The sequence below is a fragment of the Ammospiza caudacuta genome, chromosome 22, assembly GCF_027887145.1.
Source record: "Ammospiza caudacuta isolate bAmmCau1 chromosome 22, bAmmCau1.pri, whole genome shotgun sequence".
In the NCBI taxonomy this organism is placed as follows: Eukaryota; Metazoa; Chordata; class Aves; order Passeriformes; family Passerellidae; genus Ammospiza; species Ammospiza caudacuta.
Genome location: NC_080614.1, coordinates 5,673,235 through 5,914,250, shown reverse-complemented (window position 1 = coordinate 5,914,250; position 241,016 = coordinate 5,673,235). Strand labels below are relative to the sequence as shown.

Here is a 241,016-nt window from a genome sequence, read left to right as displayed (position 1 = left end):
GAAGATGCAGTCTTGGGGGGATTGTGATGGCCCTAAACAGACAGAGGCAAGATGCCACCTTACCTCCCTGGGGTTATATAATAACAGAGGCACAGAAAAAAAATTAAGTGTGATGATTTTTATGCGTCATATAATGATTTTTTTCTGCATTACGTCCTTAAATGAGGGAAGAAAGCACTGTAATTGGAGTTGGAGAGTGACTGAAAAGTATATGAGAATACAAAATAGAAGATAAGATGAAATCTTAGGGGCAGTGTGATGGCCCTAAACAGACAGAGGCAAGATGCCACCTGACATCCCTGAAGTTATATAACGACAGAGGCACAGAAAAAAATTGTGTGATGATTTTCTATGCATCATATAGTGATTTTTTTCTGCATAAAACCAGAACAATTCCTCCTTAAATGAGGGAAGAAAGCACTGTAATTGGAGAGTGACTGAAAATTATGAGAATATAAAATAGAAGATAAGATGCATTTTTAGGGGGAGTGTGATGGCCCTAAACAGACAGAGGCAAGATGCCACCTTGCATCCCTGGAGTTATATAATAACAGAGGCGTGTGATTTCCAGCCAAATGCAACGTCTATAAAAGTTGTCACTCCTGCTCGTTCCAGGGGGTCACCATGCCCTGAAAAGCAGTCAATTAATTTTGTAGCTTGCTGGCTTGGAAACTGCAATATGCTGGTAAGTGGTAGCTGACTCTTGTGTTTTTGAGGGAGGGAAAGCAGCCCAAACATGCAAAAACAAGGGTCAGTTTGACTCCCTGCTCACTTTCTCCAGCTGCAAGGGCCATCCATCATGTGTAGGTATTACAAGGACATGGTTGTGTCACTAATCATCCTGACCTGGTGCTACTAGGTAGATGTGGTTCCATTTCCTACTTTTTTCCTTAAGCAAAAGCATTTTTTAAATAGGATTTCTCTTTATCTGACTTAATTGTCTCTGTATTGTACAGGCTTTTCACAGAGAGGCATCCCAGGGAAACATGAAATTTCCCTATCTGTGTTAATCAAATTATAATGAAAATACAGAAGTGGAGAGTTCCCATTGGGTGTCTTCCTTCCCCGAGCCATGTGGAACTAAGGAGAGGAACCCTGTTGGAAGATCAATGCCTTAAATGAATCCATCTCAGAAGCCTGCTGAAAATGCTTCTGCCTTCCAAAATTGTGTTCCTGCAGCTCCCTGGGGCATCTGGCACTGAATTTGGTTCCCTGAGCAGGTCACTATCACAGTACACTCATAAAGATTGCACATACAAACTCTGAACAGATTTAAACTTCTGGTCCCACAGGACACTGTTGAAAAATCCAGGTTAAAGAAGGAGGTGATGTCAGTAACCAGTACAAACCTGAGCTCTGGGGGAGAGCTCTGCTTGTCCAAAGATGCCAGAGAGCTCAGGGCACAGCTCCCACCTCCTGCCTCACATCTCAGCCCTTGGACCACAGTCTGCAAACCCTGGGCATCAGGATTGCATGAAGTGACATCTTCCTTGATTTTTTATCATCAGACACTTTGTGCTGTGGCCCCAGCTGCCCTTGAGCACCCCTGTTGCAGTTACAGCTTCCTTGTGAGGGGAAGAGCAAGGGCAGACCCTGATCTCTCTGCTGACCAGGGACAGACCCCAAGGGAATGGCCTGAACTTGTGTCAGGGGATGTTCAAGTTGGATTTTAGAAAAAGGTTCTTCACCCAGAGGGTGCTTGGGCACTGGAAAAGGTTCCCCAGGGAAGGGGTCACAGCCCCAGAGTTCAGGAAACATCTGGACAATACTCTTGGGATCATGGTGTGACTCTTGGGGTGTCCTGTGCAGGGCTAGGAGTTGGACTCAGTGATCCTCATGGGTCCCTTCCAGCTCTGCAGATTCTGGGATCCTGGGATTCTGTGAACCTGTGATTCTGTGATCCCGTGATCCTGTGATTCTGTGATCCTGTGATTCTGTGATCCAGTGATCCTGGGATTCTGTGATCCTGGGATTCTGTGATCCAGTGATCCTGGGATTCTGTGATCCTGTGATTCTGTGATCCCGTGATCCTGTGATTCTGTGATCCTGTGATTCTGTGATCCAGTGATCCTGGGATTCTGTGATCCAGTGATCCTGGGATTCTGTGATCCTGGGATTCTGTGATCCCGTGATCCTGTGATTCTGTGATCCCGTGATCCTGTGATTCTGTTATTCTGGGATTCTGTGATCCTGTGATTCTGTGATCCAGTGATCCTGTGATCCTTTGATCCAGTGATCCCACGATCCTGTGACTCTCTGATCAGTGCTCCCAGACACTGGGCTGCCACATGGCAGCATTAACTCCAGCTCTAAGATAAGGAGGCAATTCCTTGCTATCTTTTCCAGGAAAGCCAACTCTTGGTGCCTTTCTTTTTTGCAGAGAGGACTGAAGTAAGTGCAGGGGGATCAGCTTTTCTGGGGTGTTTTGGTGACATGAATGCTGCTGTCATGTGGGATAAGAAAAAAGGGCTCATGTCAGAGGGATGTTAGCAGAAGATGGAAATAGCAATGATGGGAAACAAGTGATATCCAAGCACATAATTCCTGTTCCCAGAGCCTGCTGGGAGCCCTGATTCCCTGCAGACACGGCACACAGGATCAGTTCACTCCAGTCTTGCACCTCCCTCAACCCTGCCTACTACAAGTAGCAGCAGAGGTGACAAGCTCATGATCTCTGCTCTCTCAACTGTTAAATGGAGCAAAATAGGTGGTAAAAAAAATATATAAATCCATCCATCAGAGAGCAAAGCAATTCTTTGGGTTAGGGTCAGCCTTGGAGAATGGAGGAGTCTCTCAGGTACCAGAAAAAAGGAGCCACAGCAGCTCCTGATTGCTGGAGGTCTTGGGCCACATCTCCCCTTGTTAATGTAATAAATGTGGAGGAATATGTTTGACTGAGTTCAGCCATGGGATTAAACAGAACCCCAGATCAGCTTGGCTCTCCTCTTTCCAGCAGTAGAATGCATTATATTCTGTTTGAGCTCCCATCAGAGCTGCAAATTCATGGACAGCCCTTGTGGAGCCAGGCAATATTTTACTGCTCTTCTAAGGACTGTGCAGAAGACAGTGGAGAGAAACACAAGCAAGCACTATCACATGTGCTTTGGTGGCTGAATAGTCTGTAATTTTCAATATCCTGATGTTTTTGACTATTCAGTAGAAGCAATCTCACGTTTCTCAACTGTCTGCTATGGCCAAAAAACCTTCTTCACCCAGATCAACAATTATAATATTTTTGAATCCTAAACCACATTCAGTTTCTCTGTTGTCCTGTTGGTTTAGCTGAGGTTTAACAAGCATGTTAATCAAATTCTCAAATATAGCCTTGAATTTCTCTAGAAGTGATCTCATGCTGACATAGAAAAATTTAAAAAATGTTGATGTCCTGTAGCAAAAGTTTCTACATATGTTAAAAAGCACATAAATTATTTACAAACAACTCTGTTTAATTGTGCAATAGAATGCTCTGCTTCCATCATCCCACGGACACAGCATTGAACCTCCTGGTCTCATTCTATTTTACACATGCAGAGTCAAAGCATCTTCATTCCAGGTTTAAAAATAAATGACAGACTTGTAAGTTGCCTTACGTAAAAACTGCTGCTTGGCTTTGAATTCAAGCACACACAGCTCTGACCTCACATCAATTATAAAAATAATGTTAATTCTTTCAAATTCTGAAGCTCAGGATTTAGGAGCAGTTACACTTTCTGGCTGGAGATGTCACATTTCCTGTGATGCAACGTAGGAGGCAGAGTTGCAATTCAATATTTCCCTTTAAAAACCTCTTCCCATTGCCAGTCAGAGTTGCCAGAGGCACAGAGCAGAGGAAGTTCTTGTCCATCCCTGCCCTGACCTGAGCTCAGTGCAGAAGAGCTGCTTTTGAGTGAGCCACAGGAGCCGTGCTGAGTTTGTTTTAGCTGGGTTTATATTAGGTCTGATTTCTGCTGATCCCTTCATTTTTCATCATTTCATCTGTCCCTTGCAGTTGTTCCTGTTGGAGAGGGCTGTGTTTGGAGAGCTCCTGAGCCAGAGTGCTGTGCCTGCAGATTCATCTCTGCTCCCATCTCTGCCCTGGGCACAGCTTAGACATTAATTCTGTGCCATGGTTTGGGGCTGGCACAATCCCAGTGCCCCCATGAAAATCTATTCTCCTTAATGTCTGCTGTGAGATGTGACCAGAAATAGAGCAAAGCAGGCTCCAGTTAGGAATAAAGGAAAGACCTTTATTCTTTATTAACTTACAATATGAAAAAAGAAACATACAGAACTCAGAATGAAAACCTTCCAAAAAAAAAAAAAAATCCAAAAAAATTTGTGGATTCCCACATTCCTCCTCCTCCTCCCCCCAATTTCCACCCCCATACGAAAGGAGCTCTGACCTCTTTCAGGGACCAGAACCAAGAGAGAATTCCCCTGGGAGTGCTCTGATTTTAACCCCCTGTGTTCTCAGAGGTGAATCCATGTCCTCAGGTGCCAATATTCCAATCTGAGCCCCCGTTGGTTTGACCACAGCCTCCCAAAAACACTCACTTCCTTTTCAAACCAGGACTCCCTGCAAACTGCCCTAAATATCTTCAGGATTGTTCCTTTGAAGATGAAGTGCAGCTGAACCCCAGGGAGCTGTTAGCTCTGCTCATAGCTGCACATTCTGTTTAACACCTACATGATCTGAATTTGAACTGGGAAGGACTGGGAGGGAGTGGGTGGCCAGAGCCTCACTTTGTGGTTAGAGGGGGAATCATAAGGTAAAAATCATCTGTTGGAAAATAGAAACACAGTGCAAGCCCCAATACCCAGCACTGCTGTTTGATTTCTAACAATTTCATACACAAATAGTAAAATAGATTATTTTCATGATGCTTCGTGAAAATAATAGATAAAATTCTGACAATTTCATACACAAATAGTAAAATAGATTATTTTCACAATGCTTCAGAGTGTTCTTTTGCAGTCCTTTTACACATCCTTTAAGGCTGGGGGAGCAGCTTGTATTCCAGTGATCTTTATTACAGCAGCACTGCTTTGCATGGGCAGTTCTTGCTGTAAAATCAGCCTGTTTCCTTTCAATGGATCATTTTTACATAGATTTCTTTCGGATTTTCATTTCCCAGATATTTTATGGTTCTCAGCCAGTGATTTCCTTGCAAAGCTCTTCACCATAACTCCCCCTTTGAGTGCTTGCCATTCATTAATGTGCAGCTTTCCTGTGGAACTGGCCATCCCCATCACATGGTGGCTTTGCTTTCTCCTGCCTGGATGCCTTCCAATCCCACAGAAAGCTTTCTAGGGGCTCCAGGATGTCTGGTGATGACTGTGAGATGGCTTCTGGCAGCAGTGTTAATGCAAATGCATATTTGAGTGTGTTCTCATGACATATTTCCAATGCTGTGATCAAAAACGTGCCTATGGATGTTTTCAAGGGAAAAACCCCCAACTTGGGATGCTGTCAAAAGTGCATTTGCCTTTACTTGCAGCAAAAAAATTTCACAGTTTGGTTTTGTTTCTTTCACTGGATTTGCCTCTCAGCCTCAGCTCATCAAGGGAAGAATAATGACAAAATTAAATTTGAAATCTTGCGAAGAGTTCATTAAAATAAGTGTGACTTCCCAACATCAGGGCATGGCATATTTCCACATGAGGGGGATGGCATGATGGTATTTTGGGATTTGTGTTGCTGCATATTCACCCTTGGTTCATTTAAGAAAATAAAATGGACTGGAGTTCACTGCAGCTGAGGTTTGGGAAGGAAGGAAATGCAGGAAAAGCTCTGCAGCTGTTTGACTCTCACCTGTGCCAGCCACAGCATTTCCATTTGTTACAGACACAGAAAGGTGACACAGAAAATGGTACAGACTCACCTGGTGTCACACAATGAGATAATTTATTATTGTGCTGCTGGCACAACCCTCAGGGTCACCCAAAGACCCTTTGGTGGCTGCCAACATCATGAGTTTCTCACCTGGCTGGGACTGCCAAAATCTGGGTCAGAAATCCCAACAAAACACAGTTCATGATCTGTTGCTTGATTTTTTCCCTCTGTGCAGACAAACCCTAGTGGCAAATCTCTAATTGGATTTTCACACTTGCCCTTGACTAGATTGCTGCTTCCTTTTAATGCCATAATTACAATTTCCATGCCTTAAACCAAACCAGGGCTTGGAAACGTGGCCCTGTGGCTGCTGCTGCTGCCCAGGGATGTTCTGGAGAAGGGGGCAGTACCTGCTGTGCTGAGCACAGGGGCTCTGAGCATTTCATCATCACAGAAATGTTTGCTCAGTGGCTCTCACTCTTGGCTTTTTCCTTGGAACTTTGAGCAAACGTGGCCTTTGTTTGCATTTTTCCCTGGGATTTGTTTACTGTTCATTTGTGCTGCACATGCTGTGAGAAATTAAGCCACTATGTCCATATTTTTTTTTCCTTTCTCCTGCTTTCATTCCTTCACCCCCCTCCCCCTAAAAATCCTTACAATTCCTTTCATTACTTGGTGTTAACAGCACAAAAGAAATAAATACTTGAAAGAAGATACAAGCTGTGTTTCTGTTTGACTCTGGAGCTGCTGTGGTAACCAAATACCAGTCTGCAAGGTCAGGAAAAGAAAGGAAGAAATAAGAAAACGGCCCAAAAAGCTCAGACCATGGGGCTCATTGGCTTTTGCCCAGCAATTTCCAGCCACATGCCCCGAGAGCTGAGCAGTCACTCTGTAAATCTCTGAGTGTTTCATATAGTTTCCTTGTCATGTGGCCATTAAGTTTTATAACCTTTATATTTCAAGGGGAACAATGAAGGTGAATTCCTCTGAAATGCCCTAATGGATCCCACATGTTCTGGATGGTTCGTGGTGTGGCTGTTCTGGAGGTGCTGGACCTGCCTGAGGATGGTTGGTGATGGCCAAGGGACCCCATCCTGGTGGGTGCTGTCCTCCCTGCAGTGCTGAGGGGTCTGTCCTGCCACACCAGGGTGTCTGTCTGTCTGTCTGTCTGTCTGAGCCCCTGGGGATGCTCAGGGCCTGCAGGACATCTCTGCAGGGCAAGGAAACACCTCAGGGTAATGAATGGGCACAGCAAGGCAGGGAAAGGGAAAGGGAAAAGGGAAAGGGAAATAAGGGAAAGGGAAATTATACATTGTTAGTTATTTTGTAGATAATTCTGTTGAGGCAAAGGTGAGGAGCTGTGCTGGCCCTGCTGCTGAGGAATGCAGGACCAGGGCAGTGATGCCATGTGGGTGAGGAGTTTTTGTGTGTCCTCAGTTTATTTATGCAGCAGTTTGAAGTTTCATGTCCTCCTGACAGCTTTATTTGTCTCTTCTCAGCAACTTTCATGCTTTGAAATCAGGGAGCATTAGATGGGGAGGGTGGATCACATGCTTTGTAACAGCCTGGGTTCTTTTATTTGAAATTACTCTTTGCAAAGTGGTATTTTGCTGCTTTGGTGTGGGAGTGGTGAGGTTTGGAATGGATGGTGTCACTGAATTGGTGCCCACATCAGAACCTGGCCAGACTTCACTGCCTGCACAGAAACGGAGCCATGTGTCAAGGCAAGGTCATCTGCTGACCCAGAGAAACAAGTTTAATATTGTTCTTAGACCACAAGGAATTTCCACTTATTGTAAAAGCTGTCAGGCTGTTCCTGCCCTCCCTGTCAGTGGGAACAGGAATTTTGTGTGCTCAGACACACTGTAATGGAGATTTGGGCACTCTGATGATACAGACTGTAATAATAAGGAGGAGGAGAAGGAGAAGGAGAAGGAGAAGGAGAAGGAGAAGGAGAAGGAGAAGGAGAAGGAGAAGGAGAAGGAGAAGGAGAAGGAGAAGGAGAAGGAGAAGGAGAAGGAGAAGGAAAATAAAACAGGAAGAAGAATTAGAATTAGAATTAGAATTAGAATTAGAAGAAGAAGAAGAAGAAGAAGAAGAAGAAGAAGAAGAAGAAGAAGAAGAACAAGAACAAGAACAAGAACAAGAACAAGAACAAGAACAAGAACAAGAACAAGAACAAGAACAAGAACAAGTTGTTGTTGTCTGAGAGTCTCTCCTGCACCCGAGGCATCTCAGGTGTATCAAAGCCACAGCACAGCTCTGAGGTTCTTTTGTCAGCTCAAAAATGATAAAATTAAGATTTACAGGGCACATTTGTTCTGCTCCATCCACAGAATCTGAGGCACATCCTAAAAGTCACTTCTGACAGAGGCAGGGAGATGGGAGCAGGTGGGAATGGACATGTGGATTTTGTGGAGCCTGAGGTTAAACATCAAGGGGAACAGGTGGGAATGGAAATGTGGATTTTGGGGAGCCTGAGGTTGAACCCCAAAGGGAACAGGTGGGATTGGAAATGTGGATTTTGGGGAGCCTGAGGTTAAACATCAAGGGGAACAGGTGGGAATGGACAAGTGGATTTTGGGGAGCCTGAGGTTAAACACCAAAGGGAGCAGGTGGGAATGGACATGTGGGTTTTGGGGAGCCTGAGGCTGAACCCCAAAGGGAGCAGCAGCTGCTCGGGCAGCAGGGACAGCTCAGCAGGTTTGGTTGGTGCCTTGCTCTGAAGCTGTGCCCAGTTCATTGAGGAGCCTGTCAAATGCACTTTGTGCTGCCCTGAGCAGTGTTGGGAACAGTCCTGAGCACAGCAGGAAAACAAGGGGAGCCTGCCAGGAGCTCGTGTTCCACCAGCCAAGCCAGCAGTTTGCATCACCAGCTCTGGGCTCTGACGTGGGGAGCTCAGGGGGTCACAGAGCACTGCCCTCACTCCAGGGCAATGTCAGGGGTTCTGTCACCCAATTCTTGGTGGGATGGTTGGGAAACTGTGGATTGCCAGGCAAAGGAAAACTGCACAGCAGCTTCTGAACAAACCTTGGCTGTGTTCTGGCTGGATTCAGGCTGGATTCTGCAGAGTGAGCAGCTTATGGATGCATAAAGGTCAGGGATGCAAATATAATAAAAAACAAACATATAATTTCCATGCAGGGAATCCTTTGTGCAAAGTTTGTTGTGGATTTTAACCCCTCTTCAGAACTACTGGAATTAGCCATGGGTGGGTGAAAAGGAACAGGATTGTTCCAAGAGGTGAGAGAGAAAATCAATCACAGGGAATCCTGTTCTCCAAAAAGGAGAAGTGGCACCTCTTGATACCCTCCAGCCTTTCCTACACTGACTTTATGGGATTTGGGGTGAGAAAAGCCCTTTGGGGTCTCCCTGCTCATGTTCTGTGTCGCTGCAGCCACTGCAAAATCTAAATTCACTGTCAGGTTCCTTTTGAGGATGTTGAGCTGCAGCAATGAGGGGATGGGCACAGTGGGGTGTCTGGCATGGGGGAGGCTGTGGGTGTGGGATCTGTGTGCCAGGGGGCTCAGGGATCCATCCTGAGCATCCTCAGGAGAGCAGGAGGGTGCAGAGTGAGCAGGGATGGGGTGCAGGGGGTGCCACCCAGCCCTGGGCAGGCTGATAAGCTGGAGCACTGTGTCAGGCAATGGGGTATCTGGCATGGGGGAGGCTGTGGGTGTGGGATCTGTGTGCCAGGGGGGTCAGGGATCCATCCTGAGCTCCTTTAGGAAGCGTTTTATATCCTCAGGAGAGCAGGGAGGGGGTTCAGGAGGTGCCACTGAGCCCTGGGGATGCTGATAAGCTGGAGCACCGTGTCAGGCAATGCTGCTGACTGCGGGGCTTTTGTGTTTGCTCTCATTGAGGCTCGGAGCATAAATAATGACGGCGAGAGCAGCGCCGAGCTGTGTCCCAGCCCCCTCTCCCCAACAGGGTCAGGGGAAGGGAATTGCAGGCGGTGCCTTTGGCTGACACCGGCCCGTGGGGAGGGATGGGAGGAAGGGGGTCTGGGGGCTGGGTTCAGAGCAAGGTTAGCCAAATATCGGATAAATTAGGCAAGAGAAACAGACAGCTCAGCTTGCAGTGAACTTTTCACCCAGCTAACCTGTTCCTCACCCTGCCCTGCACAGGTGGAGTGCCACCAGCGCTGCCCCTGCTCCTCCTGGCCAAGGGACAGCTTGGAGGGGCTGCAAGAGAGCTGGGCCAACAGAACAAATAACAATTGATGATTTTTGAGTGTATCCATAGCAAGGAAGTAGACAAGGCTGTCAGCATAGAAACACGTTAGGAAAGATACATGAAATTTTTTATAAATCAGACTACATGCGTAAGTAAATATGTATACGTGCTTTATTAAATTTCTGTAAAACTTTTGCCAATTATATTGACGTTAGTTGCTCTGCACCAATGAATATAATAAGTAATTGTGATGTAATTAATGACTTATGATCACTCTTTTTTAAGGGTATATAAGCTGGAGGACACTCAGAATAAAAAACTTTTTTCTTCTTGGACCCTGATCACGTGTGTGAGTGTGTGTCACATCCAGCCTAACAGGGACAGGAGAGCAGGAGCTGCTCTGAATCCAAGGAATATCATAGCTCTGATTTCTGCTGTAAGAGCCCTGAAGTGAACACCACTAATTGCAGAGGGGCTGGTCCCTGTTTGCTGCAGGGTGAATGAGGACTGATGGTTACTGGTCATAGAGGGAAGAAATTCCACAATTGTGGTGGCACCAGTTATGGGTTCCTCTGGGTCTGGATTGAAGGCACTGAGACAGCAGTTCATGTTCACACTCAGGTGTTTATTGTTTCTTATCAGTGAAACAGTCTCACTGCTGTGAGTTCTGCAGCTTTTCATTAGAAGGCACAAAATGCCCAACAATCTCTTGGTACAAGGGCTTTTCTGACTAAACTGTCCAATTAAGAGCTGACACCTGGATTATTTTCCCTTTTAACCCAATAACTGATCCCACAGAGCTGCAATGGGGACTTTTCTGCCCAATTACAAAATGCCACCCAAACCCGTGGAGAAGGAGGAAGAAGCATGAAGAAGAAACTCAACACCCTGTGCCCTCCATCTTGCTGCCATCCACAACACACTAAATATCCCAAAACCCAAATTTCTCACCAAGTGACACACCTGCACTGCTCTCTGTAATCTATTTCACACCCTCCTATTCTGGAGTTTAGGAAACTTTCTCCATGAATGAGGGGCAGAGTCAGTGCTGCCGTGGGGGTCAGGGCACCCCAGAGCAGACACAGAAATATTCCCAATGCTCTGGGTTCCCACACATACTGGGGAGGGCAAGGAACAAATGTGAGTCCAAACAGCAATGATTAGGGATTCTTTGTGGGAAAACACAAGACTGGTGGGAATTCTGGTGTTTATTTCTCTGACTTCTCTTCTGCATTTGCAGTGCAAGTAAATACAAATAATTGCTGACAGATGTTGCAAAAACAGAGCATTATGCTAACCATTAAGGTTAATTTTTTTAGGTTAATAATAGATGCTGATAACTCAACATGGTGTACTTGGCTCAAGCTCCCATTACCTTGCTGAAATGGGCTCTGCTCCAGGTGCATGTGTGGAACCCAGTGCTGGATTTCTTCTCTTGACCCTTCCCTGAATCCCCTTGGTCTCCACTCCCTCCTCCCCAGGAAGCTCCAAGCAAATTAAAGTTCTGGGGTTTAAGTAGTTCCTCCATCACAACCAGTGCACAGTGGCGAGGCCTGAAGGTTTTTGTCTTTTCTTAAATCTCTGGTTTGTCAGGTCTGTTGGAGAGCAGGACCTTGCATTGCTTCAATCTTGGGTTGAAAACCACTGTGTTGAAATTGCAGCTCCAGTGTTCTCTAATCTTCCTTTTCCCTTTTCTCTCATCAGAGGCAAGGAAGGTCTGAAACCAACAGCAGCTCTCTAATGCACAATATTTCCAGGAGCCAAGTCCTGTATTCTTCTCTGTGTGTGCCTGAATGCCATAAAAGTCCAGAAAGTAAAAAAATTGCTGTAGAGCCCTCTGAAGAAGCTCCTTCTGGCAGTGAACTTCTGGATGGTGGATGGGAGCTGTGTCTGGAAAGGGCAGAGCAGCCTGGAGATCATCCCTGACTTCAGGAAGCTTAGAGCATCCTGGAGCAGTGAGTAATTTCAGCTTTGCCCCTGCCCTGTTCTTCGCACAGGGATGGTTCCCATCCCCATTTTGGCTCTGGAATATTCCTGTAAATGTCTGTCCACACCCAGCTCCTCAGCCACTGCCAGCTTTGGGTGCCTGGCTGCAAAGGAGCATCCAGAAATGTGCCCACAGGTGAGAAGAAGGCATGGGCTGGGTGATGGAGGTGATCTATGTTGGCAGAAATGGTTGGGAAGAGAGGTGTGTTATGTGGAAGGTGTGGGGAAAGGGATGAGGTTGTGATGTGGTTACTGCTGAACTCCTGAGCCTGCTGATGCTGCTGGTTGTTAATCAAAGAGTTTTTCCTTCTCCTGCAGATGTTTAAGAAGGTAAAAGGAGCTGAGATGTGCACAAGGCAGCAGCACCTCTGCTCCCCTTCCCCTGCAGGGCTGGGAGCTCCTGGTGGGTTTGATGAGCCCAGAGAGCAGATTCTGTTCAGACTCTCTCTGTTTGCTTGGTCTGGGCTGTTGTGGTGCTGTTCTGGTGTGGGTCTGTTCCCTCAGGATGGTTCTGCCTGGCTGATTTTACAACCTGCAGTTTCAAATACAAATTCCACCCTCGGGGATGGGACAGGGCAAGGACAAGGTCATCAGATAAGTGGGGCTGCTCCTTCTCCAGCAGTTCAGGCAGATTCATCAGAGCTCCAAGTAACACCAGGATCTTGCCAGAGACAAATTTGCCTGTCTGATCTGTCAGAGTGTGTATTCTCCACAAACCCTGCTCCCTTTTGGATGTGTTGGTGAAGTTTCCCAGAGCAGTTTGGCCAATCCCACCGTGGCTCCAAACCCCTGTCAAGGCTTCTGCTGCATTTTTCACTGCCCCTTGAGTGACATCATTCAAATGATGAGTCTCTGAGATGATTCATACCAAAAATAAAGATCCTAATAATTGTTACCAGTTCTTCAGATCACTGTTCCTGATTCCCAGCATCCTCCCACTGGTCCCTGGAGCTCCCTCCTCCACCCACTCCTTTTCCCTGATATTTCCCAGGCTCTGCCTGTGGGCTCAGGGTGCCCTCTCCTGAGGTGAGGTGTGAGTGTCTGTGTGTCTGCCTCTCCCCAGAGCAGCATTTGGGGCTTGGCTGCTGCATTTAGGGTTTGCTGTAGGGGCAGATGCAGCTGGGGTGGGACAGGGAGGCAGAGGGACCCTGGCAGCTCCAGGGCAGCTTCCCAGGTGTGGGAATCCACAAAACCAGAGGGTTTTGGGAAAGCTGCAAAAGGCAGGCAGGCCTCAGAGACAGCAGAACTGTGATTGGAGCTAAGCAGCAGCCATGAGATTGGTCAGCAGAAAAAAATATTTAAACTGTAGAAAAGCAAGGACAAATAGAACAATGGTCTGTGTATTAACGCTTGTCTAGAAGAACTCTCTAAGCTACAGAAAAGTTTATCTAGCAAGATATTAGCAAGTTTTAAGCTTAACAATGAAGCTCTGTGCATTGTGTTTTAAGGCTCCCAAGCAGGTATTGGATTTGAAATAAGCAAGCATTGTTTTAACCAAAGGGACATGTGCTTATAGTGATTGGATGGAGCTACTGTCAATGTGCTTTTGCTTTGTGTGATTGGCCAAAAAACTTATAAAGTGAGTTGTAACATTAAGCTCTTGGTCTGCTGCCTGGGACGTGAGCTGATGGGTTCTTCCCATTGTCATAACCATGTAATGAGACTGATGCTGGAAAATACAACAGCTCAAGGCAGTTCCCAAAAAGAGAGCTTTTAATTTCTGACTTCAATATTTATAGATTTTTTTAAATATTTATATATATATATATATATATATATATAAAATATTTATACATTATATATAACTATATAATATATATTCATATAATTTTAATATTATATATTTTAATGTTATAATATATAAATATAATATATTCATATATTTTTAAAAATATTTTTATTTTGTATAGATTTTTCAAAGTGACAGAGGATTGGAGGGTGACAGTGCCACCTCTCCAATGACACTGGGCACCAAATTTCTTCTATAAAAGAACGCAAAACAGTGAGTTATTTACATAAAGAGTGTGAGAAAGTTTGTTACAAGAACGTAAACATCAGAAGGCTGGGAAAATCTTAAAAAATCAAGACAACTGTGTTGGCTCAGCAGAATGAGCTCCCCAAAAGAGAACCCTGAGAACCTTTCTGGGGTGGATTTATGGCAAGTGCTGGAGCTGGCACAGGGCAGCCGAGGGGAAGGGAAGCTTGGCATGACCTTTGCTGTGTTATTTATTAACACTTTGCAGCCCCCTGGAAAATGAACTTTGGAAAGGCCGGGACTCAGCAAATCCATTGTGCTGCGCTGACAGAAAGATCCTGTTACAACACACTTCAGCTGCCAGCTTGCTGCAGTCACTCAATCCATCACGGTGGGCCGGGGGATCACAAGGCAGTGAAACTCAGCCCGGCGTGTTATTTTAGTCTTACATGGGCTGTGAGATAAACGGGGCATGAACCGGCCCCCTGGCAGGGGGGCGACCCCCGGCGCCCTCATTAAAGTGCCAATCAAAAAGAGTAATGGAGGGGGAATGGGAAACTCCTCCGGCTCCTCCAGCCTCGCTCTGTCCCGGCAGCTCGCACGGGCCAAGGGAAATATTTCTGTTCTGAGCAGGAGCCAGGCCCCAGAAATGCTCCCGGTGTGTCCTGGAGCTCTGAGGCTGCTCTGGGGTTGTGGGGTGGAAACCTGGGCCTGGCTGTGAGCACAGAAACACCAAAGCACCAAATCACAGAAACACCAAAGCGCAGAAGGACCAAATCACAGAATCACGAAATCACAGAATCACAGAGTCACCAAATCACCAAAGCACAAAATCACCAAATCACAGAATCACAGAATCACCAAGTCACAGAATCATCAAATCACAGAAACACCAAATCACAGGATTACAGAATCACAGGATCACAGAATCACCAAATCATAGAAACACCAAATCACAGAATCACAGGATCACAAGATTGGAAGAGACCTTAAAATCATCAAGTCCAACCCAGCCCCAACACCTCAACTCAACCCTGGCACCCAGTGCCACATCCAGGCTTTGTTAAACACACCCAGGGATGGTGACTCCACCACATCCCTGGGCAGAACATTCCAGAACTTTATCACCCTTTCTGTGAAAAACTTTTCCTAATATCCAACCTGTATTTCCCTTGGTGCAGCTTGAGGCTGTGTGCTCTGGTTCTGTCTCTGTCTGGAGAAAGAACCCAGCCCCAGCTGAGCACAGGCACCTTTCAGGAGCTGCAGAGAATGATAAAATCATCTCTGAGTCTCCTTTTCTCCAGGCTGAGCACCCCCAGCCCCCTCAGTGGTTCCTCACAGGGTTTGTGTTCCCAGCCCCTCTCCAGCCTCGTTGCCCCCTCTGGATGTGCTTGGGGGAACTGGGAGGGTCCTCCCTGGGTGCACCCTGCAAAAGGTGTGGATGTGGATCCTGTGGATGTGGATTCTGTGGAGGCTCAGCCCCTGGGACTGTGCCCGTGGTCACTCAGTGATGGTTTTCTGTCAGCAGTGGCGCCCAGACCAGGATTTGTGTGGGAAGCTGCAGTGAAACCTCTCTCAGTGCTGCCCTGCTCTGTGTGTGAGGTGTGGGTGTGGATCCCTGTGCTCTGGGGGGGTTATTTCCACTGGAACCCACAGCAAATCCTCACTGGAGAACCTTGGGGTGAATACAGACATGAGCTGAGGCACAGGAGCAGAGCTGAGCTGTCACTGATGCCCTGGGCTCTGCTCTGACCATGGGTGCTGCTCTTTGGGGCTGGGGGAGCTCCCAGCGCTGCTGGGGGATTCCTGCATGGCCTGAGATGTGCTCTGGGTGATGGATGTCACACACATCTTTTATGAACAATCCTTTCCTTAGGATTTTTCCTCCTGAGAAGTTGAGAGGCCTCAGGAACAAAATGTAAACATTGATTATCTGCTGCTGTGGAATGCAACAGGTGCATCTGGGATTGGTCTCATGTGGCTGTTTCTAATTAATGGCCAATCACAGTCAGCTGGTTCAGACTCTGTCCGAGCCACAAACCTTTGTTATCATTCTTTCCTATTCTATTCTGAGCTAGCCTTCTGATGAAATCCTTTCTTCTATGCTTTTAGTATAGTTTTAACGAAATATATATAATAAAATAATAAATCAAGCCTTCTGAAACATGGAGTCAGATCCTCGTCTCTTCCCTCATCCTCAGACCCCTGTGAACACGGTCACAGATGTATAAATTCATGTTCTTCTGCATGTTGATCTCCCTCTGGTGCGTGCTCAGAGAGGGAAAAGGTGCCTGTGGAGAGAAAGGTGAGTGAAGTTGTGCTGTGTAATGTGGATTTTTATTGCTAGAAATCAGGAAGCTGAAAGTGGGGGAGTTGGCTCTTAAACCTGCTTATAAATGTCAGTTCTGGTGTGATCTCACTGTGATTATGGCCTTGGCAGATGTTTATTTTTGCTCACAAGGATTTATCAGCAGCACAGACTTTCTCCAGGTAGACACTGATCTGATTTAAAATATTTTTTTTTTAATGGACAGGATCAGCTGTTGGGATTAGAGTTAGTGAAGCAAAATGTGTGAGTAGTAATATCAAGGAATGACAACTGCCACAAAACAAGGAGTTCCCATGTGAAGGTGACATCTTATTGTCCACTGAGGCTGGTACAGATTAGAGGCACCAAAAACAGAGAGGAAGGAAATCCTGGAGCCCTCAGCTCAGGAAAATCATGGAACAGATCCAGGGGAGGCCACAGAGATGCTCCAAAGGCTGGAGACCAGCCTGAAGCAGAGAGAGCTCCAGGGACACCTCAGAGCCCCTTCCATTATTTCAGGAGGCCACTGGAAAGATGGGGATAAAGCTTTTAGCAGGGCCTGCAGCTGTAGGAGAAGGGAAAGTGGTCGGAAAGTGAAGGAGAGCAGACTCAGAGCTGATATAAGGAAGGAAATTTTGCGATGAGGATGAGGAACAGTCACAGGTTGCCCAGAGCAGGGGTAGATCCATGGAAACATCCAAACCAAACAATTGTGTGACTATAAATATCATGATTGGTGTCAGCTTGTACTGATCAGGTCAGAAATAATGATTTGTACCCATTTATGCACAAAATTCTGGAACATTTGCTAGTCTGAACTGGGGGATGAGGATGTAAGGATTCTGTCTCTGGATAATCCTTTGAGGGATCATGAAAGTGCTGTTACAACACAAATAAATATATCTTATGGCATAGAAGGTGTGCTGAATAGAATCTTCAGATTTCTGGGATGTTTACCTCAAATACTGCTTCCTTCATACTTTGAGAGTCAAAGAAATCCAGGAAAGGATGAATGGAAGGGCCTGGAATTGCCACTGGCAGGGGGGAGATGCCAGTGGTGATGCTGCTGCTGCTGGACCTGCTGTAGGGGCTGGGGCAGTCTGGCCATGCAAATGGTGAGTTAATTGTAAAAATGATTTTATTTCCCCCTCCCATTAAAGCTGCATGCAGGCACAGGTTTTTGCAACATCATTATTTTGATACCCAGTGGTTTGTGGGGCTGGATGTCAGCTGTTTGCCAAAGCAGTCCTCAGGAATGGTGAGTCACCCTCCTGGGGCAGAGCAAATGTTTGCTTTTGTGGTGTCTGCAGGGCTGAGGGATAGCTGGTATGATGGATTTCTCCTTTATTTATTAGAATTCCTCTGCAGCTGCAGCATGCAGGGGACTTTTTTTCTTTTTTTTTTTTTTTTTTTTTTTTTTTTGCTGGCATTATCAGAACCCATTGTTCTGCAGCTCCCATCCACAGCCCTTGTCCTCTGGGTGACCCAGCCATTTATCCAAAATGGAAATGCACATGGAAGCTGTTTACTTGGCCCATGGCCTTTCAGTGCTTTTGAGTCAGCCCAGAGCAGCCTGAGGTGCTGCTTTTACCCACACTTTGTGCTGAGCACAGGGCTGGGCAGTGCAGAGTCAGGGAGAGAAAACCCAAAAACCCAAACACACACCAGCCAGCCCCCTGTGACACTGGGCTATGGATAAATTATGTATTATAATGCATAATACACCCTGCACCCTATATAGATATATATGTGTGTGTGTATATATATATATATGTATATATATAATGTATATAATAGTACATAATACACTCTGCACTCTATATAATTTATATATATATAAAAATTATCTATATTATAATATATAATATATGTTATAATATATATTATATGTTATAATAAGTAATTTTATTATATATTATAATAAAATTATATAACATATAATATATTATGTATTATAATATATTATATATTATACATAATACTCCCTATAATAGTATTCTATGATATATTATATATTATATATGATATATAATATATATTATGTATAATATATAATATATTATGTATTGTATTATATTATATATACAATACATAATACTCCCTATAATAGTATTCTATATTATATAATATATAATATAAGATTATGTATTATAATATATAATATATATATAATACATAATACACTCTATAATATATAATAGTATAATATAATATAATATAATACAATACAATATAGTACAATGTAATATAATGTAATATAATATACCCTATAATATATAATAACCCTATATTATATATAATATAATAGATAACGTTATGTATTACAATATATTATATATAATACATAAACCACCCTATAATACATAATAGTGCCCTTCATGGGGTGGGCAGGCCCTGGCACAGGGTGCTCAGAGAAGCTGTGGCTGCCTCAGAAATTTCCAATGACATTTCCATCCTTGGAAATGTCCCAGGCCGGGCTGGACAGGGCTTGGAGCAGCCTGGGGCAGTGCAGGGTGTCCCTGCCATTGCACAGGGAGCATGGGTTGCTCTTTAAGGTCCCTTCCCACCCAAACCAGTCTGGATTTTGGGATTCTGATGCTCTCTGCTCATCATGAGTGTCCCCAGGCCCTGAGCAGAGCTGACCCCTCTAAGGGAGCTGCAGTTTGCACCCACAGCATTTTGTATTTCTGGCCAAAAATGTGCTGTGGTTCTGCTAAGCAAAACAATATGATTATTTTCCTCCCAGTGTTTGTCAGTGGTTAATGAGTAACCTTTTCTTTCTGGCAGGAATCCTTGTCAGATTCTGCCCTCTCCTGCACCAAGGCTGCTCACAGACCCAGCTGGGGCTGAGCTCTCAACTCCAGCTCCCAATTCCCAATCTCCCACTCCAGAAAATCTGCTCTGGAGACCCACAAAAACTCCACAGTTTGGGCAAACTGCTCTGAGTCCTGTTAACAAAATTTCCTCAGCCAGGGATGGTTGTGGCAGGGAGAGCAGATGGGTTTGAGCTGCCCTGAGCCCCAAAGCTCCCAGATCTGTAAGAAATGGGCTGCAAGAAAGTCAAACCTGTAACACAAAGGGAGTTGGAAGTGCTTTGTCCCAGTCCTGCATTTGATAAAATAAAGCAGTGTGGAGTAAGAGTGTGCTGGCGAGCTGGAATGCTGCAGCAATCCAAACTGAAGCACTGGGCTAATTATTTATTATTATTATTATTATTATTATTATTATTATTATTATTATTATTATTATTATTATTATTATTATTATTATATTTTGCTTTATGGTATGTATTTTCAGAAAATTAAGGTTGTTCTTTCTTTGCAGCAACCTTAGGAAATTTAGGAGGGTGGAATAGAGAGTTTGGAACACAGCCTTTGCTTTTCAAGAGAATTTTGAAGTATATGTACATTTGGGGGTGGGTGATATATATATTTAAAGTAGTACAGATGCATGGATGTGCACAGTGTTATTGTCAGGTGAAAATTTTATAAGTGGAGTTTGAGCAACTATTGACTTAATTCAAATATGCTTCAATTCTGCTTTGCTATTTTTTTTTAATATCTGTGCAACAATCTAAAGAGAGTACATTCACTGAAACCTGATTTTTCAGCATGAGGTACCCAAGGTAAAGTCATTGTGAGCAGCAAATCAAGGTGGGTTCCTCTGAGAAGGAAAAGAGAGCAAATCTGAGTGGGTTGTGCACTGGAGAAAGCAGGTTTGTACCAAACAGTGCTTTAGAGAGAAAAAGTTTAAAAAATATGAATAGTTGGGCTAAGATGTTGCAAAGTATTTTACTGAAGAGAAAATAGACAAATGTTGAAAAGCATCATGCAGTTTAGGAAGTGAGATAGTGGAGAGATCAAAAGGTCCCTGTCTCTGGGTGGGGCCCATTTAGCCACTTAGCTGCTCCCCACAAAAATGTAAACACTGCTCTGCTCTGGAGAGCAGCCCTGGGCTGGAGCTGCTCAGAGGGAGCATCACCCTGAGCTTCTGGGATCACCCTGAGCTTCTGGGATCCCTCTGGGATCACCACCCTGAGCTTCTGGGATCACCCTGAGCTTCTGGGATCCCTCTGGGATCATCACACTGAGCTTCTGGGATCACCCTGAGCTTCTGGGATCCCTCTGGGATCACCACACTGAGCTTCTGGGATCCCTCTGGGATCACCACACTGAGCTTCTGGGATCCCTCTGAGCTTCTGGGATCCCTCTGGGATCATCACACTGAGCTTCTGGGATCCCTCTGAGCTTCTGAGATCCCTCTGGGATCATCACACTGAGCTTCTGGGATCCCTCTGAGCTTCTGAGATCCCTCTGGGATCACCACACTGAGCTTCTGGGATCCCTCTGAGCTTCTGGGATCCCTCTGGGATCATCACACTGAGCTTCTGGGATCCCTCTGAGCTTCTGAGATCCCTCTGGGATCATCACACTGAGCTTCTGAGATCCCTCTGGGATCATCACCCTGAGCTTCTGGGATCACCCTGAGCTTCTGGGATCCGTCTGGGATCACCACACTGAGCTTCTGGGATCCCTCTGAGCTTCTGGGATCCCTCTGAGCTTCTGGGATCCCTCTGGGATCATCACACTGAGCTTCTGGGATCATTCTGAGCTTCTGGGATCATCACCCTGAGCTTCTGGGATCCCTCTGGGATCATCACCCTGAGCTTCTGGGATCCCTCTGAGCTTCTGGGGCTGTGGCAGGAGCAGAGGGCAGGGAAGGGTGCTGGTAATGTCTGCCCCATGCTCCCATTACTGCAGGAGCTGTTGGGAACTGGATCATTCCTGATCCCTTCCTGATCAGGCGAGGAAAAGGAGTTTTCAACTATGACCATGCCATAGATGCAGGACACAGAACTTCAGCCCTGGCTTTGGAACCTAAAATTTAATTTCTTTTTTTCCAGTTACTTCCATGCCTTGAGAAAGTGAAGACATTTTCTGTCTCAGGAGAGGGCAGCCAAGTGATGCCTGTCTGTCTGTCTGTCTGATGTCTGTCCTGGGGCTGTTTCCAGTGGGGACACACCTTTGGAGTTTTTCACCTTTGCAGGAGCACTGGAGTGAAACTGGGCCAGGGAAAAGGGCAAGGGAGAAAAGGGCAGGAGGAGAGTGCAGGACAGAAAAGGGGAATAAAGGGGAGGGCAGGGAAAGGGGGAGGTCAGTAAAGAGGAGGAAAGGTGGAAAGGTTGGGAAAAGGAAGGACAGGGAAGGACAGGGAAGGATGTGATGGGTAAAGGGGAGGAGAGAAGGAAGACATGGAAAGGTGCCATTTCCATGCTGTGTGGGTCTCTCTGCCAGTCACAGACAGTTCTTCCTTCCTGCCCAGCTGAGGTGATATTTCATCTACTCTTTACTACACCTTGAAGCTGGACAAGTATTTTCACACAAACTGAGTTCAGGGTGTTCAATGGCTGCTCTAGTGCTTCACATCATCTCCTCATGGGTGGTTACTGACCCCAAGCACCCCATCCAGCCCCTGCAGTGCCCAACACAGCAGTGAGAACTGCTCCTTGTTTTTCCTCCCCACCTTTAGCAGCCCAGCATTTTACAAGAGCTCAGAAGTGGCTTCATTCTAACCTTCAGCAGCAAAATACTCTCATGAAGGGATTTCACCTTCAATTTATTTTACCTTTTAAAATGTCTACTTACACTGAATCAAAAGGTTTATGAAGTCACACTTTAAAATGCAGGTTACTCAGCAGAGAGTTGTGTTTCCATACCCAAACCTGGCACCTCCAGGGAGTAAATGGGACACTGAGGGCTCCAGTTCCTGTGGGTCAAGGTGTTTAAAGCACTCATTGCTCCCTCTTCAGTGTGGTCACAGTTAATGAGACAAATACCAATGTGCTGTACAACATCAGGGAAAAAATTATTGTCTTTTTTATTTAGAAGTTTAGTTCTCAAGATATTGTGAAGTCCAACAAGCTGGTAATCTCCTTTCCCCCCACCCTTCCTCCACCTGAGGGAAGGAAAATCTGAAGTTAAATGTTCAATTTCCAAGGCTGCTCACTTCAACTACTTCAAAAACAAGTCAGAAAAGAGGCTTTGAGATGCAGACTGTGAATGTAGAACTGAATCTTCCCTGTATTATTTACCAAAATACAATTTTTTTTGTTAAAAAAGAGGCTGACATTTCAAAGCCCACCAAACAACCCAACCAATGCCCCCATATCACAGTGTTAATGCACCCTATTCATGGTGTTAAAGCTCTAAACCACAGGACACCTGTGCTCCAAAAGCTGAAATTAATTCTTGATTTTATTTTTTAAAGGTTTATCTACATTCCTGTACTGTGAAAATCAATTTTCTCAAGGAAAAAAAAAGACAGAGAGAGAGAAGGGCTTCTGTCAGGTAGTGCAGTATGACTCAGTCGAGCTCCTTTAATTTCTTTACACAGTAAACAGACTCATATTTATACCAACACCCTCTGCAGTTGTATTTACATGACACTTGTACATATATACATGTTAGCAAAATACAGGGCTTCTCCCAGACCCAAAGCTGTGGCAGCTACACCTCTGGTATACAACTAGTGCTTAAAAAAGAAAAGCCACCTCTTTTGTTTTCTCTAAATACTAAAATGATATTTTTTCCTTCTCTGGTCACGCAGTCCTGGCTCCAGCCTGGTACTTGCAGCTCTTTCTGGCAGTGAGGAAATGGATTTTCAAGAGTCCAGCTCGAGATGCTCTTGATTTTCACTAAGTCTCAGCATCAGCTGCTGCTCATAATAAAGGCTCTTTGCATAGTTGATTTCTTGGGACACCTTTACTGCCAGAGCTTCTGATTTCACTTTCACCTGCAGAAAGAAAGGGGATTTTTCTTAATGTGCTCCTGCTGTCAGCTAAAACAGAGTAGATTTTAGATTTGAGGTAAGGAACAGAAAGGTTTCAGCGGAGTTTCCTTGTCAGCATTTAGGGGGGAGCAAGGAAGGAGGGTGAGGGAGCACCAGGTACCCACACAGATATTCAGGAACTCTGTGCCATATCTGAGGTTATTTCCTTTGCCTCCCCTCCCACCTTTTATCTGGCTGCTCTGTTTGGAATGTGAACTGCCCTGGGTCAGGGGTGAGCCTGTAAAACAGCCCCTGAGCAACTACTGAAATGGCACAGAGCATAAACACTGCTTCCAGCACCAGAGACCTCACAGTACAACTGCTGCATGGAGGAGGAGATTTTACAGACAGCAAAGTGCCCATGTGGTTAAAAGTTAAAAGCCTTTCACAGGTAAATACAGGTTTCTTCCTGTTACTTTGCAGCCTGTGGGACTATTTTAGTGTTTTCCTTTCTTCAGCTTTCTCAGGAGTTCAGGGAGCCACTGAAACCTGGGAAGGAGATGTTTATAGTGCTGACAGAACAAAACTTGTGCCTAAATCCCTTTTTTCCCTAGGGGAAAGGTGCCTAAATCCCTTTGCTTCCAAGAGGAAGGGTACCTAAATCCCTTTGCTCCCAAGGGGAAGGGTACCTAAATCCCTTTCCTCCTGAGGGGAAGGGTGCCTAAATCCCTTTCCTCCTGAGGGGAAGGGTGCCTAAATCCCTTTTTTCCCAAGGGGAAAGGTGCCTAAATCCCTTTGCCCCCAAGGGGAAGGTGCCTAAATCCCTTTCCTCCCAAGGGGAAGGGTGCCTAAATCCCTTTGCTCCCAGGGGAAGGTGCCCAAATCCCTTTTTTCCAAGGGGCAGGGTGCCTAAATCCCTTTGCTCCCAGGGGAAGGTGCATAAATCCCTTTGCTCCCAAGGGGCAGGGTGCCTAAATCCCTTTGCTCCCAAGGGGAAAGGTGCCTAAATCCCTTTGCTCCCAGGGGGAAAGGTGCCTAAATCCCTTTTTTCCCAATGGGAAGGGTGCCTAAATCCCTTTACTCACAGGGGCAGGGTGCCTAAATCCCTTTACTCACAGGGGCAGGGTGCCTAAATCCCTTTGCTCCCAGGTGGAAGGTGCCTAAATCCCTTTGCTCCCAAGGGGAAAGGTGCCTAAATCCCTTTGCTCCCAGGGGAAAGGGTGCCTAAATCCCTTTGCTCAGAGGGGGAAAGGTGCCTAAATCCCTTTGCTCCCAGGGGAAGGTGCCCAAATCCCTTTGCTCCCAGGGTGCCAGTGCTCACCATGGGCCGCTGCTGCGAGGGGCCGGGCATGGCCAGCCCGCTGCTCGTGTTCACTGCCTTCTTGGTGAGCTGGATGTAGACGTTCCCGTGGTCCTTGGACACCAGGCAGTGGTACAGGTCATCATACCTGACCTCCAGGAAGATGCAGTCCCTGTCTGTGAAGTCTCCACTCTTCAGGAAGTACACGGCCTTGGAGGAGATGAGCACGCAGTAGCTGTCGATGTTCTCCACGGCGATGAAGCTGCAATAAAGGGGAAAGCATTGTTAGCTTAGAGCTAAAAATAGCAAATTAACAAGTGTCATCACCTGTTTGTGACCTTCAGAACGCCATCAGAAAATTGAGTGGTGCAACATGTACAATTCCTGTGTATTTAATTTGTTTGGATATGGAGCTAATGAAGGATGCCCTCATCTATTTATACAAAGATTGTGCTGTAAATGAAATATTGGTGCTGCCTGCCTGGTCATCAGCTTTGGGCATTACAGGTACACATAAAAATGTCTTTTAGGAACAGTAATTTCCATGCTCTGCAGCACTGCAAGTCCTAATGCTGAAGCTTAATTGCAACTAACGTCAGTAAGTGAAATTGCTGTAAATGCTGTAAATCAAATGCTGTAAATCAAATATTGGTGCTGCCTGCCTGGCTACCAGCTTTGGGCATTACATTAAAATGTCCTTTGACAAGGACTTAGGAGCAGTAATTTCCTTGCTCTGGAGCACTGCAGCAGTTATGGTATTTTCTGAAAAATTTTTTCTTTAAGATTTTTTCTCTTAGGAAGCTGAGAGACTTCAAGAACAAAATGTAAACAATGGTTATCTGCTGCTGTGGAATGCAACAGGTGGATCTGTGATTGGTCTCATAGAGTTGTTTCTTATTAATGGCTAATCACAGGCCAGCTGTTTTGGACTCTGTCCAAGACACAAGCCTTTGTTATTCATTCTTTCTTTTTCTATTTTTAGCCAGCCTTCTGATGAAATCCTTTCTTCTATTCTTTTAGTATAGTTTTAATATAATATATATCATAAAATAATGAATCAAGCCTTCTGAAATATGGAGTCAGATCCTTGTCTCTTCCCTCATCCTCAGACCCCTGTGAACAGTCACAGAGCACTGCAAATCCTAATGCTGAAGCTTAATTGCAATTAACTTCAGTAAATCAAATGCTGTAAATCAAATATCGGTGCTGCCTGCCTGGCCACCAGCTTTGGCATTACAGGTACACATTAAAATGTCCTTTAACAAGGACTTAGGAACAGTAATTTCCTTGCTCTGGAGCACTGCAAGTCCTAATGGTGAAGCAAATTGTAACTAATTCAGTTCCAGAGCTGGTACGTGAAAGGTTTGCAGACATTTATGACAAGAGCTATCCTGTAATTCTCCTGTGCTTCTCTGCTCCCCACCCACACCTCCCTGCCTTCAAAGCCAAAATCAAGTTGAACCTGCTGCCAGGATCAGTAGCAGAAAAGAGAAATTAACTGTTTAACAAGGGGTGAGAGGTTAAGCAGCAAGCAGGTTTCCCCAGGGAGATTACGCTGAGTGATGAATAGGAAGAGGGAGAGAAGAGTGAGTTAGGAATATTGAGAGTTATGATGGCTGAAAAGAATAAATGTAAGGTGCAAAAGTGAAATGGAAGTTGAGCCCACAAATGCTTCTCCCCCACTTCTGGTTTACAACTGAAATGAACCTCATTAGTGGGGCTTTAAAAAAGCTGAAAAATTCAGCATTGAATGTGGAATCATAGCTGAGCAGAGTAATAGAGCAGTGCTAAACAGAGTAAAAAAGCTCTGCCAGCAGCCCCCAGGGTTGACAAACATCTGTAAAGGAGGATTTTTCTGCTGTCAGGCAGGTTCCCAATTGCTGCCCCCTGAGCCACTGCCCATACAAACCTGCCTGCTGTCCTCACACCCTGCAGAATCCTCCACTGGCTTAGAAATCGGTGACCTCTGTCACTAACTCAGTGTTTCTGGTAAACAGAAGAGTTCCCAAATCTCCAAATGCACCCTTGGCTCTCCCAGTTAAATATCACTGCACACACAAGCTACTCTGATCTGTAGTTAAATAAACCCAGAGCTATAAAAGATATGTTAATAGCCAAAAATATGCCAAGAGGTCAGGCCATAGTTTCTTTTTGTGGTATAAAAGGATAACTGCAGTAATTCCTCTCAAAGACACTGCTCTGCACTTTCCCTCTGTGCTGAGTCCCTGCCCTCACACCAACTCCAGCCCATGCTGTCATGTGCTGGGAAGGACACAGCCTCATCAAAAAGGGCCTGGAACATGCTCTGCCCAGCTCTAAGCTCGGATGAAGCTCCAGGAAGATAAAAAACTGTGTTCCTTCAAGTAAAACAAACTGGGAGAAAAGTGGAGTTTGGCTTAGAGGAACCCAGGTGAAAGACAACATGAACAGAGCTCCAGACTCAGCACCTGCCCTGCAGTTTTCCACTGGAGTTCAAACACTTCAGGGTAAAGTTCTGCCTTTGAAATGAGTTAAATAGGATGGAGAGTGACATTTTTTATGAAGTGTCACAGAAAACTTAATTTAAACCCAGAGCAGCTGCAGAAGAACAGCCTGGTGCCCTGGACAGGCACATCAAACACAGTGTTTGAGGGAGGCACCAGGTCCAGCTGGGTCAGGATGCCACCAGGGCCACCAGGACACCCATGGGGACAGATGGGGCACTGAGGGGCACTGACAGCTGCTCCCAAGCCCAGGGGATGCACCTGGGCACTGACCAGGGGTTGCATTTGCTCTCCAAGAGCAGCACATGATGCATGAACTTCTCCTTAAAAGACTTTTACTGGTGGCATGTATATATTCTGAGGAATGGAAACAGAGGTCAGTGAGTTAATGGAGAAGCCCAGAAACATTAGCTAATTTGTAGTTCAGGCTCTACATTTTGTTCTAAGTTTGAGTCATGCACCACTACCTTTGCTCTTGCCAGCTGTTTCTTTTTTCTCAGTGTTAAGCTCTTAAAACTGGTATTTTTAACCTTTTCAGATATTACTGCAAGATACAACTTTTTTTTTTTTTTAAACCCATACATCTACACTATTAAAAATATCTCAAATTAATAAAATGAAAAATTAAATGAAACATGATCCAGTAGAACAAAGTAGAAGCAACCAGATCTCTGGAGAATTTGTGGGGTTCTCAACAACATCAGGAAGTAATTACACAATATTTTCCAGAAGTGAAACAGCGAGCCTAACTGGAAAAAAATGTGGAAACATTTAGTTAGAACAGTAGAGCAAGGTATTAAACCCCCTTTTATGGATTTAACTCTGAAGGAAAATATGCAAATAATCAGGTCTTCAAATGTGTTTCTGATTATGATACTAGGATAAAAGTCAGAGGCATAATTTTGTATTTCTTTTCCATGACAAGAAACACTGTGTTCCTGCTGAGTGATGTTTCTAATAGCCAGAGTCACAGTGAATGAACAGTGTGACTTGGTGACAAAGGCCACTGAAGGGCTATGGGCTACACCAGGGATTGTTTTTGGTCACAAATTGGTCTTTCCAGAGCCATCCTGAATAGGCACAAAGATCCTGAAAGGAGATGGAAACAGGATACCCCAAATGTGAACTCACAGGGTGACAAGTGGCAGATTGCAATCTCTGCCTGAGGCAGAACCTGGAGTGGCACATGGAACCTGCCCAGTGACACTGGTGACACCAAGTGATCCTGCTGAACCTGTACCTCCCTCTGCCAGCCTCACCATCAGCAATTCTGACCCTCTGCCTTGGCAGATGCTCTGGTGGGTGACACACACAGCATCTCGCACCCTGCCCTGACACAGCTGATCAGTAACTATGGTGGAGATCAGGCAAGTGATGAATTCTGCATTTAGACTCCAATCCAAACTGATATTCCCCCTGTAGAATCACAGAATAATTTGGGTTGGAAGAGCCCTCTGAGACCACCAAATCCAACTGTTCCCCCACCACTGCCCAGGCCAACCCATGTCCCCAAGTGCCACATCCACATGGCTTTTAAGTCCCTCCTGGGATGGTGACTGCACCACTGTCCTGGGGAGCTGTGCCAGGGCTTTATGACTTTCCATGGATAAATTTACCCCAATATCAAACCTGAACCTCCCCTGGTGCAACTCCAGGCCATTTCCTCTCATCCTGTTCCCTGTTCTGTGGGAGCAGAGCCTGACTGTCAGGGAGCTGTGGAGAGCCAGAAGGTCCCCATGAGCCTCCTTTCCTCCAGGCTGAGCTCCTCTATCCAGTACTCCAGACTCCATTCCCTCCCCTGAACACACTCCAGCCCCTCAATGTCCTTGCAGTGGTGAGGGCCCAGAACTGAACATGTGTCTGTGTGAGGCAGTTTCAGACATGAAGACACGATGGCAGCAACCAGAACAGAAATACTCAGGGTAGCAGTGGAAGTGGCTGTGTGCTCACATCATGATGGCAGCAAACAGAACAGAAATGCTCAGGGTAGCAGTGGAAGTGGCTGTGTACTCACATCATGATGGCAGCAACCAGAACAGAAATACTCAGGGTAGCAGTGGAAGTGGCTGTGTACTCACATCATGATGGCAGCAAACAGAACAGAAATACTCAGGGTAGCAGTGGAAGTGGCTGTGTACTCACAACAGGATGGCAGCAAACAGAACAGAAATGCTCAGGGTAGCTGTGGAAGTGGCTGTGTACTCACATCATGATGGCAGCAAACACAACAGAAATGCTCAGGGTAGCTGTGGAAGTGGCTGTGTACTCACAACAGGATGGCAGCAACCAGAACAGAAATGCTCAGGGTAGCTGTGGAAGTGGCTGTGTACTCACATCATGATGGCAGCAAACACAACAGAAATGCTCAGGGTTGCTGTGGAAGTGGCTGTGTACTCACAACTCATCCTGGATGTTGTCTGTCAGCTTGAAGAGCTGCTCCTGTCCCTCTGCTTGGCTCTCCAGGTAGCGGGGCAGGAGCCCCTGGGGTCCCCTGCAGCACCGGGGCTTCCGCACTCGCTCTGCCTTGGTCCTGCAGACAGAGAGAACAGAGAAATCACCTGCTGCAGCCTGTCCTGCCACTGACACTGCCTGCACGCTGACTTCTAGGCTTCTTGAAATGCAAAGCCTTCAAAAATCCCAGGTCTTCACAAACACTTGGATCTGGAAGATGTGGTGTCTACTCACACATTTCTATGAGACGCAGAACGAAGCAATAATAAAAATAGAAGAACTTTGTCTACAATGAAGTAGCTAAATTAGTAGGAAGAAGTGACCTAAGCAGTGCACACTCTCTTAAGGTTTTGGGATATATTTATCAGCAGTTTTACTGATTTGATAATTTATTCTTACTGCTCTAAAGAAAGTGTGCAAAAGCCTAGAGAGAGCTCTCACCAATGACAGTGCCAGGAAACTGCAAACTCCATGGTTTTGGAAATAGGAACATGACAGAAGTAAAATCCTCATTAATTAGGATCCCCATAGCAGGGTTTAACATATTTTACCCTTCTGTGTGTCTATTAAAAATGACAATAAGAAGGACACACACTTGTGGGCTGGCAGCCATCAGAGGTTGATATTGGCCACAGAACTGCAGAACTGCAGGCTTGGTTCCTCCCTTAGCAGAATTTTGTTAAAAAATAATACTCTGAATTCCTTCAAGCTCCTGGAACGCCCTGCCCCTGAAGAATTGTGTTACAGGCTGCTGAGCCCTGCTCATTTTCCCTGTCCCTTCCCAGCAGCATCACTCTGGGGCTGCTCCATGCTATTTCACAGCTCCTCCAGGCTACTGCTGTTACAAATTTCCCAGCCAAATGCACCATTTTGGGTCAGTGCTCTCCCTTCCCATCCTGACTCTTTGTAAAACCCTGCACAAGGAACTCCAGCCTGTCTGATCCAGGGACAGGAGGAAAGCCCCATGGAGCATTATCTTGCTTTTCAAGCTGCCCACTACCAGGAGAGAGCACTCACCTGCTGGGGTCCATGCTCTGCAGATGTTTTCCCTGCAGCCTCACTTCCTTGTCACCTTTCCCCTGACCCACACCTGAAGCCTGGGCACCCTTTTTTAATTTGTTTTCCTTCAAGTTTTTGAAAACTCTTAATGCAGTGGTTAGAGCTGTGCTATTAATGTTCTAAGGCTCTAGAACAAGTCACCTCTCCTGCCCCTTAAATTCCTTAGGATTCACCTGAACCATTCTTGTCTTTCTAAACCTACACAAGAGGTGAACAACACATGCCTGCTTTTACCTATTAGAGTCTCACAAAGCAATAAACAGAATTGTTTGCCTCCATGAATGCAATATGTTGAGACAAAAGTTCCAGAGAAGTTAAAGAATTCCAACCAGTATAATTCACACCTTGCTGCTTGTCCTTCTTTCTAACTTCCCAAACCAGGAAAATGGCAAAAAATCACCAATCAAAGAAGCCCCTGTTGGGTCTTAAACCTCTCCATGGCACCTACTGACAAGTTCAAAGAGTGACTGCCTGCAGCCTTAGGTGGGTTTTAATTAACAGTGGCCAACCAATAATGTTTTACTGAAACTTTCCATCTTGGAAGGCTGGATAACTGGGACAGAGCAGCTGCACTGTGCAGTGGGTTTTACAGGAACCATCCTGCAGACGAACACTCCCCTGTGCCAGCCTCTCTAATATTCTGAAATATTCAATACACCAGCCTCTCTAATATTCTGTAATTCTGTAATATTCAACATACCAGCCTCTCTAATATTCTGTAATTCTGTAATATTCAACGCACCAGCCTCTCTAATACTTTTACTTCCTTGAGAAGAGGGATCTGAAGCACTGCAAGCAAGACTACCCTAATGGAACAGAACAGGGCCTTTTAATCCCACAGACACTGTAATTTCAGGGAACACTGGTTTCTAATGTTTGGCTCAAAGCAGGTCAGAGAAAAAGCACCAGTGCTACAAAGGGCACCCCAATGGATTTCTGAAGGTTTGGCAATTTCTGAGCCAAGGTTTTATGTTTTGGTTTTGTTTTTAAATGGAAGAAGCACTTCAGAGCACAAGTTCAGTGTTCACTGTGCCCCCAGACACTGATCCTGGTGATAACAGATCATTCCCTTCCTGGTGATAAGGCCAGCAGTTCTCCAACCCAGTGCCACTGGTGCTGGGCTTGAACTGCATGGATTGAATCCATCACCCCCTTGGCAAACTGCTTTGTTTGGTCTGCACAGCTAAAAACATTCCACACCACTTGATTTTTTTTAATCTAAAAATTTGTTCTACTGTCTCAAGTTACGTTCTGTAAATAATAAGCAAGCCTGGTGAAATCCCAAAAGCTGCAGATCTGTCAAGCAGAGCGGGCAGCAGTGCCCACATCTGGCTCCCATTAGCCAGGCACTCAGCAGATCTGCTGATTCCTTTTTAATAAGCACACAAAGGCAATCCAAGGCAGGAATGGCACAGCAGGGAATGGTGCTGCTGGATGGAGGCACAAAGGGCTGGGAGAGGGTGTTGGGAGGTTGGGATGAACACTGCAGCCCTGCCCCTGCTCCCAGCTGAGCACTGCAGCTCCCACTCCAGCTCACTGGAACCAGTGGCATTTACTGCTGGGCATCTGCTGAGCAGTTCACAGAATCCTTGGAATGCAGCTGGACAGTTTTAACCAGAAGTTTTGTAATCAAACACATCAGCAACCTGATGAAGGAAGTGGTCAGATATTAGTGGGGATAATTACTGACCAATTTAGGTTGAGAAAACTCTCCAAGAGACATCCCGTGCTTTCCAGAATCACCTGTCCTTGCTCCTTCACTCCATTTCCACCCCTATCAGGTACCAACTCCACCAGGTTCTACCATCAGGTCTGTAATCCTGCAGATCATCAGGTCTATAGATCACAGATCAGGATCTGTGATCCCTGCAGAACTGCATAAATACAATGTGGTTTTGAGAACAACAACTCTTACTTATCTCTGATGGTCTCTTGGACCTCAAAAGTTTCCCTGAAGTGTACCCTGAGTACCTTAAAAACATTAAAAAATAAAATTTAGAAGGCATCAAACTTTGTATATCAAAATATGTTGTTCTGCTAAAACAAACCATCCCTATTCTAAAATGATTTAGAAATTATTTACAAATTTACATCTTTCAGTTTCCTCAGTATCACACCCAGAATAATTATTCATCATGATACAGCTTCAGGAAATGTAGCAACTTCTGAGAAAAACCAACATGGACAAAACCCCATGACCAACACAGTAATCACTGGATTTCATTTAAAATGTGTATCTGGGGGATTTCTCATCTGGTAAGGGAACAGCAGTGGCAACCACAGATGTGTTCAAAAACCCAGCCTGAGCATGCACATCCCAAATTCTTCACTGTTATTTTGTTTTTTAAGTTAAGATTGTTGATGTTTACATTTTTGTAACAGACTTTTTTATGCACTTCATGTAAATGACTTATTGTTTTGTATTTTTTTATGGAAGAAGAGGAATTTGATGGACTGTTGGTTTGTTTAGTGTCATTGGAGAAGCAGAACTGTCATCCTCCTATCCACTGTCACTTTTGGAAATCTATAAATGTTAGAGTCAGAAATGATTTGGTATAATGACTTTCAGCATGGCAATGATTTTTATCCCCTTGAAATAATTACAAAACAATCTTAATTCAAACAAAGGAAAATGGCAGGTGATGTAAGACACAATTCAAAAGCTGCTGGTATTTTCAAGAAATAATAAAATCAAACTATTGCTGGCTCTGAAAAAAGTCTGCTTCCTAAATACAAGGAGGGCTTTGTCTGAGGAGGCTTCAGTGCATTTCAGACATTAAAAGTGACACGATCTGGTAAATTAAGGAAGAAATAACCTTTATCTTCTACCATAAAATCCACAAGTAAAATACCTGGTCCACTTTTTGAGTTCCAGACCATGCACATGATTTCCATGAAATGCAGAAGGAGGACAGTGCTGGTGGCACAGACATGATGGGAGGACACTGTGCAAAGCACACTTGGGAGTGCCAGAACCAATTAAATGCTGAACAATGTATGCCTTAAAAACTGAGCTGAAAACTCAGCCATGAGACACAAACTCAATGTTGCAGCCATAACCTGAGAACACAGGGATAAGAAATGAAAACAAACGTGTGCCACTGGTACTGGGGTCTGTAGTGCACACCTCTGCACAGCACTAAAAATCCACTATTTCCACTATTCTTTCCTCACAGATGCACTTAACTTTGTTTCATGTGCGGAAGCCATGTGATGAGCAGGAATATTCCCTGAATTCACTGAACAGAAGGGGAGAGACAGCAGGTTTTTGATGTGCCAGTTCTCAGCGCCTGAGAACATTTAATGCCTTGGGCCTAATTTCAGGAAAACATGTGGCAAGCCAGATTCCCTGCTCCCTGGTGATTCTACTGCTGCTCTGTTTCAAGGGGTCAGTGCAGTTGCCTCCCATCCTGTGCTGGACTTTGGGGTGCAGTCACTGATCCCAGAGATCCAGCAAAGCTCTGCCACGGGATGATGTGGAAACCCAGAGCACTGGGAATATTCCTCTGTCTGCTCCTGACCCCCAGGGGAGCACTGACTGTGACCCTCATTCATGGAGAAAGTTTCCTAAACATCAAGATAGACTGGAATCCACAAAAGTGTGAAGTAGATTTTTAGTATGTTGTGGATGGAAGCAAGATGGAGGGCACAGGGTGTTGTCCTGGGTTTCTCCTTCATGGGTTTGGGTGGCGTTTTGTAATTGGGCAGAAAAGTCCCCATTGCAGCTCTTTGGGATCAGTTATTGGGTTTAAAAGGGAAAATAATCCAGGTGTCAGCTCTTAATTGGATAGTTTAGTCTGAAAAGCCCTTGTACCAAGAGATTGTTGGCCATTTTTGTGGTGCTTTTCCAGCACGCTGAGCCTGGTGTGGACAGCATGCAAAACTTAAGATAATAATAAACGAGAACCTGAAGACTAAAATAATCCAGTGTGTCTCTCTTTTGTGACACAAAACCACTCCAGGAGGGTCTCCCCAAACAGGTGAGCCCCTTGGAAGGGCCCAGCCTGAGGCCCAGAAGTCAGAGAATCAGGAACAGGTACCCGGCAGGATTCACTGGCTGGTCCCAGCACAGATGCTGTTAAGGTGTGTTAAAATGCACACATGGTGCAGTCAGTTGAGTGCTGGATTTGGCATCAGAACATCTCAGTTAGATGCAAGAATGTGTAAAATCATGGGCCAGACAGCGCCCTGCTGACTGCACATCTGAGGAAGCTCACATGCGCCGTTTATTCCAGCAAACGCATGGAATATATTGTGCTTGTTAAACGTGCTCCCAAAATGCTAGTTTCAGGCAGAAACATGCAAATAAACGGTGCCTAGGGTTAAAACCTCCCACTTACAGTTAAATCCCTCCTCTTTGGAGGGATCTCCCAGCTCAGATGCTGCAGACCTTTAGCTGACCCGACGTGCCTTTAGGAGAGTACAGCATGCTCAAGGAGCAACTGTTTATCATGGAACTTGTTCCTGCCAGTTTCTTGGAGATAGAGCTTTTCTCCCCCTTGCCTTTTCTTTTTACACCAGATAAAAAACAAAATTAAGAATTATTCCCTGTGTTTGCAATTGTACATAACCTCATCATGCTCCAAGTTCAAAAGGAATTAAGAGATTAATTAAGACACAATTTAATTGTGACATCCATATTACAAATCCAGCATCTGGACAAGGTGTATGAGCTTGCAGTAGAGACAAAGCACTGACACCAGCAGCACTCTGGGCATTAACTTCTGGCCCTTGCCCCACCTGTGCCTGTAACAGCTGTAAACTCACACTTTCTCAAGCACTCTGGGAACATCAAGCTTAAGAAGTTGACAAAACACAACACTGCCATCCCAGCTTCCAATTCCCCCCAGACTCCTCCTGTACTGATTACAGGGATGAAAGCAGCTGTCACCTTAAAGGTTTCTTGTCAAACCAATGTGCTGAAAAATGCTCCCATTCACCTCCTGAGTGGATGTAAAATATGGTTCTCAGCAGGGATTTCCTGCAAACACCTGTCTGAGAACAGGAGCTGAGCAAAGTGAAACCAAAGTGCCCAGGACCAGAACACTGCTCAGCCTCAGGGCACTGTGTGAGGGTTTAAAATATTAAATACTGTCTGCTGCCAGGCAGGACATAAGAGCATTGCTCTTATGTCTGTGCCCATGGAATCCCAGACTAATTTGGGCTGGAAGGGACCTTAAAACTCATCCTGGTCCATCCCTGCCATGGACAGGGACACCTTCCATTGTCCCAAGCTGCTCCAAGCTGCCCTTGGACACTGCCAGGGATGGGGAGTCATGTTTATAATGGTCCCACCAATGCTGCTCAAGAAATATCCAGTTGCAGCAAATACAAACAAGGTCACTTCAAGTGTAAAATACTTCAATCTAACAGAAATGCTTTCACATTGTATTCCTGCCTTTCTGGGAAAGGGAAAAAAACCCAAATCAGGGGCCCTGCCCAGCATGGCTGTGCATGAAGGACTGTGTCAATCAACTCTAATTACTAATTTCTTCTCTTTCCAACCCTCCTTTTATATTTCTCAGTTATTACAACTAGGGCTGCAACAGGCACAGCTCTAGCACAAAGCTCACCCAACAAAAAGCTGCTCATGAGGTTTGTTTTGATTTTTAAAGTTTGCAGTTGCAAGAACAATTCAGATCAACTGGCTGTACTTACAAAACTGATAAAGAGCATTCCACATGTTAACAGCAACATTAGGTGAAAAAATTATCTATAAAAATACCAGCCACATGCTAAATGAGGTGACATCAAGGCAATAAATAGCTCCATCTGTATGAAAGAGTTTGCAGAACAACCCAGAAGACATCTCTGAACAAAAATGTAACTCTGGATGAAGCAGTGCTGAAATAAAAGCGAGTTGGGCTAAAAAAAAAAAAAAAGATCCGTTTTACATATTTTTCCACGATCACTTTATAAATCTGCTGCACATTAGAAATCAGACACACATGTACATTTTCCACGAGTACGGAAAGTTGAAGGTTTACATTTTAATAGCAGAGCGCCTGTTTGTGAATGGCAGCAGTGTATATTACAGGCAGTGTGAGAGGGTTAAACAGGACAGCCTCGACTCTTTATAAACTTTTGCCCTCTGGATATGTACTCATTGGCTGCTGTACAAGACTCGAGCTGTATTACACGCCTTAACGATATGGTTCAACTGTCGGTCAGGCTCGGGGCTGGCGCGGGGCCAGACCGCAATCAATGGGACACAAACCTCCCCCTTTCAGATCATCACGAAGGCTCACATTATCTCCTTTTTGTCGTGCTGGTTAAATTTATGGAGCAGAACCCCGAAGCTGCATTCCTTGGCCTGGGCCGGCCCACGCGGGCCTCCCTTTGTTTGGTACTGTAAGGAGCGTGCTTTGGAGGATTGCGGGGTTGTTAGTTCAGGCACTGACTGTTTGCTCATGACTGAAATGAAAAGAGTTCAGGGGAAGGGCAAAAGGACAGCACAAGTGTAAAACCCCATCCCAGCAGGCCCTGGGCTCCCATCTACCGCTCTGGTCTGGGACTGAACACAAAACCTGATGTTCATGACAAAGGGGAAAGTGTCTGCTAGCAGGTAAACACCTGAGCAGCACCTCGAGTTCTCCTGATTTCAGGCAAGCCTGTAATTGCTACATATGGGGGCCCCAGTTGGGTTTTTTTTGGGTTTGGATTGAAGGCACTTGAGACAGTAATTTGTGTTCAAACTCGAATGGTTTTTATTTTCCTTTTTTAAAGTTTCTGTTATTTTTTATTTTTAAATTAATTTTTTATTATTTTTTATTAGTAAAATAGTCTCACTACTGTGAGTTCAGCAGCTTTTCATTAGAAGGCACAAAATGGCCAACAATCTCTTGGTACAAGTGCTTTTAAGAACTAAACAATCAAATTAAGAGCTGACACCTGGATTATTTTCCCTTTTAACCCAATAACTGATCCCACAGAGCTGCAATGGGGACTTTTCCCAAATGCCACCCAAACCCACGGAGAAGGAGGAAGAAGAAGCATGAAGAAGAAACCCAGGACAACACCCTGTGCCCTCCACCTTGCTGCCATCCACAACACACTAAAAATCCCAAAACCCCAATTTCTCACCAAGTGATACACCTGCACTGCTCTTTATAATCTATTTCACACTTTTGTGGGTTCCAGTCTATCTTGAAGTCTGGGAAACTTTCTCCATGAATGAGGGTCAGAGTCAGTGCTGCCCTGGGGGTCAGGGCACCCCAGAGCAGACACAGAAATATTCCCAGTGCCCAGAGGTTTTGGGATTTTTAGTGTGTTGTGGATGGCAGCAAGATGGAGGGCACAGGGTGTTGTCCTGGGTTTTTTCTTCATGCTTCTTCCTCCTTCTTCTCCATGGGTTTGGGTGGCATTTTGTAATTGGGCAGAAAAGTCTGCATTGCAGCTCTGTGGGATCAGTTATTGGGTTAAAAGGGAAAATAATCCATGTATCAGCTCTTAGATAGATAGTTTAGTCTTAAAAGACCTTGTTCCTTGTTCTAGATAGTTTAGCCTGAAAAGCCCTTGCACCAAGAGATTGTTGGGCATTTTGTGCCTTCTAATGAAAAGTTGCCCAACTCCCAGCAGTGAGACTGTTTCACTGATAAGAAACAATAAACACCTGAGTGTGAACATGAACTGCTGTCTCAGTGCCTTCAATCCAGACCCAGAGAAACCCACAACTGGGACCCCCACACTTTCCTGCTATTTTTATGAAGTGAAAATCCTAGAAAAAGGGTTAGAAGAGATGATGCAAACTCACAGAATGTGCACGAGATGTTTGTCAGTGCTGGGGCCTGAGCCTGACACTGGCCACAGCCTGCAGGGCTGTCCTGGAACATGCAGCAGACACTGCTGGCCTGAATAAAGCCTTTGTTCCTTCCTGCTGGGCAGATGCTCCCAACTTATCCCACCTCATTCTGAGCAGGCAGATCTGTGAACTGGAACTGCAAATTACTTTATGGCCCAGTCTTCAATGACTTTTAGTTGGTTCCGCTGATGCTCATGCATGAATATAATTTTTTTTTTGTTTTCCAAAGACTGTGCAATTCTATTCTAGGAAGCACCAATGCAGACTAATTAAATCTGCAGCTCTCTGGAACTGTTTCCCACAAAGCAAGTGTTACACAGAATACACCAAGAGAGCAATAACCTTTAGCAGAGATGCTGTGATCTAAAAAATACAGTAATGCCAGAAAACAGGAAATACACAAAACACTAAGAAGTGTTCCTTTTACTTTTTGGCCTCTGTGTCCTAGAGCTTTGGATGAAATAGAAGATAGATAGACAGAACATGCAGGCTCTAGAAATACAAAGATTTCCAGAAGACATCAAACTTTCTCCCTGTCTAGCTGCATTCGAGTTAACAGTTAAATACTGTGAAGTGGGCACTCAGGATAAGAATTCCACTTTGTGAAGCAAATATTTCATGTCACACAAAATTTAAGTAGTAGAATAAATCTGTAGTAAATTCAGCAAAGGATTTATCTGCTCTTTTCAGAAGGAGGTTCATAATTGCTTCTATTTCTGATGGACTATGCCAGGCCAATATTACAGTGCCCTGGATTTAAGTGAATTGGGAAACATTAGTCACCTACTACAAATGTCTGTGTGCCCCAAGAAACTTTCCCATGGCCTCCAGAAGTGCTGCACTGGAAAGGGAGCAAGTTCTGAACCCATTTTCAGCCAGCTCTCCTCTCATACCTGACCAGACTCATGCCACACAATGCATTTCCCTCATTAACCTGCACCTTTTCCAGTTCACTTACTGCACACAGAAACATCAATCTGAACCCAGATTTCTGCACTGAACCCAGCCCAGGCAGCAGCTTAACAGGAGCTGGCATGGCTCACTGCATGCAGCACCTTTCGCCAGGAATGGAAATGCAGTGGAACATCATGGCACTGCTAACATGGCACATGTAACAGCATGGCACTCATGAAAGAAGAATGTAAACCACAAAATCCAGTTGGACAGTGAGCACAGGAGGTTGGGCTGACAATGAGGAAAAGCCCATGGCAACAGGGAGAGGAATGGACAAATCTGTTCAAAGAAAGCAGATTATCAGGAAGCCCTGTTATCCCACTGAAAGGATATAAAGGAAATCACACTGCTCAAGTAATTTATTGATTAGACTGATAAATACATTTTCTCTCTGGCTGCTAGGAAAATCTTAGGAAGGGCTTACCAGGATAGCAGCAACATCCCCTTGACCAGAAGGGCCCATACATGACTGACATTATTGTGAAGACTTGTAAAGTCAGACCTAGATGAAGTCCAAGGTCAGGACCAAGTCTGGAGCACATACAGAAGTGTAAAGGTTCAAACAATACTGACGTGTTAAACCTGAGAACCTCATGGCAGTACGTTGGCTGAGTTGGTATCCATACAATTAGGAACTCATTTCCTACTTCTGCTCAGTGTCACTGATATTCCTGCTCTCAACCACACTGCTTCTGAGCCCACAATGTAAATCACAGCTAACAGAGAAATGGATGCAAAAAGGCAAAAAAAAAACCCTGAGTTATAATCATCTGCTTTTGACATTGCATCAAACTTTGCAACCTCACTGCACAACTCCAAGTGATGAGCAAAGGAACAACTAGCACAGGTTGCTGCTTTCCACATGAAGTACATTCAAAAGAATCAAATATTTACATAAATTTTCTCTGACCATCAATGGCTTTCCAATCTCAAAATATTCTTTACTAATAACACTCTAGTTCATGGACAGAATTAATCAGAATTGAGGAGGCCACAGAATTATCTACTTCTAATTTTCACACTGTGACTCAGAAAAGAACACAAACTCTTGCAGCAACAGTCCAAGAATAATCTTAAACTTGCACTGATCTGGCAGAAGCCTGGGAGAAAGCCATAAAGGCACTTTCCTGCACTACTTGTTAGGTTAGACACACATCTAAATATAAATGTTCTTTACTTGTGCTGCACCAGGACGTAAAACACGTTTCTAGGCGAGAGCTCTCCAAGCATATCCAGAGACAGAATAGTTTTCCTGTTCTGAACTGGGCTTTAAAACTTTTGGCAGTATATGAAAAATATGGAAATAATCAGAACTGTTGTATGTGACACTGGAGTACTTGGAACACATAAAACCCTCTCCATAAAGGTATCGAATCATAAGCATTAACTGTTTATAAATTAGAACTATGCTGTACTTTCACCAACTGCTTTATGCTCTCTCTGCATTAAATTTAGAATTAGTAGGGCATCTTTATGATTAAATAATAAGTTTATAAGATTAGCCTTGAAAAAGTTCAGCCTAAAGTCAGATTAAAAACATATTTTCTTGCCCTTTAAATCAATCAGCTTTGAAACTACACCTTTAAGGTCTAAAGGCTTCACCTGTGCCTCAGCCATGCTGGTCTGGTTCCATGTTCCCAACATATGGCATGTGCCAGCTGCAAGAGTTCCAACAGAAATCAACATATTTGAAGACAAAAAATACTCATGTCCATGTAGCTTGATCACAGGAAACATGCTGCAGACTGTTCCATTCCATTCACGAATTTGATGAAGTGGATTTGCTGGAATCAGACTACATCTTTTAGGAAAGCCAAGAGCCTCAATTAAAATTCTTCATCCCACTCAAACCTGATCCAATGGTTAAAGTCAAGCAGCTGAAATTCAGAGCTTTTTTTAAAATTCAACCATGTAATTAGAGAATTGCAAGGGGCCTGTAATTTACAGTTACACATATCCTGCTATTTAAATGCAACTTGCAATTAAACGGCTGAGTCAGCTTTGCAGCAGCACCAGGACGTGCAAAGGGTCAAACAGCTCTTGTCACACTCATGAGCTCAGACAGCTCTTGTCACACTCATGAGCTCAGTCCTCAGGTGTTGGAATATTGGGGGACACAAGACAGATGATGGACTTTGGACCTGGTTAACATAAGAGATTTGGTAACAGGATAAAAGCAAATGGAACTTTGAACATTAGACCTGGATTGCAAGAAGAGTCAATCAAACGGGTATACCGGAAAAAGGAAATCCCATTAACTCTACAAGCAAGAGATGCTGTTATTTGCATAAATTTGTGTATGTGGTTTTAACTAATCATTGTAGCACACATTACCAGTCTCCCTGAATAGTATATAAGTGTTTGTATCCCACAGTGAAATCAGATTCTGATCACCAGGTCAGTCTCCCCATCCCTCTCCGTCGCCAACACTCCACTGGAGCTCAGCTCCTGCCATGCATTTCCAGTCCCATCCATCAGGGAAGGCTGCTCCTGGGTGCTGAGCTGGGGAGAGCCTCCATGGCCCAGCAGGCTCCAAGCAGAGCCAGCAGCTCAGGCTTGGAACGTTGCTCTCCTGCCATTCCAAACCACACATACTTGAGCAGTGACAAACGCGGCGGGGGGATAGCGGACACAGCAGCCCAGAAAAAAGACAAACCCCGGGTCCTGTGGGGCTTTCTAAACCCCCAAAAGAACAATTTGGCTCCTTTTTTTACAGGCACATAAAACCCACACACCAAACAAAACGTGAATGCAAGGTTGCTTACAGATGGAGGCAGCATTTTGGGCCCACCTCCCCCCACACCCCTTACACTATCTACATATTCTCAAGAGCTAAAAAAAGTTTTGATCAGACTTTTGTAGACTGGAGAACTGTGGTAACTGAGTAACCTGAGAAATGTTGGGGTTTTTTTCCCATTTTTCTTTTCTTTCATCTTGTAAAAGGTTGTTGGGTCAGAAACTTAACAGACTGTGTGCAGACACTAAAATAATTTCACAATACTCATCTGTGACAACAGGATTTCAAAATCTAGGGGAAGCAAAAACATGGTTCAGCTCATCTGTCTTAACCTCTTAACTGACAGCTAACAAGGCAAAGAGAAATATTTCCCAAAGGAAACCCAAGCCCAAGATCAGGGCTGGAAATCTTCTTGCCCTCTCTCCTCCAGCTGCTGTCCAGTTTGCAACTGTTGATAACACCCACTGTGTGCAGGCTTATCTCACAGAGGCATGTCAAAACATGAATTTTAAGAATATGTTTCTTCAAATTACACAGCTCAACCAGAAATCCAGCTAACAGCATAGACAGGTGTGCTTCTCCCCACCTTCACATAAATCAACCTGCACAGTCACAAAATTAAGACATGCACAAGTGAAACACTGAATGTTCTCAGGGATGCACTTTGATTTCTCAGTTCATTTTGTCCATGCAAATACACTTACTAAATTTCAATCCTTGACCTCTTGGTTTTACAAATCAGGGTAAGTCCCAAATATCTAAGACACACATGTACAAACTTCCATTTTCAGAACAAAGCTCACCTAGGGTAATTCTTCAGGCTTCCTGCACCTCACTCACACTTCATCAGACTTATTGTTTACTGAAACCCTGATGTAGACCCTTCAGAATTCCAAGAGTGGCATAATAAAACACAGGAAATGGAAAAGCCAAATGGGAAGACAAAACAAGCAGAAAACCCAACATTTTTCAAACATTTTTCTCTAAGCTTTCTGACAACAAAACCTGCTTAGGGCTTTCCTTCACTCCAGCACACAGGTCTCATGTACATGAAGGAGGACTTCTTGGCACAGTAATACAAAGCAAACTCTTGGCCACAAAGAGCACAATGACTCTCCTCTCAGAGCAGCCCTTTCAGAAATTGGTCCTTTCCCTCTGCCACACTCACAGTCAGTGCTAATAAACATTTATTTTAAGCAAAATCATCATTACTTTGCTGAGCCCACATTACAACAGTAACAGACTACAAGAAGAAGCCAAAGCATCTGTCCTGATGTGCTGACACCTCACAGCCACAGGAGCATGGGCACATGCACATAAGGGCACACAGCCACCCCCTTTCATAACTGAGAACTTTGCACTGAATAAAAATTAAAACATAGTGGCACTATATTGATGACAGAACTTTTAAAATGTTTCAATAATTTTTTTACAGTAAAATGGAAGGTGGAGGTAGAGCAGGGAGAGCTTCATTTCAACTCTGTGCAGATTCAGTGGTAGAAGTTAAATCTTACTACATACAGCCTTTCTAAAAATTTTGCTTCATCTAATGGTGTAGGTGAATAATTCCTACTTTATACTGCAGCTTTTCCAGGCAAATTTCACTCTTGTTCAAGTATCAACAAATCTCACTCTTGTTCAAGTATCAGCAATTGGCATCTATTAAACCAAAAGCAAACGGAACGCAATGGTCTGATAACAGCTCGTGTTAACTCTGCTCCATTGTTGCTTTGCCTGAGGAAAGAGAATCAGTTCAGAAGCTGCAGCAGGCATTAACACACAGTTTTGGAGTGTTATTGATGAGAAACTCCAGCTGTGGCTCACCTGGGGCCGCTCAGGGTCGTGGTGTCCCTCAGCGCCTGCGCGGTTTCCGAGGCGAAGTCCAGCGCTCCGGCCACGGGTTTGGTGACAGTGCCCACCAGCCCCTTGCCCAGGCCAGATATGAAACCACTGACCCCTCCTTCTGTCTTCACACCTTCCACTGTCGATGTTATCACGCTTGTCAATCCTCCAACGATACCTGCCAAAGACAAGAGCAGCACAGAAGTCCAAAATTATTGGCTCTAGAGCTTACAGAACCTCATCCACCTGGTGCTCTCTGCTATTGTATTTGGGGGATGCCCCAATGAAGGAAGGAATGATGGGTCTGATTCCATGTTCTCAGAAGGCTAATTTATTATTTTATTATACTATATTATATTAAGGAATACTATACTAAAGAATACAGAAAGGATACTTACTGAATGCTGAAAAGATAATAATGAAAACTCCTGACTCTTTCCAGAGTCCTGACACAGCTTGGCCCTGATTGGCCAAAGAGTGAAAACAACTCACAGCAGAATGCAATGAAACAATCACCTGTGGGTAAACAATCTCCAAACACATTCCACATGTGAGCACAACACAGGAGAAGCAAATGAGATAAGAATTGTTTTCCTTTTCTCTGAGGCTTCTCAGTTTCCCAGGAGAAAAATCCTGGGTGAAGGGATTTTTCAGAAAATGTGAATGCCACACTCTGCCTACAGGGTTTATTGTGCATTTAATTTAATACACAAACTCAATGACATTAACCAATAACTTTATACTTTGTATATGCAGTATACATATGAATATGTACAGACCGTATTATCCCACAGAAAAATATTTAATCAATCATTAAATATGTGTATTTAAAAGTATTTCTATACTGGTTCATTTCCAGCTGCACTTACACCAAGAGTCCTCATCTATTGCACAGGTTAAGTGGTTACTTAGGATGTAACAAAATTCCATCACCACGAAAGCTGGTACAATTTGAGACAGAAAACAGTGTGCATTTCTCCACTGGATGAAGTTAATTATAAACTGGCACTTTAAATGTCTTTAAAGTAATTTTAAGTGACTTTAACTGTGATGCGGCTGACAGACATTTTTGTGCACGTTTCCCTTCCAGAGAACTTCAATGCTCTGAGAAATCAAGCACCTCCTGAGGTTTCAAAAGACTTGGAACAGCTCAGATTATCTGAGAACACACTTTGGAGATTTCACATCAACATGATTAAAATACCAATTTCTAGTGCCCTGGCTGAAGCACTCACCTGCCCAGCTTCCAGCAGCCCAGGGCTCCTCTGAGGTCTGCAAGTACAGACCAGGCAGATCTGAACTGCCAAACTCAGGAAGCTCAAAGTATTTAAATCTCTCCTCTTGAGTAACTATAGTTTATGATTAAATCCTGTCTGTTGAAATGTAGTAATTAGCAGTTCCTTTATTTTTAAAAAAAAACAGAATGGGAAGCATTTAAAAATGCCACAGACTTAGGACTAGAAGAGTCACAGTAATTACTGGATAATACAACACAGTGAAGTGCTTTATAATGGACTTTTCAGCAGAGATTCAGATAATTTGGATTTCCTGTGTTTCTACCAATTTATGGCAGACTGTTCAGCACATTAGTGTGAGAGGAACCTTTCATGATTCATTTCACACCTACACAGTGTCTCTGTGTGACCAAAGCAAAAGGACTTTTCTCAGCATAGAAAAGATCCTCTTTTAGTCAAAGCCAAATCAGCTTTGCACAGGCTGCAACAGTTACATTTAACATTTAAATAACTGAGCCAAGATGATGCAAAATATAAATATTTGATTTAAACTTGGCTTGTATTGATTTAACCTTCTTCAAGAGATAAATCATGAACTAAATCGATGTGAAGTTCTGGCCAAATTAAAACTAGTTCACTACCCTTTACACAAATAAATGTCTCCAGTTCCTAGTACTCTGAAAAAACCCACAAAATAACCCAACTGGTGAAATGTAACTTTAAACTGATGTACTGATTCCAAGGAAACTCAGGTTCCTGGAACTAAAAGCAAATATAAGAAAGCTACAACCCAGCCATATTCATTTTTTTTCAATGTCTGGCCCTCAAAAAATCTGTTTCTGTGGGTATTTCATGTCTTGACAAAGAAATGGATGTTTTGGATGAACTTTCTTTGTAATTTTCATTTTAATTTGCAGTTCCATGTGAAAAACCCTGATTATTAAATATAGTTTCTGTTGACTTGAAGACCAAAGAATGCCCCCACCCTGACCTGCCAGCATAAAGCTGAAAACCAGAAATTCAAGCATAAAGCCCCTGACAGCTCCACTGCCCAGGCTCCTAGCAGTAACACCCACTGCTCTCTGCAATCTGATCATGCCATTTAAGAGAGAAATGAGTTAAAATTACAGCTAAGGGTTACCATGTGCAAGTCCATGGATTCCAGCTACCAGGTGCTCTCCACTGGTTGCAGCGTGGTACCGGATGTATTCCCGCTCTGTCTGGTGCCTGTTATCCATCATCTTCCCCAAACCATCTGACAAGGTCCCAGCAAACTGAAAGAGAAGATAACTTCTGTTACAGGAAGAACAGAAGCGGTTTCTGCTCAGTAAATTCACTGCAGAAAATTCCTGGATCCTACTTGAGAAATGCACAATTATACAACTCATTGTGATATATAACAGAATCCACCCAATCCTTTTGCCATGGAGAAAGCTCAGAATTGTATGAGCAGGTGCAACTGGAATGCTGAGGTGACAAAGAGGTGCCCCAGCTACTGTGGCCAAGCCAAAACAAATCAAATCTGTGAAAGAGCAAATCTGAGAGCAAGAAGGAGCAAGTCTGTACCAAAAGCGGTGCCCATGACCCAACTGCAACCCCTCAAAACCTAAAAAATAAATTAACATTTATTAACATTTAGATATAAAGCTTTTCCTCTGCAAAGATACGTGCAAATCATCAAGGTAAATATGCCTGTCACGAAACTACAACATTTTAAAGAGCTAATTAAATTCTTTTCAGTAACTCAGGGTAGAAGTGTTGTAGGAGTGGGAGCCAGGCCACACTCATGGCACAATGTGGGGAGATCCCTGACAGGATTCCCAGCTGTGCTGAAGTGTTGTACTGGTTTAAAGGACACATATCTGCCAAGGAAGGCAGGAATTGGAGAATGCAACACCCCCTTCCCTTCAAATTATTATAACTTTGAAATGACTGGACTTTCAGGAAAAAATATAGTATACTAGCATATCTTTTGCCTCTCATTATCATTTCTTAGGCAACAAATGGAAGAAAATTCTCTGAGAGAAAGGAAAAAAAAAGAAGAAGAAAAAATCCTAACCTCCAGCAAGTGTCCACAGGTACCAAACCAAAGGCTCAGGGGGAACCCTGAGTGTGTGTGTGGAGCATTTTGAGTCCTTACATTTACCTTGAAAAGTGTGGGGGAAGACTGGAGACATGCTCATGGATTAAAGGGAACATTATGTCCTAACAGGATTTGTTCTGAGAACTCTGACCATTGCTGTGAGCAAGTCAATGAGAAAGCACCAAATAAAAATGATCTGTTGTGATCTGCTGACCTTTAGTCTCATGTAATCAGATAGAAACCAGAAGCTTGGTGGACGGAGGGAAGGAAGAAAAGGAGACAAAAAACCTGAAATCTTGCCTTGTATTCAGGATATTATTAGAGAAAAGGGCTCATAGAAGGAATTTTCCTGGAATACACTCCAAAAATGATCTGGTTTTTGATTATGTGTAATTGGACACCTCTTGTACCACTATCAACTACAATCAGCATTTGTATTTCCTTTCAAGAAATTAACAGACTTCATCCTCTCCACCCCTGTGGAAGGAAGATCATTTAAAGCTTTGTTGTGTGTTTGACTGGTGCTGGGGAATGGAGCAGGTGCCACAGGAATGTCACAGGCACTCAGGGTGCTGATGTCCCCTGTCCTGCATGACAACAGCTCCTCCAGGACAAGGAGCTCACTGTAAAGGACCAGCCTGTGTCTCATGGACCATCCTCTCTGTACCTACAGCAAAACCCCTCCGTGGCTCAGGTGTGCCCCAGAGGACAACTGAGACGTGCTGTCAAACCCTGATACACTGAATATCAAAAAAGAACCAGACAAACAGTTCATTTATGGGCCCAGTGCCACAATGAAGTTCCCCTCCTTTCTCTGCTATTTCTTCTAAGGCTGTGTTTCTTTTTCACTAATGACACAATGTCCTGGTCTGAAACACTCATTTTCAGCTTAAAGACAAACCAGTCCAGTGGCTCCAATTATCTAAACAAATAGATTTTAACAACAGGGATGAAAATGAAATCCCATGACCTTTCCTGTGACTTCATCATATGGAGACTAAACAGTGATCATGGACTGAGATACTTCTGACCTTGGTATGAACTTAATGCAGATGTTATTAAAAAAAAAAAAAAATTAGCCCAGAAATACAAACTGACCTGAAGCTATCTATGAACTGTGTTCAAGGTTAGGGCTTTTTCCTAGAAAAATACTTTGCTTTTGTGGATTAGAGTAGTTGCTATAAAGACTGAAAGGCTCAACAGGTCTTCAAAATTCAAACCTCATTACAGAATCTCTCTCAAGACCTGAAAATGCTTTTTCAAGAACATGTTTTAGAAGTTACAGTAGTGCATGACTGGGCAATCAGCCAGAAGGAATAAACCAATTTATTGATGAGAATAGGTAATCTCTCTTTACAGCTTTCCCTCCACCTGCACCCACATTTTCCAGCTCCAATACCCCAGCTCTTCCTGTGAATACAATCCAGTCTTTCCTCAAATATCCCTTCCTCCATTACACAGAATCTGACACCTAATTGTCAACAGTAATCCTGTTTATACGTAGACAGAATTTTAATGTAATTGTGTATTTTTCTTAGTAAGGAGGAAAAAGAAAAAAATCCCATGCACATAGTTTAAAAGTCAAACTCGATTAGCTGTAAACCCAAAGTTAAACAGGGACATTTTTGTTTGTGTTATTTAGAAAATAGCACTAAATTATAGATGTAAGCAAAACAATTTAAGGATTTTAACGTAGCAAACGTACCATGAAGTGTTTCCATTCTGCCCTGACTCAGGTGACAAAATCTGAACTCAGCACACGTTAGTTACAAAACATGAACTTCATGGTGAATTTTTGAAGCAGCTCCATCTCCCCCTCCCCTGGCACTGTTTGTTTCCTGGCCTCATCTAACACAGACTGCAGCCAAACCTTTGTCAGCATCTGCTCCATGAGCAAACCAAGGGGATTCCTCAGTGAGCAGTGAGTGGGTCCCTCCTGAGCCATTTCTTGCTCTGTGGTGCAGAGTTTGCCAGTTAGAGGTGAAATGCCAGGGAAGATAAAAAAAGGGGATGTTCCAGGTATCAGGAAGGGCTGCTAGGAAATGGGGCAGCTGTGTGAGGTTTAGACTGGTATTTGAATAAAGGTTCAGACTGTGGGGTCAGAGTTACCCTGACTCCTGATCTGAATCACCCCTACATCCATCCTCATCACCCACTACAGGTGATACCACCTGAGTGAAATAAATACCTGCTGGGGATCACAATTTGACACTGCTTTTTATCAGAAATACTAACCCTGAAATGTTTTTGAAGTCTGTTGCAGTTAATAGGATTGTATCTGCCTATACAATAAGGAAATTAAAGATTTCTAACATTAAAAACCCACAACTAACAAAACACCTGCACAACACCTCCTGCCCTATCTAGGTTATAATTACTGTATTGAACACAAGTTTCTCAGCTGTTAACTCAAGCGAGCATTAGAAATTTAAGGAGTTTAAGTCCAGCTGAAGCTCTGAAGGGAGATTTGAACAAGCTGAAGCACAAAGGCAGACTTACCTTTGTCCCCTGTGAGTTTTGCTTTTAGATGCCTCCTTTGGGGAGTGCAATATCAGCTGCTGAGGCTGAGGGTTTAAAACTTGTGAAAGAGCAGAGATGGTGCCTTATTGAGCTGTTAACCCAATCACACAGCAAATAGGCTCCAGATAAATGAAGGTGACACCAAAAGTGTGACCACCCTTGTCTTCCTCAGCTTTTGTTAATAAGGTGTGACCTGGGAACTTCAAAGCCTACTCAAGACCATGTAAATGCAAACCTAACTAAACACAACAGTCCGTGAACAAACATGAAACTAATCAAGGGACTTGTAAAAACCAGCTCCCTCTTCTCTAACCTAATTTTCATTATTTCTTTGTCTACTTGCTGATGAAAAAGAAAAATAAATATTAGTTACTTGGTAATTTATCTCTGCATTATTTCCATTTCAGATACCCTTTGCCTTGAAACAGAACTGCAACATAATACATTAGTGTCAGCTAAGGGAAGTTACCTGCTTCCAGGGCAAAAGGCTCCTGATGTTTCTGGATGAAGCCAATCTGCACAAGGCACACGTAGAAATGGGTATTTTACTTGGCAGCTTGGTCTCTCCAAACAGAGGGGAATAGGAACCTTCCAGACTACTCACTAAAAGCTCTGTCATTTCATGTATTTAAAATATTTCAATTTACCATCAGTATGCACTGTTTAATGCTTTGACAGAAGGAGAACCCCTTCTAAAAGCCTCGGGCAGCTGAGCATTTGTCCACCTCCATTCACAGATACCCCCTGCCTCCTCTCACCCTGTTTGTCCCCAGAGCAGATGGTTCTTCCTGCACTTTCCTTCTCCAGAGGGACACTGATCTTTTCTTCCAGATCTACACTCTAAAGACCCTTGGATCCCTGGTTTTCATCCCACACCAGTCCACGTATGATATGAAGCTACTGACTGACATACAGAGAATAACCCCGACTGCACTTCAGCCTAGCTGCTGGAACATAAAATCCTCCTGAGGAAGGTGAAATCTGACATTTTCTCCAGATCCCAGGACATTGTGCTACTGTGCACACTGTCTTTGGATGAGCATGCCAACCACTCTCAGCCCTCCACAATCACTGAAGATGTTTCTGCACTTCTGCAAGCCTGGGCCATGCTGGGCTCAGCCTCCTCCTCTGCAGACTCAAGTAAATCAATGATTCATCATTTCTTGTTTTACATTTACACAGTGTCAACAATCAATACCAACCATTCACCAAGATCTGCAAAAGCAGATGAAATACTATCTGTACAAGAGACTGATTTATTCGTGTTTGGGGGTACTTGGTCTTTTGTTTTTCTTTTTTAAGGCACAAAAATTGAGGAAGTTTTACCACAAAAACCTTTTACCACTGACTACATATCCCTTGCTATTTCAAGCAATAGAAGAAAAACAAAACCACCCATATACAGTGTTTGTGAACCAAAGCTGGTGCCAAACAATTAAGGCTTATGGGGCACAAAAAGAATTCAAAGCAAATGAAAACTCGACTTTGGACTGCTTGTTCCCTCTAAGCCAGATGCATGAAGCACACAGCATGGAAATAAGTTTTAAGTAATCTTTTAAAGTCTTTTTAAGCTCTTGGCAGTGCCTGGTTCTCTAAGGACATCCCAAAAGGATAAATACACAATTATGACCCGAGTCCAAACATTCCATTGTAATTCTAGCATCAGAGAACGGTACATCTACAAATATTATTGACTGAGCAAAGCAGAACATTCCAAGATGAAATGTTAAAGGAGAAAGTGATGAAATTAAATGTAGATTACTTAAAATTTCTGTGCAAACCTCACAATGAACTGTGTCTAAAAAAGAAACCAAAGGGTTTATTTGGTTCTCATCTTTGCTTTGCAGAACTCATTTAGAAAGGAGTTCAATCCTTCATGGTCACTTATGTTGTAGCAATACCATTAAAAATCACCTTTATTCCTACAACTCTGTAACCTGTTAAAGGTATTTTAGAGGAAGCCAATTTTTATGCTGATGTCTGTTTTTATGCTGATATCTGATAAATTACAAAAGTTACAAATCAAGCATTTGCCTATGGAGGCAAAAAATCCTCACAATGTACATGTTCCAGGCTAAGGAGACATATGTATATGCTGTTAGGATTTGTGGTTAAAAAAGGTCATCCTCAAATCTTGCTGCTATTCTTTGCAAAGTGCAAAACTCAAAAAGCCCTGCCAGATTCTTGGATATATACACAAGGACTGGGTGCAGTGGGACAGATAAAGTTGTCCAGTAAATTCTGCAGCCTAAATGCCCCTGCTTTTACTGCAATGTCTCAGGATTGATATGTAATATAGTTCTGTGACTTATCATAAAAATAACTTTTAGAGCAGCTACTAGGCTCATCAGTACACACACTGTTACAGACTGGAAGCAGTATATATTCAATTTTACAAATTGGCCATCAGTAGGCACAGACAACAAACAGCTTCCTCGCTTTCTATCACTGTGGTCAATGGTGTGTTATACTGGGACTGAAAAGTAAAATGCCTTTATTTAAAAACATAACAGGTGTTGGTTTGTCAGGTTTCAAATGAAACTGTTCCCCAAAGTACTTTTGCAATGTCTTTGGTCAGTCTCTTAAGAATTATTTGGGGCAGGGTAGCCTCTAAGAATTACTATTTCAGCAGGGAAGATTGTGAATTTAGTTATATTTATTTACTCTACACTTTTGCACTTTCCTTGACACATCAAGACAGACCAAATGAACTCTTCGATCCAGTCCTAACCAGAAAGGACAGTTCAGGATGAGCCTCCAAGGCTTTTATAACCCAGCCAAGCTGTGCAGACAGAAACGAGTCCTGGCACTCTGAACAGCACCAACACTCTCTTAATTTAGAAAACACCAAATCAGCAAAAAGCCATAATCAGCTTCTCATTTTCAGAGCAACATAAACTTTGACCCTCTCCAAATTACCGACAACCACGAGGAGCCGCCGGCTCTTCCTACTGAACAAACACCATTCCTTGAGATTCCCCACCCCTATTTAATGCCACACCGCCCAAAGCAAAGCAGCTTTAATTAGCTCACATCCCATCGTTAACCCAGCTTCCTAATGCATGCTGACAGGGGCTGCTGGCGGCCCGGGGACCCCCGATGGGCCGGCTGGAGGAGCCCGATGAGCCGGGGGTCCCCGGGGAGCCGCAGCAGCAGCAGCAGCAGCAGCAGCAGCAGCAGGTGCCCGCTGGCAATAGTTTTGTGTTACAAGGGCTTGAATGAGTGATCCCTGCAGGAACCGCCGGCTGTTTTCACAGACACACAAAGGCAGTCAAAAGTCCACAGCGTGAACTTGGAATGACCCCAATTGCGGAGTCACTGGCGGGTTCATCTGGAGGACAACTGTGCTTTATTAAACAACTAATACTCTTAACAGATAATTCCCCTCCCCCCGGCCTTAACTCTTAGCAAACCTGAAGCTCTTCATGTTTGTTTATTTTTTGGGAATGGAATTATTTTGCCTTCCTTCCCCCCCCTTCCTTAAACCCCTCAATACACTGAAAATCAGAGAAAAAGCCTCAAGAGATCCAATACCTTGAGTTAATAGGTAACAAAAAAGAGAGACCACGTTAGGTTTGGTTTTAACATCATCTTTACCAGCTCTCTTGATTTTGATTTCCAAAAGCATTTCCATCTGCACTAACTGCAGCACTTAGGCTCTTTCCAGACAATTTCTTATTCTGCCATGACCACCTGTGACCACACCTGGGATCTGAAAGAACCTCCTGTTTAAAAACTAACAGGCTTTCCATTTTTCTAGATATTTTGAAGGAAAGGCCATGCTAGCACATTAATTGGACCTGCCATCCTGTATGTGTGTAAATAGTGAACATCTCTGAGCTGTGTACAGCTTGCCCTTCTCCCCTGCACATACAAACACAATTTTCACTCCTCATGGATACACAGCTAAGGAGCTTCAAGTTTAAGTCTGTACTATTTAGTATTCTACTCAACTCTACAACTTTAAATACACAGTAGGGAGGTGCAGTCAGCCATTTATCAACACTGAAATGATGAATTTCAAACCCACACCCCATTTTTTCTCCTTCAGATGCTAATGGTGATATATGGGATAGATGTGCCAGTCTGCCTGACATGTAACCCCTCAAAAACTGCAGGTTAAAACTAAATTTAATTTCATCTCTGATAAATGCTTATTTCCAATGTCACAGTTTATGACTTGGCAACTCTTTGCATACCTCATTTTAAATTCTCCTTTGCTCACTGAGTTCTCCAATGAGTCAGCAAAACAGGAACAGTACATTTTATTTTACAGGAAAATCAGCTGATAAACCCCTTTGAAATGAAGCTCTAGAGCTGGTGTAAAACCTAAAACTCTTTAATCTCTTTTTTTTCAGTTGTCAATGGTCACCTGTACATTCCTCTGTCCAGCTGTGCATCTCCATGTATGCAGTTGCTGCTTTGTTACAGGACTCTCATGGTCAATTGAGCAATTTCTCCTGGGTAAGGCTCATCCAATGTGTAGTTTGCTTTTCAATGGGGTAAATTGAGGATATTAAGTCCACTTTAAACCAGTTCTTCCCACAGAATACACGTGTTCAATCTACCTATACCCATTTCTCCACACAAAAATACACTGGAGTAAAGTGTTCACTTTGTGCAAGAAAGGCTGAATTTAAACCAAATTGAGAAGAAAACTTTTAACCTAGATGCTGGCCACACACGTTTTATCCCATGGTACAAAGGAAAACCAGGAAGAAATACTTCAAACTTCTCAAAGATGATCCTTTATCCCAAAACCTCTTTCAAAGATACTAGTTACAGATGCCAGATGTTGTGCACATTAAAACTGACACTTTCCATGGCTTTTGATTGCCACTAATTGGTCATAAAACTTGCTGTCTTTTCAAACTGGCAGGAAATGGGGAAATGGCCTCATCTGTAATATCCCTCATGAACTCAGCATTTCTGTCTGGGAATTTCAATTGCTTTCCACCTCATAATCGACACATTTTGATACTGATTCTCACTGCTCATGTGAAGCTGCAAATCTGTGGATGAAATGCAAGTTGAACTGAAGATGATCTGCAGTGCCACCTGGACAGGCTGCAGGAGCCTCTATGCTACACCAGGAAAGATAAAGATTACACAGAATAAAACACACAAAAAAGCTACATTTGGCCCAAACTGTATAAATCACAGCTGGAATAGAAAAAATTACAGTAAATCCCACTATTTCAATGCCTCAACTACCCTTGTAAGGGCTGACTGCCAGCTTTCCTGTAGGAAAAACAAATTCTGATCGGTAAGGCTGAAGATGACATGGATTCTGGCCTTCCTCACCTTTATCCAGTGAGACCAACACTAACCACACACATTCTGCTCTCAGGAGTTAAGGAAAAGAGCAAGGAATCAAACAAACACCATGGAAATATAGAGCTGTAGGATACAATAGACTCAGAACCCAAAAACCACCATGACCTTTCTACATCATCATTTGATGATTTTGTTTAAGACTTTTCTGAGGAAAACACCATCATGTATTTCTTTCTCAGGCTTCAGATACAAAGGCTTTTGTTAGAAGCTCCCTGACATGAAAATATTCTTTTATTTTCAGCTACTTCCTTGGCATTTTGATGTTGCTAGAGTTGAACTGCAGTTAGTCCCATGATGGGAGAATGGTAGTTGTTCTTGCTTCTGAATGAAAGAGGAGTGATTGATTAAGTGAACAAAAAACTACTTTAAACAAAAGGGAATCATCAGCTTTGCTTGTTTTAGAAACCTTTCTGTCTCTTTTTGGGTAGAGCCTGCTCAAACTGGACCTTCCTTCTGTGCTCTGGTACAGCCACTTCTCATTGTATTTACTGCCAACTTTGTTAAAGTTAACATCCATGCAAGTCAAACACATATTCAAGATTTGTTTTTAAATAATCCCTTTATTACTTCCTCTTTTTTTTTCCATTCAGTTATCTTTATCTTCCTGTCACTGCCAACCACTTGAGATTCTGCTTTGATTTATCTTACAAGGAGGGTTAAAACTTCCATTTCCCTTTGTGGTGCTTTCATGGAGGGTTAAAACTTCCACTTCCCTTTGTGGTGCTTTCATGGAGGGTTAAAACTTCCATTCCCCTTTGTGTTGCTTTCATGCTCCTATTCTACAAATGCCTCCAGACCAAACACTCACCTGGAGCATATTTTCTACTCTTAAAGTTTTCTTATCTGGTTCTAACACCTCACTTCTCTTCCTATCTCTGTTAAACACCTCTGCCATCAGTCTGAACTCACCTGAAATAAACAGATGTAATGAAAGTCCAGGGCAGAAAGGTTCATCAGCCATAAGAGAAAACAGACACTCAAATGCAATTTGCTGCAAGTCTGCTCCAGGGAAGTTTTGGCATCTCAGTTGCCTCTTTCTGAAGGAAGCTTGTCTCACAGAACCCTGCATGCTTCCCAAAAACCAACAGGGAAATGCAGCTCTGACTGATGGCTTACCTTTCCTTAGGAAGCCTAATTAATATAGAAACTTCAAAGTTCAATATGAAAAGTAAGCTCTTTCATGAAGTTCATTAAATTCTTTTTCTCAACAGGAAGACAGGTACACAACAATTATTTCCATCCTATATCCCGTGACCTAACAGAGTCTTAACAGCTACACTACTATCTGCTCATAATTCCTAAGATAAGAGAATTTATGGTAGAAAGAAATCAGAGACATTAAATGCAGTATTGACAAGCTCTGAATCTTTTCAATCCTTTAACACCACTGTGTCAGCATAACACCTATTTGCCAGTAATAGATACAACCACACTTATTTTCCATTTGGAGAACACAAGCTACAGAACAGTTTTGTTCAGCTGCTAATTCAGTGTTCAATATTCATTTCTAATTGAAACACATCTGAAACAGGGGAAATTTAGGATTTAGTTCTGTCATGCCTAACGGGGGAAATAAAAAAAAGTGTGGATGCCAAGAATGTGAGACATTTCCACGCATATGGCAACTATAGAAGGCTCCATTCAGAGGGAATGTAATTCCCTCTGGTGTCTATATTTAGGATCAAAGAACTTTTTAAAATACAGAACTTGGAATCTCCAAGGGATAAAAACTACAAAACTGTCTGGAGTGAACTTTATTTAACCTAAGGTTTTGTGCCAATTTAAATACACTGCAGCTCTCCACTTGAAAGAAGGCATTACCCACTGCATGCTCTGAAATGCATGGAAAAGCCATTACAGGGATAATCAGCACAACTATAAAATAGAAAAGCAATAAAATGACAAAACCAGATACAACTCCTATAGCTTACTTCTCGATTCACTTGAGCAGTGTTACTTTAAAAACCATGATTACACTATTACTCTTTGTTTATCTATCTACTCACACCTCAATAGCTAACTCATCTTAAAATCTAGGATAGATTTTTATTTCAGACACTTCATAAGTCAGGTAGTCAGACAACCAAAATGGAGATTTTTTCCAGCCCTCAGTGCCTGTGCAGGACACAGGCTCCTCTAGTTTTGGCTGCTTTAGTTACCAGATCCACAGGATTAGCTGCAAAGACAAGAGGCCTCTGTGGCACAGCTGAATCAGGTGAAAATTTATGCAGTGAAAATATACTTAAAAATACCTTCCTGGAGCACCAACAGCAAGATGAAAATGACCTATTGTTTCAATTTTGTTTCTCTTGACTAACTCAAATTGTTTTTTCTCTCTCTTACATATCCTAGACACACGCATAAGGCACAAAGAAGGCAGAACAGAAAGTAAAAGACAAATTTCTGTGTTGTACTATGAACATAACACATCCCAAACTGAATCTGAAATGCCAATTTTTTATCCTGTGGACATTCCTGTCTTAGTTTTCAAGCAGATTTAAGTGCCTGAAAGCAGTGCAGCACATAAGGAAGAATTCAACCTGACTATTTGAGCCTTTTTATCATTGTTTTCTATGCAGCAGAATTAAGATTCAACCTTTGGAAAGAGGATTAATCAAGGAGCTCCACAATGTACTACTAAGCCTTCTTAAATTATGGACTTCTTGTTCCAAAAGGACAAATACATAAACCATGTAGAAAGCTTTGAAAAGGGAACTGTGTGAGACTTGCATCACAGAGCCATTTCTGATATATCAAGGAGAAAGAAAAAAATACCTGGGAAGACAAATAAATAGTACATGGGGTGATTTTCAAAGGTATAAATGGGAAGCAGGCACTCAACTCCTGTTGAATTTTGAAAGGAGTTCAGCATCCGACTGCCCTTCTGCCTTTGAAAATCTTCTTCACAAACCCCTTGGTTACAAATGACTCCAAAGTTCAAAGAATGACCTTGCCCTTGTGGGAAACAGAGGAAGGCTCGTGCCTTTTAAAGGAAGATTTATGAGACTGTGGCTGCAGATGTGACTGCAATGAGGAAACACCACTTTATAGAAAGGAAGCTCTAAAGAAACACACTCCATTGGGTGGAGTGGATGGGTCACCAGAGAGCACAGCCATGAGGACAAAGCATGGACAGAAGGACTCATCTGCAGACAGATCCAGCTGCCTCCCAGAAGCTCAGCACGTCTTCTACCAGACTGCTTGGATTTGCAGTGCTGAGATTTACAGCAGCACCTACTAGGAGATTAAGGCAGGGATATCAACCTAGAATTTTGTTTGAGTTTCTTGAAATTGTGCAAAATAGGCTAATGCTGCAATCAAGGTAATTATGACAGAGAATGTGCATGTCATCTTTGCTCATGGCTCAGCTCTCTGGGTCAGATCCAGCTCTGCACTTGGTGGTGGACTAGGTTTGATAATGATAGTCTTGACCTCTCTGTAATTACACAGGCTCTGCATTTCACATCTTCTGAATTACCTTCTTTCGCTAAGGAAGGGAAAAATCAGATTGCCTTGTATACAAATAAGTGGGAAAAGTTATTAAAAGATGAAGCATGACAATACACATAAAATTACCTGTTAGGAAAATGATAAAAATAGAAAGTAAAGAATTTTTACAAAACCAAACTTACCAACATGTCCTTGTGTCAAAAACATATTATTTTAGTTGTATCCATGAAAGGACTCATGCTGACACACCATGTATGTAACAAAACATTTCAAGAACATGTGTTTGCTAACTATCAAGCACAGCATCAACCATGATCCAAACTACTTTGTGTTTCTGACTTCTGCCTCAGACTATCCCTCTCTTGAGCACTAAATACAATTATTTTCACTGATATAACTGAATTCCTTCAGCTGTTATCAGGAAGGACAAAAGAATGTTCACCATGCAGAGACTTTGGAAATAAACTACAGATAAATACAAAGCAATCTGGAAATTCTTTGGTTTGTTGCTATGTGGCACAAAACCTCCCAAACCTCAAGTGTCAGCATAATAATTGCTGTTCACATCAGCTTAATCACTTCTCAAAAATAACAGCTAACAACCCCTGTTATACTAAATAACCCCTTAAATGCTCCACCTTTCTCTAGTGCTCTCTCTCTGTGTAGATTATATACATAATTTAACACAGCTTTGTTCATTGGCATGTAGGAGCAAATTATTTCTCCCTCTGGTTAGCTGTTGATTTAACTTGCAAGTATCTGTACAGCAGTAATAGGGCTTTGAGTGCTTCACTGACTCCTGTTATCCCTGGGATGTATAGAAAACATTTAAGAAAAACAAAATCTACACTTCAAATGCCATTTTTACAAAACACAGATCAAGCAATTCAAGCATGGTCAATAGTTCTATTTGACTTTTTGCCTATTTTTATAGCAAACTTTAATATCACAATTTTTACCTTTGCAGCAGAGTTTGATACTCCATGAGTGACATTTCTGATGAGGCCACCCACATTGCCATACTTTATAAGTCCAGTAACACCTTCTGAAACATCATTCAGCAGGCCCATAGGGTTGCCAAGGAAATCCACAGACCCTAGAATGCTTGCTGCCTGACTCAGAAGCTCCTGGAAAATCAAGAGGAAGAATGAAATATTTCTTATGGATCACATTTACACCAGCAGGGTTGAGAGGAAAAAAAAAATCCCACCCACAACAGAAGCTTATGCCAATCCAGGTAGGTTTATGAGAGAAATCAACACACAAATACCAGTAAAATTAACAACAGTTTCATCTTAAAATGCAGTGTATTCTTAGATTTCTTCTGGAATACTACTTCTCCATATTGCAAAGAAGCAACACAGCACTAACACTTGATAGTCAGGAAAGGGTTCCCACATCCCTAATGGAGAATTCCTCAACCAAGAGAAGTTCATCCTTTGCCACAACATCATCTCAGCCACACTGACCTCCTGGAAGTGCTTCAGGATGTCATTAATGATGAACTCCTGAGTTTCATAGGGGTGGACCCGAGTGAAAGGATCCAGATTAATCACAGCATCTTCAAACCGGATCAGAGGGAAGCCCAGGGTGCTTTTCAATGCCTGAGGAAATAAAAGACATTGCCATTGTAATTCTTCTCTCTGCTTCTCATTCACAGCATCCTTTCAATGGGTAGCAAACCAAAATTCTCTGAAGCTGCTGGAGTTCTTAGCACTGCAGTGTGGACACTGATATAGAGAGCAGTCACCCACAAACCTTTTAATTCTAAGCATTGACAGCTTCTGAGCACTGCATTTCTTCAATAACTCAAGAGTCACTAAGTTCCCAATGCAATCTGCTTCCCACTCTTGATAGGAATATTTCAAACCAAAGTATGTCTAAGATTCTACATACAACTTGGCTTTATTGTTCTAATGTTCAATTAAACTCCAACTCTAAATGAATTTTCTTGACAAAACTGGTTATTTTCCACCCTGCTGAACTTCTGTGAAGGGATTAAGTGTCAGGATGAGCTGAAATAACATACATAATTTCCTGTAAGCCTGAGGCTCATTTCTTAACATTATGTGGTCTAAAGAAATTCTTTAAACTAGCATTTCCCATTATTTTTCAAGGAAGAAAACTAAGAGTGTAATTAGTTCATAGGCCATCTGTACTTTGTACAATTTATACATAGAAAACCACAGTTAAAGTGGACAGGCTATACATCCAAACAGAGACACACATAAATAAAATAATTTGGAAAAAATGATAAGAAAACTAAGTTTTCAAGACTGAAAGAGGACCCTTCTTCTTCAGGTCTAGATAATGGCATCTGCACACTCACCAATATCAGACACTCTGAAGAAGGCAAGAAGCTTCAGGCTGATGTTTTATCTTTGCACATTAACCACCAAAGCTGCCTGCTGTAAGGAACACGAGTTTTTGTGCCATCTGCAGGCAATTAAGGCAAGTTACAGGTCTGAGTTAAGTTTGTGTGTAAGAAAAGAGCTATTTATTTTTTCAGTAAATGGATGGCCAACCAGAATAGTCCTCATTATTCACTTGAGTAGGAAGTAATTTCCTGTTTAACTATCAGATATTATATAAGACAACTTTGTTAATACTGGTACCTAATAAAAATAATCTGTCTACACCAAATTACCAGACAGCCATGTCCAAGCCAGAAACATTAGAGGGAGTTAGAAAAACTTCCACAAAGGCTCTACTGTGATTATTCTCTCCCTCCTACCCTGAACTCTCCTGGGCTACAGAACTGAATTGAACCCTTTCTGTGAAAGTCAATATACAGAATATGCAGGGACTGTTAGCATTATGGAGAAAAATGTATGTGCCGAGTTTTTTCTTGGGAAAGCTGCCAAGATGGATCCATGTGCAATCCTATACCAAGGGTGGTAGGAATCCAAACAGAACAGTGCACAGTGCTGGGTTCTCACCACACTCATCACCAGTTGTGCTTCCTCAGCCTGCATTTCAACTAATGCAATTACAAGGGCATTCATGTTGAAGCTGAAGTGCAACTACATATTCAGGACAGGGCTGCTGTTACTGAGCAGTAAGGAACATCACAGCCAAGGAATATTCTAGCTAGGAATATCATAGGCAAGGAATATTACAGCTAGGAATATCACAGCCAAGGAATACCCCAATTAGCTGTTGAACTCTTGCTGGAACAGGGATTCAGTAAAAAGAATACAAGAATGTAGGACTAGTGATTTTCTGGATCATCTTGGTAAGACTCCATGACAAGACATTCATTACACAACACTAAATTTCTTTAGAAGCTTACTCATCATGATGTCCTTAACATCAAAGACAAAAAAGCCCAATTGGTGTCTCAGTTTTGGTTTTTTTAAAGGCAGCAGCTCAGTTCCTCCACAATGAGGAGGGTTTTTTATGGTTTGGGTGGTTGGTTTTGTTTTAACTCTCCCACCTTGGAGGGAAGTAGTTTATTAGCTCAGAGAGAACTGAATGTTAAATTAATAATTTTTGAAGTGGCAACTGATTGCTGCCACTTGATTGTGTCCGGGAAGGTCCAAACTCAATTTGGGAATATGGGATGAGATTATGTTCTGGCCATAATCTGGAATTCCTGGTTCACTCTCCAGCTGTGCCAGATTTATGACCATATGAAAAAGACCAGACTTCCCACTTATTTTAAGTTCATACTCAATCTCAGTTCACTTGAATTTTCAACTATATTGCATAGTCCTCATGCAAATTCTTCAATTCCAATGAAACATTTTTTGGATGAAAACACTCAGGAGTTGTCCTGTATTTGTATAAGAAGTTGAATAACTCTTTTAAGACAGTAAATTCCCTTTAAGCTCTTTACACTTCCATCATTGTAACTAAGGTCCTTTGTAAAGCAGTGAGTCATTAGGTCTGTGGCTGTGCTTCAATTGAAATTACAAAAATGAAGGACTATTACAGAAGAGACTGGAAATTATGCAAATTACATGTCAGAAGTTGCTGGAACTTTTATTATTTTTAACTTGGATAATGCAAGAGTAAATGGAAACTGAGAGTGTTAAGTTAATTTTTCCTTCTCTTTACTCTGGGAATTTCACTCTGGGAATGCACTGGTGTACCTTGAGGTCCAAAGGGAGCTTGTTGGAAGTGAAGACACTCAACTTGATTTGAGGCACACTGATTTTCAGATTTTCAAAGTAGTATCGTTTTTGTGCTCCTCCTTGTTCAACAACCTTCTCATGGAGGTTTTCATCGTAATTTTCAACCTCTGCATCCAGACAAAACACAGGAATCAGAACCAATTAAAGATAAATAAATATGGGGTTAGGAATGCATATTCTGTTAAGAGTTAACAATCCTCAGCACATAAAAAGTATGTGTGACTGCTGGTGGAGCCAGCAAAATTACTCATGCCTTGTGACACGAAGTTGACCTCTGAGGCTCAAGAATTTTTGTCAGATCTCTCTGCATCTCTAAAACCTGTTATTTGAGCTTTTAATCTCACTTCTAATTTTTCTTTATCAGCACACAGAAACAAGGAGATAACACATGATTATGCAATGTTCCTACTGTGCAGTTGTGCTCTTACAGTCTGTTTTCCCCTCTCTACTCTGTCTGTAATTCCTTACACACTTAACCAGGAATATAATGTACAAAGCAAGCTTTCAAATATTCACTACAAAATATCCAACATGCCTACGTGGAAGACATCCAATAAATCAATTTACATGGAAAGTGCCTCAAATTTGGTTGACATTCATAGGCTCATGTTATTTGTAAGAGCACCAGGGTGGTGTGAGGAATCAAGGCAAAGATGAAAGATGACCAAGCCTTACGAACTCTGACTTATGAACAATAAAACATGCTAACTAAAAATAAGAAATTTATTTTTGTTTGAATCTAGGATAACATCAGCAGACAAACTACAAATAATGTAAAGTAAGTAAGGAAAAAAGAGCAAAAGGAACAGGGTAAATCAGAACAAAGGGAAGATTAGTTAAAAGGCTAAGAGCAAAACTCAAAATTTGTACTTCTTCCTCATCACTAGAGATTTAAGTTTGAAAGTCCTCTGTTATTTTTCCAGAGACAATTCAGAGGATCCTGTGGATTAGCAAAACAGAACTCTGGAGCATCATTTGTAGGCTTGGCCCCATTTGGAATCATGCCAAAAATAGTTCTTTTCCTGTGACAGTTATTATGTAACAGTACACAGGCTACTGCATAATAGAAGTGACTTTTTCAATTGCCACTCCAAAACAAACATTTCAGAAAGTTTCCAAAGCAGAGATAAACACTAAAATAGGAGGATTAGAATAGCACCTATGAGATCAGAAGATTGAAAAGGTCTGTCTTGCCTCAGTGAATGAAAGAAAATTTACATTACAATTAAAACCAGGGGTATGGATGCCACAACAAAGGTCAGACAAAATTTTCTTGCCGTGAAGCAAGAGGAACTGCCCAAGGAACAAATTAACACAGATCCCACTTCTAGCCCTGGGTTAAATAAACAAACTAAACAAGTCACTAAACAAAGTGGCTTGCTAAATTAACAACACAATTTCTTTTATCCCAGTTCAGATGAATCCAGACACAGAGACAGGCTGGACTTGGGCCATCACCTGAGCTCTGCCACAGGCACAACACCATGAGGAGCTTCACAGGGGACACCGAGGCATTTCCAGCTCTGCTCAAGAGTGGGAGGTTCCTCACAGCCAAGAGTGTGCTGGTGTTTTCTACTTTATACACAAAGATCATGAAACTTCTGTGCATTGTAAAACTGGGCTGTGCAATGTTATACCACACAATGTTATACCACACCTGATTCCGACTGGCCGTAGCCAAAGAAACTCAACAGCTTCAGAAGCAGCTTCTCCTCAATTTGAACTGTGAACTTTCGGGCAGTGATCATCAGATGCTACAGAGATAAACAAGTCTCAGTTTACAGCATTAACACCAGATATATAATCCATGTGAACTATTAAAAAGGACTCTATTTCAATGGATTATTTTCACTGTTATGGATTTGTAGCAAGATTCAACCTTCAAAATGTCTTCGGTAGCTTTCTTTGCTTCAAGTTATCTACTACTGATGGTTATTTCAACTAGTGATGATTATTTCAATTTTCTGGAAAGCCTAGTGCTTAACTACCTAATCCTAACACTTCAAAATCTTAGCTGCACTAAAATCAGCTGCTTTTCAGAACAGAGTTAAAAGACATGGGTGAAGACTCCAAGTGAGAAAATAAGTCTTGACAACCAACTCAGTTTTGCCATCACAGTACATTTATCCACAGTTGGTGGATAAATTTATAACCAATGTTCCCAAATGACTGCAGTGCACAGAACCAGGTTTATGAAGCAAGAATTTATAACCTTGTATTCAACTCCTGAAGAACAAAACATAGATATTCTGGTTGTTCACTGTGCTACAGCTCTCAGGAGAGAATAACTGCCTTGAAAAGTAAGGTCACAGACATGGACAGACAGGGGTCTGGACTGATTTGTCACATTTTTAAACATATTTATTACCCTGTTCATCACTCTACTATAGCTTTGAATACTGCAAACATGAAGAAGTGGACACTGTGTCCTTTAAGCTTCAGAATTGATTCAACAAAGTGTATTTCACAAAGCACTGAATTCAGATTACAAGTAAAAATTAAGAACAGGAAAGGTCATTAAAGCAAAGTAATACCTATGTTACACAAACAAAACATTGTGGTTTACCTTGTATATATCAGTCAGTGCATTTTTACTGGGAAATTTCATGGCATTGACTTGCACAGCAGGAGCAGGGTCCAGGGGCCCATTCTCAATCCTCCTGGGTGTCAGAAAGAGCATAAAAGGCTGTGTGGTGCCAAGAAGTTGGTTGTCTACCTACACAGTGGACAGAAAATGGCATTGAAACTCCAGTGATATTTAGGAATTAAATCTCAGTCATTGCTCTAAACATTTTTCAAACCTATTATGACTCAAAAAAACTGAAGACCCATGAATAAATGAATTTATTTCAAAATGGCAAATACCTGTATATCTTGTACACTGAGCTCTAGCACCTGACCAGTTGAGAGCTGAGTGTAGTGGACATTAATGTTGGTGAGGCTTGCAAACACAAGCTCTTCAGGGACTTTGTTGACCAAAGACAATCCTATTCCACCTTCCAGTTTCACAAGCACCTGAGAAAAGAAGGGGAAAAAATCCACCACTAACAAAGCAGCTGAAAAAACCTATGATATCAAATACACATTTCTGCAAGGAAATTATTTTTTGGGATCACCTCCAGAGACACTGAGCAGCTCTTGAACAATCAGTCTTAGACTCAGGAGGGTTAAGACATATTAACCCAAATTCTAAGAACAAGAAGCTGTAGCAGGAAAATCTAAAGTTCATAACACAAGGAAAGGTTATTGACCATCATCCCCCTTCTGAAATCTAGAAAGGAAAATTAAAATAAAAAAGACAAGTACTGTTTGTCATATCTTACTTCCAATTCCTGCTCTGTATCTGGATTTTTCAACTTGCGCAGATCTTGGTCCGAAACTGGAAGTTGTTCTCCTTCACTGAATGAACGATCACTTCTACGTTGGTTACAGTTATCAGTTATCTGAAAACAAATAAATTACTACAGTGATCCCTCTCATATATAAATATAATGATAAATAAATTACTACAATGATCCCTTTCATATATATAAATAGCAGCTACATTGCCCTACCTTAGCAAATTATCTTTTTAAAAAATTATGGACAAGGAAACTTCTATACTAACTACTTCTGGTTTATGATACTCCATCCCCTTTATGTCATTATAAAGGCAGCTTTTCATAAGGATTTAAAGATGTAATACTTATAAAGAGTATTTCCAGTATAAGCAAAGAATGTAACTAGATTCTAGTCAATGAAGGACTGTCACCTGCAGAACTCTGGTTGGCCCATCTGGGATGACTCTCACAGCCAGAACTCCTGAGCCAGGCCTCATCTTTTGGTTTGTGAACTGCTGTTCAGGTGGAACTGGCCCCAAAAGTTCAAGAGAGTTTTCAGGACCTAGAACAACTTCAGCTCCATCATGAAGACCTTGCATTCCACCCTTTGCCTGGAGAAAGGAAAAAAAGGAAGGAAAGAAAATTAAGTAATTAAGCAACAGGTAAACGTTTCAGATAACTATTTACATATATTAATTTAAAATGGTATTTTTATTTCCTCTTCTTATTCTTCAGAACTAAAAGATCAGTCCAGCAGCATTTTACTTGATATTACTAAAGTTTCTACTCAGTCATGTTTAATTAGTTGGCAGATAAAAGGAGCAGCCAAGATCAATAATTAAGTAATTGATAATTAGGCAGGTAATAGATAATTAAGTGGGAATTAAGTATTCCCACTGCACCTTTAAAACTGAAGCTATCACATCATCAGGGGACATTGGAAAGTCCTTCCTGAAAAGCCTTCCAAAATGATAGGAAGCTTTTAAAAGATGGACTCTGGACTTGTGCATGAGAATGTAAATCCTTACTGAGCCAATCCTGAGTTACTGCTGTCAAAAGACAGCAATACAGGGCTTTTTTGGCTGCTTCAAGTAGTAACTTACTACCCTGCAGTAAAATGATCAATGCAATATCATGGTACTAACTAAAATACTTTTCTAATTTCTAATTAATAGTGCAAGACCTTTTATTATTTGAAATTAATAAGAACATTCAAATATAAACTTAAAACACAAGGCGCTTGCACAAGTTTGTTTCGCTCTGTATTCTGAACTTCTCTCAAAGCTTGTAGCTCCCTTCAATACTAAGCCCAAATGACTGTGATCTACATCAGCAAGAAACAAAACAGGTTTGACACATGATCAGCACTGACCTGGACTACAAGGCCAGGGATGCCACAGGTCAGCTTTCCATCCTGGAAGCTCCATGTCTGGGTGGTGCTGCGCCGCCGGTCCGGCCGTCTCAGCATCAGGGGCTCGTACCTGCAGGGGAAGCCTCAGTGCTCACGGGATGCTCCTCAGAACCTCTACTCTGCACTTGTGTTAATACTGAACATTTATTTTGCCCCAGTTCATTTTCCTAATCTCTCTTTTGAAGTGCTCTGTCAAGAGTCACCTGCTGAAAAGGCATCAGCCACGCTTTTACAAGTATTTTCAAGTCACACAGGTGATGGTGAGATTTTCTAACAAAACCAGACAAAATCCAGCTCTTTCATATTCCTTCTGAATAATTCTTTCCATATTCAGAGACTATCAGATCAAGCATGTTTTCAAAGACATTGTTAGAAACCCTCATCAGTTTCCTGAGGAACTGTATTCAATGTATGTATTTCAATGTATGATCTGTATTCAATGTATGGACTGTGCTCAATGTATGTATTTCAATGTATGAACTGTGTTCAATGTATGTATTTCAATGTATGAACTGTGTTCAATGTTATGTATTTCAATGTATGAACTGTGTTCAATGTATGATCTGTATTCAATGTATGAACTGTGTTCAATGTATGTATTTCAATGTATGATCTGTATTCAATGTATGATCTGTATTCAATGTATGGACTGTGTTCAATGTATGTATTTCAATGTATGGACTGTGTTCAATGTATGTATTTCAATGTATGATTTGTATTTAATGTATGTATTTTAATGTATGGACTATGTTCAATGTATGTATTTCAATGTATGGACTGTGTTCAATGTATGAACTGTATTTCAATGTATGAACTGTATTCAGTGTATGTATTTCAATGTATGAACTGTGTTCAGTGTATGTATTTCAATGTATGATCTGTATTCAATGTATGATCTGTATTCAATGTATGAACTGTGTTCAATGTATGTATTTCAATGTATGAACTGTGTTCAATGTATGTATTTCAATGTATGGACTGTGCTCAATGTATGTATTTCAATGTATGGACTGTGTTCAATGTATGTATTTCAATGTATGATCTGTATTCAATGTATGAACTGTGTTCAATGTATGTATTTCAATGTATGATTTGTATTCAATGTATGTATTTCAATGTATGGACTATGTTCAATGTATGTATTTCAATGTATGAACTGTATTCAATGCATGATCTGTATTCAATGTATGAACTGTGTTCAATGTATGTATTTCAATGTATGGACTGTGTTCAATGTATGTATTTCAATGTATGAACTGTATTCAATGTATGATCTGTATTCAATGTATGAACTGTGTTCAATGTATGTATTTCAATGTATGGACTGCATCCAATGTATGCATGTATTTCAATACCTGTTATTAGTGACAGCTGCTAGGCCTGCAATATCCAAAATCATACTGGAGTCCTCAGAGCGAGGGGAAGGTTTGTGGGGGTTGTGAGGAACTGAAGAACCTTCATGGCAAAGCATTCCTGAGTCTGTCATCCTCCAGAGCTGGGATCGCTTTCCTGGCTCCTGTTACAGAAAAATTCAACAATTAAATACAGTACAAAGCAAATATTTTTGCTCGTTTTGCTGTCAGAGGCTTTGAATTATAATTCTTGGAATGTATTGTATATATTTAACTTCAGAGCCCTGAATTAACAATTAGGAACTAGACTGGATAAAGGCTTCTGCTTGAACTCTGATATTCAATGAATACACAACAGCAGCTAGATGAAGAGCTGCATTCAAAAGCTGTTTGTTAATCTCAGCAATATTTAAACACAGTTTCTGTTTCTTAAGAGCACCAGAAATAGATGACTTGGCTTACAATGCTCCTAAAAAGGAAGCATGTCCTACCTTGTAACTTCATGAGAATATCCAACACACAACTACCATATTCTGCTGTCTAGGAGGCATTTACAACCTTCCTTGCCACTTTATTCCAGTTCCCTTTTCTGTTACCTTTACTCCTAGAGAAGTCTTATACAGAAGCACCACCACAATTCAAAATAAAATAACCTATCAGTTTGGAGTCCCTTTAAAAATTAGAACTTTTTTTTTATCTTGTCCTACTCTCAGCATTTGATTTTACTTCAGCACATAGCAACAGCATTATTAAAAATAAAGCCAAATGTATTCTGGTACCTTCTTTTTCAGCAAAACTCGTTGAGTCTTTGGAGAAACATCAAGGACAAGCTCTGCATTTGCAGCATCCTTATTTGAAGTAACTGGTCTTACACTTGGCTCCTGTGACCTGGAACCAAGAAAACAGCATCATGTTTGTTCAGCAGCTTCTTCTGTAGCACCAATTAGAGCTGCATCAAAATTCAGCTGGAAGTTTACACTTCCAATACAGTCCATCACACTAACATTTATATTGGGGTTTTTTCCCCTCTTGTTAGGAATTACTATGGCAAGCTGGTAACCTGAGTAAATTCTTAAAAGGGGCTTTGATTTCTCACTGGAACTAGGAACTGCATAGGCAAAACAGATGAATTAAAAGACAGTTTCCTATCTCATTTTGAGGAAAGCAACAAAGCCCTGTATCAACCTCCCAGAGCTGTTTTCAGTAGCATATAAACCAGTGCAAGCTTAACCCTCACAGGCATGTTGTAAATAGGTGTGACTTGTGGTAAAGTGTCATTTATACACCAAAAAGCATTAAGTCCCCAGAGGGGCACCCCAAACATCCCAACTCTTCCAAGACCACATAGTGGGGTCACAGCAGATGCCAGATGCTAAATCCTTCTCACTGTGTGACAGAGTAACTGTCAATCTGCACCTCTAAAGCAAAGGCACTGTGTCCAAATGAGATAAAACACACAAAATACTGACAGCCAGACAGTTTCTGAATTTGGCATTCTTTCTGCTAGCTACAAGGTAGACAAAAGTTTAACTCCATGTGAAAAACTTTTGAATGGTAGCCATAAAGAGAATAATAATTTGGTATTATTAACTAAAGCTTAATGTGAACATTAAAAGTATTTCCATCAAAGATATCAAGAATTACCCTGAGAAAGTATATGTAGCAGCAATATAGATGAAGTTTTCATAGTAAAGCAGTTTGCTGTCTTGGAAGTCATTCATGCAGCACATAACTTCTGAGGAGCCTGCTCCTTTCACTGTCAGGGTAATGTAGGGAGGCAGGATGGGCTCATCCCATGCATAATCCAGAGAGGTCATGGGCTTCACATCAGTGGACAGCCTGGGCTCCACCACCCCGTGCTGCTTAAACACAACTGGGACCTGCAACAGTCAGCAAGGAGGAGTTTGCTCATGCAGGAATTGTTAATCAAAAAGACTTTTGCTATCATTTGCTTATTCACCAGGAGTTGCTGACTGAAACATGTTCAGATCACTTCTTTTCTTCCCCCCCACCAATAATTTCAATATGCATATTCTTCCATTCAGGTCTCAAGTAAAGAGAGTCTTAAAGGGATGATAAACATCATCTTTGCTTTTATCTATCATCTGTGTGTGAAACGTCTGCAAAATGTCTGCAGGCCCATGGAGCACCTGAAACCCCGCTAATGTAAATTACAAGATTAGAACAGATTAAATACCATCCCTCTCATTGGTAATACTCTCTTCCTTGTAAGACTTTTAAAGCACCCATGAAAGCCACAATGTTACCACTGTTATTTGAAAAAGATGATGTAGCTGTTACTACCAATTTTTACTACAACTTCAGAAAATTGCAATTACTACAGACAAACGCAGACTTTCATTTTATTTCATTACACAAGTTAGTCATCTCCCACTTGTAACAAATATAGAAGAATTACTTTTTTTGGTAAAAATGGGGTTTGGTTGTTTTACCTTGGAGAAATTGTCGATGCGGAAAGGCGGCGGCAGCTGGTCGGTGTCGCTGAACGCAACGCGGTATGTGGCTCCTTGAAGGGTGATTTCTACTCTTAAAAAGTAACATTTTCCCAGGGTGTCCCTGAAGAAGATCACAGTACAAGACATGTCAGCTTCTGATCTGCATTATCTGCAGTGTTAAACAGCTGCTTCTATCAAAACACAGCAGCTGCAGAGGATTGACAGGTCACAGCTACCTCATATTAATGTGGAACGAATTGTTCTTGTTGACCTCAAAGCCCCCAGACCAAATGCAGTTTGGGACTTCCATCAGCCTCACACACAACAGCTGATCATAATCATTGCGTGGCCAGTGGAACACAACACTGGAACCAGGGAGGGTGGAGATGTAGCCATCAGGATTGGATGCTCCCTAGGAACAGAAATTGGGAAATAATTGGTAAATAATCCCAGCACTGAAAAATCCAGAACAAATTCCAATCACTCTGTGATTAGTATACTATAAATATTTTCTTAGACAATCAAAAAAGATGTCATTAAATTTCAGTATCTTCTTTAGTTTGCTATTAGACATTTCTAGATTAATATTTTTAAGAGCGTTAACTGAAATTTCTCATTGATATGCCTAGGCACTCTGACCTTGAGATATTAATCTGAACACAAACAATTATCTCTGCTTTGTCACTGTTTTAGTTTGTGTCTTATGATCAAATCTCTTAGATGGGTGGATATCCATCACTTTGCTGCCATTTGCCTGTGTTGATTTATAGATGACATCTCAAAGCAATAGCTGTTTTGAGCCGTTCAATGCTTCATAAAATAAAGCAAGAAATTTCACAGTACTCCTGTGCTCTGGTAGTAACTACAACTATTCAATATTTCCTCTAAAATACAAACACATCCATTCTTTTGTCAGGTGGATGCTGCTATTGGAATAATGAGAAAGATCCTCATAACCAGCCAACAATACTTTGAAGAACAATGTCTGCTCTCCTTGGTGGGCAGATGCTGTGACTAAGCGCAGTCTTGGGGTAACTTTATGATGCACATATCCCCATTTGTCTCCTTAGCCCAGAAATAAGTTTTGCACCCTTAAAGACTGGTTCTGAGAGCAAAGAGGGGGGAAGAAGAAGCACACAGTTTGTTTTCAGAAACTGCACTCACTCTTCCACATTCCTCCTCCTGGTTGTCCGTGCATGGACAGACAGTGGGACAGAGCTCTCCTTTGCTTTTAGATAGTTTTTAGCTAGCTGAGGCAGAGAAGTTCCCTGGATTGTGTTTTTTCTTTTTCTTTGTAGCTGTTTAAACCTGCTGTGGACTGAACACCCAGAAGAGCACAGGCAGCTCTCACCTATAGCCCACCAGGCTGGGCTTAAGCTGTGGCATTTCCAGCACTGGAGGGACTGATAAGAGACTGAGTGAGCTGAGCTACAGCCCACAGAGGTGCTTTCTGAGTTTGTCATCTCTTTTGGAGCAGCAAGAGGTTTTAATGGCTAGTATTGTTAATTTTTGTGCTGGTGCATGCTTTGCCTATTAAATAAACTGGTTTTTTTCCACTTTTCTCCAAGGAAATATTTTCCCAAACCGGCTGAGGAATGAGCCACTGAATCGGCTTTCTAGAGGAACCCCTTTGGAGGTTCTCACCCAGATTTGCCCTAAACCAGGGCAGTACTGTACTAAAAAGTCTCAACCAGGAAGTTTCTTACCTGCCCTCTGGCAAACTCCCGCTGGACAAAGGCCAGTTTGTAGCTTGATTTATTGTCCAACAGGTACCGGGGAGCAAAGGTGACCATGCAGGTGTCAATGTAACGGCCTCTGCCTTTTTTAACATCAATACCTGGTCATAAAAGCAAGGTGAAAATATAGCTATTATTTACAAAAGAAAAAGTCCCACAGTATATTTCAGAGAACATCAGTTCTTTCTTGGGTTCCTGAAATGAAGCCTTTGTGCCATACAACTGCCTTGCACTGGAACATTATTTTATTTTAAACAGTCAATGTAACCTTATGCCATCTGTTACCCTCTATTTCTCAAGTATAACTTAGATACTGAAGACAACTGAAGATAAAAAACCTGAAAACAATTCCCAATCACAAGTTTATCAATGCAAGTAATTATTTAACTTTTAAACATATGAAAAATTCCTTGACAATCACTGCAGAGTAACTTCCAGACTCTCATTTAATTCAAAAGTAAAACCTGCTTGTATTTTATGTACACCAGGAGCACAAGGAACCCAAAAGCTGCCCTCCTGCACATCAGCCCATGCAGGCACCACCAAGCAAAACCCAGAGAAGCAGCACATGGCTGAACAGTTACAGTGCACAGAAACTCAAAATAACCACAGTAATGTCATGGGATTTAGAATTAACATACAGAGGGAACAAAAACACAGAACCAGACAGAACAGTTTGACAATGTAGTTATTAGCACTCAGTGATGAAATGTAAAATTAAAAATAACTGAAAGCTGATAAGATATAAAAATATGTAGATATAAAAATATTTAGAATACTATATTTGTCTAATGATTTTCTGTGGACCCTCAAAAGCCTTTCAGAAGATACATTTTCCTGCTGCAATTGTTTTGGTTCTTGTGTCACTGCCATTGCATCTCACCAAGTGCTCCACAAGGTATTCCATGGTTCCCATCACCACCTACCAATGTTATAGATGAGGCCTGGCCTGTTTCCATGCTGGATCACCTTGAGGGCTCTGACACCACTGCCACCATCCAGGGAGAAGCCCTGGCACCAGCCAGGCATGCCATCAGGATGGATTCCCTTTCCAACCCGCATTGTACAACTGAGGGCAAGAAGAAAACACAAAGGTTGGGTCATTTAAATGAAGGATCAGGTGACAACACAATGCTGGTGATCAAACACATGCACAGATGGAAAAAGAACATCTGTGTCTGGATGTAGAAGCATTTGAAGCCATGATAAATCTCTTACTGAGTGGCTTATTCTGCATTTCTGCCATAAGCCCTTTCAACAAGGAGTCAATGGCCATGTCCTGTAAAAGGCTTGGCAATTTCCAGACTGATTAATCATGATAGCATTTCTGTGTCTTTTATCTTTGGAATAAAAAAAAAATAAATTAAAATTTGGAATAAATTGAGACACACCAAAGAATTAGCCAACCAAGGAGCTTTAGTAGGAAATGTCTAAGAACCCAGTATGCTCAACATAGTATTAAAAAAATAACCATTTCACAGGTCATCTTAATACTTTCATCTTTGTAAACTCCCTCCTGATTGCCCTTCTTACTTACAAGTTTGGCTGTTCTTTATCAGCATAGCAGAACAGCAGTGGGCTGAGGCTTCTAGCAAGCTCATGCTCCTCAAACTGACCAGCTGCATCTGTTTTTGCATTATCTTGTCTGAAGATAAGTGGCAATCCTTTAAGTGAAAACAGAAGAAAAAAGTGTCAAACTACACATCACCTTTGTAAAAATTAAAATGAGAACTGTAAAAATTTCAAATTAAGGAACCCAAGATATTTTTGTTGTAGTATTTTAGCCATTACTGTGTATGAATTCTCCTTCAAGTTGTTCTTAATCTTCTTAAAACTGCTGTTCACAGCTGCCTGTCATGAGACTGGTCTGTGCAGACCTGGAAGTGCCAGTGGAGTTCACACAGACTCACTGCAATTCAGACTGTTGCCTTCTTAAAGCATTTCAGTCTTTGAAAATCACAAATTCTAACAGTGATCTAATCTATACTGATTTATTGAGAGGTACAACAGCTCATGTTTGAAAAACTGTCATGCAGCAACTCAATGTATAAGTTATCTGCTGTAACATGCATCTAACGGTAGCTGCTGGCACTATTAAAAATATAAATTCTTACAACCTTTATTCCTCTTAAGTAGCATTTAAAAGCTTTATTTGGCTTGAGAGCAAATCAAAATACTACAGGAAATCCTTATTTCCCACTTGATGATTAAAAGAGAACTTGCTTGTTTTTTTGATTAACCAATATGGAGCTGAAATGAGTATTTGAAGCTGTGCTAAATCTTCTACTGATAAATTATATAATGATAATATAAAGATAGTGATATAAATAATGTATATAATAAATATAAACAAATAAAATAAATAATATATAATAAATAAATAATGTTAATGATAGTATAATGATAAATACTTACATGATAAATCTTTATATTTATATTAAAAATATATATTCTTAAAACCTTTATTTCTCTTAAGTAGCATTTAAAAGCTTTATTTGGCTAGAAAGCAAATCAAAATACTACAGGAAATATAGAATATATATAACAGATTATATATTCTATATATATATAATAGAAATATAGAATATATATATATATATATATATATATCTCCTTATTTTCCACGTGATGATTACAGGAGAACTTGCCTGTTTTGCTGATTAACTAATATGGAGCTGAAATTAGTATTTGAAGCCATGATAAATCTCTTAATGATAAATTATATAATGATAATATAATGATAGTGATATAAATAATAGATAAACCATAAATAATAAATTAATAAGATATATAAATAAATAATGTTAATGATAGTATAATGATAAATACTTACGTGAAAAAATCTCACATTTATATTTATATTAATAATATAAATTCTTACAACCCTTATTCCTCTTAAGTAGCATTTAAGAGGAATAAAGGTTGTAAGAATTTGGGTAGAAAGCAAATCAAAATACTCCAGGAAATCCTTATTTCCCATGTGATGATTACAAGACAATGTGTCTGTTTTGTTGATTAACCTCAAGTATTAGCTTCAAATACTCATTTCAGCTCCATTAACCACTATGGAGCTGAAATGAGTATTTGAAGCCATGATAAATGTCTTACTAATAAATGATATAATGATAATATTATGATAGTGACACAAATAATAGATATATAAATAATAACAGGTATATAAAACATATAATAAATAAATAATAAATAAATAAATAATGATAGTTATAGTAAATTGATAAATACATTATAAATCTCTGTTTATATTTTTATTAAAAATATAAATTCTTAAAACCTTTATTCCTCTTAAATAGCATTTATTTGGTTAGAAAGCAAATCAGAATACTGCAGGAAACCCCTATTTCCCAGGTGCTGATTGCAAGAGAACGTGCCTGTTTTGTTGATGAGCCAGTAAGGAGCTGAGATGAGGATTTTGAGGGAGCCCTCGGCACGGCACACGATGCGGATGGTCAGGTTGAGCAGGCGCTTGTTGGCGTCGTACAGCCGCATCCTCACCATGTAGTTCTGGGTGCCTGGGGGAATCAGCAGCTCTTTGCAGATTGGGAAGTTCTCCAGCAATACCCCTGTGAAACAAAAAGCAGAGCAAAGTAAAGCATCACCCACTCAAACAGGAGTTTTGGTAAGCACTTAAGCTGGCGTTTCTCATAACTTGATCTTCTTAAATATTACATAGAGCTCACCCTGATCAACTTTTATATCTGCCCAGTGTGGTAAACTCTGATCTCATTAAGAAATTCCTCAATTTAAGTCACAAACACCAAAACTAGTTCTGTAAGGGACCCTGCTTAGGGCTAATTATTGCTTTAGGCATTACAGGTCTAGCCTGTGTTGAATAACTTCACATACTCTCAACAATTATTTCTGTCAAAAACAACAAAGAAAACCACCCACAATATGAGGAGCTTATTCCCCTTTTTACCAATGTTCTCTCCAGTTTTCACTCTCAGGAAAACAAGAGCTGAACAATGAACATTTTATGTGACAGCTTAGAGGAGCACAAACCAGGAGTGACAAACCAGGAGTAACAATGGCAATACTGGGTTGGTTTTTTCCCAATGCCTTCACTTCATTAAAAATAAGAAGTTCTGCTGTTTGTGACTTAAATTTAGGAAGAAATTCCTCAAAAAAACACCAAGTTCTGTAAGGGACCCTGCTTAGGGCTAATTATTGCTTTAGGCATTACAGGTCTAGCCTGTGTTGAGTAACTCCACATACACCCTCAAAACCAATTACTGCTGTCACAAAGAAAAGAGCAAAACCACCCAAAATGTTAGGAGCTTATTTGATTTATTCCCCTCTTTACCACTGTTCTCTCCAGTTTCCACTCTCAGGAAAATAAGAACTGAACAAGGAACATTTTAAGTGACAGCTTAGAGGAGCACAAACCAGGAGTGACAAACCAGGAGTGACAAGCCAGCAGGAACAATGGCAGTACTGGGTTGGTTTCTTCCCAATGCCTTCACTTTATCAAAAATAAGAAGCTCTGCAACCCAATGAAATAATAACTGAAATGCTTTCTATTTTTCCATTCTGTGCCACAATTCCTTGCAGAACAAGTTCCCTGGTGGTACAGAGAGGAGCAGCAAATGGTCCCTGAGCAGGAGCCTTACCCAGCCTTACCAATATTCTGGGCTGTGTAATGCAACCCAATGAAATAATCATTCAAATGCTTGCTATTTTTCTATTTTTCTATTCTGTGCCATACTGCCTCGCAGAACAAGTCTCCTGGTGGTACAGAGAGGAGCAGGAGCCTTACCCAGCTCGATGTTCTGGGCTGTGTCAGCTGTGTGCAAGGCAGCCTCTTTGCCAGGTTTCAGTGTCCCACTGATGGGCAAACCCTTCACGTAGAACTCCAGCTCACAGGGCAGCAGATTGCAGATCACCACAGTTGGCAGCAGATAAATGGTGTGCCCAGGCTGCCTGAAAATCTGCTTAGCACTGTCAGAGAATATGCTGGAAGGCATGTAATCTGGGTAATTTTCTTTCTTTATAGCCACACAGAACCTGGGAATGCAGACACGTGTGAGAGTCAATGAATCTGACAGAACAATTAAACTCCATCTTTCTGTATTGCACTAAGTCCTCAAAGATGCTCAAACTTCAGGATGAATAAGAAAAACAGCATTTAGAGCTGTTCTCCACATAATCACTTTGTAGATTATTATAAGGTATTTTATATTTATGTCTGACATTAAGACAATATGAGTTTTCTGATTTTTATCAAGGACTAAAGTTAGTTCCCCAAAAACTGGTCTGTTCAGAGACCTTAAAGAAAATGGCTATTAGAGATTACCACCTTTAAAACCAACTTTCATAAACTTGCAGAAGCATGTTCTTAACTGCTACTAAAAAGAGATTTTTAACCATTAGAGTAAATTATAATCATGTTCTTAAACATAAATGCAGAATGTCTCCTTCACAGTAGATCTATCTTTGCTCTAACCACTTGACATTTCAGTTTTTCATTAGTTAAGGTGAAAAATTGAGTTGGTAAACCTTCATTTTAAATAATTAAAAGTTTATTTTGCTCCTTGTGATACATTAAAAAACAGCATATTAGAAATGAACTATGAAACTGACACACAGAAATAGCTATATAGTGGGCAAAGGTCATTTCCTGACACAATTTCCATAATCCCTATCCTAGTATTTCCTAAATTCAGAGCAGCCCTAAATCAATGGTATCAGAAAACTACAAAATTCCATTAAGTCCTCACTATGCAGACATTATTGGCCTCAGAACTGAGCAGAGGACACTAAGGACAAAGAATGAATATTTGTGAACACTCTTTTGGAAAACCACTCATTATCCTAAGTGAGACTGAGCAGTTAGTTTAATGCAAGTTCACATTCTATTTTCTGAATTTTCTTTTTTTGAACAATAATATTCATAGCATGCTTTGCATTGTCAGAGGTTTAACAGGCACTGCCAGAGGAGCTTCAAGGAGCCCTGCAGAAACAGAGCAGCTACACTTCACTTTCTCACTATTCAACAGACCCAATAAAACATCCCACTAAACTGCAGCAGCTTTCATCTCTAGCATTTTCTTTCCTGTTATTTACTTTCACAGGATTTATCAGAGCTTACAGAAAAAGAACTAGGCTTTAATTACCTGAAAAATCTGCTGTTCTCAGACTCCATGGAATGACACTCCCTCTTGCTGCTGCACACCTCTGCTGCCTTCTGCACATTAGTCCAGTGAATGGGAGCCTTGGAGAAGAAGAATCCCATTCCTTTGGGCCTGGCCTGCAAACGCCAGGATGTGAGATGTAATGGAATGGCAAAGGAATCTCCTGGCATCACTGCTGGAAGCACTACAGGCTCTGCAACCAGAGAAGAAAACACACACATCAAAAGAGGCTCCTCTACTGAAAGCCATAACATTTTGAAGTAGTAAGTCTCAAATTTTTAGGGCAGTAGGTTTAATTTTAATGTAAATCACTTCCTGCTTTATGCATGTTTCAAAAACCAACCTGTTATTTTCAGCTCCATTAACAATCTGGCAGCCGACTGATTTCAGTGTGTAAATCTTGAACAGCCTAAAAACTTGCTGGTACTGAAATTCTTCAGTGAAAATGCTTGTTTAAAAAACCTCATTCTTCAAACCTTTTGGGTACATTATCAAGTATCATTAGATTTCTACACTAAATCTTTGCATGGTAACACCAAAGGTGAATGCTTTACCTATTAAATAAACACTTTTTTTTCCACTTTTCTCCAAGGAAATATTTTTCGAACCGAATGCTGCTAAAGAGACAACTTTGCTACATACAGGAATAAGATTAAGTCTTTACAGAGTCTCAGCTTTTCTTTTTTATCTGAACAACAACTGAAAATCCTACTGGAATCTATCTCTTGTTGATTGTCTTCTTCTTAGCATGACCCATATCCTGTCCAGGGAGATCTATGCTGGTGTGAAGCATTACAGACAATGGTGAATCTTCTTGAGGAGAAAGCTGGACTCCCTATAGTACATAAGGAATGCTACAGCAGTATGACTCACAGTGTGGTTATTAATTGTTGTGGTGCTGTGAGGGTCCCAGGATGAGGTGAGAGATGACAATTGACTCCAAGTTATCAGAAGGCTAATTATTATACTATACTATAATATTATTATTATACTATACTATATTATACTATACTATATTATACTATACTATATTATACTATACTATATTATACTACATAATATAATATAGTTAGAATAATATATTATTATACTATATATATATTAATATAGTATAATAATATAGTATAATATTAATAATAATATAGTATAATATATTATTATACTATACTATATTATACTGTACTATATTGTATTATATCCATATTGTTTTGTATTGTAATATTATATTGTATTGTATTACATTATATGAAAACTATATACTAAAACTATACTAAAGAAAGATAAAGGAGACAGATGGCTAGCAAAGAATGAAAAATAAAAATTCATGACAGAGAGTCTGACACAGCTGGCTGTGACTGGTCATTAATTAAAAACCATTCACATGCTGGGTAAACAATTCTCCAATTCGCATTCCAAAGGAACAAAACATGGAGAAGCTGAAGCTTCCCAGGAGAGGGAATCCTGGTAAAGGGATTTTTCATAAAACATCCCAGGGGAGTGCAGCACTTACTGTCAGGGGCAGAGGGACTGTCCAGCCTCAGCTCCATTGGGATTTCCAGCTTGTTCTTCAGCATCAAGGCTGAGCGCACCGTTATCACCTTCCGGGCACTCCCCTCCATGGTCACCTCAAACACCACACGAACTGGAGGCAATGAAGAAAACTGGAAGATATTTAAAAGCATTAAAAAGCTCAGGTAATGAATATATCTAGAAGAGGGACACCTCCATTATGAAGCACTAACTGCTGGAGAAAAACTTGCCAACTGAGTCCAACCATGTGTGACTATCAGGTGTATAAATAGTTTAATAATGGTGGTTTATAATCCTGTTCCTTCCCCTCAAAGCACAGTAAAATTATGAAAAAGCAATTCCACCTACCACTAACTCCATTATCTTTCTCAAAATAATCCAAGTTCAATTAAGAGCAATACAGATCCTAAGAGATGAACTTTCTACATCATCTCACTCTTATATTATTTAATAAATCCATGAAGTCTAAGCCTCATATAATTACCAGTCACTCATTCCTATCTGTCAAAACTGAAAAATAAGTTGGAGCTTTCTTAACATACTCATGCTTTGTTCACTCATAGCTGCCCTTCTGCTGTGGTGTTTTGCCTTTTACATTACACAAAGTCATTGCCACTGTGATCCTGAAAACAACATTTACTATGTGTTACATGTTAGAATTCATCTACTGGAATTTAAGACCCATTTTTCAAACATTTATACTGGTGAGGAATGGTAAATCATAAATATTTGTTCTCATTTTGTTTGCTCAAATTTCCTTTCCTTTCTATTGAAAAGGTTCCAGAGGGATGGGAAAACCAGTTCACTTGCAGATGTTCCCTACTCTTACTTAAGTAGCTCTCAAAAAAATGAAAATATATACTCACATAGACTTGTGGATGTATTATATTTGTTCTACTTATTGGACTTCCAAGCTGAGAGGAAAGTAAACAAGAAGGTTAAAGTAGTTCAACTTTTAAGATACTGCTTTCAGCTTTAACACAGAACTTTACTACAGAAGAAAAAGCTTTCATTACTTTGTGTTTCTGATCTTCAGTACAACTTGGAATCGTGTCAGAACTGGATTAGCAGAGCCTGTTTGTAATATTGCTTTGCAAAAAAATGAAGCTTAAGGACGGTTTGTTGTAAAGAAAAAGTCTACAGGAGATGCTGCTGAACAGGAGTTCTCATTAATTTATCATAATCTCATAATTTGCATCTTTTCCCTTCAATATTCAAATTACAGAGAGATGATCCTTTCTATGCTTCAATATAAAAACATCAGAAAAATCAAGTAAGAGATCACTGGCTCTTGTCAGCAGTATTAAATCAAATTTAATTCTGATTTATATTGCAAAGATATCAACCTCCTATTTGCCTAATGCTCAACAACTTCCAGTAGTTAGTCTCAAAACATGGTCTTGAAATCCACAAAACCATTTTTATCACTGAGCCTCCCCCAAATGCCAGCCTGCTCATTATTACAACTGCATTTTCCCTTCATGACAAGTATATTATGTCTACAGAGCCACATACTTAAAAACCAATCTCTAGGCTTACAGGAAATTGCCAGTGTTGTTTATTCTAAGCAAATTAAATACATGAAAAGCATTCCTGCAATAAAAGAAATGAAAGTAGCTGCTGAAATGCTGGGCTGATTTAAAGCTGTCTCCATGAGTGCAAGGCCTGTCATTAATACATTCATCCTGTCCCTGGAAGTTCTGCCTGCCAAACTCAGATTAACTGCTGACTGCTCTGCCTGTGCTCTGGGTACACAGTTAAAAACCCAGCTTCTCCAAGCTCTCCAAATCCAGGATCACTGGAAAGAGGAAAATCTCATCCAGCAGATGCTTTGAGATCAAAATCCTGCAGACATCGTTATTCCTAATTTACAGATTCTTTTACAACACTCAAAATCAGAACTTACAGTATTTTAGATCAAAATCTTGCAGGCATCATTACTCCTAAATTTACATATTCTTTTAAAACACTCAAAATCAGAACTTACAGTAGAAGAGGAGGAATTCTTATCTGGTGCAGCATATCGGAAAAATGTTCCAACTTTGTCCACAGACACTGGACTCACTTCTTCCCAGCCATTTACTCTCACTTGCAGCTGATGGATCCTTAGGTCATGTGTGTGCCTGCCAGGTTAGATCATGTTAAATTATTATTATGCATTATTATACAGACTAAATACCAAACACTTAAAACCACAAACATCCTCTGGATTCTATTTAAAGAATCTTACTGAAGCATTAAAAAATCCCAAGAGTTTTCCCATTTCATGGATAGATGGACCTGGTTTTATGTTTATATTTCTTTCCTAAGGAACATACACATTAAAAAATAAAAGCATGCTACATATTTGTTAACAAGCTCTAGTTCTTACCTCTGATAACAACCAACACCGACCTAGTAGTCCTTTAAAATAAAGGACATTGATTTGTAACTGAGGCCCCCAAGTCTTTCTAAAAGCTCATAATGATCCAACTCACATACAGGAATAGCTGCCACAACAGCAATAGTTGCTGCCTTACCAGAGAAATTATAATTTCACTCATTACAAGAGTATTAAAAATAGAAACTAAACATTAAGAGTAAATTATACAGAAATCCACTTTTAATGTGACACGTGCCAGTGCCCTCACAACTGTGAACCTGTGAGTTCCATACAGGAGAGTGTCAGAACATCTCATGGCCTGGTCCCTTCACCTGTGTCTGAGTTTCCCTCTGGTTTCAAACTCAAACGGAACCTCTTCCCCAGTGATAACCTCTTGCCATTCACTGACATTATGGGCATCACCCAGCAGCGTCCCGTTTTCCTCAGGAACAACACCTGGACTCCCACTATGAGACAGCGCAGCCCTGGGAAGAGAATCACAGCATTTCACAAAATGACATCTTGTGGAATTCACATTCTCTGAAAAAAATCCTTTCACCCAGGATTTTTCTCCTGGGAAGCTGAGAAACCTCAGAGAAAATGAAAACAACTCTTATTTCATTTGCTTCTCCTCTGTTTTGCTTATGTGGATTGTGTTTGGAGATTATTTCATTGCATTCTGGTGTGAGTTGTTTTGACTCTTTGGCCACTTGGGGCCAAGCTGTGTTAGGACTCTGCAAAGAGTCACAAGTTTTCATTATTATCTTTTTAGCATTCTGTAAATATCCATTCTGTATTCTTTAGTATAGTGTTCTTTAATATAATATAAAATTACAAAGTAACAAATTAACCTTCTGGGAACACAGAGTCAGATTCATCATTCCTGCCTTCATTGGGGCATTCCCCACAAATACAATAAATACTTCAAGCTGCAAGTGCTTTTTAAGTTTGCCTCAGTCCTCATTCACACCATGAGCACATGTGAACACATTAACACCATGAATGTGCTTGACTGGTTTCCACATTCTGCTACATCTCTTGAAAAAAATTCATTTTTGTTTAATAATAAAAATATCTCTGTGTCAGAGAAGAGGCTCTTAACTGAGCAAAACTGGGAGTTGGCTATATGTGTCTGCAAAACAAAAGCACTGACAACAACAGAGATTGGCTGCCATGGAAGAGGAGCCAGACAAATGTGTTTGAAGGGATCCCCAAAGAGCTCCTTACCTGGTTGGGGTTGTGGTGAGGGTGGCAAACCAGAGAGTGCAGCCAGTGTGATTCCTCAGAGCAAAGGGGACAAACGGCTGCCTGCGCTTTGGGGTCTTCATTTCAGCTACAAAACACAACACAGACTGTCTGACTGCCCGTGGAAAACATTCATCAGATCTTTATGTGGGATGAGATACAGTGGCTGGAGAACCACAACCTGCACTAACTACAAAGAAACAGGACATCAGATTATCTGCAAAGCTTTTACAGTTCGTAAGTGCTACAGAAATGGTACAAAACTAACAGGCATTGTTTCCCTACATCAATCCCCCTTGAACTGAGCTTAATCTATACATTGTTCTGGTTCTTTATATCAAGTCTTATAAATACTATGCCTTCAGTTACACCTAACATGTAGAAAATCTAACTAAAAACTAATCTAACTAAAAACCCAAGCATAATCAGAAACCTTTTATGTACATCCTCATGAAATACTAAACACACATTCACTTCTAATTAGGATTTATGCTGTATTTAATGTGACAAATACAGGGTTAGCCAGTATTCCCTTTAAAGGGACTTTTATTCTCAAAGCCTGAACAAATAAAAATTTTCCTATTTTTAAAGCCTACTGAAACAGGCTTTAAAATAAAGAATACTGAAGGATATTGAAGGATCCTGAAGGACACTGAAGGATACTGCTGAAATGTGGAAAATAATTTGAAAGCAAACAAAGGCAATCTGGTGTTGTTAAACTGCTGGGACAGCAAAACACCAGAAGAAGATACTTCTCCCATGTTCAACTTTTTCTAAGCACAAATTTTTAACAGGCACACAAATGCTACTCTCATTTTCCACACTGCAGTGCATGAAATCTGTGAAAATACTTACTGAGTTTGGACACAGTAAAACCCCTGTCAAAGTCCAGTAATCTACTTTAAAAGGAAGATAAATGGCTGCTACCTCAATACACAACATGTTTAGCATGAGGGAAGTGGAAAGAAGGCACACACAATAAATCAGCTGCTGAAACAAAAGGCAAGACAGAAATCTCTTCCCCAGGCCCGATTTGAAGTAATTCCAAAAGGTTTCCAGAGGCAAGCAGGGGAGATGTGGGGAGGGCAGGAAAGTTTCTGAAGGAGTTACAGATCATGACAGATGACTTTCTGTCAGATCAACAAATCCCTATGTACCCTCACATTGCCCATGGAGATTTAAATCTGATCTTAAGCTTACAGAGAAAGTTATTTCCAATTAAACAGCAAGAAGATGAAATCCTTGAAAATTAAAACTCTGATTTTTGCCAAAAGCAAATACATGTTTCTAGTGTTGAGTTTCAGTTTATATAATGTTTTGGCTATCCCAGGTTCTACAAAATCAGATGCCAAATGAACTTTTACTCTGGTGTTTAATCTATTGCCAGCTTATCTTTGGAGACTTCAAAAAAAGGATTTTTGGGACTATGGCCTGGTTTTCAAAAGAAATGCAAAAGCTGCATTTTGAGACTACTGCCTAAAAAAAGAAGACTCATTACCAGGAGGATTTTTTAATAATTAGTTTAGTAATTTAGCTGCAACCCCTACTAAAAGCCAAACAATAAATATTAGATCTTTTGCTGCTTGTTTGATTTTTGGGGGAAAAAATCTCAGAAAATATTTTATAAAAATCAACTGAAAATTTTCCATTTTGTTTTTTCTTTAAGCTCAGAGAAAATATTTCTAATGGCACTTGAACAGGAAACAGATGTAGATTTCTAGAAAATTCTGTCCTCCCATCCATTAACTTTTCCATAGGGCTATGTATTTAAGAAGTATGCTCTTTGTCTTCTGTAATGTCAAAAAATGAAAAATCTTACTTTATCCTGCATGGTTTTGCCCCAAAACCTGTCCTGTCAAATAGAATCCAAACAAATTAACAAATTATTTATTAGGAATGCTTTACCTTCTAAAGCTTACTGAAAACAGCCTGTGCTTCTGAAGCATCTCAAAGTTAGTTTTCAGTAATTTTTAAGTATATAAATATGCTAAATTAAGCATAAATATGTAAATTGAACATAATGGTGGATATTTTTAGAATATAAATTAAATATTGTGATATTATTACACAATTTTTAATTGTAAAAAAAATAAATTGTAAAAATTTTTAGTTGTAAAAAAATCTAGAAGAGGGACACCGAATAGTCAACAATTCACATAACCTTCCTCACAAAGACAGTTTTCCTTCTTTGGGTTTATTTCTCCATTCTTTCCTGAAGAACCCAGAGAATGACAGGATGAAATACTAAATTCAGCAGACTAAAACAAAAATAGCTGTTTTATTATTTGGCTTGAGGGTTTTTTGGGTTTGATTATCTTTAAATATAGAAGGCCAATCTACCAGCAAGTCCCACATACAGCACAATATTTATTGTGCAAGAGCCTTCCAGAACAGAAAACCACCTTTTGTTGTCTGTGTGCTTTACAGTACAGTACCTCTAGCATAGATCTGATGCTCTAGGTTAGTCAAACTGGCTGTACTCCTAGTTCTAAGGTAGACAAGAGGAAGGCCTGGCAGACAGGAAAGACAAAGTCAGCAGGTAAGAAAATCACACAAACACAGGTAAATCTTCCCCTGCATGCACAAAGGGAAGATACACATCATGCAATTATTAGTCTCTACTTGTTTGCTTATATTAAGCTGGTATTTGATTGACAAAGTTCCTTCCAGGAGGAACTTTGGGAGAAAATAAGCTGGAAAGAGCTATTGCTTGGGTGATTATTTCACAAAGAATACAGTAATTTTTTCCAGAAATTCATTTATTTAGGTCTTTGGGGTGCAGAAAGAAAAGGATTCTCTCTGAACTGCATACAGCCAAAAATCAACACTCTGATTTAATTCTTCTCATGAACTGAGAGTGGCAGACAGAAAGGAAGCAGAACTAGCAGTGCAAAGCTCTTACTCCAAGCTAAGCACCCAGAAAGCTTTTTGTTGTAAAATAATTGAACATAACTGAACAGAAAACAGCTTTTTTGTCTTTTTTCTTTGCCAAACATATCTAACAAATCACTGTATTCTGTGAAGTCAAAACACTTATGTTTGTAATACATTAGACAGATGACCCTGTGTGTCAGGTCTGTTTCAAATAAAGTGTGATTAATGACCAACATACTCTGCCCAAAACATGGGGGATCCACTGAAGAACCCATCCAGTCTTCTGAGCTGATTACATTCACTTCTTTGTCCTGTTTACAGTAATCTTCCATCCAGGACTGCTTGGTACATTTGTATTGCTCTGGAGGAATGTAAGCACAGACAGCCAATGTCTTCAAGGTGGCAGTAAACAAAGTCATTGAAAAGTGTGTTAAATTCATCACACTCAAAGTTACTCCACTTTAACAGCAGAAGTTTCATTTTGCTGCTTTTTCTCTGAGTCACATAAGTTAAAGACAAACAACAGCTCATAAAATCACAGCAGTGTCTTAAAAAAATATATATCCCTAAGATTTTATTTTTAAAAAAAACTGTCAGTGGAATTTCATGTTCTTAAGATACTGCTATGTCAATCTAAGAGCCCTCCCTGCTGAGGCAATTAACCTTAAATATTTTCATGTTAGAAACTGTTAACTTCCTAGGGGTTTTGGGGTTTGCTTCATTTTAAGAGGCACATACACATTCCTGCATAAATATCAAGACACCAATTGAGTCCTCTGGCACAGTATTAATCACAAACCAGCCTCACCACTTACTATCACTGCTTTTAAAAAGCACCATCTTAGGAATCATTGATTTGCTTCTCCTCCTGCCACCTTGGCTCCCCCTCTTTCTGCCAACCCCTCCTTGGGAGAGAAAGACCAACAAAGGCTTTTCTCTTACATCTACAAGCTCAGCTGCTGGCATTTCTTTTATTGTGCCCACCAAATAATTCTGAATGAGCAACAATGTTCCTGGGAAAGGCACACAAGTGGAGCTCCACAATTCAGAGGCTCACATGGAATTGGAGTTACTGATGGACAAAATATTTTGATTTCCAAAGGTGGATCATTGACAGCTCAAGTGCTCAGAGACTGAAGAACTGAAATGAGTAGCTCTCCACTACACCTGTCAACGTACTGAAAAATGATGAGCTTATCAAAATATTGTTAAGTCCTATGAAAACTTTAGATGAAAGCCTCTTTCTGATTAAAAATAAATTTCAAATCCCATACAAACTTGATAGAATTCATATGACCAGAGAAAGAATTCCTTCTAACCTCTAACACATGCAGATCACATCTTTACATTTTCACAACATCTGATAGAACATAGGCTGCCTAAACACACACCTGGAAGAGCATCCTGCAAAGCATGGAGGGACTTGGGCCAATCCCACTTTCTCCACGGGATGCCAACAGCACTTTAATAATTAGAGATGTCAGTCATTTTCAGCAGTGAAAAGCAGAGTGCTGCTCTCAGGGAATATTCCCACATACCTATGAGCACAGAGGTGATGTTGATGTCCAGGCGTGGCTTGGCCTTCACCTCCAGCTTCAGGCGGGAGGGCTGCAGGCGGCTCGAAGCCTCTTGTTGCCAAGACACTGAACATGGCCACGGCTCAATAAAGGGCTCCCACCCTGAGAGAAACACAAACCAACATCTTTGGACCCACTCTGGAATGCTCTTTACATATTTAATAAAGAAACTTACATCATTAGGTCCTTTACTTTTAATCTGTCCCTTACTTTTAATCTTCAAGATGATGTCGCAAGCCTATGGATTTAATTTATTACCTGATACAAATTGGTCCAGCCCCTCCACTTAGTCCATGTATACTCATAGAGATATCTTAGTTCCAATTAAAGCACTAGAAGGCAATTACTGCTCTATATTTAAGCTGGCTGGAATTAAGCTCTCAAATAGCTTTGACAATGATTTTCACACAATTATACATTAAGTTGGTGATTATTCAGTATCTCAAAAGATAAAAGTCTAGAAGCTATTAAAATAAACACCCTATGTCGCCCTGATTTTTTAAGATTTTCTAAGCCTTCTGATGTTTACATTCTTGTAGTAAACTTTCTCACACACTTTCTGTAAACAACTCATTGTTTTGCATTCTTTTAGGGAGGAGGAGAAATTTTATGGACTTTGTTGGTTTGTCCAGTGTCATTGGAGAGGTGGCACTGTCACCATCCAATCCACTCTTTCTTTTGGAAAACTATGAATGCTGGAGTCAAAAAATAAACTTCCTTTTTCTTCACCTTGACAGCAGCAGTGTGTTTCATGTCCTATAGTGAGAACCCTACATATTTTTAAAAACAAAGTATTTTTAAAACAAAACAAAATACTCCCCTTCATTATTGATGGATAATTCCTGAGTGCTTGTCAGCAGTAATAGAAACTAGATTTTCTTTTACGAGTTTAAAAAAACCACACAAGTAGATTACTTATTTTATTAGTATCTGACCCAACTTGCTTTTTCATATTTAAAACATAAATTGTGATGGTCTTCTAATGTTAATCCTTTGTCTTCAGCCTGCACATGATTCACCTCCCTGAAATACGTAATAAACTGAATCCACTAAACAATTAAAGAGAAGAGAATGCAGAAACAGCTTGTTATAAATCTGTTATTTTGCTGAATAACCATTTTATGCAATTCCATTTGAAAACCTGAGTGCCACTTTCAGATCAGCCAAATTTCCACTTTCCACATCCCTCCAGTGATCTCAAATCAGGATATCTGGTCTAGGATCACATTGTCTCACACACACACAGTCCCAAAAGTCAATCTTTCCTTATTCCCTTAGAGGCATTTCATAGTGGGTAAACTCCAGGTTCCTGTGGTAGGAAAGGCTGTTTCCTAAACTTAAATAAGAAAACAGCCCCAAGGTATTTCACCTGAAAGCTCACGGTTGTAATAATCTCCAGAGAGGGTAAAATGAGCGTAGCCTTCAGGGCTGGTCCTCAAATGTTGGAGAAAATTCAAACCTGTGAGGAAAAAAAAGCAGTGAAATTTAAACTAATGCAAAACAGTCAAGCTTTCTGATTTTGTGAAGTGTCAAGTAAAATGAAAGGTTTTGTCTTGTCTTTTAAACTGAAATGGTACAAAAAGCTTATCATAATATTCTTCCAATAACATTTGCAGACAGCCACACCTCACAAAACAGAGCCTCCCTAGGATTCTGCTCAGGACAGATTTCATTTCTTAAGTGACGTAAAAAGGGGAAAACAGAATCTTAACCCTACAAAGACTGTAATCTTCTTAAAACCAAAACTTAAACCAAACAGAAATAAAGAAAAAGAAACCCCCAATATCCCACACAACCACCACCAAGACACTGTCAGTTGAAATTTGACAGGCCCTGACAAACAAGAGCACGATGCTGAACACACCCAGAACTGACAATCATTTCATGCCAAGGCAGAACCAGATACTCACATGAAAAGGTTAATTCAGCCAGGGGAACATCACAGTCCATGCAGTCATCTATAAAGCAAATGCAAACACTTTCTGCCTTTATTTCCACTCCAGAGATGAACTGGAAAGGCAAAATCCCCTGGCTATCTCGAGCAGAAGTCTGGGAAACTGATTTCAGAGGTTCAGCATTCTTAAACAACCAACTTGCTGCTTTCTTCAAGTCACCTTAGAAAGAAGCAAACAACCAATCAATCATCACCTGCTTTCTCAAAGACATCTACTTAGTTATAATCACAGAGAAGAAAACTAACTCCCTTTCTCTTAAGAAAATATTCTCAGCAGTACTTCAATATGCTTATTTTGTAACATAAATATGAGAAGATTATAAAGACATTGGTATATCCTAAGAGTAAGAAATTTTGAAGTTCACAAATGTAATAAAAATCTAGTAATAAAATGTAATGAAAATCTCAATAACATTATGCATGCCTGTATATAAGGTGGGAAGCATGACAGTGCTAAAGGAAAAAGGAATCACTTGTGGTAAAGCTTTGTTTTCTTTTCAGGTACTGCATGCAGAACTAGAGAAATATGATTTTAAAAGGGAGAAACAAAAACACATGCATTCAAGAGGAAGAGATGTGGAATAGCAAGAAATCGGTGCACCATAAAAATTACCAGTCTGAACACAACTAAAACTCTCAAACCAAAATACACTCAAGCACCCATACATGACATCCCAAAGGGCAGAAAGAATCTTTGGGAGGTGGATTTTACACAGGAGCAGAACAGGAAGAATAATGTTTAAGACCACAGGCCAGCACAGAGCCAAAGATGTTCTAAAGAAGGAAACAGTGCCTGTGAATAACCACCTGACAGTCTAAAGGCTTTACTTAATTGCAGTTAAGGTAAAATGAATAATGTGCAAACTCCTGCTAAGAATATCTGATGTTACCTTGGCAGATGAGAAGAGCTTTACGACAATCTTCCATGCTGAACCCCAGCTCCTGCAGGCGAGCCAGCTGGGCTTCTGCAATGAACAGTTACAGGCAGAAATCCTTCACAGTTAGCTACTTATTTCATTTCTAAAATCAAGATACATCTGTATGTAAATGGGGCTTTATTTAACAAATGGGGGTTTGTTTATTTAAGATTGCAACTCTAGCAAAAGCACACGATTCAGCCCTGCTTTTATGTTTTTTACAGTTGTAGTTTACAGTTGTTTTTTACAGTTTTTACATCATCAGGACAATGCCATTATTCAGTAGTTCCAACCAACAAAGGGTCTTACCCCATGGAGATACCAACATTTTTTGTGTTCAACACATAGATTAGCTTCACCTTGTAGAAAATTCCCTTAGATATAAGGAATGGTTTCACTCCAGCAGTGAAAAACATACCAAGAACAGGATCCAGCACACGTTTGGAGCCATCTCTGGTTTCATGAGCCAAGGAGTTCTCATGCCCCAGTGCTGAACTGGAGGAATCAGCAGCACTCCCAGCACCTGAGGCAGCTGAGTCAGGCAGGGCTGCACTTGTCTGCTGGGGAATTGACTTTGCAATGGCCAGGAAGAGCTGAACATCATTGTAGGACAGTCTGATATCCAGTGCTTGCAACTGAATCTAAATGAAAAATCAGAATATAAGAGTCACTTACCTTTTTCTACACATAAAGCTTTTCCCAAAGGAAGACAAAATTTAGTGTTACAATCTGATCACCATGCTGTTTTAAAGATCCAATAATAAATGTATCAAATTGTTATTATTTACCAACAACCAAAACTAGTACATCTCAGGGAAAAGAAGTTTTATTTTGATACAATAGTAAAAATCTTTAAGTATAATTCCCCTCTAATATGTCCTAACAATTAGAAAGAGAAAATATAGAAAAATACAATTTCCATTCAGCTATTAGTAACTATCCAACACCATCAGCCTACATAATCAGCCCATTTCTTTCCCCCACTATTAATCTCTGTAACATATCCCATAAATCCCTTTTTCAGTACCACTAAGAGCATTTTCTACATGCTTCTTTCTTTTTCTTTTCCATTTCAGGAAAAAGTTACCTTACTCTCTTCTTATGCATTTGAAAATCTTCTATTGAATCCTTGGGCATAAAAATATCTCTGCTAGTATTTCTACTGCACAGTTTTATTCAGGCTTTAATATTACCTCTAGAATAGGAGGAAAATCTTCACTATTGAAAGCATCCAGCAGTCCTGAACCAATTGGATAGGAAGAATTCCCAATAAGTTCCATATGAATCTGTACTGGATCAATAATTGACAGTGCAGTCTCTTGCTCATTTCCTAACCGGCATGAAAACACCTAAAAATTGCAAATTATTTTTAAAAAATTATGAACTGAGATAACAAGCCTGGGAAGAACTAGCAATATTTTGAGGCTGCAGTCAAGTCTTGCAATCTTGTAACAGAAAATATAAACATAAATATATTTATATAATATAAACATAAAACTATTCTCAAAACTGCTGTAAAATGAGAGCATTTGATGAGAAACCAACAGACTTCAAAAAGCATCTGGACTATTTCTTTTGTATATATGTTTATAGTAAAGTATCTTCACAAACTCCTCTAATTTAGATGTTATAAAGAAGAAAATTTATTTTTCTTACCTCGATGCCAAACAAACTGCCAGAGAAAGGACGATCTATCAGCTTGGGCTTGTAAGTGAGAACAGTCGTTCCCTTCAGAATAATTGCATTGGTATCAAAGCAGGACATGTCTTCAACAACCACAAATTCAGTTCCTTAACCAGAAAAAAGACAAATAACTAACAGGGCTGCTGGCAATATCATTAAGGTACTTCAGGCATTTGTAGCAGGTTTCTTGATTTCCTTTAATGGAGCTGCCTTTACACCAGCACACAGCTTTTAATGAGAAAAACTCCTCAATGAGAATAACAAACTTCCTTAATGAGAAAAACAAAAGCATCAGAGAAGAGCACATTTACCTGTCACATTAACCTTGACTTCCAGCTGCTTTTCTGCTGTCACAGGGAGCGAGGAACGTTTGGTAACCACTCCCCTTTTCACAGCTTTGGGAACCACACTGGTGTCACTGATGCAGGATCGCTGCCGGCAATGGGGATTTTCCCTCTTTTTGGTGTCCCCAGGAGTGCATAAAAAGTCATGAACCAGTAACAGCCAGTCAAATATCAGGAACACACGAAGATTGTTCAGAACAACTGTGAAACTGGAGGAATCCTTAGTAGACCTTTTAAGAAGAGAGAATCACACAGGTGAGCTTTAAAACCTGTAAATATTTAAAATCATGCTGACAACTATCAGTATCTAGTAAGACTCATATGGCATTTTATAGGCATGGACTTGGTTTAAAGTGTCTGGCCTTTAAAATACATACACACATTTTTATATATATGTATTTATTTTTACATATATACATATATATATATATACAAACTTTTATATATATATACATTTTATATATATACATTCGTATATTTTTATATATACACATTTATATATATATAAATTTATATATTTTTGTATAGCTATACATTTATATTTAAACTCCTATATATATGAGTTTGAACTCCTATATATACATTTGATATATATATACACATACACACACACACACACACATATATATATATTTAAACAGATTGAAATTCAACAATTTGCTATACCCACAGAACCCCAATAGATCTTAACTGCACAAATTCTAAGCCATAATGATACAAGAGATGAACTGAAAAACTACATGACAGGAAATTTGTAAAACCTCCTTTAACACACTTAAATTATTAATTTTCAAAATCTGAAATTTTAAAACCTTTTTCTATTCTTATTTTATATCTTTGTTTTATTATCATTTTGTCTTATGTTTTTATTATCATTTTATGTCTAACATTCTGTGTGTGAAACTCAGACCTGGCTCTGAGATAAGAGGTAAAACTTGAATTTCCTCTCCTACCCTGGCACCATTTTGCAGCACAGGAAGCTGCTTTGTCATTCAGAAAAAATGTCAGCCTGCCTGAGCTTCCAGCATCCCATTCTGAAGGTCTGGCCAGGAGGGATAAAGTGCTTGGCTTTGTGATCTGGAATACCTCTTACATTTGATCATGCTAACTGGAAAATCATCTAAGTGCTTACATAGCATGAAACAATTTTCAATCCAGCACACTGTGAGCTATAAAATCTCCAAAGAACTGTGATGCCTTAGTGGGGAGCTTCCAACAGCAAAGCCTATAACCCTGCCTGGCTCTCCAGGATATTTCAAGAGGCACCAGGCAGTACAGCACTATCACTGAGCTCTGCCAGCCCTTGCATCTTCTGCCAAGGATGCTCTCACCACTAAAAACAGACCACATGCTGCTGCAGCTGAAATTTAAAATCACAACAGTTGGGAAGAAGATTCCTGAAACTCTCCCTCATAAAGCACATTAGGCTGTACTGTGCAAATTCACTAACTGTGTCTAAGCTAGCTGCCTACTGACTCAACAGTTCTGTGAACACCATCTGGGGCTTTTTTAGGGTGTATTTTTTAGTAAATCCCATTTTAGTTTTAATCAAATTGAAATATTGGCTCCTTTCTGAACACATTTTTTAGGTACTTAAAACCGTAATGCAGCATCCAAATCTTAAAAAAAATTCTCTCAGTTGCCAAGATTCTTTAGCTGGTTTTTATGAAAAATTGTCTCTAAAATTTTCTACTGGACTAATATAATCCTCAATTTTTTTTCTACATTACTCCTGCAACTGTTCCAGAAGACATCACACTCAGAGAGTGAGAAAGCTGAGCTTGGTCAGCAAATCAGATTAGAAGTGAAAGCAGCATCTCCAGACATCTCACTTCACCCTCTTTTTTGACAGTTAACATTCCTCAAAAAACCACCATGCTGATACAGGTAAATACTGACATTATACTTTATATTCCTAATTTCAATACTAAATTGGATCAAAACAGGTAAGAAAAACCAAAGAGGGTAGGACAGAACATAGAACAGAACACAGAGATTGTTTTTGAATGAGGTTCTGTCTCTGTCTGTATCTGATGCCCTCAGAAAACCAAGTGTGACACCTGCTGGGAAACAGCTTTTGTGCAACTTCTATTAAAAATTCTACAAACTGGTTTTATGCACATAGACAAGTGATAGGCCAGACTTATCAAGCTTTAAGCACTATTGATTTTAATAGGTCAAACCTTCATCTGATCCATTACACATTCAAACCTACATTTTATTGCAATAAGCAAAAAAGGAAAAAAAAATCCAACAATTTCCAGAGAATTAATAACTGAAGATTTTAATCTATCAAGTACCACTGATCACCCCAAAATACAGTGAATTGAAATAGAAATAGATTGAAATACAATGTCCCCAAGTTTATCTACAATAGTACCACATGTATTAAAATCAGGATAATACTGATGATGTCATTATCAAAAACAAAAAAAATCCCAGAATTACCAACCTGAAATGTAATTCAATCTGGATTGCTCCTGGGCTGCTGGTGTTCTTGGATGATTGGAAGATGCAATTGAAGACATTTGGGGGGCCTGTAGCATATTTCTGTCCAGCATAACGAGTGTCAAAGGCCATCATGGAATGAGAGACCAGATTTACAGACTTGGTTCCATCTGAAGAGCTTTCAAAAAGCAATTTGGATTTCTTAAAATCAAACCTGGGAGAATAAAAAGCAAAACAACACACGCAAAAGACTTAGAGTTTGTTTATTCCTTGGAGTCATTTATTTTACAAGTATGGCCCACTAATGAAATCTTTCATTTAAGTAATTTCTAAAAGAACTACAATCATGTCATAGAGATAGAAAATAGATCTGTACTAAATGTAATAATATTTTCCACTGATTAAAAGCCTTCTGGATTTAAAAAAACCCAACAAGCCAACATAGCAGAAATCTGCTTTTTTAACCTCCCCTTGTTTTACTTTCTTAATTAAAATACTATTTCTTTTACACAAGTACTGACTGCTGGACTGTTATTTCAAGGACAAGTGGAAAGACAGATGTATCTTTTGAACAGTGTCACCCATTTCATCTCTCAGAGCAGCTCAAACTCTCAGTTTGGAGTCTAATTAAGAAATTCCATTTCACTGCATTACTAAATTGTAATTCCACATATTATTTTAATTCTTTTCCTGTATCTTTCACATAAGCATAGTATTTAGGACAAGGTATTCAGTAAGAGAAGAACATCCATACCTGGCTAAAGAGCTGCTTCCATCTTTCCCCTTTGGATCCATCAGCTCCAGGCTCACATTAACCATGTCAATGAGGAATGACATGGAAGTATACACTTCCCCACTCAAAACTGTCTGAAAGTGGAAAACACCAACATTCTTTATCAGAGCATCTCTGTAAATTTGATCTCTGAATTAACCTGTATTTCAAGTAAATGTAAATATCTTTTGTGTGATGTCATTCTTCTCCAACTGGTTTCATTAACCATCTCTTCTTCATCAATGGTTTCATTAACCATTACTGGGGAAATGTTACATTTCACAACACTGTGGCCTTTAACTTGAAAATGACCACTAACCCATTTTCACAGTCCTGGTCTAGAGCTTCTTTGTCCTTAAAATATTGCTGCCATCAGCAAAATCAGAAATCAGTCTGTTCCAGATTGCAAGGCAAGATGTGTTCTATTACCATCTGGATGGCAGTTGTCTTCTGCTCAGTGGGCAGTTTTCCTTATCTCTTCCACACCCAATTCTCTAAGGGGAGACATCTGCTGATAAGAGCTATTTAATGTCACTGCATGGCTGATAAGAACTGCAGCATCCCATTGGGAGATGTGAGCCCAGAGGGAGGAGCCAAGCATTCCTACCTGGATGTAATCTGGAGATTCTGGAACACCAGCACAGCTTCTCCACTGGATTTCCCAGAGGAACAGCAGCTGCCTCTGCCCCTGGATCTTCAGAGGAAGAGACTGCACCTTTCTCCAGGATCCCTGCTCCAGCAGAGCCAGCCCTGACACTGCAGGAGGGCTGAGCCACAATTCCAATGGGACTGCTGCCAACAGCCTGACCCACAGGGTGTCAGGTTGTGCTCTCTGTCAGTGTTGGTTTAGTTTACTGCATTGTTTCTTTTATCCTTTTATTTTCTTCCCTATTAAAGAACTGTTATTCCTGTTCCCACATTTTTTGCCTGAGAGCCCCTAATGTAAAATTTATAGCAATTCAGAGGGGTGGGGAGGGTTTACATTCTCCACTTCAGGGGAGGCTCCTGCCTTCCTTAGCAGACTCCTGTCCTTCCAAACCAAGACACACCCCCAGACATTTCAAGAGAATTTCAGGTGCACAGGGTTGCTTACAAGAATTCTTGGATCCTGTAGGTCGTAGGGGCGCATGAACTCCTCGATGGGCTCGCCCAGGTTGTTCTCCAGCAGCCCCCGGATCAGTTTGTACTTGTTCAGATCCAGGGAGCAGTGCACTGAGGACAGGTTGCCGTGGATTGAAATGTCTGCAACAGCATGACTCAGCTCTCTGCAACAAAAAGAGAAAACCTCAGTGCTTCCAGGACCTCCAACAGCAGACAAGACCTTTAGAATACAAAAACACTGCTCTAGGTGACAGAATAAGTGACTCTGTTTAAACTCACTTATCCAAATTTCTCTCTACTTTTAACTTCAGTCTGAAGGGTTCTGTCAGCAGGCTCCCTCCTGTCTGCCTCACCAAATAGGATGGAAAGCTCAAATCTGCACTGGTATCTTCCACAGCCTTGGAATATTCTCTCTGGTATCTTTCAGCAGCAAAGATGTCCATGTCCTGCAGATCAACTACAATGCAGTCTAAGAGGCAGATGTGATCCTCTGCAAGCACACAGGAGATAACACATTAAGGAAGAAGAACAGAATCTGTGCAAAACTAATGCAACCTACTTTTAAAAAGAAATTTAATTTAGTTTTGATTTTATTCCACTTTTTTTTAAATTCATGTTCAATATCTGTAACTAGCAGATATCAAGCTCATTCACAGGTCAATCTAAATCCTAATTAGGAGTCCAAGCACACTCCTTGTATGTGTGCAATATGCATCTCAAAACACACCCAATCTGCAGGACTGTTCTTCCAGAAACTGAACTACAACCCCTTAGTCCTTTAAGCTGCAAAAAATCACCCTTAAAGCTCAGAAGTAATTCATTCTCCAATCCACAATCTTAAGCCCAGAGCCTCATATCTTTTCAGTGTCACACAAGATCAAAGCAAAATGTCACTGCACTCTTTCACAAGGCAAAAGAAGCTCCATGGGGTTCCCATGGCTCTCACATACCTGGGCTCTCAGGGTTTGGGACAACAGGCAGCTTTGATGGCTGCCCCTGCTGCTTACTCGATGTGCTCACTGCAGGCTCGTTCTTCAGCCTAGAAATGTTTGCTCCTGATGATTTTTTCATGACCAATCCTTCTATTGCTGATCTGGACTCATCAGCACTTGTTTTCTTCACACTGTGTTTTGGGGTTCCCATAGGAGAGGAAAATTGAACAGAATCCTGCTAATGAAAGAAATGTTGTAATTAATATCAGATTTTTGACTTAAATTCTAAGGAACCAATGCATCAATGTTCAAGCTGCAACAAATGACTAGAATGCCAGTATCTTCTGCTGGTAGAAAGTATGTTACTAGAATGCCAGTATTCTCTGCTGGAGAAAAATGCCCAAACTTTTCTCCTACAGCCTTAACAGCAGATGAGAACATTTTCTTTGTAAAAAAAGTTTATTTCAGCAACCTTCCTCAAAAAGCTGTAGAATCATTTCAATGACAAACTAATTCAAAAGCAGAGGGTTTTGCATAAAACTGAAATATTCTCATATAAATGAAATTAATACCAAAGTGGAGGGGTAAGAGTGTGAGAGCATTAAACATTTCTGCAGAATAAAAACTGTTAAATATTTAAAGCTGTTTTTCAGGTGATGAAAAAAACATATACCATTATTTCTGCAAGATCATGTCAGCAACTTCATATTTTATTACAATATATGAACTAACACTTCCGCACATGCACATTTTATGCACTTTAAATGCTTCAGCTGTCACACCAAAATGTGTCCCAAAATTCTCCTGCAGTTCAAGGCTGGATAAATCCCTACATTTAATGTTAAATTCCTCACAAGTGAAGAAAGAAAAATTCATTTATATTGATGTAAACCATTTCAGACATCTTCCCACCACCACAAATCCAGTGGAAATCCATGAGCTCTCTTGCACCAAAAACCTGCAAATTTCACTACAAAAAGAGTCACATCAACATTAGAAATTTCTTTTCCCAAAAATCCTGCTTGAGCAACCTGACAGCCTTCTGTAATGGAATGGCCCCAACCACTCTGGGATTTGTCTGGTGGAAGAGGATTGCACACCATCTTTATAGCCCAAAGGCAGTTTTGGAATTAATCTGTCAATCATTTCAATTAATTAACATCATGTTCTACATACAGGTAGCAATTATCTTTAGTGTTTACTATCACTTAGTGTTACTATCATTTCCCATCTTCCTTCTGGATCCAGCTTCTGATGTCACATCAATCCCTATCATAAACTTCCCTTTCTGGTTTTAATTGTTAATATTTTATTGCTTTACATGGTTTTTAAATATAAGAAAAACATTGGAAAAATTAATTGTAAACACAACCAAGGATTTTAAGAAAAAAATTTGAGGACATGAACATTTAACTTCATACTGCAAAGAAAAGACTGAAAAGTACATGCAAAGGAAAATCATCACATCATCTATAAATCTATGAATTTATGCAATTAAATCCAAATTAGCAGTTCCTCACACATGCATAAAGAGCACACCACAAAAAGTTTACATCCAATTCTTATAGAATTCAGCAAAATCTTTAGAACAGAAACATCATTTTTAATAAATGAAGTAGCTTTTAAAGTGCTGAATTCCAGAAGAATACTTTCTTTTTTATAGAATGAATGAGGAGCACCTGAACACTGCCATAAGGATGTGAAATACCTCAAATAAAACAGGATCCTTGTAAGCATTGCCTTGTAAAATCCGATCCTCAAAAATAAACATAGGACAGAGGAAAAATGAAAACAAAACCAACAAAAAAAAGCCAAACCCCACCTAATTCCATTTTAAACTCCTACATTTCTACAGTGCAACATAACACAGTATTTTTAGGCTGAAATTAAATTATTGTGCACAATTATTTTAATTTATAATGTTAATGTAGGTGTTTACTGCTTACAAACCTTTATTTGTATCAATATCCTACAGTACAGAAAATAACATCACAGTACACTATTTTCTTACAGTAGACACAGGGAGACACCAACCAGATGAAGGCAACAGACACACTGCAGTAATTTAGTCCATCCAACTTCTAATCCCTCCAAATCAAATTAGAGGGTTCCCAGACACCCATCTGTTTTGTTGAATGGGTTAGATATAGAAAGCCATCCAAGATGGATCTTCCTTCTCCCAAATTTTGTGGCTCCATTCTGGAAACCTTTCCCATGGTTTCACCTCACCAAAGCAACTACACACACTCAGTTTTCACTGAGAGCAGAAAATAAACCCCAATTTTGTTGTCCAGTGTGTTGGAGCAAGTCTCAGCCAACACAGCACCCTGTTTTCTGCTGTTCACACTGTGGAAATTTTGATGGTGAGCAGCTGGAGGAACCAAAAAGGGTGAGCTGAGAGCCCATCCTGGTCCCACACTCAGGTGTGCACCTGGTTGGGTCCTGATCCTCACCAGAGCAGCTGGAGTCAGTTCAGCCTCCTTTATTCCCCCTGCTCTCTCCAAACACTCACTTCAGTCTCTCCTCTGCCCCAGAGCCTCAGACAGTAAATTCAAGATAGGAAGGGCAGCACAGCATGCAAATGTATAAGATTTGCCAGCACACTAGCACAGATTCTCATTAGCAGAACAATAAAGTCAATATATAAAATAAAATTTAAGAGTCATTTAAAATTTTGATTTAGAAATAAAACACACAAGAACTAGCAAAACTGCAAGCTGCTAAAAGAAGAAGCAATGCTCCTACCTTGTTCTTTAATGAAAAGGTCCCTGGCATTCCTGCAAACAGGAATCTGTTCTTCACTTTCAGCTTCCCCAGATTAGCTACAATCAGGCTGTTGGACTTGGAGCTCTCAGGTATAAGCAGAACAGGAGCCCCAGCCTCAATATCAAGAAGAACTCTGGAAGCTCTCTGGGCTTTATCTCTCACCTGGAAAGAGCAAAAATACATTTCAAAAATAATTACACATATTGCAGGACGCAGGTGATTATTGTCCACTGATTAGTACTGAACTCAGGATCATTATCCCTTGATTAACAAAACAGGCTGGGAAAGAATAGAAAAAAGGCCCAGACATACTGTTTGTCCTTCAATTGCTGCTCTCTGCCTGCCCAAGACATCTTGGAGCTGAGTGAAATGCTGGATGAAGGAAACCACCTCGGCCTGGAAGCGCTGGGTGTGCACGTACTGGACAGAGGCCATCCTCAGGGTGACACGGATGTCACACTCCCTCTGCAGCAGAGGGTCTGGCCTCCCATACCTGTGAGAAGGGGTGAAAGTAAAATTTATCAATCTTAGCTACATTTTAGAAGCAGCACTAGACATTTTGCTGCATTCAAAATAGTAGTATAGAGGATTTTGTGGAAACCCAGGGCACTGGGAATATTTCTGTGTCTGCTCTGGGAGCACTGACCCCCAGGGCAGCACTGACTCTGACCCTCATTCATGGAGAAAGTTTCCCAGACTTCAAGATAGACCAGAATCCACAAAAGTGTGAAATAGATTATAAAGAGCAGTGTAGGTGTATCACTTGGTGAGAAATTGAGGTTTTGGGATTTTTAGTGTGTTGTGGATGGCAGCAAGGTGGAGGGCACAGGGTGCTGTCCTGAGTTTCTTCTTCATGCTTCTTCTTCCTCCTTCCTCATGGGTTTGGGTGGCATTTTGTAATTGGGCAGAAAAGTCCCCATTGCAGCTCTGTGGGATCAGTTATTGGGTTAAAAGGGAAAATAATCCAGGTGTCAGCTCTTAATTGGACAGTTTAGTCTGAAAAGCCCTTGTACCAAGAGATTGTTGGGCATTTTGTGCCTTCTAATGAAAAGCTGCCCAACTGAGAGTAGTGAGAGTGTTTTACTGATAAGAAATAATAAACACCTGAGTGTGAACATGAACATGAACTGCTGTCTCAATGCCTTCAGTCCAGACCCACAGAAACCCACAACTGGGACCACCAAAGCTGCTGCTCCTTGTGAGGATCAAACTCATAACCTCAGGTTATGAGACTGATCTGGCCCTGGGACAGATTTAATAAATGTTCACAGCATGTAATTAACACTATCTCAGTTGCAGACATGAAAAATTTGTTTTGTATTAAATACTTCTAAATTTTGTACATTTAAGTTCTGCTGAGTTTTAATTAAGCAAATAGAAATAGTCTGGATTTGGAATGTACTTTTAATCTCTGTATACCAGTTAGACCTTTGGTGATGTTATACCAAAACAGTGGCTTTTAAGGTAACTACTCCACTGCAGGATAATGTGTACATTCAATTTTGAATCAGAATTCAATTCTGTCATATTTGATATTAATTCCATAATATTACTTGGATAATTTCTAATCAGATTAATTGGAAAAACAGGAAACATCACAAGATAAGACCTATTCCTTAAAACATAACAAAGAAATTCAAATTTACATTATGATGAAAGCAAACCTCTTCTTCCAAAATCAAGAAGCAAAGGAAGATCTATTTCATGAGTTGAAAACTTCTTCCAACTTAAAAAAAGAATCATTTTAGATAGGAACAAACTATCATATAAATACTTCTAAGAACACCTTTAGAGGTAAATAAAAAACTACCTTTCCTTTTCCATTTCTTCATACATTGCAAGACAAATATAAGTTAGAATATTTTCAGTTATAAACTTAAAAATCTTAAGTCCCACATAAGTCCCAAGAGGCCAAAGCAGAATCATGCAGCCATGACAGTTGTGGGCTTGGGTTTTCTGGGTTTGTTCAACTTTTGGGTTTTTTTGGAGGGGATTTGGAAGTTAATGGAGTAACAAGCTAATATTGAGTAACAAAAAGTTTAAATTCATACTTTAAGATTTGAAAAATGAGAGCCTCTTCACCACTGGTAGTGAAACGTTCTCTGTAGAATTCTCCATGAGATGTAAGATCACTTAAGGACAGACTTCCAATACTTCCCTGCAAGGCCAAATCTCCCTCTGGAAAACAAAGGACAGACAATCAGCATTCCTCAAACACAGATCAGTTACTAAACCCCAAAAGTTTCTATTACTGGGATAGCATCACTACAAGTAATTAAATAAGTCAATTCAATTAAATATTAAACCTCATGTTCAAAGAAAATAATGTGTTTCTGCTACAAAGATTGTATTAACCCACACATTACTATAGGATTTACACACATCATGTGATCACACCACTTTGATTTGTGAAACTTAGATAGAATTACTTTTCATCCTCTAGAACAGTAATAAAAACTATTGTTCTACTCTGTGAAAGTGAAGTGTTAAAATCACAGCCAATCACAGTTAAAATGATGAAAGGTTTGACAACTGGGAGGAATGTAAAGATTTAAAATAAACCCTAAAAAACCAAAGGAAGCAGTGGGAGAAGAATGTACATTTTGCCCAGAAAAAATACACAAACCCCAATGAGCACCAAAGGAAAATCACTTAAAACCTTAATTCCAGTGCACATTTTACTCATGTGCACTCATTTTATTTTAAGCTGTGAACAACCTGAGCCCCTCAATGTACTCACCAATCACTTCCAAGTGAGCTGCCAGCTTTGCCACACTGGCTTTAGCAAGCTCACTGGTTGTCTTATTCAGGACTAAGGATAAAGAATGGACCTGGTCAAATAAAACAGGAACAAACTGGTATGAAAAACATGACTTCAGAGCTTGAACATCTTGTTTATATTTTTTCCAAGACAACTGCACTGTAATACATGAATGCCAAACAATAATTATCTGATTGGGAGCCAGTGAATGAGAGCAACATTTTTACTGCTTTGTTTGCATATTAATGGGTCTCCCAAGCAATTCAGAATTATCAGATCAAGAACAAATCCAGCACTGTTACCTTTTGTCACATGTTAGTTAGACTGCAGGGTCTCTGGGCAAAGACTATATTATATTATATACATACAACATGGGTTTTTCAAAAAAACTGTTTATACATATAGGTGTATAAACATACATGGATATATTTACAAAATATAGACCTTTTTGCATAAATAAACTCCACAGTTTATACCTAGAACAGCACAGTGCCAATTGCAGCATGTTAGGTCTTTAATACTGAAACAACCTTTTCATTAGAGAGGGTCACAGAGCAAGGGAGCCAAACATTTTGCACAAGTTCTACTTTTCTATAACTCCTTTTTTAACTATATCTACATACATTCTAATTCTGTTTCTGCATTTATGTACACTCCCCACCAGAAAATAAAACACATGATGTAAATGTCACCTTAAGTTCCTATAAACCAGATGCTTTATGACAGACAATCCAATTACTGTTTTCCATGTCAAGTATACCTTTAGATCCAGCTTAGTGTTTACAGGCTCTTGGACTTGAGAGGCTGACAAGGAATTTATTTCTGCTTTGATTGTCTGCTGAGTATCTTCAGGCTGCGGCTTCATAGCATGGTTATCAGCAGTGGATCCAATCCCAAAGAAATCCAATATTACTACCCAAGTTTGCAAAGTAATTAACACATCTAGACAATTAAAATCAACATCTACACTACGGTTAATTTTGTTATAGCGAGAAGAAAATTCAGGATGTTTCCTATCCACTAGAAATATATTGATATGAACTAATGAATCATCAAAGTTACTTTTTCCACAGGGCAACTTGGATCTGTCTGCTGATGGAGAAGGAGGTGGAGTCAGAGGATACTCAGAATCAGCATCTTCCTTTTGCTTCTTACGGGAGGCACAAACTGGTCTTTGGTACAGCTGAAAGACATTGGGTGCTTCTTCCATATGGGAAGGGAGGGAACGTGGCATGTCGGGATATTCTGCATTGGACATTGAGGGACAGGACTGTGAAAGATATTCCTTATGGGCTAAGCTGGATGGTTTGGGTGCTCCATGAGACACCATGAGGTTCTTGTACTTAGAGTCTGGTTTCTTTTCCAAGAGATCTTCCATCAGCAGGGAACGCAAGGCAATCTGAATGGACAGGGTTTGAGGGTGGTCTTTGGCAAACTCAACATCAAAATCCTGAAATTTAAGGCTGACAAGACCTTGTGCCCCAAGTGTGAGATCACCACTTAACTGAACCTGGAGCTCTGAGATGTGAAAGTTTGCTTGAATTTGAGTAAAAGATTTTGTTTCCCTGATAGCTAAGGGCTTGTTTGGAACAGAATTAAAACTAGAGTGGCTGAATAAACCATTTTCCTTCCGTTCACTCGAGAATTCTGAGCCTGTACTATGAAGTGATGCTGAAGGAGAGCTAAGACTAGCTGGAGATACAGAAGTGGCTGAAAATTTGTTCAAGTCTTCACTGTAAATTAAATTATCCAGAGTCTGAAGGACTTGTTCATATACATGTTTTGCTAACACCACCTACAATGTAGAGAAAAGAAACAATCATCACACTGGAGCTCTCTGTATTAATGGAATCAATACACATATTCTAAAACTCATAAGTGGAATTTCAAACCACACAAATTTTAAGTTCATCCAAAATAATAATAAATAATAACAACAACAACAACAATAACTACTCAAAACAAGGTACAATGCAAAACTGAAGCAAAACAGTTCTTCTGTATGAGCTCTGTAAGATGACACATGGGATGGGATCCTAGAATAGGATACCTTGTATTCCTGGGCAAAAAGCATCCAGAAAGAATTAATTAAAAATAATTCACCACCTGAGCTTACACAGTAATTAATGAAACAAACATTCTACATAGCCATCACGGTTTTCTCCTAAGTATTAGATGTTCCAGTTTTCTCTATTTAAAACCTCTGCTCTTGCACAGATTTTTTTCAAGGTAATGACATATTAATTCTTAGTTTCAACTACAACTGCAAATAAACTTGTTTGGACAGTGTCGTTTGGATAATGACACATTTACCTTTCCTTCTGTATTCAAGATAAGCAAAAGTTATTCATAATAAGTTATACTAATATTCATAAGCAAAAGTAATTCATAAAAGTGTTTAAAATGTCCCCAGACAAGGTTAAATATTGCTCATTATTATTATGACTTAAGACTGTCTCTTCTAACCATGTCTATAAGGATCTGATTTCTAAACTACTAACATATTAAACCTGAAGATACTGAAAAATACTCATCTTCTATGCAGGGAAATGTTTTTACATTGATAGTGGAAATACTACATTTCTGTACCTGAAGAGGGTTCACAAATTTCCCTTCAATCTTCATAATGCTTGATATTCCCAAGTCTTCATTACACAGAGGAAAAGTTAAATCCAAATCTTTCTCTAGTGGTATCTTTTCCAATTTAAACTGGATCGTGGTGTTATTCAGAATGTGGAAAGCTGTAAGAGAAATTAAAGCAACATTAGAGTAAGTGAACTGATTAGCCCATAAATACTGTATGGAAAAGATAACACAGGAGCTATTGAACTTGCTCAGAATCTGAGCAATGCTGGACTCAGGTTCTATGGTTATGTTTTGCTCAATTTCTGTTTAAAAGGCACCATTCCATTTTTGCTTAGGAGACTAAAAATAGATATAAATACAGTAACTAGCCCACTGTCATTAAAACTGACCAATGTGTTTTAGTAGGATGGATGAAGCAGAATATACACTCAATATACATTTTTAACACATATACTACTCATTTATAATAATTAAGACTCCTCTGATTAACATACCATGACCTTTGTGCAATGATTCAAAGAAGTCATGACGAGTAAAATGAGATTCTTCCTGGCTGTTAGTGCTGGCAGGACCTGATGAGGAATGTGACCCACGGGGTATCCCACTTGCAGGCTCCTTCTTGTTTGTAGACTGACTACTATTCAATGAATACATCTTAATATCTTTAATTTCAACTTGCAGCCTATCACTTGTAGACTCATCTTCTCCTGGTACAAAATTCTGAATAGATATTTGTCCTAGATGACCTACAAGCAGTTCAGAGCTACCAGGCTTTCGAGGTATGGAGACAATTGGGGATTCAATGTTTACATTTAATATAAGTTTGATAGTATCAGCTTTGAGGGACTGTGACCCAAATGAGCCACCTTCGTTATCTTCTGCACTGCCAACATCTCTTGATCGTGGTGTGGTATCAAACAAAGAAACCATTTCACTGTACTCAGCAGTTTTAGTTGCCAAGACTGTTGTAACTTTTGTAGCTGCACTTTTCAACATGCTGCGGAAATTCTCTTCCAGCTCATCCATGGTCAAAGTCAATTCTTTCAAAAATTTGGCTGAGTGGTTGTAGTGTAAGGACGCCATTTTGAGGTTGAGAGAACACTCCTCTTTTGACTTTTCTGTGAAAGTGAAACTTAAAGCATCTGGAAGGTTATTTCCATCATCAAGCCTAAAGAGCAAAGATTCAAAGAAATTCACATCGCCAATGAGATTTTCACACCTCCCTGTGCTCCCTATGCTCACCACATACTGGTTCTTCACATTGTCCTCAATCAGATCCATCAGGTGAAGGCATCCAAGAGAGCCATTCACATCCAGTTTACTGCACATGGAGACATTGACTTTGGTGCCACCAATACTGGCTGTTGCAATTTTTCTGCCATATTTTTCTCCATTTGTCATGGCAACTGTCCTGAGGAGGAGAACATTTAACCAGTGGATATCAACTGCTACCTCTGTGTTCTGTGCATAAGTAGACTGGAATGTTTCCTGTTCCCTCCAATCTCTCTCCAAGTCAGCTATTAAAGGCTGAGGACTAGAATCTTCTTTCTCCTTGGGGAAAGATTTCTGGAGAAACCCAATCAGTTCAACAATAGTCTCTGGGTTCAGGATGATATCCAGGTTGTTCACCTGTAAAGAGATCACCTGCAGACTGCTATCCAAGTTCATGGATGGGCATTCTGCACTCACAAACTGATACTCCAATTTTATCAAGGACTCTTGATCTTTTCCATTGTTACTGGGTGAGGTGGTGGAGGATGTACTGCACCTCTCTGCCAAACCAGCAACATCAATGGGATGTGCATCTTGTGGTCCAGAGACTGGGGACTGAGCCCTGCTGTCTCGAAGGCTTCCTGTTGGTACACAAAAGCTCAAGTTCTTATGAGAAGCCATCAAGAGATCAAAATCTGTTCCATATGTTTGCATAGTATCAACCAGTAGCAGGCCATGGACAGTCAGGGACACCTCTGCATCATAAGGCCTTTTCACAAAATGGGCGTTGGTGCCAAAAACCTTGAGCACAGAGATGTATCTCCCATTACTCTCAACACCCAGCTGCATACAGTTGACTTTGAACTCAGCCAAAAGCAGCTGGGATTCAACAAGAACTTCCCGGGTGTGCTGCTCCAGCATGACAACACTCTGTGTCAGATTCATCACAGAGTCGTGCAAACTGCCAAACTGGTCAACCTCTGCAAAAATCTTGTCTTTCCCTAAATGTAGGGCATCTGAAGACTTAGCTTCAGATGTACTCAGCTGTGTCAGACAGTTCCTCAAAGCCAGCACTTTGTCTTCATTGATGTGAATTTTCAAGTCTGGCAGGTTGCCAGACAAGACAGCTCCTGGGTATTTTGGGTCAGATGTGTATATCAGTCTGTGCTCCAGCTGCAGGTGAACATTGAATTTTTCTACGACATGAGTTGGACCCACATCACTGTCCTGAACGTGCTTCCAGTTGTCTTTCACTCGGCCCACCATGATCTGAAGGTCCATAAAAGAAAGTGTGTATCTCTCATACATTTTTTTACTCATTAAGTGTGCCTGGAGCTGCTCTTCACTTATTTCTACTCCAGTAAATTCAGACATTTTGATGCCACTATTGGTGTTGGATTCTGGTGGTGGAGTATTGGGAGGAGTTGCAAGAGGTGTTTTATATTCTTCATCACTCAATTCATTGACTTCTGAAGAAATGGCACCTGTACTCCTCTTAGAATCTTCTGTGGATTAAAAAAACAGTAAACAAAAATAAGCAAAAGTACTCTTCTCCCTTCTTAGATGTTTCCTATGATTATCTGATCGTTCTGTCTGAAGTTCTATTTTTTTAACACAAAGCATATCTGGTACTACCCTTTCCTCCTTCCACTGTCACTTTCTTTTTCTTCAAAAAGAAACCTACTACACTTCTACATTCACAAAGGTGTCAGTCACAATGTAGTACAGAAGCTACTAAAATACACTATTGTCTCATTTTTAACCCACTTCCTGCAAGATTCACTTTTGACCAAGTTGTCAAAAAAAGAACCCATGACTCTGCCCACACAATTCTTCTGATCCTCAAAACCAAATGAAAGATATGAGCTACTTAACTAGAGTATTTTTATCATCATCAGGTTTTTTCCAACTAGCTTTACTGCCTAATATTAAATTTCATTCTATTATCTTAAGAAAAGGATTTTTTTCTACTTTACAATGCAAGAACATCCCCCAAAACTTCCCTGTACTTTTTTGCCCTTCTTTTTAAGTTCTGACTTTTCGAAAGAAGATAGAAAAGGAAAGCTGCAATATTTCTAGATCATACCTTGAGAATTTGTGAGTAATATTCTTCCCAGATCTACAACAACTAACACAGGATCCACAAATTTGAAATCATCGGGAAAGATCACCTGAGGGGCAGAGATATCAAGGCACACGGACCAGCTTTTGCTGTTTTCCTGAAAGTTTAGAAGAAAGACACAATGGCTCACAAGAAAACAAACCAAAAAAAGCCATGTGAGACATCTAATCTGTCACTTTTTCTCCTGATGAGCTGACTGTCACAAACTCCAGCCACTCTCAGGTTTGGTACCTTGTTAAACCACAGACTCGCACTGTGGTCAATAAAACAAAACATTTTCAGCAGGTGAAAACATGCCCTGCACCTCAATCCTGGAAAACTCCCCTCCTGCTCACAAAGAACATCACACAAACAACAAACCTCACTCTCTAGAGCTCAAAGTCCTAATGCAAAAGGACTTGGAAAAAGTCCTCAAAATCTACATAAACGTTCTGGAGGCAAAAACTTACAATGAAGTCTCCAACCAATAAACGATCAATGGTTTGTCTGATTTCAGCCTTTGTCTGCATTTTCAGCTTGTTGTACTGTCTTCTGGCAGCTTCAGCCACTCTTGCCTCCAACTCAGACTGATAACCAAAACCTGCACAAGAGAGGGAAAACTCACTAGGTATAACTTTGTTCACCCTTCATTCAATCAGAAGAAAAAACAGAAGAAAAAAAGAGAAAATAATTATTTTCAATTTTAGCAGTAAAATATAGAACAGGAAAACAAAGCAGGTGAAAGTCACTGTCTGTGCCTAATCACCAGGCTGTTGCACAGTAAAAAGGAAGTATTTAAGCACAAAACAAATAATCACCATAAAAAAATACTTCCCAATCCATTTCCTGGTCTTTCTCTGGAAGTCTATTCTCTCAAAGACCTACAGCCCAAATAATTAAATTTGAGTAATGCAGAAAGGGTGCTAAGTATGGCCACAGAAGAAATCCTGACTAAACATTAAGATGTGCACATGTAGGCAGTGTTTTTTTGCTTGCTTTGTTGGTTTGTTTGTTTTAAACCTGAATATTTATAGAATATTCTCACCTTGTGAGTAAAGATGCCACATGAATCTTTATACAAGGTAACCTGAACATTTTGGTATTTATGATAATCAGCAGAAAAACAAACTGGTATTTCAAGAATATTTTCATGTTCCTAATGTTACTTACTGTCACTTCTTATCTCATCAGAAACTGCAAAGGTGGCCACTTTATAGTGTTACAGGTTTAGGTACTAGAACCCTAAATCTTTTTGTTTGGAAATTTAGGGAACAAGTATGTTCAAATCTAAAAATCAGGGTATCTCAAGAAGCTGTCACAAAGGGCAGCCTTAATCTCATCAACAAAAAAAAAAAAATACAATAGGAATTAGAATATTATTTCCTTTGTATCACTAATATAGAAACACTCTTTTTAACTGCCCTCTCAAAAAAACTCCATCAATTGCCAGAACAGATTACAGGAACAAGTCCCCTCTCCTTATTTATGCACTTTAATTTAGGGGATGTGAACATCCACAATGGGGCATAACAACAACTTGCAATTTTAAAGCAGAAGTTGCATGAGCCTACCAAAGCAAAATCCCTGATTTAATTAAACAAAAAACAAAACAAAGGAACAAAACCCTCCAGACAAGACTTGGAGTATTGTTAAACTTGAACTTAAAGTGAAGATTTTTTGCTTCATATTTCTAAGAATGAAAATCAAAGATAAGAAAAAATGTAATTCCACCAACAAATCCCCAACCCCAGCAAAAAAACACATTAAAGGTTAACCTGAGGTATGAACCCTTCCCTTGTAGAAGAAGTCTGCTACTTTCTTAATGGCTTGTGGATTGTAAATAATATTGAGTGGTCTGGTACTGACTTCCAGGCGCCTCTCAAAAGTGCTGTGAATTGGATTTCTTTCATAGAGCATCTCAAATACTGGGGCATCAGGGTCTGCAACAGAATAAAAAATTACTTACAAAAAGCAACTGTAAGAACACCCAAAACAAACAAATAAGAGAAAAGCAAAAAACAACTCCCAAAGAATTTAATAACTGATTTTAAACTGGCACTACTGGGAAAGTACAACTGTCTAGGAATTCTTCAGTAATAGAAAAGGAAATAATATGATCAGCTTCTACAATCAGCAGAATTCAACAAGTTTACATATACAAAAGCCTTTGTGTAATTGGGGTTCTAATGTTGAACTTCTACTTCTTTTTAAACCAAAACAAACAGTAAGTGCAACTCCTACTGTCTTGAAATACAAATTTCTTCCTTTCTTTAAAGACAACCTGCATGCAACTTACATCTTGTGCAAAGCTTCTATGATTTTATCTTTACCATGTGCAAAATGCATTAGCATTAATTCAAACTCTAGATACTTATTTTCAAAATTTCTGGTTTGTAGGAATTATCAAACATAAAATGAAATCTTTACCAGTGTTGTGATTATTCATTTCTGAGGACAAACTCTGGAGTCCAAAGGAAGACATGCAGCCAACCTCTTTTTGCTAATAAGAATTAAAAGAAAAAGACTGTTTAGATAAAATCAACCAAGCCACCTGATAAACATAAAAATCTTTTCTGTTGAACTATATGTATAGTCTGAGATTATTATATGCATTTTTTCCCCTGACATGGTCAAGCAAAAGAAGAAAATAGACTAAGTGGCAAACACTCCCCCCTCCTGCAGCAGAAAGGATGAACTCTGAAGTGAAATTGCAGTCAGTACAAAGTACAAAATACATGGGAAATCCTCATAGCTTTAGATTCAAATTTTGTTCACTCAGAAGAGAACTTTGAAATATTTTCTAGAATTTGTCTGTGCATTTAGTTGACCAGCATACAGGTGAAACAGAACCATTACTTGGGCCACACGGCTTTATGGAAAAGAACAATTACTGATTAAACAGCAATGCTGTTTGTTCCAAAAATCAAATATTGTTCAACAAATTATCTTCTTCTCAACACATAAAACTAAAAGGTTGAAGTCACAAGCATACAGTAAAGCAGAATAAAAAATGAAAAGTTCTACAAATGATATTTGGAAAGAGAGGGAAAAGTAAATTCAACAGGTGGAAACTTTTCCTCAAGATTTTTGTTTTCCCTTTCTGGGATAAGAAATGTTTTGAGTTTTGGAGTATGGCTATTTTCATAAACAATTATGCATCCCACATAGTAACTTATAGGGGTTTTGTCACCTACAGGATTTGGAAAAACAAGAACAGGAAATATGGTCCCCTCTGTTGCCAAATCCCTCAGGAAAAGACCACCAAGCTGAACTTTGAGAAGGGAAGACTTTCTGCGAGGAAGGGATTCTGCCAAGACCTTTACACCTGGAATGTAAATATATAAAATTATTTTGTTTCTTTTAGTACAGCATACATGTTATTTAAATGTTACAAATAAAAAATACTGTCCAACAAACAAGTATTTTTTAAGTCTTTATATATATTTTTTTCTACTAAAAAAATTTTAAATGGAAATTTGTTATATAGTACAATGACTGTGAAACAGCTCTCATCTTTTTCAAGAAAGAACAGAAATGGGCTTAATACCTGAAAACTCCAGCTGCATAAAAGCAGTCTCTTCAGCATGCAGTACCTTTTTCTTCCTATGCAACAGAGTGAAAGAGCCACCCTGCAGCTGTAGATTTAATTTAGCAAAAACATGATCTCTCTTGGTAAAGGTATTCATGCTGGAAGCATCTGCAGCAGGATCAAAAAATTCATCCGTGCCTAATAAAAAACAAAACCAGCACATTAAATAAATTAAGTTTCTGGAGGGCTACTGAAGAACAAGAAAGTTCCTATTAATATGAAAATAAAGATTTCTCTAGCTCTTGGGGGGAAAAACAGAAACAAAATTTAGAGCAGATAGACCTTTTTCCTTTTAAAAGAAGAATTTCATGGAATATTCTATTTCAATCAAGGTAATATAAGCCTGAATTTACAAAGACCCCAAAACCCAGTACTATTCCTGTTACACCCAGCACATGAGCCACACATACACTTGAACAGGAGTCCCAAAATCCTTTGCAGAATAATAATAATAAATGAATTTGCAGAATTAAGCAACAGTGAAAGCAAATCTATTGCCTGTATTGCTCTGGCAATAAGCAGGTACCCAGGCACTGACACACTGCCCAGGCTGTTCAGCTTTAGGCAGGCTCTGCTGCCTGGGTACATCAGCTGGCACAGAATCCTTTAACAGAACAAGCCCAGAGCTCTTTCTGCCCACCTGGAGCAGGTACCAAACCCTGGGAGCAAACCCTGTGTTTCCATACCCAGTATGTCTTCTGGATTCCACTGCTCCTTGGGGTCTGGCAGCAGCCCTTCAAAAGGTTCCCCTTCATATGTCTGCTGAGCATATCCATACCAGCCTCCCCAGCCAGGAAACCAGGACTGCAGGTACTGCAGCATCCCAGAGCTGCTGTCACGGGTGGGTTCTGCAGGAGGGGAACCTCCAATGGAATCAGGCAAGGGCTCTTTAACACTCTGTGTGAACAGTCAGGACACACACATTACTGCTGCTGAGTGAGAGTGTCACCAGCGTACAAAACACCACAATTTCATCTCCTGTTTACTCAATGATATTCTCAATCAATACTCAGATGAACCTCCAATGGAATCAGGCAAAGGCTCTTTAACACTCTGTGTGAACAGTCAGGACATACACATTCCTGCTGCTGAGTGAGAGTGTCACCAGTGTACAAAACACCACAATAAAAACACAATTTCATTTTCTATTTACTCAGTGATATTCTCAATCAGTACTCAGCCTAGAGGAGAGCAGCAGCAAAGAAGTAACAAACATATCATCCCTTAACAGCATATTCATATAAAAATATTCATGTGATTATGCACATATGAAACCACATATCACCATTTAAATCTTAGCCTAGAAACACTAAACATTTGACACCATAAGGTACAGCTCTACATTTTAGCATTTGTATTTGCAAGAGATTATGTTGTGTTGTTATGGAAATTAGCCCATATTTAATGAGGTGTGTTCCCCAAGCTATTTCCATGAGGCTCACTTCTGTCACGTGTTTATTTTGGGAAATATTCATTACAGGCCTTCATTTCCACTCTGTTTTTAAGATAGAGAGTGGAATTGATTTTCTGACTGGGATTTTCAGACTGGGATTTTCCATGTGAACAAATTCAGAACCCAGCTGAGGTGAGGAAATACCTGAAAGGGAAGTGGCCAAAGCTCTACCTCTACACTGCTTCATGGATGGCAGCCAGTGCTCTGTGGGGATGGCTGGAGAAGTGGAAAGAGGCTAATTGGCAGCATAGAGGAAAACCAAACTGGGTTTTCCTGACCTAGGAACTCTGGCAAGGATCCTGCTGGGGAACATCAGCATATGGCAAGACAAGATTGCACTGTGCAAGTGACACAACAGCAAAAACTGCAGGAACTGAGCATTTCTGCAATTTTAGCATTAAAGCCACACTTTTAAATCAACAAAAATATATGTTCAGTCTCTCCAGCAGAACAATACCTCAGATAATCACTTAAAGATTCCAAATATTACCCTGTAGAGAGAATGTTCTCACCTCAGCTAAGTCATGAAATTTATTATGGACTATCTCATACAGAACCTTCAACTCCTCATAAGTCAGCTCATCCTCAATACGATGCATTTCTGCCTGGAAAGACAAAAAAGGTAAAGGACCTGCATTAAAGGAGTACAGAATCTTGTTCACAAACATGCCAAGTACCTCTGCACTGATTCAGGGACTTGTATAAAAAATTAAGATGGCATTAATGATCATATCCAAGTGCCTCAGCATATGAAAATTAATTAAAGTCATGTAGGTAATTGAAACATTGACATTCCCCTGAATTTTAAATAAAGCTTATTTGCATTGCAAAATACACTATTTTAGCACTGTAAAAAAATTCACAACTGTATCCTCCTATTACAAAAAAGAAGTAGGATTTGCAGCACAAAAATTAAACCAGGGAAAATAAATTGATTTAAGAGAATGCCTTGCTTAGCTAGGAGCAAAAAAAGCTTTATCTTGAGTAAAGACGGAAATGAACTGGGTAAATTAGGACAATGTAGTATTCATAGTCAGTTACTCAGACATGTTGTCTTCTTTGTACTGATTAACAAGTTGTTTGAGGGAACTGATGATTCACCCAAGTCTAAAAAAATCTATCATGAAACAACAAAGCAAAAGACATTTTTCTAGTCCACTGCCATTACTCTTGTTACATTTCACAACTCTGCTGAACACAATATGTGCCCTAGAAGACCTGGCTTAGCCAAGTACTGTAGAAATTTTCGGTACATTAAGATACTCCTACAGTTCATACTCAAGTAACAAAGGTAAGGATTACATCCAACTTAAAAGTATCAACAGAATTCCTTTAATCCTTTAATACAGGTGTGGTACATGGTGCCCTAAACTGATTTGAAGAAAAAGTCCCAAACTACCTAAAGATAAAAAGCGGCTAATTATAGTTCATGGGTTTTTTTCTTTCTGAAGTAGGTCATAGGTTCATTATTAGGGGCACTAAATTCTTCATCCTCAAATAAACTTGGAAAAACAAAACTAATAAACAACCCCAACTGTCAAACAGCCCCAATTTTTCCCAATTATCTACCCAAGCATATGGGCAGACACATTTCTGGTACTTAAATACCTTCTGGATCTACAGAGAACATGAGTTAAGAAAGCATTTTACCAACTGTCACAGGCATTCTACAGCAGTTAATGCTATTTTTGGTGAGCACTGCTCACAGATCAAAAACCAGACAGCTTTTTGCAGTGCAAAACAAAACCACACGAACCCTGCAGCTCACATATCTCATCATTAAAATCTCAGCAGCAGACACTCAGTTCAGTGAAAAGTCTGCAGTACAACTGAAGATGCTTCTTAACTTATCCAGGTTTTAAACGTGGAAAGATGAAACAAACCAAGTGTAACACCATTAACCATCACTGTAGAAGAACTCAAGTGTAAATACCTGGTCTGCAGCAGACAGTGGTTCCCCCTTCAGCTTGCTGTAGTACATGTCAGTGTAGGACACGGCGTCCCGGGCCCGGTGCAGCGCGAAGGCCCAGGTGGAACGCTGCCTCTGCTCCCTGATCTCCCACAGATTTGCATTCAGGGCAAAGATCCACCATTCCCGGCAGCTGAAACAATTTTAATTACTGTAGTATCAGTATTTAATTAAAAAAAACTAAGGCAAGTGCATGTCCAGCTGGTGAAAGGTCCAGGAGAGGCAGTGAAAAGCAGTGGGCCAGCAGCCAGGAACAGCAGCAGCCCTGGAGCCAGCACGGGCTGGCCCCACAGATGAACAGGACAGGGTGTAGAGGCCCTACCATTGCACTGGGACTGACTCCAGCTGCCACACAGCAGGCACAGACAACAAAATTCAGAGTTACACAGACTGACTGAAAGGCTCAGGTAAGGATAATTTTACATTTGAATTACATCTGAGTATTTTTAACTGATTTCTGAGGTGTAAGAGCCTAAATGAGAGATGCAGGACTCCAGGCAGCTCTTCCAAATGCAGTTTATTACATCCAAGATGTTACAGCAGCCCAGGTCATGGGTGACAGAGCTGTGCCCACAGCTGTCAGCTCCAGCTGCAGGCAGGCCTGGAGACCCTTTGGTTTTGGTCACAATGCATTCTATACTTTTCTTTGCTGAGCATCTTAACACAGTAGAACCAATTTATACCTTAACTGTTATCTATAGCCCATCATAACTACTGTAATTACCATATTTATGTTATTATTCTCCAATCACTAAAAGTTAGTACATTACAGTTGAAGTCAGAAGTTGTTTTTCAGTTTTCCTGCAGTAGAAAATTCTGAGACCTTTTTTCTACTTGCCACATTGGCAGGCTTGTTTGCCTGTGCTATCTTTCTGCTGGGCAAAAACATCTTGTCTGAGGTGGGTTTATCTTTTGCTCTAAGCCATAAAAACCCCTTCTAACTAACACACCCTTTGCCTCCTTGATTATCCAGTAAGAATGGCTCAGCAATTCTTTTCTTCTATATCAAAACTTGCTTTCATTTCTATCCTTTCATCAGCCTCTACATTTAAAAATTAATCTGCTAAGCACACATATCTGTGAGACTTTCTTGTCAAACTTTCATCCTTCCCAACACTGAGGTAAGGAAGAAAACATGAGAACTGAATCTTTTTTAACATTTGATTATCATGTATGTTTTTGTATTTCTCTCATTCTAGTTTTTCTAATACAGCTGACAACACCACATATGGAGATGTACTTACTTTTCTGTTACTGTAACCTTTGGTTTCCACTTCCTGTATTTAAGCTGTCGCTCCTTTCTATCCAGCTCCTTTAAAAATCCTATGATCTGTTGATACTGCATCTTTTAATGAAACAACACACAGATCAGTGAGGTGGTACTGGAGTGCTTTCCCAAGAAAAGAGGAGAGGAAAAAGCCCAGCCAAAAACCCAACCACAGGTCTGGTTTACTGGCAGCAATGGCCTGTACATGGTGCAGAATTAAGATTATTGTTAATTCACAATAATTTTGTTCCCCAGTGTGACATACCTACTCCCAGCCACTTGTAGTTCATGTGCACATTCCATTTATGGCTTTATTTACAAATAGACAGAATGAAATCTTCCATGTCAGGTTATCAACATAACATCAGCTGCTTTTATACATTGTACAGACCAACACCCCCCCAACATGCACCCTCCTATTACTACAATAAACAAACAACAACTTAATTTTTTTGCATTAATCAGTTTCAGTAAAATAAACAAGTAATTTTGAATGCTTGACTCTAGAACAACTTATTCAATATATCTCTCTTTGAGCTGCCTCTCAAACAAAATCTTTCAGAGTATTAATTTTATGCTACAATCACAGCATTTAAATTGTCACAAACACTGCCACAATTTTATGACACCTGTTCCAGTTACTGGCAGGTAAAAGGTTGGTATTTACCTGGGAAAGCTTCAGGGGTATTGTCTCCAGCTTAATGTCACACTCCAGCCGTGGAGTATGGCGGGACCTTAAAGGCTCCTTAGAACAATTTCTCTTGAGGAGAGCAGAAGTGCAGACAGGCTCCATGATGTAATTGTGAGCACGACTTTCCATACTCCTATCCATTGCTTCCTGGGGGTTACAAGCAAATTACTCTCTAAGAAGTGAGTGTACAATAGTCATTAGGATGGTTTCATTTACTACAATGTACTTTATTAGCAGGCCAGTCCATTGGAAAAAACTTGTTGAACATGTTCTCCCTTCAAAAGTAAAACAAGCTATTTCACAGCACAGCCTTTGTGGGTTGCACATGTATCCTATCAGTAAAGCATGCAACCATAGACTTCTTTTGCTCTTAAAAGATCAGATCCAATAAATTCTACATCAATCAGAAAGTAGACTAACAACAATCTCTCTTTCATATACAAAGCCTTCTTCATGTACCTGTAGCTGAGCAGGAGGCAGGTCACCCAGTAAAGTGCAGCTGGTATCCCAATAAACACTGAAATCAGCAACATCCATCTGCTTTTTCCGCATCCGCTTCTCCACCTGCAGCAGAAGTGGAGCAAAGTCAAGATCACACAGCACATGTCACGTAGTTTTCAGTTCTACACACCCAACAAAAAAACATTAAAGGCACAAAATCAATTTATTACAACAACCAAAAGATTTTTAAAATGCTGTATGTTTTTTTGAATATTTGCTAGCACCCACAAAAGGCAGCATCCCATCTGAGCTGTTCCTGTACACACAAGCTGCACTTACTGGTTCAAACACTGCATTTTGCATTGAGACGTTTTTGATGCAGATGCCAAATGCAAACGGCTGCGAGGGATTTGTGACACCATCCTCAAACCTCAAATGCACATCCTGGATTTTTAACTGGACAGGAAAAAAAAAATCATTACTATCATTACTAGAGATATACTATTTACATCATTATAACAAACAGTAGTATTTTCACTAATGCTGGAACAATTTAATATTTAATTTCTGCAATTTTCCAATAAATTTCTACTAGATACTTACCCTAATAGAAACCCTATTCCTCATTTCTGATTTGTACTCTCTGGTTCTACCTTCTCCCCAGATACCAGCAGTCCCTGCCCTTTTCCCCATAAATGAGTCACTTTCACAACACAGTGTACATTTTTTTACTATCCTACAATTATTCTCCATTTTAAAGGCAAATGTGTAAGTGCCAAGCACTCAAAAGCAAAGACTTACTTCAATGTTTTCTACAATTCTTGTGACTACAGATGCAGTAACTGAGTACCAGTAAGACTCCCCTTTCTGTTGTTGCTCTTTCTGAAAGAGAAAACAGGGATAAACATTACTGCAAATGTAAAACCTGGTAAGGAGACAATATACTTTGTTACACTGAAATCACTGTTAACAAAGAGAAAGAAAAACTAAACAAGTTAACTTAAGATATTTATGGATCTCTGGCATATGTGAGACATACCACATAATGGTGAGGGGTGGTAGGACAGAAACTGCACTATGTCAGCATGTTCAAATCAAATCCAACTCCATTTCCTGTGCATTTGTTCTGTCTCTTGTTAGGAGACTTAAATACAATCCACAGAGGTTTCTTCATCATGAAACACAGGTGTGACTCACCTTCCATTTTTCTTCAAGTGCCAGCAGAAGGGCTTTCTTGTGTTCCCTTTCTTGCAACTTTTCCCTTTCCTCATCAAACTCTTCTCTTTTTTCTGGTGCACCAATTAAGTGCAGTTTTGAGACAGATATCACCCATGGATCCACATGTGGACGATAAAAAGGGATCTGCAGTGTTATTTTGCCAATGAAACCTGAATAAACAAAACAGAAACACCATCAGATTCCTGTGAAAGATTACCTTATCAACCTTGAAAATCCCCAAAGAAAAAGTGGTATAAAAAACAAACAAGCTAAAACAAAAATAACCTAAAAATCAGGCTACCTCATTTGTTCAAGCCTCTGACTCACAGGTACTCTAAAACATGCAATACTTCCTGCTTAAAAAATATCTGTGCTGCACACACAAGCAAAATACAAACCTGCCTTTACTTCAAATGGTAATTCCAGCTCCTTTAAGGCATCTTTTTTTAGTGGCAAGTTTTCCAATTCAACAGCACCTACACAAAGCAGAAGAAAAAGACAAGTCTGCTAAACAAAACTATGTTAAAGAAAGCCAACTTGAACACTGTAAGCCTAAAACAACTGGCATTGGTTTGTTAAAAAATTAAATGGGATTTAATAAGAACAGCCAACCTATCACTTCAGGTTGTGTTAACATCACAATGGTTACTTAATACAGTTGTTAATTTTCCAGTGTCATGTGCTCAAACTAATTCATGATGTCACCCAGAATAATCACCTGTGGGGTTTTAGAACTGACAAAACCTCTCCCCATTGTCTTTTCAAAAGGGATACTTATTTTCTTAGTACTGTGAAAAGCACACCCAGAAAAGCCTTGCAGTATTACAAAACATTCTCAGCAGCAGCAGCAGATAACAGCAGCAAAGGTGAACAGAAAGCATTGATTTGAGGACTGTACAAAGTACAAAACTCGTGGATGCAGCATGGCACAAACCAGAGCACAGGGGAGCACCTGTGAGCACTAAAAGGTAAAAGGCTGCAGGACTTCCTGCCAATGGTCCCTAGGCAGGAAACTTACTGAACATTTTCAAGAAAAAATGACATAAATTCAACATGCTAAGGTAACTAAGCATACCTTTGAAAATTTTATGTAAGAGTGTTGATAAAGAGCAAAGAACATAAGATCATTTACTATTCATTATAAATTTCTAGTACCAAACTCTGTATTAAAAGGGTTCATATAGATATTAAACACAATATTAAGTGATTATTTCTATTCCACCTTTCAGTTATCACAAAAAAACAATACTTTTCTAAATCACAATATGAAAACAGAACAGAAGATAGCACAAAGGCTCCCTCACCCTTCAGAAGCGCCACTGAAAGTTGGTCTGTGTTCAGGTTATTGACATATTTGCCCAGGTAGGTGTTGAGGACCCAGGCTACCAATCCTTCCAACATGACTGTCCTAGAAGAAGAAAACTAATGCTTTTCTGTCATTTTTTGGATTTCTCTTCCATAATTAGTCTCAGTCTGAAAGAAAAAAAAAACAACAAAATTATTGTCTGAAATAGACACACTCAGCAGAGCTGACATTGCTGTCACTTCAGTTCTTACTGTGATCTATCCAAAGAGAAGTAAAAGCACCAAGGTTGATTTCTACCTTAAAAAAGCTTTACCCCATGCCCTTTAAGTGTCAAATCAGCTTCACAGAGAGATTTTCACATAAAGTTCATCTTTCCATCCTTTTTCTAAGCAAAACATTATTTTTGGTGCAATAATCAACACAGGGAATCCACAATCCTCCTGCAGAAAAGGAAAGGACAAAACTCCACGTTGATCTGAAGTTTGCACCGGCTCCTTGACCTCTGCTGCCAACATTTCACCATGCTGGCTTTGGCAGCTGCTCTGAAGCACAGCCTGAAGCCTTCTGGATTTTTGCAGAATTCTTCCACGACACCTATGAAGCAACTCACCCTACTCAAAGCCCTTTTTGGGAGAGCGGGTGTGTGGGCAGTAATCAGATCCAAGCCCCAAAAATAGCTCACCAACAGTTACTGCAACAGGTTTTCAAAGTGGCAGCAGAGATTATTGCACTGAGGAGGGAAAAAGCTGCATCAGGGAAGCACCACACTCCAGAACATTTCCCTTCCCTCTTCTCCAGTCACTTCTGTTTCACCTCTGTGGCAATCAGGGCATTAAAATCCCAAAGTCCCTGTCCAAGTTTTTAACCACAGAATTACAAAACCACTCACAGCTCTTGCAAGGGCAGGGTGAAGCCTGGTACAGTAAGGAAAAAAGCATGCAGGCCATTCCTTGAGATTAGAATTAAAAAAATGTCCTGATTTTGTGTTTAAAAAACTCTCCCAATGCCATATACCTGCCTAAACCATTGAATTATACACAGCAGAAAAAGCAAGATACATCCTTTATTTACAGCTGACAATAGAAGGGAACAACAGCTCCAAGAGTCACATTTTAAACTTTACATTAAGATATAGAGTTTTCTCATTATGATTTTAGAGAGCCCCATTTAAACTTTTATTTTTTTCATAAAAATGCAGTGAAAATATTTAACTAATAGTTAAATTCACTAACCAGAATTAAGCAAGGAATGAAAGACCTTTTCTAAAGGCTGAAAGTGAAACTGTGCTGTCCTGAAGAATGAAACAGAAAACAGCACAGGAAAGTTCAATTCAGTCACATGACTTCTTATAAAATGTGTTTTAAGAGTTTTGCCTTGGTAAAATTTCTCAACAATTTTCAAAAACAATACTAATAAAGACTAAGCATTTGTGCTCTTGGGCCGCCAGCTTACATTATAGGCATTTATTCTAATGAAAGTGACAAGAAAGTCAAGATCAAACAAAAGTATATGCACTCATTTTTGTTACACTGTCATTAAAAAAAAAAGTAAATAAAAGAAGGAATCTACAGGTGTTTGGAACCAAAGCAAAGGAAAGACCTTGTAGAAACATTTGAGCACAGTTCAGCATCCCAGTGACTGAAACCCTCTGGTGCATGAACCATGCCTGAACTCGCCCTAAGAGCTGTAAAAGAAGCACATCACAACCTTAACCTAAACTCGTGGGACATAACTAACCACACACAAACCTTTCAAATCCTTTAAGGCTTTTATATTTTTAACTCTCCAGTGCACTGCTGTGCCCTGGGGAGAAAAACACGGCATTTCTTATCTATGACAATGTTTTAATTTCCTTAACGCGCACAGTACAAGAACTGTCAGGGTGAGAACCAAATCCCAAACCAGGCCCTGGCTCAAAGCGAAATTAGGATGCAATTTTCCGCAGGGGGAGGCAGAGCAGGCCCCGGAGCGCCGGGGCCAGGGCAGTGGTCGGAGGTGCGGGGGGCTCTTCCAGCGCCCCTCTACCCAAATCCGGCAGGGAAGGAGCCTCCGGGCCAGCCGGGGACACGGGGGATCGCCAGCAGCGAGCTGCGGGCTCGCCCGGCGTGCCGGGGAGGAAGCGAAAGGTCACCTTGCCCGGCGGAGCGGGACGGACCCCGGGCAGCCCCGGGGAGCGTGAGGCGGCGAACGGCCCGCGCCGGGCGGGGAGGCCCCGAGGGACCCCCAGGCCCCGCGGCCGGGCTGAGCCCCCCGCGCCCCGCGGCGGGCGCGGGCACCGGGACACACCGCGGACACACCGCGGACGCACCGGGACGCACCGGGACGCCCCTCGCCCACCCTTCCCGGGGCGGGGCGCCGCGAGGGGCGTGCGGCAGGGAGGGGCCCCTCAGGCCGGACCCGAGGAGCGGGAGCGGCGGCTGACGCAGAAGGGAAAAGGCAGCGGGTCCGGAGGTGCCCCGAGTGTCCTCTCCGTACCCCCTCGGGGCCATCCGAGGAGCCCCCCGGGAGCCCCGGACTCACCTGCGCGGCGCTGAGGGCGGGCGGGGGGCGGCGGGCGCGCGCCGGGCGGTCGCGGGGGTGCGCCCGAGTGCGGGAGCGCCGAGCGATCGATGGGGCGGCGGCACCGCCCCCTGCAGGCGGGGCCGGGCAACGCCCCTGGGCTGGGCCCGAGCCGGGGCCTCCGCTCCGCCCTCACGGAAATGGGCTCGAACGGGGCGGGTTTGGGGTCGGAAATGGGCTCAAACAGGGCGGGTTTGGGGTTGGGACACGCCCTCACGGAAATGGACTCGAACGGGGCGGGTTTGGGGTCGGAAATGGGCTCAAACAGGGTGGGTTTGGGGTCGGAACACGCCCGGGATTTCTGCACCGCCCTCGTGGAAATGGGCTCGAACAGGGCGGGTTTGGAGTCCGAACACGCCCGTAGCCTCCGCGCTGCCCTCACACAAATGGGCTCAAACAGGGCGGGTTGGGGGTCGGAACACGCCCGAGCTTTCTGTGCCGCCCTCACTGAAATGGGCTCAAACAGGGCGGGTTTGGGGTCGAACACGCTCTGACTGAAATGGGCTCGAACAGGGCGGATTTTGGGTCGGAACACACCCGAGGTCTCTGAACTGCCCTCACAGAAATAGACTCAAACTGGGTGGATTTGGGGTCGGAACACGCCCTCATGGAAATGAACTCAAACGGGGCGGGTTTGGGGTCGGAATACCCCGGGGATTTCTGCACCGCCCTCACGGAAATGGGCTCAAACAGGGCGGGTTTGGGGTCGGAAATGGGCTCAAACAGAGCGGGTTTGGGGTCGGAACAGCCCCGAAGTCTCTGTGCCGCCCTCACGGAAATGGGCTCAAACAGAGCGGGTTTGGGGTCGGAACAGCCCCGAAGTCTCTGTGCCGCCCTCACGGAAATGGGCTCAAACAGAGCGGGTTTGGGGTCGAACACGCTCTCACAGAAATGGGCTCGAACAGGGCGGGTTTGGGGTCCGAACGTGCCCGCGGCCTCCGCGCCGGCCTCACAGAAATGGGCTCGAAGCGGTCCAAAGAGCAGTGAAAAATGAGGTTCTTGTCTAAATCATTCAGTTCCGTAGTAGTTTCAATATGCCCATTTTCCAAGTCTTTCCTGAAAAATACCTTCAAATGTAAGTTTAATACAGATTTGCAAACGGCTTCTTCATAGTAGAAGTACAGACCTGATTGTCAGTCCCAGAAATAATTACAGATTATATGATACCACAGTTTTTGAGGAAGTTTAAAATCTGTATTTTTAGAATCTGAATACTCCTTTATAGCAATTTTATTCCAAAAGATCCTTTTACATTTCAGGCCTCAGAAATAACCACTGTGTCTGACTTGAGATAGGTTAGCACAGTTCAGTGGATTTACAGGGATCACACAGTCCAGCAGTGTTTTTATGGCATAACACAAGGGTGATGTGTCACTGCATGACTTCACTCCCATGGGATTCAGACTCTGGATTGCAGATTCTGGCTGAACACAGCCACCACAATTGACAGCTAAGTCACAGATGTAAAATATAATTATTATGGGAAGTGGGTTTTTAAATATTGGCTTCCAAACCACTTCGTTCAAGCAGAACCTCCACTAATTTTCTGTAAGAGAGGGTTGGAGCTCCAGCATCATCAAGCAGTGAAGGAGAACAGGATTTTCAGGTTTTGAGGTTTGAGTAAATTCTATTTATTATAGATGATGTTCTGCCACCTGAGGGCAGTGAGCTATTTGGCAAAGATAATCACAGGGATCTGCTCTAATAGTCACTGAACACAGGGAAAATATTTTGGATTTATGGTTTACCTCAACAATGAGGTCAGGATCAATTGGGGAAACATGTTACCTCAGCCAGGACACAAAGGTGACGAACTCTAGGGTTGTCAACAAAAGGAACTTCCTTCCTCCAAGATAAAAACAGTTCAATCTGGATTTTTCCCTTCTAAAACAAAATGAACTATGTACAGGCAATGAAATGCTGTTGTTTAGACATAACAGTCGTAATTTTAGTTGTAAAAAAGAGCTTGTGTAAAAGATTTCACTTCCTGATATCCTATGTGTACTTAAGAAATTTGGTCTGATAATGAGAAAAAAACAAACTGTAATAATAAAGGAAATATCCAGGAGGGTGAGGGAAAGTATGACAACTAAAGTACGGGATAGGAACTGATAGCTTTAACATTTAAATCAAATGGATGATTCCTGAGCATTGAAAGAATGATAATTTAACTCCAGTCCCTTAGAAGTGCTGTCACATCCATGTTCTTGGCATTGTGGCCTTGAATAAAAATCATCATCACAAGAAGTCTCAGGAGAAAGCTTAAGGGCATAAAGTTTGAAAAATATTTCTTTTCAAGTCTGATAAAGGTCCTCTTAGAGTATCACAGAAGAAAGGGAGGAGTTGGCCACTCAATTTTAAAGTTTTTCTTTTAAACTGCAAAGCAACAGAAGATACTAAAAAGCATCAGTGTCTCTATTCATCTGAAATTTCAAATCTCTGTAAGAAAGCTACATTTACCATAATGTTTGTTTTATAAGACAAGAGATGGTTTGATTATCAGTCAATCAGCATATTATCTGTAATTTCCTTTAACTGGTTTTCATCCCAGCATCTTGAATGCCCAGAGGAACCTTCTTTTCTTCTGGAAGTAAGTCTTGAAGTAAATTGTCCTCATTTTCCACTGCAATGTGAATTTCAGTTTCTTTGTTCAAGGCATTTTCTTCTTTTGAAGGGAGGGTCTCTTCCCCTGTTGGGGAGCCCCAGGGAGTGTGTCCATTATCCCTGGCAGTTGAATTTATCTGCTCAGGGCACTGGGAGCTGCAGTCTGGTCTGCAAAATTTCACAATGCACGTCACATTCACCTGTGTTCCTCCATTACCAGAATGTTCTGTCAAATAAACACAGAAGAATGAAACCAGAACAGGGCAGCTGGATTCTTTATCCAGCTCTTTGACTTGCAGGTAAAATAGACAGTAAATATCTTTTAGCTTCACTTAATTCAGTCAAGCTGGTTGAGTTGGTTCTGTAATATTTTGGTACCATAAAATTCATGTATCTCCCCAGAAATAAAAAAGCTGCCAAAATTAATGCAGAGACCTGGATTGCAAACAATTCTTGCCCATCTGTTGTCATTTCAAATGCTTTTGACAATGTTCTTTTGTAACTGCTCCCTTTGGCTTCTACTCCCACCCACAGGTAAGTGCCAACCACCTGATCCCCCAGCCCTTAAATCCCTGTTTGTCCACTGAGGAAACTCTATTATTTCAGGATGGCAACTTTAAACAATCATTTTTTCTTTTCAAAAGCTACTAAATTTTCTCTCTGGTGAACAGGACTCAGATGTTTTATCCTGCCATTTAGACTTCTGCTAAAAAGACTCATAATTTATAATTTCAAGAGGTTCTGGATCATTCAGAATCATTACTACCTGAACTTGCAGAGCTGTGTCTGTCTCCACTCAGGAATTTAGAACCTTCAGGAGGTGAATGTTGCTGCTGAAATCCTCCTGAGTTTTTATTTTCATCATTCTCTTTACTTATTACACTGCTGGTTGCAGATCCAGTTGGATTCAGCATACTGCTGCTGGACCCAGAAGTTTCCAAGAGATGCTGTTGTTCCTGTTCAGAACTCCTGGAGTTCTGCAATTCTGCATCTCTGATTTTTTTGTCACACTGTTTTTCTGGAGGGGGAAAAGGCTGGAACATTTGCAGAGAAATGCAAAATGTTAATATTAAAAAAAAAAAAACCCACCACATGCAACCCACTAGCAAAGAACTGGTGAGTATTTTGGCAGCTAAAGAAACCAGTGATGATTGGAACTAGAGGAGCTTTAATGTCCCTTCTAATCCAAGCCATTCTGTAATTATTTTCATTTTGCATAGTGATGGGTGCAAGTAAAGTCCATAACAGCTCATTAGGGGTTCAACAAAATGAACCCTTCTCCTGAAAGCACCACAGCACTGCTCTGATTACTTAGGGACCAAATTTAGTTTTCAAATTTAGTTTTCAAAACCCCACCTGGGTTTTAGTGCTGTTTTCAGCCTCACATAGAGTGAGGGTGGGACATTTAAGATACATCTTACATCCTGCCTTGGGGACCAAACCACCCTGTTCTCACTGCAGATTTCTTGCTGCTGTGCTGTTTTCTTCTACTTGTATTTAGGTGAGAGTTTATGATTTCTGTGTAACTTTTAAAGAAATGGAAGAGATGGAAAGAGAGGACACTCACCAAACCTGCCTCTGTAGCTGCTGCAGAGTACACAGGGGCTGCCAGTGAGCAAAGACAGTTTGTTAGCACCCAAACCTGTCCCTTTTACAACAGCTGCACCCTAAACTAGGCTGTCATCCCCTGCTCCTGGAATAAACTTCAAATATACATTTATTGCACACAGTTTGAACACATTGGAACCTGTGTTGCATTAATTTTGTGACTTAATTAGCCAGGAAGCAAAGAGAAGCCTCAGCATTAATTCATCATTTTTCTTGTATAGTGTCAGTGAGAAAAGCTATTGATGACAATAAACCACATTCATGTCTGTTTAATTATAACACTTGAAATTGTCTAATATTTAAATTATGAAGTACCAAAAATTTAACAAGTTTCAGCAGAAGCACAACTGTTGCACAGTTGTCCAACTCCAAGGCTGTTGGGTATTTAGACAATTACCTAAAACCTGAGGAACAAGACAGATTTGAAGAAAGCTGGCATCTTCTTAGACACTAATTTCAGTCAACCACCAGGCTCAGGTAATGGGAAATAAGGTAACACTTCACAGTTTTTACAGATTTTCTTGTTTTCACCTCATGAATCTTACCTTTTTTTTTTGAGACTAAGCAATATCCCAAAATAGCAATTACCAGGATCAATAACAATGGCCCCGCTACTGCTCCTGAAAATAAATAAAAAGAAGAAATTATTTAGTAGCTTGATCTAATTAGAAAAAGGTAGTTTTGTATTTTCTGTGCCTCACTACAAAAGCTAAATTTACAAGTATTGTGTATGTCTGACATTCACATTGGATGCTTTAATTGTCAGACAGCAAGGTCTCATTTCAGTCACCACTTCATAAAACTGAATTCTCCTCTCCTGAGGACAGACTTCTGAAAAGTGAAGACAGATTTTTGGACTTGGTCCCAAAAGGTATTTCTCTGGCCAAGCAAGAGTTTGTCACATACAAGGCCAAGTAGCTCAAAACGCTCCCAAACATCTCTGCCTTCTCCTGTGAAAAGCAGAGAGCATATCCACACCCAGGAATGCTGTCAGGACCTTCTGTCTGACAGAAGACTCACAGACCTCTCACCAGCTCAGGTTTGCTTCAATCCAGAATTTAAGATACAAACTTTTCTACCAGCTATAGCAGCAATTATCAGGAAATGCCTTGTATAGTCTAGGTTGGGTTTTTTTAGAAATAATGCAGATGCACAGGTAAAAATGCAGTTCACTACAAGCTGTGTCACATTGAATTAACTGAGCTCTCCTGACATTCTGTTTGGTGACTGGTTTTGGAAAGACACTGAGAACTAAATATAAGCTTGGTTCCTGAGCAGACAAAAGTGACTTTAAATGAGTTAAAGCTCACCAGTGATGTGGGACAGGTCAGACACAGAGTTTAACGTGACAGGTTGAGTTATTATTGCAGCTTGGTGGGAAACTGGACTTTGGGTCACAAGTAGCTTCCAAATGGTGTGAGGCAGAACCGTGGCTGTTCCTGAGTCACTGCAAACAGTGTCATTCCTGCTGTTCCCAGGGACAGCCACTGATTTACAGCTGCAAGAGACAAAAAGAGAAGTCAGGAACACCAGAAGCCCTGCACAGCTAAGGCTGCTGTTGGACAGAACTCTGGCTCACACGGTGTGGGGCGTGCAGCTGGTGTTGTAGGACTCCTCAGGGGAAAACGTGCCAGGAGGACAAGGTTCACATTCTGTGTCTGTGCTGTCTGTCCCTTTAAACAAAGAGGAAAACTCCAGTTACTTATCTGGTGAGAAACAAGAATGAATATTCAGGGTCTGCAAGAGATCCCAGCAATTATATAGAAGCAGTGCAAAAATGCAGTCTGTGACTGTCACAGGAGACATTCACTTGATGCACCCAACCCAAAAAATTAACCAGCTGTAAGTTTGGTACCATTAAAGGTTCAAATGTGGTGCTTCAGACAAAGCTTTTCACCGACTGACTACCATACTGTTGAGTTCTGCATCTTCTCAAAATGATTCCTCATTTTTTTTAATGTTTAGCATTTCAAATATTTTAAAATGATTTATCATTTTGAGACAGATGTATTATCAGGGTGGTAGATTCCATCAACCAACAAAACCAGATCAATTCTGCAGAACAGCATAGAGTCATCATTATTTACTGTACCCAAAATTCCACCTGAAGCCCTTTTTCAAGGATTTAAGGAGTGATTAAGTGGTCTTGGATCTCAGTCACTTTTACAGAATAAATCACTTTTTGATATATGACAGTAAGAAATTGCAATGTGTTGTCACTTTGAATATACCTCTGGAGAACACTGCTACTCTGGTTAGTGCCCACTTGCTTAGAATTAATATAAACCCTAACAGGAATGCACAGCTGAAGGGAATTAGGCCAGAATAAATGTGCAGTAAGCAGAGTGTTCAAAATCAAATTACCTCTTCTGGAAACCCTGTAGCCTTTGCCACATTTTTTGTGTGTTCTACACACTTCACAGTACTCATCCAGCCTGGAAACACAGTACTTGTGGGGTGGGCAGCTACAGATCCTGTCCTGGGACCTGGTGCACGTTTGATTCTGTACAAGCCCTGGTTTTAAAACAAAAATAAAGCAGCAAGATGTCATTGACAGCATTTAAAATCACAGCCTGCAGTGTTTCGAGTGAACATGAGGTGATGTTCACATACAAATTTTGGGCTTGTATAGCACCATAAACCAATGTGTTACATGCCCAATGTCTCCATTTTCAGAAGAGTTTTCTCTCTCTAGGAAAGGAGAAATTTGCACCTGCAGGGTGCACATTTAAAACTCTGTGCCTGCAGTAGTGCTATATTTTGTTGTAATTCCAAACATGGCCATTTGTGTTTACCACTGCCATACCTGGGGGCCACACTGAGATTTTCAGTCCGTGCAGATCATGTCACTGTATTTAATGTGTTTGGAGATTTTACTACAAATATTTTCATATTGTAATTAACCAGCTTTTGTAGGATTATCTACTTAGACAAGACCAAAGGTCCTTTCAACTTAGACTGTATCCTTAAAACTTACTTCTCAGTGAATCAAGTATATAATGTTCTACACCAATTTCCATTAGAAATGGTGGAGAACAGCATGACTGAGTTCATTAATGCAGGTGATCTATTAGCCCAAAGTACAGGTGCTGGTACAATGCTCTACCTTAGGTACTGTTCAGCTGCTTCAGTGAACAGAACCAGTGTGCTCTCACTGATTGCTGCTTTGCAAAATAAAACAATGTTTATTTTGCAAAATGGACCCATGTTTACTGTTGTTACTTCAGCAGACAAAATGAGAAATGACAGGATGCTGGAAATGTAATTATCCATTTATCCATGTCCAAGTTAGGTATTAAAGTCTCTTGATGGGATGTTATAAGCAGGAGCTTATTCTACTGATGGCATTTGGAATATTTTAGTGATGTACTGCCTTAGCTTTTAATAATACAAGTCCTCATTTTTAGGACTTAAGAAGAAAAAGAGCCAGGGCTCCCTGCAAGATTTTTCTCCTAGATTCCTATCCCTAAATCTTACACATTCCAAAAGCATGAGGATTATTCAAGTGATTGACAAAATCTCATGGGTTTCTTAGGAGAAAAGGTTAAACCAAGCCCAGTCTTTGAGCAAGCCCCTTTCCTAACCCAAGCCTACCTTTCCTGCAGGGTGCTGAGCAGGCAAAGCACTGTGGAGAATGATTCCAGATGGCTGTGTAGGTTTTAGGTCTGCAGGGGCTGCACTTGGTGTCCGTGGTCTGACTGCAGCTCCCTGTCCTATACTGACCTATTAAAAGAAAAAAAAACCCAAACCAAATCAGAGAAATCATCTCACTGGAAAGGATCACGAGGAATTAAGTCTCATTCTGAGCTGTAGAATCCTTTCCCTTCACTGACATGATCAGATTGGTATCACACACCATGCATTGATGTTGAGAACTGCATGTCTCTACAGGGAAAGTCTGATTTATGTCCATCCGTGTTTGACCCCTTTTCTTACATTCAGTTCAGTGGATTCCAGACACATTCAAAACAAGGCAAACCAAAATCCCTCAGCACATACTTAGATGCAGCTACCACAATAAAAAACCCAAATATTTTACCTTTGCAGAAGCTGTTTTGTGGTGAACACGTGGAGGTGTTTCACAACCAAAGTCAGGCATGTGCCAGAATGATGTGCCTGAGTGAGACCCTTTATTACAGACAGTGGGTGGAGAGGGCAAAGCTTCCCACCACCAGCAGAGTTTGTACTATTTCTCACATTTAGTACAGTGATGGGAGCATGTGAGTTCCAACATTAATTTTGGAGAAAACACCTCAATTGCCAATTCCCTTTCATGTGAAAGGGGAAATAAGATAAAAGTCAATGTCTCATATCCTTTACAAAAATATCCTGGAAAACATAATCAGGAAGTAGGAATAACACTGAAAAATTTTTAGAGGTGCTTGGAGAATCTGTTTTTCGAAAGAAGAGGCCCTGGAGGTGAGGCAAATTAATTATTTCCAAAGACTTTGTTTTCCCCTGTACTTAATTAAAGCTTTGCATTCTGCATCCTACATCTTGCTCATGATCTAGGCTGATTCACTGAACACTACATAACACAACTGAAAAGTTTTACTTATGAATTCTCATCTTTCATCTGTCATGAACAAAGGAAGTTTGCAGATCTATCTAGATTATTGCAGTTAATTCAAGAAGCTGCAGCTGTTTCAGCAAATACTGATTTCCTGTTTGAACTTCCGGATCTGACAGACACTCAGCATTTATGAAGAAAAATTTTCTTTGCTCAGCATGTAATGAGAAAAAAAAGGCAGTTTTTTTTTCCCTATCTAATATATTAATATAGTTGCAACTTATTGCATAAAGTCTATGACCAAAATCTCCAAAGAACATTACTATCCCCTCCAAAAAACCAATCCCAAAGCCCACAGACAATGACTTTGGCTAACTACAGGTCACTTATAATCACCCCTGGAGTGCAGGATGTGACAGCTCAGAGCAGACAGTGTCTGCAGTCCTGTCCCCAGTGTGACAGTGCTCTGCAGTGTCTGATTTACACTAAAAGACAACAACTCCCTTAATGAGCAAAGACAGACTGACCTGTCCAATGGAAAGCCCCTTAGATAAGTGATATTATCATAGCACAGAAACTAAGCTTTACTTCATGCCCTGTTTTACAACACGTATTTTTATTAATGGGCTAGGGTCTGTGTTGCCTGTTTTTTGTAATTCCCCTAGTGAGTGTTGCTTCCCCTCCAGTGTTGACTAAAATTACTTTAATTACCTTAATGAAAACTTCATGGAGAACTGTGCTTAGACAAGCTGAGAAGCTACCTTCTGGTAAGTCTTAGCCCAGTTAACCTTGAAGGAGAATTCCAGTTCTGATGGACAATGTGTCTCTTTTGCCAGTGTTTTGCAGTCACAGTGTTTTGTTGTCTTTGTTGAGGAAGAATGCATTACAACAGCAAAAATCTGATGCACTTTATACATATAAATAATCAAAATACACTATGATCATCTGAAAACCGAGTGAATTTGGCTGTGTAAAGTAATAGTTTGAATGATAACCTACCTGGAGGGCACTGGCTGCAGCATTTATCAAGTTCTTCATCATAGAATTCAGTGCTGGGATCGTTGCATCGTTGTGCAAGCTGCGGTGTGTAAGGTAATGAATATTCCTAGGAGAAATCAAGGGCAAGCCATGAGTCACAAATCCATTCTGATCCTGAATTAGACACTCAAAAGAGACAAATGCCTAAAGAGCAGTGCAATTACAGGCACCTTCCCTTCCAAGGCACCAGTGGAGCTATAATGAAACAGCACAGAGCAGATGCCAGGAGGCTGCAGGGCCGTGAACAGATAATGAGCTGCATGTGACCCTTCTGAGGTTCCTTTGTTTTCCAAAGATCCAGCACAAACCAAGTGATTTCTCCAGGTTTAGGTTCAAAAGAGTGCAGTGGAACCAAAGAGCTGAGTGCCTTTTCCTCAGCTGCCATGGCTCAAACAACATCTGACAAAACACCAGAGAAACCGAAATTCCGACCTGTGGGTTTGTGGGAGAAACATTTACTGTAAAGTGGCTCAAAAACTTCAGTCAGTCTTTCCAAAGAAAAGGGAAAAAGGCTTTTATCTTTCCAGACACTCTGTGATTCCTTCCTGAGCAAGGAAGGCCTTGATGTTTTGAAAATGATGTCTCCAAAAACTTCTGAGAAGCAGCACCTTTGCAGAAGGTGCAGACAAATATGCAGATGAAATGCATTAGAGACAATCACGAAATAAATACAGGGTGCCTAATTTCAGCTCTCACTGATCAGCACAGCTCAATGAACAAGTGTCAAATTATTTAATGACTTACAGACTATTTTCAAAGGGAAAAATACACTCACTTAAAAAGGCTTCTGTTAGGTAGGACAAGTGTAGGAGTTTCCTGCTAGACCAAAAAGGCACTGTTAAAAAAGGATGTGACACTGCTCAGCTTTAAGGCATCATTGCAGTCTGAAGAGATTTCTCCATGTTTAATCTACACACATCTAGAGGAATCATTACTAAAATGAAAAATCAAAACAGGAACAAGATCTCGGGAGGCCGGTAATGAAAATATCCTTCCTCCTTACTGAAAAACATCTTGAACATCTATTGCGTCTTCATATTACTGACAAAGGAAATTAATGATTCTCACCCTCAGCAATTGCTTAAAGGGAATTCAGCATTTTCTTATGCAGCTCATTGAAATATTCTTTTATTTAGCTGTGATCAGAAACAGGATTTTGTCAACCTACTCAATGGGCAGTGTCAAAAAGCCATTTTCTAAGAATGTGAAGGCAGAGAAAAGTCTAAATATCATAGGATGGACAATGACAAATCATCCTGTTTGCAAACTTGAGCTGACACTAAAATTTGACAAAGGAGAAAAGGGCTCTGCTCTCAACAAAAATATTTTTTATTAAGTTACTTTTTTATTAGAAGAGGAAAGATCAAGTGTTGTCATCTCATTTTTGTAGTCACTATGATCAACTTCTTTAAAAATAGCAGTTGAGAGCCTTTTCAAAACATAAGGCTTCAATGCAAGAGCAGACACGGGGGGAAAAAAAAGCAGAAATACAATAAACCACATCACACATGACCCTGCTGGTGAGGTTTCCTGGCTAAAAAAATTAAAAGTTCTTATCTCATGCTCTTCCCTGTCTGTTGTAAATCCTGCACTGTGAGCTGCAGACACAGGAAAACCTGTCAGTTGCTGGGTTCACACCTGTTTCTCTGAAGTTGTGCTTGGAAGGATCTCTCTGCTGTCTGATACCATCTCCCTGAAATTTTATCTGATGAGCTGTGGCTCTCAGTGACTTATAACTGACAATTTCTTCCCAAATGTCCTCAGAGAACATTATGGGAAACTAAAAGGGAGTTTTGACTGGCTTAGGCACAATTTACACACACTTAGAGAGCCACACACGCTGGCTCAGCTTGGTTTGCCCAAGGAATCCTTCCAATTCCCAACTGAAAGGATTAAATTCATTTACTACACCCCATTTTCCAGCAATTTCACCAATCCTGAGGTCTGAGTTGGGCCATATAAAATTTCTGTCTGGCATCCAGATGCATTGGCTACTTTGGACTGAAAGACTGATGAGTAGAGGCCAGATTCTATGTCACAATCTTTGCATTTTGTTAGTGTTTGTATCACTCACAAGACCTTATTTTATCCTGTTTTTACTGTGATTCAGTGTTCTACAAGCAGATTGTGTGAAGGGAAACTAACCTGATGCTGCACATTTTGCATTACAGGCTCAGAACTTCTCAGTCTAAATAGCAGTGCCTAATGGCAGCTGATTTAAAAGAAATTTATAAGGAGTAAATTAAGAGTTTGGAAGACTTCATTTAATTTAACAGGTGCAAGAAGAAATAAAATGCCCCATCTGTCTATCAGTAGAGGCACAAACATTCTTAAACATGAAATTTAGTTTAGCTCTATGCACATCAAATTAAGAAATACATTTTGGCATAGAAATTGGTAAACTGTGCTTGCCTTTGACTTCCTAACTCACTAGGGAGATTTTTGCAATGCCTCTGCATTAAGCAATAACTAAGAAGTTACATACACAAAATCAGTGACTCCAGACTCTCTGGAGTTCCTGCATTGTTTGGATCATTTTCCTGTTTGCACTGCAGATATTACTGTACAGGTGACATAATTTGTCCCTGGAGAGGAGTGGCTAACAAAGCTGAAAAGGCTTTATGTGTAATTAAATTTAAGTATCTTAAATAATAAAAATAAAACATGTTAATACAATGGATGAATCTATAAAAATCCATTCATATAACACTCATTTTCATTTCATTTTCACTCAAGGCCATTTAAACAAAGATATATAAGCATATATTTTAATCCTAATTCACATGTCTACATTTCTGTTGATCTATTTTTCATACATTTGCCTTTAAACCCCAGCTGTCAGTCAGAGGATCTGCAGAGGAATTACATTTGTGTGCAGTGTTCTTCACGCATGTGAAACCACAATGAAGTCACTGAGGTCTCTGGTGTAAAATATGTTTCTATGGAAAGGACTTGACATACAGAGACCCTATTTGCTGAGCTAGCAGACCTACTGGAGGCAGGAAAAAACAGAATTCTGTCTAAAATATTTAAACTTCTCATTTTAAAATAAGTTCTGTTGAATTTCACTTACCAGACAACAGCGTCACCAGTTCTTCTCTTTGAAAACTTCAGGTTATTACTGATAACCTGGGTGATTCAATTGTTCAAAATGGCAAAAATAATGTTCAGTTCCTGTGTCTAAGACAGGGACTGAGGCTGGGAACTCTCAGACACTTCCAGATGAATGAGATAAAACCCAAGAAGTGTCACTCAAGAACTATTGCTTTGCCAGTTTGTCTCCCTCAAAAATAAAGTTTTCTGTAACAAATCACTGTTAAAATTTGATATAACAGGCATGGGTTTTTTCCAGCTCTGTGGCAGGTGTGGTATCACTGAAACTACTGTATTTGTTTTTGTACTCTACATATAAGCTTTTCCTTATTTTGTCACAGTGCAAAAAGTGATGCTGAAAGTTTCTGTCATTATTTCCATCATTATGTTTCAGTCATATTTAAAATAAGAGGAGAGCTAATTCCTTTTGAACCAAAGCCCCTTGCTCAGCATGAAACATGACAAACTTAAATTCTGGTGATAAGTTCTGCCACAATTCTGAGATTATCCCTTCTCTGTCTGCTTTATGCTATCCACTGCAAGGTGTCCAGTAAATCAGGTTTAAAACACTCTCACCTTAAAACCAGAGCTGAATTAAAAATTAGTGAGAAACACTAATTAAAATAATTATTTTAATATATTATCAGCTCACTGTAGCACCCCATACTCCTTAAAAGACCACAGTGTAATTCCAGGTTCAATGCACATTCTGACATCCTCACCTGATTTCACTGAACCTTTGCTTATCCAGCCTCAATTCCTATTATTAAATAAACATGTAAATAACATAAATATCCCATAAGAACACAGTCACCTGGACATCTCAGCAACATTTCCATATTTATCTTCACAATCCTGAACATTTTAAAACCAGACAGAAAAGTCCTATCAATACACCAGTACAGAAAACACTGAGTTGAAGGCAAACAGATCCCACTGAGCTCTTTGGCTGGCACAGCTACAAACCCTCACTGCCAAACACAGTGTGCAGCAGCAGCTGGACAAGGAATAGAACAGTAACAGCTGCAGCACATCAGATTTTCATGCAAATTAAAAGGTTTTTCTATTTTAATAGGGAAGAGTTCTAGGGAACCAATGGAGCAGAACAATTCTTCCTGTGCAAACAAGGTCATGTAGATATGGGGTTACACTCTGCACTTGCCAGGATGCTCACCATGGTTTTTACAGACACTCAAACAAGCCTGCAAAATCAACACATTTCTGCTGAAAATCCAGGAAAAGTTATTAGTCATTCCTTTGGGGAGCCAAGAAGTAACAACAACACAGACAAAGGCTCAGCTTTGAAGTTTTAAGAGGAGGGCTTGAGATTGCTGTAGAGATCACGGTGAATCCAGCCCAAGCCTGGGGGCACGGAGGGGACAAGGGACAGATAGGTGACAAAGGACAGGAGACAAGGGACAAGTGACAAGGGACAGACAGGTGACAAGCGGCAGGAGAGAAGGGACAGGTGACAAAGGACAGACAAGCGACAAGGGGCAGGTGACAAGGGGCAGAAAAGTGACAAGGGGCAGATGAGAAGGGACAGGTGACAAGGAACAGACAGGTGACAGGGGGCAGGAGACAAAGGACAGGTGACAAGGGACAAGCAAGTGATAAGGGACAGGAGGCAAGGGACAGCCAAGGGACAGGTGACAAGGGACAGACAGGTGACAAAGGGTGGGAGACAAGGGACAGTCAAACGAAAAGGGACAGGTGACAAGGGGCAGGAGACAAGGGACAGGTGACAAGGGACAGTCAGGCGACAAGGGGCAGGTGACAAGGGGCAGACAAGGTGTCTGTGACAAGGAACCGACAGGCAACAAGAGGCAGGAGACAAACAGCAGGTGACAAGGGACAGACAAGCGACAAGGGGCAGGAGACAAGGGACAGACAGGCAACAAGGCGACAGACAAGGGACAGGTGGCAAGGGATAGGAGACAAGGGACAGGTGACAAGGGACAGACAGGCGACAAGGAACAGACAAGCGACAAGGGGCAGGCAGGTGACAAATAGAGCTCACACACAGCAATGGGACGCTGCCTCCAGGGCTCCATCACCAGGGGATGCCCGCGGGCGTTTCCCCCGCGGAGCTCCCGCATCCCCGGAGCAGCATCCCCGTTACAGCGCCCCGGCCCCGCCCGGCCCCGCTCACCCAGCCCGGCCCCGCTCACCCAGCCCGGCATCGCTCACACAGCCCGGCATCGCTCACACAGCCCGGCATCGCTCACACAGCCCGGCATCGCTCACACAGCCCGGCCCCGCTCACCCAGCCCGGCCCCGCTCACCCAGCCCGGCCCCGCTCACCCAGCCCGGCATCGCTCACCCAGCCCGGCCCCGCTCACCCAGCCCGGCATCGCTCACCCAGCCCGGCCCCGCTCACCCAGCCCGGCATCGCTCACCCAGCCCGGCATCGCTCACACAGCCCGGCATCGCTCACACAGCCCGGCCCCGCTCACCCAGCCCGGCCCCGCTCACCCAGCCCGGCATCGCTCACACAGCCCGGCCCCGCTCACCCAGCCCGGCATCGCTCACCCGCCCGGCCCCGCTCACCCGCCCGGCATCGCTCACCCGCCCGGCCGCGGCGCCCATCAGTGCCGGGATCAGCGCCGGGATCAGCGCCGGGATCAGCACCGGGATGGGCCCCGGGAGCAGCGGCCGGCGCGGCCCCATCGCCGCCAAACCGACCCGGGCGGGCCCCGCAGACGCCGCCCCGAGGACGCGGCTCCCCCGCCCCGACAGCGGCGCCGCTCGCCCCGGGCTGATTGCGGAACAAACAAACTGCACAAGCGCTGTGAAACTGCGGCAGCCCGTGTGTTTATTGCAGCGCTGGACGCACGTGGGGATCGTTCCTCTAAAATGACATGCGTGGCTCTGGGAACTCCAGGTCCTTTTTTAAATCTCCCTCTCTACGCCATATGCATGCAATTTCAATAGGTTCACACATATTCATTTTACTGATTTTGCTGCTAATTTTTTCTTTATCAGAAAGAATTCCTGGGTCATTTTGACCTTGCTTTCTGCATCAGCCTCTCTCTGTGTGTCCGTTTCAGAGTTCAAGGGGCTTCTCCTTTATCTCTGTCCTTTGGCTGAAGCAGATTATTAGAGCATAGGTTTTTTGTGAGAACAGTCACACCAAACATCTACAGACTTAATTCAAAGATGTACATTTCACTTAAATCAAAATGGATTTCTATTCTGGAAGATTTCCACTCTGTCTCGTGGTGTATGTTGAGGGTCTGTCTCTTCAGCCCCTTCATAGAATATTGAGTTGGATCAGCAAAGTGCAACTCCCTCACCTCACAGTACAAAGTTACCTTTGCAGCATTCCAATATTCATTAATACTCATTAATACCAGTCACTCGTGTGTCACATACAGCCAGGATGGTACAGACAGACTTAACTATAAATTCAGCCCTGCTCCTGAGAAAAACTCAAATCCACTAAGAGCTCCATGAGCTTCAAATGGCTTTCTTGCAAAAATATTTCTTCTGAGACTGAAATTATCAACAATTTAACATTTCATATCAAACAGGAAAAGCGTGGCCATGGCTTAAAATCCATGTAATTTTTAATTCAGAGATTACCAGCATTATTAAACCAACTAACTATAACACATCCAGCAGGTTGCAAGGCATATTGTTCCTTTAGAAAGCTGTTCTAGTGAAAAAGATTAATTAATATACAAGAGTGGAAATACACAATTACAGTCATTGCAGAACAGCCCCAAACAATCACAGCCAGGTAAATGTGGTTATTCAGTTTGTGGATTCACAAACTGGTGTTCTGTAAAATGAAGTATGTAGTGAAGTTAAAGTAGATGTGGAAAAGGTCAACTAAAGTGACCAAGGCAGTGGAGCATCAAACTTACATGAGTAATATGAAAAGGTGGGACTCAAACTGGAGGCTAGTGCAATCAAAGCTGAGATACAATCAATCACAAAAGCAACTTGGTTGAAAAAAAATAATATAAAAAGCAACTCACTGACTTCTGTAAGGCAACAGCTAGTGACATTCACTGAAATAAAGAGGCCAGTTCCAAAGTGCTAAAAGTCCTTTACACAGTGCATGATATCTGTAATCTTTTGCCACGGGTGCTTATGGAGGCAGATTGTACTTGGAAATTCAAAAGAGAGAAGAAAAACTAATGGTGATATAAGAGAATAATAAATCAAAATCTTTGACATCCTCAACCCAATGGCAGCTGCACCTGCAGAACCATGATGAATGCAAAGAGCAGCTATGGTGTTCCTAACTAATCCAATCCCTTCCTGCAGCTGCCAGAGCTGAAATGTTGGGCTCAAGCTCCAGTCTGGCCCAAGAAGGTGTTTTTGTGTTCACTCTGAGACAGAAGTCACTGCAGCTGCACCCAAACTACAGAGCAAGTAATGGGTTTTGTGGTTCCTTTTTTTGATTATTAAGACACACTTTGTCATATTGCTCATTTTCCATTGGCCTGTGCAAAAGTGCAGTCAGCACTATTACATTTACAGTTACTGAACAAGCAGCACTGAAGATTCAAAAATAGCAGAACACAGCCAGTTGGCCACCAAAGAGGTTTGTTTTTAAAGGATATGCAAATCAGTATCACCCTGATGATTAGGAACAATTCTAAAACAAGCAGATTTTAACAATGTTCTAGGAAATAACTGCTGTGCCTCTTTTTTCAGTAGAAAAATAGTTTCTTTTCTTCATTTCTCTTTTTACAGGCTCCACATTGGGCTTCATCCATAGTTCATTCAATAGCCAGATGCTCAGCCAGTTTGGCTTCCATCTGAAGAGGCTGTTTTGTACACTTACTAATGATTTGATGTAGTAAAAAAAAAATGAATTGGACTTCAAAACCTAGAAAGAATGGCCTAAAGTACAGTGGATGTCAATTAGTTTTATTTGCCTTCTATTTTCAGAGCCTGTGTGGCACCTTTTGGTCCTAATTCCTCAAAAAACATGAAATCCACAAACTTGAGATTTATGTTTATGCTAGGGAAAACTGAGATTATTATCATTTTCAACCAAAAGTTGAAGCCTTGAGTAAATGCCAGATGTTGCAAAATATATTACAAAATTTAATGTATTGGAGTAGAAACAACATGGCTGAGTCTCAAGCTTGACTCAGAATCCTGGCCAGAATTTTCACAGCTAATTGAAGTAACCAGACATAGATTTCAATCCATTCCTTCACACTGAGAAAGCAAGCTATGAAACTTCAGCTGACACCCAGATGTCCTCTAAATTAGGCAACTTTGATTCAAATTTGTTGTCAGTATGATACTGGAGATGGGGAAATGGAAGTATTTGATGTCAGCTATGAGGGCCAGCAGTTTGGATGATCCTCTCCTTTGTGAGATGAAATAGTTTCTAACTCCTTGTCTGGATGTGTTTCAGTGTTTTCCAGGAGTTTCCCAATAATCCAAGGCACAGAGTGTGTACCCCCCTTGCCACAAATTCAGCCTTAGTGTCACTCTGGATGATTCTGAGTCTCCCCACACCCTCTCTGGGGGCTGTCACTTCTCAGTGGCAGTGGTGGGGTGGTGAAATTCCTTTCCCTCCTCTTCCACAGGCACCAAGACATCATTCCCTGGAAAAGACTCTGTTTCCTGCTCTGGGTAGTGCATTTCCAGCTCCTCTTCTGGGTTTTCCTGGGCATCAAGGGTATTTTCACAACCTTTGACAGCACAGTTCTTGCCACTGGGCACTTCTGAGACAGACCCCACGATAACAGTGTCAGCCTTCATGATGTAGAGTTTTTCTGAGGAAGGAATAGAGTAGTGCTGAGCATGATGAAAAGTCACTACTGCCCCAGAAATGGCTGGGTTTTTTTATGTAAAATTTTTATTAGCACTCTGGACATTTCACATCAAGTAGATTGTGCTTAAGCCACTGAGCTAGAGTTGGAGCTACACAAGAAAAACCAAGTGGAAAAGGCAGAAGATATTCACAAGGATCTGTCAGAAGAAGCAACTAATTGGGATCTAAAGAATCCAAGGTTTATGCTCCTGCTGTTTCAAGAAACAGCACCATGTAAAAGAAACCTGCACAGAAGTTATGGGTTCTTAGGACCTGCAAAGAAATCAGTTTCTTTCTAAATGAGAGTAAACTACAAAGTTTTCTGAATCTTGGGTCCAGCTTGTTGTTGTACTCCTTCACAGAAAGGTGAATAAAGTTTTTTCAATGGCTCAATTCAGAAGGATGCTGCACATCAGACACTGCAGGTTAATTGCTTGGAGATATTTGGATATGGTAAATCAAATAATCCCATGCATCCCAATCCATCACTCACAGTAAAAATCAGGAAGGGTGTTTAGTAAGGAAAGGTTAGGTTTTTTTAATATGAAAAATAACACCTGCAAATAACCTCAGAATTGGGTTTGGAAGCACTGCCAGGGTTTCCCAGGTAAAAATTCACCCCCTGTGAATGAGCTCCTTGCCTGAATTTATCTCCCACCCTGTGTCATGGTCAAAGACTTCATGGGAACACATGGGAGATGCATTTCAATCCATTATTATGAAACCAGGGAAGAAATTTAGGGCTAAGTACAATTCTCACTCAGTATGACAGCATCACCTTCCAGCTGACATATTCAAATTCCTTCTGTAAAATCTACATATTGCAGAATGAAAAGGAGGAAGAAGGGAATTTTCTGTCAAATTCATAATGAGTAAGACAAAGATGAAAAAAAGAAAGCATTATATTCATATGAATAGGTATTTTTGGGTCAAAGATCTGGAGATTCAGCACAATCTTTGTTAGGAGATTTGGATACTGAAATTCATTAATAATCTTGGGATGACAGTATGTGCCATGTTTGAAAATGGGAAAAAAGATGATGACAAAAGGAAATAAAAGAAAGCAAGACTCACCAATTCTGTTATTTGTGTGGTCTCTGACTCGAGGATCCACAGGGCGCTCTGGGGCATTGCCACTGCTTGGTGCCACCTCAGCCACACTCCAGGGAGGACTCTGGGCTTTTTCTGGGCTGGACACCAAGTTATTGTTGGTTTCCAAAGGAAGGGTTCTCTCAATTAACTCCTCCTCTTCCAGCCCACTCTCTGTGGTCAGTATGATCTTCTGCCAATAGAAACAGGAGAGCAGGAGTGGGGTGAGTGTAAAAGCACCTTGGGCATTGCAACAGGACCACAGAATGTCCTTCTTGCAGGAGCAAATTAACTCCTACAAAATCAGGGAGCAAAATTCAGCCTCAACCTGAGGAGTCTCTGCAGATAAAAATTTGATTTTAAAGGTGACAGAAAAAGCAAAAGTTCTTTTTTTGTGTTTGTGGTTTTTATACCTGATATTTTATACCTGTTTGTGATTTTTATGGCAATGCCTTTAGCACCTATGTCCTTCTTATCCTCTTTTATTTATTTTATTCACTCCTCCTGTTTGAGACTTAAAAGTAGACCAGAAGCTGGATTTAAATACTATTAGTGTTTAAAATCTTCAGGAGATTCTGTGTTGGCTCATTCAATAACAGCAATGTTCCAAAGCACCCAACAGGTGTGGGAACTTCAAACTCCCTGCCTGACTCAAGACCATATTTCAAAATAGTGTTTCTAAGCTGAATTCACAGTTTTCTGATGGCATTTTCAGGAACGTACCTCATTTCCACTGAAGAAAATATGTTTTAGCTACCTCTTGGACTCTGCAAAGACCTATCATGTTCCTATGGAAGAACAGAACAAGCCAGAGGCTAAACTGATTTAACTTCAAAAGGTAATGTCAGATAGAAGACACAAGCTCAGAATACCTAACACATGAAGAATTAATTACAAGCAAGAATTAATTATATACAAGAATTAATTACACTTAAGCAGTTCTTTAAAAGAGGAACCAAAATCTGAGAGAGGGTAAATCACAGTTTTCTGGTGGTTCTGATCTTCTTCTGTTTCCACAAGGGTGGGAATGAAAAAAAGAGACTTTGAAATGTGCACTTTATAACCCTTCACATTTTTTCACAATTTTCTGCATCACAGTTTTCTGGTGGTTCTGATCTTCTTCTGTTTCTACAAGGTCGGGAAAGGAAAGAAATATTTTGAAATGTGCACTTTATAAGCCTTGCCCATGTCTGACTCTCTATAGAGGCAAGAATTGAGGCTCCTCACAATTCAGGAATTCACAATTGCACACTGAAATTATGACAGCTGATTGCAACCAGAGTGACTGGAAAAAGTCACAGACTATCCTGTGTGTGTGCAGACAGACAGCATTTAAAAGCAAACTCATTTAAAACAACAACAAAAAAATTAACAGTCTAAGGTGTGATTTAGCCGATCTGGGCATGTAAAGATAAAAAGCCTAATAAACTGAGAAGACTCAGAGAATGAAAGTGGCTGGAATTTCACTGACAGAGGGGAAATCAAACCAAGCAGTGATGATTTCAGCTGCTTTCTGTTGCCATATTGACTGATGTTTGTCCTGTTCACCTGCAAACTGTGCTGGAACACCTTTGTCCTGAAGGAATGGCAAACCAAACCCACTGTGCACCCACACCACAGCCATGCCAAACCCTGCAGAGGGAAGGAAATGTGGAGGGACAGAGAAGAAAAGCACAAATCCCATCTGTGGGACTGGAGCAGGAAGATAAAATGGGAGTGACACACCAGAGTTCATCCAGAAGGAAGAAAAGGCATCTTCATGCTGTGATTTCAGATCTTGTCCCATGGAATGCACCCCAAATGGCTGAACACCAAACCAGATCCCCTCACAAGCAAGGCTGGCAGCTGTGGAAGAGGTTTTACAGCAGCTTCTGTCAGCCAGAGAGAAGCTTGATAAGAGATCCATGTTCACCCCTGAAAGAATTTTCTACCAAGGTTGTTGACATAGAAACCAAGAAAGAAAGAAGGATAAATAAGAGAAACCTGCAACTGCCTGTTCCAATGAACATTTTGTCTTTCCTGACCAATGAATAAAGTGTAAACTTAGTTTTGTAAGAATGTATAAAAAGCATGCATGCTAGAATAAAAACAGTTTGAAGCCTTCTGAAAATGGAGAGTTGCTTTGTATTGTGACCATCTCAACTATCACATTATTTAACACCACATTAACCTCAGCTCAAGGCATGAAAATATCAAGTCCTAATACATCTCATCCCACCTAAATTATTGCAAATTGTAGAGGGAAGTCCAAACTAAAAGGCTGGCACTTTTTAGACAGGACATTTGAAAATAACATGATTTACTTTGGCATGGAAAGTGATCTGTTGTGGAATATTGTTCACACTTACTGCACATTTGTTCACGAGATCTGAACCTGCAATGGAAAGGAAAAACAATATCAGAAGGAACCTCACAAATATATTATTATTATTATTATTATTATTATTATTATTATTATTATTATTATTATTATTACTATTATTATTAAGAATGTTAATATATGCTCTAAAAGATCACCTAGCAATGTACTTCCTGAACCACCCCATGTGCATGATGGTTTTCTTAAAACTCAGGGCACACTGAAATGAAAACTCAGGTTCACTTCACATTCCTTGGTGGTTCCTGCCAAGACTGTGATACCTTGCTGTCCCCAAAGCCTCTTGCATCACTGTCCCCACACCACAACTGGTACCCATCTTATGAAAAAAATGAACTGATGGAACTGTCTAGATAAGAACAACACAAGCTTATTAAAAAGAAAAAAAATTAATAACTTTCTGCTGGATTAACAAGTTTGGTCAGCTCATAAAAACGTCAGAGGATTATTAAGGGGTGGGATTTTATGCACAGTTTCATTAGCAGGGAACTCTGGGCAAAGGAGGGAGGTGAGAAGGAGGGAGTGTACAACACTTGCAGCACCACAAAGGTAGATGGGCTCAGCCTTACTAATTTCACCCTGATGTGCAATCACCTTTATTTTCAGAGCATCAGCTCTGTAATGCTGCACAGTAACAGCTTCTATTGTGCAAGGCAACTGAGGGAGAAAAAAATCCCATTTTGAGAAAATTAAGCTGCACACAAGTTTTTAAATTGCATTCCTGAATGAATGAATATAGAAAGCTCTGCTGTGTGGTGATTAGAATAGATCTGGCAGTGGCAGAGCTAAATGGGTAAAATGTTTGCACTTTATGGGATCTGGGCAGGTTTTTTTCTGAACAATCTCTCATATTTGACTGACTGAAATCAGGTGTTTTCCAGCACTGGCACATCACCCAGCCCTCAGCAGCAGCGGGGACAAAGTGCCATCTGCTGGCACCTGCTCACACCCAGCTCAGGAGCAACAGCACTGGCCCTGCATGGGACAGCAGCAGGGACATACATGGGACATGAGAAGCTTCCACTTTTTATAAAATTCTATAAAATAAAATCCCACGTTAAGCTATCTATAGTAGATATCTTTGTGCCCAATGGAGAGGAATGATGAGAAGGACTCCATCTTATCAGAAGGCTAATTAATTACTTCATTTAATTTAATAAGTTTCTTTTACTATATTATTATATTATAGGCTAATTTAATTACTTTATTACACTATATTGTTCTGTATTATATTACACTATGTTACATTGCATCTTAACTGAATCTGCCAAGCACTCAACTGCACAGAATCTCGTGACTGTTCAGTGACAGCCCTGACACACACACACCTGGATCCAATTGTTCAGTGAATGAAAACACTCACACAGAATCCAATTATCAATTCCCTTCAGGTAATTGATCAATTCCCTTCAGGTAAACAATCTCCCACCATGCATTCCACTTGTGAACAAACACAGGCACACTAAATGAGATAAGAATTGTGTTTTCTTTCTCTGAGGTTCAGAGAATGTGAATCCCAGAAATATTCTTGGGAAAAATTGTGCCTTGCTTTTGTCTGTGAAGACAAATGTGGTGACAAAGATCTATTTATTCTTCAGACACAAGGATGGCCCTGCTGGCCCCTCAGTCACTCACCTGGAGGCTTGAGCACGTATTTGTGTGCGATGACCGAGTGCAGGTGTGCTGGTAAAAGAAACTTTCATTTAGTCCAACTCACCATGGAGCCTGAACGCTCCAACAGCTTCACCACACCCACAGATCTACAAGGTGCACACCCTGCTTTCTATAAAAGAGGGAATGTGGTTCTGCAGACACACCCCACGTGTAACTGCAGGCAAAGCTACGGGGAGTCAGTGTCAGTAAAAATCACCCTTCCTCTCATGCCCAAAGCCCAGTTCTGTTCCCAGAACCAAAACTACTCACACAATACTTCAGGCATCTTTTAATACTAATTTCTGAGATAATAATACTAATTTATACTACTGTTAATACTGTCATTGTCATCTGACAATACTAATTTAATACTAATGTCTGAGAGAAGAAACAGCTAGTTACCTTTTCCCCTCTTGTAGGTCACCCACCTGCTTTGCTCCCTAAATTCACAGCTGCTTCCATCTTTCATGTTCTCCAACATCCTGCATGAGCAGCTTGCCCTAAACCCTTACCTGGCCTACAGAGAACATTCTCTTCCCCAATGACCTCCACAAATATCCCCATGTTTGAGTTTCCCATCTGCTGTTTGGCAGATGCAGTGTTACAGCTTGAGAAACTCACGCTTTCTCCTGAGGACCAGGATCCTCTTCTTGCAAACCTTCCACTTCCAAAACATCAGCATGGCCCCAAGCAGCACTGCCAGGGAGAAAACCACTGCCCACAGCACCACACCTGCAGCACAGAGAGGGAGCACAGGACAGGCTGAGAAAAGGCAGAGGGAAAGCCATGAGTAGATCCATGGGTTTGAACACAGGACCATAGACATCACTTCACAATTCAGAGGGGATTTGCAGGAAGTTCCCACATAAAAATTGTGTTTACCAAAGATGCTTCCAAATAAAAAGTGCTGGGGAGAATAAATGTTAAATGAGTAAAGTTAAATGAGTTAAATGAGTTAAAAGAGACTAAATGCTGTGCCTATGTTACCTCCTGTTGTCATCTCCCCCTTGGCTGAGGTGGGAGCCTGAGCTTTCTCCTCAGGAGTTAAGCTGGGATTTTCAGTTGTTGTGACACTTGGAAGGTCACCACTAGCTGAGGTCACCAGGTTCTCCTTTAATATCCTCAGGTCAAAGTTGTTTGTTTCATTGCTGAATCTCATGGACAAAGTGCTTGGGGTGAGGTAAGTGGGCAGCTGCTCCAGGCAAACTTGGTCGTGGGTGGCATTTCCTTTCCTTAGGGTGACTTTGTTCAACTTGGCACAGCTGGGTGTGAAAAACAACAGGAACAAGGCACATGTTTGCCATGTCACAAACATCCCCTTGGTCATTTTTGTACCAACCACAATTATTGCTTTCTGTGTAAAAGTCATTATTCTTCTCATCCCTGTGGCATTAATTCTTGGCCTGTGCAAAGCTGCTGCTCACACAGGTGTGCAATTCCACTGTACTTAGTAACTAAAAATGAGGCAAACAGGATTCCTTTTTCCTTTCCTTTTTCCTTTCCTTTCCCTTTCCCTTTCCCTTTCCCTTTCCTTTCCTTGAAATTTCCTTGAAATTTCCTCCTTAAGAGAGGCCTTCTAACCTCTGCACATGAGCCCACAGTGATTCCCTTGCTTCAAAGATGAATTTGTTTACTTTGCACTGACATACCCTATTCCATCCTTCATTAATTTCACTCAATTAGCCAGTCCCATTAAGGAAGCACAGACTTACTTGGTGTGGGGTTTGCAGATGTCAGTGCTGGAGCTTTGATCAGAGAAGGTCCCAGGAGGGCACTCTTCACAAGTCACATCATTTGTTGCGGTGCCTGAATAAAAATCACGATTTAGAACCAAATAAAACGCATCAGGCCTGGCCTGTGGCCAGGAGCAGGACAGGTAAGGTGCACAGGTGGGATTCCTACCCCTGATTTTGACCCCAAAGCCGGGTTTGCAGGCAGAGTGCTGCTGGCAGCGGGAGCAGCTGTACTCCACGGACAGCTGGCAGAACAGGCCGGGCCGGCACTCGCACACGCGGCCGGAGCTGAGGGAGCACGGCTGCTTCTCCACCAGGTCTGGGGACAGCAAACACACACAGGGACAAAACACAGCCATCTTGTGGTGTGATCTGATCAGGGTTTACCTCAGAACCCCGGGTCCCTGCCCTGATAATTCCCTGCCAGGTGTGTCAGTCACCTCTCCTTTCCCCTCCCAGCACTGTCTGTCTGTCCTAGAATTCCTGAAGGGCATTGAGTGATCAGGCAGATCTAGATTATGCCCTCTACCCCTGGTGGGGGCATTTGGCCATCCAGGTGTCCTTTGTCCCTTGTACCTGGTTGGTGGCTCCCTGCCCCTCTCCCCAGGGTTCAAAAGAACAGCAACCACGGGCTCAGGGAGTTCTGTGGGAGCTGTTGCTGGATTCTGAGGCCTGTGGGCCAGAATAAAGCTCTGGATCCAAACCCTTATCAGAACCGACTCCTTTCCTTCACCATTGCCTTAAAGCTTCTCCACCAGAGGTAAACCTGAGGAGCAGACCCTGTTAAGAGGGCTCCATCTTCAGCCACCAGAGCTCCTGCAGGCCTGGACTTGTCTCCATGTGCCAACTGCAGCACCCAGCCAGCCAAAAGTGTCTGTGGGGTGAAACACCACACACCCAGCCAGGCAAAAGTGTCTGTGGGGTGAAACACCACACACCCAGCCAGCCCAAAGTGTCTGTGGGGTGAAACACCACACATCCAGCCAGCCAAAAGTGTCTGTGGGGTGAAACACCACACACCCAGCCAGGCAAAAGTGTCTCTGGGGTGAAACAGCACACATCCCACAGCCAAAAGTGTCTGTGGGGTGAAACACCACACATCCAGCTACTCAAAAGTGTCTGTGGGGTGATCCAGCTACCCAAAAGTGTCTCTGGGTGAAACACCACAGTGCTGCTGTTTGGTCCAGCAGCAAGGGCCAGACAAGCTCAGGCATGTCCCATCTGCAATACTGGTAATTATTCCAGTAGAGCACCTTGCAAGGTGGTCTATTGGAATAAATGTAAATTTTGCTGTGAAAATTCTAAATGAATAAAACACACAAATTAAGTGTAAATAAAATATACAGAGAGAGAATGTAACTGTGAGGTATGTGTGGAGAAAAGCAAACCTTTTGAGCATGACACACAGGCATCACATTGTGGCTTTTTGGATTCATTTCTCAGATACTGATCAGGTCCACATGTCAGGCAGTCTGCTGGATCCTGAGGACATGCTTTCTTTTTAACATAGCCTGGAGGAAAAAAAAGCAAAATATACAAGATACCTATCAAAAAATGGGCAGAAAATCATCCTGAAACATTCTTGTCTGCTTGTTTACCTGTTAGACACATTCCCACAGTCTTCTCTTAGTTATTTGGTTTCTCTGGGACATTTTTATTTGGTTTCTCTAGGGCATTTTTGCCTTTCCCATTCAAGTGTTAAGGAACAGGTCCAGGACACAATCCCAGCTGGAATGGAATGCTGCAGAATGGGCAGTAACAAGTGATTTGCTGACAGAAAAGACAACCAAAACTCCATGAGGGCCACTGTCCTGCCACTACCAAGTTCCCAGGGAACTGGGTTTCATGTTTCCTTCTTTTTTTCATTTTATTCAAAGGACTTTTAGAAAAGCTTCTCTTTCTTTGCAGTGAGCAGCTGAGTTAGTAGCAGATTTGAACAGGTTATTGCTTGAAGGAGTAGTGGATAATTAAGGTGGAAAGGGATTCTTCTAACTTTTATTGTGGAGGAGTCCAGGACTGACATGGGGATGTAGCAATGAAGACTCAGCAAAGGTGAACTCATTACAGCCTGGTGTAAATAACTCATCACACACAGCCTGGTGTAAATAACTCATTACAGCCTGGTGTAAATCAGATCTCTGCTTCTCACCCAACTACACCATGACATCCCTGATGACAGGAGCTTTGGTATTGAAGAAGAAAAGAGCTTTTCTTGGGACTGTCAAAGTCACATCCCCACCCATTTTTTTCTTTTATTGGACCATTTTTTTTCTTTTATTGGGCCATTTTCTCCATCCCTTGCTCTGATTTACATCTCCAACTTCTGAAGGACTCTAGTGGTGTGCCCAGGATGTCCCAGTGGGAATCCTGATGGAACTGGATGCAAATACAAATAAATACTGGATGCAATCAAAGACTAAAACCCTCTGTATCATCAGAACACAAATGCAGGTCAGAAATTTCCTTTAAGAAAAACGAAAGAAAAAGCCTTCTGCAAGAAGATACAGATGGTGGTGAATAAAATACCCACCCACTGAGGGGGTTTTGGCCAGTGGGGCAGTTTCAGACATTTCCAGAGCTCTTGTCTCACCAAGATGTTTCCTGTTGCTGACCTTATGTGCCTCTGAGTCACAGCCAGCCTCTAGCCCAGCAGCATGTGTCCCCTGACAAGGGACTGTTTCCTCCCTCATTTGAGACACTTTACAAACTGCTGTGACTGTGAGAATAATGTCAGATTTTCCATACCTCCATTTTATATTTTTTTTATCTCTGAGAAAAAACTAATTTAGCCTAATTTCACTGTGCTAATTCACACCCAGGGGCAAGTGTTGGGAAGGATGAAGGTTTGACAAGAAAGTCTCCCAGATATGTGTGCTAGGCAGAAAGATTTTTTAATGTAGAGTCTGATGAAGGAACAGAGATGGAAGAAAGTCTGGATATAGAAGAAAAGAACTGCTGAACCAGTCTTACTGGATAATTAATATGTTAGATAGAAGGGGTTTTATAACTTAGAGCAAAGGATAAACCCACCTCAGACAAGATGTTTTTACCAAGCAGAAAGACAAACAAGCCTGCCAATGTTGCAAGTAGAAAAAAGGTCTCAGAATTTTCCACTGCAAGAAAACTGAAAAACAACTTCTAGCTTAAGCTGTAATGTACTAACTTTTAGTGATTGGAGAATAATAACATGAATATGGTAATTATAGTAGTTATGATGGGCTACAGATAATAGTTAAGGTATAGATTGGTTCTACTGTATTGAGATGCTCAGCAAAGAAAAGTATATAATGCATTGTAACCAAAAGAAAAGTATATAATGCATTGTGACCAAAACCAAAGGGTCTCCAGGCCTGCCTGCAGCTGGAGCTGACAGCTGTGGGCACAGGCTCTGGATAGAATAAATTGCATTTTGGAGAGCCCCTGGAGTCCCACATCCCTTATTCAGGCTCTTACAGGCAAATTTGAAATGAATTCTTTGACCTGGCTACTTCAGTGTCAAGTGAAGTGATAAAATCCCACAAAAGTTCTATCGTTTTATCTGGTTTGCATGCAGACTGCACAGGAGCAGGAGAGTGGAGAATTGATTCACACCTGGAGCCACATTAGAGAGTGATTAATGCAACTGCCCCTTTCTTCAGGGACAAAATACAACTCTGCAGATCCACAGGGTTCCTACTGTCTCCATGAGAAGGGCTCCATATAAATTATATGATTATAAACTGAATAATAAACATACCTGAGGGACACTGGTAACAGCAGTTTTGTGATGTTTCATCATAGATCCAATTCTCTCGTGTGTCACAGGAATGAGATGGAGTTAATGATGTCTAGAAATTGAAAGAGACAAAAGACACAATTAGAAAACAATTAATTAATTAGAAAACAATTAATTCTATACTAGAGCAGGTCCCAATGCCTGTCTCAAGCAATGGTGGTGGCAGATGGTAAGGAAAAGCCCACAGTTTTTTGAAAATTCAAGTATTCCCAAAGCAACTCAATTATTGTCTGCATTTCCTTTAGAAACATTGCAAAATTGCAATGCTAATTGCAGTTAGCAAAAAAAGAAATTGTCCTAAAATTAAAAATAAAATTTTAAAAAAAAATTACTTCCCTAAAATTATTTCATGTTAATTGGAGCTAAGGATTTGGCGTAATCCACAGAGGTCACTCCTGTTTGCAGTATCTGAGTTTTCTGTTACTTATGCAGTCACACTGTTTGAATTTAGCAACCTAAGTTTCTATTATAAACCAATAAATTATTTTACTTATCATTAAGAGACAAATCCTGCAAGAGGATTTTGCCTTGAAAAGAATGCAAATACTCCCATGATGAAGCCCTTATTCAAATAACTAATCCCACTTCTGTTGTGAATGAAGGTTTTCAGAAATAACCTATTATCACTACAAAACTAATATTTATTTAGTTTAAAAAAAACCACATTAAATAGTTTTGATTTTAGCTTACAAAATGAGACCCAACTACAATTTGTAACATAATAAGATTTAGTTTTTGTATGGCTGGGCCGCTACATGCTCTGGGAAATTACAGTGCTACAAGTGTTCTGATGAAAAAATCTGATTTTTGAACTTGGTATCTCCCTTAAGAATCCCCTAAAAATGTTGTTATGTGAAATTCATTTTGAGTATTTACTAGAAGATATGAATAGTGATTGTTTTTGTGGGGGGGTTTGGGGGTTTTTCTGTTAAGAATTAATAAATCCCCTGGAGATTTTCCCAAATGATACTGGTAGAGCAGTTAAATATTTCAGAAACTCCACATCTCACTTTCTGCCAATGAATTTCCCACTGGTCTTTGAAACAATACTTGCTGTCACTGGGCAGAATCTCATGCCTAACTCATTCCACAGCCTGTTCTCCTATGTAATACATATAAAATATAAAACATTATGTAATTTCCATCAGAAAACAGGAGCTTTCAGTCAAGGAGGAAATTAACAGAAGAACAAGAAACAGAAACACATCGAAACCATTAAATTTCATCCAAGCCCAGTAAGAGAAGTGAGACCTGTGACCAATCGCTGCACTGTGAGCCCTGGGCTGCCCTACAGGCACATTTTGTGCTTGAGAGGAGCAGCAGTTTCTGCCTGCTCAGCCTGACTCAAACCACCTCCAGAAGGTGCACCTGGTGTTTTCCTGCTCTGAGGAGGAAGCCCCAGACTGGAGGAAAGGGAAGTGGTGTCTCCTCACCACGTGTGCCATTCACATCCTCTGAAAAATCCCTTCACCCAGGGCTTTTCTCCTGGGAAGCTGAGAGGCCTCAGAGAAAAGGAAAACAATTCTTATTTCATTTGCTTCTCCTGTGTTGTGCCCATCTGGAATCTGTTTGGAGATTGTTTTCCCACAGGTAAATGTCTGATTAGACTCCAGTGTGAGTTGTTTTAATTCATCAGCAATTTGAGAAATAACCTTTCATCACTACATAACTGATATTGCTGTGTCAGGACTCTGGAAAAAGTCACGAGTTTTCATTATTATCTTTTTAGCATTTAATAAGTATCCTTTCTCTATTCTTTAGTATAATTTAGTATTCTTTATATATAGTATAAATAGTATATATATATATATATTTATATTTATATATATAGTGTATATATTTATATTTATATATATAGTGTATATATATAGTGTATATATATAGTGTATAGTATATATATATAGTGTGTATATATATCGTGTATAGTGTATATATAGTGTATATACATATAATTTATATAATTTATATATAAAATATATAAATTATAAACTATAAAATAATATATATAATATATATTATACATATTATTTTATAGTTTATAATTTTTATATATTTATATAAAATAATTTATGTTTATTTATATATTTTACATAAATATATAATTATATTTTATATAAATATATATTATATAAATAATTTCTAATTTTATATATTTATATATAAATATATAAAACATTTTTATATAGAATATAAATTTATAAATCTATAAATATAATATATTATATATATTTATATATATATTTATTTATTTATATATATATAAAATATATTTTATATATAAAGACATTTTATATATTTATAAAGATATTTTATATATTTATATATAAATAATTTATAATTTTCTATATTTATATAAAAATCTAAAACATTATTTATATATAGAATATAGATTTTATAAATCTATAAATATAATATATTATATATATTTATATCTATAAATATAAATATACATTTTATATATAAAGATTTTATATATTTATATATAAATATATAAAACATTATTTATAGATATAATAGAGTTTTTATAAATATTATGTATAAAATATAGTATAGTATAATAAAGTAATAAATTAGCCTTCTAAGAACATGGAGTCAGACATTATTCCCTCCTTTGTCGGGTCACCCTACAAATACAACACTCACCTCTGTGTGCAGGGAAGCCACACAGACACTCCCAGAAATGACCAGTCAGTCCTGAGTTACTTAGTGAATTACCTGTTTCTATAAAGAAAATTCAAGAAACAACACCATCCTGGCTGTGGCCAAGTCAGCCTGGATTAGTTTCTCTGCAAGAGCTGTGGGAAGTCACCACAAATACTTAATTTTTAATTCCTGGCTCTCCTGGGCAACCAGCTCTGGCTGCAAATGAAGCTGAATTTTAAACAAGAGTGCAAACCCTTGAACTATTGAATTACTAATGCAGCAATTAAGCTTACAGCTTATTTAATTGTCTGGTTTGGGGTTTAAATAAAAGAAGAGTGTCTGTGTAAAAATCTGAGAGAACTTTTTTAAATGTGCGAGAGCTTTTAAAAAAAAAGTTACCGTGCCAAGAATCTGAAAATGAGGAATTTAGTATTAAATTCTGCTCCTGGTTCCAACAGTGCACATTCTGATTATGGATTTGACCTGGTGGTAGTGCAGGGATAAATCACTGCACAAAGCAGGCCTACATATTAAACAGATTGTACATATGAGAGAGTACCCAAGCTGATTTTCCCCCTTTCCACGGGAGGGCAGCTCTGCTCTACAGCCACCCACGGTACACAGCTCATCCCTGGCAACTCCACAAATGCTGCTCTAAAGGGTCCAGCTACAAGCACAGCTTTGTACCCACCTGTACTGCTACTGAGCCAAACCCAAGGTGCTCTGCTCTGAAAGGACACCTCTCAATTACTGTGAAAAATGAGTATTTTATCCTTGGCTTTTTGCAAATATTAAAATGAATATTATATGTGTTATGTTAGAAAGTTATGCTGTGTTAATTTTCTTAAGTAGTGTGTTAAATATAGTTTTAGGTTATAACAAAATGTTAAAATAGGAACTGTGCTATGTAAGATATTTTTTTTTAAGAAAAGACTCACACCGATCTAGCAGCCACAGCACACCTGAATCTTTCAGAGAAAGAGAATTTATTGCTCCATTATCAGGAGAAATGAACTTCTTCCTGCTTCAATCAGCTCCTGCCCCATCAGAATTCAGAGGAAGAAGTTGACACTGCCCAGACAGAATCCTGTGTTTGAATGGAATTTCTGCATCATGGATGAGCTGTATGAACATGCAACAGGCTGTTGCTTTAAAGAGTTAATCCTCTGTTAACGTGGGATTTTTTTGGGCTTATTTTCCCAGAAAGAGGTGCCCAGACTGTCCTTAACTCTTTGTTTTTATAGTCTCATATGGTCCTAATCCAAATTGCTCAAATTATTATTACTCTAATTAGATTGCTATTTTTATAAACATTTTATTACTATTAAAGTTTTAAAATTCTAAAAACAAGTGATTGGCATTTTTCACTATTACCCCATCTCTAAATAAAAAAAAAAAAAAAACAAACAAACTCTTAATCCAGCAGAAATTCATTATAACAAATCCCAGCAGGATGTCTGTGCCTGGCAAACCACCTTCTGAAGATCCCTTCACATCTAATCCATGAGCAAAATGCCTGTAAGTCAGCATCTGCTCAGCAGAGGTGTTTCATGAGTTTAAAAATTAGCACAGATCCTTTCAGTGATTAAATAACATTCATGTCAGTGCTCAGCATCAGTCATCATGCCCCCATCCTTGTCATCTTTTCCCTCCAAATTCTAAAGATGTTTGACTCCTAATGTGACCTGTAACAGCAACACAATGATGCAAAGTTCTGCTCTTAACTCAGCAGGAAGGTTGGTCCCAGCACTCCCTGAGGGATCAATGAAGAAATATCAGTTTGATTGCAATAACATCTGCTATTGCCATTAGAACTTAGACTTCTGTTTGTAAATGTGAACTATAAAAAAACCCTTTAACATTAAAACCCTTTAACCCCAGCACCCCCCCTCCTCTAAGGGGTCAATGAAGAAGTACCAGTTTTATTGCAATAATATCTGCAGTTGTCATTAGAACTTCAACTTCTATTTGTAAATATGTATTATAAAAAAAAAACTTTAACATTCCAAGATCACACACATATTGCAGTAAGGCATGTGGTGGACAGTAGGTCTTTATCCTTCTCTTTCTCTTCAAATAAAGGCTTTGGATTTAGCAGGAGCTGGAACACATCTTGTGAAAGGAAAGATGCAATTCCTGCCCTGCTTGGGCTGTTCTGGGACAGCAGGCACTGGTTTAGAGCTTTCAGTCACTCAGCAAGTCAACAATGGTTTTTTTTTCTTTTCTGAATGCATTGCAGATCAAGGACCAATTAAATAAAGCAAACATAAAGATCAAAAGCATTTGGGTTTTTCAGCACTTGCTTGAGGGAATTTGTTTTAGGAAATAGGCTTTTTACAGCCCTTCTGACTTTCTACAGAAATGTTTGCTATTCCAATTTAAATAATAGAGTTGTAAAAGTGGTGCTGAATTCAGTGGCTACTCTGCAATTCAGTCAGGACAAGGTTTGACTCATTTATTTATGGTTTTTTGAACTCATAGAGAAAAAGTGACTGTGAGGCAGAGTAAGAAATGGGGCTTGCTACAAATGAGCTGTAAGTCAGGAAGAAAGCATATTACGGTAAAAAAGAAAAAAATCTCCCAGCAGTGGCTATTCTAGAACTGACTAATACTGCAGCAAAACAGTTAACTGTCTGTCATGCCTCTATCCAAATTCTGACAGCACAGAAAATCTGATAATCTACAGCTTCAAGTAGTCAAGCTTCATTTGCTTGATAGTAAAGACGTTATAACAAGTGAGAGTTCTCTGAATATAAAAAGAAACAAAACCCAGACTGTGGACTGAGGTAAGATGGAACATGGTTTAGAAATATGACCACTGAACAGTGACTTGCTCACATGAGAAAGTATCACTTGTGCTCCATTAGCAGTAAGAGCAAATATTGCTGCAGGAGAGGCAGTGCAGGACAGGGCAAAGCCAAATCCTCATCCCAGAAATGTCTGTGAAAATTTTACACTGAGTCTGAATACTGACAGTGAACATCAGAAAACCAAATTTTCTCTCTGCCCCATTCATTTTGTGAACAAACCACCAAAAGTGATGTCAAAGAGAAAGAACATCATCTCTTTGTTTCCACTGGCTTTTCTCCTAAAGCAGTCTGCATTCAGCACACTGGACAAGCTGATCTGAATGCCTTCCCAAGCATTCCTCTGGGGAGCAGGAATTCCAGACTCCAACCCCACAGAACATTTATCCCTCTGTACCTCAGGGAGGAGACTGTGGCAGGACAGATAATGTGGGGAAAGTGAACCGAATTTACAATGTGGGAGGGGAATTTACAACAGAAGACACAAAAGCAAACTCCCACTCCTACCAAAAGAACCAGGGGGATCTTTTTCAAATGTCTCTGAAGAGGGCACAAAACTTGGTTATTTTCAAAGATTTAAGTGGAGTCAGTGTCTTGTAAAGAAATCTGGCAGCCCAAGTGTTGTGCTGGATTTTTCAGTTCCCGTGTGCTGACAGGTGTTTTAGGTTAACACATGCTTGTATTTCCACTCTAAGGGAATATGGCTCATTTCTCATCCAACACTCCATGCAAAACTCACCTGCTTGACCTCACCTGGGCAGCCTCTCTGTGCCTGACCTTTCTGCCCTTTAAATGTGAATTTTTCATTGTCAGCCAGGGAAATCACCTGGATTTCTGCCAGGTGCTGAGGGCTCATTGCCGTGTGAGCCACGGGAGGAGGGGACCAGTGGCAGTGGGTGGGTGGAAGCAAACCCACAAAGAGCTGATAGCATCAGAGCAGGGAGCTGCTGAGCATCTACAGCATCAGCTGAGCACAGCTAGTGGGTTGTGTCTATTTGAAGTGATTTTTGATTCAGAAATAGTAGTGGATTCATGAGGAAGTCAGTGTTAGTAAGGTAGGGGAGTGTAAAGGAAAAGATCTATTATTGTTTAGCCTCTACACATTTAAATTCACAAATAGTAGTGGATTCTGATGAATGTCAGTAGAGTGGGGGAGTGTAAAGGAAAAGATCTATTATTGTATAGCCTCTACACCTTTCAATTTGCCTCTCCTGACTTGCATCAGCAGTGGGCAGCAGCCCTCTGACCCAAGCTCTGCAAGGATGTGCCTGTCACAGAGCACACAGGCAAAAATAAAACCCCCCAGCCCTATGATAAATAAAACTCCCCAGCCCTATGAAAAATAAAACCCCCCAGCCCTATGAAAAATAAAACTCCCCAGCTCTTTCCTCACTCCCAAGCTGTTTTGTTCCTTTTTATACTCTCACTTGTTGATAATGTGCCTGGAGCTGCAGCAGCTCCAGCAGTGCCAATCCCAGCTCATATCCCACTCTCCTGCCTGCAAAGATCCCAGAGAGGGCAAATTCCCCTGGCTGCTCGGCTTTGTGCCTTTATCACCTTTAACCCATGGTGCTGCACAAACCCTGCTTCTGTACCCATCCCACACCCACCTCAAGGGCTCTGCAGCCCCAGGTGCCCCAGGATGGCTCTGCAGCCCCAGGTGCCCCAGCCCTCACCATGCAGGCTCCTGGTGTCCCCCTGCCTTACCTGTGGGGATGTCTGGCTGTCCTGGAGCAGCAGCAGCAGCCACAGTCCCAAAGGAAGGCTGCAGGCAGCCATCTGAGGGGGTGTTAGATGTCCCTGGCTGCCAGCACTGCAGGTGACACAGGTGGGTTGTCCCTTCTGGAGGCTGAGACCCTTCCACAGCCCCACCAAGTCATGCTCCTCGCCTGTTCCTTCAGTCCAGACACATCCCAGCTGCTCACGGCAAGCAGGCTTTGAGACTCAAGTTGAGTTGAGGAAACAATTTAGAAGGAAGGGGGAGGGGGGCTGCCCCAGAAGAGAAAAAGTAAAAATAGAACAAAACAAAACTGCCTCAGTGCCCAGCCCGGGCGCTGTCGGTTTCTGCCAGTCGGTTGTGAGAGCCCAGGTTGTCACCCAGGGCACAGGGCTGGCTGTGCTCAGGCTCCTGAGTCATCTGTGCTGCCCTGAGAGCTCCTCACCACCCCAAAGCCTTGGCCAGGCACTGGTCCAAGCCCTGCCCCAGCCAGCAGCCACTTCTTCAAGAGCTGCAAGCAAGCCTCAAGGAAGTTCCAGTCAGAAACTCTAATTCTTTCAGCACAGTCATTCTACTCCTGTTTGGATGAGTGGGTGCAGAGTCACAACCAACCGTGGTGACTCCTCTAAGATTCAGGCTTTGCACATTGCCACTTCAAATAGCAACATACTGCAGACCTTCCCCTTGAGAAATCTTCCCTTTCCCCTTCCCTTTCCTCCAATCCCAGGAGAAAATAATAATTCCTGGTGATGACAATCATCCCTAAGACTGCACTCATCATTTCACTCACTTTCATTTGTTACTTTGGATGGGTTTTGTTCTGATGCATGGAAATGTTTCAGTTGGTTGAGGATGTCATGAAGCCTCCTTATCTGCCCTAGTATAGTCAAAAGTGAAGGTTAGCCACTTCAAAAAGGCAAAGAGCCTTGAAAACCCTCTGAGGTACACAGGAAAATGATGACAATTTGAATTCTCACACCTCTGGGTTGTTTTTTCTTTGCTTCGCTCCCTTATCAACAACAACAAAAGAAATGAGAAAACACTGAAGTCAGAGAAATTATTATTATTTTACTAAAGACTCACAGCCACCTCACTGCCATCACCACCAAGCACCAAAGATGAGCATTCCACAGGGACCCTGTGTAAATATTTTCAACTCACAGCTGCAGCAATTTCAATTACCTCAATTTATTTCTCCAGAATTCCATCATACAAACCCCAGGAATTTTCATCCTGGTGTGTGTCACACACAATGCATTTCTTTGCTCTGCCAGGGCACTGCTCAGTTTCTCAGCTCTCTTAGCTACAGAGCTCTTGGGGCAGAGCTCTCTTAGTCTAGAGACAACTAAGAATTTCAATGCCAAATCTTGATTTTCCTAATTAAGTAATGGGCTAGAACACACCTTAATCTTCTGTAGTAATGTGCCATTAGGCAATTATGCCAATTTATTAATGCAGTTTCAAATAACATAATAATCAGGACAATTGATGAGATCTGTTTGTATTTTTTCCCTCCCCTCTGTGGTTTTTTTCCTCTTATCAAGCCCTATCCAAGCTTTTCTAGCTAAAGGACAGCACCAACATCACAGAGAGCCTGGAAAGTTTAAGTTACACTGCTGAAGTCAAAGTATCTGATGCAACAATTACTGATGTGAGCACAAAAATCTGTGTGCAAAAGACTTTCCCAGAACAGGTACAGGGAGAGTTTTCTGGCCTATTTTCCATAGGAAAACTGAAACGAGCATACCGAGGATTTTTTGATATATATGTCTATTCATTCCTTTTTAGTGAATGATATCAATAATTTTTAACCCATTGGATAACTTAATTAAAATTTATTTGAGAGGGCAATGCCATTCAGTTTTACAAAGGTTCATGGAGCAAGATGATGTTGGATAAAGGGACAAGTGGCTGGTGGCACTCACTGAGGGAAAGGCTCCTTAATGCTCCTGAGAGGAAAAACTCCACTCACACCTCCAAAGTGAAACTGGACTGCCCAGCTGCCATTCTCCCTTGAACTTCTTGATCGTTCAGTTCTTTCTTGATTGAACCAGTTATTTACAAGGATAGGAAGTGAAAAGTGCTTATTGCTGCTGCTGGCCTTTCAGAAATGCTGTTACGTGACAAAATGTTATTACAAGCGTGCAATAACAGCAACACAAATAAAGAGGGTGAAGAGGTTGTGCCACAGGAGCATCACAGCCTGTGTGCATTTCCAAGTGAATGCATTTTTTCAGACTTGGTGTATTTTGATTTCAAATACAACAAAAGGGGCTTTCCAAAAGAAGCCCTATCAGTAACTGGAAGAAGCACCTCCATTTTATAACAAACCCACGCTGCTGTTCTCTACATGGTGGCTCTGTTTCCTAGAAAATAACCTCCTCTGTTAATATGAAAAAACCCCCACAAACAGAACAAATAGAAGCAAATAACTAACCCCTCACTCTCTGGCCTTCCATCAAAGGACAATGTCTGTCAGGAAAAAAGGAGAAGCCCCTGTGAGCATGCTGTTATTAATTATAATGTTTATTTTGTATTTGATTACGCACGTCTGTCTCTGACACCTGGATCACTTTTTCCTTTAGGTGTTGAAGGTGGTGATGCTCTCACACAAGCTTTCTTGGCATTTTCTATTTTAATTCAGAAAACCCTGTAAGTCAGGGGTTGTTCAAATGCCACTTGGTACCTGGAGCAAGAGAATGCAGAGACCCAAATAAGCCACAAAAGAAAATCTCCACCACATGCCCAAAACATCCCTTCAGCAATGCCTAGAGCCTTTCAGCAATGGAATACTCCAAAAGGATCATTGATGCACACATGTGCTCAAGCAAAAGTACTCATGACATTTGCTAATTTTGAAATAACTCATGTTGTACTTTTATCATGGTTCCTTCTGCTTTTAAATATGTATGTTCTGTTAATATATATCTAGCTGTGTATAAGAGGGAAAAAAAAACACCAAGAGAAGTGTCATCTCTAAACTTCTGACAGATAAAAGAGACCATGAAATTTAAAAGGATACATGTTAAAATACCTTGTCTAAAATCTGTATTTCAGTGTCTGTCAGTGTTGCTATTCAGAGTGATGCCAAGTTGATTTTTGCCTTTATATATTCTCTATGTTCTTTACAAATGTATTTGTAGCTCTGTAGCCTATTATTGTATTCAAAGCTAGCATTTTACCCACTCTATTAGACAGAAATTAATTCCCTGGGGGCTCCAAGCCCCGAGGATCCAAGGTTTGGCTCTCTGGGATCCAAGATTGAAATCAGCTCTTTGAGACACATTTTCATAAAGAAAATTCCGTTTCTATCTAAGAGGGTGGAGGGTTTCACAAAAGGGTAGAAGCAGGGAGGAGTTACTTCATCACTTATGCCTCTAATAGGGGATTCTTGTCAGTTATGGTAATTTGATAAACAAAAATTGTATCTGCTTTATGTTACATGTGCATCTCTGGCACTTTCCATCGAGTGTTTTGTGTGCTATAAGGATCCTTATAAAGGATAATCTTTATCCATTAGGATATATTTATCTATCTATAAGGATATATCTATCTAATCTATCTATAAGGATAACCTTATATAAAGAATCCCTTATAGGGAACCCCTATCACCACCTAATTCTGTTTCTCTTGTACATTTAGGACCACTGAAACAGCATCAGGAGAATTTTGCCAGCACTATGCTGACAAAAAAATCACCAAATTCTTGCCCATTACCAGAAGAAACAATGCCAGAGCTCAAAACTTCATGAGGAGCCCCAGGAGCACTAAAGGCAGGGCTGGTTGAGATACACATTACACACCTTGGGGTGTAAATTAAAAAAGAGAAGAGAAATGAAGAAATGCATTTCCTGCAATGAGAAGTGCAGAGAAGCTCATGTTTAAGAAGGAAAGCAAGAAATGAAGAAAGCCAATAATTACTTTCTTGCTGCCTTTCTTGATCTATTTAGGCATTTTAGCCATGGGAGATCTCTGTGCCTGGGAGACCCAGATAGAGACACTGTGGTAACAACACACAGGTCTTGATGATTTTATATATACTGAACTTCTCAGGGAAAAAAAAAAAAAAAAATTATATATATATATATAAATAAAATATATAATATATAATGTGTAATATATAATATATAATATATAATATATAATATATAATATATAATATACATTATATATTATTCTATATCATATATAAAATATAAAATATATATTTACATATAATATATAATCAAAATTTATATTGTGAATTATATACTTTATATATTATATATTATATATATTATATTTTTAAAAAATATTTTATATCCTGAACTTCTCATTAAATATAATATCTAGAAAATATCTATATTATATCTATAATATATAAAAATATAAGAGTATATAATATATAATGCATTATATATAATGTATTATATATTATATATTATATATTATATATTATATATTATATATTATATATTATATATTATATATTATATATATATTATATAATATATAATATATATATTATATATTATGTATTATCTATTATGTATTATATGTATATATATTATATATATTATTTTAATTTTTTTTTAATACATAATACTGAAATTCTCAGTAAATCTTTCCACAGCCACAGAGGACAGAAGGAGGGAGAGCAGCACTGGTGCAATGAGATCTCACCAAGATCCATCACACAGCCTCTAATTGGGGTTTGAACTGGCTGTAGCTGACACAGTATTTGAAATTGCACATGGAAGAAACAGAACCTCATTTATGCCACAGATTGACAAAATTCTGTCCCTCTCTACCACTCTGGTACTGATATTTATTTGGTGACCCATGCAATTCTCATTCTTAGTATTAAATATTTGTTAATCCATTCAATTATGTGACTTTAATAGATTAAATACACTGCAGATACTCTTGAGAATATGATCTGAGAGCTGTCTTGGTTAAGCAATGGCTTAAAAAAGGGTACCCTCAGGGAAAAAAAAGGTTACCATATTAATAATAAAGATAACAAGTCTTAATTTCCACTTACACTCCTTTACATGTCATTTTGATAACTTTTATGTGGATAAAAAAATCTTAAACCTTTGTTTTCATTATCTTAACTAGTACTACTGCCTTACATAAAGGGACAAAATAACTAATGTAACAACAAAAAATCTGTATAAAATATCTTTTACTGCCCCATAGTAGCCTCAAAACTAAAGTACATTTTGAGTCAGACTGAAAAATGAGAAGAGCTGACAGAGAATTCAGTTCTCTTAAGAAAGCAGGGGCTTCCATGAAAGAAACCAAAATCATATCACAGAATTACTGTCCACAGGCTGAGAGAGACAGAGAGGGAGAGGGAGGGAGAGAGAAATGACCTCAGATGAGAGATCACACCACGTCTGTGCTTTCAGTAATTCTGACTGCAGCTTCTGGAATGGTGGTACAGTTACACATGGTCACTCTCCATAGCAAAAGCTCTTGGAAAAGTAATTTGGAAAAGCACCAAGAGCTCCAATTCTGTGCATTTTAATCCCAAATGAAAAATTAAAAAGTCTGGGGAAGACTGACCAGGGGGTTAAAACACAGAAGTTGGACTCATCAGTTCCCCACAGTGCCACAGACCTTTTGGGTAGCTCATACCCTTTCTTGGTACTCTGCTTCTCCTCATCTAAAAGCTGAGTTTTAAAGTTTACCTAATAACAGAAACCAGATGAACTTTCCTTTGTGTACACAAACAAAAGACACTTGGGAAATTTAAATATTTTTTGCAAAAGAACCAAATGGGAAGATTTTCAGGATGTAGTTTTTCCAAATACTGTAAAACTTCTTTTCTTTGACTTATTGAGCATCTCAGCCCTAAAAATTTAGGGTGTTGTTTTCCTCTTCCTGGCAGTTTTGCTCTGGAAGGGAGAAAACCAAATCCTTAGTTTTGGTCAGCCCTTATGCAGGGAGCTGGTGAAATTGAGTGGTTTGACTCCAAAGAGAAAGGGCAGAACTTCTCTTGTGTTTTCAAATTTAAGACACTCTGAAAACAAACCCTTATGGGCTTTGAAAAGACAAGTTCCAAAGAGATGAAAGCCCCCAAAAATCAAAGTTTGCAAATGATTCAAAAAGCAAGTTCAAGCCACATGCAGCTGTTTCTCCTGGGAGTTCTGGGGAGAGTCACTGCTTGATGTGCTGATAACAAAACAGAACACATAAATCAGAAAACTCTTGATATTAATTCTTACTGACAGCAAGAAACACCTGATCCTGAGACATCACAAAAATTATCTTAGTAGGAGAAGGCATACAAACACTAAAGACCATCTAACACTGGTAGTGACATGTAGGTGGGAGCTGTATTTTAACAGCTGAACTACATTACTCTGTTAAAGCAATCACAAACACATCATTTACTGCATCTTATTTATCTAATTAAGCAAAGCTGGATTTCCCATCTCATGAATCAGTGTCATATATATGAAACACAATCAGAAAGGGGAACTAAACCACCAGCTTTACTACCAAAACATCAGGCAGAAGAGAACTGACACACAGAGCCAGCCATTAACAGAATACACAGCTGCCCAGAATAAATCAGCATGTTCCTAAGTGCTAAATATGGGAAAAAATATAAATCCAGGTCAAGGCTACTTCCAGGAACAGCAGACAACCTATCCCATACTTCTATGCCTACACAATCAAGTCCAGTTTTGTATTATTTTGAGGCTTAGGAAACTCCTGGCCTCAAAACAATTCAGTAGTCCTGAACCCCACAATCTCAACAAACCCCACACATGCTCCCCACTCTCTGTTCTCCCTGGAAATGCAGATCAAACACAGAGTCACTGTCCAAGTGCAGAAGCTGCTTTAACACTGGCTGAAATCAAGTTTCCAAGCAGTAAGTAGATGTTTTCCTTTACAGAGTACCCCCAGGTGCCATCTCAGTCCCCTCCCCTGCATGGAAGGTTCTGTTCTCCAGGATTGTGTAACCTGCTGCAGGACAAAGGCACCGTGCAAAACCTCATTACTGCAGAACAAAACATTCCTGTACCCACACTTGTTCCAGACTGCAAGGCAAGATTTATTCTATTGCCATCTGTATGGCAGTTGTCTTTTGTCAAGCGAGCAGTTTTCCTTATCTCTTCCACAATCACTCCTCCCTCAGGGGAGACACCTGCTGATAACAGACTATTAAATGTCACTGCATGACTGATAAGACATCTGCTGATAACAGCTATTTAATGTCACTGCATGGCTGATAAGAACTGCAGCATCCCATTGGGAGATGTGAGCCCAGAGGGAGGAGCCAAGCATTCCTACCTGGATATAATCTGGACATTCTGGAACACCAGCACAGCTTCTCCACTGGATTTCCCGGAGGAGCAGCAGCTGCCTCTGCCCCTGGATCTTCAGAGGCAGAGACTGCACCTTTCTCCAGGATCCCTGCTCCAGCAGAGCCAGCCCTGACACTGCAGGAGGGCTGAGCCACAATTCCAATGGGACTGCTGCCAACAGCCTGACCCACAGGGTGTCAGGTTGGGTTCTGACTCTGCCAGTGTTGTTTTGTTTTACTGCATTGTTTATTTTAACCTTTTATTTTCTTCCCTATTAAAGAACTGTTATTCCTGCTCCCATATTTTTTGCCTTAGAGCCCCTTAATTTCAAATTTATAGCAATTCAGAAGAGTTTACATTTTCCATTTCAGGGGAGGCTCCTGCCTTCCTTAGCAGACTTTCCAACACTCCAACTGCCCCTCACAGCAAGTTCACCTGTGCAGGTCTGCCCTGACACCACTCCAGATGCCATGCAGTGGAGATGGGGGGAGAGGACATGAATTTAAAAAAAAAACCACCACAAACAGGAGCATTTTCAGGCTGTTTGAGCTTGGAAATGAAGGCAGGGTCACACAGACCAGAACCAACAGAGACAAACATCAGTGAGCATGGGCAGCATCACCAACTTCTTTCATCTGTTTCTAATGGAGGGTCTTAATCACACCTCCAACACTTCCACAGGTGTGAAAGACTGAATGTATTCCCATCTATCAAGAGACATTTTGAATTCAGCATTGGTTCCAACCTGCCTCCAACACAGAGATCTAACATAGGTTACTCAATCTACAGCATTACCTTTTCTCTGTTTATATTGTGGATCAGGCTTGCTGTGATTTATTTCAGGATAAATTAAGGAAATGTTTATGATGTCTTGAATTTGAAGGCAAGGTAGCAAAAATGTTGAATTTGCCCTATTTGGTATAAAATTTAGCACCTAGTGTTCTATAGTCACTGGATTCGTTTATTTTTAAATTAGTATTCCCAGTAATGGAAATTATGTGACCAATTCCATTCAGTTGACCCTACAGATACATAAACCAAAGTTAGGCCATGTTCAGTCATGCTTGCAATACTCCTCTCCTTGTTTAAAAAAGCATTTTCATGCATTTGATTTAATAAATAATGTATTTCATATAAAAGTAAGTGAATGCCAAGAAGCTGCACAAATCAAATTCATTCTCTCAAGTTAGCTCCCTAAAATACATCTGAGGCAGGAATTTCTGTTTCAGAAAATTCAAAGCAAAATAAAACATCAGTTTTATTGTTTTCAGACATGGAAAGTAAGATCAGTCTATAAAGTTCAAACAAATCACACTATGTGAAGTAGTTTTGGTACAATTTAAAAAATTTTAAATGGTTTTTTGGTTTATCTCCAGAAAACTTGGAAAAGTGGAGGTAAGCAGAATATGCAACTATTTTAAGGCATTATCTAGCTCATTGATGAATAAAATCTCAATTTAACTTTTTTTTCCACATTCAAAGTTACTCTGATGTACTACACTCTGTAGCTACACACATTTCACTGAGAATAAACTGAATTTTAAAAATTTTTACAAATCATTGAGGAGCTCAAGTTTAGCACACTATAAAACTGCGTGTCATGTTTCAAATATTTGGAAATAAACATATTTGTGTCACTCCACTGAGCCAGGCCAATTCCTCACCCTGGCATTCAGAGTTAGTGCTATGCTGCTGGTCACTCAGTTGAGGATGCACCAATGATCCTGCACACATGACTTTATCCAGCCCTGGCTGGGACACTTCATGCAGCTCTCAGCTGTAAAAGGCAAAAAATGCAAAGTGAACACAGTGACTGTGCAAACTCAGATCTATCTATTGGCTGCTCACATAAACACATGACTATGAAAACTGGGGAAAATCTGTCCAAAGATTTATTTTTATCCAAACTGCTTTGTTTCTGAGTTGTTTCCACGTGCTGTGCTCATCCCTTCCCCAGGCAGTCATGATCCAGAGTGTTGAGGGGATCTGAGCTGAGGGCTGCTGCCTGCTGTCCTGCTTTGCTCTGCTAAACCTCAGGTGTGCCAAGTGAGGCAGTGCAGGACCTTGTCAGTTCTGGCTTCTCCTGACAATCTGGACACTGGATCCTGAAATCCAAATAAAGAGGATATTAATCAAAGAATGCCAAAGTGACTTTCCCCATTTTGATGAAGACTGGTGAGCTGAACAGGCTTTTGCCTGTTACTGGGCTCCATTTGCATTTTGTCTCTGTGCACACCAGTCAGCAGAAGAAAAACTTTTCCCAGTAGTGATAAGGAGATACTCTTCCAAGCATTTTTGTTTGCTCAGCCCTCAATAATCACACCCTTTAGAGATGGGGCTGCAATTTCCATTTGTGCAATTCCCAACTGTCACCACCATATTTTCTGAAAAATCCCTTCTTGTATAATTAAATAAATAAATAATTAAAATAAAAAGAAACTGTGTTGAGCTGTCTGGGAAAACTCAGGAGGTTCTTCTGTGTTCAGCCTTGGCTGTGAACTCTGCCCATCTTCAGGATCTGTTCTTCAGCTCAGGCTACAGCCAACATCTGGTGTCACCATTTGTGGTATTTTCAGGGTTCCTCGTGGCAGGAAGGAAATTATGAATCTGACTCCATGTTCTTAAAAGGCTAATATATTATATTATATTATATTATATTATATTATATTATATTATATTATATTATATTATATTATATTATATTACATTACATTACATTACATTACATTACATTACATTACATTATATTATATTATATTATATTATATTATATTATATTATATTATGGAATGCTATACTAAATTATACTAAAGAATAGAGAAAGGATACTGAAGGCTTAACAAGATAATAATGAAAACTCATGACTCTCCAGAGTCCCAACACAGCTGGACTGTGATTGGTCATTAAGTAAAAACAATTCACATGAAACCAATGAAACAATCACTTGTTGCATAAACAATCTCCAACCTCATTCCAAAACAGCAAAACACAGGAGAAGCAATCAGATAATTATTGTTTTCATTTTTTCTCTGAGGCTTCTCAGCTTCCCAGGAGAAGAATCCTGCAAAAGGATTTTTCAGAAAATATGATGGTGACACCCAGCATCTCCTGGGACTCTGGAGGCTGTGCTTACCAGGTGAGGGTAGGGAGAAGGTTTCTCTTCCAGTGAGGCTCTCAGATCCAAACTGCTGAGCAGGGTGCTGCTGGAAGGAACCATGTTTTCCCAGCCAGCCAGGCAATGCTGTGAAAAAAGTGGGAATTTTTTTCCCTTTTTTATCTATTGTGGCCTGTTATTGCTTAGAAGTAGCTTCTGCATAACTGAGTAATTAATCTATTGTTTTTTATATGACTAACAGGAAATAAATGAAATCTCAAACAAAAGAGAACTAAACAGTTCTCTTCCACTTTTCTAAACTGATCTTTCACTCTGAGAACTCAAGCACCTGACCCCTCTGAACCTGTCTCAACTGAGTCATCCAGTTCCCTAAACCACAAAACTGAGCTTCCTCCCACCTCTTCCCTGGAAATCTCCAGGCCAGGGCTAGGTTAAATTAACAACACTGCCTGCAGCATTGACTGGAATGGAACACAGGACCAGCAACACAACAGCAGTTTTAAATCCACCCTTGCCACTACTAATTTTGTGAATACTTTATGTACACTTGCCTTTCAGACTTATTAATGTCTGTGGAAACAAACACAGGTACTCTTAGCTATGTTGAGAGGTAAGTGCCTGAAACAAGTCAGCCAAATCTCCACATGGCATTTCCTTTTGTGCAGTGTAAAGCACTGGAAATACGTCATACACCGAGGCATTAACTCAGAACACCCCAAAGGATGTTCTGGCTATCTCACTGATGCTTATCAAAAATTTTAATGGAAACTCTGCCAAGGGAATAAATCCCAGATTCTCTTTCCTTCTTGCTATAAAGCAAGGACCAGCTGGGGTTGTGCCTTCAGCAGGGAGGCAGTGACTTACTGAGGACAGTGCAAGGTCATCTGCTGGCTGGAAGCTCCTCCTGCGATGGGCTCGGTACCTGTGGGCTGGCAAAAGGGCCCCCCTGGGAATGCTGACCCTGGAACCACACAAGGGAATCACAGAATCACAGAATAATGAGGTTGGAAGAGATCTTTAAGATCATCGAGTCCAACCCATGCTCTAACACCTCACCTAGACTACAGCACCAAGTGCCATGTCCAGCCTTTTTATAAACACATCCAGAGATGGTGATTCTACCCCTCCCTGGGAAGAGTATTCCAGTACTTTATTATTCTTTTGGTGAAAAATTTCTTCCTAATATCCAACCTACACCTTCCCTGACATAGCTTGAGACTGTGTCCTCTGTCAGAGACCAACCCCACCTGTCCCCAGCCTCCCTTCAGGAGAGCAATAAGGTCACCTCTGAGCCTCCTCTTCTCCAGGCTAAAACAGCCCCAGCTCCTTCAAACATTCCTCACAGGGCGTGTGTTCCAAGGAAGTAGGAAGTTGTAGGAAGTAACTGCCCACACCTCTGGCACAGGGAATCTGCATGCCTTCCCACTCAGAATCCAAGGGTCTAACCCCAAAGTGAACCAAGTGAACCATTTTGGATTAGGGCAGTTGACACTTTACATGTACATTCAGATTCTGGATCAAATTCAGACAAAACATGCATTTCTCATTGATTTCAAGACTTATAGGAAAGATCAGTAAGGAGTTTCTAAGCAAGAGATCTCTGCCTTGAAGCAACCTTCTACAGAACTGTTGGGATGCTCTTTTCTCCTACACCTGATCAGATTTTCTTCTCTATTTTATTGATTTGTGCACATTACAAAGCAGGAATTCTTATTTACCTGACATGGGTTGGCTCCTTCAGAGTCCCTGGGGGCTGGTGGCTACGTGGGATCTTACACACAGGGCAGGCAGCTTCTGAATCCACAGGGATGGTGAAGAGACGCTCGTTCAATCCATAGCAGTAAACACCTGCACAGAGCAACAAACTTTCATCAGGTTTCTTGTTTGTCACAAGGTCCCTGAACCCAGCCACAAAAGCTGTGTTCTGTCACAGCACCACATCTGCATTCTATAAAAAGAGCTGCTTTTCCTGAAATATCTTATACATTTCCTGTCCCCAAGTAAGTTCCTAAAAAGCAAAACCAAAACTTCAACCTCTTCAATTTAGAAACAGAACATCAGCCAATTACAAGAAACCCTAACAAATTAAAATGACACTGAGAGTGGATCCCTAGAAGACTCAAGTATCTTTGGTATCTTTGATTCTGGTTGAAAAGCTGTAGCTGAAAATAACACATTCTTGCTGTTCTTGCATGACGTGGTGCTCTCTCAGGTACAGACTGCTTAGTTCTTTATTCACAGAAACTGCATTAGGAAGAAATATGATCTTACACTTATGAGAACCAATTATCAAATCCAGTTCTTGTTCAGGACCTGTGTAATCCTCGGGCCTACAGAAACACACAAGAAAATCAGTTAGTGACAGAGGGCTGGCCCTCTGAACAGCACTGCACACATGACTGAGAGGTAAATAAAGACCCTCACAATGTCCTACTCCAATCAGATTATGCTTATCATTACTACAGGGATTACTAAGGGATTGAACATTGCTGTTTCAGCCCTTCCCCATTCCCACTTACTCCAGGTGCTGCTGGTGAATGCAGGTTTCTCTGTTGGACTGTCGGAATTCCTGCAGCTCAGCAAAGTATTGCTCAGATTTTTCTGTTACTGGAGACTTTGTATCAAGAAGCCCTGAGAATACCAAGGAAAGAGAATGATTTAATGATTTTCAATGATTTACAAAATTTGGGAAAGTACCAAAGCAAGCCTCACAAGATACTGTCCAAACAAAATAATAACAATGAGAAGGGCAGAGCATGTCAAGCCAGAGATTTACTGTATGGTTTGGGTCCTTATTGCATTAATTCATTCCAGGTATTTGCTATCCCTTCTGACCTCACCAGATTTTGCCATTTGCTGCCTGAATTCCCACATCACTGCCACCTCACCTCTAGTCTGGAGAGGGGCCTGCAGCCCCTCTGCTGGGACCTGCTCCATTGGCCCTAGGACAGCAGTTCCATCACACCCCAAAGGGGTCACAGACTGTGTTTTAACTCTAAATATCACCACACCACTCTGAGAGCTCTGCTTCAGAGTTAGGATTCACCTGCAATCCAGTCATAGCCCAGGAAAGGATGGGCAGACCAGCTGCTGACAGGTATGGCATCTTCTTCATGGTCAGGCTGGAAAGTCACACGGCGAGTTTCCTTCTGAAAGAAAACAATTAATAACAACTTCCAAATCACCTGACAGGACATTCAAAGGCACAGATGAGGAGACAACCAGAAGCTGTTCAGATGGGACAGCTGTGGCTGAGTTTGAGACTGGATTCCATCTATGCCCCTCCCAGTAATTTGCTCACCAGCTCTTTGCCTTGTCAATAAAAACAGAAAGAGGAGACAGGGACTTGCCAAATAAAGCAGGATTTTTCAAAGCTTTAAACAAAATGCTGAGCTGCATCACACATCACCAAAGAGAAGGCAACCTGTGCTGCCATGGAGGATGATCACAGCCAGGGCCTGCCCTTCATGCCTAAGGAGACAAACTGTGGAACAGCAGCACTGCAGCTGCCTGCTCTCCCTCAGCACGGGGATGGCATCTGCAGAAGCCAGACAACACTTCCCAGTGAAATGTTACAGATTTCTGGTCTTTCAGTTCACTGGCTCAGGAAAGCAGGGCCTGAAAAAAATGCCAACAGCTGCTACAGCTGGGAACAGCTCTGACCCCAAATTTCCAATTCATACTGTGGGAACAGGGGAGGTAACATTCACTCAGCCCTTCCTCCTCATCATTCTGCTGACTCAGGAAAATAAGGAAAGCATTGGTTTAACATTTACCTTCAAGTCTTTGGACTGAGGCATCAGCAAGACTGATTTAGGGCCGTGGGGCTCTCTGATGACCATGTGCTGCTCACCAGTCTCTTTATTTTGCACTCTGCTCAGTGATAGCCCTGGATGACACTTCTCATGGAAACCATGCAGCAGAGCAGACTGTTTTCTGTTCTCTCCATGCCCCAGGAAGGAGGATTCTTTCTCTGGACTTCCTTGAGCACCACCATCCCCATCCACTCTGGAATTTTCTCTGCCACACATGACTGCAGACATTGGCATAACATTCTTCTCTTTCCCAGGGAAGTTGGAATCAAGACCTGCTCCTTCCTGTGTCTTCACTTGTTGTTGCTGCACCCCTCTGGCACTGCTGCTGTGTTCAGGAGATGAACTGAGGGCTGAGCCAGCTCTGGGCTCCACAGACACCTTTATTCCAGGCTCAGATTTTACTGCATCAGCCCGATTTTCCTCCTGTAAGGACAGACTCTCTTAACACATTATCACCAGTCAGACTACAAACACCTTTTGTAAGAACATTTCACTCACTAAATCAATCTCTCTTTCTAGTCTGTTCACTCCTTTAAATTCCTGCAGGGGAAAAAGAAAAATCCTTATGTTCTGGAGAGTGTAAGAAAGAGATCCAGTGGAAGAGATCCACTTCCAATGGAAGCTTTTCCCTAAATGTAGCTCTTCCCAGTTTCAGGAACCATTGAACTTTCAGCCCTTGTGCTTAGAAGAAACAGAAGGATTTTGTTCCACAATGCTCATTCCTATTTTAGAAGAAGAAACTTGCCTTTCTTAGGCAGGAACTGATCTCCAAACCCAGGAGAACAGATTGAGACCACAGAGTAAACAACAACCAAGAGACTTTTCTAACAGACTCCATATTCCACATACCACTTTCTAAGAGCTCTTCCATGTCCATATGTCTCCTTGAGCACACCAAACCACAGGCAGAGCTGCTGTCTGTCATAGAGGCCCATCTGCTCCCTGAATTTCTAGCACATACCACTCTCCTGGACAAGAGGATCAATCTCTCAGCAGATGCAATGCCATGATGAGATGCTGGAAGGAGATGCTTTCTGGGAAGTTCTTTTCTCATCTTCTCCTGCTTCATTCTCAGCCTCTGCAGAAGGTCCTGGCTGGCCTGGCGCAGCCTCATCATGAGCTCCACGTCCATCCTACAAAAATATTTTAATGTAAAGCCAGAAGGAGAGTGAACTACATGAATTCACTACATTAAGTGAAGCAGCAGACACACTTTCAGGGGACTTTTCCTAAAAAATACTTACAGCTGTTGAAATGTTGATTCTTGCTCCTGAGAAATCAGCCAGTCTCAAAACTCCTTATGCTCAGAACCAGCACCACAAGATACTTCTCTCCCCTTGGATAAACTGCCAAATATTTTGCACTCAGAAACTGGGAGCTGACTTAACAAAGAAACTCTGACAGAGGAAACAGTAAACATGAAAAATTCACATCAGAAAGCTCAATAAGAGACATTTAGTTTAGAGGCTGTTATTTAGGACATGCTTATGCAATTCTGCTGTAATGTTCTTTCGAAGCATTGAAATTTATATTGTGATAACACCAGGATGCTTGTAAGTTAAAAGTATAACTAATTAATCTGAATATCTGCTACATCCAAAAGAAATACAGAGCCAAAGCTGTCCTCCATGTTGCCTGGCCAGGAAGGCTCCAAAAGGCTCAACTGTGACACAGGACTACAGTTCAGGCAATTCCAATCCCACAAATTAATTAAATTAAATCCCACAAATGGATGCCCTTTTATTAGAACAGGGAGGCGAAAAGGAGTTAATAATCAGATAAATAAATAAAACTTAGTTTGAGTGAAAGGCTGTCACACTGTTCAACATCTTTACAATATCACAAGTGCCTCTAAATTTGCAGAAAGTGGATTTTAAAATAAAACAGCTGCAAGCACTAAACCAAACTCCCCCACTGCTTTTGGCTAGACTGATAAATTATGTTCTAAAGAAGACTTTGTGTTTCTCTGGGACCTTCTGTTCTAAAGGATCCCCAAACCCTTCTGCAAACCTCATCTAATTTGTGTTTGCATCTGCTACCTTGGCAACTGGACATGAGGAATCAAATGCATGTATCAAATGTGATACAACAGCAGCGGGAAGAATCAAGAGCACTGCTAACTATCAACAAACTACAACATCTCTTTGTTGCAAAAAATAAGGGAGACGTGCATTACAAAACATAAAACAGAAATATAAGCGTTGAGGCATTAAATTTGAGACAATTTGGAAAAAACAGTAGTTCTCACAGCCTTCACAGGACAAAGCTAATAGATTTGATGAGCATCCACTCATTATTGCTTATCAGAAAGCAAATACTCGGAAAATAACATCAGTCAAGGGACTTTCTGGAAGGGTTTTACCAGATGAGGTCCGCTCTTGGCATAATCTACAAATCCTTCATGTCCAGCCCCGGGGGCTCAGGTTTATGAAACTGCCGCAAAGCGAAATCTTTCTGAAAAGGAGCTTGGCCTCCCGCAGTTAATAAACAACGGTTGTGCGGGGAGCTGAGAACCCTGCGAGGGGGGTGTTTAAACTGCGCGCTGCTTCTGCACAGATGCGCTGGTTCGGACCGCCAATGCTCACAAGCGAGAGCCCGAGCACTGTAAAATTGTAAAATTGTAAATTTCCCCTTTCCTATCCGAGAGGCCTGTCCGGCAGCGATCGGTGAACTCTTCCTTCCCTCCCTCCCCGGCAGTGCGGGCAGCCCGCGGGTCCCGCCCGGCCCTGCGGCCCCGGGGCTGAGGCGTTCAAAGTCCCCGCGCCGGCCCCGCGTTCCCCGGCCCACCTGCGCCGCCCCCGCCGCTCCGGGGCTGCCCGCCCGCTCCGGGAGCCGGGGGATGCCCGCCCAGCTCCAGCCGCCGCCGGGATTCCCCCGGGCGGCCCCGGCGCGGCCGTTCGAGCAGGCGGGCCCGCCCCACGGCTCCCGGCATGCGCGGGGCCTGCCCGGCCCGGCCGCGGGCCGCAGGAGGCGGGGTAGGGCTCGGGCAGAGCCTCGGCCCGGCCGCGGAGTAGAGCTCGGGGCAGAGCCTTGATGTGACTCTGAGGGGCCTGCCCGCCTCGGGACAGAGCCCCGGCCGAGCCCGGCTGCGGGACGCGGGGTAGAGCTCGGGACAGAGCCGTGGCACGACCGTGAGGGGCCTGCTCGGCCCGGGACAGAGCCCTGGTGTGACCCTGTAGGACCTGGCCCGGCCCGGGACAGAGCCTCAGCACGATCCTGCCCCCAGCGCTCCGTGTCGGAAGGGTCCCGTACCCCCAGCAACCCCCACAGGCCAAGGAGTTGTTTTTGACAGGAATAGTGGATTTGGCTTTACAAGCTGTGGGTCTGCTGGTAGATAAAACCAGCACTGGAAACTGAAAGAAACAATGGGAAGGATTTCACTTATTGATGAATGGAAAAAGATATTTGCTTTTACAAATAAACATCAGGTTTGCTGATAAATGAAATTGGACATTGAGAGATGAAAGAAACAATGGGGAAGAAAAACCCCTAAATTCTGCAAGAATTAAAAATTAAAAGGGAGGGTTGTACATTAGAGGGAAATCTTTGGGATCAGGTGTTTTGGGAAGTCTGAACCTCTCAAGTACCTCAGACAATGGAGAAAGAGAAGGGAAATGTGGCTGGGAAATTGGGATAAAAAAGGCAGCTGTGTACTCCAAAAATTGGAGAGACCCCAGGGGAATGCCCCATGGCCTCTCCCTTTATTGGAATAAAGCCAGAAAGGACTCCTCTGTCTCCGTTTTGGACATAAACCTCTGGTGTTTGTGGATTAATTTTCCTGACATTTTGAAACCTCATCATGGGAAATCTGGCCTTCTCTAACTTGCCTGATGCAACTTACCAGCTAATGCATCAGTTTCAGGCTACCAACTCAGTGGTTGCTCACTATTATTTCCAACAATATTCTCAAGAAATCATTGATTCAATACTGACAATTTGAGTGCAACTAAAACTTCCTATCAGGCAATTCAGTACCATTGGTCTCCTTGTTAATTTGCAAAGTAAGAACACAGAAAAAGGTCACAAGTGTCAAAGATGTAATTCAGTAACACAAAGCAACAAACCTAAACATACTGATGTGAGCTGATATGCTTACACTGGGAGACTGTATCACAACATGCAGGACACAGCAGGAGAAATGTTTTTCCAATTCATTTTTATTTTGGTTTCCATTGTTTACAGCACTGTTACAGGACTAAGTCATGCAAATTTATCACCTTAAATACAGCAGAGAAAACTCACTGGTAAGAGTATTTCGAAGAGCTCCATCAACATAATACAACAGGAAAAGTAAGTAGCAGCAATAAGATAAAAGTGCATTTAGCTGACCTTCTTTAAATGGGAGTTTGGGGAAGACTGTTTCTAGTATTACCTGTTTTAAGGAATAGTTTAGCATTCTTTATGAAAATCAGAAGAGAACAAACTCATGATAGTGTTCATTCCTCCACCACTCTCAGTTAAAGAAGTACAGCTGTAATTTGTTTCAGAGGAATCCAGCCTATAGGCCTGTCTGTTAAAAGTTTGATTCTCGATCTTTGGGCTTCCAGGACAAGGTTACACTCACACACGTTAGCAGTTTTGCTTCTGAAAAAGTTCAAGTGGTTCTTTCCCCCATTCTGTAGGTCAGGCTTCAGCTCTGCACTGAGAATGCCAACAGCACCTGGGTCTGAGCAGCATCACACACACAGCAGCAAAACACTGGGTTCTAGGAAGCCATCAGTCTCTTTTCCCTTCACAGATAAGACACTGGCTTAAAGATCAGCTCATTTATCAGATTTCCCCTGAAGGCCTGAAGAGATAACACTACCTCATCAAAATAAAGCAGTCATGAGCTGCTAAGTAGTAGAACATCACCTCTGCCTTGACCTGGAATTGACAATGTGCTTGTGCATTGAGGACTCAATAGAACAGAACGTGGCTGTGCATGCAACAGCTTGAGAGACCAAAGATTCAAATTTATTCAACCAAGACCTGCAGCAGAGTAAGACTAGATGATTCCACTTACTCCAATATACTTCACCACAAGCTCAGAGTACCCACTGCCAAAAGCAAGGAGTTGAATTTCTTTCTTGCTCGTTCTCAGATTTTATCAAATCTATGTTCCCATCCTGGTGGATACCTGAGGAACTCAGTCAAGGTAAAAACACCTTCTGACAGAAATTCTGAGCTTTTCAGTTTGAGCTGGAGTCAAAGCTTTCTACTGGAAGGGAAAGGTTTGGTTCCTTTCTGCATTCTAGGGATGTCTCACTGCCAGCTCCTACACAATCAAGATACCTCAAGTCTTTCTATAAATCTCAGTACAGCCTTACCTAAGAAGTACTTACTGACATTTCACTATTTTTACTCCCTCAAGCATCAGGCAGCTTCTTTCTGGAAGTTCCATGATATGAAAAACATGTGACTTATCACATGCACATATATTCATACCTGAGCATTAATGAGAAATCCTAATGCCATTTTCAAGGGAAAAAGTCTCTTTGTCAGTATGAAGAACATCCCACTGCTCAGTAGTTCAGAATTCAGCTGGGACCTGCTCAAGGACAGCCCATATTCTGTGTGTGTGTGATGCTGAAGAGATACAGGTTGTCACTAACCTCAGGACTACAGGATCTGATTCTGGATTCCTCAGATATTTTGTAGGTAACAGAAAGATTATAACCAACACATGGCAAAATACTGACCTACAAGGAGAGAAAGAAGCTTGCAGTAGAGGAACTTAATCCTACTCAAGCTCCTAAAGTCAGCCAGAATTTCTTCTCTGCCAATTCCAACTGGAAGAGACTCAAGTCCTTACAATTCCCAATTATTATATTCCCAATGCATCAGACCAAAACTCAACAATTAATTTCATGTATTTGCAAATAAAGAATGTATTTTAAAAACTAATTTGCTTTAAGCCATTCTTGCCCTGACATGAACCACAAGAGCCACAACTCCCCCCACCCCAGAGGAGCTGTACTTGCCAGCATGTTCTGATACTTTTAACAGAAGATAAAAATACCAAATCCTATTGCTGCCCAGACTGTACATCCTGTGGGAACTCTACATGAAGCAACATCTCTTCCAGCGTGTCATCCACATGCTGTTCTTGTGGCCAAACAGTGGTAATGGAATTCCACAGGCCTGCTTCCAGAAAGACAGCTGTGCTTTTCCAAAAAAAACCCCACATTCCTCAACTGAGCTCATCATGCAGTGCTTTACCTTGTGTCAACTGGCTTCTCTTTCCTAGTTTTCTTCTTCAACAAGCTGCCAAATTATCAGCACTATCTCCTTCACAGGAACTAGCTCTGTCTTTGCAAACTATTTGTCCATGATGGGGAGTGGGCCAGACTGTGTTATTAGAGCTCTTAAGAGGAAGAAACTAACTCGAAATTCACTAAGCTTACCAAACAAAATCTTAATCCCTCCTGCTCCAGAGGAGAACTGGGTTTTGTTCACAGGTTTAAACATCCTGAGAGCAAAAAACCTTTCTATGTAGTGACACTGTGATTTTGTTATGTTCTAGAATAACGGAATGTTAACCTCAGACAAGCCTGTGTGGGCTATAAATGCTTTGTGAAACCACCACCATGTCTGTGTGTGTGGGATGTGTTTAATCAAACAGCTGCTTGTCACACATATGTCAACCTGGGGCTTCAAAAGTTCTGTCTTTATGGAGTCATTTGTTTTACTTCATAAAGATGGGTCAGAATAACTTTTAACCTGATAAACATTTGCTTGATTGCTTTAAATTTGTTTAAAGCAAAATAAAGTACAGTAAAAGCCCCCTGTAAATCTATAAAGCACACACTCCTCCTGAAGTACCCTGGTCTCACAAGGAAAAAGAAGAGTTATTAACAGGTAGAGTTTGGAGGTGGGACACAGAACAGGGAAGCAGAATCCTACTGCTCACACAGCAACTGGAAACACAGCAATTTGCTCTTGCTCATTCCCTTTAGGGAATTCCATCACCCACCATGTTCTCTGCAGTAATTAAGAGAGCACTGAAGGGAAACTGTTGTTTTTCTCTTTTGCTCACACTATCTGCTTTGCTGCAGGTACTGATGTGTGAACATGTTGAGCTCGCTGTCAAGCCAGCCTGCTTTGTTCCTGCAAGGACAGAAAGTTTTGTTAGATGAATGAAACAGTGAAGGAAGTCTTTCTGATTTCTCAAGCCAGTCAGAAAGAAGTGCAACAAGAATAAATACACAGCAAGGCATGGAGTGCCAGAGGTTCACCAAAAGGCTGCTGCCATTCCTTTGCAGGTCAAGAATGCTTGCCTGGTGTCAGTCCCTAAGCTTTGAGGTTTAAACAGAGATTTTGGACACAACTTCACATTGGTCTTACTGTGCAGGTAAGGAATGTTTGAAAAAGTCTTCCCAACATCCTCTGCAGGGTAAAGAAAGCAGCAGAAAACTGAGTACAAAGGTGAAGGCAAGACATTTTGCATCATTTTATAAGGACCTGAAGGAGCTTGTAGGAGTGGAAGACTGTATGGTTTCATAAATGGGAAGGAACTGTAATTCCAAAAAAAATTAAAAACAGGAAGAAAAAGGTGCTTTGTGGGACAGAAGCTTTAAATGACTGTCAACAGTCCATAGGAAAGTACCTAGTGAAAGGGAACATGACTTGGTAGGGAAAAGTGCTGACACCTGCACATCAAGTGCTATGACTAAGACAGAATGAACTCTAAGCCACAGCTCATATGAACATCCTGGGGCAATCACATGAAAAACAATTATATGGAATAATCAAATCTCACCTGAGCAGTTTTGCTTTGCTCTGCAGTGAATCCAAAACTTCTATTTTTTTATTCATGGCAGAAATTTCTTGCTCAAGATTGTCCCGTGTGACATCCACTTGCTGACACAAATGAGCAAACGTTCCAGCAAGCTCTCTATGAAACAAGAAGAGTTGTGTATAATGGAAAGTAAGAGCAAGCAGCACATTCAAGGAATAAATCCCTTTGATGTACAGGGATGGTGGTATCGTGATTCAGACACTCATCTTTCCACTTCTGCACAATGTCAGAGCATTTTGATTTGAGACATGGAAGTAAATTAAGACTAATGCCTAACAGCACTCAAACACTACATAATCAAAATAAAGTAATATTATTTTAAAACATGTGTCATTACATTTCTGAAAATCTGGAATTCAGCATGAATAGAAGGAATAGCACCAAAAAACCCCAAACAGCAGAATTTCCATGAGGTGTTAGCTGAATAGAGGGAACTCACTGCTGGACTTGGTGGCTGCAGTTGGAGCCTGTGTAGCTGACGATGAGCTGCAGTTTCTCCCCAGCATACTCCACAAACTGCCTCTTGAAAGCTCTCTCCTTGGCTTTGGTGGTCCAGGTAAGGCGCTCGTACACATAGAGCAGCCCATAAAGGCCAAAAGAGAGAGCAATCAGTCTCCAACCCACAGCCTTCCAGACCTAAAGAAGCACAAGGATAAACAAATTACACATTACTGATATTCACTCCCAACAATGGTGCAGACAGCATTGCAAAATCAGCTCACTGTACTCAAGTGGAAGATCAAAGGAGAAAACAGAAAATCTATCTGTCAATAGCAAATATCTACAGGATTTGGCAGTGCAAGTGCTTTTTACATCAGTGCTCCAACTTAGGTTATAAAATACCACCTAGAATGCACACATACCACACCACCAACCACAATGATCCCCATGGAAGTCCGAGAAGTTAAAGAGGCCAGTCCAGTCACCATGGACACCATGAGTTCTTCCTGGGTCATAGAGCCCTGAGGCAAAGGAGGCAGACTGGGATTTGCTGGTGTTAAAGGGCGCTGAACCTAATTAGAAAAGCAGGGACAAAATAAAATCAAAGAAGAGAATAAAAGGAGGTGAACTGCTGCTCTTCACACCAAAGGAACTTCAGCAGGCATTGAAATAATGAATATCTACCCCAGTCACTCAGTGAGGTATCTACCTGGTCATTATAGCCCATCAAGGCCCGACGACCATTCTTTGGTCCCAAAAATCTGTTCACCAGCATTGTCCATCCCAGAGAGAAATGGAATTCTATGTCCTCCTGGAAGTCAGCACAGAGCTTGTCACAGTTCAGGTCGTAGCTGAGCCTGAAGCACTGCCTGGGAATTAACAGGTCTATCTGGCCCCGCACAGACACTGGGAGGAGGGGTTTTAAACCATCTACACAGAGAGAAAACAAAAACATGCAAAAAATAGCTCATGTTCACAAGAATTGACTGGTCTTGTACTCTATAATCAAGGTGCTTATGGCTTGTTTCACCCTCTACACTCAGTTTTCTTAGTATGTTAAATTTTATATGCCAAGCATGTTACAAAGTAAGAGATACATCATCAATTACTATTCAATTCTTGGTTCTTCAGACCAACCAGAAGGAAATCTTTCTATAAACCTTTCAAAATCCTTATAGGCAGCTGGTGAAGTTTACAGATTAGCAAGACCTTGGAAAACAAAATCTGAAATCCAGTACTTTAGGCACCATGGTCCCATATTCAGACAGGCACTTAGTTCCAAGTAATTTGTATTTCATTAGGATTTGGTATGAGAATCTCCCAAATTTCACCAGTTCCATTGTAATGAGCATTACATTGTCATGCCACCCAATGTCATGAGGATTACACTGTGACTGTACATATTCATTAGGAAATCACTGCATAAGCTCAGACACAGAACTAGTCACTCCACACAACAGCATTACTCATCAAGATGGAAACTAAGATGGTGTCAGCTGCACGTCAGCCACTGGATTAATGAGAAACCCAGAACATGTACCTAGGTATTTCAAAATGCAACTCAAGGGAAGAGAAAGGGCAGTATTGCCTGTGGAACTGACCTATCATTTCTTGCTGCACTGTCTGCAGGGATGTTGTGATAGCACTGGAGCAACGATCTGACATGTTACGGCCCAGGCCTTCCTCGATGTGTTTATGCAGCTCCTGACAAACAAAGAAAGGGTTAAGATTAAATTGTTAAGATTAAAATAAACATAGCTAAGATGCAGACTGAAGGTGCTAGAGCTTGCTAGTTAAAAAAGACCCTCCCAAAACAGGAGCACACAATCTGTCTGCCCAGTTTTTTAACATTAATATCATACCTCCCCCCATTTTTCAGTGAAAGGGATGAAAAGGCAAATTTAAAAAAATCTCACATAGACTCTAGTTCAGGAAAAGTTCTGTTCAACCTATATAATATCATATATAACATGTATCAATTTATTACAGAGATTATTAAAAAACTAAATCTTTAGCTCATATCCATCCATCATAGCTGGAAGATTGAAATGCCTAACAATGAGCTGACATAATTACTCACAACTAAAAAAGGTCTCTTAAATTGCTTAAGCAAACATCACTTACAGTCTTGTACACTTTAAGAACTACTTGAGATGGGTGGAAATCTGCTTGGTATTCATCTACCAACACTGACAGCCGTCTGATTTCTTCTGCCATTGCATTTGACACCTAAAGATACAGCACAGGAGAGAAAATGGAGCTTCTGAAAGCTTTTCTCCTCTTCCCATATGTAACTCCCACATTTTTAGTGCTTCAAAGCTTTGTCAGCACTGTGCATTTTCCTCACCATGCTTGTAGCTGTTTCACACAATCAGTTTTCTGCAGACACTCCTCCTTACCTGCCTCTCCACCTCTTCAGTGATTTGTTTGATTTTCCTCTTGTAGTCTTGAGTAAGGAGCTCCAGCTGTTTGTCAATGAAACCCAGACGATCCTGACGGTCCTCTCGCATTTCCAGACAGTAAACTCTGGTGAAAAAAAAAAACTGTCCATCAAAATGCCAAATAAATGCAGTTTTGATCTATAAATATATTTGAATTCCAGAAATAAGACAGATTTTCCTGCGCAGTAACAAAACATGTCAATATCTGCAACACATTACACAGTCATGGATGGCACAGGACAAAAATAAGGTCTTTTCTCAATACTTCATCATTCACTAGAAGCAACACCACCAATACAAGTCCTTCCTGCTGTCAAACATGCTGGATTCTGGTTTGCATTTCAGATACTCATGTTCCCTTACATTTCTCCCAGAATACAAACTGCAGTTATGCAAGCACCAGCAGAGTTCTCACCGCTGTTCCTGGGCAGCAACGTGCACGGAGTCCATGATGAGACGAACATCTTCCGCAATCTGCTTCGCTCTCACCGTGTGCTGCTCGAATTTTGTTTTCACTGCTGACTGTGAGATACATTCCTGTACACAAAAAGCAGCCCAAGATTAGCAGATACTAACACAATTTCTCCTTCCTGTACAATCTATTTCCAAAATATGACCCCACAAGTGCCAGTTTTTCAGGAGTAAAATCTAACCAAAATGTTGGCACATAATACTCACCTCAAACCTTCTCTCGAAGCTTTGAAATTCAAGCATTCTTACTTGAAATCCATCTGCCAATGCTCCACCTGAGAGAATGAATGCACAAAACAGCCATTTAAATCTTGAGAAAGCAATCAGATGTTGGACATCAAGAAATGCTCTTGCTTTACACTGAAGCCAATGTAAAAGTGCTAAGTCACCCCTTCTGTTGCGATTGCCTTATTAATAATTTGGCCTACCCCAATTTTATGCATTTTTTGAAACAAGATACTCTCTGTTTTCATCTCTGTAAGTCAATGGAAAGTTTCTGCTAGTTTTCCTCACCTCCTTCTGGCATCCCTTGAGCCCTCTGAATCCTGGCATTGAGCACCTCTTTTGCAGACACAAAGAAAATTCGATCCCCTGCCTGGGCTCGGTCCACCACACCCAGCTCATCCACCAGGAAACTGGTGCAGCGCTCCATGTGCTGCCGGCGCACCTGAGTACAGCCAGGAGAAACCACACATGCAGTTAAATCCACATTATCCATCTCTTAAAGGTTACACCAGGCACCCCAATGCCCTCTGCTGGTCTAAGCTACCAAAGAAGCATTGAAGAAAAAAAAAACCTGTTATTTTATGGAATTTTCCAGAGGTTTTCTAAAGTGTTTTAACTTTTGTGAGACTCTTGGTTTCCTGCTCAGGAATTTCAAGGGTCATGTCCTCATTACTAGTCTATGTTCCCTTGAGTCTCCACACTAAGGTGATAATGATTGTATCCCCAAGGACCAGAGTCAAAACAGACTCCATAACATCCATGCAAAGAGAAGTAGTTTAAACACATCACAAACCTCCTCCATGTATTCTGGTTCTGAGGCAGATGCATCCCAACGATTATTTAAAATAAATATATTGGGTCGAGACAGACGTTCATTCACCTTGTGAAAGAACTGCTTCTCCTAAGGAAAATGAAATAAAACCTCTTTAAATTAATATGTCAAATATTTTTAACCTATAGCCAAATTCATTGAACAGGGGACTTGCACATACAGTTTGCATCAATGTTGATTCAGAATTTGCCACCAGAACAAACACATCAGCATCAAGACAGAATTTGTCAATCCAGCTGTCCAGCTCGGTGGTTACATCAATGCCAGGGCTGGAAATACAGAGAAATGAGATATTACTGTGCTGTGAATACAGCAAAAACAGAATTTAAGAAGTTAGTAAGAGCTTTTCAAAGCATTAATTTCCCATGCCTGAGCTACACTACCCTGAGGTGACAGAGTACAGGCTAAAAGGAAGTAATGACCAAGAAAATCTCACTATTAATTACAGCAAGGGACTTTGATCACTGTCTTAGATTAGAACCCTTGAGGTTTGTTAAATATATTTGAAAACATTTCCATAATTAGCCTGTGATAAGCAGGAAAGGAAAGAAAGCTATTTCTCACCTGTCCATCAGCACCAGGTCATCCTTTAAGAGGGAACACTTGGAATTGGGCCACATTACACTGACCAGGCTGCCAGCATTCAGATGTTCATCCTGGTGAAGGGCATGAGCCAGCTGGTTCACAGTCTAGGAAGAGATGAAATAACATTTCCTGTTTGCCAAGACCCACTAACACAGTTATCTCCCTTCAGGGCCGTTCACAGACAATTTGAGATAAAGCCCAAGTTCAAATTATTTTCTCTCTGGAAGGTTTTCCACATAAAACCTTCTTGAGTGTCCTAGAAAAAAGGCAACTGCTAGTGAGAATCTATGAGAGATTTTTCCTGTCAGGAAAGGATATTGAGGAATTACCAGGAAGTCTGTGATTCTGTCAGTTATACAAAGCTCAGAACTTCCTGAGTCATTGTCCCCTGCTATCAGTAATAAAGACATGTCATCTCTTCCATAAAATGAGCAAGTCCCCATTCTGCAACTTGCTTCTTACATCTAACAAAGACTCATTCTTCATCTCCACTCCTTTAATGATTAAAATCCTTAACTGTGACTATGTTTTTCCCCTTTCCTCTTCTCACATTTCTGAAGAGCTCTTATCCTTAACCTTATGCTTAAGGAGATTGTACCTTTACACTCTTCTTTTCCTCTGAACCTTCAGTCAGCAGGAAAGCCTCGTGTCCATCTGTCCCTTCCACACGCAAGAAGCAATTAGTGGTGTGTCCAATTCCTGAAGGGAGCACCTTGTCCCACAGCATGGCATTTATCACAGTGCTCTTCCCATTGCTTGTCCTGCAGTCACATTAAGCACAGGGTTTCAGGCTTCCAAGAGCCAGGTGAGCTCATTTTGATGTTGCAAAACCAAGTTCTCTACAGCCAAGTTGTAACAATTTAGGTGCCAGAGGCAACCTGCAAAAAGACTTTTTTATTTCCCTATTTAAAAAATTCTTCAAATTGAAGAATTATGTGATACAATGCTTGTTTCCAATTTACAAGAGCACCTATATCAGGGACATTACAAGCAAAAGCTAAAGCATCAGTGTTTATATAAATATTTTTTACTGGCTACAATACTCAAATGCTTTACTGAATGGGGAGCATAGGCAACACAAGCATGTGACTCACCTCCCAAAAAAAGCAACTTTCATGTGTCGTCTTGCCAACACTTCACTGATACCACTGACTTTTGACAGGTAGCCTTTGACTTCCAGTACCTGCTCTTCTGTGGTGACAGGATCAAGCTCTGCATTCTTGTGTGTCTCTAAAATCAAAATAGATCATGTCTCTGAATGCCATCTGGGTCAGACTGGGTGAAATCCCTCTCTGTGATGGTACCACTTAACATTTATCTATGTCCCACAGCTTGCATGGGTGTTCTTGACACAGGCAATGACACCCTGAAGCAATTTTACAGTAGCATTTATCAAACTGACTCTTTTTTGCATCTCATAACTGTTCATGGCCTTGAACAGAACAGCCTAGAGTGCAAAGAGGCCAGCACCCTTAGAGATAAAATCTGTCTGTGCCTTAAGCTGTTAAAGCTAATTACTGGTGTTTGTTACATGTCAGTGGCAATGATGTGTCCAGGCAAGAATAGTGAAAGGATTACAGGCAAAAAATACCTACTGGGGTTGTGTAATTAATTAAAAATCTCCCAAACATAAAAACAAAGCACAGCTCCCTAACTAGCTCAGTTTCTTAACATGCATGAACTTCACATCTTCAAATATGAACCTGAACTCCACCCAAATCCAACAAAATAATTTTTGCTTTTTCTTCCAAACATGAATGCACAAACAGACATGCATGTATAAATAAACACAGATTTAGCAGTGCTGTTTAACTGACTGAGGGGGCTGGTGTGTGTTTTGGGGAAATAATAAGTAGGCAGAGCTTTCTTACACACTCACAGTCCAAGAACTCAAATTACCTTCTAGGAATGAGGAGCTCTCGTTGATGTATGCAGCCAACTGTTCAAAGATACCATTGATTTTCTTCTTTGCAGTGACAAAATGTTTAAGTGGAGAAGCATTTACCTCAGCCATGTGTCTTTTATCCTTCTTCACTGCAACTATTGAGTTGGAACGAGTAAACAGCAGGGACATTGCGCTACAGGGAAAATCCAGCAAAGAGCAGTGTCACCAAGTGCCACCACCTGTCCAAAGAGTGACAGGACAAAGGGGAAAGTCTTTCCATATACAGAGGGCAGGGTTAGGTGGGATATTGGGGAGAAATTCCTCCCTGTGAGGATGGTGAGCCCCTGGCAGAGGTTTCACAGAGAGGCTGTGGCTGCCCCATCCCTGGAAGTGCTCAAGGCCAGGCTGGACAGGACTTGATCCACCCTGTCTGGCAGAAGATGCCCCTGCCCACAGCAGCAGGTGGAACTGGATAATCTTTAAGGTCCCTTCCAACTCAAACCATTCCATGACTCTGTGATGCAACCAAGCATCTTTACAAGAACTAGATAAATATGCATTTTAAGGACTATCTTCTGTCTTTCATAAAGAAATTGTTCCACTTCATCAGGAAAAAAACCCCAAAACTCTTTCTTTCTCCCTTCCAATAAACAGGCTCGCAGCGATCACTCCTCCCCATCCTCTGCTTACTTTCAGGATGAGTTACGTTTTCACAAGTCACACATGGCCAGCCCGAGGCCCTCACGAAGACAAACGGCAGCAGCTTTCCCTGCCTTCTCCCTCGCCCCGGCCGCACTCGGTCCCGCAGCTCCTTCAGCGACGCCGAGTCCAGCCGGTCTCCACCCCTGTGGCAGAGTGACCGACGATGACGGACAGAGGCCAGCGAGCTCCGCCATCCCGGTGTGCACGGAGAATGTCCCCGGCTCTGCTCCCCCGCCAGCCCTGTGTGCCCAGAGAATGGCCCCGGCTCCATTCCCTCACCATCCCGGTGTGCCTCAGGGATGCTCTGGGCTCTGCTGCTCCGCCATCGCGGTGCTCGGAAAGTGTCCCCAGTTCTGCTCCCCCGCCATCCCGGTGTGCCTGGAGAATGTTCCTGGTTCTGCTCCCCCGCCATCCCGGTGTGCCTCAGGAATGCCCCCGGCTCCATCCCCTCACCATCCCGGTGTGCCTCAGGCATGCTCTGGGCCCTGCTCCCCCGCCATCCCGGTGCCCGGAGAATGCCCCGGCTCTGTGCCCCTGCCATCCCTGTGTGCCTGGAGAATGTCCCTGGTTCTGCTCCCCCTCCATCCCGGTGTGCCTCAGGGATGCTCTGGGCCCTGCTCCCCCGCCATACCGGTGCCCGCAGAATGTGCTGGGTTGACGCCCCGGCCGGACGCCGCCTCCCCTCAGCCCTCAGGGGCGGGAGAAACGGGCGGGAAGCGCCCGCCTCGCACCCCCTCAGGACCCTGCCCCAGCGGGTCCGACATTCACCTGTCCCTGCCCTTATCCCTGTCCCTATCCCTGCTTCTCCAGAGACGGCCCTCGGAGAGTCTGGGCCGGCCTGGAGCAGCTGTCGGATCCCCTCGGCCCGGCCCCGCCCGTGGCTCACCTTCACCGCCTCTCCCGCACGGCCGCCATGTCACCCCGCGGCGCCGTCGCCCGGGCGGTGCGGGGAGGGGTTTACGTCATCGCGGCGCGCCGGGCGCGGGGCACGCTGGGAGTTGTAGTTCCCGCCCTGATGGCGGGCGGCAGCCCGGGCCCAGCTGAGGAACAGAGCCCACAGACCGGGAAAGGGTCACGGGAAAGGTTTAATGAGAGAAGCCGTGCTCAAACCGTACAGCTCGTTATCGCCACCACCGAACCGGCCCGAGGAAACACACAACAAAAGAACAACAACGAAAAAAAAAACCAAACAAAAACAACCCCAACATTCCCCCCTCCTCCCGCAAAAAAATAAAAACAGAAACTAAAAACCCAAACAAAACAAACAAAACAAACCCCAAAACCAAACACCCAAGAAAAAAAACCCACAAAAAAAACCGAAACCAAAACACTGAACAAAAAAAGCCCTCAAAAACCAAAAAACCCAAAACCAATACAAAAACCAAGAAAAAAACCAAACTAACAAAAACCAAAACAAAAAAAGCTCCAAACAAAAAAAAAAAAAAACCAAAACCACCCCCAAAATAAAACAAAAAAAAAAAAACCCAAAAAAACCCCCAAAACAAAACAGCAAAAAAACCCCAAAAACAAAAAAAACCAACCCCCAAAAAACCAAACCAAACAAACAAACAAACAAAAACTACAAAAAAAAACCCCAAGTCAAACAAAATAACTGCTGCAGAATAAATACATAACACACATTTTGGACATCTCTGACTTGCTGATCAATTGTTTTGTTACAGGCAGTTCTGCATTTCACGTAACACGACTTTAAGTACAATTTTACTTCTCAAATGCTTGCCCCTGCCTGGATTTCTCTCTCCTGGGCACAGGTGAGTGTATGGCCTCAAAACAGACCTAAAAAGCTCAAGGAAAGCAGTTGGGAAATCTGTCTGTCCCCTTCCATGTCTGAAGCTGTTCTGCCCCATTAGAGTGACCCATCCCAGAAGAAGGGCTCTACTCTGATAATCAGGCAGCAGAAGCTGGAGACACACAACTAAAAGGCACATAATTATTATTTTTTCCCTAAGGACAATCACTGTATGAATTTATTGCTTGTGAAACACACTATTCTGGCATAATGGTGTCTGATAAGCAGAGCAGGTATCCCACAGGCACATGCAGAAAAGGGTTCTGCCCCTTCACTCTCTAACCACAGGTCTAGTGTACATATCTCTATATTTTTATAACTACTGGTTCACTCCAATCTCTCAGCACTTCCCAAGCACTCATTTCTATCAGCCTTGACCCCACTGGAGAAGCTTCTGCAATGGAGTGTTTTGGTTTTCAATCTCAAATAATAAAAACACTGAATAATTATTTCCTCTAAGAACCAGAGGGCAGCTCTTTCCATCTAAAGTGAATGGACCATCAAAGAAAATTATTAAAACAATCTCTGACAAATGGAATGAGGCCACCAAAGACCTCTGGGTTGTTGTGCAGACATTGATCAGAGTTTTTGGCTATTGTAACATGGTATAGAACAGACAATTCTGAGAGAAGCCCCCCTGACTGATGGAGCTGTTCCCACCCTTCCCTTTCTTAGATTTAATCTACACATTGATATGGCATGAATTTGTGTGGGTATGCCTGCTGCTCTTATCTGGAGAAACAGAAGGTAAGGGAGGTTTTTAATCTCTTCAGTCCAACCCAGAGGTAAAGCACTATCAGAGGACCTTCCCTTAGCTCACCAGAAGCACCTATGTTGCCACATTGAACTTTGTGATTTGCTTGCAAGGACAGCAAAGAGGTAAGGAATCAGATGATCTTCAGGATCTTCCAACTCAGCTTCATTTGGTGTGACACTTAACTGTTATGACTCCTGGAGTCAGCTCCCTGATTGGTTTATATTTGGAAAAATGTCCAGGAATTATTGTGTAACATCCAGTCCTGTGTATGTTGTGGATGAAATGAGGCTTCCAGCTTGCAACTTGCCTCAAAAAAGCTGGATTTCCATTCCAAAAAACCATTTTTTAAAGCCAATGAATCACTGATGAAAGTTCAAGTAAACAGCTCTTTCAAGAAACAGTGGATGAGGAGCAGAATCAAAAATGAAGGCACAAAATCTCCTCTGGACTTCTACAGCAATATTCCTAGATATTACCTGCAGCATCAGAGAGTGAAGTCCTCCAGCAGCGGAGTCTTAGAATATCATTAAAAATCACATCAAAAACCATATAAAAATCGAATCCAAGTAGCTCTGAACAACACCTCAGGAGCTCTCAGCGACATTCCCTGTTTCTACTCAAAGTCAGCCGTGAGCAGGGCCAGGGCCAGGGCAGCAGAGCCCTAGGGGTCGATGAAGGACACGGCGATGTAGCGGGTGCCCCTGGTGGTGGGCAGCCCCTCGTGGTAGTGCGTCAGGCGGCCGGGGTGCATCAGGCTCCAGCCCTTCCTCGGGGCTCGGATGGAGCAGTTGTAGCGCAGGAAGCGGCAGCCTCCGCCCTGGGGGACACAAGGGACAGTCAGAGACACGTCAGCCTCCACCAGGGACACATGAACCTCCACAAGGGACACCAGAGACACAGCCTCTGCCCTGGGGGACACAAGGACAGTCAGAGACACATCTGCCTCCACAAGGGACACAAGGGACACCAGAGACACATCAGCCTCCACCAGAGACACAGCCTCTGCCCTGGGGGACACAAGGGACAGTCAGAGACACGTCAGCCTCCACCAGGGACACAAGGGACACCAGAGACACATCAGCCTCCACCAGAGACACAGCCTCCGCCCTGGGGGACACAAGGGACAGTCAGAGACACGTCAGCCTCCACCAGGGACACAAGGGACACATGAACCTCCACAAGGGACACCAGAGACACAGCCTCTGCCCTGGGGGACAAATGGACAGTCAGAGACACATCTGCCTCCACAAGGGACACATCAGCCTCCGCCCTGGGGGACACAAGGGACACATGAACCTCCACAAGGGACACCAGAGACACATCAGCCTCCACCAGAGACACAGCCTCCGTCCTGGGGGACAAATGGACAGTCAGAGACACGTCAGCCTCTGCAAGGGACACATCAGTGTCCTTCCTGGTGGGACACCAGAGACACATCAGCCTCTGCCCTGGGGGGACACAAGGGACACATGAGCCTCTACAAGAGACACATCGGCCTCCATCAGAGACACATGAGCCTCCTCCCTGGTGGGAACATGAGACACATCAGCCTCTTCCCTAGGGGGGACACAAGGGACACATGAACCTCCTCCCTGGTGGTAACACAACTGGACGTATCAGCCTCCTTCCTGGGGGAACATGAGACACATCAGCCTCTTTCCTGGTGGACACAAGGGACATATCAGCCTCCTCCCTGGGGGGCCTCCATCAGAGACACATGAGCCTCATCCCTGGTGGGAACATGAGACACATCAGCCTCCTCCCTGGTGGGACACAAGGGACACATGAACCTCCTCCCTGGTGGTAACACAACTGGACATATCAGCCTCCTCCCCAGGGGAACATGAGACACATCAGCCTCTTCCCTGGTGGGACACAAGTGCACATCAGCCTCCTCCCTGGTGGGAACACCAGAGACACATCAGCCTCCACAAGAGACACTAGAGACACATCAGTCTCCTCCCTGGGGGAACATGAGACACATCAGCTTGGAAAAAGCACCTCAGGGAAGGTGCTTAAAAGTCTCCTGCCATGAAGTATCGCCCTCTTTTTTGCAGCTTAGGGGGAAGTCACCTGGATGATCTGCTGTCTCCTATCAAGGAAATAAAATAGGACTTTGTCCCCACATGGAGAAGAGTGCTTCTTGTGTGGGCTGGGGTCCATAGCAAGCTGGATTGGACCCAAACAGCCTCCCATGAAGTCTTAAAGCCATTAATTGTAATACTTAGTGTAAAGAAGGCTGATGTGGATCAGGGCAGGGTTTGTGTGCAGCCTGATGTGGATCAGGGCAGGGTTTTCAGCTGCTGCAGGAGCTGTGCTGCACTCCTGAAGCCCTGGCAGGCACTCACCTCGTAGTCAATGCCCACCCTGTTCAAGGCAATGTTGATGGTGAAGGTGGAGGCGTCGTGGTGAGGCACCAGGGATGGCTGCTCGTCAGGTTTGTAGCGAACCACAAAGGCCAGCTCAAACTGGGTCTGAGAGAGAAGGACAAAGAGCTCTCTGTTAGAGGGCTACAGTGGTCTGGGGCTTCTGAGCTGCAGAGCAGGGTGTGACACTGAAACTGCATCCCACTGCTAAAGGAGAAAGGCAAAAATCAGGCAGAAGAATGTCATTGAGAAATTGCCTATCTCCTAATGCACATACTTGGGTCACACTGCAGGGTCAATTCCTCTGTGCTGGGAAATAGTGTGTGTATTGTTGGAGGAGCTGACCAACTGTGGCCTCAGCTCTCTTTACAGAGAGCAGCAAGCACAAGCTTTCCCAAGGATTTTTCCTGGGAAGGCAGTGAAAAGCACAGAGAGAAGAGAATTCTTATCTCTGTTCACTGCTCCTGTTGTTTATGCACATGAGGAATGTGTTAGGAAGATTGTTTACCTGAAGGATCTGGTAATTGGATTCTGGTGATGGTTGTTTATATTAATTGGCCTATTAGGTCCAAGCTGTGTCCTGATTGTCTGGAGACAGTCACAAGTTTTTCTTTAGTATCCTTTTAGTATCTCTTTAGTATACTATCTCTTTAATACAGTATAGTATATGTATATATTTTATATATATATACTTAATAGTATATCTATATATACTATTAAATATATATACTAAATATATATAAGTATAGTGTATATATATTAATACATATATATACTATATATATACATAGTATATGTAAATATTTATATTTAATACGTATACATTTAATATAGTATAGTATAACGTAATATAATATACTTTTAATAAAGCAATTGTTCAGCATTCTGAATCAATGGAGTCAGATGCCAATCATTCCCAGACTTTGGGGTTGCCCTGCATACAACAGACATACCTTGGTGTAGTATCCTGGGTACAGCTTCTCTGTGATGGGTGCAATATAGTCCAGAAGAAACTTATACCATTCTCTTTCAAAGCCTATTTGGTTCATGTGTATGTCAATAGTTGGGACATTCTCATATCCTCCTTGTATTCTGCTGTCCTGAAATAGAATCAGCACAAACACCCGTAAAGATGGGAACCCTGGAGTTCAGGAATGAAAAGTACTTGTTCCTGGTAACTACAAATAAATATGATGTTTGTTTATCGGAATTTGCAGGATGGAAAGCTCATTTCAAACCATAATTAAACCCTAAGGGAAGCAATATTACCATCAGAGAGGCTGAACACTAGAACTTCAGAGGACACTAAAGAGGATTCAGGGAAAAATCAGAATTAATCAGGAGCAAAATAAAGTATTGTCTCTACTTTTTTGGTTTAATTTAGGATCTAATGCCTTCCCACAGGATAACCAGCTATGCCCAGAAAATGGTGTATCCCAGAAATCAAAAGAGCTCCTGACTTTACTTACTGTGTTGTCACCTGTGGACCACTGGCCATAATGTTCCATTTCTTCCACCAGCTCATCACAGGCAGTGTCAGTGAAGATGGGGAACCAGTAAACATCTGGGCAGGGCTGCAGACAGCAGACAGGTGAGAACAGCAGAAACGAGGACAAAAGAAGTTTGTTTAAGGCAAAAGAAGTAATGCTAAAATGAGTGTAGACTGAGGAAGTGGAAGGAAACTAAAATATTGAGGATAGAAATTTGTCTTATGATTTATGTGCCCCACTCCCACTTAGGAGAGCTGGAATGATTTAGCTCTAAAAGTATTTCAAGGTCATGTTTCCTATGTTCAACTGCTTATTCCTGAGAATTACAATAATATTGATAAAGCATTGTCCTAAAGTTCATTTCCCATTCTGATGGATAAGAGTGATGTTTTCTTACCATTTCCACCAATTTCCCTTTCAGAGCTGCTGTGTAGTTTTCATGGATGTACTTTTCTCTCCAATCCTGCAATTAGAAGATAAGCAAACCAGTAATTTCTGTGGGGCTCCTCCTTAAAAAGGTAATAAAAGGCCAGGCACTCATGCAAGCAGTATTTCACAGGCTTTGATCCATGTGTTATAAGTCCCAAAATTTTCTCTTCAAATTTTGTGCCTGTGCTCCTCATCCCACCTGAGAGTCACCATTATTACAAAGCCTGGGCTTCCCACAGTGATGAAACTAATATCAAATTTTCCCACTTTGCTGTGTCTTTTGAGTGTGCAGGTTATCTCACCTCAGGATTGCTGAATATTTGCCAGAGGTCATTGTGGAGGTGACTTGTCTGGTAATTCTCCAGGGACAGTATGTGCCCAAACTGATGCTGGTTTGTCAGGTACATAAAGACTCCCTGCAGGATGGAAAGAAATAATAAAGGCCTCACATTTCTGAGAGCCACTGTGAAACCAAGCACTGGACAGTTCTCCAAGCTGTTCATTTATTCATTCTATTCATTCATTCATTTTATTTCCACCCTGGATATGAGAAACTCTGAAGGGTTACAGAGACAGTAATTCTGTGTCCTGTCAGCCAGGCAGCTGTGAGATTAGGGTCTTCCTTCTTACCCTATCAATCCCATTTAGAGCAGTCCTGAAAAGGCCTAAGAACACAAATATTATCCACATTCAGTGGTCCATGGCTACACAAGGTTTCACAGCAAGACAGAAATGCCAAGCTGTTCCAAAGTCTGCACTGTACTGACCAGTATGAGTTATTTACATTTAGTGGTCCATGGCTACATATCATTTCACAGCAAGACAGAAATTCCATGCTGTTCTAAAGTCTGCACTGTACTGACTAGTATGAGTTATTTGCATTTAGTGGTCCATGGCTACATATCATTTCACAGCAAGACAGAAATTCCATGCTGTTCCAAAGTCTGCACTGTACTGACTAGTATGAGTTATTTGCATTTAGTGGTCCACGGTTACACATCATTTCACAGCAAGACAGAAATCCCAAACTATTCCAAAATCTGCACTGTACTGACTAGTAAGAGTTATTTACATTTAGTGGCCCAAGGCTACACATCATTTCACAGCAAGACAGAAACGCCATGCTGTTTTAAAGTCTGGACTGTACTGACTGGTACAAGTTCACCCTCTCCCTGCCCTGGCAGAGCTGAATGCCTTGAAACTGCTTAATCCTGTCCCCTTGAGGCTGGCAGGCAGCTCTCCCCTGGCAGGCTCTCTCCTGGACTGACCTGGCTGCGAATGTTGTGGCACAGAGCCATGTCAGCATCCAGCTTGCCACCGTGGAACAGATCCCCCTGCTCCAGCTCCGAGCGCAGAGCCTTGCCTTTAACCATGTAAACACTGCTGATGTAGGGAACGTTCCAGAGCCCACTGAAACACAGCAGAAGAAAAGTGAGATAGCACTAAGGATGACAGGCAGCACTGCAGCACCAGCCAGGCTTGCCTAAATGAGCCAGCTCAGAACAGTAGGAAGAAAACCATACCAATAGAGATTGGCATTCCAGAAAAAATCACTTATATTGCCCCACAGCTTTTAAGCTGCACAAATGCTAGTCCACCAGGAAAGCAAATAATTGCTACTGTGTGTTTTTGCTAGGGATGTAATTAGTGGCTTGAATCTCTTCCCAGAGAGATCAACATATTTTTTCCAGTGATTTAAAGAAACTGAAACAGTCAAAAGTGCATAAGCTGATTTCCAGCATTTACTGGCCTATATAAAAGAGGGTCCCTCTTTTTTATAGGCCAGTAAATAAAAAAAATTTATAGTGGCCTATAAAAAAAGAGGGTCCCTCAAGAATATGAATGAATCAACAACTCAATTTTGTGAATTTTCTATTCAAAGATCACCTGAAAATTGATCTGACAGAGATTAAAACAGCACTTTACAGGACTTTAAGAATCACACTAACCATAAACCCCAGGTGGGAAAACATGACATGAGTAAGATGAGATGATTTCAGCAGTCAGCACTCTCAAACCTTTACTCTGATTATAAGTCTGTCCCAAGTATGTTGTTGTGTCTGCTCAGGGGAGAATATAAAACTTCCAAATAGGAGCAGAGATTTATTTTCCTTTCCTATACACAAAGACATTTGCACTCTCTGGTTCTTGGACATCAATTTGATGACAATGTGCTGCAGGAAACTTTACATTTGAGAGATTTTATCAGGAAAAAGCTCTCTTTGCACACTCACACTCTCCTCCTTTGAACAATATCCACATAATCTTCCGAGCGGGCGTAGTATCCATCGGGGCTCAGGGCTCCCCAGAAATTGGACCACAGCTTCTCATGACGGCTTACCAGGGGGGCAATCACCAGCCTGGAGGCATGAAGGAAAAAGGAATTGCAGGACAGGATGTTACCACAGGAAGAAAAGGAAAATATTTACAAACCACAGTACTGTAAGAGCTGTTTCCTCCCTCACTTACAGAGCTGCTGTTTTGTTAACTCTGCTGGAATGAAATGCCACGTAAGAAAGGGTAAATAGGGTCCCAATCTCCTCTCTAACTGCACCAGGTCTGTTAGAATCCAATTTGTTCTAGTGACTGTATAAAAACAAAGCTAAGGATGATTTACATCCCCTGCCTAAAATCCAGGGACTACAATTACAGTGAAAAAAAAAAAAACCAAAACAACAACACATAATAGATATTTGGCTAACATCTCTGGCACAGCTCTCCTGGTTCCCTAAACATCTCAGGGATGTGCACTGAATTCCTCATGTGAGACGAGCAGTAAGCATTGCTCAGACCAAAGAACTCACTTGTTCTGTTCAATCAGGATCCTCAGAGTCTCTTTGTTCTTCAGAACTACCTCAGCATCCAGGCTAAAGTAATAGTCACAGTCAGGATCCCTCCTGCACAAATCCCTGCAGGCAGAGAAAAGGAAAGTCACATCCTAAACCAGAGGAAGACAAAGGACAGAGCACCAAGAATTCCTTCACCTTGTAGTCTAAATGTCTTCTGGGTGCTCTGAGAAATTTGGTTTAATGTAACAACCTAGAGGGCCAGCATAGTACAAGCATATCAGATTCAGTATCCAATAACTGATATGAGACACAGCCAAAATCATATTTAGCAAACTAAATGTTTCTTCAGCTCAAACTGAAGAGGTTCCCATCTACAGCTGGCCCAAATCCACACCTCCTGATCACAGACAGGAAGATACCCTCCCACTAGTTCTTAGTTTTGCCACAGCACTCCTCCTCTTCAGAGATTTGGGTGCATATCCTTTGTGCTCTGTGTCTGGGTATATAGATGAGGACAGGAGATACAGGGCTACCCTTCTGTCAGAGCAAAGGACCAGTGAGAACTTAGTTCCTGAAACTGGACAAGTGAGCTGGTAGGGAAGTTGATTTTTTCCCAATATATAAGGGCATCAGAGTTAATGCTAGAGAAACTGAAAGGGTGACTGAGAAAATAAGAGCAATCACTTGATAGGGATGATCCTGAGAACAAACAAATGCTTTAGTTTGGACACAGGCTGTCTCTGCCAGCTGTCATGTATGGCTTCTTCACTTACATGCCCAAGTTACGTGCCTCAGCATTCTCCACCTCATCATCTGGCCCGATCACTTTGACAGCAAGATATTCTTTGCCATGCTCCTCTACAAAGGAGTCCACCTCCATCAAGTGATGTTCCTCCTATTCCAAAAGTAAGGAAAAACACTTAAGATGGGCTCATCCATGCCACTCAGCCTCTTGCCTTCAAAATGAGTAGCTGGGCAACAGCTCTTAAGCCCATTTTCACACATTTACAGCTGGGTGATGTCACTGCAGACAATTATGCAATCCTGTGGGTGCCATTGCAGATAAATACTGTGATTACACAGCCTGGAAGTCTAGCCCAAGGCTGCAAAAGTGCCTAGAGTAGAGGATGAGGTGTACATTTTCCCCACATTTGCTAAGACCATCACTTCACTTACATGGTTGTGAATGAAGAGCTGGATTCGCTGCTTTGGGTAATGGAGGTTACGAAGCCGCAAGAAGAACTGGGAGAGGAATGGGGTGGGCTGCTCGATGAAAACGCCAATCAGAATCATTGGCAATGCCTCATCCTGCATTCAGGGACAAGAGGAGAGCAGTGGTGAGTCATGCTCAACATCAGACACAGAACTGTAAGAATTGTTTTGAGAGTTTGGAATAAATACAGCAGCCTTACCTTAAACCCTGAGAGGCTTCGCAGACCCTCATCACACACCGTGCAGCCAGTCTCAAATGTCCAAACCTGAGGAATGTAGTTTCCCAGGTAGTTCAGCTGCAGCTGCAAAAGGAAGTTTGCCAGATTATGCATTAGAGGACAGGAGTTTCTTTGTGTGCATCCCCACTGTGGGGTCATATTTGAACTTTGTTAACCTTCTCCATGAACTAAAGAATCTGAAAATCCAACCACATGTGGTTCTTTGAACCAGATCCATCTTGCTGCTATGATTATATTATATTATTGTTATTATTATTATATTATTATTGTTTCTCAAATATAAATCTACAAAGGGAAAGTCAGTCTATGTGGAGGCAGTAACCTGATCCACGGAGCCTAAAGGGTCACTTTGCAAAAAACACAGAACAAATCTTTCCCTCAGGACAGTCCACTTACCTTGGTGGGTCCATTTCCATGGATCACCACAGGCAGAGTGTCATACAACAAGTTTCTTGCTCTCACTCGTGCGTTTTCAAACTTCAGAACTATCTCATCTGGAAATGACATTACCATCATGTTAAGGATTTTATTGATAATTAGAAGCACGATGCCTCATTTATACAGAAAAACTGCTGAAAGATGAAAGTGTGGACAACGGATAACCGTGCACAAGTAGTTTAAGGCCTACAGACAAAATCTTTAAAGGAGAAAAAAATATCCAGAATGATCCTGTGAAGTAACAGGAGGATGCCTGGGAAGCTGGACAATGACTGGGAATTGGCAGAATCCATACTGACAGGTTATTTCAAAACTGGCAGCGAGGAGCAGCTATTGATGACAGGGACAGCTATTGATGGGAGGACTCAGGCCCTTCTCACCTCAGTGTTCTATGCACCTGATGTCTCTCTTTGTCACCCCTCACAAAAGTCCATTTGATCATTGAGGACGCTGAGGACGTTTCCTCAACACAACCATACAAAATCCTTTGGAAAAAGGACTAGCACAGATACAAGCTGCAGTCTGATATACTGAGCACAGGAGCCAAACACTACACTGCCATTATCACTTTTTACTTGACCAAAATAAAGATGGAACGTGCAAGACTGAAAACATTAGGCAGCATTGCTAGGAAAGTAAGTGAATCCCTCTTGCCAGGACTAGCAAAATCAATGAGCAGGTCAGGTCAGAAGCCTGGTACAGCCAGGGAGTGCTCACAGGCATATCTGGCTGCTTCTCACCTCCCTTGGCATTCCAGCATGGCTCTGAAGCAGAAAGGCAGGCAGCCCTAGGCAGGGCTCTGTGTTATTACTTGCACTGCAAGTCCCTCCCAGTTTCAATCCCCAAGGCTAATGCAATCTGACATGCCTGGAGATCAAAGGGGCTGCAAGGTGTGAGATGAAAAACCTGACCTGCATTCCCTCAAGTGGAGAAGGAATTGCAATGAGAACGTAGCTGGTCTCAATGGAATTGCAAACACATCCCAGAACTCTGGCACAGACTTTTACTAAAGTTTTTTCTGTGGGGACAGCCATTTCTGAAATACAATCCCTTCAGCCATAACTTTATTCTGGTGTCAACATGCAAGTTGCATTCCAAGGAGAAATGAGCTCCTTCCTTCCATCTCACCTAATGCCCCATTTAGGTTTTGGAAGATCCGGCTTCTGTGGTCCAGACTGATGTTGATACTTTCCTTTAAAAAAATTAGATAAACAACCTTAATTAGAACACATTCTTTACATACAACAGACCCTATGCTCTGTGAAAATATCCCATTCCTATAGTCATATGTAAAATCTACAAACTCTGAAACCTTGAACATTGCCAGATAATCATAATTTTCATTCAAATCTGGGACAGTTCACCATTTTCAAGAACAAGTTAAATATATTCTATTAGGCAAAACTGTGCAAACCCCCTCTCCTCCTTTTTTAAAGCTGTTGTGGGTGTGTCAATAAATCTGCGTCACATGAATGAAGTAGACTTGCACACAGTCATATAAACCAGAATACAAAAAATACACAGGAATGCCAGATAGAAAAAACATCTGCTGTGAAAAGTTTCTTGCCTTCCATCCACAGGGCAAGTGTGACCCCTAGGCAGCAGTGTCAAACCACAGGACAGGAAGGTGCAAGATCAGCTTGTGCAATCTTTGTTTTAAATCCCCTGCTGCAAGTCACACTCTGACTGAGTGGGACTAAAATGCAGCTCTGACTTTACAGAATTCTGTGTCCCTGCAGGCATCAGTAAGATGGATTACTGGAAAGGACAGCAGGGTGCTAACATCCACTGTCTGAGTGCCAAGTCAGGGGAATTACTCAGCCCTTGCATGGCACAAGGCCAGAACTGCAGACAAGAAGATTAAAGGGACTGCTCATGTGAAAGTATCAAAGGCCATACTCAGATTTGGGGAACTAAAAAAGTTGTAAATTTTCTACCAGCTGTTCTAAATTTTCTACCAGCCTTGCTGGCAAAAAATTTCAAGTGTCTCTCTAGTCTGATAGCAGTTCCCTATTCCAAATGTTCCCTCTTGATTTAACTGCTGTTACGGTTTGAGTTCCCCAGGGACAGACTGGCCTCTGTAATGCCCAGCTGGGCAGGGACACCAGAACCAGAATGACCTGCATGGTCTGGCCAGTGCACTGCATGGTGCTGGAATCACAGTGCTGCTTCCAGGGTCCATTCCAGGCTTCTGTAGGATGTTACAGAATGTATTTCAGTGCTAGGCTGGCTGTCTCTAAGGCAGCACTGCACTCTGCAGTTTCACATCCCCTGGGAGGAGGCTGCTTAGTTCCTCCACACTCAATGGCTTTAAACACCAGCACCTACAGATAATGATATGAGTCTCCAGTGAGACTTGTTTTCAGACATCTCTCTTCCCATTCACATTTTATGCTTAAATATAAAAACTGCTAATAACAGAAAATGGGGGTACTGGCTAGAATGCAAAATTTCCCAAACCCAGAATCTAGATACACCTACTCTTTTTTGTGGATCCAAGAAGATTCTTGTATAGAAGAGCTGGTCACTGTCATCATCCTCTCCTTTCCAGTCCTCCACAAGCTTCTTCAGGTTTGGAGCATAACCTATGAAACCTGTGGGAATAAGGATGAGGAGGTGTTTCCACCCAGGTGACCAAAAAATAGAAGTACTCCTGTATCCACGTACTTTCACTTCTCTCACATGAAATCTCACTACACCCTGTTGCTGCAGAGACTCATCAATTTTCAGTTTGCTTTGCCACTTCTCCCACAGAGGTCAAGCAGGAGGAGAAAGCTGAAAGCAAGCTCTGTGTCTCACCTCCAGAACCCAGGAAGCGCTTTCCATCTCGCACCTGAGGGTACTTGGCTTCCAGCTTTCTGTCAGGATAGATGTAATTCTCTGCTGAGAAAACCACCTTGCTTTTGGCTTGTTTGAACTTCTTCAGCAGTTCTGTGGGGCCTGAAGCAAAGAGCACATCATAGCTAGAGAGAGACAGACAAAAAAAGGACAAAAGGAAAGGAGTCAGAAAAACATGTCATTGAGAAAAGTTTCTAGAAACTAATTCTTTGGGAATCCCTTTCTTTTAGTTCTGTTTAACAGTATTACATTTTTGGTAATGCAATTAATTAAAGTGTAGTTTTATTTGTATGCTGGGCATATGAAAAGACACTGAGACTCCAACCCTTCCTTTTCTCTCTTCACCTCTCTGGAGACTAATTCTTGGCTCTCAGGATGTGCTGCAGCCTACTTCACCTTATAAAACAAATAACTCTGGTAAGAAAAGCCTGCCCAGTTCCAAAGAAATTGTCTGCTCATTCTCTGCAGATGGAGGCAGCCAAATTCCACTGTGGCAGAATCAGGCACAACACTATCAACTTCATGCAGGAATTGGCATCAGCCTGTTCTGATCAGCCCTTCCCAACTGCCACGGATGCAGCTCTGAGTAATTCCCAAGAAACCACAGAGAATTCAGGGGAAAAAAAAAAAAAAAAAACAAAAAAAACCCAAAAACAACCAGATATCTGGACATACTTTCCAAAAGCAATCGATCTCACAGTTCATTTCTTTTCAGTGAGAACCCATCCAAACCACTGTAAGATTCAGTTCATGGCAAATTCTTTGCAAACCATTACCTTTCCACAAAAAGGATGATCAAATCCTTCTTATCCCCATACTGCTTCAGAGCTGACTTGAGGAGACGAACCTTTTGCCCCCCTCCAGCTGGCTGCTGGTCATCTCCACCCTGCCACTCCTCATCCAGCCCCAGCACCTGCACAACAACAGGCACAGGGTTATTGTAGTTATTGTATTTGCATTCCCCCTAGATGATAGAAGGAATGATAAATCTGACTCCATGTTCTCAAAAGGCTAACTTATTATTTTATGGTACTATATTATATTAAAGAATTCTGAACTAAACTCTACTAAAGAATACAGAAAGGATACTTACAGAAGGCTAAAAAGATAATAATGAAAACTTGTGACTCTTTCCAAAGCCCCAACACAGCTTGGCCCAGATTGGTCAAAGAGTGAAAACAACTCACAGCAGAATGCAGTGAAACAATCACCTGTGGGTAAACAATCTCCAAACACATTCCAAAGCAGCAAAATACAGGAGAATCAAATGAGACAACAACTGTTTTCTTTTTCTCTGAGGCTTCTCAGCTTCCCAGGAGAAAAATCCTGGGAGAAGGGATTTTTCCAGAAAATGTGAATGCCACACAGGGTCACCTCAACAGGGCACTTTCCCAGCAAGGCTCACAGGAAAGAACCAGAACCCACAAACTTAGTGGTTCTGATAACTCCCAGTGCAAATCACAGCAAAAATAACAGCCCCAGGACAAAAGGACTAGGCAGCCTTTGATCCAGTCTCTGGGCTGGACAATCAGTGTCACAAGGTAACACAAAGCACTCCTGGCCACAGGGACAGGAGCACACTCTGTACTGTGTGTCCTGGCAGTGCAATGCAAAAGTGCCATGAGGCTCCCTTGAGCAGGAGTTATGGATCCCATCTCAAGCCAACACTCAGGACACTGCAGAAATGACCCAGTCACAGCACTTTTCAGCCAGCTGAGAAGATATGTGTGTCCCCTTTTGAGCTTTCATTTAATCACTGTGGGGCCAAATCTGACCCATTCCACAATTTGAAATTCCCTTTGACCAACTGTCGCCACATTCCTCTTCACAGAGAAAAGCAAGGCGCAATTCTTCCCAAGAATATTTCTGGGTTTCACATTCTCTGAACCTCAGAGAAAGGAAAAACAATTCTCATCATTTGCTGTGCCAAAGTAGAATGCAAAATGGAGATTGTTTACCCAAAGTGATGGTGTTTTGTTTCCTTGGCCTATCAGGGCGTGTGTGTGTGTCAGGACTGTTGGCTGACAGTCACAAAATTCTGTACAGTTGTGTGGAGTTGAGTGCTTGGCAGATTCAGTTTATATATAATACAATATAATGTAATATAATATAGAATAATACAGTATATTAAAGTAATTAATTAGCCTGATAAGATGGAGTCAGATGCATCATTCCTTCCTTCATTGGGGATTTCCCTGCAAATTTGATAATTAACCCCTATGGAAGGTGCTAGAAATCACCTGGATTTTGTAGTTGAAGAATTGGGCTGATCTCCTGAAGCGCTGGAATCCCTCAGTCTGCTTGGTGGCCACAGTCAGAACCAGCAGATTTTCTGCACACAGGGAAAAGCACAAGAGATACTCAATGTGTGTGGTTTTCACAACCTAACTTGATTGTGGGTATAAAATGAGAGATTTTGTAAAGATACAATTTCATTGCCTGAGTTCTGAGATTAAAAAAAAAGAAAATAAAATGTATTTAGTGGGGTTTTTGCCCTGCTAGTGAAAGCTACAATTCTCTCACATAGAGTACAAAATAAATTAAAATTGAAGATAAAAAATAGCACTACTACAAAATGCCCATCTGAAAGTCATCAATTTAATGCAGTTTTGACTTTCTGCTCCCCACAGAGCTGCTTTTTTGTCACTCAGCATTGCCTGGATGTAGGGAAAAGAAAAATTAGACTAAATGTTATTTTTCTCTCTCCATGGCTGCTTCAATTTTCTAGTCCATTCCTGAGGCATTTTCCAGTTTTTCATACATATTCAATGTGAATTTAATTGTGCTATAATTTTAATTTACATTCTCCTCCCAAACTTGCTTTTTATTTCCAGTCCCTTAAAAATCATAAAACTTAATCCTGAAGTTTTCTTTCAGAAGTTTCTCTGTGGTACCCTGGAATATGATTTTTACGTGGAATTTCTGCTTTCCTCATTGCAATGATGAAACGTTATACTTCACAGTTTTGCTGAAGCAGGAATTTGTATAGGTTCTGGCAACAGAGCTTAAATGCCAATCCTGGCCATCCGTTTTAAACATCAGAAAATACCAGGAAAAACTGAAAGGACATTTTCTTGGCCTCAGCAGGCATTTTTGGAACAATGATTTTTTTCAATGGATGTACCAGATGTATCTCCCTCATGTACCCAAACTGATACTCTGCCTAGTCTTAGAGAGGAAGGATCTAGAAGTTTAGGTGCACCTCACAAAGGGAGCAAAAGTGAAAAATAAGTGTAAGACTCCAAACCAGGAAGAAAGAAGATATTACCAAAGAAATTCCTGAAATCCTTTACCTGCATCAGAATAAAAAAGAGACGAGAGATTGAGAACAATCAATAGGTGAGGTCTAATTGTATTTATTAGACAACCCTCAAATTCTAGTACATGAGGGGAGAAAGCATATGATAATAGGAAGGAAAGCAAAGGGGAAAAGCAAAGGGGAAAAGCAAAGGGGAAAAGCAAAGGGGAAAAGCAAAGGGGAAAAGCAAAGGGGAAAAGCAAAGGGGAAAAGCAAAGGGGAAAAGCAAAGGGGAAAAGCAAAGGATCCTGACTGCTCTGCAATTATTTCAGCCCACAATCTCAGGCCTCTCACATTAAATAAATCACTAATTCATTTTTGTTCTGCCATCCCAAAGAAGCCACACGCTGTTTATGACTTGACTGCCAAAAGTTTGCTGGACAGGATGAGTGCTAAAGGCTCACACAGAACAGGAAGTGGTGTCCTGTTTCTACGACAGAAAAGTTCTCCCCATGCAGTTTGTGAGCTCAGAGGAGCACAAAAACCAGTACAAAGACCACTCTCATCCCCAGCAGAATCCCAAGTTACAGATTCCTGTGGGGCAGGACACAGAGACACCAAGCTCAGTTTCTGTTCTAATAACTCTGTGCAGTAGCCATAGCTTTCCATCCCAAGAGACATTCCTCCAGCCCAGCACTGAAGTTTGTGCTGAGCTATGTTGCCTCCAACTCCTGCTTTAACTCTTTCCTTTCTTTCCAAAGATTTTGCTGAACACTCACACAGCTGACAGATACTTTAAAGGACAGAGCAATAAACTCTCCCACTTTCAATATCACACGCAAACTTTCCAAAATTCCCTAAACAGATTGATCCATCCCAGTTTCCCATATCACAGGCAATTTCCACATGCAGAAATGCAGCTTGTTCTGCTGAGCCAGGCTCCTGGGCCCAGAGGCTCCCTGGGCCACACTAACAACTAGGAACTGTAAAAATACATTTAATAATGGCATGGCTGCAAAAAACAAAGCAAGCACTGGACTCAGAACCAGGGGAGCTGGACTGTATTGCTGGTTCTGCTATTCAACAAGGGGCTAATCCTGCTATCCCTGTTTTTCCATCTGTAGAATGACAGAAGAGGACATTTACCTCACTTGTGGAGGTTTTAGAGCTCTACAGGTGAAAAGGATTCTGTAAGAACAAAGCACTGGATCAGGAACCTTGATACCAAGATCACAATGAAACGATTCAGTAAACATCTGAGCTTTTATAAAGAATAAAAATCAGAGACCAGATGAGTTCAGAAACAAAAAAATTAAAGTTATTTACTTCTGCCCTAAATCTACAGGGAATGCACAGCTGCAGCTGTATTTCAGGACAAGGAATGAATTTATCCTCAGGCTGTGATTTGGGAAATCTTACTGTGTCACTTCCTGTTAAGACAGTGTCTAAGAAAATAACATTAATATGGGGATCAAATAGAAAGAAAAATCAGTGCACAATTTAACAGTGGATAATATAATATCTGTATTATATTTACAGAAGATTTTTTAAAAATTCTATCAACTACAAATAACTGTGTTGAGAGTTTTTGCACAGCTATAAAAGAACATCCAAGAGAGAAGACAGGTATCATTACTCTCATATTACTCTGGGGAAGCTGAGGCACAGGAAAGATGTGGCATTTTCTCTTTGAGCCATGCCAAAAGTGATGGCTCAGAAAACAGGTAATTCCAAATTCCTCTTCCTAACCAATTTACCTCATTCTCTTTCCCAGCCCTCAATTTTATATCTCTAGTGCATTCTAAAACCTTCCTAAAACCATGGAAGATTTGGGATGGGCAAGGAAGGCAGGATAGCACAGAGATTCTTTGTTTTAATTATGCCACTATAGCCAAGGAACTCCCAACACCCCCATAGATGCACACTAACTGTATTAACTAATGCACATAGTTATACCAGAATCTCACTGTGAAGGGAAATATTACACACAACAAGATGAAATCTCCTCCTAATTGCCACTTCTCTAATGAAGACAGAGATAATTATCCAAACCTCTTGGCAGAGTGACAGTGTATGAACCACTCTGTCAGTGCAGCTGACAATGTGAAGCTGCCCTAATCCTGTGCTGTTCTACCAACCACTCTAGAGCTTCTACTGAATGTTTACAGAGGGGAGACACAGACTGATGCTATTTTAGGAGCATCCCTGATCTTGAGTCACAGCGCGGTCAGTCTGGAATCAAACGCCCTCCTGTAACCCAATTCTTGAACCACCTAAATTCAAAATTCTTGAATTCTTGAACCGCCTGAGTTCAAAACCAGGCAGTGGCTGATCCAGGTGGGATGAAGGACCGAGAGTCCCTCACGGGGCTGGAATGATGCTGTCTCAGCACAGCCAGAAGCTCCAGGTCTGCTCACGGTGCCGCAGGCTCGGCTTGGGCAGCGTTGGGCAGCCGGGGCAGGGCACGGAGGCCACAGCGGCACCGGGGCGGCAGTGCCCGTCCATCAGCCGGCTCCCGGTGCTGCCGGTATCCCCCGCGCTACCAATGCCCCCAGTGCTGCCAATCCCTCCCAGGGCTACCGGTGCTCCCACTGCTGCCGGTGCTCCCAGTGCTGCCAATCCCCCCCAGTGCTGCCGGTGGCCCCTGAGCTGCCGGTCCCCCCCAGTGCCACCAATCCCCCCCCCAGTGCTGCCGGTGCCCCCTGTGCCCCGAGCATCCCCCCTCGAACTGCCGGTCACCCCCCAGTGCTGCCGGTGCCCCTGGTACTGCCAATCCCCCCCGTACCCCGGGCAGCCCCCCGTGCTACCAATCCCCTCCCCGTGCTACCAATGGCCCCCAATGCTGCCGGTGCTCCCCCAGTGCTGCCGGTTCCCCCCGTACTACCGGCTCCCGGTGCTGCCAATGCCCCCCAGGCTGCCGGTGCCCCCCAGTGCTACCAATCTTCCCGGTGCTCCCAATCCCTCCCAGTGTTACCGATCCCTCCCAGTGTTACCGATCCCTCCCAGTGTTACCGATCCCTCCCAGTGTTACCGATCCCCCCCAGTGCTACCAATCTTCCCGGTGCTCCCAATCCCTCCCAGTGCTACCAATCCCCCCGGTGCTCCCAATCCCTCCCGTGCCACCAATCCCTCCCAGTGCTACCAATCCCTCCCGTGCCACCAATCCCTCCCAGTGCCACCAATCCCTCCCAGTGCTACCAATCTTCCCGGTGCTCCCAATCCCTCCCAGTGCTACCAATCCCCCCGGTGCTCCCAATCCCTCCCAGTGCTACCAATCCCTCCCAGTGCTACCAATGCCCCCGGTGCTGCCAATCCCTCCCGTGCCACCAATCCCCCCCAGTGCTACCAATCTTCCCGGTGCTGCCGGTACGCCCCAAATGCTGCCGGTGCCCCGAGCCCTCCCCGTACCTTCCTGAGGCGAGGCACGGCCGCCGCCCGGCCCCAGCAGCGCCAGCAGCGCCCCGAGCAGCAGCAGCGCGGCCGGAGGCACCATGGAGGCGGCTTCTCCCCCGCACACGGACCGGGAGCGCTGCCCGCGGCACGGAGCGCGGCTGCCGGAGCGGTGCCACGCACCAGACCCGCCCGGGAGGAAGCGGGGAGGAGCCGGCTCCTCCTCCCGAGCAGCCACCGCAGGAGGCGGGAGGGAGCCGGGGCAGGGCTGCGAGATCCTGGAAAGAGAGGGAACGGCGGGGTGAGCTCGTGGGTTTGATCCCGGAGCTGCAGCGGATTAAAAATAGTAATTTTTTAATAATAAAATACTTATTTTTCTACTTATTTATTCATAAAATAATACTTATTTAATCATAAAATACGTAGTTTATGATTGGCTTTTTGCAAATATTAAAGTGAATATTATACGTGTTCTGTTAGAAAGTAATGGTCTATTAATTCTCTTCAGTAGTGTGTTAAATATAGTTTTAGGTTATAACAAAATGTTAAAATAGGAACTATGCTGTGTAGGATACTTTTTTTAAAGAAAGGACTTGCACCGAGATAGCAGCCACAGGACACCTGAATCTTTCAGAGAAAGAGAATTTATTGCTCCATTATCAGAAGAAATGAACTTCTTCCTGCCTCGCTCAGCCCTGAAGATGCTGTCAGGATTATGAGGAAGAAGTTGACACTGCCCAGACAGAATCCTGTGTTTGAATGGAATTTCTGCATCATGGATGAGCTGTATGAATATGCAACAGGCTGTTGCTTTTAAGGGTTAATCCTCTGTTAACGTGGGTCCTTTTTCGGGCTTATTTTGCCCAGAAAGAGGTACCCAGACTGTCTGTAACTCTTTGACTCTATTGTCTCATATTGTCCTAATCCCAATTGTCCAAATTATTATCACTCAAATTATATTACTCTTTTTATAACCATTTTATTACTATTAAACTTTTAAAATTTTAGAAACAAGTGATTGGCGTTTTTCACACCAAGGGTGTGGGATCCTGTGGGGCCGGGCAGCAGGCAGTGGATGAGCAGAGGGACAAGCAGGCATTGAGCTGTGGAAATCCAGGGCACTGGGAATATTTCTGTGTCTGCTCTGGGGTGCCCTGACCCCCACAGGAGCACTGACTCTGACCCTCATTCATGGAGAAAGTTTCCCAGACTTCAAGATTCATTCTGCCCCTGAGAATAAACAAAATATTCCTGTCTTAATAAGTTAAATATCTTAAAATTAACATTTGCTTTATGGTCACTTCTGCACTGCAGTGAATGTAAGGTTTAGATGTAGGGAAACCCTTCTGAGCCCGCAGGATGAATTACCACGGACACAGATCCTATGTGAGGCCTGTCAGGAAATCATCTCTTTAAATCAACAGAAATCACAGTTATAACAGGGTTCAGGTTAAAAACAAACACAAAACAAGAAGGTATGAGGAGGAAAAAAAAAATCAAGCACATTGGAAGGGTTACACTGTATCTAACAGATATTCTCCATGATCCATAACAGCATCATCCCAAAGAATTCCCATTACTGTTTATTTGTTCACTGAGAATATTCTTCAGTGTGTTCAAAGCACTTTTCCTTCCATTCCTTCTCCCCAGTGCAGGAATTCCCTCATAATTACCAGGCAAAGAGAACAGTTGTCATGCTGAAGCCATGAGCATTCCAGGCAACAGCCCTAGTTCTCGCCAAGATGATGATTTCAGAAAACTTCCTTTGCAAAGCTGCCAGTTTCCCTAAATCAAACAAGTAAAAGAACATGCTTTCATTTTAGATTTCTTCAGAACTTTCCAGGCTCAGACAAATCTTGTGATAAATCTGAAGCAGCTTCAACAGTTTAAGGCAGGAGCCACAGCATAGATGTTCCCTCCTCCACCTTCAGACCTCAGACTGAGATCTGCAGCTCAATGTGGATTTTGAAAATTGCAAGTTTCTCATTTTAATGAAGTTAAATCTCTCCAGTCTAAAACGAAAGTGGTTTTGCACACTCCAAACCATGAATGCCTCATTGTTTATGCTGCTGTATACCCTGGCTGTCTCTGTTTGACAGCTTTGTATTCTGCAGCTATGCCAGCCCAGCAAGCACATTTACCCCTCTTTCTGTGCACTGTGTGAAAAACGCCAATCACTTGTTTTTAAAATTTTAAAAGTTTAATGAAATGGTTATAAAAATAGCAATATAATTAGAGTAATAATAATTTGAGCAATTTGGATTAGGATAATATGAGACAAAAAAAAAAAAACAAAGAGTTAGGGACAGTCTGGGTACCTCTTTCTGGGCAAAATAAGCCCGAAAAAGGACCCACGTTAACAGAGGATTAACCCTTAAAAGCAACAGCCTGTTGCATATTCATACAGCTCATCCATGATGCATAAATTCCATTCAAACACAGGATTCTGTCTGGGCAGTGTCAGCTTCTTCCTCTGAATCCTGACAGCATCTTCAGAGCTAAGCGAGGCAGGAAGAAGTTCATTTCTTCTGATAATGGAGCAATAAATTCTCTTTCTCTGAGAGATTCAGGTGTCCTATGGCTGCTATCTCTGTTCAAATCCTTTCTTTAGAAAAAAAAGTATCCTACATAGCATAGTTTCTATTTTAACATTATGTTATAACCCAAAACTGTATCTAACACACGACTTAAGAGAATTAACACAGCATAACTTTCTAACACAACACATACAACATTCATTTTAATATTTGCAAAAAGCCAATCATAAAATCTGCATTTTTCACATCTGTGTGCTGGCTGCAGCCTGCTGCCTGTCCTTTTAAGCAGAGGCAGCTGCCAATGCAGATGTTCCAGTGAGTACGTGCAACACGTGCTTCAGGGGGAGCAGCAGCTTCCTGAAAGCTGGAAGGGCCAGAGCTCTGCTCTCACAGCAGCCTCAAAGCTGACACCACCAGCCTGTTTTGGTTTTTTTAAGTTCTTCTAAGTCTTCTGATGTTTATATTTTATATATTATATATTTATATGTTATGTGTTATATTTTATTTATAATTATATATTTTTATATTTATATATTTCCGTAAATACTTATTGTTTTGCATTCTTTTCTGGAGGAAGAGGAATTTGATGGACTGTTGGTTTGTCCAGTGTCATTGGAGAGGTGGCACTGTCACCCTCCAATCCACTGCCACTTTTCAAAATCTGTAAATGTTAGTCAGATATTAAACACCCTTCTTTTTACCTTGGAGATTCCAGTGTCTGTGTCATTTTATTTTGTGTCCTAAAGTGACACCAGCCCATTGAAAGCTGCAGTGAATGGGGTCTCATCCACTGTTTGGGATTCCAGTGCTCTCCCCACCCACTCCCCAGTCAAACAGCTCATTCGCAGGGAAGAAATTAAGAATGTGTCTCCTCTGTTTCCCTTTTTTTTTGATCCAGTTCAGTGCCTCAACCTGGTTGAGATTTTCCCATTTGACTTTAACTCACAGTGTTTCTGCCTGACTTTCTTGAAACTGGTTTTGTCTTTCGAGCACTGCTCTGGATACAAAGCTTTCCTGTGCACATCTAGGACACCTGAGGAAGTTTGTTCCTCTATTTACGACACAGTGGGACAGAGTTTGATAGAAAAAACTTCCTTTCCTGCATAGTCTGTGGTGGCAAGCCACTAAACTGCCACGGGAATTACGGAAAACCCCTCCAGGCCTTTTCGATCGGTGCAGTGACCCGGGGAGGAGACAGAGAACCTCAGCCCTGGGCTGCAGCTGCCCGAGGACACCCACGGACACCGCAGAGGGAGCTCGACAGGGGTGCCGGGGGGATCCTGGTGCCGGGGATCCGGAGCTGAGGGGGCTCGGAGCCGAGAGGGGTCCCGGTAACGGGAGGGGCCGGGAACCCCGAGCAAAGGGGGACCTGGAGCGGGGGGGTTGGAAACCGGGAGCTTGGAAGCCGGGGCTTTGGCAGCCGGGATTGCTGCGGTTCCGGGGTTTTGCAGCCGGGATCCCGGCGGTTCCGGGCTTGTTGCCAGCCGGGGTTCGCGGCGGTTCCAGGGTTTGCCAGCCAGGGTTCCCGGCGGTTCCGGGGCCCTTCTCAGCCGGGATCCCGGCCGTTCTGGGGCTGTTGCCAGCCAGGGATCCCGGCGGTTCCGGGGCCGTTCTCAGCCGGGTTCCCCGCGGTTCCGGGGCCGTTCTCAGCCGCGATCCCGGCAGTTCCGGGGTTCCCGGCGGTTCCGGGGCAGTTCCCAGCCAGGTTCCCGGCAGTTCCCGGCGTTTCCCTGCGGTTCCGGGGCCGGGCCGCGTCTCCCGGCCAGGCGCCCCCTGAGGGCCGGAGGGCGCGGCTGTCGCAAAGCGCCGCCAAGCGCCGCCAATCGCTGCCTGTGGCGCGGCGGCCATGGCGGCCTAGGGCCGGTGCGGCGGGGCCGGGGCCGGGACGGGCTGGGCCGGGGCTCCCCCGCCGCCGCCGCCCATGTGGCTGCAGCAGCGGCTGAAGGGGCTGCCGGGGCTGCTGTCCAGCAGCTGGGCGCGGCGCCTGCTGCTGCTGCTGGTGCTGCTGCTCGTCGCCTACTGGTACCTGGGCGCGGCGCGGGCGCGGGGCGCGGGGCGCGGGGCCGAGCCCTGGGGCCCCGCCGCGCTCTGCCTGCAGACGGCCTCGGGCGCCTGGCGGGAGCAGACCCAGCGCGGCGATGCGCTGCCGCTGCCTGAGGAGGCGGCCGGCGCCGGCGAGCCCCCGGGGCTGGCGGTGGCCGGGAACGGGTTCCTGCTGCTGGACGTGTCGGCGGGGCGGCTCTGGGTGCGGCCCGCGGGGCCCGCTGCGGGCGCGCCGCTCGCCACCGAGTACCCGGCGCTGGTGCGGCTGAGGGCGCTGGGCGGGCGCGGCGAGGCGCGGGCGGCGCTGGCGGCGCTGCGGGACGGGGCCGTGCGGAGGTTGCGCTGCGTGCAGACCGGGCCCGGCTCCGGGGACTGCGTGACGGTGCGGGAGGAGGTGGTGGCACACCGGAGCCGGCCGCACCTCTACCTGCAGCGCATCCGCATCGCCAACCCCACCGCGCGGGTGGCCGCCTTCGAGGCCTCGGCTCCCGCCGCCGCCTCCGTGCCGGGCGGGCGCTTCACCACCAGCCTGGAGAAAGTGGAGGAGCGGCAGTTCCTGCTCTCCTCCGGCCGCCTGCTGCTGGCCGGCAGCCCCAAGGTGGTGCTGGTGGTGGTGGCTGCCAAGAAACTCGTGAGCCGGGTGCAGGTCGCGCCCGAGTCGCACTTTGACGAGACCCTGCTGTCCGTGGTGTACACGTCGGAGCCCATCGAGGTGTCCAGGCTGGAGGAGACCTTCAGCAAGCTGAGGGAGGCGGCCAAGAAAGAGATGCTGGAGGTGATGCAGATGGGGGTGGAGGATCTTTTCCAGGAGCACCAGCAGACCTGGTCTGACTTGTTCATTTCAGGTAAGGAAAGTGATGCTTAGCTTCCATGGGGTTGCTTTAGAGAGTGTCTGAAAGCTCCTGGTTGCTGTAAGGTCTCCAGAGGCTCTGGTCTTCCTGATGAGTTGTGGGTTAGTGAAACAACATTTCTGGTTTGGAACCCAGCTTATCTTAAACTGGAGTACACCTGACCATGTATAGAAAGTGATAAAAGAGCATTTATAATCATTATTCTGTGTGTGCTGCTTTTTGTGGCTTCAGGAACTTCACTGATTTGCCCTGCATGTCAGTTGGAAATGAACTGACCTTTAGTGATAGCATAAAATTTAAATTCTGCATGGATGTCAAGAGCCATTCTACAAAGATGCTTTTTCTTAAGCTTTTAATGTCTTACATAAAAGAGTAGCTGACCAAATAACGTAGAACTTGTTATTTTATAAAAAGATTATGTTCTTTTGACAGATCATTCTTGCAGAGTCATGATGACAGGCCTGTAAGGCATCTGTATATTAAATTCGCTTTGTCTTTAGTGGGAGCTTGGCTCTCAAACTGCCAAGTAGCAGAGAGAGTATCTTAGACAAACACAAGGAAACATTTCACTTTTGGTACTATAGGACACGAAACAACATGAGTGCACACACTGCTGCTCTCAAGGTGAAGGGAAGTTTATTTTCTGATTCCAACATTTATAGTTTTCTAAGAGTGACAGTGGATTGGAGGATGACAGCGCCGCCTCTCCAATGACACTGGACGAACCAACAGTCCATCAAATTTCTCTTCCTCTATAAAAGAATGCAAAACAATGAGTTATTTACAGAAAGTGTGTGAGAAAGTTCGTTACAAGAATGTAAACATCAGAAGGCTTAGAAAATCTTGAAAAATCAGTGTGACACACTTTGGTGTTTTATGGATAAAGAACACCATGTTGAACATCAGTGTGCGTGTTTGATCTTCTTTTCCTTCTAGTCAATTCCTGATTATTGGTTGCTTTCTTTTGCTGCAGGGATTGAAATGAGGAAGATCACAGATGCACACACCCCATCCAGTGAGACTGTCAACATGACCCTCTACTATGTGCTGTCAACTGTGCCAGCCCCCCTGCTGGACCCTCTCCTTGCTGGTGAGGACAGGGAGAGGATCGAGGCCAGCCTGAACTATGCTGACCACTGCTTCAGTGGCCACGCCACCATGCACGCCCAGAACCTGTGGCCACCCAGGCTGACCAGTGTCACCCAGATCCTGCAGCTCTCAGACCTGTGGAAGCTGACTCTCCAAAAACGGGGCTGCAAGGGCCTTGTGGCAGCTGGAGTGCACGGGCTGATGCAGGGAATGGTGCTCAGCTTTGGGGGTTTGCAGTTCACAGAAAACCACCTTCAGTTTCAGGCTGACCCTGACGTGCTCCATAACAGCTACTCCTTACGTGGCATCCATTACAACAAGGACTTGATCAGTTTAGCTGTTCTCCTGGATGCTGAAGGAAAGCCCTTCTTGCATGTGTCTGTGAAGTTCCAGGAGAAGCCTGTCAGACTGTATGCCTGTGAGGCAGGCTGTATGAACGAGCCCGTGGAGCTCACCTCAGAGGCACGAGGCCACACCTTCCCTGTCATGGTGACCCAACCCATCACACCACTGCTTTATATCTCAACAGATCTGGTCCACTTGCAGGACCTGAGACACACACTCCACCTAAAAGCTATTCTAGCTCATGAGGAACACATGGCCAAGCAATACCCAGGCTTACCCTTCCTGTTCTGGTTCAGTGTGGCCTCCTTAATTACTTTGTTTCATTTGTTTCTGTTCAAACTCATCTACAACGAGTATTGTGGGCCAGGAGCCAAGCCCCTCTTCAGGAGTAAGGTATAAAACTGCTGCTTTTGGCTGCTGTCCACTGGGTGTTGTCAGCCTGATGTTGTGTCAGCTGTGCCTGGGCAGGCTCTCTCTTGGACTGTGAGGATTTTCAGTCTCTCTTGAAACAAGCAATCTGTGACCTCTTGCAAGGAGGATTAGGGCAGGGATTGGAGCAGTAGGGCTCAGAATCGTTAGAAAAGATAAAAGATAAACTCATCGTCTGTCCTTAGACATTTGTGAGGCTGCAGGTGGAGGCAGACACAGCTTTCTGTCCTTTTCCCACATCAGTGTAGGACATGGCTTGTTTCTGTGCCAGCAGTTGCAGTTGTCACGAGATGATGATTCTTGTTGTCCAGAAGGCATGTGAGAGAGCTGCTGTTCTTGTCTGTACTGCTGTGTGGAGACCTGCACACCTGCCTGCCTGCTCTGAATGTGTGAGGTGTCCACAGCAGCACCCAAAGGCAGGCTGGTGTTGGAGGTGAAGGTGCTGACTTGCTGGGACTTGTGGTAGGTGTTCATATTATAAACACTGTGCAGCCCTCCATCACACCACACTTACCACCAACGTTTTGGGAGGAAGCTGAATTGGTGTTTGTCCCAGTCAGACAAAATGCAAAGCTGTGTTAAGGAAAGTCCTGAGTGCTTTTTACTGTGAGTTGAAGGTTTAGGCTCCAAGCTCTGGAGCCAGAGCTCCAAGCTCATCTTACCTGGGTGTAAAGAATTTCAAGTTGTTCTGAGTTGCCTTGGAAAACTTATTTGCTGTAAAAACATAGCACAGAATAGACAGTAGATGGTGAGTTCTGTTCTTAGTACTGGGAATTTTTGATTGTGTGTTGATATGAAGTGGAAATGCAAGACCAGACTGGTTTGCTGTGTGAGCTAGTTGTGCTGTTCAGAGGCTTCCCTCCTGAGGGCTGAACTGAGTTAAATGTAGCTTTCATTTAGAAAAAAAAGGAGCTGATAGTTAAACAGCTGTCAGAGGAAAAGTTCTAGCTATAGATTGTACTGTTATTCCAAATTATAAAATCAAATTTGATTTTGGATAGCTAAGGCTGAACAGAAGGTATTGAACTAATCTTGACAACTGTAAGGGGTCTTGAAAGTGAGCTGGAAGTTTTCCTGTCAGCTCACTGGTTTTGTCATTTTGAGCACTGGAGTTCAAGCCTGATCCCAAGCAGGTCTGAATACTTTTGATCCAATAAAAGATTGAGTGGGAGGTGCTTGTAGCCAGACAAACTAGGAAAAGGTAGGATAGAAATGTGAATCAGACAAGTGCAGTTAGAAGCCTCTGATCATGATCAGCACCTCAGTGCAAAGGGAGGAAAGGGTTAGGAGGTGGTGTCAGTTATTGTGTAACACCCCTGAAATGTGTCCTTGGAATTATGTAATTGTGTCCTCTCACTGTTGTCTATCCAGTTGCCTTTGTCATCTCCAAGATTTGCCTTCTGCCTTTACCAGTGACCTGTTAACCCTTGCTGCAGGTGGCTGTCCCCGACTCTGCCCGCTGAAGTGCCCAGAGGCTGCACAGCCACAGCAGGGCTGACCTGGCTCCTCATCCTCCTGGGCACTGCAGAGCACACAGCTCTGCTGCCTCCTCTCAGCTGGACCTACTTCAAATGAAGGTGATGCAGAACTTCATTCCAGAAACAGGGAAGAGGTGGAAAGCAGCTGGAGCTCAGAATCTGTAGCAGTAAGCAAGATAGATGGTCTTGAAATAACACCCTGTTCCATTCCTTGTCCGAGTGAACTTAGTCCTGCTTTCAGCCTCCATTTGCACAACACACCTGGCAATATTGCAGCTGAGAACAAGGAGCATTTGAAAGCAACAATCCTTCTGTGCCTTGCTATTACAGGAATCTGAGACTTGGAAGGTGTGGTGATTCAACTGTTTATCCCAGAAGCTTGTGTAACAGATGTGTCCTTTCCCTGTAAGCTGTTCAGTTCCCTAGGAGTAATCTATTTGGTGAAAATACTTGAAGATATACTAAGACCTTGGATATTTTGATCTGTTTGGTTTTGTTTTTTTTTTTTTTATTTCTACAGAAAAATAAAGGATAATGATTCCCTTCTGAGAGTTAACTAGAAAACTTTAGTGTAACTTCCTTTCTGGTATACAGTTTGTAATTTATTGCTTGGGGGGAGGGGGAGTATGTTAATTTTTCCTCCACTTCAATAACAGTCAATTTAACTGTCACTATCTAACAGTCTTAACTGTCAATAAGTTCTGGTAACAGGTTTTTCAGCCTTTATGACTGTAGAGTGCAAAATCAATTTAATGAAATTGTTTTCTGGATATGCACTTGGAAATGCTGACCTACAGTTTTCCTATTCTAAGCCTATTGAGACTTTGTGCATTGATTTGTTTTGGCTATGGGGGAAGACACCCCACTTTCTAGTGACTTACAGGTTGTTTGGTTTTAAAATACCAAAGCTGTTGTTTCTAAATAAATACCTTTCAGTCTAATCTGACTGCTCAAGTGTGGTTGGGGTTTTTGTTGGGTTTGTGTCTGTTCTCTCTTGCTGTTGCTCCCCACCCAGCTGAGATAAGCAGGGCCTTATGTTACATCTGTGGCCAGTATTGACTTCAAATACAGTGTGGAAAATAATATATAAATGGATATAAGACAATTTGGAAGGCACAACAAGTGACAAAAACACGCAGGGTAAAGCTCATCTCCATTTTCTTGCTCATTATAACCTTGTTCTGTCCTGAGGAATGAAGGCCAAGCTTTACTTTGAAGAACACAGAAACAATCCCAGGGAATCATCAAGCAGCAGTTTTAACAGCCACCCAGCAAGTAATAAATTTGGCACAGTTGGTGGTCCCAAGATAAAACTAGGTCAGGATTTAACTTCAGATTTTCAGAGGGGTTACTCTCTGGTTGCAGATGAAAAACATCCCTCTGGAAAGCAGATTTCAATGTCTAAGTTTTCTGCAGAAAATTCAGTTTACAAATTAGTACAGCAGAGTTACTGCCCTTCAAGGGAATAAAGATAAGGAAGCAACAGAGTTCATTTAAGTTGTACACAGGTACATTGTTTATTAAAGGAGATATTTTCTATTTGCTTTAACAGAACATACCAGAATCTCCTTCTCTTTCTCACCAAAGTTCCATGAGCTGCTTCGTTTCTGTGAGATATCTGGCATGAAGATGATAAGAGCTTCCAGGGGGTTCTTTCCAAGCCAACATGGTATCATTTGGAGGCTGAGCCATTTTGATATTTCCTGGCAGAATTGCCAGCAGCCTGACACCCATGGAGCCCAAGGAAAACTGTTCAGGCCTGGAAAAGATGGATAAAGCATGAACAGAACAAAAAACAAAACACAAAACAGCTTTGAGAGTGTCTAATATTAAATATATTAGGATTCCTTGAGAATTTCCTCCATAACAAAAGAAGTGTTTCAGAATTCCTCCATGAAAAAAGGGGAAAAGAAACAGCATTTCTCTATTTACACTATGCAAGAGAGCAGATTATATTTGTGAAATGCAGAAATGCTGAAAGAACTAAACAAAATTCCACGTTTACAAGCACACAACAAACAAAGCAAGTTAAAATAGTAACTGACCATCTGAAATTTATACTTTTAGTTGGAATTCATGAAAATGACAGTGACATGGAAGTTAAACTGAGCAGCATAACATTGTTTAGCTTGTAAATGCAGACACTAAGAAAAGAGCCAACAAATCAATGGAAAAAAATTTCGAATCTCAATTCTGCACTGTTAATCCTGGTTTCTGCTTTTGACAGATAATAAATACAAGATGCCAGAACAGGGTTTGGTTGATGCAATTTGCAATTCAAAATGCAGCTTCCTCAAGAGCTATTGTCTGGGTAGGAAAATACATTCTTGAGAAGCAGATAAAACAGCAAAGCATTCTGTGTTCCTGCCTTCCACATGTGTGCTCCAGGCACAGTATCTTTCATCCAGCACAGTATCTACTGCTGAATGGGAGCTCTGGAAATCAGGTTTTATGCTGCTTATTAATCTTGACATTAAACATTAGATTTATTTCAGCATTTTTGAACCCCTTGTTTGGTGTCTGTGTGCAACACAACTCTGGTTGTAAAACTGGCATTATGATATTTGTTTCCATTCTAGTAAGTTGGTTTTCTATGAGTGTCCTGGTTTATGGGATGGAATTTTTTTTTTTCAAATAACCAGAGAATGGTTGGTGGATGGAAAGGTGAGAGAGGATGGAAAATTCCTGTAGTAGAAGTAAAAAGAAATAGAAAAAAGATAAAAAGGGGCAAGTGAAAGCATTGATATCTAGTCACTGATCTCAAATGTCAGTAATGAATTAAGACACTTCTTTTTGTGGCAGCATCTCTGGAGTGGTGTAAATGCTGCTCTTGCCTGTTTTGTCATTTGTGGGTAGAAGTGTTTTGCTCTTCTCATTAACAAGCTCACAGTGTTTTATAGTTCTGCTTTGGGGGTGCACAGGCTCACTTGCAGTGCTGCAGGGAACCCTGTTCTCTTCAGGGAACAAAGGGAAATAGGAAAGGAATGGAGTCTGACTCACCACAGCATACCAGGATTTCAGCTTCATGGACAGCTGTTTCTTTGTATGGCTTGAAGTATTGCTTCAAAGCTTGAAGTTCCACTTCAAAGTGGTTGGAGTCTGGTTTGCTGAAGAAGTCTGGTGTGCTGAAGCACGTTGCAACTTGATCTGGAAAGAAAATACAGGTTTTCAGTCAGTACAATGTGGTAGATACCATTCAGTTGCACACAAAACAAAACAAAAGCAAACCAAGACCCCAAACCAAAATCAAATCCCAAGGAGTTGTATAATTGTACAAAAACTAAGGTAGGAGGGGAGCCTCTAGATATCAACGAATGCAACCCCAACACATCCAAATCTATCACTGTCCCAACAGATCAGTCACTTACTGCTGACATATCACCAAGTGTTAGAATAATTAATTTAACATTATCCTTCTGTGGACACCTTGTGATGAAATTTCAAGGCAATGGAAATGCACACAGCTGCTACAGATAATAAGCATCAAATTTGGAATTATATTTAACCAAGTTGTTTGTATAGCCTGTCTCCAAGGTCCACCTAAATGAGGATTTTATGTACATAGATAATTATTCCACACTGATACAAGTTTTCTATTGATATTGGAATAGCTCTGCATTTGAAGTCATGTGTTCCAGAGATAAAGGACACCATATAAAATGGCATGGAGCTGAGCCTGCAGCCTACATCACCAGCAACTGGCACCATGCTTGGAATCCTCTTTGCTGTGTTAGCTCTGGCCTCTGCAGGTACGTGCCCAGCTTCTGCTTTAATTTTAAATGATCAAGTTAATTAAAATCTAAAACCAGCTTTCCTTTTCTAGACAAATTCTGCTTCAAAGGAAAAAATACAGCAGAGGATGTTCATTACAAGAATTACATTTCTTCTTGAAATCTACATTACATTTCTTCTTGAAAGAATAACTGGGTGCTGTGCTATTGGATATGTTACAGATATTTTTCGAAACCTTCTTTCATCCTATTTGTGTGTCTTCTAGCCTTTGGCTGCGGGGTTCCTTCCTACCCACCTCTTGTGACCAGAGTTGTTGGAGGGGAAAATGCAAGGCCATACAGCTGGCCCTGGCAGGTTGGTGATTCTGTGCTTTCTCTGCAACTGCTGGGGCTGTGCTGCCTCTGCACAGCACAACTGAACTGAGCAAAACCACCTCTTAAATTCCATTTGATGCATCTTGCCTGACACCTTTTGTCCCTTCTGTTCTGATCAACCCTAAACTTTCCAATCTTCTTTAAAAAGCTCTGAGTGTGCTGCGTTTTGCTGGTTATGTGCAGGTGCTCAGTTTGTGGTCACTGGGAGTGGGGCTGCTGCAGAGCCTCATCCCCCATGGGCACAGCTCTGAAAACAGGTGAGCAGCAGTGAAGGCAGTGAGCCATGGAGTGCCCAGGGACTGACAAACCACCAAAGGGAACAGAGGGGTGCAATGCATGGACAGGACATGAGGGGGGTAAAATGTTGGGCTAAAGAGCAAGAAGCTTGAAGCTCTCTGATGTGGTATGATGTTACTCTGTATGGGCAGATGCTTGAAGTGGAATGATGTGGAATGATGTTACTCTGTGTGGGAGAATGCTTAAATCTTCTGAAATTCTGTGTTGTGGCCCTACTGACATGGGAGAATGCTTAAATCTCCTGAAATTCTGTGTTGTGGCCCTACTGACATGGGGGAAAGCTTAAATCTTCTGAAATTCTGTGTTGTGGCCCTACTGACATGGGAGAATGCTTAAATCTTCTGAAATTCTGTATTTTGGCCCTACTGACTGCAGCATGTGCTGTGACACTCCTGCAGGCTCTCATTTTAAGTCAAGTAGACTCGGGCTATTTAAGCAAGATGTATTTTAAAAATCAAGCTTTGGATGATAGGGAAGGAGGGAAAACCTTTCTGTGGCCAGGAGGTGGGAACTCCAAAGCTTTCCACCATCATCAAGTTGTGTTCTGGGTGCAGGAACAAAGCACAGTGATGAAAAATGAGTAAGTAAAAGCCTGAACCTTACTTGTCTCCTTGATCCCAGGTCTCCCTTCAATACTATGCCAATGGCAAGTGGAGTCACACCTGTGGGGGAACCCTGATTGCCACCAACTGGGTGATGACAGCTGCCCACTGCATCAGGTGAGTAAAATGAAGGTAAATCTGACCCAGGAAGCAGCACTTGAGCAGGAAGAGATGAGTGAAAACCATATCAATGCCAGTTCTCCCTTTCCCAGTTGAAAGCTCTGAGTTTTGCATCATATCTTTTGATTAAAAGTCAGGAGAATGACATCTCTTTATTTTCTTAATGTAAAAAGGGAAAAACCCCCAGTTACCTGAATTATATATTCTTAATTTCCATAAACAAACCACAAACATCTTTCTGTTTTCAAGCTGCTATTAAAATTCAGCTGTGTTGTCTTTCTGTAATATATGCCAGTGAGATCCACAAGTTAACTAATCAATCCACTCCCTGAAGAAATAATCACAAATATGTTGAATATATACCAATAATTTTCAGTAAACTCTTCATATTGTGTGGAAAACAAATGATCAGGTACAGCAATGTCATTGCATCATCAAAGCTGCTTCCACAAACACAACCCCATTTTGCTCTGGGGTTATTGTAACATTAATTCGTAGCAAATATTATAAATATATAATATGAAATATGAAGGATTGGCTGCATGTTATTATTATAAATCCTGCGTATTCTATCTGTCACACAGTTATTTATTATTGAAACTATTTTTAAAAAGTCCAAATTGTTACTGTTTTGAAGAATGTGAGCTGAATATTGCAAAGATTAGAGGCACTTTGAGTTTATTAAAGAAGCCTTGAGCAGGAGTTGAGAGGACAGCTCAGAGATTAAATAATTATCAAGTCCAGAACAAAATCTTTGCCCTTAGCAAATCACTGGCTCGATCCAGACAAACCTGCCTGTGATGAGAGATTGCAGTCAGGGGTGTTCTTATTGAATCTCCCAGGAGCCAAACGTGCAGCTGCATAACATAACTGAGTGTTCATCCTTTTCTTGCCCAGCTCTACAATGACCTACAAAGTGCTTATTGGAAAATACAACCTGGCAGCTACGGAAGCAGGATCAGTTGCAGTTTCTCCATCAAGGATCATTGTCCATAGGAACTGGAATTCAAATAATGTTGCCAATGGGTAAGCTGGTGGAAGGTATTTTTTCAGTTTTTAGGTGGAGGGTAAAAATCAAACTGCCTGAATCCCAACCATCTGGAGTTATGGTAATTAAATTAATGTTTAGAGCCTCCTGTTTATGTCCAGTTTCTACCTTTCCCCTCAGAGAATACAAAGCAATTAACAATATTGATTTTTTACTAATTAATAATGTTTCCAGAAGCCATTTTCATGTTCATGCTTGGGTCAGAAGCTGTTACATGCAGTGATATCTCTTGTACAATGAAAGGGAATGAAGGAGTTTATACAGCACTCTTTGAAGCCCTCCTACCAGCAGCAGATACACAGAATTATGAAAATTAATATCCATGTGGCTGAAGGACCCCTGTGTCCTGCTGCAGGCTAAGGGCAGTAACAAAGAAATCCTCCTTGGACTGAGTCCTAACATATGCTTGGTTTTGGTGGGAAAAACTTATAAAAGACAGCTCTCTTCCATCAGTAGTACAGGCAGTTCTTCAGGGAGCAGCCTTCCAGTCCATGGATTTCCCATGAATTGCTTTGGGGTGCAGGAATATTTGCTGTTCGTGTGCTGCTCCCTTTGCTCCCTTGTTTCTCTTTGGAATAGGCCTGTGGTGTTTGTGAGGTCCCCAGGATGAGGTGAGAGATGAGAATCTGACTCTATGTTCTCAGAAGGCAGATATTATATTATATCATATTAATATAATATATATTAATATTATATATTATTAATATATAATATATTAATATAATATATTATACTAATATAATATAATATAATATAATATAATATAATATAATATTATATTATATTATATTATATTATATTAATACTAAAATTATACTAAAGAAAGGGAAGGATACATCAGAATTATCATCACTGTTAATAGTCATTCCCATTATTAACAAGAATGATAATGAAAGCTCGTGACTGACTCCTCAGGGTCTGACACAGCTGGACTGTGATTGGTCATTAATTAAAAACAATTTACATGGAACCAATCAAATATTCACCTGTTGGTAAAGAACCCCCAGCCACATTCCAAAGCAGCCAAACACAGCAGCAGCAATCAGACAATCATTATTTACATTTTTCTCTGAGGCTTCTCAGCTTCCCAGGAGAAGCAATCCCGGCAAAGGGATTTTTCAGAAAATACCACGGTGACGTAGGCCAGGTGCTGTGTAACTGCTGAGTACTCAGGCTGCTGTGTTTTAATCCATTTTTGAAACCTTTTCACCTTCCCTTTCTCTCCCCCACCGTGTGCATGTGACCACAGGTACGACATTGCTCTGATCAAGCTCTCTCAGCACGTCACCCTGAGTGACAAGATCCAGCTGGCCTGCCTGCCCGCTGCCCAGACCATCCTGTCCTCCAACACTCCCTGCTATGTCACTGGCTGGGGAAGACTGCAGAGTGAGTATTTGGCCATTTGCAAAACCATGAAATATCAAAAAACACCTTTCAGAAGCTCCTTCTCATCTGAGGTTGATGGCAAAGATTGTTAATGGCGCTCAACGTCCCCTCGAAACTCACTGTAGTGAGGTAGTTTATTATATTAGGCCCCACTTCACTCACACATTATGATTTTTCTTTTTGAAATTTATTTTCCTTGTAACAGAGCTGGTAACGCACCTGAGGGGCCTTTATTGAGCTTTTAGGATCTATTGTAATGCAAATGTTAGTAGTGTGCAGACAGGTGCATTTGCTAATCCCAACACACCTGATGAATGCCTGAAGGCACACAAGGGGATAGATGTGAAGTGAAGGAAATCCCAGAGTTGAGCAGAGTTGTCATCTTGGCTCAGGAGCAATTCCTTGAGGGATAAGTAAATTGCAAACTCCTGAAAATAGAGCAGCTCTTTGTTTCTCTAACAGTGAGATGTTTTTTAATGGAATGCAAATTTTTAGTGAGTGAAGGTGTATATGAAAGAATGGAACTAAGGGACACTCATACCTATAACAGCTTCTCCTTTGATATAGCCCCTGTGGAGTGCCTCACCTGGAGTGATGGTACCCAGACACCATTTAGCAGAGCAGTTTTATTCTCCCTTCAGTGCCAGCTGCCACCATGACTCTGTGTTTCTGCTCTCTCTCAGCTAATGGACCCCTTCCTGACAAGCTGCAGCAAGGCCGTCTGCTGGTGGTGAATTATGCCACCTGCTCCAGCGCTTCCTGGTGGGGAACCACTGTGAAATCCACCATGGTTTGTGCTGGTGGGGATGGAGTCATCTCCAGCTGCAGCGTGAGTCCACTCTCAGGGCTTGGGTTTAGATTATTGAGTTTGGGATCTGTCACAGACATCTTTTCATTAAAATCCTTTCGCTAGGATTTTTCCTGCTGAAGCTGAGAGGTTTCAGCAACAAAGTGTAAACAATGGTTATCTGCTGCTGTGGAATGCAACAGGTAGATCCACGATTAATCTCTTGTAGATGTTTGGATTTACTGATCACTCATGGCAGAGCTGCTCTCGCTTTCTGCCGGGACACAGATCTTTGTTATTCATTCTTTTCTATTCTTAACTTAGCTAGCCTTCTAAGAACTTTTCTTTCTATTCTTTTTAATATAGTTATAATGTAGTATATATATCATAAAATAATAGACCAAGCCTTCTGAACATGAAGTCAACATTCTTGTCTCTTCTCTCACCCTGAAAACCCCTGTGACCACCGTCACAGGGATCCCTGATGAGGGGAGAGAATGATGCATCTGACTCCATCTTATCAGAAGGCTAATTAATTACTTTATTACACTATATTATTCTATATTATATTACATTAAATCTAAACTGAATTTGCTAAGCACTTAACCCTGCACACACTGCACAGAATCTCGTCAGCGACAGTCCTGACACACACACACACCTGGCCCTGATAGGCCAAGGAAACAAAGCACCATCACTTTGGGTAAACAATCTCCATATTGCATCCTACTTTTGCACAAACACAGGCACAGCAAACGATAAGAATTGCTTTTCCACTCTCTGAGGTTCAGAGAATGTGAAACCCAGAAAGGTCCTTGGGAAGAATCGCGCCTTGCTTTCCTCTGCGAGGAGAAATGCGCTGACACTGAGCAAACAGTCCTGATGGGAAGGAAAGGTTAAAAACCCCACAGAGGAGCTGCTGACACTCTGACTCTGTTCCCCCTCCTGCCAGGGTGACTCTGGTGGCCCGCTGAACTGCCAGAGGGCTGATGGCACCTGGGAAGTGCACGGCATCGTCAGCTTCGGCTCCTCCATCAGCTGCAACTACTACCACAAACCCTCTGTGTTCACCAGGGTCTCTGCCTACAACAGCTGGATCCAGCAGGTGAGCAGCTGCTGCACAAAAAGTTAAAAAACAGGGTGACATCCACACACCTGGCTGGGCAGAAATCCTCACTGGGACTTCTGCCCCTAGCTAAGGGAGCTGTGTCTCTCCTGATTCAACCATTACCAATTCAAAGTATCTTCCTCTGAAACAGATATAAATTTTTTTTTTGTTTATTCAAATAAGTTTTAGTAGTAGGAATGCATTCTCCCTTTTTCCTAGAGCTATATTGTAGTCATAAAAATTTACCATATAGTTCAGACAGCTGGCTGTGCTGGGGCTCTCTCACTGAGATTTCTGCCCCCTGCTAAGGGAGCTGTGTCACTCCTGATTCAATAATTACCAATTCAAAGTATCCTCCTCTGAAACAGATATCAAATTATAAGTTTTGATAGTAGGAATGGATTCTCCCTTTATCCTAGAGCTTTGTTGCAGTCATAAAGATTGACCATATATTTCAGAAGTGATTGCTCAAATTTGCATTCATCAATGCACTGATTGTTGCAATTGCATCCTAAAGGGTAGAACATGCAGCTCAAGTCTGGAATGTCAAACATCTTTTAATTTAATATGAATTTTAAGGAGCAAAAATCTTATTTCACTTATTTAAATCCTGTGACTTGGACACAGCACATACTGTTCACGAATTCCTGCAGCTCATGATCTGATTTTTCAATTGTTTTACATTTTTATAGGTTATGGCAACCAACTAATCCACTGAGACCTGGATGAGAGATACCAAATGACCTTTGATCAAAAAATCCTGTGAAATTGCACTTTTACCAATACAGTTATTAAACCAAATGCTAGTTAAATAAACTGCATTTTTTGCATGACAAAAACAAATGTGTCTCTGTCATTTTTTCCTGACTGTTGGCAAGCCCAGAGCCCATATCTGGGGATAACACTGGGTATTTTCCTTGTCCTGCTGAGATCTGTCTGGCACGTTGGTTTGTGGCACAGTCCCTGCCCTTGGGGTGGCGTTAGCTTTTTATACTAAGAACTGGGTGTACTTTATTTACAATAATTTTCCAATACCTATAAGAGGAATAGCGGATTTGTCTTTACAAACCAGCTGTGGGTCTGCTGGTAGATAAAACCATCATCTGGAAGCTAAAAGAAGCCATGGGAAGGAGTCCACTGATTGATGAATGGAAAAAGAGATTTGCTTTTACAAATAAACATCAGGTTTGCTGATAAATGAAATGAGACATTGAAAGATGAAAGAAACAATGGGGAAGAAAAAACCCTAAATTCCATAAGAATTAAAAATGAAAAGGGAGGGTTATACATTAGAAAGAAATCTTTGGGATCAGGTGTTTTGGGAAGTCTGAACCTCTCAAGTACCTCAGAAATGGGAAAGAGAAGGGAAATGTGGGTGGAAATTGGGATAAAAAGGAGGCTGCATCCTCCAAAAATTGGAGAGACCCCAGGGGGATGCCCCATGGCCTCTTCCTTTATTGGAATAAGGCCAGAAAGGGACTCCTCTGCCTCTTTTTTGGACATAAACCTCTGGTGTTGGTGGATTAATTTTCCTAACACCTATCACCTATGTTAGACACTCTGCCTCTGCTCTAAACCAATCCAAAAAGTGTCACCATCACAGTAGAAGAGGGAGGACAAGAAGAAGAAGAAGGAGAAGGAGGACAGGACACACCCAGATCCCTCCATCTTGCCTCCTGAACCCCCATTCTAAAATCCCAAAATTCTACTTTTTCACCCTGTGACAAATTAACTATCACTCTTCTCAAACTCCTGTGGCTTGTAAATCCTCACACGAAGCTGGGTGTCGGGAGTTTAGTTCAAGCATGGCTTAAAGAAAAAGGCCATGAAGCCATGCAATTGAGAGAAAAGTAACAGGTAGCTGTGAAGCAGTTCCAAAGCAGTTCCCAGTCTGACTTCTATAAACAATTAGTCTCTCTCAGGCATCATTGTATAAACAATAAGGTTCTCAGGCAGTCTTCCCATAACAAGCAAAACACCCTCTCTGGGAAAAGATGGCACCCTGGGAACAGATGTGGAAGTTTTGGGAACCTTTCATATCACAGTGGGAACACTGGTTTTGTTTTGTGTAAACAATTATCAGTATTGTAAAACAAAAGGAGTGGTTAGCGTTTTCTCTGTTAGCCTATCGTAAACCTGGATTTTGGAATATGCATGAAGTTAATTAACACTGTTATTTAAAGTGACTGATCAATCAATAAATTGGAGTTCGATGCATTAAAGGATGGTCGTCTCCCCCTCACTTCAACAGCTGGGAATTGTTTCTATGTGTTAAAACCAAAGGCACAGGTGTCTGTGACTCCATGCCAAGGTCTCTGAGGCCCCTGCCAGGGTCTGGACTCCCCCAGGGCAGCCAGAGGGATGTCCTGGGTTCTGACACCCCTCTGCAGAGTGTGGGCAGGGGGAAGGGTCAGAGCATCACCAAAAACACCTGCAGGGGCTCGGGAGGAGGTGCAGGGAGGCAGCAGCAGGAGCCTGAGGTTGGGGTGGCGCTGCTGGAGCTGGGGATGCCCGCAGGGAAGGCAGCAGAGCAGCCCGCGGGTCCCTGCAGGTGAGTGTGATGCTCCTACAGAGAGCTTTTTACACCTGGCATCTCGGATCTAGCAAGGGCCAGCTGTTGTGTTTGTATGGCACTAAATAGTTATTTAGTTGTTCGCGCTGGGTGTTTGGTGATTTGCGCTGTTAACATTATTTGCATCCTATCACCACACGTTCTTCTCCTTTTCCCCCCAGACAGCCCCTCCAGATGTGGATTCTTACAGCAGGAGCCAGCTCTGAGGGCAGACCTGTCTCCCCCATGGCCCTGCTGTGCCTTTTTTAGTCATTCAGGTGAAGAACTCAGCTCCTTTTTTAGTCATTCAGCTCAGAGTGGGCACTGTGAGCTGCCACGCTGGCACAAACCTTTTGCTCTGTTTCAGAATGCATTGAAATTGTTAAATATCACTGTTAGTGATATATAAAATAACACAGTTGTGGTTACAGGAGCTGGAAGAAACACTCTTAAGATCAGACAATGCCACTGGTTTCTTTAAATATTTTTTTTAATTCTTTTTTTTAAAGGTGTTTTCCCTCTTCCAATGCTGGTGGTAGAAGAACAGTTCAAAGGATTTTGACAGCATGCATGGTCTCCCTCTGCAGCCTCCTTGGGGCCATTTCTTTCGATTTGAGCAACAGCTTGGAAATGTGGAAAGACACAGGCAAAGCCCTTGAGGAGCTTTCCTCCTGTGAAAAGCTTTGGGCTGCTCACCTCATCTCTGTCCTGCAGGAGGAGAGGCACAGCTGGCTGCTCCCAGCAGCAGATCATCCCATCCCAGCAAGGAACACATCATCCCATCCCCACCTTTTGGGCAATTTAAACTCCCTCTGCATGGCAAGTGAAGCACAGCTGTACTGTGAGGATTGCCAGTGCAAGGAGGAGAAAATCTCCATCTGTAGGTTTTACACAGCTGACCTGAGACACAAACTGAACGTCTCAGGGGGTGCTGAGGCCAGGCAGGTGCTGTCCAGAGCCATCTCTGAGCTGCTGGAGCGTTTCAGGAGTCCCCATGAGGATGTCCAAGCCATGAGACACAATCCTGACTGGGCAGACACGGTGGCTTTTAAACTCTTGCTCCAAATCAGAGAAGCTGTGCTCAAATCCCAGCCAGTGCCAGCCCCTGTGAGCCTCCAAACCACTCTGCACCAGCACTTTGCCTCTCTGAGCTATGCTCTCTTCTCCTCAGAGACTGCACATAAGTGCTGGACAGACAATGTCAATCTGTCCCTGCATTTCACCCATTTTGAAGGAATCCCTCCCTTTACCCCATCCCTGGGTGATTTTGTGTCCCTGGAAGCCACGACGAGGGGATTGCGTCGTGCACAGAGCTGTGTGCTGCAGGAGGGGCAGGGAAGGCTGCTCAGGAAATCCAGGGAAATCCTGTCCACAACCAGCCTCAAGATCGGTCTGCTGGTGGTTGCCTGCCTCATTTACCCCATTGTGCTGGTGTCCTTCAAGCAGATGACAGATTGGATCCACAGTTATGCCAGGAACCTCAAGGAAAAGACAGAGGATTTGAAAAGGGAGAGGCGCCTGGCTGAGGACCTCCTGCACCAGATGCTGCCAAAGTCTGTGGCCAAGCAGCTCAGGAAATGCCAAAAAGTTGAGGCAGAAAACTATGACCAGGTGAGAAAATGCAAAGGATGTTGCCACCAAGGGTATAAAAGTATTTATTCCCCTAAAACAGCACCTACCTTGTCACAGTTCTGAGCATCCTGGGGCTGCAGCCGGAGTCAGGCGTGGATGGAAATCCAAATATTCCCATTGGCTTTTGGGAAGAGCTGTGCAGCGTGCCATGGAGCACCCAGGCTGGTGGGGAAGGAAGAAGAGCTGTGATTTCCAAATTCATAGCTTTGGACACCAAATATCCTATACTGGCAAATTGTCTTGGTGTTTAGGAGCCTCCCACAACAGCCAGCACCACTGGATCATGAGTTCATAGGAGAAAGAAATTAATCTCCTCCTTATAAAATATCAAGAATAAAAGAATTGCTGCTGCCAGTGTTGAATTTAGCAGCTGTGCCCTGAATCCTCCTGCTACAATAATTGCAATACTATTCTCTCTTTTTCCCTGGACACCCCCTTACTTTCAGCTGTGAAACACAGTACAAAATGTCTGCATTTAATCTGTAGGTGTCTTTATCAAAACAACAACCTGTAATTGCACAATTAATTATAATCCACAATAGTCATGACATCAAAAGTGCTGAACCAAGGCAGAGTGAAAAGGTGGCCCCTCCAGATTAATTGGTATTAGCAAGGATGATTTGAGTTTAAACACTGACACAATTCAGACAGCACAGAGAAGAAAATTCTTTGCCAACAGCTGCAGCACACATTTCCTCAATTCTGTTTTTTCTTTTATGTTTTATTTTTTTAAGTTATTTTTTTCTGTAAATTACTTGATCATGACAAACACCATTTGAAAATGAAACAAAACCCAGTTAATATTTTCTAATTCAACAAGAGAGGAGCCAGCAACTGAGATTTTATTTCACAGGGTTCTTTGGTATCTAGTTTTATCCCTATCACAGTTTAAATAATTTTTAAAGGAAAATGAGACCCTACTTCTACAAGAAGTCTCTTGATCGCTACTCACAAGATTCAAAGCATTTGACTTTTAGTTAAATGAGGTATTCACAGAAGTGCAGGTGCTAAGCTTTGGAGATAAGAATAATTTTATCTTTCAAAGTAGTAAAGAACAATTCAGAGTCAGAACTTGTTAATTTAGGATTGTTTCTACTGAGCTGCGCAAGACTGGTGCAGACTGTGGCTTAGGCTCAGGATTTCACAAATCCCCAAACTCCTCACGCTCTCCTTCTCCTGTGACAGGTGACCATCTTTTTCTCTGACATTGTGGGCTTCACAAGCATTGCTGCCTCCTGTACTCCCCTGCAAGTGGTGGAGATGCTCAACAACCTCTACGTCTGCTTTGACACCAGGATTGAGTCTTATGATGTGTACAAGGTGAGTACAAACCCACAGCAAAGGGATCTGCAAGCTGCTGAAATCTTTCTTACTCTGTTTTCTGCTGAGTACCAAATACCCCAGGCCAGGAGTTCAAATCCATGAAACACAAGACCTGCCATCCTACACCACATTTTGGCGAGTGTTGCTTTGATTTTTTAAGTTTTTCTAAGTTTTTTGATGTTTATGTTTTTGTAATTAATTTTCTCACACACTTTATATAAATAACTTATTGTTTTGCATTCTTCTATGGAGGAAAATGAAATCCTTTCTTCTATTCTTTTAGTATAGTTTTAATGTAATATATATCATAAAATAATAAATCAAGCCTTCTGAAACATGGAGTCAGATCCTTGTCTCTTCCCTCATCCTAAAACCCCTGTGAACATGGTCAACTTTCCAACTCCCCTGAATATTCCATGATTTTAAAAACATTTTATCCCTATACTATCAATCTCAGTGCCTGCCACTTAGTGTCACTGTCCCTTCCTACCAGGTGGAAACCATTGGGGATGCCTACATGGTGGTGAGTGGCCTGCCAGAGAGGAATGGCAGCAGACATGCTGATGAGATTGCCAAGATGTCCCTGGACCTGGTGGCAGCTGTGAGGCAGGTGGTGATCCCTCACATGCCACGGGGCAGGCTGGAGCTCAGGGCTGGGATCCACACAGGTAACACAGGGATGGGGTGAGGGCAGCAGGAAAACACAACAGGGCACAGTCAGTTAGAATGTTGTGGCCTGCCAAGCAAATTGTGTCCTGTTTGCCATCTGTATGGCTGTTGTCTTCTGTTAGGTGGGCAGTTTTCCTTATCTCTTCCACAATCAGGGAGACATCTGCTGATAACAGCTATTGAATTTCCCTGCATGGCTGATAAGAACTGCCAGCATCCCATTGGGAGATGTGAGCCCAGAGGGAGGAGCCAAGCATTCCTACCCGGATATAATCTGGAGATTCTGGAACACCAGCACGGCTTCTCCACTGGATTTCCCAGAGGAACAGCAGCTGCCTCTTCCCCTGGATCTTCAGAGGAAGAGACTGCACCTTTCTGCAGGATCCCTGCTCCAGCAGAGCCAGCCCTGACACTGCAGGAGGGCTGAGCCACAATTCCAATGGGACTGCTGCCAACAGCCTGACCCACAGGGTGTCAGGCTGGGTTCTGACTCTGTCAGTGCTGTTTTGTTTTACTGCATTGTTTATTTTATATATTTATTTTCTTCCCTATTAAAGAACTATTATTCCCTTCTCCCATATTTTTGCCTGAGAGCCCCTTAATATAAAATTTATAGCAATTCAGAGGGAGTTTACATTTTCCATTTCAGGAGAGGCTCCTACCTTCCTTAGCAGACACCTGTCTTTCCAAACCAGGACAATTGGTGGTAATATTACCAGTACTAAATTTCTTCCCACACCTGGTGTTTCAGAATCTCCAGATTATATCCAGGTAGGAATGCTTGGCTCCTCCCTCTGCGCTCACATCTCCCAATGGGATGCTGCAGTTCTTATCAGCCATGTTATCAGCCATGTTATCTGTTATCAGCAGATGTCTTATCAGCCATGCAGTGACATTCAATATCTGTTATCAGCAGATGTCTCCTTGGAGGGAGGAGTGGTTGTGGAAGAGATAAGGAAAACTGCCCAATTAACAGAAGACAGCTGCCATCCAGATGGCAAATAGAATACATTTTGCTTGGCAATCCAGGACATTAATCAAATTGAGACTTCTCTCACCAAATGAAGGCTGTGCAGCCAGGCCCCAGATGCACAGAGCACTCCCAGTCACCAAATCTCTCTGAGGATGCAGAGTGACTGGCAAAGGTGCTGGCATTTGACACTGTCCTGCACTTACCTCTCACTGCTTCTTACCACTTGCTCCTTTTTGGGGTCTCTCGTGTTTTCCCAGGAGCCTGTGTGGCTGGAGTGGTGGGCTACAAGATGCCTCGTTACTGCCTCTTTGGGGACACTGTGAACACGGCCTCGCGCATGGAATCCACCAGCCTGCGTAAGTGCCTGGGCAGGACCCCCCTCCAGCCAGACCCACACCTGCCCTCTGCACCTCCGGGGCTCTGCAGGGCAAGGAAATCCCCAGCACCCTCACATCAGGCACAGCCAAGTGGGAAATAAGGTCTGTGGAGGAGAAGGAGTGTCACTGAGGGCTGAGAATGGCACAGGAACAGGCAGGATTGTAGAAAGAGCAGAGAAGGGTTTATTCAAGAGAACCGCACAGTTTTTATAGTGACACAGGAAAAGGTGAGAGGCAGGATTCTAGAAAGAGTAAAGAAGGCTTTATTCAAGAGAACTGCATGGTTTTTATGATGAGACAGGAACAGGCAAGAAGGTAGGATTGTGTTTTCTCTGGGACTCAGGGATTCATCAATTCCTGCTCTGCTCTGAATCGTAGCACAGAAGATCCACATCAGTTCTGCTACGTACGAAGCCCTTCTCACAGATGATGCCTATGAAATTGAGCTGAGAGGAGAAATTGAAGTCAAGGTAACAGATTTTCTGTAACTTTACAACAATAAAGGCATCTAATGGGATAGGGAGGAGATTATAGGTCTGGCCATTGCTCTTCTGTGAAGAGAACATCAATTTTTAACTATGTCCCCAAGGTTCTTTAGCTAATTCAATTGGAAGTGGCTGCACAAATACTCCTCAAAGTTGAAGAAAAATTGTTCTGTGTGCTTTGAAATATGCCTGCTGTGTCTGCACCTGCATGGAACCACAGGAGTGTGGCCCAAAGTGTCAGGATTCAGTCAAAGACACATGGGTTAAAGCTTATTTTAAACCCTTAGCAACACTGCCAGTGACCAGCAAGGCAGTGACCTCTGAACAGAAGAGATTATTAGCACTCAAATTGCACATAAATTATAATATAATGATTTAATTATATTTTATAATTCAATTCATAAATAATATTTTAAAAATATAATAGATTATAATAATTTTATAAATGATAATATATAAAATATATTTATATATTATATCTTTTATGTATTTATGTAAATAATAAATAATATTATAAATAAATATTAATGTAATATAGATATAATACAAATAATAAAATATTATATTATATATAATATAATAGATATTATATACATTATATATTTTATATAATATATAATATATAATATATAATTTATAATATATATTTAAAATAATAATTTAAATATAAATAATAATATAAATATAAATAATATAATAAATATAGTAAATTATAATAATTTATAATTTATAATTTAAAACCAAATAAAAATAAAAATATATAAAAATATATAAAATATACGAAAATTATAATTCTTTCCCTAATCAGCAGCCATTTATGAGAGGAGAGATAAGAAATGCAGGACAGGGAGTAGCTCTGGCTATAAAGATTCCTGCTCTGCTTCACTCTGCATGAAAACAGCTTTTTCTCCTCTCTCCTTTGCTTGTCCAGGGCAAAGGGAAAATGAAAACCTACTGGCTCCTTGGGAACAAGAACTACAGTGTTCAAAATGACAGCCTGGTGTGCCACTGGAACCCAGCAATCTCCAAGAAAAAAAAGATGGGAAGCAGCCAGGGATCTGTCCAACAAGTAAGGAGGTGAACATCTGGCTGGGGGAGATTCCTGGAGAGCACAGCACTCACTGCAGGCTGGGGATGTGGAAATTGGATATTTGCCTGGAAGGAGGGGGCTCTGCTGTGTGTGAAACAGCTGTAATGGGTGTGAAACTGCTCCAATGTGTGTAAAACAGCTGTAAGGTGTGTAAAATAGCTGTAATGTGTGTGAAACAGCTGTAATAGGTGTGAAACAGCTGTAATGTGTGTAAAACAGCTGTAATGGATGCAAAACAACCCTAATGTGTGTAAAACTGCTCTAATGTGTGTAAAACAGCTGTAATGTGTGTGAAAGTGCTCCTGATGTGTGTAAAACTGCTCCTAATGTGTGTAAAACTGCTCCAATATGTGTAAACCAATTTTGCTGTGTGTGAAACTGCTTCAATGTGTGTAAAACAGCTGTAAGGTGTATAAAACAGCTGTAATGTGTGTGAAACTGCTCCAATGTGTGTAAAACAGCTCCAATGTGTGTAAAACAGCTCTAATGTGTGTAAAACAGCTGTAAGGTGTATAAAACAGCTGTAATGTGTGTGAAACTGCTCCAATGTGTGTGAAACTGCTCCAATGTGTGTAAAACAGCTCTAAGGTGAGTAAAACTGCTCTAATGTGTGTAAAACAGCTCCAATGTGTGTAAAACTGCTCCTGACGTGTGTAAAACTGCTCCAATATGTGTAAACCAATTCTGCTGTGTGCAAAATAGCTCCAATGTGTGTAAAACTGCTCTAATGTGTGTAAAAGAGCTGTAATGTGTGTAAAAGAGCTGTAATGTGTGTAAAAGAGCTGTAATGTGTGTAAAAGGGTTGTAATGTGTGTAAAATAGCTCTAATGTGTGTAAAACAGCTGTAAGCTGTATAAAACAGCTCTAATGTGTGTGAAACAGCTGTAATGTGTGTGAAACTGCTGTAACGTGTGTAAAACTGCTCCAATGTGTGCAAAGCTGCTCCAATGTGTGCAAAGCTGCTCCAGTGTGTGTAAAACAGCTGTAATGTGTGTAAAACAGCTGTAATGTGTGTGAAACAGCTCCAATGTGTGTAAAACAGCTGTAATGGGTGTAAAATAACTCTGCTGTGTGTAAACCAACTTTGCCGTTTGCGAAACAGCTCTGCCGTGTGCAAAACTGCCCTAATGTGTGTAAAACATCCCTAATGTGTGTAAAACATCCCTAATGTGTGTAAGCCAGCTCTAATGTGTGTAAACCATCCCTAATGTGTGTAAAACATCCCTAATGTGTGTAAGCCAGCTCTAATGTGTGTAAAACATCCCTAATGTGTGTAAAACATCCCTAATGTGTGTAAGCCAGCTCTAATGTGTGTAAAACATCCCTAATGTGTGTAAAACATCCCTAATGTGTGTAAGCCAGCTCTAATGTGTGTAAAACATCTCTAATGTGTGTAAAACATCCCTAATGTGTGTAAAACACCCCTAATGCGTGTAAGCCAGCTCTAATGTGTGCAAAACTGCCCTAATGTGTGTAAAACATCCCTAATGTGTGTAAAACATCTCTAATGTGTGCAAAACTGCCCTAATGTGTGTAAGCCAGCTCTAATGTGTGTAAAACATCCCTAATGTGAGTAAAACACCCCTAATGTGTGTAAGCCAGCTCTAATGTGTGTAAAACATCCCTAATGTGTGTAAAACACCCCTAATGTGTGTAAGCCAGCTCTAATGTGTGTAAAACACCCCTAATGTGTGTAAGCCAGCTCTAATGTGTGTAAAACATCCCTAATGCGTGTAAAACACCCCTAATGCGTGTTTCTGTCCGCCACAGGCTGCTGTGGGAGCCGCTCCAGCTGCACGGAGCCCTGCCCTGCCCTGGGGTGAGCTGAGCCCAGGCACCCACAGCACCCAGAGCAGCTCCAGAGCAGACTGGAGCCCCGGGAGTGCCGCCCTTGGGGCGAGCCAAAGGCAGAGGAACGGCTTCCATCAGAGCTCCCAGCTCAGCCCCAAGGAGAACCAGCTTTCTCTGGGCTCACCCGCTCCGGGGGAAGGTGACAAAGCCGCCAGTTTAGAGCACAGGTCCCATGGCACTGAAGCACCATGGAAAAACGAGCTTCTTCCAGGTTTTGTGGATGAGATGTGACAGTAGGAGAAGTGACTGGGCTGTCCCAGGCACACACAGCTCCTTTAAATACCATTCTCTTCCTGCTCCTAGCCAGAATGGGTATTTTTAGA

General features: G+C 41.8%; 8 protein-coding genes across 10 annotated transcripts; 2 read left to right on the top strand and 6 right to left on the bottom strand.

Moving 5' to 3' along the window:
- Window positions 1-22,110: 22,110 nt before the first annotated feature.
- On the bottom strand, window positions 22,111-124,515 carry VPS13D (vacuolar protein sorting 13 homolog D). The gene is made up of 70 exons (XM_058818916.1): window positions 124,457-124,515; window positions 121,935-122,103; window positions 121,029-121,106; window positions 120,610-120,800; window positions 120,214-120,294; window positions 119,752-119,868; window positions 119,431-119,535; window positions 118,948-119,118; window positions 118,258-118,358; window positions 116,978-117,146; window positions 115,557-115,649; window positions 114,278-114,488; window positions 113,550-113,729; window positions 113,197-113,327; window positions 112,430-112,502; window positions 111,778-111,942; window positions 110,473-110,603; window positions 109,988-110,120; window positions 107,184-109,406; window positions 106,693-106,844; window positions 104,864-105,898; window positions 104,083-104,173; window positions 103,394-103,520; window positions 101,655-101,835; window positions 101,322-101,504; window positions 98,595-98,811; window positions 97,924-98,134; window positions 97,637-97,808; window positions 96,526-96,638; window positions 95,776-95,985; window positions 93,291-93,553; window positions 92,953-93,086; window positions 92,490-92,645; window positions 91,715-91,937; window positions 91,270-91,344; window positions 90,336-90,539; window positions 89,795-89,884; window positions 88,387-88,527; window positions 87,087-87,209; window positions 86,410-86,484; window positions 83,957-84,062; window positions 83,062-83,214; window positions 82,355-82,490; window positions 81,234-81,281; window positions 80,348-80,498; window positions 78,820-79,030; window positions 77,463-77,710; window positions 76,078-76,269; window positions 74,226-74,352; window positions 73,615-73,757; window positions 72,659-72,789; window positions 71,189-71,364; window positions 70,950-71,073; window positions 70,141-70,376; window positions 69,276-69,384; window positions 68,500-68,660; window positions 67,106-67,214; window positions 66,165-66,344; window positions 65,737-65,856; window positions 65,279-65,428; window positions 64,980-65,129; window positions 64,071-64,167; window positions 62,372-62,520; window positions 59,747-59,881; window positions 59,237-59,404; window positions 46,029-46,161; window positions 43,635-43,830; window positions 29,207-29,338; window positions 24,347-24,587; window positions 22,111-23,049 (listed from the first exon to the last, which is right to left on the bottom strand). The coding sequence occupies exons 2-70, from the start codon at window positions 122,029-122,031 to the stop codon at window positions 22,918-22,920; spliced, it is 13,170 nt and encodes a 4,389-aa protein (XP_058674899.1). The 5' UTR covers window positions 122,032-122,103; window positions 124,457-124,515; the 3' UTR covers window positions 22,111-22,917.
- A 1,200-nt stretch (window positions 124,516-125,715) lies between these two features.
- TNFRSF1B (TNF receptor superfamily member 1B) lies at window positions 125,716-140,067 on the bottom strand. The gene is made up of 10 exons (XM_058818779.1): window positions 139,917-140,067; window positions 134,217-134,322; window positions 132,302-132,430; window positions 131,072-131,221; window positions 130,287-130,380; window positions 130,018-130,205; window positions 129,253-129,327; window positions 128,667-128,704; window positions 127,866-128,133; window positions 125,716-127,325 (listed from the first exon to the last, which is right to left on the bottom strand). Exons 1-10 carry the CDS (start codon window positions 140,016-140,018, stop codon window positions 127,027-127,029), a joined length of 1,449 nt encoding a protein of 482 aa, XP_058674762.1. The 5' UTR covers window positions 140,019-140,067; the 3' UTR covers window positions 125,716-127,026.
- Window positions 140,068-142,335: 2,268 nt separating this feature from the next.
- TNFRSF8 (TNF receptor superfamily member 8) lies at window positions 142,336-161,005 on the bottom strand. Its single transcript, XM_058818893.1, has 11 exons — window positions 160,918-161,005; window positions 153,722-153,812; window positions 151,374-151,496; window positions 150,155-150,304; window positions 149,965-150,058; window positions 149,240-149,514; window positions 148,874-148,984; window positions 148,235-148,282; window positions 146,571-146,596; window positions 144,208-144,415; window positions 142,336-143,095 (listed from the first exon to the last, which is right to left on the bottom strand). The coding sequence occupies exons 1-11, from the start codon at window positions 160,987-160,989 to the stop codon at window positions 142,851-142,853; spliced, it is 1,443 nt and encodes a 480-aa protein (XP_058674876.1). The 5' UTR covers window positions 160,990-161,005; the 3' UTR covers window positions 142,336-142,850.
- An 8,457-nt stretch (window positions 161,006-169,462) lies between these two features.
- MIIP (migration and invasion inhibitory protein) lies at window positions 169,463-178,106 on the bottom strand. Of its 2 annotated transcripts, XM_058818824.1 has the most exons (11): window positions 177,946-178,106; window positions 176,403-176,555; window positions 176,120-176,291; window positions 175,120-175,581; window positions 174,390-174,492; window positions 173,863-173,974; window positions 173,615-173,673; window positions 173,062-173,191; window positions 172,208-172,304; window positions 171,362-171,469; window positions 169,463-170,333 (listed from the first exon to the last, which is right to left on the bottom strand). In XM_058818824.1, the coding sequence occupies exons 3-11, from the start codon at window positions 176,288-176,290 to the stop codon at window positions 170,262-170,264; spliced, it is 1,314 nt and encodes a 437-aa protein (XP_058674807.1). In that variant the 5' UTR covers window position 176,291; window positions 176,403-176,555; window positions 177,946-178,106; the 3' UTR covers window positions 169,463-170,261. The 2 variants fall into 2 exon arrangements, with proteins under 2 accessions (XP_058674807.1, XP_058674808.1); XM_058818825.1 differs by lacking the exon at window positions 172,208-172,304.
- Window positions 178,107-179,325: 1,219 nt separating this feature from the next.
- Window positions 179,326-191,459, bottom strand: MFN2 (mitofusin 2). Of its 2 annotated transcripts, XM_058818573.1 has the most exons (19): window positions 191,407-191,459; window positions 190,509-190,663; window positions 189,833-190,011; window positions 189,028-189,163; window positions 188,532-188,694; window positions 187,913-188,037; window positions 187,509-187,617; window positions 187,310-187,417; window positions 186,805-186,958; window positions 186,499-186,566; window positions 186,236-186,357; window positions 185,779-185,905; window positions 185,504-185,608; window positions 184,981-185,083; window positions 184,089-184,309; window positions 183,802-183,951; window positions 183,378-183,574; window positions 182,900-183,034; window positions 179,326-182,247 (listed from the first exon to the last, which is right to left on the bottom strand). In XM_058818573.1, the coding sequence occupies exons 3-19, from the start codon at window positions 190,005-190,007 to the stop codon at window positions 182,178-182,180; spliced, it is 2,268 nt and encodes a 755-aa protein (XP_058674556.1). In that variant the 5' UTR covers window positions 190,008-190,011; window positions 190,509-190,663; window positions 191,407-191,459; the 3' UTR covers window positions 179,326-182,177. The 2 variants fall into 2 exon arrangements, with proteins under 2 accessions (XP_058674556.1, XP_058674555.1); XM_058818572.1 differs by lacking the exon at window positions 191,407-191,459 and having other exon boundaries at window positions 189,833-190,057.
- A 588-nt stretch (window positions 191,460-192,047) lies between these two features.
- On the bottom strand, window positions 192,048-211,701 carry PLOD1 (procollagen-lysine,2-oxoglutarate 5-dioxygenase 1). The gene is made up of 19 exons (XM_058818634.1): window positions 211,535-211,701; window positions 207,129-207,220; window positions 205,665-205,801; window positions 204,850-205,013; window positions 204,532-204,644; window positions 203,179-203,242; window positions 202,009-202,106; window positions 201,574-201,675; window positions 201,338-201,469; window positions 200,935-201,056; window positions 200,177-200,281; window positions 199,607-199,732; window positions 198,641-198,782; window positions 197,675-197,788; window positions 197,341-197,406; window positions 196,923-197,027; window positions 196,407-196,553; window positions 195,436-195,561; window positions 192,048-193,904 (listed from the first exon to the last, which is right to left on the bottom strand). The coding sequence occupies exons 1-19, from the start codon at window positions 211,617-211,619 to the stop codon at window positions 193,749-193,751; spliced, it is 2,196 nt and encodes a 731-aa protein (XP_058674617.1). The 5' UTR covers window positions 211,620-211,701; the 3' UTR covers window positions 192,048-193,748.
- Window positions 211,702-215,974: 4,273 nt separating this feature from the next.
- On the top strand, window positions 215,975-221,229 carry KIAA2013 (KIAA2013 ortholog). Its single transcript, XM_058818521.1, has 2 exons — window positions 215,975-216,941; window positions 217,921-221,229. The coding sequence occupies exons 1-2, from the start codon at window positions 215,975-215,977 to the stop codon at window positions 218,778-218,780; spliced, it is 1,827 nt and encodes a 608-aa protein (XP_058674504.1). The 3' UTR covers window positions 218,781-221,229.
- Window positions 221,230-223,994: 2,765 nt separating this feature from the next.
- LOC131567052 (chymotrypsin-like elastase family member 2A) lies at window positions 223,995-230,486 on the top strand. Its single transcript, XM_058818522.1, has 8 exons — window positions 223,995-224,037; window positions 224,286-224,374; window positions 225,313-225,410; window positions 226,311-226,439; window positions 227,711-227,847; window positions 228,531-228,676; window positions 229,587-229,739; window positions 230,435-230,486. The coding sequence occupies exons 1-8, from the start codon at window positions 223,995-223,997 to the stop codon at window positions 230,450-230,452; spliced, it is 813 nt and encodes a 270-aa protein (XP_058674505.1). The 3' UTR covers window positions 230,453-230,486.
- Window positions 230,487-241,016: the final 10,530 nt, after the last annotated feature.

What these genes read in the sequence shown, in the direction of transcription:
- PLOD1 (XM_058818634.1), bottom strand. Translation starts at nt 211,619, where the DNA reads ATGGTGCCTCCGGCCGCGCTGCTGCTGCTCGGGGCGCTGCTGGCGCTG. An exon ending in CCGTGCCTCGCCTCAGGAAG is followed by an intron (nt 207,221 to 211,534) that starts GTACGGGGAGGG and finishes CCCTGTGTGCAG; the next exon opens with AAAATCTGCTGGTTCTGACT. An exon ending in ATGGAAATGGACCCACCAAG is followed by an intron (nt 201,676 to 202,008) that starts GTAAGTGGACTG and finishes TTCCTTTTGCAG; the next exon opens with CTGCAGCTGAACTACCTGGG.
- KIAA2013 (XM_058818521.1), top strand. Translation starts at nt 215,975, where the DNA reads ATGTGGCTGCAGCAGCGGCTGAAGGGGCTGCCGGGGCTGCTGTCCAGC. An exon ending in GTCTGACTTGTTCATTTCAG is followed by an intron (nt 216,942 to 217,920) that starts GTAAGGAAAGTG and finishes CTTTTGCTGCAG; the next exon opens with GGATTGAAATGAGGAAGATC.
- VPS13D (XM_058818916.1), bottom strand. Translation starts at nt 122,031, where the DNA reads ATGTTGGAAGGATTGGTAGCCTGGGTCCTCAACACCTACCTGGGCAAA. An exon ending in TTACAACCGTGAGCTTTCAG is followed by an intron (nt 88,528 to 89,794) that starts GTGAAATACCTT and finishes TGTTTCTCTCAG; the next exon opens with GGTGGGAGCCCTTTATTGAG. An exon ending in CTCACCACAACCCCAACCAG is followed by an intron (nt 83,215 to 83,956) that starts GTAAGGAGCTCT and finishes TTCTCTTCCCAG; the next exon opens with GGCTGCGCTGTCTCATAGTG.
- MIIP (XM_058818824.1), bottom strand. Translation starts at nt 176,290, where the DNA reads ATGGACGTGGAGCTCATGATGAGGCTGCGCCAGGCCAGCCAGGACCTT. An exon ending in GATAATTGGTTCTCATAAGT is followed by an intron (nt 173,192 to 173,614) that starts GTAAGATCATAT and finishes TGCTCTGTGCAG; the next exon opens with GTGTTTACTGCTATGGATTG. An exon ending in AAGGAGCCAACCCATGTCAG is followed by an intron (nt 172,305 to 173,061) that starts GTAAATAAGAAT and finishes GTGTGGTTCCAG; the next exon opens with GGTCAGCATTCCCAGGGGGG.
- TNFRSF8 (XM_058818893.1), bottom strand. Translation starts at nt 160,989, where the DNA reads ATGGCTGCCTGCAGCCTTCCTTTGGGACTGTGGCTGCTGCTGCTGCTC. An exon ending in CTGTGTGTCATGCTCAAAAG is followed by an intron (nt 150,305 to 151,373) that starts GTTTGCTTTTCT and finishes TGCTGTCCCCAG; the next exon opens with ACCTGGTGGAGAAGCAGCCG. An exon ending in CTTTGGGGTCAAAATCAGGG is followed by an intron (nt 150,059 to 150,154) that starts GTAGGAATCCCA and finishes ATTTTTATTCAG; the next exon opens with GCACCGCAACAAATGATGTG.
- TNFRSF1B (XM_058818779.1), bottom strand. Translation starts at nt 140,018, where the DNA reads ATGGGGCCGCGCCGGCCGCTGCTCCCGGGGCCCATCCCGGTGCTGATC. An exon ending in CTACAGGGTTTCCAGAAGAG is followed by an intron (nt 130,381 to 131,071) that starts GTAATTTGATTT and finishes CTTTGTTTAAAG; the next exon opens with GGACAGACAGCACAGACACA. An exon ending in AGCTGCACGCCCCACACCGT is followed by an intron (nt 130,206 to 130,286) that starts GTGAGCCAGAGT and finishes TGTCTCTTGCAG; the next exon opens with CTGTAAATCAGTGGCTGTCC.
- LOC131567052 (XM_058818522.1), top strand. Translation starts at nt 223,995, where the DNA reads ATGCTTGGAATCCTCTTTGCTGTGTTAGCTCTGGCCTCTGCAG. An exon ending in GTTAGCTCTGGCCTCTGCAG is followed by an intron (nt 224,038 to 224,285) that starts GTACGTGCCCAG and finishes TGTGTCTTCTAG; the next exon opens with CCTTTGGCTGCGGGGTTCCT. An exon ending in TCAAATAATGTTGCCAATGG is followed by an intron (nt 226,440 to 227,710) that starts GTAAGCTGGTGG and finishes ATGTGACCACAG; the next exon opens with GTACGACATTGCTCTGATCA.
- MFN2 (XM_058818573.1), bottom strand. Translation starts at nt 190,007, where the DNA reads ATGTCCCTGCTGTTTACTCGTTCCAACTCAATAGTTGCAGTGAAGAAG. An exon ending in AACCAGAATACATGGAGGAG is followed by an intron (nt 186,959 to 187,309) that starts GTTTGTGATGTG and finishes GGCTGTACTCAG; the next exon opens with GTGCGCCGGCAGCACATGGA. An exon ending in AGTGCAGCAAGAAATGATAG is followed by an intron (nt 184,310 to 184,980) that starts GTCAGTTCCACA and finishes CTCTCTGTGTAG; the next exon opens with ATGGTTTAAAACCCCTCCTC.